Here is a 288,358-nt window from a genome sequence, read left to right as displayed (position 1 = left end):
ACTTTGAAGCAACTCGTCATTGAAAATAACGATGCGACCCGACACCATTTGGCACCTATGCTCCCGGCTTTCCTGGGTTAGGTAACACGAGTACTCCGGTGCTTCCGTGGGTATTAGCCCTAGAACCATCTAAGTCCAAAAGGGTTTGTTCCTAGTCAACTTCTAAGTGTCCTTAAACTTTAAATTTTGAACAGTGACTTTCCCAATAGAAGCTAACGGCGCTTGCGGCTGTGTTCCCACACTGAACGCGTTCCCCGTGGGTTCCCTGTGTCACTACCTTGGGTGGTTCTGAAGGGGCCCAGCGATCCTACAGGCTGTAGGCCTTGTGTACAGTCATGTCGTGGTTCTTATACCACTATTTTAGTATATGGTTTGGTCCCCCTCCGGGGCCTATCGAAAACTGTGATATTTACTGTGAATATTTGACTTGTAACTTGCGTACTTCGACTTCTAGCCTCATAAAGAGACTAAGGGGTGTGTTTTAGAATAAATACATGTATTTTATATATATACTCGGTGTAGTTCTCATTTGGTCATTCAAGAGATTATTGACTGGTAAAACGAGCTGCTTTATATTCCTTCAAGACTTAGCCTGAAGGCTGCTCTCCACAGCTACCACTAGGACAGCTTTCAATAAAGGTTTTCTTTAATCTATCATCAATAAGGGTTGTTTGGACTGGTGCATGGTTCCCACTATAACTAGTGGACAGCATATGCCAGGCCAACTTCTCACACTCACCTCCTCTGCACCCCTGGACAGGCCTCTCCTCCTCTGCACCCCCTGGACAAGCCTCACCTCCTCTGCACCCCTGGACAGGCCTCTCCTCCTCTTCAGCCCCTGGACAGGCCTCACGTCCTCTGCCCCCTTGACAGGCCTCCCCTCCTCTGCACCCCTGGGACAGGCCTCACCTCCTCTGCACCCCTTGACAGGCCTCACCTCCTTTGCCCCTGGACAGGCCACTCCTCCTCTGCCCCCTGGACAGGCCTCACCTCCTCTGCCCCTGGACAGGCCTCTCCTCCTCTGCCCCCTGAACAGGCCTCACCTCCTCTGCCCCTGGACAGGCCTCTCCTCCTCTGCCCCCTGGACAGGCCTCTTCTCTTCTGCACCCCTGGACAGGCCTCTTGGTGCTTCTCACAGGTCTCTCAGTGAAGGATTCATATTAAGGACAGAGGAACCCAGAGTTCATTCCCCCCATACAGCGCCTCTGACTCCGCCCTGAGCCTCGGGGCACCATGCACAGGGCCCTATGAGAGATACTGCTCCCCTGGACAGGCCTGACCTCCTCTCTCCTCCTCTGCACCCCTGGACAGGCCTCACCTCCTCCTTTCCTCACTCAGGCTCATCAGCAGGAAGAGTTGAGCTCTCCTGACGTCACCATGAATGCCAGGGGCGGTTGGGGGGGGGGGGGGGGGGGAGTGGTGGGGGGAGGGGGGAATCTGATCCATGGATTCATAAATTGCAGCCAAGTGAGTTAGCAACTCTCCTACCTGAGCAGAAACCTGTCCAGGCTCTCTCCTCCTCATGGGGGTCGCAGATCTGGGGTTGAGGGGGGCGGGGGGAGCAGGTCTGGGGTTTGAGGGGGGGCAGAGGCCAGATCTGGGGTCTGTGTGGATCTGAAGATGGAGGTAACGGCCCACCAGACAGGGCTCCTTCCTCCTCTGCAGCAGGCTGCATTCACGAGTAGAGGCTGGAAGTGATGTCACCACCGCTGCTTGTGCTGTCTCTGCCGCCGCTGACCCGGAAGAGGAAACCCTCCTCCTTTTCATTCAATGTGTGCTCAGTGGGTTTCATCGTCAGGCGAGAAGCGCCCTCTGGTGGCCGCTGACGGAACCGCCGCCTCCAGGCTCCAGCAGTGAATACATTTCACACAAACAAGCACTTATACCTGTAAAGACCTGGGATTTCAGATGTCACAGACATGAATGTTTTTGAGGGTCAGACAGTTCAAGTACAGGGCCTCACACATGGCTGCTGCTGTGGAAAAGTATTCATAGCTTCACTTCAGATGAGCATCTTCTAAACACTGACGTAAAGGACTTGAGAGTGTTTACAGAAAGGTGACAACTGGAAGTGCCAGTCTGTATTTCAATGAATATATCTGAATTTCAATTAATATATCTGTATTTCAATGAATATATCGGTATTTTAATGAATATATGAGTATTTCGGTCAATTTTGCAATCAAGCTGGATAGCTTATTTATTCTTTTAAATCATTTATTTGCAGTTTTTCAAATCCACAACGTGCTAGATAGCAAAGTAAACAGAGGTAAATACCATGGAGTTTTAAACACCAGATAAAGTACAATGTAGCATAGGTCATGTGTCAAAGCGACAATTGAAGAAACAGCTTATTTCTAAATTTCCTGTGTCTGTGGCCTATTCCTTATATTTGATACGGTTTTATATCCTCAAACAAGACTGAATTGTAAGTTCTAATTAGGTTTTGAGTTTCTGGTTTAAGATCACAACTGTCTCCTAAAATATTAAGATAGCGGTCTCTTCTAGACTTTGTTGTTTTGTTTACAGTAACCACCTCACTCTCTCAACAAAGATTCACTGACAAAAAATAAAGCAATTTATCTTTGAAACAACTAATTCCTAAGATAGAGATATCAAGTATAAACCAGAAATTTCTCACACAGTTTGCATTGTATCATAAAAATGAGTGGGTGTTACTGGTCTGAAGAACAGGGGAGGGGCATTTCCCTACTCGAAAATATTCTACTCCTTCACATAGGCCCAGTGGTACTGAAAATTCTGGACCCGTGTCATATACATCGTCGTATCATGACGATTTTGGTATCGGCAGACCGGTAATGGTTCGAATACTATGCACAAGCATTTCCGTCATGTTCGAGTGACGGAATCACCCTGAAATCGGATTTTTCGTCCGGAACCATCGGGTTCCATTTTGTGATCGGCAGCAATTTTGTGATTGCCCTCACATAAGGCAATGACTAAAGGCCAAAAACGACCTGAAGGACACGTACACCTTTACTGACTCCTCTGTGACCTGGGCAAGCTGACTCCACTGCCTGAAGCCAAACCTGTCCGGCCAGGTTCTTTCCCAGTGGCCGAGCGAGATCAGAATCAAGGCACAACATGTCATAAACCGATCATCGCACACAAACCATGCCTAATCTCACACACACCTGTCCCTGTTTCTTCTTTATGACCTGTTTTACGAGGAGGAGGTGCCCGTTTTTATTAGAGGTCCACCAATATCTGATGAAAGTTCTGGGCCTTGCCGGGTAATTGATTATGGACTGGACAAACTGAAATGTGGGCTTGTCATCATGACTCTGCTTTTTCTTTGTAACGGAAATATGTGAATGGTTTACTGTAAAATAAGGAATGTTTGCCTGAAGCATATTATTTTGTATATAAGGAGAAGTCTGGCTTTGTAACTTTGAGCAGTCTCCTGAGAACATACATGCTGCTGTACTTCTAGGATACCTGTTACTGGCTGCAGCCAATAAATACGATCTTTGACTTCGCCAAGAAGACTCTGTGTTTCTGTAGTCTGAAACAGGAAGGACTCGAAGTCTTTGGGTGTTCTCCCTGGCACCGCTGGGTTCTTAAGAACCCGGTACTTCAGTTGGCACCCAACGTGGGGCGGTATCAGCGGTACCGGTCCAAGCCAGAGGTTCGTGAGGAGCTTCGTGTGAAAATTCTGGAGGAAGGCCGCCACTTCATCGACCACTGTATGTTGACGTGGTCCGAAAGTCTTTGCTGCGAGGTTCCCCGCGTCCCGACGGCTACGAAGGACTGGTGCCCTGACTATCGCCCTGTTTTGGACCCTTGATGATTGGTAGAGCGAAACGTTAGACAAGTCTTCTGGTGACGTCATCGATACCTCAGTTAAGTATAAGTGGAGTGCCTCGCAGTCCTTAGTTTTGATTGGTATCCCTTCGAGGATCGCTTTGTTTGGAACTTGCAAGTGCCAAAACCAAAGGACTTGTGTATTCACTAGACTATCGTATTCGATAATCCTTTGAAGTTTGAAGCTAGACTAGAGAGCGAAGATGCCTGGTCTTAGCAGACTTGGGAATTTGTTTTGTCTTGGTTGTAATAGGGATTCCCGATTGGAGGACTCGTGTCCGGTTCCTCCGATTGGAACTCCAACCTACGAACTATATGTGAAACACGGCGTAGGCCCCATTGCATATAATGAAATATGGACCCGTTACACCAGAAAAGATGGTGTTATAAAATGGCCCCAATACGGTAGTTTTGACACAGAGATCTTGAAGTTAAACTTTTTAAGAAGAAAGCCCGGCCGGCAATGTTTGACTCTTTTTTGCGTATGGCGCAAAGAAGCCAAACAGAAAGAAATAAAATTAGCGAAGAAAAATAAACGAGGTATGTCAATGGTACAAGCTGCTGTCGCGTTTAGGGATAATGAGGAAGAGCAAGAGAGCGAACAAATGCATAGGATTAGGAAATTAGCGATAGATAAGTGCTACCCAGTTTTGCCAACTAAAGAACAGGAAACGAGGAAAGATCTTGAGAAAGATCCATTAATGTCACATCTTTTGAGTTCGCCACCCCCTTATGCACAGAATGCTACGGCACCACCGCCACCAGTTGTGGCCGTACAACCTCCGATTGTTGTGCCACCTGCAATTCCTCCACAGCCAGCTCCTCTTCCGTTGGCCCCTATTCCTCCGGTGCAGCCTCCTCAAGGGCCACCGACTCTGTTACCTGCTCTGCCTTTAACTCCTCCAACACTTCCACCTATTCTTGCTACCTGCCCTACTACTGCTCCTACGTTAACCTTCTCTCAATCTGCTTTATCTCCGGTCTTGTCAACATCTCCTTCTGTTCGACAGAGAATGACAAACGCTGTTACTGGTCTTCTTCCTTTTCTTTTCGGGTCGCCCAGTACGACCCCTGATGCAGAACGTAAGCAGTTGCGTAGCCAACTGCCTGACTCAAGAGAGAAAGAAATATTGGACCGCCTGGCGGGTAAATGGGCCACCCGCCCTTTAAGATATGATGTGGAGTCTGTTACGGATATCTTCCATCAATGGAAAGCGCCGAAGCAGAGATATGTTTTCGATAAAGTTTGTACTTTCCTTCGTGAGGAGTGGGAAGATGATGATGTGGGACAAGCTCCTTCTGAGTTGACCAATATACAGTCTGAGTTTGCGAAGGGAACTATTGTGGGTTCCGAGGTTGGTAAAGCAGTTGCGACGTTGTTGTCATTTAGGAATGAGTCGCCTTCTCAACCGATGTTTGAGCCGGATGCTTCAGCTAAGAGGAAAGCACGACAATATCCAATGAGAGAGGTCCCTCCGGTGTGGAAAGAAGCGGTTGTCGCTGGTGCAGGTAATAATCCACCAGCTGTACCGGCTCATTTCCAGCGTGTATGGGTGCATGTCCCCTGGAAACGCTCTGAAGTCTTAGCTATTAAGCAGTCTTTACCTGACCCGCGCAAAAATCCGGCAGGGTACTATAAAGAGTTGACTCAGACTGTGAGTTCATGTATTATGAATTTGGCGGACATCGACATGTTGTTTGGAAATGTTGTTCCACAACCTATTTGGAGTAAGATTCGTCACACAGATCATGCGCAGGAATTGGGTGAAACATGGGTTAATCTTAGAGATGCCGACAACGGGCAAGTAGGCGGTGCTAAGCCTGACGATTTGATTGCTGAACTCCCTGGTAGAATTATTACTTATATGAAAACTTTAATGCCCGAATTGCGTGTTAATTGGGACAAGTTGTCTGCATGTAAGCAGAAGAAAGATGAGACTGTGTCCGATTTTTTCACACGGTTTGAAGAGACTTTTGTAGATCCTAGTGGTCAGGATATGGCTACCGGGGTGGCCAGAGATTGTTTGTCGACAAATTTGTGCATAATTTGCTTCCTGAATTGTGCAATAATTTGAAGGATTCTGAGAGTGCTTGGGCTGTTTCCACGTCAGCACAGATTCTGGCTACGGCCCAGTACTATGAGAATAGGCGCAAAGATGAGTTAGAGGAAAGCGGATAAGAAAACTAAGGAATTGAAAACTAAAGTTCTTCTACAGAAAGCTTATCCACCCCGTACTAATAGTCAGCGCGATTATCAGCAACCTCAGCAATATTAGAGGAACTCGCAAAGAAACGAGTCTTCTCAACAACGTTTACTGTATGGGCCCAATCAGTGTGCGTATTGTAAAGAAGAAGGTCATTTCAAAAGTAGTTGTCCGGTTTTGTTACAGCGCACGAATGGTACTTCTGGTGCAAGAGGTCGAGGTGTTCAACAAGCTCCTAGAGGTAGGAGACGTGGAAATTTCCCCCAGAATGCTCGTTCCTTCCCGCCTCAGAATTCAATGAATAGTTTTGACCAGCAGAATAACGCGTCTGGTAGAACGGCTCAGTAATATGCTGATGACTACTATGCGGAAGAAGAGGATATGAATAATAATGATTGCTAGGACAGCCTTGGACAAAGAGAGGGAGTTGTTTCAGTTCCAGTAGATCAGAGTGGACCTTATATTGAGGTGATTACATCAGGTGTGTCAGAACCTTTTCTGTTGGATACTGGTGCTACAAAGAGTTCTATAATGCACTCAAAACTCCCTGGCGCACCTTTGTCTGGCGAAATTAATGTTTCAGTAGGTTTTTCTGGCGCCCCGGTTAGGAACCCGATTTCTAGTCCTATGTCCCTTTCTGTGGGCCTTGTGAATTCGAAGCACCCCTTATTCTTAAAACAGGTTGTGGGGAAAACTTTTTGGGATTGGATCTGTTGAAAAGATTATATGCGACTTTGTACTGTTCTGGACGGACCATTTCCTGGTGCAGATCTCTGTTAAGATTCCAGCCAGCTTTGGGGAAAAGCCTCCTCCCCCTCTTTGGAGACGAGCATGGCAAAAACTTGATGGGGCTCTGTTTGAGGCTAGACTAATAAACTCCCAGCCAGATTGGCCTGTTAACTTGGATGAGGCGGATCTAGTCTACAGAGAATGGATCAATGAGTACTTGGATTATTTTATACCTAGGAAATGTCAAGACCCAAACGCAAACAGTCCCACTTATGGTACTGTGAGGCACTCTCAATCAAAAAAAGCAGTGCAAGGTACTTGAACGAATCTGGAGGCGATCGTATGACTCTGTTGCCAAATCCAATTTTAGAAGTGCCACTAAAGCCTATCATAGGCTTATAAAAAAGACCAAGGCTAGTTATTACACTGATCTGATCAATGCAGCACTAATCGCGCTAAAACTATCTTCGCGCTAGTGAAGGAGCTTACTAAACCACCTGTCAGGACTAATAACATCATAGTGTCTGACTTACAATGTGAAATCTGGCGCACTTTTTTATCAACAAAGTTCAAGGGATCTATAATACATTCAATTCTGGAGGCCCGTCTATGACTTATAGATCTGTCACAGATCCACCAGATCTTCCCTATTCCCTCGTAACTCTTCCACACATCTCTCAGACAGATATGGAACTCCTGACTTTAAGAATTAAATCGGGGTCCCCGGAAGATCCTGTCAAACCAGAGATGTTTAGATTGTGTCAGAACTCCATCATGACGGAAGGGCGGGAACTGATTAACAAATCTCTGCAGTCAGCCACTATCCCGAAATCGTGGAAGCACGCCAAGGTGATCCCCTTGTTAAAAAAACCACCCTGGACTCTTCCAAGCCAGAAAGCTTCCAGCCTATCTCCTTGCTTCCGTACTTGGCCAAAGTTACGGAGGCTCATGTAAACTCCATCTTGACGGGTTTCTTGGAGACTAACGGGATCTTGGAGGAGTCTCAGAATGGATTCCGTGCCAAACATAGCACGGAGTCGGCCTTACTGGCCGTTATGGAACATCTAAGGGTGGCATAGGACATGGGCAGCACCTCAGCTTTGGTGCTGCTGGATTTGAGCCCGGCGTTTGACACCGTTTCTCATGGGATCCAGCTTAGGAGACTGTGGGAGATAGGTGTCAGAGATGAAGCTCTGGACTGGTTCGTGTCATTTCTATCTGACCGTTCCTTCCAGGTTCACGCTCCCCCATACTCATCCAGCAGTTATCCATTAGGCTGCGGTGTCCCACAGGGCTCTGCCCTCAGCCCCACGCTGTTTAATGTGTATGTCCGCCCCTTGGCCATAATGGCCAGGGAACGTAACATCAAATTAATATCCTATGCGGATGATACGCAACTGATTTTTACCTTTTCTAATAACACCGTGGGAGATCAAGCCAAATTTCAAGAGGACATTCTGGCCATTTCCAGCTGGCTAACAGAGAACTGCCTTCAGCTAAATTCATCTAAGACTGAAGTCCTCCTTATTGGCACTGTTACTCAAAAGTGGGATGAGCAGTGGTGGCCCCCTACATTGGGCCCCCCTCTCACGCCCAAGAGAGAAGTTAAAAATCTGGGCGCGATTCTAGATGACGCACTCACCCTGGATTCCCATGCAAAAAGAGTCGCTGGTACTTGTTATGGTCGCCTGCGCTCTTTGAAACCTATCCTCAGCTTCTTTGAACCTTCCATCCGTCAGACAATTGTCCAAGCTATGGTCTTATCCCATCTAGACTATTGTAATGTTCTTATGCTTGGGTCCAATCTGACAGTCGTTAATAGACTACAAAGAGCCCAGAACGCTGCAGCCCGTACTTTGTTCGGTCTGCCGAAACGTTGCCACACTTCTCAGGTCTTACGTAGACTCCATTGGCTGCCCGTCAAACAGCGCATTCAATTTAAAGCCTTGTGTGTTATTCACAGAATGTTGCATTGTCTAGGTCCCCAAATCTTGCAAGGAATTTGTTCCTTTTATGTCCCGCCACGTGCCCTCCACTCTGCGGACCTTTCCCTTGCCTGTACCATCAAGATCCGGAAGTGCAGAGCTGGAGGCCGATCTTTTAAGTTTCTGGCCCCAAAGCTCTGGAACTCTATCCCTCTGGATGTGCGCTCCATCACTAATCACCTTCATTTTCGAAAACACGTTAAAACTTGGTTGTTTTCCTCTATCTAGGGCTCCTTTTGAGCAGGTACTTTACCGTATCCCTCTGGGTGTTATGTAATTGGGCTTGTCTGCAAGCGCTGGGACGCCTCGTTGCTGGGGTAGCAATGCGCTATATAAGCGTATTATAACATAACATAACATAACACACAACAAATAAAAGAAAACATTTTTTTTATAATGTCAAATAGCAAACTGATATAGAATCTGCTCAATTAGGAATCAAGGAAAAGTTCTTACGTTTTTAGACATAGAGAACACATTATTTACATGGTTCATGATGAGGTAAAAATGACAGCAATCAATGAATGTTCAGGAAAGCATGGCACAACAAAATGTAATTTTAATAAACCACAGCTATAAAATGAATAATTAATTGTGACTCTTCCCCAAAAAGCCACAAGTCATTTTACAAGGTTATTCCCTAACATTATAACTGGATCTTAATCACAGTTTAAGTTTCTGGCCATTCATCATTGACCTAATTTGTACGGGAACATTTGCTGACAGCTTATTAGTTGTTTATTAGAAATGCCTACAACTTGGACTCCTTTCCCAAGAGGGGTGGGTTGGGAGCTCCCGTCAGTCTGACTGTGGAACGGGAGGCACATTTATTGATTATAAGAGATGCTGGATTCCCATTTACTTCTTCTACAAAAGTGCCACTCTGCGTGACCTCTAGGACTGCCCCAAGCATGCAACCCTTCTCCCGTCTCAGGCACCGTCATTGTGTCTGATTCATTCCACTAGAAACTCCTAGTGTAGGAGGAAGTTGTGGAAAATCCTTATTAATCACTGAAGGATTTTGTTGAAATCCTGAATTTCTTGAGAACTTGCCATTGTATTCTGCACTGGGCTGTGGGACCATCGGGACTGAAGGCATGCTCCAATATATCTGCCTTTGATTCTGCATGCTCAGCACAGAGGCCAGTTGGGCTGGGACCATTGACTGTGACTTCCCATTCTGGCCATCTGATTCATGTTCCAGTTTCCCAGGTTCCTGCAAACATCGCAAGGAGCGTGTCTTAATCTGCACATTATTAGTGTTTGAGGTATTTTAATTGCCACTGTCAGTAAAACCAACACCCTAAGCAGGGCCGGACTGGCCGGAACGGGCTTCAGGTGTTTCCCCGGGAGGCTGGATGAGTGGGGCCGATTCTTCAGTGCTGGGAAACGTATTTGTTACTGGAGGCTGGTTTTGCTGTGGTGCTACTATATCGCCCCCCAGCAATAAAAGAGGCAGGGGGCTGGTCTGTCAAAATTGTCAGGCCTGGTTTGGGTTCCCAGTCCGGCCCTGACCCAGAGGAACAACATTTCCTCCTTGCACATACTGAACATCATTACTCTGCACACCAACGCCGTGCACATCCAAATTCACACCAGCAACAAACCCAGAATACAATCCGTGAGAACCACTTTCGTCACCCGTTTGGAACATTTTTGTCTGAGCGCTCATTATTTTTTCTTTGCTATTTTTCTGCTTAGTAACAAAATTCCCACTACAGAACTTTGCGTAAAACAAAATCTCTTCCGAAATGTTAGTCTGCGGCCCCTCACATTTTGCAGGAAATGTGAACTAACCTCTGGATGCAACGCTAAAAGATGCGCCCTCTTTTACCCGGTCTTTGCCTTTGCAATATTGTCTGTAAATCTGCATTAATCTCTTGTACTATATAATAAAATATTTTGAGGCACTTCGCTCTGTGACTCTTCAATTGGCCAGTTTACAAGCAACTTACACTCATTCCACAAATCTCTTGGGACAACAATTAACAAACTTAAACTCAGCTCTTGACCACCCCGCCTGGACGAACAGGCCTCATCTCCACTGCATCCCTCCTGGATAGGCCCCACCTCCATTGAAACACCCAAACACAGGACAGGCCTCACCTCCTCTACACCCTCCTGAACAGGCCTCTCCACCCTCTGCACTCCTGGACATGCCTCACCTACTCTACACTCCCCTGGACAGGCTTCACTCACCTCCTCTGAGCCCCCTGACAGGTCTCGCCTCCTCTGCACCTACCTCCAAACAGGCCTCCCCCCTCTACATCCCATGGACAGTCCTCAGCTCCTCTTCACCTGCTGGACAGGCCTCACCTTCTTTGTGCCTCCCCCTGGACAGGCTTAACCTCTTCTAACCTCCCCCCGACAGGACAGGTCTCACCTCCTCTGCCCCTCCCCCCTCTCCACAGGTCTCACCTCCTTTTCCCCTCACCCCCTCTCCACAGGTCTCACCTTCTCTGTACCACCCGGACAGGTCTCACCTAGGCTGCAGAGCAGGCCTTACCTCCTCTGCATCCCTGGGCCGGTCTCACCTCCAGTGCACCCCTGGACAGGCTTCCCCTCCACTGCACCCCCCTGGACAGGCCTCACCTACAATGCAGCTCCCTGGACAGGCCCCACCTCCTCTGCCCCCCTGGACAGGCCTCACCTATTCTGCAGCCTCAAGCTCTGGACAAGCCTCACCTCCTCTGCACTACCCTGGACGGCCTGTAGCACCCCCCTTCCCTCTGCATGGCACCACACCACAGAACAGGTCTCCTCTGCACCCCTGGACAGGCCTCACCTCCTCTGCACCCCTGGACAGGCCTCTCCTCCTCTGCACCCCTGGACAAACCTCACTCCTCTGCACCCCTGGACAGGCCTCTCCTCCTCTGCACCCCTTGACAGGCCTCACCTCCTCTGCACCTCTGGACAGGCCTCTCCTCCTCTGCACCCCTGGACAAGCCTCTCCTCCTCTGCACCCCTGGACAAGCCTCTCCTCCTCTGCACCCCTGGACAGGCCTCTCCTCCTCTGCACCCCTGGACAAACCTCTCCTCCTCTGCACCCCTGGACAGGCCTCTCCTCCTCTGCACCCCTTGACAGGCCTCACCTCCTCTGCACCTCTGGACAGGCCTCTCCTCCTCTGCACCCCTGGACAAGCCTCTCCTCCTCTGCACCCCTGGACAGGCCTCTCCTCCTCTCCACCCCTGGACAGGCCTCTCCTCCTCTGCCCCTGGACAAGCCTCACCTCCTCTGCCCCTCCCCTGGACAGGCCTCTAGGTGCTTCTCACAGGAGCTCTCAGTGAAGGATTCATATTAAGGACAGAGGAGCCCAGAGTTCATTTTCCCCCATACAGCGCCTCTGACTCTGCCCTGAGCCTCGGGACGCTATGCACAGGGCCCAAATAGAGACACTGTTCCTCTGGACAGGCTTGACCAACCCCCTGGCAGGTCTCCCCTCCTCTCACCTCCACTGCACCCCTGGACAGGCCTCATCTTATGAGAGTAGCAAAAGGGGCCAACTCAACGTCTCCTCTGCACCCCTGGACAGGCCTCACCTCCTCCTCTTCTCACTCAGGCTCATCAGCAGGAAGAGCTGAGCTCTCCTGACATCACCATGAATACCTATGGGGGGGGAAAGGAGGGGGGGGGTCTGATCCATGGATTCATAAATTGCAGGCAAGTGAGTCAGCAGCTCGCCTCCTGGGGTCGCAGGTCTGGGGTCTGAGGGAGGAGTCTGTGTGGATCTGAAGATGAAGGTAAATGCCGACCAGACAGGGCTCCTTCCTCCTCTGTAGCAGGCTGAACACACTAGGGGAGGTCGGAAGTGATGTCACCACTGCTGCTGGTGCTGTCTCTGCCGCTGCTGACCCGGAAGAGGAAACCCTTCTCCCTTTCATACAGTGTGCAGCTAAGTGGGTTTCATCAGCAGGCGAGGAGCTCCCACAGGTGGCTGCTGACGGAACCGCTTCCTCCTGGCTCCGGCAGTGAATACATTTCACACAAACAAGCATTTACACCTGTAAAGACCTGGGATTTCAGATGTCACAGACGTGAATGCTTTTAAGGGTCAGACAGATCAAGTATAGGGCCTCACACTTGGCTGTTGCTGTGGAAAAGTATTCATAGCTTCACTTCAGATGAGCATCTTCCAAACACTGACGTAAAGGACTTGAGAGTGTTTACAGAAATGTGACAACTGGAAGTGCCAGTCTGTATTTCAATGAATATATCTGAATTTCAATGAATATATCTGTATTTCATTGAATATATCGGTATTTTAATGAATATATGAATTTTTCGGTCAGTTTTGCAATCAAACTGGACAGCTTATTTATTCTTTTAAATAATTTATTTGCAGTCTTTCAAATCCACAACGTGCTAGAAAGCAAAGTAAACAGAGGTAAATACCATGGAGTTTTAAACACCAGATCAAGTACAATGTAGCATAGGTCATTTGGCAAAGCGACAATTGAAGGAACAGCTTATTTCTAATTTTCCTGTGTCTGTGGCTTATTCCTTATATTTGATACGGTTTTATATCCTCGAACAAGACTGAATTGTAGGTTCTAATTAGGTTTTGAGTTTCTGGTTTAAGATCACAACTGTCTCCTAAAATATTAAGATAGCGGTCTCTTCCAGGCTTTGTTGTTTTGTTTACAGTAACCACCTCACTCTCTCAACAAAGATTCACTGACAAAAAATAAAGCAATTTATCTTTGAAACAACTAATTCCAGTATAAACCAGAAATTTCTCACACAGTTTGCATTGTATCATAAAAATGAGTGGGTATTACTGTTCTGAAGAACAGGGGAGGGGCATTTCCCTACTCGAAAATATTCTACTCCTTCACATAGGCCCTGTGGTACTGAAAATGATGGACCCGTGTCATATACATCGTCGTACCATGACGATTTTGGTATCGGCAGACCGGTAATGGTTCGAATACTATGCACAAGCATTTCTGTCATGTTCGAGTGACGGAATCACCCGGAAATCGGATTTTTCGTCCGGAACCCTCGGGTTCCATTTTGTGATTGCCTTATGTGAGGGCAATCACAAAATGGCTGCCAATGACTAAAGGCCGAAAACGACCTGAAGGACACGTACACCTTTACTGACTCTTCTGTGACCTGGGCAAGCTGACTCCACTGCCTGAAGCCAAACCTGTCCGGCCAGGTTCTTTCCCAGTGGCCGAGCGAGATCAGAATCAAGGCACAACATGTCATAAACCGATCATCGCACACAAACCATACCTAAACTCACACACACCTGTCCCTGTTTCTTCTTTATGACCTGTTTTAAGAGGAGGAGGTGCCCGTTTTTATTAGGGGTCCGCCAATATCTGATGAAAGTTCTGGGCCTTGCCGGGTAATTGATTATGGACTGGACAAACTGAAATGTGGGCTTGTCATCATGACTCTGCTTTTTCTTTGTAACAAAAATATGTGAATGGTTTACTGTAAAATAAGGAATGTTTGCCTGAAGCATATTATTTTGTATATAAGGAGAAGTCTGGCTTTGTAACTTTGAGCAGTCTCCTGAGAACATACATGCTGTTGTACTTCTAGGATACCTGTTACTGGCTGCAGCCAATAAATACGATCTTTGACTTCGCCAAGAAGACTGTGTTTCTGTAGTCTGAAACAGGAAGGACTCGAACCTCTGGGTGTTCTCCCTGGCACCGCTGGGTTCTTAAAAACCCGGTACTTCAGTTGGCACCCAACGTGGGGCGGTATCAGCGATACCGGTCCAAGCCAGAGGTTCGTGAGGAGCTTTGTGTGAAAATTCTGGAGGAAGTCCGCCACTTCATCGCCCCCTGTATGTCGACGTGGTCCGAAAGTCTTTGCTGCGAGGTTCTCCGCGTCCCGACGGCTACGAAGGACTGCTGCCCTGACTATCGCCCTGTTTTGGACCCTTGATGATTGGTAGAGCGAAACGTTAGACGGGTCTTCTGGTGACGTAATCGATACCTCAGTTAAGTATAAGTGGAGCGCCTCGCAGTCCTTAGTTTTGTTTGGTATCCCTTTGAGGATCGCTTTGTTTGAAACTTGCAAGTGCCAAAACCAAAGGACTTGTGTATTCACGAGACTATCGTATTCGATAATCCTTTGAAGTTTGAAGCTAGACTAGGGAGCGAAGATGCCTGGTCTTAGCAGACTTGGGAATTTGTTTTGTCTTAGTTGTAATAGGGATTCCCGATTGGAGGACTCGTGTCCGGTTCCTCCGATTGGAACTCCAACCTACGAACTATATGTGAAACACGGCGTGGGCCCCATTGCATATAATGAAATATGAACCTGTTACACCAGAAAAGATGGTGTTTTAAAATGGCCCCAATACGGTAGTTTTGACACAGAGATTTTGGATAATCTTGAGGTTAAACTTTTTAAGAAGAAAGCTCGGCCGGCAATGTTTGACTCTTTTCGCATATGGCGCAAAGAAGCCAAACAGAAAGAAATAAAATTAGCGAAGAAAAATAAACGAGGTATGTCAATGGTACAAGCTGCTGTCGCGTTTAGGGATAATGAGGAAGAGCAAGAGAGCGAACAAATGCATAGGATTAGGAAATTAGCGATAGATAAGTGCTACCCAGTTTTGCCAACTAAAGAACAGGAAACGAGGAAAGATCTTGAGAAAGATCCATTAATGTCACATCTTTTGAGTGCGCCACCCCCTTATGCACAGAATGCTACGGCACCACCGCCACCAGTTGTGGCCGTACAACCTCCGATTGTTGTGCCACCTGCGATTCCTCCACAGCCAGCTCCTCTTCGGTTGGCCCCTATTCCTCCGGTGCAGCCTCCTCAAGGGCCACCGACTCTGTTACCTGCTCTGCCTTTAACTCCTCCAACACTTCCACCTATTCTTGCTACCTGCCCTACTACTGCTCCTACGTTAACCTTCTCTCAATCCGCTTTATCTCCGGTCTTGTAAACATCTCCTTCTGTTTGACAGAGAATGACAAACACTGGTCTTCTTCCTTTTCTTTTCGGGTCGCCCAGTACGACCCCTGATGCAGAACGTAAGCAGTTGCGTAGCCAACTGCCTGACTCAAGAGAGAAAGGAATATTGGACCGCCTGTCGCGTAAATGGGCCACCGGCCCTTTAAGATATGATGTGGAGTCTGTTACGGATATCTCCCATCAATGGGAAGCGCCGAAGCAGAGATATGTTTTCGATAAAGTTTGTACTTTCCTTCGTGAGGAGTGGGAAGATGATGATGTGGGACAAGCTCCTCCTGAGTTGACCAACATACAGTATGAGTTTGCGAAGGGAACTATTGTGGGTTCTTAGGTTGGTAAAGCAGTTGCGACATTGTTGTCATTTAGGAATGAGTCGCCTTCTCAACCGATGTTTGAGCCTGACGCTTCAGCTAGGAGAAAAGCACGACAATATCCAATGAGAGAGGTCCCTCCGGTGTGGAAAGAAGCGGTTGTCGCTGGTGCAGGTAATATTCCACCAGCTGTACCGGCTCATTTCCAGCCTGTATGGGTGCATGTCCCCTGGAAATGCTCTGAAGTCTTAGCTATTAAGCAGTCTTTACCTGACCTGCGCAAAAATCCTGCAGGGTACTATAAAGAGTTGACTCAGACTGTGAGTTCATGTATTATGAATTTGGCGGACATCGACATGTTGTTTGGAAATGTTGTTCCACAACCTATTTGGAGTAAGATTCGTCACACAGATCATGCGCAGGAATTGGGTGAAACATGGGTTAATCTTAGAGATGCCGACAACGGGCAAGTAGGCGGTGCTAAGCCTGACGATTTGATTGCTGAACTCCCTGGTAGAATTATTACTTATATGAAAACTTTAATGCCCGAATTGCGTGTTAATTGGGACAAGTTGTCTGCATGTAAGCAGAAGAAAGATGAGATTGTGTCCGATTTTTTCACACGGTTTGAAGAGACCTTTGTAGATCATAGTGGTTAGGATATGGCTACCGAGGGTGGCCAGAGATTGTTTGTCGACAAATTTGTGCATAATTTGCTTCCTGAATTGTGCAATAATTTGAAGGATTCTGAGAGTGCTTGGGCTGTTTCCACGTCAGCACAGATTCTGGCTACGGCCCAGTACTATGAGAATAGGCGCAAAGATGAGTTAGAGAAAGCGGATAAGAAAACTAAGGAATTGAAAACAAAAGTTCTTCTACAGCAAGCTTATCCACCCCGTACTAATAGTCAGCGTGATTATCAGCAACCTCAGCAATATTCGAGGAACTCGCAAAGAAACGAGTCTTCTCAACAACGTTTACCGTATGGGCCCAATCAGTGTGCGTATTGTAAAGAAGAAGGTCATTTCAAAAGTAGTTGTCCGGTTTTGTTACAGCACACGAATGGTACTTCTGGTGCAAGAGGTCGAGGTGTTCAACAAGCTCCTAGAGGTAGGGGACGTGGAAATTTCCCCCAGAATGCTCGTTCCTTCCCGCCTCAGAATTCAATGAATAGTTTTGACCAGCAGAATAACGCGTCTGGTAGAACGGCTCAGTACTATGCTGATGACTACTATGCGGAAGAAGAGGCTATGAATAATAATGATTGCTAGGACAGCCTTGGACAAAGAGAGGGAGTTGTTTCCGTTCCAGTAGATCAGAGTGGACCTTATGTTGAGGTGATTACATCAGGTGTGTCAGAACCTTTTCTGTTGGATACTGGTGCTACAAAGAGTTCTATAATGCACTCAAAACTCCCTGGCGCACCTTTGTCTGGCGAAATGAATGTTTCAGTAGGTTTTTCTGGCGCCCCGGTTAGGAACCCGATTTCTAGTCCTATGTCCCTTTCTGTTGGGCCTTGTGAATTCGAAGCACTGCTTATTCTTACAACAGGTTGTGGGGAAAACTTTTTGGGATTGGATCTGTTGAAAAGATTATATGCGACTTTGTACTGTTCTCCTTCGGGAGTACAACTTACACTGGGTAAGAAAGTGGTTTCTCCGAAGTATTTGTCGAAGGATAAAATTCCAACAGAATTGTCTTCTCTCCCAGATATTCTTTGCGCTACTGGTCCTAATATGTAGGTCTCTTGGAAATACCACCATATGTTGTGACATTGAAAGCCAATGTTAGAATGCTGCGCATTCCCCAATACAAGATCTCTAGCGAAGGTGAAAAGGCGTTGTTAGCGATCATTTATGATCTGATTGAAAAGGATGTAATTGAAGAGACAAGAGGCAACGTTTGTAACAGTCCTGTTCTGTCTGTTTTGAAGCGTACTGATCCTTCCCAGCCACCTGTTTACAGGTTTGTGATTGATCTTAGGGAGGTCAATAAAATAGTCGTGCCACAATTTCCAGTTGTCCCTGATATCACTGCCCTATGGACTATGATTCCAGCTTCCGCGACTTGGTTCTCGGTGATTGACTTGAAGAATGCTTTCTTCAGCATCCCGATTGCCGAGGAGAGCAGGGATATTTTTGGCTTCAGTTTAGGAGGCCGAAGCTTCCGCTTCAAACGTGCTCCTCAAGGCTACAGTGAAAGTCCATCAATATACAGTCAGGCATTGAAAACACAGCTTGACACGATTGTTTTACCTGACGGCGCTACTCTTATTCAGTACGTCGACGATTTGCTAATCGCTGCAGATACTGAGGAGATTTGTAAGGAAGCCACATTGCCATTGTTGCGTCATTTGTGTGATCTACATCAAAGCCTCCCTTCGAAATTGCAATATTGTCGACAAGAAGTGACCTACTTAGGTCATCTCTTATCGAAGGAGGGGAGGAAACTGACCCCAGAAAGAATTCAGGCAATTGCAAAATTGAGTGTGCCAAGGACACAGAGAGAAGTACGTGCTTTCTTGGGCATTATATCATATTGCAGACAATGGATACCGAATTTTTCCTTATTGGCCAAACCTTTGGTGGCATTAACTTGTAAAGATACACCGAATCCCATTCCGTGGTCTGAAGAGTGTCAGAAAAGTTTTTCCGAATTGCGCAATGCATTGTGTTCGGCTCCTGTGTTGGGTACCCCGACTACAGTAAGCCCTTTACAATGTATGTCCACGAGAAAGAAGGTTGTGCATTATCAGTTCTGACACAGTCTTTTGGGGACAAACAGCGTGGATGCGCGTATTTTCGTCGACTTTAGATCCGGTAGCTAAGGCGTTGCCGAGTTGCTTGAGAGCCACTGCAGCTGCAGCTGTTTCTATTCGACAGTCTGCTGGGTTAGTGATGAATAACATGTTAATTGTGATGGTCCCGCATGCAGTGGACACTCTGTTAAACAGAACAAAGACACAGCACTTAACTAGTGCTCGATTGTCAGGTTATGAGCTGACACTGTTAGCGAGTCATGTGCACATTAAGAGGTGCAATACGTTGAATCCAGCCACGTTATTGCCGATTTCAGTAGAGATAGATGAGGTTGAAAAGCATGATTGCTGTCTCAGGACAGAAGAAGAAATGAAAGGGAGGATAGATCTTAAAGATACTCCTCTTCCAGAATGTGATGGTACTTTGTAGGTTGATGGTTCGTGTTTCAAGTTGCCGAATGGTGATACGACTGCAGCATACGCTGTGACGACTTTGCATACGATTGTTGAAGCTGCACGCATCCCACACAATTCAGCGCAAGCAGCAAAGTTGATTGCACTTACAAGAGCATGTGTGTTGGCGAAAGGAAAACGAGTGAATGTGTCCACGGACAGCCAGTATGCATTTGGTGTGGTTCACAGTTTTGGACGATTGTGGAAAGAACTTGGGTTCCTGACTTCGCATGGTGCTAAGATCCAGCATGGTCAATTGGTGAATGAGCTTCTCGAGTCACTGACCTTGCCGTTACAAGTTGCGATTGTGAAATGCAGTGCTCGCAAAAAGGTTACTGATGATGTTGGTCGCGGAAATGCGTTTGCGGACGAAGTCACGAAAGAAACTGCAAGGAATGTAATGAGTCGAATGTATGTTGCAGGCCCTGCACGATGGGTTTGTGACGTTGGTATGTGTGAAGATACGATTGAGAGTGTGAAATCCATTCAAGCTGAAGCTACAGAGAAAGAATTGAATGTGTGGAGAGAAAGTACGGGTAAATTGGATGCAAATGGATGTTGGGTTGAATTGTCAGAGCATCAGCGATGGTTGCTACCCGATGCGTATGTGCTTGCAGTGGTGACAATGGCTCATGGAATGGCCCATTTCAGTGTGAAAGGGATCTGTAAGTTGTTGGCTCCAGTATGGCAAAATGCTGGAATCCCTAAGTGTGCAGAGAATGTGGTCAAGAATTGTATGGTGTGTCTGAAATACAATCCTGGTAAGGGTACCCCAACTCCAGCTGGTCATTTTGCGCCTCCAATGTATCTGTTTGAGGTTTTGCAACTAGATTTCATCCACATGGAAAGATGCAACAATTTGAAATACGTACTCGTTGTTGTTTGTGCCTTTTCAAGATGGGTAGAAGCATATCCCTTACAGGATAATACTGCCTTATCCACAGCTAAAGCCCTCGTCAAAGATTTCTTCCGTAGATTCGGAATGCTAAGAATGGTCTGGAGTGATAATGGGTGTGAATTTGTGGGTCGAATGATGAAGAAAGTGTGTGAAGGGCTAGGCATTCAACAAAAGTTCCACGCTGCAAATCACCCCCAATCAGCTGGACTAGTAGAGTGCTATAACGGCACGGTAAAACTGAAACTGGCCAAGATTCAAGCGAGCACCAGTCTTAAGTGGCCTGACGCGCTGCCCTTGGCACTCCTATCAACGAGAATGACAGTTCACTCGCAAATGGGACTTAGTCCTTATGAAATCGTGTTCGGCCGCCCGGCCAACATATGGGGAGTGCCAAGGCCAACCAAATTCAGCGAGATAGAACACCCTGTACTGCTTGATTATTTGTATGAATTGACGGCTAAATTGCGTGTTTTACACCAACAGGTCCACGACACTCTACCTCAGGCCTCTGAAGCTCCAGGACATCCGATCGATCCTAGATCCTGGGTGCTGATTAAAAATTTTCAGCGAACAAAGAATGACCAGCCCCGGTGGACCGGCACTCATCTAGTTCTTCTCTCAACAAGATCAGCTGTTCGAGTGGAAGGGAAGAAACACTGGATCCACGGCATTCATTGTAAGAGGGTCCCACTACCTCTTCCGTACGACCGTATGGTCTAGGAGGGGATCGCTGACTCTGAAACTGAGACTGTGCCTCGTTTCCTATCTTTTAGCGATGCACGTGTAAAAGGAACAATTTCTGAACAGGAAAGCGACGATATTTTGCAAGAGGCCGTGCCTCCGTCAATTCGATTGAACACTACAGAGCCTGAACTCTTATTCCAAGACCAGACAGCACCTGGAAGAAACCGTTACAATTTGAGGCCGAGAACTATGACTATGGACAAATAAAATATTTCTTTTTACTTTTTGATTGTGCAGCTCTCTCGTCTGAGAAACTTGCTTATTTTTGTTTTTCGAACCGCCATCCGGTTCTGCTGCTAGGGTCGCGGTTGCCCAATTCTTTGAAGTGCAGCTGTAGACGTTAGGTCGACAGTTCTGGTCGGTCCAAGGGAGTTGCCCTGGACTGACAGAAGCATTCTTTAGCATAGAACACCCTACCACCGCGGGCAGCAAATTAGAGAGGATGGAGTTTTTCAAGATGGAGAGACCTGCCAAACAAATGAACTTTAAAGACAAAATGTGTATATATATATGACGAAGAAAAGATATTTGATATTTTGTACTTTCATGTTGCTTGGTGTAATGATGTTTTTAATAGGATATGCTCTATTCACTTTTCATGTGACATTTGCACCCACTACACAGCCCGCACCTCCTCCTACTGTTTCCTCGCACTCTTTTCACCCTCTGCCTGAACATGATTCCTCTAGAAGATTAGAGTTTTTGAATAACTCTTTCGTTCAACTGTTACACCAACACCAATTAGTAGTAAACACAACTAACTGCTGGGTGTGTGGTCGTATGCCGCCTACAACAGATAAGGGTATCCCATACTTGGTCTTACCATTTAGTTACAATTGTTCTTTGTGGTCGTTTCAGACAATGTTCATATTCGCCATCGAACCATACCCCCCACGTTCCACAAAAAGTATCGCAAGCAACAAAGCATTGGTGGTAGGTATTACAAATTTGAGCAGAACAATTGACTCGTACAGAACGATTCCTAGGGATGAGTTGCAAGCTTACGTTAGATGGAACATAATAAAATATGGAGTTGCTTTGAGTGAGAACGAGCGAGCAAAGAGATCCTCCTCGATTTGGATTGTACCCCATCAGGGTCATCTATGTCATCTGCCATGATACAGCCTATACATGGTTGCCCCCTGACTTCTCGGGCACATGCTTTGTTTCGTTCTTGTTGCCCCCCACCTACACGGCCACGGCGGATTACCATAGGACAAGGATAGTTAGAGGTGTCATCAGTAAAGATGACACTGCCGGACAAGAATTTGGTGATTTTGTAAAGGGTTTTCTGCCGTTTTGGGGGCCTATGATGAACAGCAGGAACATAAGGCAATTGACAAGAGTGGTTGAATCCGCTGTCATCGAAACAGCTGGTGCCCTTAGTAATTTGACTGCTGAGCTCCAGTCGGATCGCGTTATGACTCTTCAGAACAGGGTTGCATTAGACGTCATACTTGCAGACCGAGGTGGGGTATGTAAAGTGATCCAATCAAGTTGCTGCATTTTCATCCCAGACAACGCTCCAACAGTATACCAGGCCATTTCCAAACTGCATAAGATCTCCGAATCCATTCACGTGGATAATGGAGACTGGTCTTTGATGGGGTGGTTCTGGGAACTGATATCTGCCTGGGGATGGAAGATTCTGCTAGTCATTGGGATGATCTTAGCCATTCTTTTCCTGTTCTATGTATACAATGTGCTCCTGCAATATGTGGCCTCTGTGCTACATCGTGTGTAAGGAAACCTGTATCAAGAAACGAGCTAAGTAATTGGATGATGCTACAGCAACATCTCAATGACTTTCTGAATATAGACCTGGACTCAGATTAGCGTGAGTATAGGTTATTGCCTATGTAAGGGCAAAAGGAGGGTCTGTGGTACTGAAAATTCTAGACCCGTGTCATATACATCGTCGTACCATGACGATTTTGGTATCGGCAGACCGGTAATGGTTCGAATACTATGCACAAGCACTTCCATCATGTTCGAGTGACGGAATCACCCGGAAATCGGATTTTTCGTCCGGAACCCTCGGGTTCCATTTTGTGATCGGCAGCCATTTTGTGATTGCCCTCACATAAGGCAATGACTAAAGGCCGAAAACGACCTGAAGGACATGTACACCTTTACTGACTCCTCTGTGACCTGGGCAAGCTGACTCCACTGCCTGAAGCCAAACCTGTCCGGCCAGGTTCTTTCCCAGTGGCCGAGCGAGATCAGAATCAAGGCACAACATGTCATAAACCGATCATCGCACACAAACCATGCCTAATCTCACACACACCTGTCCCTGTTTCTTCTTTATGACCTGTTTTACGAGGAGGAGGTGCCCGTTTTTATTAGGGGTCCGCCAATATCTGATGAAAGTTCTGGGCCTTGCCGGGTAATTGATTATAGACTGGACAAACTGAAATGTGGGCTTATCATCATGACTCTGCTTTTTCTTTGTAACGAAAATATGTGAATGGTTTACTGTAAAATAAGGAATGTTTGCCTGAAGCATATTATTTTGTATATAAGGAGAAGTCTGGCTTTGTAACTTTGAGCAGTCTCCTGAGAACATACATGCTGTTGTACTTCTAGGATACCTGTTACTGGCTGCAGCCAATAAATACGATCTTTGACTTTGTCAAGAAGACGCTGTGTTTCTGTAGTCTGAAACAGGAAGGACTCAAAGTCTTTGGGTGTTCTCCCTGGCACCGCTGGGTTCTTAAAAACCCGGTACTTCAGCCCCTATATCATAGTTAGGGCTCCCAGTTTTATGGTATTTATTTTTTTGCCATTTTTTCTGTATTTATCCACATTTATTTTTGCCACCAGCAAAAGACGACGCTACAGCTAGTATTTTTCCACAAAGGCGAGACCTATTGGCTATACCAGTGCTTGTTAAGGTTTATGGTTCGATAATGGAGCCACTTTTATGTTGGTGCCAAGATAGGAAGGAAGTGCACGTGAAAGCGGCTCATACATGAATAAATGGAACTGTGCCAGTGCTGGCATCAGGCTATCGTGCTGTGCCAGTCCTCGCTGCCACTTACTAATGTAACCACTACAGCCTGTGATGCCCACAATGCTACAGACCTAGAGTACCAGCAGGCTAAGGGGTCTCTGCTCTCAGCAGCAGCGGTCCCTCCATTTAGTTAGTGCAGGCTGTGATGCCAACTTAAAAGGGGCTCCAAATCCGAGACAAAAATAAAATTAAAACTAACACAAAGTGATCGGCGTACCTATTGCATGGACTGGGCAGTCAGTAGGCAGTGTAACCAGGTCCACTATAGACATTTGTGTACTTCAGAGGGAACCAGGCAGCCAGGGGCTCCTCTGGAGAGTTCAGTTACTGGAATAGTACGGGTGCCTATGAGATGGTAGTGTGGCCAGACCCAGTGTAGTGCTGTGAGACAGCCAGTAGTGTCAGGTGGCAGTCATGTGGATAGAACATAAAAGCTGCAGTGGATGAGACATCGCTTCAGTCCTTGAGATGTCTGTCTTCCTGACAGACTCGAGGTTCTGACGGCGCTCAAAAGGCGTGTGAGGCAGCTCCCGCACTGTAACAAAACCTGCTGCCTCTCCCGGGGTTTAGTCCCTTCTCTCTGTCTATTCTCATGGAACCCTGTCTCGCCTATTGAATGTATGAAGGATAATTTCAAATAATAAAGCGCCATCATGCTGGTGTGCCAATTCTCTATGCAGCATGGCAATTGCGTTCATCAAATAACAATGTTTTTCCCAAACAAACCTGAACGCAGACATGCCTCAAAGCAATCATAAATAAATGGTGTTTTCTATCAAACTGTTTCAAAGATTGAGAGACAAACTGATTCCGAAGAAAAATTATTTGTGTTGCGGGTCTCGCCATTGGAATATCAAAACCACAAAGGCAGTCACTATGGAAATCGCTGAGAAACAATTGATCTAAAGGGCATTTGCAATTTAGCTCTACTTGGCGGGTCTGATATCTGCGTATGCGAGAAGGGAGAGTGTTGAGGTGAGATTTAATAGCCCTTAGTCTTGAAAGAAAGCCATCATTATGCCGCTGTACCAATTTTTGTATATTGCAAAAAGGTTTTTATAGTTGTCAGTGCGACGGAACAGCCTTGAAAAGGGAGCAATTTTAGGTTGCTGCAAAACAAAAAATCTTTAAGCTGCTGTTTGCCTAGGGAAGGAGAAGTTTGGTCTAAAGACGAAAAATGATGGCATTGGACCATCGGAAAGTATGTTCAAATCTCGGCCTTGACCCAACATCATGTGATTCTGGGCAAATCATTTAATTTCCTTGTGACAAAAAAGTTACATAGTCTGGTTCTTTTGTAAAGCTGTCTTATACCTGTGGGCCTGGTTTGCCCTATAAAGAAACTACATGTTAAGAATAGTTGCCAAATGCTTTCTGGGAGATGCAGTTTGGGTTCATCCTAGTGCTCTCGTTGAACTACAGTGATGCAAGAGTATGGCAGGAGGCATGGTGTATTTAAACTCATGATCTTTCCAAAGGTCATGGGAGTTCTGCTCAGAGAGTGAGAGGCCCAACCTCTGCTTCAGCAAACAGCATAGATTGTAGGCAGCAGTGCTTTAAAAAAGGCTGTCCACAGCTGTAACATACAATCCCTCCTTAGGGCCTGATTCTGATGTGGTTAGGAAGGCCTCCTAACGGCATTTGCTATGTCCAAATCGGATCGGGAACGTGTCTTTCCAATTGAGGGCCCTATTACGATGAGATTAGGAAAGCATTCCCACCTCGGGCCCGATTAAGATGAGGTTAGGAACATAGGCTCCCATTGACGTCAATGGGAGTCCAACCAAATCATATCTGGAAGCATCCCGACGCATCATACTCGGTTGGTTGGACTCTCCCGATCCGATTTGGTTGGAAACCATTCCCAAACCCATTTGGTCGGGAAGCTTTTCACACCGCATCAGAATCGGGCCCATAGTGTCCTTGAATCTTTTCCACATCAGAGTATAACTCAACATTGGGGCAGTCTTAAGATCATAAGGGGGAGCACCCAGCATGTGTCGCAAGCTATGCATAGGCTGTCGATACTGTCAGTGATGCGATTGTGGCAGCCCATAATCACGCATGAGGGTAGCAAAGGGGGACAACTCAGACTATTGAAAGTGGTCACACATGTGAAACAGTGCACATCTTGGCTGATTCCGTGCTCTCTTGAACCCCTTGTTGAGTGTTGAGGCTGGGTAACCTCTATCTTTCAGTTTTTCGGTTAGCTCAGAGGCTTGCTCCTTGAATTCTTTTAAAGTACTACAATTTCTTCTCAGTCTTAGATATTGCCCGTATGGAAGATTCTCCTTCAAAGGGCGGGGGTGGAAACTGGTGAACTCAAGTAAATTGTTTTTAGCTGTAGGTTTGCAATGGGTTTTCGTGATTAGACTTGTACCGGAAACAGAGATCACTACATCAAGGAAGACGATTGCACTGTTGGAAGAAAAAACGAATACTCAAGATGAAATTCCACTCACATGTGTGACCACTTTCAATAGTCTGTCTAACGTCATGGAAAAGACAATAAACAAGCACTGGAACATCATTAAATCTACCAAAAAAGACTGTGAATAGCCTCTTTTTTCATGTAAGAAAGGTCAGAGTCTTAAGGACGCCCTGGTCCACACCCGCCCCAAAGAAAGGATCCCCCCAAGGATTCCCTCAGTCACGGAGGCATGGGGTTTACCTCAAGTCATTGGACATTACCCCTGCACAGATTGTAGTGTATGCAAAAACACTCAACTTGGAGCAAGGGAAGATCTGGACTCAGGTGTCACACACGAACTGTAACTCAACTAATGTTGTGTACCTGATCACTTGTCCTTGTGCCTTACGATATATAGGCATGACTACTCACAAAATTAAACAGCGTATTTGTGAGCACCGGAGCAATATTAGATGCAAAAAAAAACGACGAAACTGAGCGGTCACTTCCTGTCAAACAATCATACGGCCAATGACATCAGATGGACCGTTATAGAGGTAATTACTGGTACCACTAACATCACAAGCAAGTTGTTTGAGAAAGAACAACGGTGGATTTATCGCTTGGGAACTAATCTAGTGGGATTGAACGATGATATCCCATGGAAACTGTACTGAGATAAAAAGTGGATTGTACTATCCCTCAAATTAAACTGCAGGAATATTTCAAATCCCTGTTTCTCTGATGAATTTATGCAAATTGAGTGCCTTTTTTATTTTTTTTCTTCTTTTTCGTCTCACCCCCTACATAGTTATGTATTGTAAAATCAGAGTGTAACTGCGATGATCTGGGTCAGTCTCCTATCTGTTCCCAGCCTTCTTAATTGGTTGCTTACAGAAAATGAGACCAAGCCATCATATTACAATCTGCTCCCTCTCTCTTATTTATCAATGTATAGCACTTCCACGCACTCGATCGTGGTGTCCTTTTGCTGCAGCACAGCTTTGTCCTTTCGAAGCGTCTAAATAAAGCACTTGCTACTATGTCCGCAAAATGAGCGTACCGGTCACCATAGCAACATCCGTCTTCTTGCTCTAATTGGCTTTGAAAACCAAGCCTCAATTTCAGTACGAGCTACGCCCACCGGCGTCATGACCATTGCGCTCCAAGCCTCGTTTCCGGCTCTACCACGCCCACACGGATGTGTACGGAACAACGCGGTATCCCTTTAAAACACACTAACCGGCCCGCTCACTATCGTCGGGGTCCGGTTTAGAGGAGAAGCTAGGTGCCAAAGCGGGTGGCAAGCGTTGAGGGCGTGAGTCCTCTACTTAATTCCACGCGACCTATACTATCAAGCTAAGTATTCCGATCGCAATTGCATTCATATCTTTACCTTTCCTCCCACAGGATGTGCCAGGTACGCTCCTACCCCCCTCCCGAGACCCGTGGTGCAGCTAGCGCCATATTTTAAAGTGAAATAACGGTTTGAAATTACGAACTGTGTGGGGGGGTCACTGACCCTTTGGTCCATTGATCCTTCCTATGGAGTACTTTCACTCGTATTTAAAATTCCCCTTTAGCTACTTAGCATATTTTAATCACTCTTTTGACACTCCACTTCCCAGAGCTAGTGGTATCATCCTTATAGGGTTATATGGATGGTGATAACTTTAGTGTTTATCTGCTGACACTAGTTTGCCACAGTTTGGAGCACTCTGGACAAACGATTGGACTTATGCCTATCATTGATTACGTGTTTGTCTTTTATGTTTGTCTGTGTTTTTTCCTCAACAGGTGCAGAAACACTCCTAAATCAGGAGGGATGGGAATGGGCTATTAGCTCTTCACCCCCCCCTTTTTCTTTTTGCACTTTTTCACTACTTTTTCACTTTCACATCCCCAGGTTAGGGTGGACGATTAGAAAGTCCATACCGCCGTGGTTCACACTAGTCCTGATGAATGCCTAGGTAAATTAAGACCACTTAAAAGGCTGAAACATGTTGACTGACTTAAATTCTGAATTAAACCAAACCATTACCTTTGGCTGTAAATTCAGACACATATGACCATTTTTAACCGTGTCGTAGGGATCTATTAATAAAAAAAAAATTCAGATACTCTTTAGACACTTTTATAGATATTCCTCACTGCACGCCCTATCACACAACCAGCTCGGCAGTCTTCTGGCGTCGTAGCACACCAAGGAGGCACTCGGCCTCTGAGGTGGGGCCCTATGATGAAGCATGACACTGACTAAGTCGGTGTGCGAGGGCTTTCTTATCCATCCAAATTGGGTGTGCAAACTTGTTCTTTACATGGCTCCGTCTCTGTGGCTACTGAGACACATGTAACCTCTCTTCTTGTGTTTGTATCTAATAACCGGGGACCAAGAGAGTGTTCCTTAATCTCCCTGCCTCTCCTTTTGTTTCTTTCTACAAATTTTTATAACAGATATGGCCCTAGCATGATAGTTTGCGTTCTGTCTGACAAAGTTCTGCAACCACTTCAAGGCTGTCCCTTGAATGCCACAGAAAGCTAGTCTCTCCACGAGCACTAAATGTGAGATGGTATCAAAAGCCGCGGAGAGATCTAGAAGGATCAGTATCCTCCAATGTCTATTTTCTGTCTGAACGAGGAATTTACAGCGAGCATGGCAGTCTCGGTACTGAAACCCGGTTGAAATCCGGATTGTGATTGATCCAGAATTTCGTTGTCTCCAGGCATAGACTTAGTTGCTTGTTAATTATACTTTCCAGCAACTTGCCCAATAAGGGTAGTAAAGAAATAGGGTGGTAGTTGCTGAGTTCTCAGGGATCCGCAGTCGGTTTCTTCAATATGGACGTACGAATGCTTCCTTCCATGTTATTGAATGGTACCTGATTGTATTGAATAATTATTGATATTTAGAATTGCTGGCATGCAACAAGTGACTAATAGGGCCATTGTCTTTGGAGGACAAAGATCTTGGGGTGAGCCAGATTTTGAGAAGGAGAGAGCATTGGAAACTTCCTCAAGCGTGGTTAACTCAAAACAATTTAAGGTGCTAGCTGCCATTTTTTCTAAGCCCTCTGTTCCAGTAGAGGCTTCAAGGTAATGAGAGGTGATAAATGAAAAGTTGGCATAAATATCAATGATCTTTTCTTGAAAATAGATTGCTAACGAATTACAAAAATCTTGTGTTTCCATAGGCAATTGTCTACAGACATGAAGAGATACGAAGTCTTTTACTATATTAAAAAGGGCCTTTAGGACGTTACTGGCACGTTCAATTTGGTTAATAATAAATAGACGTCTGGCTGATTTTAAATTCAGATTACAGCTAGACAAGAATTGTTTAAACCGTAGTTTGTTTTGTGGGTCTTAACTAACTCGCGAAAGTCTCTCCAATCTCTTGCATTTGAATTTTTCATCTTTAGATGTAGGAAGCTAAATACAAATCGGTAATGGCCAAAAATCTGTGAATTTTCCGTTACAGACGGATATTTAGCCCTTTCCAATGTAGGAGGCTGTAAATAAGGATTCGGTAATTTACCGATTCGTTATTTTAAGGAATTAGTAAAATACTTATTCCTTATTTTAAGGAATCAGTAAATTACCAAATCCTTAAAACCTTTGTAGGTAGCACTTAAGTGAGTGCATTTTTGCTTTAAGGATTCTCTATTTACCACCAACTACAAGTTGGTGGTAAATACCCAATACCTTTAAAAAGCAATTATTTACTTTTTTCAAAGTGCCATGTGGCAGACATACATGCCCTTAGGGCATGTATGTGCGCCACATATGCACACATGCACGATTCAGGGGTGTAACAGGGTGTCAATGTGACACCCTGCAACCCTTACATGCTCCTGCTATTACCGATTCGGTATTTACCGAATCGGTAATAGTGAATGGCTTCCTATTCATTCCAGGGCCATAGGAATAAATGGGACGGTATTCCTCATTACCAAATCGGTATTACTGATTCGGTAATAAGGAATATTACCGAATCAGTAAATTTTACCTATTTTTTACCTACATCATATTTACAGATTCTAAAATACCGAATCGGTAAAATTCGGTATTTAAGAATCAGTAAATTGAGATTACCTACATCGGGCCCTAAAGGTATAATAAGTAGATAGCGATGCCGAATATTTTATTTCATACCAATCAAATTACTTCCTGTGTAGACTTGGCGCACCAAATGCAGCAATAGCAGGCAGAAAAGGCTTACTTTAAGGTCCAGTGCCGTCTAATCTATGTTTCTTCTAAACACTAGGGGATTCAAAACTTTATTCGGCTTTATAAATGGAAAAGCCATAAAAGTCATAGATAGGATGCTTTTTTGCAGCATGCTGCTGGGGTTCTGGACAAGGATATTGAACTGGCTATTAGACGATTATCTCGCTCACCTTTCCACCCTTCCCTAGGGGTTTCTTCTGTTGCTCCATATGCTGGTTCCCATACTCAGTCCCCTCAAGTAGGCTTGGTGGACATACCTCAAGATATGCCTCAAGACCAGGCTGGGGGTATCGTCCCCCTTACACCAGTTGTTGTCACACGGGTCGGTGCCCAGTCTCCAATTTTTAGGTCAGCCCCTGACATGACCCCTGGCAATGGGTGGGGCCCAGGAGGCGCTAAGAGGAAGCGCCCCTCAGTTGGGGGTCCTTGTAAACGCAAAAAGAACATTGGATCACAGTCATCTTCAGCAGTCCACCCAGAAGTGCCTAACCTGGATGCTATTTCATTAGACATGCTCAAAGCAGCCTTGCTGTCAGCATTTGGAACTAAATTGGACCCCATCCTACTCCGACTTTCTGCACTGGAAAGCAACCTGTCTGCATTGATAGCTACTTGCAAAGGGACCGTGTCCTTCTCATCACAAGTATCCCTCCTACAAGGCCTACGATCTCAACCATCATTTCCAGTCCCAGTGGTAGTGGCACGGGGGCAGGAGACAGAGCAGTGTCTATCACGAAGCAGCCTAGTCACGTGGTAGGAGATACAAGTGCACCTATTGCCCAGGACTGACCCTAAAGACCGTCCAGCCAACCGGAGGGGGGCGGTGGTCACCCTGAACCCAGCTTCTTCTCATTCTCTGCAATCTCAGGGTTTCAAAGCGGGCGGATTGTACAGTTCCGATGATAGGTGGGAAGGGCTGGAAGCCATGTCCCCGGGGACTAGAATAACTATTCTCCTAGTTTGGATTCTGTTCATCTCCTACCAGAGTCCACGACGCTTGTTGTGGTGTGAGTACCATGCCTCAATCCAGGGACCAAGGAAGACTTTTACCAGCTGAACAATAAGGTGGTGCACTGGCTCAATTCAAACATTGCCCCTGGGCTTAGGGTGGAAAACCAAATTCTCATGGTGCGCCAGACACAGTGGGTTGGTAGGGCCAAGAAATACTGGCTGGGGGACTGGAATATCATCAATTTTAACAATCCAGTCATGGTAAACCGAATCATAGGCACGGTTGCCCAGTCTAACTACAGGTGTTGGAACTCAGCAATCTTGACACTCCCGCTGGGATACTTCTACAGACCCAATTATTACCAACTACGGTCCCAGCGCAAGCTGCTCCAAGAGGTGGTCATAGGGGTCGTGCAGAGGGGATTATAGTGGTAAGCACAGCAAATAGGTTTACTCCTCTGAGCTCATAGGAAGATTGCGATTGATGATGAGTGGGTCCCTCGGACCCTGTGGCACCCGCATCCCAGGGAAATGTATCGCCTCTGGAACAGGTATCGAGTGTGAATGGAGGGTGTACATTTCTTTCTTGGAATATCGTGGGGCTGGAGAGTAAGATTGGGAACACCGAATGGTTGGCCCTTGTTAAGAGTTTTGATGTGATATGCCTCCAGCAAACTTGGGCTGGAGACAGTAATTAGCACCTGGATGGCTATAAAACCCTCTTTGTTCCAGCTACCCCATCCAGGTCAGGGAGAGCCAAGAGGGGGCTTATCACCTTTGTTTCTCTAGCTGTCCTTGGCATCACGATGCGTAATCATTTCTCTATTGGCGCCGGGAGACCCCTTGTGGGTAGCTGCGCGCCCTATAAATTCAACTACAAATACAAATACAAATCTCCGCTCCCTGTAGGAAGAAAAATGCTACTTACCAGTGTGCATCTGTTCTTGGCATGTAGAGCTACAGAGATTCACACTCTGTGCATAGATGGCCATCTGGTGTGGGGCTCGGATGCTTGCACCTTGTTGTTGTCTCGGAAGAAGTCTTTTGTAGTCACAAGATAGGTGACTCCTCCCTTGGACGACAGTGCGCATGGGCATCAACTTCATCCTCAGATTGTTTTTCGCCATGAAGGGAAATGATGGAGTTTGTAAGAAACAGAGATGTCCATGAGAAAGTATCTAAGATAACACTGGAACAGATACAGGTTCCGTGGAGGTGGGGGAGCGTGTGAATCTCTGCAGCTAACATGCCAAGAACAGATGCATACTGGTAAGTAGCATTTTCCGTTCGAGGCATATGAGTCGCAGAATTCACACTCTGTGCATGGACTGTACAGCCGTGTCTCCCCTAGCGGTGGTTGCCTGCATCTGTTGCAGTGGTTTGAAAAGTGTTTGCCTGCATATCTACACAATAGTGTTTGGTGAAGGTGTGTGTAGTAGAACATGTTGCTGCCTTACACATGTCTTCTAGGGGAATGTTCCCTAAGAATGCCATGGAAGCCCCTAGTTGGCGTGTTGAGTGCGCTCTAGGGGGAATTGTTAACATGCATTTTGCTTTCTGATAGCCTATTTGAATGCATTTTACTATCCACATAGCAATTCCAGCATTGAAAATTGGGTTGCCTTTATGAGGTGGTGAGAAAGCCACAAACAATTGTTTTGTTTTCCTAAATGCTTTAGTTCTGTCTATTTCATAAAGTAAAGCTCTTTTGACATCAAGTGTGTGAAGACCTCTTTCTGCTACAGAATCAGGGTTTTGGAAAAATACTGGTAACTCTACTGATTGATTAAGATGGAATGGAGAAATCACCTTTGGAAGAACTGTTGGGTTTGTTCTAAGAACCACTTTGTTTCGATGTATTTGTAAAAATGGTTCTTGTACGGTTAAAGCCGGAATTACACTTACTCTCCTGAGAGAGGTGATTGCGACAAGGAAAGCTACTTTCCATGTAAGGAATTGTAATTCGCATTTGTGTAAAGGCTCAAACGGGGGACCCATGAGCCTAGTAAGAACATGGTTTAGGTTCCACACTGGAGATGGTGGCAGTCTGGGTGGAATTATTCTTTTAAGGCCTTCCATGAAGGCATTGATAGCAGGTACCCTAAACAATGACAAATGTTGCCTGTTTGTAAGTAGGCTGCAAGAGCAGCTAGATGTAATCTGATTGATGAGTATGCAAGATTTCACCTTTGTAGATGTAGTAAATAGCAAATAATGTTCTGAATTGAAGCATCTAATGGGTCAATTTTGTTGTTATTGTAGTAAATGACAAATCTTTTCCATTCAGCTGCATAGCAAGCTCTAGTAGTGGGGAGTCTGGCTTCTTTAATAATATTCATACAGTCCATGGGAGGTTCAGGTAACCGAACTCTAAGATTTCAGGAGCCAGATTGCTAGATTCAGTTGTGCTGGATCTGGGTGCCTTATCTCTCCATGGTTCTGCGTCAGCAGTTTTGGGGTCAGATGTAGTTTTTGGTGTGGAACTATTGAGAGTTCGAGGAGTGTTGTGAACCATGGTTGCCGTGCCCATGTGGGAGCAACCAGGATCATCTTGAGAGACTAATGTTTGAGCTTGCGTACTACTAGGGGGATAAGTGGGAGTGGCAGAAAAGCGTACGCAAATCTCCCTGACCAGTTCATCCATATTGCATTGCCCTTGGACAATGGATTGGGAACCTGGCAGCGAAGGTGTGGCATTTTGCGTTTGAGTGTGTGGGGAACAGATCTATGTCTGGTTGGCCCCACTCTTGGAAGAAAGGTTGAAGGACTTGTGGATGAAGTTCCCATTCGTGTATTTGTTGAGTCTGACGACTTAACAGATCCGCTATTTGATTGTTTACTCCTGGAAGATGTTCTGCCAGGAGTTACATGTTTTGTGTAATGGCCCACCTCCATATACTTTGCGCTAGGTGAGACAGCTGCAAAGAATGTGTTCCTCCTTGCTTTTGTATGTAGTACATTGCTGTCATATTGTCCATCCGGACTAAGACAGCCTTGTTGAGAAGATGTACTTGGAACTAGAAATATTGCCAGTGGTTCTAGGTGATTGATGTGGAGCGCTTTTTGTTGAGTGGTCAACTTGCCCTGAATTGTGTGATTTAGGAGATGGGCTCCCCAGCCGGTGAGTGATGCAGCTGTTGTTAGCACTATTTGTGAAACTGGCTCTAGGAACAGCCGTCCTTTGGAAATGTTTTGTGTGTTCCACCACTGCAGAGAGCCATGTGTTTGGCTGTCTACCAACATCAGATCTGTAAGTTGTCCCTGAGACTGATTCCACTGACATGCCAAACATGCTTGTAAAGGACGCATCTGAAGTCTTGCGTGAGGTACGATGAAAATGCAGGAGGCCATCATCCCTATTAGCTGCATAAACACTTGTGCTTAGAGAGAGTGTTGAGGCTGAAACTTGGTGATGAGGGTTTGCGTGCTGGCTATCCTGGCTGGATTGGGGTATGCTAGAGCTTTGCAAGTGTCTATTGTAGCTCCAAGATACTGATGTACGTAGGAGGGTTGAAGGTGTGACTTGGTGTAGTTTAGTGTGATCCCTAAGTCGTGTAATAGCTGGATCATTTGATAAGTGTGATGAACACACGGACGTATGACTTGGCTTTTAAGAGTCAGTCATCCAGGTATGGAAATGCGTGGATTTGCTGCCTTCTTAAGTGCGCTGCTACTACTGCAAGGCACTTTGTGAACACCCTAAGTGCTGTGGTCACCCCAAATGGAAAGACCTTGAACTGATAATGCTGGCCGTCCACTGTGAATCTTAGGTATTTCCTGTGAGCAGGGTGAATGGGAATTTGGAAGTAGGAGTCCTTGAGATCTAGTGTGGCAAGGAAGTCGCCTCTTTGAAGCAGTGGAAGGATCTGCTGAAGAGTGATCATGTGAAAATTATCTGATTGAACGTAGAAATTGAGAGGTATGAGGTCCAGTATTGGTCTTAGAGTCCCGTCTTTTTGGGGGATTAGGAAATACAGGGAGTAAACCCCTGATTATTGATGTTCTATGGGAACTGGCTCTATTGCGTGCTTTTGAAGCAGTGAAAGACACTCTTGTTTGAGGAGTGTTAGATGTTCCCTGGACATTGGACGCTGTCTGGGTGGTAAGTTGAGGGGAGTAGTAGAAAGTTCCAGGCAGTAACCATACTGGATAATATGTCTTACCCACTTGTCCAGTGATGGAATTCCAGACAGGTAGGAACTGTGATAGTCTCCCTACGACCGGAGTGGAATGGGCTGGAGGAAAGTCACTGCTTCCTAGCGGGGGAGGTGCGAGTGTTGTTGTTACCTCAACCTCTCCCTTTGTTGTTACTTTCCCTGTATCCACCTCTAAAATATTCCCTACTGGGAGATGTTTGTGTGGTGTTTTTGTATGAAGAGGAAGTAGTGTCTGTTCCAATGTTCTTGGATGCTCCTCTGTAGAAGGAGCGGCGAAAGGAACCACGTGTGGATGGAGACTGTAATGCGGAGTTCTTCAATCTGTGGGGCACGCCCCCTGGGGGGGTGCGACACCATCTCAGGGGGGGCATGCACTCCACCCTAAAATCACACCTTTGCCCTCAACACTACTTCACCAGCAGGCAGAGGCGCACCATCCTAGTTTCCAAATTTCAGGGGGCTGATTCTTCAAGCAAACGGCAGAGTGGAGCGGCAGGAGCCCTAAGAAAGGGTGAAAACCATCAAAGCCTCGTGAACAAGTGAATGGTCTTTAAACGACCTGTGAAGTGCTCGGGTGAGGCTGTGTGTGCACGGGAAGGCCGACGCTGTCTCAGCCTGGGCAGCACACACAACGGGAGGGGGGGAAGCAGTGAAAGCTGAAGCCCTTTGAGTCCTATAAATGTTTATGTTAATGTCGAAGTTTTCGTGTACTGGCATTTGACTCAATATGATTTACTATCGCAAAGGGTTCATCCCTGCAGGAAAGTCGGAACGTGTATGTGTACAATGAGTCATGCTGTATATTCGCAAACTGAATTTTATGAGGTTTGAGGATACCTATGAGTTACTTTTCTCACAGAGATCTTTTTTTTTACTGTGGAACTTTTACTTTTGTATAAATAACATGGGTTTAAAACCACCGGACAGTGAGGCTGAATTTCTTGTTTTCCAGACGTTTTCAGACAATAAAAATAGCAAGATAATTCTGGTGAATAATGTTTTTTGTGTGGCAGAGATCAGCATTTAGTTTAGTGGCAGTTTTCTCGCTAATAAAGTAGCGCAGAGGGTTCATACTGATTTCTGAAGTGGGCCATATTAAACAAAAAAAGGATGGCAGGATGGCAGGTTGCAACAATGTCCAAAAACCCTTAGCACGTGTGATTTATGTACATAGAAACTGGGCACTGGACACACAAAATTTCAACCCGAATTAAAAAGAGGAGAATGTTTACATTTTGTAGATGTCACTTCCAAGTTCATAAATTCAACGTGCTTGCACATTATCTCCATTCATATGAGTGTTTCCAAGGTAGAAATGCGTGTGAAGGGTAGTGATTAGATGTTCACACACATACGACACTTTAGCTCTTTACTTGGACTTAATTCCTTAGTTTTACTTCTGAGAAAGTGTTACTCAGTATCACGAACTTAGTAGTAGAATGTGCCAAGTACACTGAAACCATGAAAATGTCTCATATAAGCAATCTGAAAACTTGGCATCTAGTCTTCACTCTTCTGAGGCTTGCCCAGTGCCCTGCGGTCTGCGGTGGGCTTACTGTTGAGTCCCAAAATCAGCACAAGGCATTTTGCTTTTTCCATGTGTGCTGCACAAAACAGCACACATGGATGAAGCAAAAATGAGGAGAAATAATGCATTTCTTCTAGTTTCGCCAGCTTAAGACCAGGGTTTCCCTGTTCTTAATTTTAATGCTGCCACCCTTTTACGCTGACCTTGTAAATAGGGTGCAGCATCAAAATCAGTTCCTGTTGCAGTGGAACGCCCACCGCAACACCCACTGCCCACCCTTTCACGCTAAGCATAGCATGAAAGGGGGCCTTATTTACAAGGCAGCGTTAAGCGGCTTAACTCTGCCTTGTACATAGGGCAATGCACCTATCGCCACCACAACGTCGTGAAAAGTGATGGTGTGGTTTCTATAGGGGGTTGTACATATGCCCCTGAGTATGATGAAACTATGAGTAGCACCATAAAAAAATTATATGTTTGCCAGAAAGGTGCCATAGAGAGATGAGGTGCATTGTTGGCGAGTGGTAGTGAGGGAATTCATGGAGAAGGAGGAGACACTCATTGTTTTGAACATTATTTGCCAGATATGGCCCGGGATATGCTTGCCAGAAAGGTGCCATAGAGAGATGAGGTGCATTGTTGGTGAGTGGTAGTGAGGGAATTCATGGAGAAGGAGGAGACACTCATTGTTTTGAACATTATTTGCCAGATGTGGCCCGGGATATGTTTGCCAGAAAGGTGCCATAGAGAGCTGAGGTGCATTGTTGGTGAGTGGTAGTGAGGGAATTCATGGAGAAGGAGGAGACACTCATTGTTTTGAACATTATTTGCCAGATATGGCCCGGGATATGTTTGCCAGAAAGGTGCCATAGAGAGATGAGGTGCATTGTTGGTGAGTGGTAGTGAGGGAATTCATGGAGAAGGAGGAGACACTCATTGTTTTGAGCATTATTTGCCAGATATGGCCCGGGATATGTTTGCCAGAAAGGTGCCATAGAGAGGTGAGGTGCATTGTTGGTGAGTGGTAGTGAGGGAATTCATGGAGAAGGAGGAGACACTCATTGTTTTGAACATTATTTGCCAGATATGGCCCGGGATATGTTTGCCAGAAAGGTGCCATAGAGAGGTGAGGTGCATTGTTGGTGAGTGGTAGTGAGGGAATTCATGGAGAAGGAGGAGACACTCATTGTTTTGAACATTATTTGCTGGATGTGGCCCGGGATATGTTTGCCAGAAAGGTGCCATAGAGAGACGAGGTGCATTGTTGGTGAGTGGTAGTGAGGGAATTCATGGAGAAGGAGGAGACACTCATTGTTTTGAGCATTATTTGCCGGATATGGCCCGGGATATGTTTGCCAGAAAGGTGCCATAGAGAGATGAGGTGCATTGTTGGTGAGTGGTAGTGAGGGAATTCATGGAGAAGGAGGAGACACTCATTGTTTTGAACATTATTTGCTGGATATGGCCCGGGATATGTTTGCCAGAAAGGTGCCATAGAGAGGTGAGGTGCATTGTTGGTGAGTGGTAGTGAGGGAATTCATGGAGAAGGAGGAGACACTCATTGTTTTGAGCACTATTTGCCAGATATGGCCCGGGATATGTTTGCCAGAAAGGTGCCATAGAGAGGTGAGGTGCATTGTTGGTGAGTGGTAGTGAGGGAATTCATGGAGAAGGAGGAGACACTCATTGTTTTGAACATTATTTGCCAGATATGGCCCGGGATATGTTTGCCAGAAAGGTGCCATAGAGAGGTGAGGTGCATTGTTGGTGAGTGGTAGTGAGGGAATTCATGGAGAAGGAGGAGACACTCATTGTTTTGAGCATTATTTGCCAGATATGGCCCGGGATATGTTTGCCAGAAAGGTGCCATAGAGAGGTGAGGTGCATTGTTGGTGAGTGGTAGTGAGGGAATTCATGGAGAAGGAGGAGACACTCATTGTTTTGAACATTATTTGCCAGATATGGCCCGGGATATGTTTGCCAGAAAGGTGCCATAGAGAGGTGAGGTGCATTGTTGGTGAGTGGTAGTGAGGGAATTCATGGAGAAGGAGGAGACACTCATTGTTTTGAGCATTATTTGCCAGATATGGCCCGGGATATGTTTGCCAGAAAGGTGCCATAGAGAGGTGAGGTGCATTGTTGGTGAGTGGTAGTGAGGGAATTCATAGAGAAGGAGGAGACACTCATTGTTTTGAGCATTATTTGCCAGATATGGCCCGGGATATGTTTGCCAGAAAGGTGCCATAGAGAGGTGAGGTGCATTGTTGGTGAGTGGTAGTGAGGGAATTCATGGAGAAGGAGGAGACACTCATTGTTTTGAACATTATTTGCCAGATATGGCCCGGGATATGCTTGCCAGAAAGGTGCCATAGAGAGATGAGGTGCATTGTTGGTGAGTGGTAGTGAGGGAATTCATGGAGAAGGAGGAGACACTCATTGTTTTGAACATTATTTGCCAGATATGGCCCGGGATATGTTTGCCAGAAAGGTGCCATAGAGAGATGAGGTGCATTGTTGGTGAGTGGTAGTGAGGGAATTCATGGAGAAGGAGGAGACACTCATTGTTTTGAACATTATTTGCCGGATGTGGCCCGGGATATGTTTGCCAGAAAGGTGCCATAGAGAGATGAGGTGCAGTGTTGGTGAGTGGTAGTGAGGGAATTCATGGAGGAGGAGGAGACACTCATTGTTTTGAACATTATTTGCCAGATATGGCCCGGGATATGCTTGCCAGAAAGGTGCCATAGAGAGGTGAGGTGCATTGTTGGTGAGTGGTAGTGAGGGAATTCATGGAGAAGGAGGAGACACTCATTGTTTTGAACATTATTTGCCAGATATGGCCCGGGATATGTTTGCCAGAAAGGTGCCATAGAGAGATGAGGTGCATTGTTGGTGAGTGGTAGTGAGGGAATTCATGGAGAAGGAGGAGACACTCATTGTTTTGAGCATTATTTGCCAGATATGGCCCGGGATATGTTTGCCAGAAAGGTGCCATAGAGAGGTGAGGTGCATTGTTGGTGAGTGGTAGTGAGGGAATTCATGGAGAAGGAGGAGACACTCATTGTTTTGAACATTATTTGCCAGATGTGGCCCGGGATATGTTTGCCAGAAAGGTGCCATAGAGAGATGAGGTGCATTGTTGGTGAGTGGTAGTGAGGGAATTCATGGAGAAGGAGGAGACACTCATTGTTTTGAACATTATTTGCCAGATATGGCCCGGGATATGTTTGCCAGAAAGGTGCCATAGAGAGGTGAGGTGCATTGTTGGTGAGTGGTAGTGAGGGAATTCATGGAGAAGGAGGAGACACTCATTGTTTTGAACATTATTTGCCAGATATGGCCCGGGATATGTTTGCCAGAAAGGTGCCATAGAGAGGTGAGGTGCATTGTTGGTGAGTGGTAGTGAGGGAATTCATGGAGAAGGAGGAGACACTCATTGTTTTGAACATTATTTGCCAGATATGGCCCGGGATATGTTTGCCAGAAAGGTGCCATAGAGAGACGAGGTGCATTGTTGGTGAGTGGTAGTGAGGGAATTCATGGAGAAGGAGGAGACACTCATTGTTTTGAACATTATTTGCCGGATATGGCCCGGGATATGTTTGCCAGAAAGGTGCCATAGAGAGGTGAGGTGCATTGTTGGTGAGTGGTAGTGAGGGAATTCATGGAGAAGGAGGAGACACTCATTGTTTTGAACATTATTTGCCAGATATGGCCCGGGATATGCTTGCCAGAAAGGTGCCATAGAGAGATGAGGTGCATTGTTGGTGAGTGGTAGTGAGGGGATTCATGGAGAAGGAGGAGACACTCATTGTTTTGAACATTATTTGCCGGATATGGCCCGGGATATGTTTGCCAGAAAGGTGCCATAGAGAGATGAGGTGCATTGTTGGTGAGTGGTAGTGAGGGAATTCATGGAGAAGGAGGAGACACTCATTGTTTTGAACATTATTTGCCGGATATGGCCCGGGATATGTTTGCCAGAAAGGTGCCATAGAGAGATGAGGTGCATTGTTGGTGAGTGGTAGTGAGGGAATTCATGGAGAAGGAGGAGACACTCATTGTTTTGAACATTATTTGCCAGATATGGCCCGGGATATGCTTGCCAGAAAGGTGCCATAGAGAGATGAGGTGCATTGTTGGTGAGTGGTAGTGAGGGAATTCATGGAGAAGGAGGAGACACTCATTGTTTTGAACATTATTTGCCAGATATGGCCCGGGATATGTTTGCCAGAAAGGTGCCATAGAGAGGTGAGGTGCATTGTTGGTGAGTGGTAGTGAGGGAATTCATGGAGAAGGAGGAGACACTCATTGTTTTGAACATTATTTGCCAGATATGGCCCGGGATATGCTTGCCAGAAAGGTGCCATAGAGAGATGAGGTGCATTGTTGGTGAGTGGTAGTGAGGGAATTCATGGAGAAGGAGGAGACACTCATTGTTTTGAACATTATTTGCCGGATATGGCCCGGGATATGCTTGCCAGAAAGGTGCCATAGAGAGATGAGGTGCATTGTTGGTGAGTGGTAGTGAGGGAATTCATGGAGAAGGAGGAGACACTCATTGTTTTGAACATTATTTGCCAGATATGGCCCGGGATATGCTTGCCAGAAAGGTGCCATAGAGAGATGAGGTGCATTGTTGGTGAGTGGTAGTTAGGGAATTCATGGAGAAGGAGGAGACACTCATTGTTTTGAACATTATTTGCCAGATATGGCCCGGGATATGTTTGCCAGAAAGGTGCCATAGAGAGACGAGGTGCATTGTTGGTGAGTGGTAGTGAGGGAATTCATGGAGAAGGAGGAGACACTCATTGTTTTGAACATTATTTGCCAGATATGGCCCGGGATATGTTTGCCAGAAAGGTGCCATAGAGAGATGAGGTGCATTGTTGGTGAGTGGTAGTGAGGGAATTCATGGAGAAGGAGGAGACACTCATTGTTTTGAACATTATTTGCCGGATGTGGCCCGGGATATGTTTGCCAGAAAGGTGCCATAGAGAGATGAGGTGCAGTGTTGGTGAGTGGTAGTGAGGGAATTCATGGAGAAGGAGGAGACACTCATTGTTTTGAACATTATTTGCCAGATATGGCCCGGGATATGCTTGCCAGAAAGGTGCCATAGAGAGATGAGGTGCATTGTTGGTGAGTGGTAGTGAGGGAAGTCATGGAGAAGGAGGAGACACTCATTGTTTTGAACATTATTTGCCAGATATGGCCCGGGATATGCTTGCCAGAAAGGTGCCATAGAGAGATGAGGTGCATTGTTGGTGAGTGGTAGTGAGGGAATTCATGGAGAAGGAGGAGACACTCATTGTTTTGAACATTATTTGCCAGATATGGCCCGGGATATGCAGGTGGCGGTCGATTATGCAGTGTACCAGATTCCAGAAATTTCTGTCAGGTGGTGGGGGGGCAATATTTAAAAAAATTCAGCAGGGGGGGCTCAACTTTCAAAAGTTTGAAGACCTCTGCTGTAATGCTCCCATGGATTTAGCAGTCTCCGTGTCCTTTTTAATGTTTTGGTGTCTACAGCCGGTCCAAAAAGTTGTTGCTGATTGAACAGCTGGTTGAGGATAGTTGTTAGTACCTCCTGTTTGAAGCCAGAAATGTGCAACCAAGCATGGTGTCTGAGTAACATGCTAGTGTTAAAGGCCCTAGAAGCGGTGTCTGCTGCATCAAGGGCACACTTGATTGATGCATTGGTTATTAATTTACCCTCTTGGATGAGATCATTGGCCTTGGTCTTGTATTGATCTGGTAAATGTTGCAATAGGGTTTCTAGTTGGTTGAGCCCTATCATACCTAGCAAGTAATGCTTGTGTGTTGGCTATCCGCCAGTGATTAGCTGCTTGAGCAGCAACTCGTTTGCCGGAAGCATCTAATAATTTATACTTCTTGCCGGAGGTGGTGCCTCACCAGAGGTCTGAGAATTAGCCCGTTTTCTAGCGTTAGCTACCACCAGGGAATCTTAAGGGAGTTGACTTTTGATGTAGGCGGGATCATTGAGAGGAGGTTTATATTTTTTGTCAATTCTCGGATTGAGAATTCTAGCCCTAACAGGGTCTTTAAATATGTCAGAGGCATGTTTAATTAGTATGAAGTAAAGGTACCCCCTATTAAATTGAGGCCTAAGAGGAGGGGGAAAAGATAAATACAACAATAGATAACCTCTTATCTGGCCTATCTAATTTGCAAAGTTGGCAATAGCTCTATCTATAATTTTCAAAGATTTTTTTATGTGCTGTATCTTTGAAAATTGTAAATAGAGCTATTGCCAACCTTGCAAATTAGATAGGCCAGATAAGAGGTTATTTATTGTAGTAGAGGCATATTTAATGACACCTTTTAACATTGGCAGGGTTTGTACAGTCTTTAGTGACTGCTCAAAAGTGTCTATTAGAAAGTCCTCTTCTGCAGGGTCTGAATGCATTGAAACACCACGGTATGTAGCTGCCCTATTTACCAACTGACTAAAGCCAATATTGTCATCTGGGGGAGATGGCTTTGTTGGGTATGCCTGGGGATCACGGAGGTCTGGAGGGTCGACCGGGTCATCATAATCGTCCTAGTCGTCCTGTGGTACGTCTGTGTCGGTATCAGGGTCTATAAAAGGGTCATTTTTGCCTCCCCCATCCCCTAAATTATCATCACCCTGTAGTAATGGAGAGTTTGGTGAAAGTATGGGAGAGTGTGGAGGAGAGATAGGCTTAGAACGAAGAAAAGGAGAACAGGGTTGTATAGGTTAAGTAGCACAGTCTTTTTTCTTAACAGGCACTGCAGGAATGCCTGGTATATATAGTGTCCTCTTCTTGGGCGGAACAGTAGACATGTGTCGGGTTTTAGGATCCATGTGGAGTGTTTTTTGATTTGGATCGATAGGATCCGGTAAAAAAAGTTCTTCCTCTTCGGTAGACGCTTTCGATGCTGATCTTTTCGGGTCCAAATGAGGTTTGGATTTCTGCTCGGGAGCCTTGGAAGGTGTTTTTGGATCCTAGGTACCCACCCCAGGGAAGGGACCCATTTGTCCCTGCCCATTAACTACCTGTAACACCCCTAAATTTAGTATTCAGGGGCAGCCTGAACCTTCCTTCCTCATATCCAGCAACAACAAGAAAAGAAGAGAAGAAGGACTAGAAGCCGCACAGAGCTAACAAGAGGACGCCGCCCACTGACTTGGCCCCAGCCCTATAAGCCTGTCTCCCCTCGGACCCGCTCCTTGGAAACCCTGGCGTGTCCAGCAGCCAGTAACCTTACAAACCCCGGAGGACCTGCTGCCTTCACTTTCAACACTGATTCTCCTGTGAACACCGGACGTGATCAAACTGCAGTTTCTGGTGCCAGTCAGAAACCGAGAATCCAGCCCACTCCACACCCACCGAACCCGGGCCGAGCTAGAGTGGAAAAACACCACAAGGTGGTCTCCCCGGCGGTCCTGACCCAGGATCCGGTGACCCCTGGCCTGCCTCAAGATGACGCCTGCAGCCTCAATCGAGCGGAGCCCCCTACCCCGACCAGAGTGGGTAAGAAAATCCGACGTCCAAAGCCACCCCTACACCCGACGCCCCAACGGCCTTGTGTGCCCAATCCAGCGGTGCCTAACCAACCCTCAACATCCCAACTTACCCCTCGAAGTGGTGGTTGCTCCTGGAAGATCCTCGTCCACGAGCCTGCAGTTTTTCTTTGTCCCGGTGAATCTCCATTGAAATCAACAGGGCATGTGACCTCAAAACAGCCCCCTGCGCCCCACTGCCCTTGTGCCGCTGAGGGTGCACCTTTTATCCCCCAACTTGCCCTGAGCGAAACCATCGGAGCTTGGCTCCCACAATCCCGTGGCCTGCTTGCCAGCTGCCGCCAACCAGAGCCCCCTTATCCTCCATAGTATAACATTGGGCCTCAACACTCTAGTCGTCCTAGTGGCGCTGAGGGTGCAACAACAGTGCATCACTGACCCTGGTGGACCCTTGAGGCTATCCCCAGAACCTTAACTCCCACAGTTAATTAGTTACCTGAGAATCGTTAGCCTGTTTTCCCTCCATAGGATAACATGGACACCTTTTCTCCAAAATGTTTCTAAGTGAGGAGTTTTGAAACCTAAAAATATTTTTTTAAATCGCACAAATAGCCAAAACGTGTTTACTTACCTGTTTCTAGGGAATGTCCCAGTGCTGAATCTAGGTATCCAGCACGGAGTTAGAAAAGTAACGTGAAAAGTAACTTACCATCAATTTATTGTAGAAGCCCATTCATTTCAATGTACTGCTCCAAAAAGTTTCCAAGTGTGGAGTTTTGAAAACTGAAAATATTCTTTAGAACTCATGCGAATAACCAACACTTAATTACTTACCTTTTTCTAGGAAATGTGTCAGTGCTGAGTTAGAAAAGTAACGTAAAAAGTAACTTCCCTGCAATTTACTGAAAAAGCCTATTCATTTCAATGTACTGTATTTGCTAAGTGTTGCATACTACTGCTCCCCTGTAAATCAAACAAAGTACAATTTCTACTGCCTACTTGAACTGTGTTCATACAAGTACATTATTACTGCAAAGTATTTTTATGCTTACCTGTGCCAGGCTTGCATGGTTCTAGAAATAAAACAACAGTATTTTTTTTATACAAAAACAATTGGCCTAGAGTTCAGTTCTTGAGTGTGTGAATTAATTTGCTGACTGAGTGTGTACATCAAATGCTTAACACTGTCCTCTGATACTGCCTCCCTGCTCGACCAAGCTACCACTCTAGAGAGTAAGGTTCTATCTAACTTTAACCTCTGCCTACCTCTGGAGACCCTTGGACTCTATACACACTGTACCTCACTTTGGTGCAGTATACAGAGCCAGTTTCTTACACTACCTCACTGTATGTCTCTCTCAATTTACATGTGTTGTTGTCCAGTGGAAAGAGCAAGCTACTTCTGGGTAAACTATTACAACGGGGGAGTTACACACCTGGATGAGGGCTGTATAACTCTGCTGGGGTCTGTACTTCAGGATAGCATCTTGAAAGGTCAGAGTTATCACTACATTTTTCTAACAGGGGATTTTAACACTCATGCGTGGGGACATCAGGCAAGGAGGAGTGGAAGCTATGGGCTGTGCACGACAAGCAGGCTTACACATGGAACATACTCCCAAGGGTACTGAGCTTAACTCGATCTTGCTTGAATTTGGTCTGACATCTGTAATGAATAAGCTGCCTCCAGGGAAAAAAGACACTACTTCCACCTTTTTGGGAGAGGGTCTGAGACCTTTATTGTATATACTCCCTTTTACTCACTGGTTACTGATTTTTCTGTGCAGGCGAGTAAATGTAGTGTCCCCAACCAGCATCAGTCACTCACAGACTACAATGCGCCCAGAACGCGGCTGCCAGACTCCTAACCGGAACTAAATTGAGATGCTCGGCTAAACCAGCTCTCAAAAGCCTACACTGGCTCCCGGTAAAAGAAAGGATTACCTTTAAGACCTTATGCATCGCGCACAAAATAATGCAAGGCAGGGCCCCCCCCCGATTCTGAGACCCCTCTTTAAACCCCACCATTCTAACAAACATCTAAGATCAGACTCCCTCTCCCTTGCCAGCGTTCCGTGAATAAAAAAGTCCCGATCCGGGGGACGCTTGTTCTCTTACAATGCCCCAAAACTATGGAACGCCCTCCCACTCGCCATGCGGAGAGAACACAACCACCTGGCCTTTCGGAGACAACTAAAAACTTGGCTATTCCCATAAACCTGTAACTCTCTACCCTCCCCTCTGGAACCAAGGTAAAGCCAGCGCTGGGATGCCCTAGGGTAGCTACGCGCTTTATAAATCCCAACTCAACTCAACTCAACTCATTTGTGTCTTAACAGGCTGGACCCGAACACTCGGACATACCAAGGTGGGCGTGGGGGGCTGGTGTCCCCCTTAAAGAGGTGGAAGCGGGAAGGAGCGTAATGTAGGGTTGAATTGTCCCAGAGCTACTCCATTAGTCCCTTTTAAACTCAGTCTCGCAGTGAGTTTGCCACCTGTCTTGATGATGATGCAAGTGCTCCGGAAATCATGGGTGCATTTGGATCCATGTCTACTGTCATAAGGAAGTTACTACAAGCCCCGGGTGGGGGCCGTAAGCAACCAGGTCCACAATGGTTTGACTCGCGTGCTCCCACGCTTCCAGGAACCTGAGACAGGCCTTGGGTGTTAAGCCCCGAGACCGGGTGTCGGTCAAAGGACTACGAAGAGCATATAAGGCTGCTCTAGCAACTTGCGAGTCTGTCCTGAAGGAGGAGGCCTGGATCGATTTAGTGGAGGCTAGTACAATGCGTAATAGCTCAACGTTCTGGGGCATTATTAACAGCCCATTTCTATCTGGAAATAATGCTAATTACTAGAATTACTAGATGCCCATGTCACAGAGGATGATTGGGTACATAATTTCGAGAGTATCTTCCAGTCGGATACCCCTCCAATTGAGGGGCAGGAAAGGGTGGAAGGCAAGTCAGAACTTATGTTCACCATGAAAGAGGTGAAAGGCGGTATTCTGGGTCTGTCTAAAAACAAGGCCCACGTGCCAGATGGAATCCCGCCAGATCTCTACATCGCCCACATGGAAACCTGGGTGCCTGTCCTCACAGCTGTTATCAATGCTGCAGTCCAGGTTGGCCGCTCAGATTCTTGGGCTTTATATAGTCCCGGCATTTAAAAAGGGAGATCGGTACAGTACCTATTGTTTTAGGCTCATTTCTCTGTGGTGAAGGTGGTGGGCCACATGGTACTTGACACACTTGTATCTTGGGTTGATGAAAACAACTTTTTATCCGATTTCCAAAACAGCTTTCGCCCAGGTCGTTCCACTGTGGAACAGTGTTTGAACCTGTGCATGGTTCTGAACAAATACACTGTGGCTTGTTCCAGCCCCATATACCTAGCCTTCATGGACCTGTCCCCAGCATTCAACTGGGTCAATAGGTCCAAGCTGTGTCAGTTGATGTCCTCCATTGGCATTGACAGTAACATCATTTCATTTCTGAGGGATCTTCACCGTGATTCAACCGCGGTTGTCCGCTATTCAAAGGACCTGAAAGTGTCCAGTCTGCTTGACATCAAGAGAGGGATGAATAATGGGTGCATTTTAGCACCCGTTCTTTTTAACCTATATATTAATTCCTTAGCCAAGGCCCTTTTGGCCACAAATGCGGATTGTCCCCAGGTAGGCAAGCGTAGCCTGCCAGTCCTTCTATACGCAGATGACGCAGTCCTCTTGGCGAGGACAGCTAAGGGCCTACAACTTCTCGTAAAGCTAAACAGTTCACTTTTAAACTCGGACTTTTGTCAATACCGAAGACCAATGTTTTCTCCTATTTGGGAGTAGTGTTTGACGATTCCTTGAGTTGGTGCCCTTTGCTTACTTGGAAGAAAGGGGATCTAGTGAAAGCTTTTGCAGCTGTTTTTAACTTTGCTAGCAGAGTGGGAGGGAAGCCAATAGGGTCTCTTTTGAAGATATATGAAGCTAAATATATCTCAAAGGCTAGTTATGGGAGTGAGATATTGGGCCACATTGGGGTAGGGGCAGTGCAAAGTGCTGAAAACTCTTTCCTGCGATGGGCCTTTCAGTCCCACAAAGCACCCCATTTTATGTCGTGCATGAAGAGTTGGGGATGCCTTTCCTCTAAGATGTACTGACTTTCCGTCCCCTGGCTTTGTGGCTTAATATTTGGGCTAGGTAAGAAAATACAATTCGCAAAGACGCCCTATGGGAATGCCTTTCACTTGACCATGTCTCAAGCATCCGATGGCTCCAGTATATAAGAGTTGGCCTTACCAGGGTAGGTGGGAACTATTCGCTAACCCTGAGCGCATATGTAAGAGGGACCTTTCTCTGGTCAAAGAGTGTTTTTTAAGAATGAGCCACTGTGATAGAGAGGGAAATGAGCTGTGTTAGCCTAGTGTGCGTAAGTACATTGTGTCAAAAACTGTACCAACCAATGAACCTTATCTTCTAGGGTTTAAAAGCATCCATGATCATTTTCTAGTGACCCGGTTTCAGCTCAACCACTTCCATTACCTCTTGGCACACCCTTGCAGCTTCCACAGAGGCCAGTGCCTCATGCCCTGTGGCTGCAACAGTGAGTATCCTCAGGACATGATGCACTTTGTAATGTTTTGCAGTTTTAATGCTGTCCCTAGAAAGTTATTGATTATTCCCATTCTCAAAAAGCGGGTTTTAGGCGGGTGAGACCAGCTCTTATCTTTTTACAACTTTTTACTGGTTGCTGTTAGACTCAGGTCAAGCTGAGACTAACTTCTGTACTGTAATTCATTATTTTTTTTCTTGTGTTTGATGAACTTAGACATATTATATTTGTCAATCTGTAACTTGGAAGATGTTTTATAATTTTATATATGACTTTTATCGTTTTCTTTTATAAAACCGAATAAAGTTTGTTGATAATAATCACTAGGGGATTCATTTACAGGGTAGCATGGTATCCCTCACAATAACTCCAGGAGTCACAGTCCACACAATGTACATGCTTTGTTCCCCCTAATTCCAACTTAACATGTATCCCCAATCACCTGCCCAAACCTCTCCCTGCTGATGCCAATGTGGTACTCCGTCAACCAGCAGACCATATTTTTGGCCCCTTTGAAACTGCCCATACAATAAAAATGCTGCAGTTGTAAATACATATCAACTACCATTTGTTGTGTTTGAAACAATTTATTGAATAATAAAACCTAATAAACATAAGCTGATTATTAAAGCAAAACAAAACATCAGTTGCCATACACATAAGAGACAAAAGTTGTACATAAACAGCTTTATGAAGTAGTGAAGGGACTAGTGGGGAAAACCTCTGACCTGGCCCCACCTCCGTCACTATCCTTTTGTGATGAACTAGCCAATTTTTTCTACATGAAGGTCAATGATATTTATATGGCCTTCTCCTCCAAGCAAACTCCCCCCTCAACCAGTACGATATCTAGGGAATGTACTCTAACTCATTTCAGAGAGGTGACAGAGCAACAAATCCTGGCTAATATTAACACCATAAAATCAGGATCTGCCCTGCATCCATGTCCCCCAAAAATCCTCCCACCGGTCTTGGATCTGTTAATCCCTGTGGTTACACAAATTTGCAACGCCATTTTTAAATCAGCAACGTTTCCCACCACCTTGAAAAATACTCTTTTAAAACCCCTCCTGAAAAAACCTCACCTGGCAGAAGATGACTTAAAAAACTATCGACCTATAGCCAGCCTCCCCTTCCTGGCTAAGGTGGTAGAAAAGCTATGAATCACCAACTATCAGAGTATATTGAAGAACATGCCTTGCTGGATAATACCCAGTTTGAGTTCCGCAAACATCACGGCACAGAAACAGCTTTAATCAAAGCCGCTGACGATATCAGAACCATCAAAGATCAGGGAGATACGGCAGTACTTGTACTTTTGGATTTATCCGCCGCCTTCGACACGGTCGATCACTCCATCTTGATCGACCGTGCCGGAAAGATGGGAATCCAGCAGCGAGCGAAGAATCTTCTGAATTTTTTCTTGTCTAATACGACCCAGGCAGTTACCTTGGGCCCTTTCAAATCTAGTGAGCTTTCTCTACCTTGTGGGGTGCCGCACGGCTCATCCCTGAGTCCAACACTTTTTAATATCTATGTGTCGGACCTAGCTACTGTCATCAGGCAATATGGGATGGGCCTTACCTCTTACGCAGACGACACCCAATTGGTCATCGCCATTAATAACGATGGAGAAAATGTGGCGAAACGTTTTCAGGAGGGTATGCTGGCTATTGGGGACTGGATGTCCGCCAGTTCCCTTAAATTAAACTCCCAAAAGAGCGAGGTTGTAATTTTTGGAAACCTCTCCCCCTGCTGGTCTCCTGAGTGGTGGCCTTCATCCTTCGAAACTCCGCCACGTCCTGTCCCAAAGGTTAGGAATTTGGGAGTGGTATTTGATGATAATCTCAATTTTTCTGCTCATGCAAATCAAGTTGCAGGCACAGCTTTTCATAAGCTGAAACTCATCAAAAAAATGACTCTATTCTTACCTGACGCTGCAGGTAAAACCCTGGTAAGTGCATTGGTATTATCGTCACTCGATTATTGTAATGGACTGTTTACTAGTACACAAACCAGAGTCATCAATAAAATGCAATCGGTGCAGAATGCAGCAGTGAGACCGTTGACCAGAACCCCAAAATTCAAACCCATTGCTCAAACTATTCGCAACCTTCACTGGTTGTCGATCAAAAATCGAGTAAAATTCAAAGCAATGTGCCTGGTTTTTAAGACTCTTCAGAACTCAGGTCCACAGTTTCTTAGGAATCAGATAACTCCATACCGTCCACTAAGACAACTGAGATCAGCCACCTTGTTTCATCTAAACGTTCCCCGCACAAGAACAGTCTCTTGGGGAGATAGACGGTTCACAGTTGCAGCATCCAGACTTTGGAATTCCCTTCCTCTGTCAATGCAGAAAGAACTTAAAAACTTGGCTGTTTAACCAATGAATTGGTCGATAACCTCAGTAGGGAATCATGAATTTAATTTTTAGCAACAAGACGCCCTCTGGCATATGTTCGCGCTCTATAAATTTTAAAAATAAATAATAAATAAATAAATTTTAAATCAAGCTCACGATTACCAAAAAGGCATCCTGGCACTAGTGTCATTTGAAACCTGACTGTACGGGATATAAAATACCTAAACATTTGCCTAGCAGTTAGATGAGAACATTAAACTATGGGCTGAAAAGAAAAGGCTTAAGTTCCTTCCTGAACTTCAATAGTTGAGGCTGACCTCAAAATATTGGATAGAGTTCCACCATCTGGAGGTAGAGTAGGAGAAACGTCTCCCTCCCCAATGGACACTTTTTATTCTGGGTACACATACCTGCCTAGTATTGCTGGGCCATAGAGTACGAGAAGGGGCATGTCATTTGAAAATCCTGTAGGAAGCGAGGGCCATCCTGATGCAGTGTCTTATGGGCACAGCATGAGGCTTTGAATTTAATTCTTGTCCTAATAGGCAGCCGATGGAGGACTTAAATGGCTTCAAAGGCAGAGCAGAATTTGGGGAGGTTCTTCAGCACTCTTGCTGCCACATTTTGAACTGTTTGCAACTTATTGAGAAGACAACTGGGAGCCCATATAAAGTTCAGTAAAATAATCCATTTTAGATTCGACAAGAGCCAGGATAACACTTTTCCTAAGCTCCATGGGAAGGAAGGCCAAGATTTTATTTGAATGTTTTAACATAAGGAAAGAGGAAGAGGTTACCTGATTGGATTGGTCTTATAAAAGTGAGCTTTGAGTCAAAGACGACTACCCAAATTTCTAGCCTTTTGAACTGGGAGTGGAAGGGACCCGAGACTGTGTGGCCACCAAAAGGTGTTCCAGAAGGAGGAATCCTTACCAAATAGCACTAACTCTGTTTTTTCCGCATCTAATTTTAAGAAATTCCTCTGCACCAATTAGCGATGCTAGTCATACTCGTTTGAAAATCTTCTGCCACTTTTTCAGGTTCTGCAGTCACCGATACCACTATTTGGGTATCACTGGCATAAAATAATGTAGAGGAGCAACAGGATCGAACTAGTTCAATTAATGGAGGGATGTATGCATTAGACAAAGTCAGACTTATTGAAGATCCCCGAGACCCCACAAGGAAGTGAAAATGGGGCAGAGGTCAAATCTTCCAAAGGTACCAATTGCCCTCTGTTTGACAAAAATAACCTGGTCAGTTTGAGAGCAGTACCGTTGATGCTTACACTTTCTAAACGGCTTACCAAAGAGAAATGGTTAACTTATCAAATGTGTCCGAAAGATCCAATAGGATCAAGGCTGCATTTATCTCCTCTATCCACAATGGATCTGATCTCTTCAGCTACTGCTGAGAAGGTTGAGTCTGTACAGTAGTAGGGTCTAAACCCATGTTGAGCAGGATCCAGACAGTCGGTATTTTCAAAGAAGGCGGTGATCTCCTGATTCATGGCCTTTTCTAAAATTTCATCAGGAAGAGGAAGGACCAATTTGGGTCTGTAGTTCTTAACATCGGAGGGATCGAGGGAAGGAGTCTTTAGAAGTGGCAAAATCGATGCCTTTTTCCAAGCATCCGGAAAAAAGACGGACTTGAGCACCACTGTAATAACAAAGTGAGATGAGCAGAAAAGGTCGCTGAAACCGGATGGAGGGCAAGAATCTGCAGGTCTCCACATTTCATAGTGTTGATAAGATTAGAGACTTTCTCTTCAGAAAGTGCGGTGAATGTACTCATTACCAGCAAATAGTAAGTTAGTTTATTCACCGTATGTTCCTCCACTGTATCTGTCCCTGAAGATTATCTGGTGTTATCATAAAATCCAGGAATATTTTATTTACTTTGAAAAAAAGAATTCGGCTAGTTCATCGCATCTTTTTGGCTGGGAGTTGCTACATTTTTATAACCAAAGGATAAAAGTGATTTAACTGTGTTGAACAACAGGCTGTAACTCTTCCTCCAAAATTGTTATTGGTGCCTACATTTTCTTTTACATTTCTTGAGATCATAGGAGTACCATGGCGCTGAAGGCGCAGACAGATGGTTAGTCTTCAATCTAAAAGGCCCAACTTGACAAACTGACTGGTAACAATGTGCAAGATGAGGTCCTACTGTCTGGTGGGGGAGTCCGAAGCCCTCCAGATGAATGCAAAACAGCAGGCAGGCCGGTGAGGAGTAAATAAACAAAGAACACATCACTTGCCTGCTGCTGAGACTCCTCCTTTTATTGGCCCATTGGCGAGCGTTGGATCAATGCAAGGACGAGGTAGCATTCACTGGCATTTTTTGAAAAATGCAGACTTGTTACAAAACTGGCGATTTTTTTGGCACATCGCTAAATCCTGGAGGGTCTCAATGACAATGCTCCCAAATATAATCATGCCCTGTGGGAAACAGTGGCCCAAATTCTACAGGCGAACACAAGCTATTCAGGATAGATGTGTTGCAGCAAAGTTTGTACTATGTTGTGACTTGGACATAGCCTATTGCTTGGGTCAGGCGATTGGCATGAGTGTAGAACTACAGTGCATTGCCAAGATTAGGTCTATATTGTTCTCTAAAGAAACCCGAGCATCGTTAATGGACAAGCTATTCGATAGCTCTCGCCTTTTAAGCAAGAAAGTGAACTAGGCCCCAGGCAGATTCCTTTGGTCTGTCAGCCTCCGCCACGCAATTTCATCACAAATCTCGTCCCCTTTTGGTTACTGTAGGGTTTTTCAATACTGCCAGCGCCAGACCCTGCTGCAAACCCAACAGGTCTCCCAGTTCTTTCAAAGCCATAGCACATAAAGGCAAAGTCCGGGATATCATGCCACTGAGGGACCTGCTGCTACAACTGGTGCAGCTGCAAAACCTCTTTGTGTCCCTCCAGACACTTACTCACCCTATTGTAGGCCGTACCCAACATTTTCTCCAGTGAATTAGATTATGCCAGTGGCAGACCCCTCTCCCTATTCCACCCAGACTTAACAGTGGTGACGGATGTATTACTTCTGGGATTGGAAGGTCATATGGGAGACAGAGACTAGGGAACCCTCGTCACCGGCAGAGACCCAACTCCACAACAAGCTGTTGGAGTTGCGAGCATTTCACTTGGCGGTGAATGTCTTCGTGCCCACCATCACAGGATGGCTGGTGCAACTTCTCACAGACAAGACAGTCAATGACGATGGTCACACTTGAACTTGTTTGACAGCGAGCCGAGAATTTACTGGCTGCAGTTGTTTGGTACGACGAACGGGCCCTGGAACTGCTTAGTTGAATTTGACTTCCTCCCAAGTACGCTGCCCTGAAATACAGAAGAATCCTTACTGGGTTGTATTGAATATAGTTGAGAATCATATTGGAGAAGCGGCGATATACCATCCTGATAAGACCATGGTAATTAACTGGACCGTATGAAACAGGTTTAATCTTATCATGAAAATATAGATTTCAGTCATATGTTAAGAAACAAGGGTGAGTAGAAACCTTCTGGGTGGAGAAAATTTAAGGCATTAATATTGTGAATTTTTTGGTAATTAGTTGATTTTTGCAAGTACTAACACTTCTCTGTGTGAAGTAAAGACCTTGAGAGTTTTGTAACTTTCAGATACTTAAATTGTGGATTCTGTTGCAATTAAAACATTTCCAAGACCTGAAATTACTTTGGAGGTTGCATGCGGGCAGCCTAAGTTATCCTGCAAGAGTTTCTTGATGAATCCTATTGCAACTACAACATGTGCTCTCTCATGTAAAGTAAGGTTGTTAGAAGCTTTTCTGCAACTCAAGATACGCCTCACTTTTCACCTCATGTGGATGCATTTCTCATGTTTAGTGAAATCTCCTTTCTGAGTATAACATTTCTGGCTTTCCCCTCCTGTATAAGGCTTTAGTCCAATGTGAATTCTCTCTTGTGAAATGACATTTTATTCAAGACTAAACCTTATCTGACATTCAGAACACACAAGGCTTTTTTCTCCCGTGTGAGTTCGCTCATGACAAGTGAGAAGTAATTTGTAACCAAAACTTTGCTTGCATTTTGAGCACTCATAAGGTTTTTCCCCAGAGTGGGACCTCTCATGAAGCATAACACTATCTTTCAGATTCAAGCTTTTATGGCATAAGGATTTTCTCCAGTGTGGAGTTTCTCATGGTGAGATATCGTTTTTCTCTACAGCTTTTCTGGCATTCAGAGCACTCATAAGGTTTTTCATCAGTATGGAATCGCTTATGGTTAGTGAGGCTGTGCCTATTAAATAGGAATTTCTGGCATTCACAACATTGGTAATGTTTTTTCCCTGTGTGCGTCTGCTCATGTACTGTGAGATTGTATTTAAAATTGATGCTTTTCTGGCATTTGGAGCACTGAATCATTTTTGATGGTGAGTTTTCTTATGGTGCATGTAACCATCTCTACCTCTGAATCTTTTCTGACATTTAGAGCACTGATAATGTTTTTCCCCAGTGTGGATTTTCACATGTGCAGTGAGACTAGATTTTTGGCTGAAACATTTTTGGCATTCGGAGCACTGATAAGGTTTTTCCCCAGTGTGGGTTCTTATATGCTGAATGAGACGTCTTTTTTCACTGAAACATATCTGGCATTCAGAGCACCTATAAGGTTTTTCCCCAGTGTGGGTTCTTATATGGTGAGTGAGATTGCGTTTGTCACTGAAACATTTGTCGCATTCAATGCACTGATAAGGGTTTTCCCCAGTGTGGGTCCTAGTATGTTTAGTGAGTTTTCTTTTGTCACAGAAACATTTCTGGCATTCAGAGCACTGATAAAGTTTTTCCCCAGTGTGGGTTCTTATATGCCGAGTGAGACTGCGTTTCACACTGAAACATTTGTCGCATTCAATGCACTGATAAGGTTTTTCCCCAGTGTGGGTTCTTATATGGTGAGTGAGATTGCGTTTGTCACTGAAACATTTGTCGCATTCAATGCACTGATAAGGGTTTTCCCCAGTGTGGGTCCTAGTATGTTTAGTGAGTCTTCTTTTGTGACAGAAACATTTCTGGCATTCAGAGCACTGATAAGGTTTTTCCCCAGTGTGGGTTCTTATATGCTGAGTGAGACTGTGTTTGTTTCTGAAACATTTGTCGCATTCAATGCAGTGATAAGGTTTTTCCCCAGTGTGGGTTCTTATATGCTGAGTGAGATGGCATTTTGCATTGTAATATTTCTGGCATTCAGAGCACTGATAAGGTTTTTCCCCAGTGTGGGTTCTTGTATGCCGTTTGAGGCTGTTTTTGTCAATGAAACATTTCTGGCATTCAGAGCACTGATAAGGGTTTTCCCCAGTGTGGAATCTCAAATGTGCAGTTAGAAATGATTTAAGTTTGAAATGTTTTGGGCATTCAGAGCACTGATAAGGGTTTTCCACAGAGTGGGTTAATGCATGTCGATATAGACTCCGTTTAATACTAAACCTTTTCTGGCATTCAGAGCACTGATAAGGTTTTTCCCCAGTGTGGATTCTCATATGCTCAGTGAGATAAGATTTACTGCTGAAACTTTTTTGGCACTCTGAGCACTGAGAGAGGTTTTTCCCAGTGTGCATTCTCTCAAATTCAGCGAGATGAGATTGATGGCTGAATCTTTTTTGGCACAGGTAACTTATTTCCGGGTTATTTTGCTTTGATTGAGGTGGGTTTGAACACTGAATTTGTTCTCACAGCACGTGTTTTTATAAGGTGTATTACTAGCGTTACATTTAGTTTTCTCTTGCTTATATGCCACGGTACGAGTGAACCCGATTTTAGAGTCGGGCTTGTTTAGATAATGTTCAGTATTTATCTCTAAAAGAAATTGTGTGTAATCTTCTTAACACTTTAATTGAGCAAAATATGTCTAGAAGCAGCCCTGTAACACCTGCCGAAATGTTTCTAGCAGATAATAGTCTTTTGGTTATAGCCTCTCCGGCAGCAACTTATTTTGTGACTGAAGTTTTTCTCAAAACTATTCTTATAGTGCAGTGATAAGGTGTTAGTCTGATATTTAATGATTAAACTGAGAAGTACCTTTTTACACTGACCTAATGGCAGTAAGTGAGAACATTAGAACAAGCACAGTACTATTGTGGCTCACCAGTCGCAGAACATCAGTTAATTTTACCCTTTCTATGTTTGGTGTAAGGTGTAGTTCTGAAGACGAGGATTTATTTACATTAGCTATAGCGCAACGATGCTCATTTAATCAGTTTTTACATATCACTCCTGCACAACAGATAATGTTGAGGCGATTTACATAGAATTACAGAACAGTACACATTAAAAAAGAAACAATCTGAGATAGTCATGAAAACAATAAAGTGGTGGATTTTTAAGGTTTTCGCCAGAGCAGAGTGGGTCGAGGTGTTATATCCCGAGGCAGATAGTCTCAAATTTGTGTAACTTGTTAAAAATGGTTGTTGAACAGAGGCGATTTTCCAATCTTTTGGTTGTTAACGTGTCAGCTTCGGAGTCTTCTTTCAGAGTCTTTTCTTAGATGGTTTAAGAAGAAACCTTTTGTTATATCTTTCTTTTATGCAGTGTGTGCTTCCTCTCTGAAATTACATGATGCTTTAGATGAAAGTTATTCTGTCATGCTGAGGTAGTTTGTCTTTCTGATATTATTTCAGATGAGGATGCTGTGATTGGTCTTTCTGGGATTATTTCTGATGCTGTGTGCACAGATATGGCTTTGCTCTGTGTTAATGAAATGCTAAATTAGAGACTTCACTTACAGATATAGTACTTTCCTCAGCTCCCACTTCCTCGCCACACCTAGATTCTGGAAATTTTTTAAACTTAGAATGCTGGATGTCCTTCAGTTTTTCAAAATAATCCTTCTTATGGCACTAACATTCAGTTGCCTGGTGCTAAATCTTGCTTTCTTCGTCCGTAATTTCAATCACCTATAGTATTAAAATTAAATAGTTAATGCATAATACATGTACATTTCCACAAAAATAATTTACAAGCAGAGTGCAGAATGGTAGCCTGAGAGTACTTGGATGTAGGAGTGAGGAATTGTAGAATGTCCAACATTTTATTAAGCTCACAAAGGATACATGTACCCTATGGACTTGTAACATAGAACCCCAAAGGCAGATATTAAAGTCACATGGACTGGCACCAAACAGATATTTAAAAAAGAATACTATTAATTTATTTTAAATGTAGATTTTTGAGATAGGAATTTCCCTCCCACGGAAAACAGGTGTTTCCCCCTGCCCTGAGTTGCCACCTACTTGTATCTGGTACTGTGACTTTTGAGTTCTGGCCTCTGCCACACGCAAATCTATTGTGTGTTGCAAGGACTATGCCTAGACCTATCCCTCAACTATGGTCCAGAGTATGAATCAAGGGCAATGAAATTAAGGCGTACTTTCATGTGTCAGATAGTTACTAACTGGTACTATACGCCGGAGCTCGTGAATCGCTTTGACCCTCGATGTAGCGATCTGTTGTTGGAGGGAGTGCGGGGAGAAAGGAACATTGGAACACATCCTCTGGAGTTGCACCCACATACAGCCATACTGGTCCCAAGTACTGGATGAAATAGATCTTCACTTAGAAACTTGGCTCCCTCGTTTTCCCTCCTATATCCTCCTGGGCCTGCCTAACCCATTGATGAATCCGCTTAAATCCCGAAGGGGACGACTAATAGCGATTGCCATAGGGGAGGCCTTGCAGAACATCTTCATTCCCTTGTGCACCGCCAGAATCCCTACACTCTCTGGCTGGCTTCAACGGCTTTGGATGATACTGGGTATGGAGAAACTCACACTCACACTGGCTGGTAGGGGGTCGGAGTTCCCAGAGTTGTGGCGACCCTTCTTGACCCTCCTGGTGTCCGAATTCTGAGAGTTGACACGCCCCAGATATCTTCGACTACTGCATGTCCCAGACACGCAGATTCCTAGTGACAGTTCCACGAAAAGTCATACAAGACGACGCTGATCAGGGCGTAGCCTTCCCCTTTTTCCCTCTTCCCTTCCAATTTTAAGTTTTTTGGTGGACAAGGGACGGGTGGGGGATTAGTTTGGGAAATTCTTTATTTGTTCTTCTCTTGTTGATTCCGTCAACCCGCTCCATGCTTCTTGCCTGTGGTAATGTTAAAAATTGCGACCTTGTGGTCTCCTTTGCATTCTGTCGTGGGAGCTGAGGGTCCTGTTTTTCTTCTGTCTAAAAATTAATAAAGATTTAAACCTTAAATATTTGGGCGTCTTTATTACAAGGGAGCCACAGACAGGAACATGCTCCAGAAATTAGACCGGCTTCGCTGGGATGCCCCACACTTGCAGGCGCTCCCGCTCTCCTTACTGGGCCGAGTTGCCCTATTTAAAGTGATGACCCTCCAGGGTCTCCTGTACATCGTGCAAAAAACGTCCTTTAAGATCCCACCAGATATTTACTTTCAAAAGGTAGACTGAGAACTTTGGCTCCTGTTGTGGGATGGTTGCACTTCGTGCTTAGTAAGGTATAGAGGGGAGATTAAGGTGGACTGGCGGTCCGGAGTATTCTCAAGTATAACTGGGTCACGCAGCTGGTGGCAGTCAACAACTGGGCTTTTGCGGACCACGAGGATCCTGCTTACCGGGGAGATCAATTGGCCATGGGCAAGAGAGGTTACCTCACCCCGGTGCTGTATTGAAGAAAGTATGAGTGCACCATATCTACTCATACCCAAACAGTGGTAAGGATGTGGAGAGAGGCTACCAAGGGTTTAGGCTGAGAAGGTAAGCTGACTGAAATTACTCCACTGTACGATGGTGATCTCTTAAGTGCAGTGGGAGGATTGCAGGGCTTCACAAAATGGGGATTAGTTAGCTTAGAGCGGCCGGGCAATGTGTGGAGGGGACAGACACTTGTGTCCTTTGCGATCTTACAACAAAAGTATAAATTAGGTGACTAAAAACGGTTCTTACATTTGCAGGTGGGTCACGCTCTGCAAGGTCACATCTGGGAAGGGGGGAAGTTGCCTGATGCATCCCTACTGGAGGACCAGCTGCTAACTAATCCACTGACCGAAAAAGCAATCTCAACCATCTATAGGAAGTTGATCTACAATTCTCTGGATCCCTTGGGGATGTTTCAGGCAGCCATTCACCAACTTTTGTGTTTTTCAACAAGCTTCCAAAGCTGGAGTTTGTTTTTAAAAACCAACAACTAATCACTCTAACACCCTTGGAACTTTCTCCCTGATTAATTTTCTCCCAGGAAGTGGGATTCATTTAAAAAGAAATTCTCACCACGACTGCCAGGTATTCCCTGTTGGTCCTGAATAAGAGAAAAATACATTAGACAGCCTGATCTAGAAAGGAAGGGCTGTCCGATCTATTTACAGGCAGACCATCCGTTTGTTGGACGGGATACTCCACCACGCTTGTGAAGGAGTACCCTGCTCACCAAACTCTAAATCAAGACCTTTATCTTGTCTGTGCTATGCATGTATCTCTAGCTCTGCGTCATTATGTCCATTAGTCTTTGTATTAGTTACCTGTTATTGTTGTTAGAAATGGGCAACACAATCGCTGCGATCTGTCTATGAAATCCCAGATTGTGACGGTGGTCTCTAACTGCTTTTATCCGCTCCGGAAGATCAGGAAGATGAACATAAGTTACTTACCTGTAAACTGTGGTTCTCTTGTATTGGTATCATTTATAGATTCACATGCTTGAATCTCCGTCGCCGAAGTGGGAGTCCCACGGTACATAGAATAAATAGCAATATAGCAATAGCATAGCGAAAGCATAGCTAAAAGAGCAATAGGAAATATTGTAACATAGAAGTTAACAGGAAAACACTTGTAACTTTAATAACTTGTCCAAGTCCTTAGATATGGTCCAAACTCCAGCCAGTCAGGTGACAGCACCCTCTGGAACCTTCTCCTCAGAGGCTCGGGCTCTTCGATTTTTTAGCACAAGTGTGACATAAGAGCCAAGGAGAAGAGGGGAGCTTCTGAGGGAAGGTGGGTGGGTCACATGTGAATCTATGAAAGATACCAATACTGGACAACCACAGTTTTCAGGTAAGTGACTTATGTTCTTCTCCAGTATTGGGGTATCTTTCATAGATTCACATGCCTTCCCCTTTTTCCCTCTTCCCTTCCAATTTTAAGTTTTTTGGTGGACAAGGGACGGGTGGGGGATTAGTTTGGGAAATTCTTTATTTGTTCTTCTCTTGTTGATTCCGTCAACCCGCTCCATGCTTCTTGCCTGTGGTAATGTTAAAAATTGCGACCTTGTGGTCTCCTTTGCATTCTGTCGTGGGAGCTGAGGGTCCTGTTTTTCTTCTGTCTAAAAATTAATAAAGATTTAAACCTTAAATATTTGGGCGTCTTTATTACAAGGGAGCCACAGACAGGAACATGCTCCAGAAATTAGACCGGCTTCGCTGGGATGCCCCACACTTGCAGGCGCTCCCGCTCTCCTTACTGGGCCGAGTTGCCCTATTTAAAGTGATGACCCTCCAGGGTCTCCTGTACATCGTGCAAAAAACGTCCTTTAAGATCCCACCAGATATTTACTTTCAAAAGGTAGACTGAGAACTTTGGCTCCTGTTGTGGGATGGTTGCACTTCGTGCTTAGTAAGGTATAGAGGGGAGATTAAGGTGGACTGGCGGTCCGGAGTATTCTCAAGTATAACTGGGTCACGCAGCTGGTGGCAGTCAACAACTGGGCTTTTGCGGACCACGAGGATCCTGCTTACCGGGGAGATCAATTGGCCATGGGCAAGAGAGGTTACCTCACCCCGGTGCTGTATTGAAGAAAGTATGAGTGCACCATATCTACTCATACCCAAACAGTGGTAAGGATGTGGAGAGAGGCTACCAAGGGTTTAGGCTGAGAAGGTAAGCTGACTGAAATTACTCCACTGTACGATGGTGATCTCTTAAGTGCAGTGGGAGGATTGCAGGGCTTCACAAAATGGGGATTAGTTAGCTTAGAGCGGCCGGGCAATGTGTGGAGGGGACAGACACTTGTGTCCTTTGCGATCTTACAACAAAAGTATAAATTAGGTGACTAAAAACGGTTCTTACATTTGCAGGTGGGTCACGCTCTGCAAGGTCACATCTGGGAAGGGGGGAAGTTGCCTGATGCATCCCTACTGGAGGACCAGCTGCTAACTAATCCACTGACCGAAAAAGCAATCTCAACCATCTATAGGAAGTTGATCTACAATTCTCTGGATCCCTTGGGGATGTTTCAGGCAGCCATTCACCAACTTTTGTGTTTTTCAACAAGCTTCCAAAGCTGGAGTTTGTTTTTAAAAACCAACAACTAATCACTCTAACACCCTTGGAACTTTCTCCCTGATTAATTTTCTCCCAGGAAGTGGGATTCATTTAAAAAGAAATTCTCACCACGACTGCCAGGTATTCCCTGTTGGTCCTGAATAAGAGAAAAATACATTAGACAGCCTGATCTAGAAAGGAAGGGCTGTCCGATCTATTTACAGGCAGACCATCCGTTTGTTGGACGGGATACTCCACCACGCTTGTGAAGGAGTACCCTGCTCACCAAACTCTAAATCAAGACCTTTATCTTGTCTGTGCTATGCATGTATCTCTAGCTCTGCGTCATTATGTCCATTAGTCTTTGTATTAGTTACCTGTTATTGTTGTTAGAAATGGGCAACACAATCGCTGCGATCTGTCTATGAAATCCCAGATTGTGACGGTGGTCTCTAACTGCTTTTATCCGCTCCGGAAGATCAGGAAGATGAACATAAGTTACTTACCTGTAAACTGTGGTTCTCTTGTATTGGTATCATTTATAGATTCACATGCTTGAATCTCCGTCGCCGAAGTGGGAGTCCCACGGTACATAGAATAAATAGCAATATAGCAATAGCATAGCGAAAGCATAGCTAAAAGAGCAATAGGAAATATTGTAACATAGAAGTTAACAGGAAAACACTTGTAACTTTAATAACTTGTCCAAGTCCTTAGATATGGTCCAAACTCCAGCCAGTCAGGTGACAGCACCCTCTGGAACCTTCTCCTCAGAGGCTCGGGCTCTTCGATTTTTTAGCACAAGTGTGACATAAGAGCCAAGGAGAAGAGGGGAGCTTCTGAGGGAAGGTGGGTGGGTCACATGTGAATCTATGAAAGATACCAATACTGGACAACCACAGTTTTCAGGTAAGTGACTTATGTTCTTCTCCAGTATTGGGGTATCTTTCATAGATTCACATGCTTGAATCAGAGTAGATAGCAGTAATTGAGAATTGTGCATGGTAAACCAAAAGTAAATCGTAAACGGAGTACGAGAGAATACATATACGTATATTACAGTATAGCAGTAAACATGGGTACATCTGCAAAAGCAGAAATATATACATACATACAATGTGTGCAGGAGGAGGTAAGAAACAGAGGCTCACTTTACTTAAAAAGATTACGTAGCACCGCTTGCCCCACAGCTGTGTCAGCATTGTTGGCAGCTTCCAGACAGTAGTGCTTGGTCGCAGCTCTGCAAATCTGATGAAGAGGCACACCAGCAAAGAGAGAAGTAGAAGAGGAGACTGCTCTAGTAGAGTGCGCTTTAATCGTTACATGAAGTGTCTTGCCTGCTTGCTGATGGCAACAGGAAATGTCTCTAGATATCCAACGTGCAAGAGTCTGTTTAGCAACTGGAGGTTCTTTACGCATCCTGCCGTAGGCTATGAAGAGCTGATCAGTTTTACGGATACTGGTTGTTCTTTGCAAATAAAATGTCAAACATCTCTTAACATCTAGAGAATGTAAAGTCTTTTCTGCTGGCAACTGTGGATTAGGGGAAAAGTCTTTAAGATGACAGGCTCATTCAGGTGGAAATCAGATGGAACTTTAGTAATTAATGCCGGATTAATGCAGAGCACCACAGCGTCTTTGGTGAATTGAAGAAAAGGTGGTTTGATAGTAAAAGCTTGTATCTCGCTGACTTGAAGTAAGAGCTAAAAGCAGCGATGTCTTCAAGGAGATGAATTTAAGATCAGCCCTACAAATGGGTTCAAATGGGGACTTCATGAGTTGTGCCAACACAATGTTCAGATGCCAAGGAGGAGGCGGGCGTCGATTGGAGGGAACATCTGAAATAAGCCTTTGAAAAAATGTTGAATAATTCTTGAAGAATAAAGAGAATTGGAGCCATCCTGCCGGAATCTGGAAATTGCAGCCAGAAAAACCTTCAGGGTAGAGTGAGAGAGGCCTGATATTGCTAATTGTAAGAAAAAAGGCAGAAGCTGCTCTGGCGTAGAGTGAACAGGGTGAACATTTATTTTAACATTATTTGTAAAGCGCAACTGACCCCCTACGGGTAACCAGGCGCTGTGATACAAGCGACTAGCTTAGGGCCCGAGAGACTGTGTCCCCTGCCAGGAAGGAGTTAGCAGGATGCCAAGGAGCATACTCTAGGGTAGAGCCAGGTTTTTTACCTTTTTCTAAAGTGCAGGATGTTGTCTATTTGTCTCGTATCAAATGGAAGCGTATTCCAAAGGCGGGACGCTGCCGCACTGAAGGCCCTACCTCCTGATTTGACTTTCCTAACTCTGGGCACCCTCACCAGATTAGCCTATGAGGAGCACAGTGCTCGTGGAGGGACATACCATGTCAGTTTATCCTGCAGAGATTTGGGCCTGTGACCAGGTGGAGCCTTAAATACTATACATAGTGCCTTAAATCGTATCCTCTGCGAGACTGGCAGCCAGTGTAAATCTGAGAGTGCCCGGGAGGCGGAGGAGCGGCGTTGTTGCACTAGTACCACTTTGGCCACCATGGTCTGTACTCTCTGCAATCTCTCAATCAGATATTGCGGGGATTCTAGTAACAGGGCATTACAATAGTCCGGCTTACTGAGGATGGTGCTCCGGACTATCAGCGCTCTGTTCTGTTAAGAGAACATCGGAAGGATTTTTCGAAATGCTCACTTCCACCTGTTTTGTTGACAGTTTTCTAATGTCAATTTGTTGTCAACCATGACTCCCAGATTTCGTACCACGCTACTGGGAGCCAATGGAGTAGCAGGGGATGTTTGCCAAAACTCAAGCAGAAGTGTAGGAGGGATTCTACCTACTGCACAGTGTAGAATCTCTGTCTTCTAAGAGTTAAACTGAAGAATTTGGATGTGAAGCTTCACACCAAAGATAGAACCATTTCCACTTGAGGTTGTAAGTTTTGATAGTGGAGTGTGCTCTAGCGTTAGTGAGGACTTCCCTGCAGTCCAGAGGAATTATCAGATTAGCAAACTCATAGTGCTCAGGCGCCAGTTGGATTCGGATGGAAGATCAGGCCGGGGTTTATAGTAAGAAGATTCGAAATTGGGCGCAGCCAAATTGGATTGCACTCCGACAGAAGGAGGAGCTCCGTAAACCAGAACTGGCGAGGCCATCTGGAGGCTATGAGAAGAATGCAGCAGGGTTATTTCCGCATTTTCCAAAATACCCTTGGGACTAGAGGAATCGGTGGAAAAGGTCTTGCCCCGATATATGCCTGCGCTGCAACACTGTGGGGTCTGATTTCTTACATTAACCATGGCCCAGCGATGCAATACACTCCATCTGGCAACTAGCTGTCGAAGAAATGGTGCATGCCACACAACTAAGTATAGATGCCAGAAGGGCGCAAAATAACCTATAAATTTGGTCAGTCGCCTATGGTACTGGTATGACGTAAAAATGCAATCACATCACTGTACCTGCTAATGACTGAACTGATGTGATTTTCTATAATGTAAGCACCTCTGCTCTTTCACTGCTCCATGATGTGTCTTATGATGGAACTGTTTCTTTCAATAAAAAGATGTTAAAAAAAAAAAATGCTATCACATGGCTGTCCCAGCATGCCCCAATGATTGCGCTCTGGCACAGAGATGCGCTCGACTGGGCCCTAGCTGAGGAGACACATATGCGCCTTAGCAGAAAGGAGGCCATATTTGAGGATACACTAAACACTTGCCGTGCTCATACAGATAACTCCTAGCTCCTGCTTCCCGGGTGACAACAGACACAGACTCTGGCTCTGAAACTGACGAGGCAAAAGACTACGACAATGGGGATGAGCAAGGAGGTGTCTCCACATGATAATTATAAGGTACATTCCCAATTAGGGAATGGGACACTTATTGATCACCTGGAGAATGGGAAGGCAGATTAGTGCATGTGTAATTAGTGACTGCTTCTTGATTAACCTACTTACGTAGAACATATTGGTATGATATGTCTCTGTATACTCTGACTGCCAGGTTGTATGTTGACAAAATTAAAATAAAGTTCTAAAAAAACAAAACAAAACAAAGCCATTACATTGTGGGTGGTAGAGGGTAGTTAACCGGTAATTCACTCCACACTCCTTCGACATGTGTTTCAAGTAGCCAGACATGAAGTTGGTACCTCTGTATGACACCACCTCCTTAGGGAAGCCCACCCTGGTAAAGATGCTAATGAGGGCACTAGCCACTGCAGGGGCAGTGGTAGTCCTGAGGGGAATGGCCTCAGAATACCTGGAGGCATGATCTACTACCAGACCTCACTGAAGGACGTGGAGTCACCACGCCACGGCCCCGGAGTGACGTGGCTCTTCCAGGTGCGTGGGGGTCTACGGGGTTTTGGAAAGGGGCTGAGTATGAGAGGGCCGGGAGGAGAGGCTGTGGGGTGAAATGGACCCAGGGAAAAGGAAATAAGTGAGACAGAAAAGAAAGACAAGAGCAGAAATCATTGGCTACTCTTTTTCTTTTGGTTGCTCCAACCTCTAGCCCCTCCCTTCACATTTATGCATAGCTATTATTTATCCCTCACATCCTCCCTTGACTAAACCATAAAGCAAAAACACTTACCTGAGTCTTTTCCTTCTGTCCGAGGGACAATGGTGGCCGAGGCTCACCTAAGGGACTGAAGTGGAAGACCCTGTGGGAAAGAAGAATATAACGGAGACAATCAATCATTGTGATTTCCAGTAATACTAATAAAAAGTGCATACCAAGAAATTATTCAATGCAGTGTGCTCCTTCTTGACTAGCTCTTCTAGAACGGGGAGCTACATACTTTCCCTCCAGGGAATGGGAGACAGACACACAGACACACACACGGGAAAGCACTGTAGGAAAAAGCTACATACAGTTGTTCTATGCTTGCCATATGTACATTGTTTTAGAAAGATGGTGGAACTATTTATTTTGTTCAATGTGCTTATACTGCTAATTACTTTTATCTGCTTCTATTATCATTGCAGCACATAAATTCTATACAAGAATTAGGATCGTTCAATTAATAATGAAAATGCTAATGTTATATTATTTTAATTTGATTTCGCACATGAATTACCCCTAAGCAGAAACTACTTTAAGGAGAAATTTAGGATTGGTATGTAGAACCACTCTATTGTTGTGAAGTTGAAAGAAAGGCTCTTGTATAGTTAATGCCTGAAGTTCATCAACTCTCCTTAGTGAGGTTATCGTTATGAAGAAAGCAACTTTCCATGACAGAAATTGTAACGGACATTTGTGCACTGGTTCAAAAGGCGGGGCCATTAGCCTTGGAAGAACTATTCCACTCTGGAGCAGGGGGAATACTTGGCGGTATAACCCTTTCTAATCCTTCCATGAAGTCTTTAATCACTGGTACTCTGAAGAGAGATAGGTGTTGTCTATTTTGCATTTGTGCAGCTACGACTCCCGGGTGTAAACAAATGGATGTGTAAGTTAATCTACATTGCTGTAAATGCAACAGTTAACAAATTATTCCGCACAAACGCATCAAGATAATTGATATTGTTGTTGTTACAAAAGGCAACAAAACGTTTCCATTTGCTGCATACCATGCTCTAGTAGTAGGCTTTCTAGCTTCCTTGAGAATATTCATATAGTCTGGTGGTAGTTGTCAATAACCAAACTCTATGGCTTCAGGAGCCAAATCGCTAGGTTGAGTTCTCTGGGAATTGGATGTCCGACTTCCCCATGGATCTGAGTGAGGAGTCAAGGTGTGAGATGTGGCTTTTGATGTGGAACCACTGAGAGTTCTAACAGGGTGGCGTACCAAGGTTGCGAGCCCATGTGGGGGCTATTAAGATCAGTGTGAGGGACGTTTGTCTGAGTTTCCGAACAAGTAATGGAATTAGCAGGAGAGGCAGAAAAGCGTAAGCAGATATACCTGACCAAATCATCCAAAGGGCATTGCCTTTGGATGCTGGTTGTGTGAACCTAGATGTAAAGTTTGGGTATTTTGCGTTGTGTACTGTTGCAAACAGATCTATATGTGGAAAAGCCAATTTTTGAAAGTAGGGAAGAAGAACTTCTTAGCTTCTCAGACTGTGTTTGCTAAGCAGGGCTGCAATCTGATGGCCTACCCCTGGGAGGTGTTCTGCTAGGAGATAGATTTTTGGGTGAATCGCCCAATTCCAAATGCTTTGTGCACAGCGTGACAGCTGGAGAGAGGGAGTCCCTCCCTGTTTCTGTAGGTAGTACGTTGCTGTGATGTTCTCTGTGCGAACTCAGACAGTCTTGCCCACAAGTTGGGTGAAAAAAGCTTTGAGTGCTAGGAACACTGCTAGAAGTTCCAGGTAGTTGATGTGAAGACGTTTATGTTTGTCCGACCACAGCCCTGTACTGTGTAATATTGAAATGGGCACCCCAACCTGTTAACGATGCGCCTGTTGTGAGTATAGTCTGTGGAATCAGGTTTACGGAAGGCGCCCTTTTGCTAAGTTTTGAGGGTTCAACCACTGCAGAGAGCGATGGGTGCCACTGTCTACCGACACTAGATCGGTTAATAGACCCTGTGATTGATTGCACTTACTCGCTGGACAGTGCTGCAGAGGACACATGTGAAGCCTTGCATGAGGTACGATTGCAACGCAGGATGCCATCATTCCCAGCAGCGTGATACCAAAGGGGATGATGGACGGAGCGATTGAGCAAATCAAACACTCACCCCCAGTCAACTGATCTGGGTTTAATCCATCACCATTCTTTAGCTCACTCCGCCACTCCAGTTCAGACATGGCCATATGCAAATCAGCCTGACCCTGTGCCTCATGGGACGACATGGCTTGGCAGTTCGGTCTGGACTGTTCCCATGAGGCACAGGGTCAAGACTGATTTGCATATGGCCATGTCTGAACTGGGGTGGCTTGGTCAGCAAAATAACGATGGATTAAACCCAGATCTGTGACAGGGGGTGAATCTTTTGCCATTGTGCAACATTCCGTCCATCATCTTGTGTGTTTTGCTGTTCCCTCTATGTGGGAAGGGTATGCCCAGACGAGGGCCCCTTGCTCACAACGCCACTGGAGTCAAGCTTTCCTGGCTGATGAAGGCTGATAGCCAGAAAACGGTCCTAGGATGCTTGATTCCGGTCCAGGGAAGACATGGCTTGGCAGTTCGGTCTGGACTGTTCCCATGAGGCACAGGGTCAAGACTGATTTGCATATGGCCATTTCTGAACTGGGGTGGCTTGGTGAGAAAAATAACGATGGATTAAACCCAGATCTGTGACTGGGGGTGAATGTTTTGCCATTGTGCAACATTCCGTCCATCATCTTGTGTGTTTTGCTGTTCCCTCTATGTGGGAAGGGTATGCCCATACGTGGGTCCCTTGCTCACTACGCCACTGGAGTCAAGCTATCCTGGCTGATGAAGTCTGATAGCCAGAAACCGGTCCTAGGATGCTTGATTCCGGTCCAGGGAAGACATGGCTTGGCAGTTCGGTCTGGACTGTTCCCATGAGGCACAGGGTCAAGACTGGTTTGCATATAGCCATTTCTGAACTGGGGTGGCTTGGTGAGCAAAATAACGATGGATTAAACCCAGATCTGTGACTGGGGGTGAATGTTTTGCCATTGTGCAACATTCCGTCCATCATCTTGTGTGTTTTATCATTCCCAGCAGCAGTATAAAGACTCTGGCTGGTAATGATTGGTTGGGTTGAAATTGTAATAGTGTGACCTGGATATTGTGAATCCTGGCTATATTTGGAGTGGCTAGAGCTTTGAGAGTGTTGATGGAAGCTCCCAGATAAGATTGCACTTGTGCCGGATACAGGTGAGATTTTTGTGCATTTATTGTAAAACCCAACTGGTGAAGTAGGTGTACTGTTGTCTGAGTGTGTAGTATACAGTTTTGGTAAGTGCTCGCTTCGATAAGCCAGTGGTCCAGGTAAGGGAAGACATGTAAACATTGTTTTCTGAGATGAGCAGCTACTACTGCAAGACATTTGGTGAACACTCTGGAGGCCGTGATGACGCCAAATGAAAGTACCTTGTAATGGTAATGTTCGCCTGCTATCATAAACCTGAGATATTTGAGATGAGCGGGATGAATTGGAATATGAAAGTAGGCGTCTTTTAGATCTAATCAATCAATTAGGGGACTAGTAAGCGTGATACTCTCCCATGAGGGTCTCAAGGCACTGGGTTGGGGGAGAAGCAGCTCTTTTCAGTAGAAGAGCCAGGTCTTGAGCGTCTTCCCGAAGATGTTCACGGAGGGGGAACGTCTGATGTCGATTGCAAGCTTGTTCCAGGTCTTGGCCCCGATGAGAAGGCTCTTCCACCTGTTCTGGCTTTTATGCTGCGTGGGGTTTCGGCGAGGTCGGCGGATCAGAGGTTTCTCTTGGGTACGTAGAAGGAGATCCTTTCGTTGAGGTATTGGGGGCCGGTGTTGTGGAGGCATTTGTAGGCATGGGTGAGTTTCTTGAAAGTAACGCTCTTCTCCATGGGGAGCCAGTGGCGGTTACGCAGGTGTTGGGTGATGTGTTCATGTCGAGGGATGCAGAGGACGAGTCTGGCTGCGGTGTTCTGTATGGTCAGGAGTTTGTGGAGCAGAGACCTGTTGCCCCGGCGGACAGGGCGTTTCCATTGTCCAGTCTGCTGGTTATGAGTGTGTGGGTGACTGTCTTCTTTTTTTCGGCGGGGATCAGTTTGAAGGTCTTTCGGAGGATGCAGGGGTGTTGAAGCAGCTAGAGGTGACGGCGTAGACCTGTCGGGTCTTGGAGAGGGAGGAGTCGAGGACGATGCCAAGGTTTCGGGCGTGGTCCATGGGGGTTGGAGGGCTGCCGAGGGCGGTGAGCCACCAGGTACTGTCCCATGCAGAGGGGGAGGGTCCAAGGACGAGGACCTCTGTCTTCTCAGAGTTGAGCTTCAGCCAGCTGCTGCTCATTGAGGATGCAACATCCATCATTCCTTCCTGGAAATGGAGTCTGGTGGTGAGTCCATGCTGTTTGACGATGGCGGCAAGGGGGGCCATGAAGATGTTGAAGAGCATGGGGCTAAGCAACAATCCTTGGGGTATTCAGCAGTTGATTTCCGTAGGTTTGGAGAGGAAGGGTGTCAGTCTGATTCTTTGGGTTCTGCAGAGAGGAAGGAGCAGATCCAGTTGAGGGCGGTTCCGTGTATGCCGGTGTTGTGGAGTCTGGTGGTTAGTGTGCGGTGGGAGACGGTGTCAAATGCAGCAGAGAGATCAAGTAGGATCAGAGCCGCGGTGTGCCCTTGGTCGAGGAGGATGCGGATGTTGTCTGTGACGGCGAGTAGAGCTGTCTCAGTGCTGTGGTTGCTGCAGAATACGGATTGGGAGGGGGCGAGGATGGAGTTTTCTTCAATGAATTTTGTTAGCTGGGCATTGACGATCTTCTAAGTGACTTTGGCTGCAAAGGGGAGGAGGAAGATGGGTCGGTAGTTCTTGAGGTCAGTGGTGTCCGCAGAGGGCTTCTTGAGCAGGGGTCTGACTTCTGCACGTTTCCAGTTGTTGGGGAAGGTGCTGGTCTTAAAGGCGGTGTTGATGGTGCGTCGTAGATCTGGGGCGATGGCGGCACTGTGGTAGATGTGTGGTAGGCAGGGGTTTGTGGGGGCTCCTGAGTGGATGCCTTTCATGGTCGAAGTGGTGACTTCGGTGGTCACTGGGGTCCATGAGGAGACGGTAGGCTGTCTGGCATTGTTGGGGAGGGGGTGGTTCCGGCGTCAGGTGTCTGGTCATTGAAGTGGTCGTAGAGGCCCATGATTTTCAGATGGAAGTAGGATTCAAGCTTGTCGCAGAGGTCGTAGGAGGAGGTGATGCCCGTGGTTTTGCTAGGTGTTTGGTGAATTCCTATATAGACTACTATTGGGGGCATTGATTGGTGGTTGCATCTGGTGTTTCTATTGGTTTATGGTTAGTGTTCTCATTGGTTGGTTATTTGAGGGTTCTGATTGGGTCCTGGATCAGTGATTCTATTGGTGTAGGGCTTAGGGTTAGTGATCTGATTGGTGGATAGGTTTAGGGTTTTGGATTGGTTCCTGGGGCTAGGCTTTTTATTGGACGTAGGGCTTAGAGTTTTTTGTGTGATTGTTGTGTAGTCTAGGGTTAGGACTAGGGCTAATGTTAGGCTTTCTATTGGAAATAGGGCTCAGGGTTTCCTGTGTGATTGGTTACTTAATATAGGGTCGGGACTAGGCCTAGGGTTAGGTTTTCCATTGGAGATAGGGTTTAGGGTTTCCTGTATGATTGACAGGGAACTGGGTTGGGACTGGGTTTGGGGTTAGGCTTTCTATTGGACGTAGGGTTTAGAGTTTTGTGCCTGATTGAGTCCTTGGCCTCCTATTGGCCCTAAGGTTCAGGTTTAGTGTTGCGATTGGATAGGGCTAGGGTTCCCATTGGCTGAAGGGGTCACCTGACTACTAGGGATGTAAAAGGCCAAGGGTACGGGAGGGGATGTAGCCTTACGGTAAGAGCGGTTGACCTCAAAGCTGGAGAACCAGGTTTGAGTCTCGACAACAACGCACAAAATCCTGTGATTCTGGGCAAATCACTTAATCTCCCCTTGCCTATCAAAATGAATGTGTCCTTGTGTAACGAAACTGGTGCTCATGTAAAGCACTCTGATACCTGATATCTTCGGGTCTAGTTCGGGCTACATAAAAAAAAAAAGCTTAGGGTGTCTCACCTGTGCATCGAGGCTGAGGGTGGGGAGGACAAGGGTGAGTGCCTGTTTGAAGCTGGTCGGGACTTGGGTCAGAAATGCTGCCCATTTCCCCATTCATCAGCACACACCCTGCAGACCTCCCGAGGCTTCTCCGGGAGCAACGTTTCTTTTTACTTGTGACTTTTAGACTTTGCTCACCTGCTCATCTGCACTGCCATAAGCACTCAGGACCCAGCGCTCAGTTCCTCCCTGGCTGCCCTCTCTCCTGCACGCGACCCAGACCGCCAGACTGCCTCCGCTGATCGCCCCCTCCTTGCCTGGCTCTCGGAGTGGGACGGGCGGCTCCTCCATCTTGGGCGGGTCTGGGCTCGGCGCGGCAGTTCTCTGGCTCCTCCCCCCCTGGCAATCAGTTAAAGGCTCATTCCTGTCTGCTCGCCTTAACCTGCAGACCTCCCGAGGCTTCTCCGGGAGCAACGTTTCTTTTTACTTGTGACTTTTAGACTTTGCTCACCTGCTCATCTGCACTGCCATAAGCGCTCAGGACCCAGCGCTCAGTTCCTCCCTGGCTGCCCTCTCTCCTGCACGCGACCCAGACCGCCTCCGCTGATCGCCCCCTCCTTGCCTGGCTCTCGGAGTGGGACGGGCGGCTCCTCCATCTTGGGCGGGCCTGGGCTCGGCGCGGCAGTTCTCTGGCTCCTCCCCCCTGGCAATCAGTTAAAGGCTCATTCCTGTCTGCTCGCCTTAACCTGCAGACCTCCCGAGGCTTCTCCGGGACCAACGTTTCTTTTTACTTGTGACTTTTAGACTTTGCTCACCTGCTCATCTGCAATGACATAAGCGCTCAGGACCCAGCGCTCAGTTCCTCCCTGGCTGCCCTCTCTCCTGCACGCGACCCAGACCGCCAGACCGCCTCCGCTGATCGCCCCCTCCTTGCCTGGCTCTCGGAGTGGGACGGACGGCTCCTCCATCTTGGGCGGGTCTGGGCTCGGCGCTGCAGTTCTCTGGCTCCTCCACCCCCTGCCACGCCCCTGTGACCCTCTTCCCTCATGTGTCCCTACATAATGGCTCCTCCTTTCCGGTGGCGCAGCGGACGGGCACAGCGGGCGCGCCGAAGGCGCGCCGAAGTTGCGCCTTAGTTAAGCCCATCTGTGCCCGTCCGCGGCCGACCGGGGCTAGGGGCACGTCACTCTGCTCAAATCATCACTTACACTTCCTCCCAACTCCGCAGTCTTCATGGCCTGTGGCCTTTGCCCGCCTCCCCTTGCTCTCGCATATCTTCACTTGATCTGTCCCCCGCCTCTTTATCTTCCCGCCCTCTCGCTCCCCCCACTCCCTCTCATTTTCCCAGAGAGGATGCCAGCCTAGTATCACTTAGGACTCTCTCGGCCTATTATCTTAACACCCGGTCAGCAGTGGCCCACTCACACGAACTGTCGGTGCTGCTGGACCTTTAAGCACCTGATCTCCTCTTCCTAACAGAGACTTGGTTTAGTGAGGATTCTCTCCCTGCCTTATTGGCCACTCTCCCTGCTCCATACTATGCTCTACGAGCAGACCGTTCTGCTGGTAGGACCGGGGGTGGATTAGCGGTCATTACCCGGGCTGACCTCCCCTTCCAACTTCTATCTTTGCCAGATATCGCCACAACAGAGTATCTTGCCATTCGTACTACATCTACCACCCCCCTCTTACTTGTGTTCTCACTTACCGTCCCCCACAGTCACCCTTACTCTTTCTCTCTGATTTTCAGGAGGTATTGGCCACACTTACGGTCAATAACTCTTCCATCTTATTATTGGGAGACTTTAACTTTTGGCCTTCAGATCCAGCGGAATCTCCGTCCTCAAGAGAGTTCTCAGATACACTTCAATCCCTCAATTTTGTGTCACATGTTCATTCTCCCACTCAAGTCAAAGGACATATCTTAGATCAGATTTGGTCCTTGAACTGTCCGGTAGACTCCCTGTCCATCTTACCTTGCACCTGGTCTGATCATCACTTGATTTGGTTTACCCTTCCCATTAACCCTACCGTTAGGCCCCCGCTCCCAAGGAATGTTTGGGTCCGCTCATGGAGCCGAGTGGATCCGGGGAATCTATCCGCATTATTAACCTCTTCCTACCCTACCCTACAATGCCTATCCACTCTTTCTCAGGCCGTTGCCATTGAACATTGGCTCTCCTCAGGCTGTGATTCCATTGCCCCGCTGAAGCGGGTGACTTCAAAGCGGGAGAAGGATGCCAACTTGTGGTTTAACGAGGATCTTAAGACCATCAAACTAGCGGTACGCCGAGCCGAGCGTGCCTGTTCGAGAGGGATATTTGTCCCTTACTCAGATCTGAGTTCACCACTCTCCTGGCTCAATATAAGAAGGCCATCTTGGCTGCAAAAACGGCCTACTTCTCCTCAAAGATTCTTGCAGCTGAGTATAAACGGAGGGAAATGTTCTCGATTGTCCACAATTTGGCATTTTCCGATAGGACATCTCTTAAGCCCTCCCCTTCCCAGGACCTTTGTCACTCCTTAAATAATTTCTTTATCGAGAAGATTGCTATTATCAAAGCCAACATTCCCTTCACCCCCCAGACTTTTGTTGACCCTCAGTGTCCTCCACCTAAGGGACAACTCGATGCCCTTCCCCCCCTGACTAAGGAATCCTTGACCTCGATAATTCTCCTTGTTAAATCCGGCTCCCCATTGGACACTTGCCCCGCGCACATCCTTCGCCACATTTATACAACTTTTCCAGATTCCCCTCTTCACTTCCTCAACAGTTCTCTTTCCCAGGGGGTTGTAGCCAATCCACTGAAAACAGCTGTTATTGTTCCCATCTTAAAGAAGCCTGGCGCAGACCCTTCGGTCCCCGCCAATTATCGCCCCATCTCCCTCCTACCATTTTTGGCTAAGGTCCTCGAATGCCATGTTACCAGGTCTTTGAGCACTTTTGTGGAGGAGTACGGGGTTTTGGCTCCCCGCCAGGCCGGCTTCCGCCCCGCACACTCTACGGAGTCCGTAGTACTCTCGGTCCTTGACAACCTCAGGGAGGGAACGGATACCAACCAGGCCCAGGCTTTGGTCCTCCTCGATCTCTCAGCCGCCTTTGACACGGTTGACCATACCATCTTGCTTTCCCGTGTCGGGGCGGCGGGGATCGGGGGTACCGCCCTGGTATGGTTATCCTCCTTCCTGAGGGACCGCACCCAGGCTGTTCGCCTGGGTGATTTTTCTGCGGACTTCCGGAAAGTTCAGTGCGGGGTCCCCCAAGGTTCCTCCCTTTCACCTCTTTTGTTTAACCTTTATATTGCCCCCCTTATTTTTTCGTTGCAGCAAATGGAGGTCAGCGTATACAATTATGCGGATGACCTCCAACTTGTTTTCAATCTGTCTTCTTCCTCTGCTTCCATCTCAAACTTCCAGTCTATTATGATTTTCATCCGGGACTGGATGAACTACAACCACTTGAAACTTAACCCGGATAAGACCGAGCTGGTGTTGACGGGTGGTTGCTCCAGTCCCTGGTATTCACTTTTTTGGCCCCCTTCCCTAGGCTCTCCCCCGGTCCCTTCTACCTCAGTTAAAACTTTAGGTATCAAACTTAATTCTCAGCTCACTCTTCACTCCCAGGTTAGTTCTGTGGTGTCCTCTTCTTTCCTGTCACTACGCACCATCCGCAAGGTATCCCGCTTTTTTTCCTTCGATGCCTTGAAATTGATCATCTTGGCGATGGTTATTTCCCGCCTGGATTATGGCAACTCCCTATATGCAGGTATACCTGCATATAGTTTAAGGCGCTTGCAGCTGATCCAGAACTAGGCGGCACGGTTGGTGTTCAATCTTCCAAAATCCCACCACGTAACACCCCTTCTCAAATCCTTACACTGGCTCCCTGTCCGTGAACGCGTCCAGTTTAAGCTTGCTTCTATCATCTTTCAAGCACGACTGGGCGCGGCCCCGGCCTTTATTACATCTGAGATCGTTCCCTATGTTCCAACTAGGGAACTACGCTCATCCACGCAATCCCTGTTGTCAGTCTCCCGTTTCCGGAGGAAGAAATGGGGAGGATCGAAGTTTGTGACCCTTGCCCCAGTCCTGTGGAATTCCCTGCCTTTAGAGCTTAGATCTCTAACTCTTTACCCTCAATTCCGGAAAAAATTTAAAGCCCATTTATTTGCTAAATCTTTTAACTAGATCACTTGCTGTTTCTGTTTTTTTCCTATTATTTTCTGTTACTCCTACTCTGGGGATCTGTCTGTTGCAGTGCCTTGAAACCGCTGGTGAAAGTGCGCTATATAAATATTTTTAAACTCAAACTCAAACACCCAACCCCATCCACGACCAGAGTAACACACACACACCAAATGTACTCCACTCATGGACTACAAACTAACCCTATGCACAATCCAATTTCTCAGCACACACTACTAAACCACGTCTTTATACCGTTCTATCCCAGCTACCACACATTTCTACCATCACCTGCGAACAGTACATAACTCTATCCTACACAACTAACCAATCCACTCATCACTAACTGTAGGAAAGTAGGAACTGCTTCTTATGGTTACCCCCACTTTTTGCTGATTGCAACCACTGTTTTTGACTAGTCTGGCTGGGATCCTGCTAATCAGGACCCCAGCCTATCTGCTTTTTCCTCCTAAACTGTAAAACACGTACTAGGTACACAGATTGGACACTGGGGTACCCTTATCAGTCCCTAGTATATGGTACACATGTACCCAGTGCATTGCATAGGTACCACAGAGGCCTCCCACGGGCTGCAGCATGTATTATGACACCCATGAGAATCCATGCAAAATGCAACTACAGGTCTGACATTGCAGCCTATGTAAGCTGGTGCTTCACCACTTATGAAAGATATAGGTTTACTATATCTATAAGTTACTACACTTAAAACCTATCAGTCACCCCTATTTCAGGCCTTATCAATCCTGAAGGCAGGGTGCTGGGTTTTATGTTAGAGGGCTCCCCTGCATGAGCAGGGCCCCTTCAAATAATAAATGGGTGGCGATACTAGGAACTTCATTCTCACCTGATATGTGGAGGTTCTGCTGTGCCCTGACAGGCCGCTTAACTGCAAATTGCAACCTCGGCATCATCCATTTTAAATACTTACACCAGTTATACTATACACCGCTGCAATTGAAGCGCTTTGGTCTGCGGGAGAATGCCTGCTTTGTTCGGTGAGGGCAGGGGGATGCAGAGTTTCTGCATCTTGCATGGCATTGTACAGGAATCTATCAATTCTGGACCAAGGTCACAACTCTGCTTATTAATGTGGTCTCTGAATCCGTGATGTGTACTCCTGATGTCGGCCTGCTGGGCTGGGTAAAGAACCTCAAACCCTGCAACCATATTTTAGTCGCTGTCTCGACCTTGCTTGCTAAACGGGCGGTGGCACAATGCTGGGGGTCTAAAACTACTGCTACTCTGAAAAAGTGGATCCGGGACTTACTCTACTGTAAAATACAACTTGAAATATATGCAGAGGAACTGCCCGAGTCTTCACGCCCTAAAGATTTCTGGGCAACCCTGATTTGCAATAGATACTGTATTGGGGCTGGGTGGGTGCACTGCCTCAGTGCCAGAAAGTCTGCACGAGAAGCACATTTAGTGTCCCTGTGCCTAGTCCAGTTCAAACCAGTTCTGAGAGTCATTGGCTCAGGCTCTGGCACGAAACTGGACAAGGACATGGGAGTATCTCCCCACTGTCTAGACCCTCTCCTGGGAGGGTCCTCTGAATCTGTCCAACCCTCTCACGTGGGTAACAAAGGGCTTACCTGGCTGTAGGACCCTAGATTCGACGTGGACAAGATTCTGAACCAGAAACCACTGAACTTCGACCGTCTGGACACTCTGCACTTTGCTGGACTTCGACTGAGCCCGACTTCGTCTCCCTCTCCGTCCAAAGCATCGTCGGTGCCCATGCACCATACCTGTGGAGCATCAAAGACTACAGAAGTATCTCCCTTGGAGTGAAGGAGTCACTCCCCTGCATTCACAGGCATGTAACACAATTAACCGGTCTGCTGATCCTGAGCTCCTGCGGATTCTGAAGGCTCCAGCAACACAGGAGGTGGGTTCCCAAGTTCCCTGAGGTCGAGCTGCCCTCTTACCGAGTTTGAGGCCAGTATCCCTCGTGGGGACCGCATAACCCATACCTCTGTGCACCGCGTTCATTTGCAAGTGCATATGCTTGTTGGCGTTCACCAAATTTGTGCATTGGGGTGACAGCCCCAACCTCTGTGCACATTTCCTACCAAGGACTTCGGCCTCCTCGCACTCTGTGCCCTGGGATCTGAGGTTTTGTGAAACTGCCTGAGGTCCCCTCGCGACTCCTGGGTCCTCTTGAGGGTCAACACTGCTTTATTTGGGCTCCCCTGGTTGCTCCAGGCTTGCCCTGACTTCCCTTGCTGTGGTGAGTCTCCTGGTCCTTGTTGGGCCAGACCCTAACCAATCTTGACCATCTTTGTGGGTTGCCGTTGCCAAGGCTTGTTGGTGTTCCCGCCGGACTCTGACCCCTCAGCACTCGACATCCGGGACAGCTCACATCTGGCTCCTGGTCGTCCTCAACGTCTCCTGGTCCCTGCAGCTGACGAATCAAAAACCCCCTCATCGAGCGGCAAACAAGATGGCTGCTTAAGCTCCCGCCTCCGTCGACCTCTGTATCCCGCCACAAGATCCTGTACATTATCCTGATTTTGCGCCCAGCCCCTGCGTGAATGAACTGTTCCTCACTCCGATGGTGAAATCCAAAACTTTTTATCGGCTGGTTTCACGAAGTTACATCGAGCTGAGGGTTGTGGCCTGTTCCAGCGGTGAAGCCGGGGCCTCCAGTATCTCCAAGGCCAGGCTGTAGTGCAACAACAGCGGCAGAGAGACCCAGGCAGGGTCCGGTCAATCGTAGTGGAGGTTTCTTTTGCGCCCGATTTTGGCGGCGATTGTTCTCTTTGCTCAGCATTGATGGAGAGGTGACCCTGCTTGCTACTACCTGTGCGTGGGGGTCCCCGCCCCGCGGACTCGGTGTTGGCTCCCCGCCTGGTTTTGGCGGGTCGGGACCCCGGCCTGCGGCGTTAAGCCGGGTGAACGCGGCTGTAGAGAACGACGAGTCACCGTCCACGCTTGCCCTTTCGCGATCTTGTGTGCTCCCACCCGGAGATGCCGGATTCACCCGGGGGGGGTGATAGTGATTGGTATTGGGCGTGAGACTATGGATCAAACGGTGTCTGAGCTATCGCTGAGGTCAATATTGGCAGAACTTTGGGCGTTTCACTCACAGGTGGATGTGTTATTGACTAAAATGGATGCGAGCCTATCCGAGATGCTACTTGTGGTACCGGACCCTGCCTTGCTGTTGGAACTGCAATCTGCAGCCGTTCAAGCCGCGGCCATTTTGACTCTGAGCAAGGACCCCGTGATGGACCGAGTATTGGAACCATCGGATGATGCCTTAGAAGACGGTGTCCCCGCGGTTGTGAGTGTACCACTACACCTTCCTTCATTATTGACTTTGGAGGCATCAAATGGCGTTCCCCCCCCCCCTCGGAGACCTGTGTTGTAGACTCTTCTCTCATCTTGTGGTCGTCTCCTCCCTCCTCGGAGATGTTACGGCCCTGTGGCAAAAAACTTTGGGACTGTCCAGCTAAGAGAGGGAGACTTTCGGTGCCTGAAGCTCTCGTGGACTTACTGGCTACAAGTGGTAACGGATTGACTCTCGATGACTTCCTTCTCCTTCCTTCTCCAATATGACTAGTTAGTGTGCTTTTGGGTCTCGCTGGGGAGGGTTCGTGTGCTGGCTCGTAAGGGTCAAGGTTGAGATCAATTAAATCGGGACGGTTTGGAATGGCTATTATGGACACTCGATCTGCAATTGTTTGACTTAAGGGGCTGGGCGGTATGTCACGATGCCCCCTAGTTTCTTTATAAGGGTCGCGCTATATCCGTCTTGTTGTGATAGGGGGTGTCGGTTTCTGGAGGGGGGACTAAGGGGCGGGGAGCACGTACGAATATGCCCCCCTCCATTCTTCTTTCTCCTTCCTTTAGGGTTTTAGTTACTTGGGGCGACAGGCACGCTGCTAGTGAGGTTAGGCTGTAGCCATCGGCAGGGGTGCAGGGTGGGGGGTTGGAGTTTTTTTTTTATTTTGCCTTTTTTATTTTCTATGGCCTTTTTCTCCTTTCCCTTTCTTCCTTTAGGATCAGTATGGTTTGTGATTTATTCTGATTTCACTGTGTCCTGGCACTTAGTGCCCATGCTTCTTACGTTAGTCGGACTTTCGGGTGTGCAGGCCCTGAGAACTGGCGCTCACGAAAATGTATATCGTATTGCTGTTTACTCTGATTCATAAGTATTGGCGCCAGAGTTCCACATATGGCTGTTTCTAGATGGATATCCTGTTTCTGGGCTTGTCCCCCGTATCCTCCTGTTTAATTGTGTGGCACCTGATCCGTTCATTTAGATAATATAAAATAAAACCTTTATTATATCCTGTGTCCTATTCACGCGTTCTAATACAAGTTCTATCCTGAATCGTTACCGGACCTCAGGGTCGTCGGCTGATGAGCTATGTTGTACCGCGATATAATGTGTTCTACTTCTGTATAGCGGCCGGCCCCTGCGGTTGTAGGCCCATACTTGTATTTTAAGAATGCTCTAATAAAGGTTTTTCAAAAAAAAAAAAAACCCTCATCTCATCAGACGCACCCGACATCGGTGTGCATTCGTCTCCCGAGCCCCTGGTCACTCCTGAATGACCCAAACTCTGTCCCCTCTGCTTTTAGGTTCCTTCCATCAAGAATCCACTTGTGGATTCCACTGGACATTCTTCTTACTTCCAGCAGTGGCATTTCCTTGAAGTCTCCCATTAAGAACGACAACGGTTTCCAACACCACTTCAGCCCTATGCACCCAGCTTCCCTGGGATAGGTAACTCTGGTACTACGGTATCCACGGCTCTCCAACATTCTAAGTTCCAAAGGGTTTCTTCGTAATCCACTGGGAAGGGTCCTTAATCTTTAAAACTTCAACCGCGACTCTCCCATAGAGTTGTACGGAGCACGCGTCCTCCGTGGGGTTACTACGTACTTAACTTTGGTTTGTTCCTTGGGGTTGTGCGATTCTACACCTCCTAGACATTGTCTTGACTCAAGTCGTGGTTCTTATACCACTATTTTAGTATATGGTTTGGTCTTCCCCTGGAGCCCACTGCGTATTGTGCTACTTATGATTGTTTAATTGCTAGTATTGCGAGCTGTGTGTTGTATCCTCAAATAGAGGATACTAGAGAGTGTTATATTAATAAATACATATTTTTATAACTACTGTGTGGTTTACCTTTCATTCAACCAAGACTATAAAGTTGCATTCTGGTGAAACAAGCTGCTTAACATTCCTTCAAGACTAAGCCCAACGGGTGCTCTCCACAGCTACCACTTGGAAAGCTTTCCAATGTTATCTTTAACCTAATTACCATAAGGGTTGTTTGGACTGGTGCAAGGTGCCCACTTAAACTATTGGACAGCATATACCAGACCAACTTCTCACATTGGTGTGCAGCCGTTGGGATTCACCCCTGCATTATTTTACCACATAAATCTTTGTATTGATTAACTGGAAAACCACAAGTACTAGGTACATATAATACTAGCTTGAATAAGTAAGTTCTACTGAACTTGGGGTTGAGTAGTCAAGGGTTTAGCACACCCTTCCCCAACCTAAGAGTTTAGTTTCCCATTAGGTTAGGTAGGTGCACACACCACTCCTTCAGTATGTCTACTAAAGGAGAAACCAGTGGCTCTCTGCCCTCTGGATACAGGAATTGAAAGCCCCGTGTGCCAGCTAGAAAGCTGATGACAGGGCGAGCAGCCAACACTCAACGCCTGACTGAGGTGTTACTCATAAATGGCCTTAGGAAGACCCCTGGGTCAGATGAGCTGGAGAGAGTGGGTGGGTCAAGCAATGAGGACATATCAGGAGGTGACACCTTTTATGACTTAGACTCAAACCCGGCAGGAGGAACCTGAAGGTTCCCACCTGGATAATTCAGATATTCCAGAGGATCAGGGAGATGGCTCAGGGGAGCCAATCTTCACCCCTCCAGGAAGAGTGCAGAGTTTACCAAGGATATCTAGATCCCCATCTGCAGAATCTGACCGCTCCGGGCACTCAGTAGAGATCTCTGTATCTTGCAGAAGCTAAAGGGACCACTCTTTAGATAGGGAATACCAGTTACTTGAGCTTGAGAAAGCTAGGTTTGGAGTCAGGCAAGAGCAACTGCCCTTGACAAAAAAGTCCCTGGAAGTCCAGAGAGCTAGAAAAAAGTTGGGACTAGAGTCCCATGGTGGCAGCAACAGTGTCCCTAGAGTTAAGAAACATTAATTTGACAACAGGAACCTGAGCAAGATTGTCCCTCTCTACCATATTGGGGATGACATCCACAAAAGGAGACCTGCTTTAGAGAGGGCATGTAAAGTACAGAGGGTCCCTCAAGAGCAGTGGGCAGCTATCTCGTGGCTCTCCTTTGCTGACAATAGAGATAAGCCCCTCACTGTTAGACAAGAAGATGCTGACAACTATTAAATTCTGACGAGTGCTCTCATTGATCGGTTTGGCTTAACCACTGAACAATACAAGATTAAGTTCAGAGACACCTAGAAGGCTCAGACTCAGGCCTGGGTAGACTTAGTGCACAGTGCTATTAAGGCTCTGTAAGGCTGGTTGCTTGGCAGCATGATTTTGTAGGATTGTATAATAAATTATGAGGGAGCAGATACTTCATTATTGTCAAAGTCCGTTATTGCATCAGAACCTGGTTGACTCAGATTTGACTTCTCCCCAAGAATTGGGAAAGAAGGCATATAAGTGGGTCAGAACCAGGGTGAAGCAGAAAACCCAGAACAATGGTGGTGACCAAAAGAAGCAAGATTCTAAGACTCCAGATGGGGGTTTGGAGAAGGTTAAAGATCAAAAGTCTTCATTGGGGCTCCATAAACCTAAATCTGGGGGGGGGGAGGGGGTCACAGTCTTACAAAGGTAAAGGCAAAAAGAAACCTTGGTGCTATTTATGTAAAGAAAAGACCCATTGGACAAAAGATGTAAATTGTCCAAAATCCAAGGATTCTACTACCACTGCCCCTAAGGCAACTTCGCCCCCTAGCACAGGTACAAGTGGTGGTGCAGGGAACAAGGGAATAGTAGGGTTAACCTTGGGCTCCGAGGTGAGTTCTGGCTTAGCCAGAACTCCGGCTCAGGCTGTACTTGTCTGCGATGGTGGCAAGCCCGTCTGCGCCCATCCGCACCTGGCCAGGGGCCAGGACCCCTGCTAGTCGCAGCACGGACCTCCGAGACTCACTAACCTATTCCAGAGAGGTCCTCACTGAGCTCAACAGGCATGTCCCAAGCAACCATGCAGAATGCTTTAAAGCTTCTCAACATCAAAGGAACATTCACATGCTTAAAATGCAAATGGTGCAGCCTAGCACACATAGAATCCACACCCGAAACGGTGAATAATAACTGCCTAAGAACCAAATGCCTATAGCTCAATGCTAGATCCTTCCCCACACACTCCTTGGAGATCTGGGACATTATTAATGAAATGAACCCCGACTTAGTGTTTATAACTGAAACCTGGCTAGATGAGAACAACTGCCCTGATATAGCCAACACACTCCCCCCGAAATATGGACGGACAACTCCCTTGTCTCCTTTTCATTTGCTCAGCCTGAGTTAACCGCTAGACCTTCTCTACCTGCGCCCGATTTCTACAGACCTTGGAAATTGGTAACTCCAGAATCATTTAAACTCCACAGGCCAATAAACACCAACCTAGAACACCTAGGTCACAGCTTTCCAAACTTTTCATGCTGGTGACACGCAATTCTGGAAAATAAAATATCGGGACACGGTAACGCGAGCGAGCCCGAATCACCCAAGGCGCTTGCCAAGGCCGAGCCTACTGAGTTTGTCAATGCTTGTTTCAATGGCATTCAATCAAGATAGATTGCTGTTGTTTGGCACAAAACCATTTATTTTTCAGCACATGAGTAGGAAGAAACTGAAAGTACCTCCACGTCGCACCAAAACTCTTATGGCACCAAGCAAATGAAGCAAATCATCATGACCCTCTTTAGAAGATATCTCTTGTCTCTTTCACAGATCTATCCATTCATCCTTTCATCCTACCATTTACCTGCTGATGTCCACCATTTAATCTTTACATTCTGTCGTCTATTCTGTCTTTCATCCATCATTCCGTTTTTCACCATTCCGTCTGTCCACCTTTCATATACAGACCTATCCATCCAACTCAAAACCTATCCATTTATCCTTTCACTCATCCATCTCTTTATCCACCCTTTTGCTCATTCATCAATCCTTTCGCTCATCTGTTCATCAACCCTTTCACTCCTTTATTCCATCCGCCCTTTCATTACATCACCCTTTCACTCAATCCCTCCTTTCACTCATTCATCCTCCATCCCTTTCATTCATCCTCCCTCCCTCCCTTTTATTCATCCATCCAATCCTTCATGTATCCACCCATCATCCGCCCTTTTATCCAATCACCCACCCTCTTTCACCCAGCAATCCATACTTTCACCCATCCCCATCCATCCATCTATACTTCCCAATGAAAATACCCCCACTTCGACCCAAAGCTCTTATGGCACAATGTAAATTAAGCAAATCATCAGGACCCTACCCAGAAGATAGCTTGTCTCTTCCATAGTTCTACCCATTCATTCTTTCATCCTACCATTTACCTGCTGATGGCCACCATTTAACCTTTACATTGTGTCGTCTGCTCAGTCTTTCATCCATCATTCAGTTTTCACCATTCCGTCTGTCTATCCTTCATATCCAAACCATCCATCCATCTCCAAACCTATCCATTCATCCTTTCACTCATCCATCTCTTTATCCACTCTTTTGCTCATCTATCCATCAACCCTTTCACTCCTTTATTCCATCCACCCTTTCATTCCATCCACCCTTTCACTCATCCATCATCCACCCTTTCATCCACCCTCCCTCCATTTCATTCATCCATCCAATGTTTCACTTATCCACCCATCATCCGCCCTTTTATCCAATCATCCACCCAGCCATCCATGCTTTCACTCATCCATCCATCTATTCATTCATCCACCCATCCATACACCCTTGTTCACTCATCCATCCATAACATTTACACTATCATAACACCTTTCACTGCCTCATCAGGTTCTACTTGAAAGTTGTGACTCGTATCATGCCCTTTTTTTACTACTCCCTCGGAAACCTCTGTCATCTGACACTTGTTGGAACAAATGCGCAGGATAGTGTGACTGTGATGACACCACAGGGCCTGGCCGGAACCTGCTCTGTCAAGCACAGCGTGGTGTGAGCACCCGACAATTATTCCAATGAGCCCGGCTGAATGGCTCAGCTGGGGCTCAGATCAGGGCTGCAGAAGCGGTGCCTTGTCTGGCAGACACACATTCCACTCCGGCTCACCAGCACAGCCAATGGGCTTGAGTTGCGATTAGGTCTGTGCAATCTCTTCTCGGGAGGTGAGCAATGCTTCCCTTATCTGTCTAATGAATCTCTTTACGAATGCATCGGGGAGGGGCAGAGAGGTGTCTGTTGGTGACTAGGAATGTGGGAGGCTGTCTGTAGTGCAAATATCGCTCATTCTCCTCATAAATCTGCCCTCATAAATCTGATAGCGCGACACACCTACGCATCTGGCGCGACACAGTAATGTGTCGCGCCACACAGTTTGGAAAGCTGTGACCTAGGTACTCCCCTCACCAACAAAGGCGCTCTGAATCTAGACATGGAGATCACCTACACCTTGAACTTATGGGCCCCCTTAATCAAATCTAAATCCATAAAAAGAACTACCTCTGAAAAATGGTATACCCCAGAAATCAAAACACTTAAAAAATAAATGCAAAATCAAGGAACACACCTGGAGAATGTCCCGACTAGATGCTGAAAAGTTAATCTACAAAACTGTTCTCAAAACTTACACAATCAAGCCATAAAAAAGGCAAAAAGGACACACTATGCACAAAGAATCAACGAAAATAGCAACTCAATCAAAGAGCTATATAAAATCGTAAAAGCCCTATTATAGATGCTGTATTCCTGGCTCACGCCTACATTAGGTCGTATTTGGACCTCTAACACTCTGATTGTTCCTCGATACTGTTTGGTGTTATTTCTATTATACTATCGCCTTACTATAAGCGAGATCTACTTGATACAGAGATCTATTAGCTACTTTTTTATCTACCTTAAATTGATTACGAATTTCACGATAGTTCACAACTTGATTTTAAGAAGCCCTTATGAATCTACAAATAAAATAAGTCCTTTTGACGATTGCCCGTCCTTTAGGCAAATACGAAGCAACAGCTTATTTTGGAAACCCCAGGGAACAAGGACGCAGTACCTATAGGATTTATTCAAGAATCTTTTATCCAAGGACGATCGCTTCCAGAATATCCATTCTAAACAGTTATTCTGATTTCTTGCTTCTCCTAAATTCATATTCATGCCCTGACGAAGTTCCCATGGCACTAAGGGAACGAAACGCGTTGGCTGTGCCCGTGCTCACAGACAACTAATATTTTAAATAAAGAAGAGACATTCACAAAATATTCTTTGTTCCATTGACTTCATTAGAGTGCACCTTCCTTTTTGGTTTTTGTATACTGTTGTAATTTTCACATCCCTGAACAGCGGATGTTGGAAGTGGTTGCACCATCTGATATTGAGAACATACGGAACCATTGTGCTTGACCTAGGTCTGCTGTTTTTGTGCTTTTGTGATTTATAAAATCGTAAAAGAACTGTGCAAACCTGCGTGCATGTCCCAAAGGCATTATCGACCTCAAAGTGCAGAGGCACTCTCCCCATGAGGACAGAACACTGTCCAGTGGTAGCAGGCTGTCTCAGGCCAGTTAGTGACGCCCCTAAGGATTGGTAGATTTTAGGGGACCCCTCTAAGGGGTTCTCTAAGTGCAATGTTTAATAAATCGGACACTGCATCAGCGCAGGTTTATTATGCTGAGATGTTTGGTACCAAATATCCCATATTTCAGTGCATCCTTCATGGAGCTGTGGCACTTGTAATGACAAACGTCCAGCCAATGTACTTACTATAGAACTTTCCTGGTCACTTGCAATATCTTGGAATCGACAAGGATATTGTAGGGGCATATCTGCTCATGTAGAAATGCCCTCACAGGAGATATCCCTAAAGTAGCGTACGCTATAAGGCCTGCTAGAGGGGTATCTTACCTACATCTCGGACAGTCCTTACGGGCATCGCATACAGGGATGTGTGCCATGTCGACTCTTCAGTTTTGTCTGCACCAAGACACACAGCTGCAGTGGCAGTATGTATGAATGTATGTGCTTGGTGAGGGGTCCCTTAGGGTGGCATCATTTGTGCTGTAGCCTTTAGAGACCCTCTTTAACAACAAGGCCCTTGGTACCAGAGGTATCTTTTACCAGGGACTTATGGAGTGCCAATCGTGGAAATGACAGGTACACTTTAGGGAAGGAGATCTGGCTCAGGAGACCTGGTTGGCAGGGACCTTGTGCACTTCCAGTCAAATTCTGCATACGCAGTTTCAATTATTTTGGGTGGTTCATTCACCTGTTCTAATGGAGAGAACTCCCGTAGGCGTTGGCGGATTGACACTGATGCTGCTTCCACTTTAATGGTAGCTAGTATTATGGCGGATACCTGGTTGTAGTTATTTATTAACTTCATCCCTAAGTTTAGGGCAAGTTCTGCTCCGTACTCATTTTGTATTTGTCTTAATACATCTGGTGTTATTGCTAATGAAGGAATACCATGAGTTCTGGTGTATTTGGCAGCAAAGACTGTACCCCTAGAAGCGCAATCCTCTAACTGTGGTGTTATCCCCATGGGCAAGCAGATTGTTAACATTCTGTGTTTTTCAAATGCTGTTGTATTTGGGAATACTGCTTCTAACTGGGTTATTTTCTGAGCTACCCAGAAAGGAATTTGTTCAGGTTTTGTGGGCACTTTGCCCATTTCCGTGTGTAATGTTTGTGGAGTAATTTTAGTACCTGTGCTCTGTGTAGGAGCTGCATTAGGTGTAATTACGGTAGGTTGGACCGCTAGTGTCCTCAGGACGAAGTGTGTCATGTTTCTGTAAAGTTTTATCAACTCTTTGAGTTGAACAAGCAGCTCATCACGTGGCATTGTGTCAATGTCTGGATGTGGTGCATAGGCCGCTAATATCGCCATGTTGCTCCTGGTCTTCCTAAAGGACCAAGCCTTGCTCTTGTAGTAACGTGGGGTACGGCGCCATTAAACCAGAAAAAATTATTCCTGGTAGGTAAGCGGAATCTCAATCACCGCAAACGGAGTGTAGACCGCTGAAACTTCTTCATGTGTGTAATAATGAAACGTTTCTGTTACGGAATTCGCTGCTGGGAATATAACCTATGAGTAGAATACCTCTGTCTGGAATGCCTCTATCACGAATATTACTACACCTCCTTTGGGTGGTAACCCATTTTTGAGTAGTTTAACTGTCATAGTATGCTTTACATTGGGAGCAATCTGTATTGCATTGACATCGTCTTCTTTAGACTGATTAAGTGCCTGGGTTATTGGGGTTAAGGCTGCTTCTTACACATCGTGTTTAAGACACAGAATAACTGTCGAAGGAATTTTAAGGTACGGTTTTATGCACAATTTAGGTAAATTCCTTCAAGCTTGATTAAACAACAACCAATACATAGGATATCTTGCCTACTCAGCTGCGGCGGAGTTTTGTGCCCACCCACTCCACGATTCTAGTTTTTGTAAGTAGGGGTCTGTGGGAATAACCCCAACTGAACTACTCAGATTCTACTGTTAAATAAGTACCAAACGTTGGTGGCGCCATTTAGTGTAGTTCCTACAGTACCCTTCATGCAGGACCTGTGCTGTTTTTGGATAACATATACTGTGGATCTGGCGGCAGACTGCCTCTGTACACCCCAGCCGAGTATGTTAGCCTATTTTTGCATTAGCTTGCTCACAGTGCCACTGGAATCTCCTTTTAACAGAGAGATTAGTTTTTGGCAACCTCAGAACACAACATTCTTTGACCTACAGAGGCTCATTCATATTTGTTTGCAACGACAAAGAAACCTTTATTGCAGCTTGTGTCAACTGAAGAGATAAAACCCCTGGGCGTGTTTAATTAACTACTGACAAACATGAACGATCAAAAACATACGTTTCTGGTAAACCATCAAGCACCCAATCAGAATCAGCCACCCTTCACACTCAGGAATTCTTGAGGCTTTGGAGAGGGTGAATTGCACGTGGTATAAGAGGAACACTACATGACTCAAAGCTCACTTCTCAGGGATGTACTGAAATGCCAGCCTCATGGCACACTTAGCCAGCTCTTCACCTCCTCCTCCTCAAACTGTTGACCAGCTATCAGGGCAAATGAGCCTGCAGCAAAGCATCGCTGGCTTGGTTCCACACCGACCAGGCAAGGTGGTCAACTCCATACTCCTCCAAGTCAGCAAGCACCCTGGTCGAGCCAGTCCTAACCCCACATGAATGTTCCCCATCACAACTATTTTAATGGTACAAAGTTATGTTTCTGCCAAATGACTGGGTCAAGCAGTGAAAGGTGTTACTAGGAAGTGCTGGAAGAGAAAACATTACGTTTATCAATATTTCTGAGTGCCACAGTACACAGGAGCATTATTTCTCTACAGCAGCAAATCATGTATGTGCCCTGTAGAAAGCACGTTTGAATGAAACATGGAAGCATTGCAGCCAAAGATCTGTGCAACATCATAGCAGAGTGCAAGATAACTTGTGTTATTTTTCCAGCAGAACGAAATGCCATTCCTAATGTGTACGTAATTTTAAAGACAAACCCAGGAAAATGTATGGTCAGTGTTGTTCTTCTGCCTGTTAAAAGACTATCACCATTAATGTGCCAGGAAATAAAATACTATGAGAAATCCTACTTGTTGGCAGGGTGTTGCCTGCCCCTATATTGCAGGTTACTTCCAACATAATCTGATTTATACATACATACTGCAGGGTGCTGCCAGCTACTGGGTCTGCACACAGCAGACTGGAGCCACTCAGGAAGGAGGTAAGCTCTTCATTTCATCTTAAGCCCTTAGGTTACATTCACAGCCTGATGGGTCCAGAGAACGTTATCCTCGCTCTAACTGCGCCGAGCAGATGGACTTAGCCCATCATAGACTTTGTTGTGTGCTGGGTGATGCCTGGCATCATATTATCGTTGGCGGGAGGATGAAGCTCTGATAGGAGCTATTACAAGAAGAGCAGAGAAACAGGACCACAGATCGCCACAGAGCGACAACTGCCCAGAAGCTGAAGAAAGAACTCTGGAACAGCAAACCTCCTCCACCCTGGAGATTCTCCAGGATAAGCAAATGATGGTAATGAAATGCAAACTGCAGCATTAAGGTCACACACCTCAAAATCTTTCCCTTTAAAACAAAGATAACAGCCGTCAATAAAAAACTAACCAAAAAGCAACAAAACTAGAAAATGCATTTCCAAATGCTGCAAAAGAGAAACAGTTAATACAAATGAACAATATTAAACTTTGTTGGTACCTTATTAATGTGCTTGCTTCTGGCTTCACTCCATCTGCAGCAATAACGCTCTGAAAGGAGAAATTACTGCTATGAGTCTCAGAGGCTTCAGTATTACTGGTCTCAGTCACGAAGACTGCGATGTCGGAAGATAACTTTCTCTTACTTGGCTTTATAGTTCCACCAGTCACGCCATCGCTTTTAGCAGATACGCTACTGTCAGCAGCATCATAACTTCAGGCAGATCAGCAAAGAAGATATCACCACTCACATTGGGTGAACAGACTCATCTCTGCTACATACATCCACTCTGTTTTCAAATTTGCTTGTGGCTGTCAAAATACAAAGAGCTGCAATATATTCGCCACACTTTCCTGACTACCTTGTTTTAAAAAGTTGTGAGATTCAAGCGCGATTATTGGTTCGTCTGTAAGCTGAAGTTTTTTAGATATTCTATTGCCACACAATACTCGTCCCATATTCCAATTTGTCCACATGGTGCATCAACCCTGGTAGGTTATCAACGGCCTGTTTTGCAGATAATTTTAGATAGTTTCTGTAATAAAACTGAATTATTATTTGTGGTAGATGAGGAACAATCACAACCGTTGTCAGAGTGAACTTTCAAAGCCATTCAATTAACCTAGGATCAACCCCAGGTACTTAAGCACCGTACAGGCAGGCTTAACTTAAGGTAATATGTAAAATATTTAACCAAAAAATTAAAAGTCAAAATACAAAACAATAAAAAACCCAAACCGAAATAGAAAAATAAAGTAAAGTGTATTGAACAAAATGACACTAAAATGACAAAATCCAATAAGGAGAATGAGATATGAACTGTAACGCTGTAGGCTCCGGACATGCATCTATATGCTCTTTGTGCGCAAACTCAATTCTTGCACTTCTGGGCATACCCGACGCCTTATCAACCACATGTGGCGGTGGAGCAAGACTCATTGGCACCCACGCCCCTGGCGGTGGCTCTTTACCAAAAACACGTTCGCCCCACGATGGATGTTGACTCCGCTAATACTTTACGCTGGGCGTGGCGCGCACAGCAAAGGCGAGCCCTGGGAGGCGCTCAAATTTGCACCTTCGCTGATCTATACCCAGACGGCGTGTTCCGAGATCCACAGGTGGAGGAGGGGGAGAGGGCACCTCCATTTCAGGAGTTATTCCTTTACCATCAACTGAAAGTGGCATGCCGCTCCCTTTGGGAGGGTTTTCCTGACGCACCCCCCACATTTAACGCCTTGCAAAATATACTGGCTTGCGCCTCCCCCAAAAACCTAATGACACGTTTGTACAATGAGCTGCAGGACCAATCCCCCATTATACAGCCTAAGTCTGTGTTACTTTGGAATGAGGAGCTTGATCCCCCTCTAACTGAGGACCAGTGGTCGTTTTGTTGCAAACAGCTACTCGAACTCTCCCCAATTATAAATTACGCCTCATACACTTCAAATTTTTACATAGATACTATAGAACCCCGATCAGCCTTTACCGCATGCACCTGCGAGATGATGCCAAATGTTGGAGATGCGGTTTTGACAATGCTACCTTTCTGCACATAGCATGGCACTGCCCTAGGATTGCTGGCTTCTGGCAAGAAATATTCGAGGCGGTGAATCAAATTGTTGGCAGGACTGATGACCCTTCCCTGCATTTAGGACTTCTGGGTTTGTTAAGCGATACTACACCTAAACGGAGAAAGCTACATGCCATGCTTCTGCTGTATGCTAGGAGACAAATTGCGCTTAAATGGGGTATGTGAAAGATACCCAAATTTTCCGACTGGCTATCAGATGTCACCTATGGGCATACACAGTTAGGTATCTATTGGGAGACTATGCCCGCTGCGTCTCGACCCCGGGACATATGGGAGCCGTTTATTCAGTGGGCTTCGGCTAGAGCGAGCTCCCGGCTTTGGACGGGGTGGCACCTGTGCAAGAAACTGTGATGGGAATGCCCACTTAGATTGTGACAACCAGGATACTCCAATGCGCTGTCCCCGAGGGGTTGGTACCTCTCCCTGCTTATTGACATGGGGCGGGTTTTAATGCTCACGAGCCTATTGACGTTGTGTTATGATATGTCCCCCGTATGGAGGCACTCAATGTGGTACTCTGCTTGATTTTATTGTGAATCCTATTGTATTTGAAAGCCCTGAATCAATTATACGCTGCTCATACCTGGTAATGAAAGATACCAATTGCGATTCTCCTATTAACATGACCCGAGAATCTGGATTTCATTAAAGACGGAGGCTAACATTATGCATTAATCTTTTAATGCAGCTCACACACAGCCGCTTACATCACAAAGACTAGAATAAGAACAAAGTGACATCATATTATCCATAAAAGGCATGTGCCAGGAAAGATCAGCCTCTTTTAGATGCCTCGAACGACAAGTCAAACGAAAAATACATCTTAAAACTTGAAGGAAGTATTGTCGAAACTTGGAAAATCCTTGGAGATTCATCAATTCGAATTGTCTGGAAGAAAATAAAGCAAATCAAGAAAGGCACAAAGTAACCTTCAGAAGAAGCAATTAGAAAAGCATAACATAAGGTTAAAAGGGCATGAAACATTGAAAACATTGTAAACCAAATCAATCCTCAATTTCCCTCCAGGGAGGGACGGGAGGGATAATGTTAGCCTCCGTGTCTTTAATGAAATCCAGATTCTCTGGTCATGTTAATAGGAGAATCGCAATTTAATTACAAGACAGGAGGCTACATTATGCATGTTGGTAGCTTTGAATCACAACGTCAGAAACATGTTCAATTGGTTTACAATAATGATGGGCAAAGGTAGAGGCATTAGACTAATCAGCAGCCTTAAGGATAGTATCCAACTTACCACCCGACCAGTATGACTTGCTGGCCATTGCGCTTCTTAGTGAATGAGCTTGAAATTTTGAAAGGTCAATACCAGCGAAGTTCATAGCCAATTTAACCCACCTTGCGATAGAGCAGGATGAGATGGGTTTAAAGGGTTTGACATAGGAAACAAGAATTTGATTTGCATCAGGGGGTCGGAGATTAGACATCCTGGAGTCGTATTCCTTCAAACAATCAACCACACAGAGTTTTTCGCAAAAATCAAAACGTGGATAGAAGATAAAGTCAGACATGGTTTTAGTTCTCCTAAAAATTTCTAATTTAACACCAAACATGTCATAACATCTATTAGAGATGTCCAGAGCTTTAACATCTGAAACTCTGCGACAAGAGACTAAACAAAGAAGAGAGGCAAGTTTAATTGAAAGACATTTTCTGTTAAGAAGGGAGTTATCAGGCCAGGAGCAAAAAAGGTCAAGCAATAGTTTAACATCCCAAACAGATTGATATTTAGGCCTAGGGGGCCTTTTAAGTCTGATACTTTTAAGGACTCTAGAAATAATAACGTTCTTACCTACCGTCTTACCGTTGACAATAGAGTGACCTGCGGAAATAGCAGACCTATAACAGTTAATGGATCTATAGGAGAGACCACTGTCGAAAAGTTCCACTAGGAAATTGACTATATTAACGATAGGAGCTTCCACGGGATCCAAGTCCCTTACCAAGCACCAACTAGACCATTTTTTCCAGTTGTTATTATATCTGTAGTGTGTTCCAGGTGCCCAAGATTCTCAGAGGAGTGTAAGAGCAGATGACGAAAGTCCAGACAATTGATTAGATTGCCTGACACTTTCCAAGCAAGGAGGTTCAGGTTCCCTGAAAGAACCAGGAGGTGATCTTCTCCGTTTGCGTTTAGGAGGAGTCCTTGAGAAGCCGGGATTAGGAGGGGAATGTCGCACGAAAGTTCCAAAGCTGTGGGGAACCCATGCCTGAGACGGCCAGAAAGGGGTTATCAGCACTGTTCCTGTCTCACTTTCTGTAGAACCCTTTGGATCATAGCAAAGGGGGGAAAGGCGTAGGGTCGGAGAGGAGCCCAAGGTTGGAGGAAAGCGTTGACAGCTAGAGCACCCGGGTCTGGCATCCAGCTGAAATACTGTGGAAGCTGGGAAGTCAAACGGCTTGCAAAAAGGTCCACATCGAAAGGACCCCAATAGTGGACCAGGGAATTGAAAATGGTCGGATTGAGTTTCCAATCGCTGAAATCTACTAGGAACCTCGAGTTCCAATCTGCTGAGAGGTTGGATTTTCCGGGGAGGTACTCTGCCCTCAGGGAAATCTTGTGTTCCAAACAGAACATCCAAAGTTTCCTGGCCAGATCCGATAGGTCGGCAGATTTCGTACCGCCGAGACGGTTGATATACGAGACTGCGGAAACGTTGTCCATCTTCAGGAGAACGGATCTACCCTGAAGAGATTGTCTGAAGCTCTTCAAGGCGTAGAGACCGGCCGTCATTCTAAGAAATTTATATGGTGGGAAGATTCCGAAGGGGTCCATACACCACCAGTGTCCTGGTCGAGGAGACGGGCACGCCAACCATAAAGGCTGGCGTCTGACTCTAGAACGAAGTCTGGAGTTGAACCAAAGATAGCTCTTCCATTCCAGGCGTCCAAATTGTCCAGCCACCAAGAAAGTTCCAGTCTGGCTTCTTCGTCCAGAGAGACTTGGTCTCCGTACCAAAGTCCGGATCTGAGAGCTTTGGCTTTTACTATCTGAAGAGCACGGTAGTTCAGGGGGCCAGGGAAGATAGCTTGGATCGAGGAAGAAAGGAGACCAAGGAGTCTGGCCAGCTCTCTGAGGGATAAAGAGTGATGTTTGAGGACAAATCTGATCTCTTTCCGAATTTTGGCAATCTTCTTTTTGGGGAATAAGAGAAGACACCTGGATGTGTCCACAGTGAAGCCAAGGAACTCCAGAGATTTGGAGGGTAAAAGGATTGATTTTTCCCTGTTTATAATGAACCCAAGGCTTTCTATGAGGTTCATGGAGGTTTGTAGATCTTCTAGAATCTGAGAGTGAGATTGGGACATTATCAGTATGTCGTCTAGATAGATGATGAGACGAATACCCCTGGCTCTTAGGATGGAGACTATCGTTCTCATGATTTTGGTGAAACACCAAGGGGCGGATGAAAGACCAAAAGGGAGGGCCTGAAATTGAAAAAGGCGATTGTCCTAAATGAACTGGAGAAAGGACTGATGTTCTATTGCCATGGGAATGGTAAAATAGGCGTCTTTTAAGTACAATTTGACTAGCCAATCTCCTTGGAGTAGAAGGTCCCTGAGCAGATGGATGCCTTCCGTCTTGAAATGACGGTAGACGAGGTACTTGTTTACCTCTCGGAGGTTTATCATTGGGCGCCAACCCTTGTCTTTCTTTTCGACTAGGAAAAGGGTGCTTACAAAATGCTTTTGAGACCAAGGAACCTCTATTATTGCGCCCTTCTTTAACATAGAGAAAAACTCTTCTTTGACGATTTCTAGATGTTCTGAAGAGAGAATCAGAGGATTGGGAGTGGTAAATTGGAAAGGAATCTCTGTGAAGTCTATTTTGAAGCCCTGAACTGTTTCTAGAACCCACGGGTCTTGAGTCAAGGATTCCCAGACATGAATGAAATGTTTGAGTCTGCCCCCGACCTTTGGAGGGGAAGAAGAAAGAAGTACACTTACTTGAGGTGGTGTTGTTGGAAGCACCACAAGCGGGGAAGCCTCTTCCGCGTGAACCTCTCCCTCTTTGTGGGAAGTATTGTCTGGTGTTGGAGGGGTAGAAGCCTCTACCTCTACCGGATGAACCTCTTCCTCTTCCGTAGGTGAAAGGCCGGAAATTCCCTCGGCCGGAAGAACGGCCTCTTCCACCGGCCTAGGGCTTTGTCTAAAGCTGTAAATGTTGCCACATATTTGCCGAGAGATTTGATCATATCTTGTCCGAAGAGGAGGCCATTAGGCTTAGATGATGGCTCCTTTTCAGCAAGATCCCCGAGTTTCGGGTTGATTCTGATGAGGACGGATTTCCTCCTTTCAATATTGAGGGAGGAGTTAGCATTACCAAGGAGTACAATGGCTCTCTGACTCCAACCTTTTATTAGGTTAATGTCCAGGGGTGTGTTGGAAATATGTGATTCCTCAGCAAGGTCGAGGATCCTGGTAAGGGGGCCTAGAAGTTCAAGAAGATGATCTTGACAGGCTTTAAGGGCTCTTTCCAGGCCTTTTCTTGGATCCTTGCCTAGTTTAAACAGGAACTTAATTAAGTCTGGGTCTAAGTTGGGAGTTTGACAGACTTTACCCTCTATGAATGGACGGGGGCACTCAGACCTCATGGTGTTGCGCGATTCTCTTTCAAGAGAGTTTCTCAGCCATTTGGTGACAAATTTAGCTATGTGATCGTGAGGGTACCACTTTTTACTGTTAGGGTGGGAGATGTTTTCTGGGGAGAACATTTCCCCACCAAGAGGGTCAAGGATCGCGTCCTTTGACGAGGGGGAGGAATGCGCCTCTGAGAGAGCATTAAGGTCCCAGTCATCAGTGTCTTGCTCGTCAAGATCCAAGACAAATTCATTGTCAGGATCCAGGAAGAATTCCTCTTCCTATGAGCTGGAATTGACACGAGCACTGACAATAGTTGCGTCGCTGACGGCGCTCATCAAATTCGTCCCGCTAGGAACACTAAAGCCATGCGTGCCGCAAGGGGCAACCTTACCTTTTGGGGCGCTTGGGCCTCCCATGTCTTTTGAGGTGCTTGGACCTCCCATGCCTTTTGAGGTGCTTGGACCTCCCATCTCAACTGAGGTAACGCGACCTCCATCAGTGCTTAGGCAGTGTTTGTTTTTTTGGTAGCCTTAGAGTGTTCAGCTTCTAGATCAGAAGTGTTTTCATCAAGTAAGAGGGACCTTTTATTAGACATAACCTCACGGAATGTATTTAGCATACAGGTCCTCATTTCCCTTTGAAGGAAGGATTTAAAATGATCACTGTTATGATTGGGGGAGCTTGCCATAGCGTCATCTGATTCTAAATCAGACATGGCAGGTAAGTAAAATAATAAGGTGTAAGGGGGTTATTTCTTATTATTAAATAAATTAAATAATTATTATTAGAATGAGGATAAAGCTTAAAGGGTATGGTAGTTTGATTATGGATATAAGTGGAGTTAGGTAATAAATCACCTCTCCCTTTTTTTATTTTTATTTATTTTTTATATCAAGAACCTAAGGTAAATTAAAGTCGGGTAATATTAGCTAAACTAAGACCTAAGGTAAACTATATATCGATTTGAGAACTAAGCTAAACTAAATATCAATTTTGAGGACTCGAGGCAAGGAACAGCTGTTTGGCAGGAGCGCAGTCGGTAAAGCCTTCAAACGGCAACCGATGCGCTCGAGCTGTAAGAAATTGAGACCGAGGAATGGACCCTGGCAGATACACAGCGTTGCGTTGCTGTTGACAAGGGCCATTTCTCGAATTGAGATTGATGAGGGCGAGATGTCGGGCTTCGCGGGCTTGGCCAGACGTGAGGCGATATACCACTGGGAACGCAGGGAACAGTCCACAGGGAACCTCAGAAGGGGAGGAGGTAGGAGAGTGTGCGCGATGCGCAGAAGGGGAAAAGGGTGCTCGACGCGCAGTTAATCGAGGAGAGACCTACTACGATGGGTAAAGGATCGACAACCATAAATTGGAAGTCGAGGGAGGGTGGGGGAGGGGATCGCAGGGAGTCACAGCGATCGAGAAAGGGGTGGGGAGCGAGTCACACCACAAATTCAGGTTGAAAGGTGCCATAGTAATAAATAACAATTAAGCATGTTCAACAATAAAGCAGTATAAGAATATAAGTACATTATATCAAAATATAGGCACCATATGAGAATACAAAGGTAAACTGGCATAAACAGTAGTAAGGATTGAAGAGGAGTTACTTATCTGTTGTGAGCCGCATTTAAAAGAGGCTGATCTTCCCTGGCACATGCCTTTTATGGATACTATGATGTCACTTTGTTCCTATTCTAGTCTTTGTGATGTAAGCGGCTGTGTGTGAGCTGCATTAAAGGATTAATGCATAATGTAGCCTCCGGTCTTGTAATGAAATTTTGTAATCTTTTGATACTGTTGTGCTGAAGGATGCAAATTTTGTTTGTTTTACTAGTTTGATGTTTTCTTCCTACCATTATGTACGTCAATCTCTGGTTATCCTAAGGGTACGTATGTAAGGACTACAGTGATGTACTTCACCCATGCTCATATGACCATATAATTTTTGAGAATGTGATACATATAGTTCTATACAATGAGTGTAAGGTGATGAGCAGAACACCAGCTTCATAATCCCAGCTTCTGATTTATTATGCACTTTTTGGTCTCTCAGAGGTTTTTGTGCCATGTTATCAGGGCTGATAGCGGTTACATTGACACTAGTTTAAACGCGGCCGGCCCGAAGTGGTTGTAGTCGGCTTGCTGTGTTAATATGCATTACTACCTATATTATTGATGGATGCCTGATGATCACTTTAGAGCGCTGCCGGCCATACAATGGTTGTAGGCACTGAGCTATGCTCATGCTCTCAATTACCAATAAAGATTTTGAAAAAAACTGTAACGCTGTAAGAATCACAAGGTGCCAATGGATGAGGGGCCCGGGCATGGATTAGTCTCTCTGGAGCTGACTGCCAAGTCAGAGGAAACCGGAGGCCATGGCCTGCAAGCACATGGTGCAGGAATTAGCCGCAGTGGTCCTAGAAAACATCTAGTGCTCCAGGCTAAGATAGGGCTGCTGGCCTACAGGGAAATCACAGCAGGTTCGGGCGCAAAGTGCTTAGAATATTGAGAACAAGCAATGCCCAGCAGGGCAATAGCAGACGGTCGAAGGCAGCAAGGCCCAGACGAGACTGAAAGGGGTAACACCTCGGGCCCTCACCATCAAGCAACAGCGTAGTGGAGCTCAGTGGGAGGACAACCCGGTGACTGCCACCCACTGGGGCTGTGACCCCCACGACAAGGCAGGCCAGTCTGGTGATGTGGTAAGAGATATAGCAGCCATGTCCTCAGCGAGAAGCAAGAAGGATCAGAATCTAAAAAAGATGCTGACCAAGCTCCCGATGACCGGCAGCGGAGAAGGGAGGCTCTCCCCAACGACACAAATCAGCCAAGATGTAGACACCTCTGAAGCCCTAGTTACCCACACCTTTTTAGAGTCGCTATTCGGTGCATTACAAAGCGACTTGCAGATGCTGAAAAGGGAAATAGCGGAGGAGATGAAGGAGATAACCAATGGAGGCCACACGTTCCCAAACAGCATCAACGTCCCGCCTTTTGATAAGGTGGGATGTTGATGCCGTTGGGGACCATATGGCCTCCATCGAGGATCAGAAGCAAGCCCGGGAAGAGGAGGTGGAGCATCTACAGCAAAAGATAGTCCGGCTCAAGGCTCAACAGATCAATCTCCAGGCACACACAGAAGACCTGGAGAATCGGTCTCGGCGAAACAACATCCGTGTGAAGGGAGTTCCACCTAAAGAAGAAGGGCCAGACATCACACAATACCTGCAGGGTCTCTTCAGGGGCATACTGGGCGCCCCCACAGGATATTTTGGCTTACATTCCAGACTTTCAACTAAAAGAGTGTATGCTACGTGCTGCCTGGGACAAGCAACCACTAAGATATCAGGACCACTCCATAGCTTTGTACCAGGACCTGGCTCTAATACCCTTTCAAAAGTGTAAGGAGTTCCGAGTGGCAACCCTGCATCTTCGAAATCAAGGAATACCGTATTCTTTGGGTCACCCTTTCTGGCTGATTTTCATATGGCAGGGCAAACTCCTCCAGCTCAGATCCATGCAGGACACTTGCCAGGTGCTAGGTATCGAGAATCCAATCCAGGAGGAGACAGAGGGCCCACAGACCAAAACTCCTCGAGAAAGATGACATAAGGTCTACGGGAGGAGTAGCACAGAGCGAGCAACGAGACCGGACCCCAAGGCACAAGAATGACTGGCAGTGCTGGAGACATTGTCGAAGGAGACATTCCCCCATGATGACACCGTGAATGACTGAGGGACAGACAAGTGACATTTGCAAGGCTGGGTGGGCAGCGAAGAAGTCTGCGGGGAGCGTAGAGACACGGGGAGTGTACAGACACAGGGAACTGGACACACACGTTCCCAACTATTCCGACTTCCGAGGACGTGCACGCACGAATGGCGGGCCCTGGACAATTTGAGGTGAATGGGTTTCTAAGTTGGGGTTAGAGAGGGGAGGGTGGAGAACTGGTGTGCAGGTTAGTGGCATTGAAGAGAGGATCAAACGGCAATGGAAGCCGGGCAGACGTTGGGAGCTCAGGGGGGAAGAGGGATCACAGGGACCCAAATACAGGCCAAAGCTGGTGCACTCACTATGACACGCTATTTCCCATTTCTATTTATAGAGCGCACTACTGCCGAGGCTTCTTGGCGCTAAAGGAAAATGAACAGACCAAAATGCTATCAAGGGCTTATAACATCCTAGCAACAACCCCCAAGCAGGGTCGACCATTTGGGGGGTTTATCAATCTGGGTCAATATTAAGACAGGAGGATGCATAAAAACTGTGCATACAGATAACAATCATTTTCTAGGCAAATTATTTAATAGGGGAATTTCCTTTTGGATAATTAATTTTTATAACAATGATTTTCATTCTGTTCCAAATATGCATTTTATAAATGTGATTACATTTATTGCATCTATTGGAAAATCCAAAGACTCTTTCAAGTTAGTAGGAATCTGTCTAGGGGCGATTTTAATGCTAAGCTATCTTACTCATGGTCAAGCGAATATTCACACAGCAGCAGACAAACATGCAATAGGGGTAGAGAGCTAATGGACCATTTGAATACCCTTAACTTAATTAATGTTATGGAAATTGATGCAACTACAAAAGATAATGCCCCCCCCTCAAACGACATTCAGAGGGAGGGGCTGCTCATCTGCAATTGATAATGTTTTTTTATCTCCCCCGCTTTAGAAGCAAGCTTACTTAAAGCCGAAATTATGGCCACAATCTTTAGGGACCATAACCCAATACAAGTAACGTTATGGATGTCTCCAGTTCCAACGCCTCAGACAGAATGTGGTGCTGGAGATCTATCACCGTCTATAGATAACCGCAGACTGGTATGGCGAGGCATTAATAACGCAGACCTATTCAGTTCTATGGTTAGTGGAAACACGAATCTTATTAACATCTGTTTAGAGGCCCTGTTGCACACCCAGTGGCTATCAGCGCCTTTACCGAACTCATTGGAGCCAATAAATCCTTGCTGTCTAAACCCATTTGCACAGTACTGCGCGAACCTAGATGGTTCAATCAGGAGTGCTCAATTGCCAACTGGAAGCTCCGCAAGGCCCTATCTCAAAGCCCTAGGTGTAATGATTTGGTCAAGTCCTTAAGGTTGACATATAAGCAGGCTATTGCTAATAGGAAGGAACAGTTATTAGGTGAGCCCTGGGATGCGCTCAATAATGCTGCCAGCTTAAATAATGGGAATATATTTTGGACTACCATTAAAGAGTTAAGATCAATGGGACAACCAGTAACTCCCATCAGCTGCAACATTATGAGCGCTACCTGGGAAAGTCACTTCTCCACTATTTACCAAGAGCCTGCTTTTTAATCCGACCCTTTTATTAACAGGGTGCCATCTGGAGTCTCATTATCAATAAACGAGGTTGAAGAGGCTATAAGTCAGAGTGCGGGCAATAAAACTCCAGGCCCTTATGGGTTGCCCATCAATCTTATTAAATATAAACTAGATTTTTGGGCCCCACTGTAGTTAAATATTTTTAATAATCTAACCAATGCCCAATTGCCTAAGACATGGTGTACCAGCACGATCGTTCCCATTTTTAAAAAGGGCGATTGCACACAACCATGTTGCTATAGACCGATCTCCCTCATAGATAACACCCTTAAAATTTTAGGCAGAGTTTAAAAAAAAAATGTTAACCTGGAGAGAGGACAATCCGATTTTAGAACAATGCCAACTAGGTTTCAGGGGTAAAGTTGGCAAGAACAAGCAATGTCTTTGATCATAGGGAAGTACACTTTTGCACAGCACTCGCCACTTTACTTAGCTTTTATGGACCTGTCCTCAGCTTTCGATTTTGTCAATAGGTCCCGTCTATGGCCCATCCTTTTAGAAAATGGACTGGATGAGGCCCTTGTTCATTTTTTTGCCTATCTCCATAGGGACCATAGGATTGGTGGTGGGGGAGAAGATTCCAATGACATCAGTGTAGATAGAGGGGTCAGACAGGGGTGTGTTCTGGCCCCTCTCCTATTTATCATATATATATATATATATATATATATATATATATATATATATATATATATATATATATATATATACATATATATAAACAATTTACAGAAATCACTGATCCCACTAACTAATGATGTTCCCAGAATTCAAGGCAAACCTCTCCCAGTGCTTTTATACACAGATGATGCGGTTTCAATTGGTCGCACACCAAATGCACTACGCACTTTAGTTCGAGGTTTCACAGATTTTATGTCCGGCCTAGATTTAGGCACACATTTTAAGAAATCTTTTATACTGCGTTGTGGGCCAAGGAAATGTCCTTTAAATGTTATCTCTGTGGGCGACCAAAAAGTAACTTGCACTGCTACTTTCCCTTATCTGGGAATGGTCTTCGCTGTGAACGGCACCTGGTGTGAACACTTGGCATATTGTAAAAGTAAGTTCTCGAGGGATTTTAACTCAATCCTCAGTCTCCTCCGCCCTAAGAGATCGAGAACAATTCCAGCCTTTTTAAAGATTTTTAAGATCCAGTGTGTACCAATAGCTACCTATGGGGCAGAGGTATGGAGTGTTGTCAAATGCTCTTGCGTCCAATCAAAGGAAAATAGATTTTGTAGAAAACTCTTGGGTGCTCCAATCTCCACCCCTTTGTACATATGTCAAGGCGAACTGAAATTAGGATACATTGAAGACATCATAAGGGCCCGCCCCGAACTATTTGGGCTATCCATAATGAAGAATCCCGAGGCATCTCTCACAAGGGACATAATAGATGGTAGTCTTCGCTGTGAGAAAGGGATGGATATTCCATGGCTTCCTGGGGTAGTCAAGAGTCTGGAAAGCGTTAACCTTGGTAGGCTATTTGCCAATTCGAACACAGCTGTAACAATGGACAAAAAAGTTTTAAAGACAGCATTGTACGCACTTTATAGCGCAGAAAGACTAGAAAGGGAATTGAATAAACAAACTGTTGCAAAATGTATTCATTAACTACCAGAAAACTCCTACATTCCAAGTATGTCTCTGGTTATATAGCTAACCCTATAGAATACTCCTTGGTCATTTCCCTCAAACTGGCTTTGCCTGTGAAACTCGAGGATAAATATACAACGTAAGCATACGAAAAAAGGCCATCGGGACTGGATTATTTTTTTCAAAATCAGCCCTATGTCTAAAGGAAAGGGCTGACAAGAGCACATGACTACAAATATGTAAAATGCGGCAAAAAGGGAGCGTAAAGAATTACAACGTGGGTGACTCAAAAACAAAAAATACAGTTTCTCTTTTGTAGGTCGGCAGGTGCTGTTGATTACAAAAGAACAGGGGTAAAGATATTTTACAGTGGCTTAAAAGTTCTAGTAAAGGCTTACAAAATCAAAAGGTCTTTTTTATGAGCCACAAGTCATTCACATTCATTAAAGTTTGTATTTTTACCTAGAACGAACATTGCCATCTAGTGGAAAAGTGAAGCGAGTCAGCTTACTGTATAAAGTACTTGCTCTTTTTTAGGTGTACAGCAAGCATCTGTACTGCATTCCCATTAAGAGAAACGACAGACATTCGCCTCACGTACCCAGTATCCCTGTGTTTCCCAGACGTATACAAACATTACCAGTCACTGCTATGATGCCTAAAGTTTTATCATGAAACTAACGCATATCCCCTGTACCGCCAATTTCTATTCAATCATTAATGCTTTACATACTCGAGGAATTCTAATATTTTATTTATATAGCACTTAGTTACTATCCTGACGAGGCGTTGACGCACTTTTGTAATTTTCTAATACACGACCATTAAAATACGAGCATCTCTCTACCAAAAGTTACACGATATTCAACAGCCCTACTGCCAACCACGTGCTAGTGCCACATTTCTAGGGCTTCCCGGGGCTTTTCTAAGCATTGGACTAGGTTAAGCATTTTCAGGACATACATGAAGTAGGAAGTGTGTTGGCCGTCCCTCCCACCGACCTCCTGTCGTCCGATGAACCAATTAAGCAGGAGGTGGCATAAAGATAAGGATAGTCCCCCAGAAGGACTTTCTCCATTCAAAGAAGCGCGGGTTCAGCATGACTGGTTTCCCGGACCCTTATAGCGCATCTTAGGTGCGATAGATCTGCGAATGTTCGCAGAGGGAAACCGAGTGACACCGTGTTCGGAGGAACAGACACTCGCGTGGATCCCTCTGTGTGAGCTTCCCTGTCTTTAAAGAGAAGATAGGACATTGTTAACTCCAAGATCTGCAGCATTCTGGGTCACTGGTTTGCGCTGCAATGAAGGGCGTAGTCAACCGACCACTTTAGACGGGGCAGGGGGTTTCCTTACAGCCAATGCCTTTTTGTCACATGAAATGAGGAAAAGAAAGAAAGACAGAGGGGAGAAACTATGGAAACTAGTGGTTCTTTCTTATTTTTGAAAGGATGCTGGCTAAACACAAAACAAGAACCAGCCACTGAAGTGTCTACATTCTGAAACGGCCCACTTCTCACTTGGTATACAGCTACAGCAGGGAAAGCATCGTTAACAAGCTCTTGGCATTTCTGCGGGGAGGGGGGGAGGAGACATGCTAGACAAAGTACAGCCGGCCGTGGGCAGCAACAGCAGTGGTGACTAATTAGGGGGAGGAAAAATGCCTGAGCAAATGGCAAGCTTGTGCACGGGACCATGCACTTTAATGGCCGTGAAGCAGGGGGCGAGGCAGCGGAACCTTTTGAAGTGGCCTGGCGGCCGTGAAATGAGAAATGCTGCTGCCAGGGGGAAGGCTGGTGCATGAGAGCAGGTCTCGTGATTGTGATTCACGTGAACTGTTCAAAATCCTCTGGAGGAGAGCCCTTGGCCTGAAGTTTTTGGTTTCACTGCATTAGGGCTCTTTTTCTATTCCTGCGGAATAGGAAAGGGGCAAGCCCTAAAAACAGCACCTGATTTTAACTGTCCCGTTAAGATAGCACTGTGCACGTAATGTGATTCTCCTCGCATGCATTTTCAGAGAACCAATGTCTGAGAAACTCATTTACTTATAGCGCTGGTAATGCAAAAGTATACTTAATAGCCTCTAGTCTATTCGCTATCGGGAAGCATTTTTAAATATAACACTATAATACTGTTACTTCAAATATCCGGCGAGCTGTACATTAATTTTTAAAATGGGATTTACACTTTATGCATCCCGCCTCATAATTCAATATGGGTAAAGCAAACACAAATAACCAATCTATTTAAAATTCCTCTCTTGCGGCGTAACACGACCCAGTTAATCCTATATACAGGTTTAGCTAAACAGTGCCTACCATTCCCGATCTGATTATTTTACTTGACACATGCCAGTATATCCGTAGACTACTACGCACCCATTCCAAACTGCAACCATGTTGCCCTATATTACTCACACATAGACAGCAGACAGACTTTTCACTTACCTAAAATTCAATATTCTGAATCGTACAGGCGTTCCAGTGGTGATGTGATAAAACACCCCGGTTAGAGAACAGGAACAGGATTCATTTTACCGCTTGTGAGTTTAAATGAACGCCGACCAATCATACACATATTAGGGGGCCGATTATGATGGCGGACGGACCTGAGTCCGTCCGCCACCATAGAGTAGGAGGGACAGTCCACAGGGGCTGGGGCGGTCCCTCCGTGCAGATTAGGATGTGACCGCCACCCTGGCGGTCACATCCTCAATCTTTAACATTGCGGCGGGTGCAGCTTCAAGCTGCACCCGCCGCAATGTTAAAAATGCATGCACGGCATTTGCGTGCACAAAGCAGCAGGCACCGCGCGGTGCCTGCCGCTTTGTCCACGCAAACGCAGGGGGGTACCATAGGTACCCCCCATGTGCACCCCCCACCCCCCCTTCACAAAGGGGGCCCGCAACGGGCCCCCGAAGTCAATGTATGTATGCTTTTCCACGGCGGAAAAGCCGCCGTGGAAAAGCATATGATTTCAGCTATCCTAATATGGCCGGCGGTGTCTGATAGACACCGTCAGCCATGTTGGAGCTTTTCCGTCGCGGCGGGAAGGCGACCGTGGCGGAAAAGCTGCGGACGGATTTTGAGACCCACCGCCATCCTAATTTGGCGGTGGGTCTTTTGTGCCTCCACAGCGGTTTTCCCGCATCCTCCGGGCCGGCGGTGGCTTCCGCCGGCTCGGAGGATGAGGGAAAACCGCGATCCTAATCGAGACCTATATTCGCCGTCTACTCGATCACATGACGACCTGACGGATGCCTGTCGCGCCCATCCACGTAGTTTACTATTCCAGCCATAAGCCAACCATGAGACATTCGCCATGATTGGTTTACCTTGCGTTACATGATGTCACTGACGGAGTCGGCAGTAACTTGTAAGAAAACAACAGCGTGTCCCACACGGTATCGCTGTTTTTTTCCTTCAATGCTGTTGCTGCGTAACTTTACTGTACCACAATACGTACAAAATGGATTAATGCACTTGTATGAATGTGAACAAAGGATACAAGTCAACTACCTGATCACCTCACTAATCATGAAAAACGGAGGAATGTTCACACATCATCCTGTGATATGCTTAGCATGAGTGCCTATTTTTTGCACCATGGTTAACACGATTCGTGCTTTTTAAATCCAAAACTGCTGCCTTAGTGCCATTCTCAATAATATGCGTTGGACTAAGACTCTCCATCCTGTTCAAATATCCCAAAAGAGGCCATACTAAGTGGGTATTGTCATGGCCCAAGGGCAATATCGGCACGTGATAGAGAGGCTCTATACATGCACAAAAAACATCCTAAGAACATCATTATTTACAAGTTTACCATGCCAATAAGAGTATTGCTATATTCCAGCACTAATCATTGAGTTTTCTAAAACATAACATGTACTTATTATTTGCAGGTTGTCACTAAAGATCATTATTAAAAAGATCCGCTCCAACAAAACGAACATCTGTTGTGAGGCAATATTTATTACTATGGCATCACTATGATAGGCATGCCCACCTATGTGCATACATTCTTTCTTCATTTTTTGTTTCTTTTTGTTTTAGAACTCAATACAACGTGTGTTATAAAAAACTATATACAATATTATATTATTACACATAGAAAACTGAATATACATGATTGGGTTATGACCCCATCAGTTTATAAGCGCAGGAAGAGGTACTTCTAATTCAGTTATGTATTGTCAGATGGACCTCATGCCTGAGGACCACACGAGAAAACTCCAGGTAGTGCATAAGTTGGTCATTCCATTCAATTACAGCAGATAATGTTGTTCGTGATCAGTATTGAGGCCCATGGATACTGCTCTCAATTTGCAGATCCAACAGGCCTCGTTCTGTCGTAAGCGAAGTTCCCTGTCCTCGCCTCTTCCATCAATTGTCACACATTCAATTGCATGGAACTTAAAATTAGACCTGGGAAGGGTTGAACTGCAGTCATGCGAACAGATTGCATAGGATTGATCATTTTTTAAGACAGCCCTCCAATGTTAATACGGATGCATAGTTGTCTCACAGTACTTCCTACATATATTTTTGAACAGTCACATAGGATCAGATAGATAACATATGTCGACTGATTCATCCGTATAGTACTATTCACAATATGCACTTTACCTAGGTTTACTGTATTTTGCTACATTATGGATTGACCACTGAGCCAGGATACGTTGTTCCACGGAGGAAGGAGACGCTGTCCCTTCAAACCGGACCTTAATAGAAATCACCAACAGTCCTAAATAACGTCCAACTCTTCTGATGTGACAAATCTGTACCTCAATAACCGAGTGAGACGGTAGTTTTCTTCATTACTTGAAAGAGATCACACGGAACATTAAGCGTGTCATTTAATCGTTGTTCCAACTCATCGACCAACGCGTTTAATATGTTCCTTCAAGAACTTTATTGACACAGTATTAGAAAATTCGGTGACAGTCAACTAAAGGAGACACACCGCTTCACACCCCAAGGGAGTTTTTGCTTCAGCAATTGAAACATCCTCGTCCTGATGATGGTCTTTTTGACATCTGCAACCAAGACCGAAACGTCGACACTCCATCAACTCCACTAATGTTGTTTTCCAACACATATTCATAACCACATTTAATTGATCATTTTGGGTTATGTTTTGTTTACTAAATAGGAGCTGATGTGTTTTGTCATGAACTATAGATAAATTGTGTTCAATCTTTGTTCATGATCTGTTGCTACAATTAGTTTGTACATTTATCTCCCACAATTTGTTTTCAGTAAAGATTTTTTCAAACAAAAAAATCCCTTTGCTCTGCTTTTCTTCTGACCTTCCACTGATTCGTTTATCCATCTAAAGAAATATTGTTATCCAGTGGATACAGTTGAGTGTTACTATGGTACAACTCAGAACTAAGACTGAATGATCCAAAAACAAATCCCTTGTAGCACCTCTTTGTGTTGAATTATACATTATGGATTGGACATTGCTATCTATATAGTTTTCTAGTGGTTTTTATCCTGTACATGTGTTACTTTTATGGATACGTTGCTATCCGAATAAAGTCTTTTGGATTGGTTACTTTCAGTCCTCTCACTCTTGAATGGGATTAGAAGTGTTTCTTTAAGTTAGCTGCTGCTTATGGCTTTCCCTGACAGTGCTCTGTGGATAACTCATGTTCCTGCAGCTAGCAGATAATTAATTTCCAAGTTCAGGAGCACTCTGAGAGGCACAGTGACAAGAGCTGGCTCACAACGTTTTGTGTATTAAGTTTATGTGCAGGTCAGTAGTGTAACAAAACTTGAGCCCTCCCCCAACTCCCCCCTGCAAAAAACATGGACGCCCTCCTTCCCCCAGGCTATCAGGATCTCTCATGCCAGAATTAATTAAATGAAGGGTGTCAAGTATTCATATTGTAACCTCGAACTGCATATTGTTTTGTATTATCATGCTTCAAATTCTGATCATGGCAAAGTGCAATATTGTTTTAAACCTTCTTTGTCTAAACAATATAGCAATGTAACTTGCTTTTTATGCGCATACTTTCATTCACTGCTCTGAGTAAAAGCAGCTTGTTCTGCTAATCCTTCCCTAACTTTCCAGAAGTGTCGGAGCAGACAGGCTCGCTGAGTCATTCTTTGTTACTGAGTGAGTCGGTTACATTTTTGCAACATTTCTTCCGTGAGTCTGTTTATTCATAAATGCATTGTGACAAGAGGCTCAAAGAAGATGTTTATGTATTTGTAAGGTGCATAGCTTCCCTTAGGCTTCCCCATGCGCATTTTCCTGGGTAGTGTGTTCCACATTTTAGGAACCAAGTGCTTGAAGGACCTTCCTCCCCATTTTTCTATTTTTATTCTGCCCTGTTGCATAAGAAGATCCTCTGATGAGCTTAGGGTCCTACTCGGTGTATAGTGTGTAACCAATTTTTTGGATTAAGGCCGGTCCTCTGTCATTCATGGCTCTGTGGGCGATACACAGTGCCTTGAACTTGATCCTCGCCTGGACTGGAAGCCAGTGAAGTGTCCTCAGGACTGCCCTGGCCGACTGCTGTTTAAGGGATTTGTAGCAAGGTTCTTGCTGTGGCATTCTGCACTACCTGCAACCGGGTAATGACGTATTTTGGTGCGCCCAGATACAGCGAGTTCCCGTAGGCCAGCTGTGACATGATTAATGCTTGGATCACAATTCTACAAGATTGTTCAGTTTGCATGGGTAGAATTTTACGAAGCATATGGAGTAAGCCAAAACATTTGCCTGAAAGTTTCTTTGCTTGGGTCTCCATGCTTAACATTTTTGTCTAGCTATATTCCCAGGTTTTTGATGGCAGTCTTGGGGGTTGGTGGTTCTTTCAACTGGTAGGGTGTTAAAATATCGATTACAAAAATATAGCTGACATAAATATAGTTGTAAAAATATCGTTTACAAAAATATCGACACCCTATACTTAAACAGGTAAGTACATAAATATCTACTCAAAAATATTGTTGTAATTAATATAGATGTAAAAAATATCGACTTTTTAAATTAATTAAAATTACATTAAATAATAAATAAATGTAAGTACTATTAACAAAATACATTACATTACTTTTATTTTTTAAATATTTAAAACAAATTAACTACACTTTTTCATTATAAACTTAATAAATGTGTACATATACATATATTTAACACATTACTTTATATAAAAACAATCATACATACATATAATTAAAATATACAATATATTATTAGTTAAAACATTTGATAGCGTAGGGGAAAAAAGTACTATTCCCACTCCAGAGGGTGCAACAGTAGGGAAAGCGTTGGATAGCGTAGGGGGTAAAAATTACTATTCCCACTCCAGAGGGTGCAACAGTAGGGAAAGCGTTGGATAGCGTAGGGGTAAAAATTACTATTCCCACTCCAGGGGTGCAACAGTAGGGAAAACGTTGGATAGCGTAGGAGTAAAAATTACTATTCCCACTCCAGAGGGTGCAACAGTAGGGAAAGCGCTGGATAGCATAGGGGTAAAAATTACTATTCCCACTCATGAGAGTGCAACAGTAGGGAAAGTGTTGGATAGCGTAGGGGTAACAATTACTATTCCCACTCCTGAGAGTGCAACAGTAGGGAAAGAGGGAAAGTGTTGGATAGCGTAGGGGTAACAATTACTATTCCCACTCCAGAGGGTGCAACAGTAGGGAAAGCGTTGGATAGCATAGGAATAAAAATTACTATTCCCACTCCAGGGGGTGCAACAGTAGGGAAAGCGTTGGATAGCGTAGGAGTAAAAATTACTATTCCCACTGCAGAGGGTGCAACAGTAGGGAAAGTGTTGGATAGCGTAGGGGTAAAAATTACTATTCCCACTCCAGAGGGTGCAACAGTAGGGAAAGCGTTGGATAGCGTAGGGGTAAAAATTACTATTCCCACTCCAGAGGGTGCAACAGTAGGGAAAGCGGTGGATAGCGTAGGAGTAAAAATTACTATTCCCACTCCAGAGGGTGCAACAGTAGGGAAAGCGTTGGATAGCGTAGGGGTAAAAATTACTATTCCCACTCCAGGGGGTGCAACAGCAGGGAAAGCGTTGGATAGCGTAGGGGTAAAAATTACTATTCCCACTCCAGAGGGTGCAACAGTAGGGAAAGCGTTGGATAGCGTAGGGGTAAAAATTACTATTCCGACTCCAGGGGGTGCAACAGTAGGGAAAGCGTTGGATAGCGTAGGGGTAAAAATTACTAAATGTATTTAGTCATTTATAAAATAACAAATATTTATTTTTATTTATTTAATCATTAATTAAATAATTAATCAATTAAAATGTAATTAATTTACTACATTTTCACTAAAAACTTCCAGTACACACACCTAAAATTATTTAAAAAATTAACATAATTAATTACATAATTATTAATCAATTAACTAATTGAAATTAATTAACTATTATTTATTACACTATTTATATTCATTTAAAACATTAATTAATCTAATATTTTATTATATTTAAATTACTTCCCACCCTACTCCCCTATAAACCCACAACCCGCTACGGAACTATTAATACTAAATTCAACATAAAATACATTATTAACTAATAAAATACTGCAAAAAATACTACTTTGACTACAAATAATCAATAAAAACACTACATTACTTATAATTATTTAAAAAACGATATTTTTGTAAACTATGTTTTTGTAAACGATATTTATTACAACTATATTAATGTTATCGATATTACTTACCTGTCTGTCGATATTCTGGTCAGACTATGTTTTTGTCATCGATATTTCTTCCTGTAGATATTTTTGCAGCGATATTTAGGTAAGTTGATATTTTTGCAACGATATTCCCGTTCTCTACCCTTTCGACTGAGTAGGCCAGCTTATAAGATTCCTGGGGACTGTTTTGTTTCCCAGGAACATAAGTTCAGTTTTATCCCCATTCAATTTAAGGATCTATTTACACATCCATTCAGCTATTCGTGTCATACAAGGCCCTAGGTTGTTGTATAGGGAGTGGGGGTCGTTCGTCACTGATAATACAAGTTGTGTATCATCCGCGTACAACACTATGGATAGACCAAATTCTTGTACTATCCCTGTAAGAGGTTGCATGTAAATATTAAAAAGTGTGGTGCTTAGTGCAGTGTCCTGTGGGACTTCACACGGTAGTTGGAGGGTATCGGATAGATAGTTCCCTTCCAGCAACTCTGTCTTTCAGAAATTAAGTGAGCCACTGCCTGTAATACCTTCTTCCTTTAGCCGATCAATGTGCAATGGTCAACTGTATCAGATGTGGCACTCAGATCCAGGAGCAGCTGGCCGCTGAGCACCCCTGGTTTAACACTTTTTTAGTTCCTCACCACCAACAGAGCTGACTCTGTGCTATGTGAGGGACGGATACCCATTTGTGTGTTTGTGTGCCGGAAACCCATTTGTGTGTTGTGTGCTGTATTAATTTTTTGTTCTAAGAATTTGGTCTGTGCTTGGATCATGTCCCTTGGATATTGTCTAATAGCTGCCTTATATTGACTTTTGTTGGCAGGATCATAGTTTTTTCTCCACAACCTTTCCATTCTTTTACATGATTTTTTTGTCAGAATTAATTGCTTATTGAACCATGGGGCTTTAATCCTAACTTCAAGCTTACTTTGTCTGGTTTTCTGTGGGTGTTGGGCTGCAACTTTGTTGAGCCAGTCAGCCCAAATCTTGTTTGCCTCTTCTACGTCATCTGTCAGGCTTGGTCCTCTAATTCAATCCTTACGTTGTCAGGTAGGGATTTTGGCCATTTATTCTTAATCCCGGTTACTTTGTGACTGGTGTGTCGAGCCTGTGGATTTTCCAGTGTAAACGGGATGAAATAATGATCCGACAATGGCATTGGTATAGGGGTCCCGACTTTTAGCTTAGGGACATTTGAAACAAGCATTGGCGTAAGCAATAGGTCTCACCTTTGGGACCTTATAAGTGTTTAGCCATGCACAAGTTGATGCTGTTGCACTAAGGATATTGTGCTGCATAACTAAATACTTATAAGGTTCCAAAAGCAAGACATATTGGCTATGCCAATGTTTGTTTAGTGTTGCACTGGTGTTTCCTTTGGTACAGTGCTATACACCGTATTTTAAAATAGGGTTAATACATTTAATCAAATAAACGTTGCCTGTGAAAGATCGTTTCCTACTGTTTTTGTAGTGTTGCTCTGGTGTTTCCTTTCTATCAAAAAATGTTTTTGTGTCAAGGATCAGAGCGGCAGTGGAAATATACAGTGAATCATGGCCTCCAATAGTGGGTGTAAAAATGGCATCAATGTTGTGCTTTGGCATGCTGAAGGCACCATCTATGCATGTTTGTAATTCTGAGGAGATAGGATATTATTCTATTCTGACTTGTGTTGTAGGCGAACCCTAGTACGAGTCTACACTAACTGTTTATTGCTCATTTTAAACTAATAAAGAGATTGAATTGGAGGACTCTGAGACTCTGAAAATGCATCACTGCCACGGACGAGACCTCTCTGGTTGTTTACTCGGAAGCAGGAGCAAATCTTGCAACAATACCTGAACTCCCGACAGTCATCTTCAAAAGTCTGAGTATAAAACAAGCTTCCAAAAACTATTTTCTTTACAGGTGCTTGTTGTCCTAGATATTCATGTATGCATGCGTATCTGCGGTGGCTGTCCTTAAGTGGCATTTTGCTAACTATTCAAAAGTGCACTCAAAGCGAGCTCTGGCTGATGCTTGCACATCCACAGAGCCATCGTTGAATGAACCGATTTTGTTTAAGTAAAGCACATTCAAATATTCTCCCTGTAGATGTGCGTGCATCAGTGGTAGGAGCGATATTTGATGAGATTTGTTAAAGCAAGGACCATTTCAAGATGCAAGTAGTGCATGCGTGCACTTGCGGCACGTTAGAATGTGCTTGTGGCACTTGCGGCACGTTAGAATGTGCTTGTGGCGCGCCCCAGTTTGCTCCCGCAAGGCGGATGCCGCTACAAGCACGAGTATGTGTTTCCAAAAAGAGCAGAGCAGCGGCTAAAGGTCCCCCTATGCAGCGCATGCGCACTGCGTATACAAGACCTAAAAATGGCATCCAGTATGGTACCCTTTACATGGGTGCTTGTGTTTATCGGTTGTTTCAGTTGCATGACCTCCATGTCATGAATTAATCTAACTGCTGTGATATTATCAGGTTCATCCAGATGGAAGTTAAAGTCCCCAATAATGTAATGGAGCTCTTGCTGGCCATCATGTCTGCTATTAAGCTGGGAAATTCCTCAAGGAATGGAGTGGGGGGTCCTTGGGGTCTATATAGCAGTGTGCCTGAAAACGAGTTATTAGCCGATGTTTTAGGCTGAATTGTACAGTTTCACTGTTGGTGGTGGCAACGGACGATATCATGCATTCATAGTCGTTTTTCTAAATGATTGCTACCCCGCCTCCCGTTTTTATAATCCTATCTTGTCTTTGTATAGGGAAATCTGGGGTTAGTCCTTGGATTATGTCAGGGGCGGACCAGTCTTTCAACCACGTTTCAGTAACGAAGAGAATGTCAAGTTCTTCATTCTCTATTAGCATTATGATTTCTGTGGTGTGTGCTGGCAAGGATCTACTGTTAATAAGTCCCATTTCCCATTGCTCATTCCTTGTGGGCCTATCTAGTTGTAGTGGCCCTTCAATCTTGCCTGAGTTAAACTCAGTCCGGCCAAGAGGGCATGACATCTTCTTGTTGGCGCTAGAGTCATCTCACAATGGGCTCTACCCGAGTATCTCAATGAGAGCAATAATGCTCTATCATATGTGATGAGCTTACAGTTTTCTGGGACGAATCCGGCATGGTTCCTTGCCCTTGACTGTGTCCAGACGCAAGCGGGCTAGCCTTAGGCGCGCCAGCAGCGTGCCGCTACGCGTCCGTGCTGCGGGCACCATAAGTAGACTTTTGCTTAGCTACTAGAGTGCTGACCTGTCTCTCGTTCCCCAAGAGGGCGACTCCTCAACTATGCTCACTGGTCCTGCCCCGCCAAGCTCCTGTTCTACTGTTCGACGTAAGTCATGCTTCCCCACAGTAACTAAGCCTTCAATTTAATTTCAGTTTTAAAAAAACATTTGTTTCAAAAAGCTTTCAATTTAAAATGCGATTGTCTTAGAAGCGTTCAGAGTAATTTTAAAAGTGATACATTCAATCAATCAAAATACTCTGGCTTGAAAAGACTGTGCAAACAAGCAAGTTCTCAGTTAGTACTCTCTGGTACCATGTGTCTGACATGTGTCAGTTTCTCAGATTCTTCCTGTTTATCTTGTTAAGCCATGGCAGGTTCTTGAGCTGTGCAGGGTGTGAGCATCTTGAAGGGCAGCCCCAGCTCTACCCCTCCCACTCCCCCCAATGGACAAGCTATGGCTTAGCAAGAGAAACAGGAAGATTCTAATCTGAGCCTCTTGTCACCATACATTAGGAATAAACAGACTCGCAGAATAAATGTTGCAAAACTGTAACAGGCTCACTCAGTAACCAAGAATAACTCAGCGAGCCTGTCTGCTCTGACACTTCTGGAAAGTTAGGGAAGGATTAGCAAAATGAGCATCTAAAACTCCCATGGGACCACCGAGAGCAAAGGATATACAGCGACCCCGGCTCAACACGACCCCTTTTTGAAGAACATGGAAATACACATGTAGCTGGGGCAGTTGCCAGGGAGGATCTAGATCAGTGATAATCAAAGTACGGCCCGGGGGACGCATAAGGCCCTCCAGGTCTTTACATGCGGACCCATGGGAAGCAGCAGCACTGGGCTGCCGTAACATGAAAAAGAAACGTACATATACAGCAAACACTTATTTAAAGGTTAATTGCAGTTAGGAAAAGGAAGTAACTAGGCCTTTAACTTTAGGAACACCTTCCCTACCCCGACTTTAAACCCCGCTGGCATCAGTGCGGCCCTAGGTCACACCATAGACCAAACTTTGCGAAAATGTTTGGGAGTACCTGTGACATAGATCAACAAAAGGCGGGTGTAGTTAGACAGGAGGATGAAACAGAAGCATGCATCTCTAAAAGGCTCAAACAGGAACAAATGAAAACAAGCATTGGCATAGCCAATAGGTCTTGCCTTTGGGACCTTATACGTGTTTAGCCACGCAACAGTTGATGCTGTTGCACCAAGGATATTGTGCTGTATAACTAGACACGTATAAGGTCCCAAAGGCGTGACCTACTGGCTATGCCAATGCTTGTTGTTTATGTTTAGCTATACAATATTTAGGTGTTCAATCTTTCTATCTCATGACCTCACCTGGGGTTTAATATGGATGCTGTCGTCCCTGCTGTGGTTTGGCCTCACCTGGGGTTTAATATGGGTGCTGTGGTCCCTGCTGTGGGTCTGGCACCCTCGCTGGCCCTGCTGAGCTTTCCAAGGCCTTTGTATAACACCAGGACTGAACTAAAGAGGGCCTAAGGATGAACAACTGCGCATGCGCGCAGGACAGCCACACCCTAAAGCTTGGTAAAAAGGGCCATGGATGAATAACTGCGCATGCGCGGAGGACAGACACGGCCGCCCGCCACCGAGCGGAAAGCCCTGAATTTACAACTGCGCATGCGCGGAGGACGGACAGATGTCCAGAAAATTCAACTCAAGAAGTCGTTGGAAGAAAGATTTATGTTGTTCACCAACACAGGCTCCGACAGCACGGAGCTCAGTAAAGGGCGAGTCCTGTGGCTCGTCAGCTGACAGCTCAGAGCCAGTACTGGTGGGACGGTGTCCTTGCAGGGACACAAAGAAGCACAACAATTCCAGTGACAATGAATAAGACACACGGAGCAGGGGGCGCCACAGCACGCGCTGAGATGCATTTCAGCGCAGAGCTCCTCGGTTCGGCTCCTCTGTAGTGGGGGGAAGTGTCTCTCCTCTGCGCAGGCGCAGTGAGGCTGAGCGTTCTCGGTCAAGGGCAGTTCACAGGCTGCTCTCCGTGCGAGGTCCCACACTTTGTGATTGCTCTGCCGTAGGAAAGTAGTGTCTTCACTCCGCACATGCGCAGCTGTGACGCGCGGTCCTGCGCGTGCGCAGTCGTGAGACGTAGTGTTTTGTTCGCGCGCGCGCGATGGTGACTCGTGCAGCATCGTGAGCGCGCGCATCACTCCTGGGGGGAATAACACACCGGACCCCACTCCTCACAGGCGGCCGGACTCAGCCGGCCCCCGATGCCCCCCCTCACCCCATGCCCTGCAGCCCTCACTGACCCGTGCTCAAGCAGAGGTGAGGTGTGTGTGAGGTTTAAAAAATATTTTAATTAGATTTTATGTTTTTTAAAAAAAATATTTTGTTGTTATTTATGAAGAACAAAAGAGAGGCAATGGAACAGAAAATGGGGTACATTTTTGTTGTCTATTATTAATAAATATCAGTATTTACTACCACGTTCATTCATTTTGGTAAATTGTTCAGTGAAGAATTGCCAGTTTGACCCACATGAGCTGTCTCTGTTAGACCCTCTTCCATGCTTCCTGGGCATCACTCTCCTCTCTGGCCTCCTCCCATGCCTGCTGCATTGGCCGCTGGCCTCTTCCTGCACTCAGAGCAGAGGTGCCATGTTGCATCTTTGGTCCTGCAGTGCACCCTTGCTCCGTTGAGGTTGTCCACCTACTTGGCTCTTGCACCTGATCCCATTCCTTTTGCCCCTCTGGTAATCCTGTTGGTCTGGTACTATTCCCTTTGGTCAGCTCTCATTCGTGGAACACAGCCCAGTCTCCTTTAAGCACAGTTCTCCTACCTTGCCCTGGTTATTTAGTTTGGTCCTGTATTCGTGGCCTGGCTCAGCACCCAGAGAAACTTATTGGATAAAGTCCTTGAGGACGCTGACCCCCTATGGTCTTAATGACAAGATCGAAATGATGTGTTTCCTATAAGTATTGCTGAAAAATATATATGACTAGTATTTGTATCTGTTTTTAATGTTGCCATTGTATGAAGAGTGTCATTGATATTCATGCTCACAAAAATCTCACGAAGTGCATTTGGAGTTCTGTCTACTTTTGCAAAGTGGATAGCGTAATAATTATTATTTATTTATTCTCATTCTCATTATTTTCACGTTCTGTTTATAATGAGGACAAGTATTCGTTTTTTCGAGTAGTATACACAAAACGCCCGCCATTTTGGATGAGGTTAAGCAAGCTATGGCCCAGAGTTGCAGCGTGGGACCCATGATTAGAATAGGCACCGAGGTGAGAATTGTCAGGTCTGGGGAAATTTAGCCCGAGACCCGCCTGAGGCAGGAATTGAACCCTGGTCCGGGCCAGACCTCCGCATCAGGGTCTGGCGCTCTAACCATTGAGCCACACTTCTCCAGAGGGCAAGCAGAAAGGGCCAGTGTTTTGTGGGAATGGATGATGGCAGTGTTTTGGGGACAGGGGTATGGTGGTGGGTGGGGTTGGTGGCAGTGCTGTGGGGTAGGGTGGCATGGAAAAGGGCCATGCTATTCTAACTCCTTTTTGTTCTTGTGTGGAGTCTTGGAGGGTAGATTCTGCTGGTTTTAGAGCTCTTGGACTGTCTAGTAACTACTATGTACTCTTGCTGCGTCAAGGCTCAGGTCGGTCTGGGGTTCAGTACACTTCTGGGAAACTCAGAACCTTGTAGGATGGATCCATATTTTTTGATCTCCCACTTGCAAAGGGTGGAAGTAACATGTGTGCCCATCTCCCTTTCACAATTTGCATCATGCCTATCCTATCTATCCTAGACAATTGTTGCAAGTGTGAAAACTGTCACCCTTTTACAGGACTGGCCCAACGGAAACTCTTTGTTTTGTAGCACATTTCTGTTTTTTTTTGCATTTCTCAAATTATTTGATTTTGGGGATATTAAGTGTTTACAACAGGGATCTTCAACCTTTTCTGAAGTGAGAGCTACTTCTGATCAGTGAAAGTCTTGAGCTACTCAAGGCTAATCCTCTTGCACATTGTTACCAGTCAGTTTGTCAAGTAGGGCCTTTTAGATTGAAGTCTAATGATCTGTCTGCGCCTTTCACGTCATGATACTCCTATGATCTCAAGAAATGTAAAAGAAAATGTAGGCAATTTTTGGAGGAAGAGTTACAGCCTACGGTTCAACACAGTTAAATCACTTTCATCCTTTGGTTATAAAAATTTTGCAACTCCCAGACAAAAAGCTGTGATGAACTATCCGAATTCTTTTTTCCACAGTAAATAAAATATTCCTGGATGGATTTTAAGATACACCAGGTAATCTTCAGGGACAGATACAGTGGAGTAACGTACGGTGAATAAACTAACTTACCAGTTCCTGGTAATGAGTACATTCACCCCACTTTCTGAAGAGAAATGATCTAATCTTATCAGCACTATGAAATGTGGAGCACCTGCAGATTCTTGCCCTCCATCCGGTTTCAGCTACCATTTCTGCTCATCTCACTTTGTTATTACAGTGCTGCTCAAGTCCGTCTTTTTTCCGGATGCTTGGAAAAAGGCATCTATTTTGCCACTTCTAAAGACTCCTTCCCTCGAACCCTCGGATGTAAAGAACTACAGATCCAAATTGGTCTTTCCTCTACCTGATGAAATTTTAGAAAAGGCCATGAATCTGGAGATCACCGCCTTCTATGAAAATACGGACTGTCTGGATCCTGTTCAACATGGGTTTAGACCCTACTACTGTACAGAGTTAACCTTATCGGCAGCAACTGAAGAGATCAGAACCATTGTGGATAGAGGAGATTAATGCAGCCTTGATCCTATTGGATCTTTCGGCCATATTTGATATGGTTAACCATTTCCCTTTGGTAAGCCATTTAGAAAGTGTAAGCATCAACGGTACTGCCCTCAAATTGACCAGGTTCTTTTTGTCAAACAGAGAGCAATTGGTACCTTTGGAAGAATTTACCTCTGCCCCATTTTCACTTCCTTGTGGGGTTTCGGGGATCTTCAATGAGTCTGACTTTGCCTAATGTCTACACCACTTCATTAATTGGACATTATTTGGACTAGTTCGATCCTGTTGCTCCTCTACATTCTTTTATGCCAGTGATACCCAAATAATGGTATTGGTTACTGCAGAACTTGAAAAAGTGGCAAAAGATTTTAGAACGAGTATGACTAGCATCGCTAATTGGATGCAGAAGAATTTCTTAAAATTAGATGCAGAAAAAACAGAGTTAGTGCTATTTGTTAGGGATTCCTCCTTTTGGAACACCTTTTGGTGGCCACACAGTCTCGAGCCCCTTCCACTCCCAGTCCAGAAGGCTAGAAATGTGGGTAGTCGTCTTTGACTCAAAACTCACTTTTATTGACCACTTCAATCAGGTAACCTCTTCCTGTTTCCTTATGTTAAAACATTCAAAGAAAATCTTGGCCTTCTTTTCCATGGAACTTAGGAAAAGTGTTATCCTGGCTCTTGTCGAATCTAAAATGGATTATTTTATTGATCTTTATATGGGCTCCCAGTTGTCTTCTCAATAGGTTGCAAACAGTTCAAAATGGGGCCGCAAGAGTGCTGAAGAACCTCCCCGAATTCTGCTCAGCCTTTAAAGCCATGTAAGACCTCCAGCGACTGTTTATTAGGGAAAGAATTAAATTCAAAGCCTTATGCTGTGCCCATAAGGCACTGCATCAGGTTGGCCCTCGCTTCCTACAAGATGTTCAAATGATATTCCCCTTCTCGCATTTGCAAGAGTTTAAGCTATTGGCATTGTAAATGACAATGCCTTTTATTTATGTTTTAAAAACCAACACCTAAATAAAAGGCATTGCCATTTACAATGCCAATAGCTCAAACTCTCACAACTGCGAGACCTATTGCATTGAAAATGCTTGTTTCATTTCTCTGTGTTCATGCAACCTCATTTGAAAAAATTTAAAGTTTTCCATTGTGATTTCATTTCTGTTGCTTTTTATTTTTTGTAGTTGCGCTTACTTTAGAGCAGACTTGGTTGCTTTTTGAAATAAGTTTTACCAGCAATCACAAGGAGATGATAGACAGAGCGCTGAAACTTTTCAGACACTCACTCCCAGTCACAGATCTGGGTTGAATCCATTATCGTTCTTTAGCTCACTTCGCCACCCCAGTTCAAACCCAGCCATATGCAAATCAGTCTTGACCCTGTGCCTTATGGAAACAGTCCAGACCGTACTGCTAAGCCAGGTCTTCCTTGGACCACAAACAAGCATCCTGGGACTGGTTTCGGGGTATCGTCCCTCATCAGCCAGGCTAGCTTGAATCCCAGGATGCTTGTTTCCGGTCCAGTTCGGTCTTTACTGTTTCCATGAGGCACAGGGTCAAGACTGATTTGCATATGGCTGGGCCTGAACTGAGGTGGCGAAGTGAGCTAAAGAACGATGATGGATTAGATTCAGATCTGTGACTCGGGGTGAGTGTCTGAAAAGTTTCAGTGGTCCGTCCATCATCTCCTTGTGTTTGCTTTGTTTGCCCTAAGGTGGCAGGGTATGCCCAGACGTGGGTCCCTTGCTTACTTTGCAACTAGATTCAAGCTAGTCTGGCTGATGAGGGGTGTTACCCCGAAACAGGTCCCAAAATGCTTGTATCTGAAAGAGACTATTATTTATCGATTCCTTACCTTAGAATTACCCCCAGGCTTCAGACTGGATCCAGAGTAATGTTTTCTTAGCAGTACCCCTGCACTTCAGTAGGTGGGGTCGGTCGACTCCGTATCCGGCGTTGTAGTCGCTGGGATGATGTTACAGTGTCTGACGCCGCACTTGCGCACTGACATCAGTTCTTTCTTTTTCCGCGCCAGCCAGCACAGATCCGGAGAGAGCGTGTCTCTTAGTCAGTTTTTGACTAAACCCTTTTTTTTCCTTTTGTCAACCTCTTTTTTTGAGTCTTCGACTTCTGGTAGCATGAAGTATGTCCCATCGTCGGACCGGCTTCAAGCCCTGTGACTCCTATCACAAGTTGATGTTGGTCACCGCTCCGCATCTCGTGTGCCTTTGGTGCCTGGAGCGCGACCACGATGCAAAGCCGTGCTCCGACTGCCCAGCCATGAACCTGAAGTCTTTGCGGGAGCGGTCCCGAAAGCTTTTGGAGGCCCGGCAGTCCGATATGCGCAGCTCGAGGTCCCCGTCTAGAGGAAGGCCGCGGGACCAGTCACGGAGTCATCACCATTCCTCTTCGAAGTCTTCGCACTCCTCAAGTAAGTCAATGCACAAAAAGAAGACAAAGAAGCATGGTGGCTCTTCGCATTCTCTCTGTCCGTCGGCCAACGCAACGCCGAACCCGGATCGCCGTCGCTCTCTAGCTCCTTCCTCGGAGCACGCTGGGGCGGCTCCGCGCTTTCCTACCTTTCTCGGAGCCAGAGCGTTCCCTGCCCAGCTTTGTCAATTTAACAAAGCACTGCACAGCATCTTTGGGCAGCCCGACTCCGCAAGCGTGCCTTCGGGCCCCACAAACTCGGGGTGGGCTATAGGCCTTCTATGCCAGTGGCTATGGCCGTGGCGCTGCAGGGTCCCGAAAGATCCAGGCCTGGATCCGGATTGGTGCCGGTCACCTCACAGTACCTTCCCTGGTGCCGATTCCAGTGGCGAAGGAGGGTGATAAAGACTGGGAAGGGTCTTCTGACTCTCGTGCAGACCAACTTGAGGAGCCGGACTAGCGAGAGGAGTTGGGTGATGCCAGTAGTCTGGATACCTCCCCAGACCTTGGTATGCTTTCTCCCTCTGCCGTGGCTACGGAGGAGGGAGCCTCCTACGCTGTGGTGTTGCGTAGGGCGGCTGAGGCCTTGGGCCTCTGGCTTCCTACATTGGCTGTCAGGACTACCTTTCTGACTGAGGTGCTTCAGCCGGCAGCAGCCTCTTCGGAGCCCCGGCTGCCTTTAAATGAGGCCCTCACTGACATCCTTCTGAGTACTTTGTCCAAACCCAGCAGCTTCTGTGGACAGGATGATTACCTGCCGCCACCACTCGGCCCTGGGCGACCCATTATTCCTCTCCCAACACCCTACCCCTGAGAGCTTGGTGGTCAAAGCCTCATCCTCAAAAGGCGCATTCCCTACTGCTCTGCCAGATAGGGAATTCAAGAAGCTGGTCCATCTTGGGAAGAAGTTTTCTGCCGTCAGCTTAGGACTGCGGTCGGTGAACACCCCATGTCTCTTGGGACGTTACACATACACGTGTGGGATACGGTTGCTCAGGTGCTGCCGCAGTGCACGGAGGAGCCTCCGGCCGTGCTCACCCGCGCTGTTGCTGAGGGTCGAGAGGCAGCAAAGTCTACCATCTGGTGTAGGCTGGATAACGCCGGCTCGCTGGATAGAACAGTTTCCACATCGGTAGCCCTGAGGCGCTACTCCTGGCTACTCTACGGATGTCCAATCTAACCTTTTGGACATGCCCTTTAATGGCTGTCGCCTGTTTGGTGACAAGGCACTCGAGTGTTTCAAGAACTCTAGGTCTACAGCCAGATCCTTGGGCCTCGTGACAACTTCAAACCCCATGCAGTCTGCCTTTCGTGGCTACGAAGGGGTGCACCACAGCGCTCCACCCAGAGCCACAGGGTTGTGCAAGCTACCCAGCCTCTGCATGGTCGGGACGTCCGAACACGCGTCGTGGTTCTGGGGGCCAGCGGGCAGCCCTGTCCACCAAAGCCCCCCCATGCAGCAGCCTCAAAACCTTCCTAGTCAGACCTTCCAGGGCCACCAGTTGCCAGTGGGTGGCAGGATCTGCCATTACCTCCCCCACTGGCACAACGTCACGTCGGACAGGTCGGTTTTGCAGATAGTCCGAAAACTCTACTCCCTCCCCTTCAAGACTACCCCTCCTTCCATGCCACCAACACACCATCCCATGTCAGAGAATCATTTGGCCCTTCTCTGCCAGGAAGTTATGGATCTCTTTGCCAAGGGAGCTATCGAACGCACCCTGTGCCAGAAGTAGGTTGTGGTTGCTACTCCAACTACTTCTTGGTACCTAAGGACAAAGGCCTGCGTCCTACCTTAGACCTCAGGGACATCAACCGCTTTCTCCGGAAGGAGAAGTTCAAGATGTTAACCTTGGCTCAGGTCTTGTCTGCCCTTGACCCTGGAGATTTGATGGTAGTGTTGTACTTGGAGGACACTTACTTTCACATCCCCGTCTTGCCCGCCCACCGGCGCTACCTACGGTTCACAGTAGGCCACAAGCATTTTCAGTTTACCACGCTCTCCTTTGGCCTTACCAGCGCCCCTCTGGTGTTCACGAAAGTGATGGCGGTGTCGCAGCTCATTTGCGCAGAGCAGGGGTTCCAGTCTTCCCCTAACTCGACGACTGGCTGTTGAAGGCAGGCTCGCTCAGACTGTATTCTCCCACCTCCAGACTATGACGGACTTCCTGCATTTGCTGGGGTTCACAGTTTATTTGCTGGAGTCGCACCTGATTCCCCCCCATAAGCTCCTTTTCATCGGAGCGGTTCTGGACACAGCGCAGTTTCGGGTCCATCCTCCCGAGCAGTGAGTCCAGTATATTCGGGCTATGATACCAATGTGTCAACATCCATCCCGGTTTTCGGTGAGAATGACCCTCAGGCTGTTGGGCCTCATGGCCTCCTGCATCCTTCTGTTGGATAATGCCAGATGGCATATACGGGCTCTGCAGTGGGACCTGAAGTTCCAGTGGGCACAGCACAAGGAGAATCTTTCCGATGACGTTCAGATCTCGGAGGGGACTGCAAGTCAGTTGCAGTGGTGGCTCACGAACCATGATTGGTTCAATGGCAGATCCCTCTCCCTTCCCCAACCTGAGTTCACTGTAGTGACGTATGCGTCACTCCTGGGATGGGGCGGCCATGTGGGAGAGGCGGAGATCATAGGCCTCTGGTCTCTGGCGGAGTCCAGGCACCACATCAACCTGTCAAAGGAAGAGTTTATCAGGTGTTGACGTACAACACCACCACGATGTGGTACTGCAACAAACAGGGCAGCGTGGGGTCGTGGACCCTATGTCAATAGGCTCTTTGGACATGGCTGGAACATCAGGGCATATCTCTGGTGGTTCAACACCTAACAGGTTCACTGTACGCAGGACGGACAAACTCAGCCGCCGATGCATAATGGATTACAAATGGCATCTTCACTCGAAGGTGGTGCTAGGTCTTTTTCAGCAGTGGGGAGAGCCTTGGTTAGATCTATTCACCACCGAAGAGAACGCTCAATGTCAGCAGTTCTGCGTGTTGGAGTTTCCAAAGCGGCTCTCGCTTGGCGACCCTTTTCGTTGCGAGTGGAGTTGCGGCCTCCTGTACGCCTTTCCGCCTGTACCACTTCTGCCAAGATTGTTGAAGAAGATCAAACGCGACTGGTCCCAAGTCATTCTTGTGGCTCCTGACTGGGCACGAAGAGTCTGGTACCCCGACCTCTTGAGCATGGCCATCAATCCTATTGTTAACAGATTTCTGAAGTGCATTACTCATCTCTTTCCTCCTTCTCCTTTCGTAATGCCCCAGTGGGATTTTAATCTTGTCCTCACTTATCTTATGTGTGCTCCCTCTGAGCGCCTACATAATTGACCTATTTGCTTCCTTTGAAGACTGCTTTTTTGCTTGCCATCACCTCTGCTTGCATTTTAAAAAATCCACCAGGTCAGACAGAGCGATTGTCTGCAACGCAATAGCGCTTTTAACTTCACTTTTAAAAATGGTATCTAGCGCCGCTTACCTGCCTTGTCCATGTTCGCCCTGGTCCACCACGGCTTGTGCCATTTATGCGGAGGGGATCAACACAGCCATCTTTGCTCCCTTGCCTCCCTGGACGCTAGATCAGCGATCCATGCGCTGGTGTAGTCCCACCCACTTCCTCTAGCTAAAAGGAGGTGCGCCGAGCGGACACACAGCTGAACATTTTAAAAAATCCACCAGGTGAGACAGAGCGATTGTCTGCAACACAATAGCACTTTTAACTTCACTTTTAAAAATGGTATCTTGCGCAGCTTACCTGCCTTGTGCGTGTTCCCCTGGTCTGCCGCGGCTTGGGACGTTTGTGCAGATGGGATCAACACGGCCATCTTTGCTCCCTTGCCTCCCTGGACGCTAGATCAGCGGTCCATGCGCTGATGTAGTCCCGCCCACTTCCTCTAGCTAAAAGGAGGTGCGCCGAGCGGACGAGCGCAGAACATAAACAACTAATTGGTCTATACTGTAACGCACACTCTCTCGCTAAACACGCACTTGACATCTGGTCTTTTCTAGACACAGAAAAACCTGACCTCTTCTTTATCACCGAGACATGGCTTTTCGAACTCTCGCAACCCGACCTCTCAGTGGCTCTCCCACCTGACTACCAAATAATTAGACTGGACAGAAAAACTAGAAAGGCGGTGGCAAAGCTATTGCCTTCAGAACCACTACCAAAATGAATATGGTAGAGGCCGTGCAGGCCACTTGGGGTGAAATCTGCATTTTCTCAATGGAGAACGCAAAAAGGGGAACCTGGTAAGGTGCCCTTCTCTATAGGCTACCCGGAAATAAAACCCATCTCCCCAGTAACCTTACAGAGACGATAGCACCACATGTCCTAGCTGCCGATAATTTTCTGCTACTAGGCGACTTCAATTTTCATGCCGAGCTTAATACAGACCCTCATACCCATGACTTAATCAACAGTCTTGAAACCCTAGGTCTAAAACAGATGGTGACCAAGCCCCACGCACATCGCAGGCCACACCCTAGAGGTGTGGCGCCGCGGCCAGGGCGACTGACACTGGGATCTGGGGATCACGGTTCGATCCCCGGTGCCGGCGGCAGATTAGCCCAGCACCATGTGACTGGGCAATAGCTTGCTTAATCTTCCCGACGGCCCCCAGCGCCTTGAGACCCTTACGGGTGATTGTTCGCGCTTTACAAATGTGTATTATTATTATTATTATTATTTACCAACTCCCCGAATGTAAATATAGATCAACCTACCCCCATCCTATGGTCCGATCACCATGTACTAAAGTTTCATTTGAATGGGTTATTAACACAATCTCACCCCACAAAAGAATATAAACTAAGCAGATCCTGGAATAAAATGAACCTAGATTCCTTCGCTGCCAATCACATTCCGCCTGCTCTCCAAAAATAACGAATGTCGACCAGGCTGCCAAAAGCTTTGACTTAGCAATCAGTGCATCCCTAGACATTATTGCCCCCAAGAAAATAACTAAATGTCCGAAGAAACTATCTCCATGGTACACCCCTGACTAAAAAGTAAAAAACTCATCATAAGGAAGGCAGAACGCAAATGGAGACATACGAAAGACATCATGGATAGGCAGCACTATAACACTTTACACCGCCATTACATGGAAAGCATAGCGACAACCAAAAGAGCATATTTAGGCAACCGAATCAAGCAAACTGCGAACTCTCATAAGGAACTATATAAGATCGTGAAGGAATTCACCAATCCCCCTTCCAGTCTACCATCTCAAACCACCTCCCAGGAATGGGTTGACTCCCTCTCAGATTTCTTCATTACCAAAATAAATGATATCCATGAAGCTTTCCCTCTAACAAACAATACTCCACCGCAGCAAAAATCTTCAGTATCTCTCCCCAGCCCTGTCAACTACCTGAAAAATGTCAATGCAATAACGGAGGAAAACACCTCTGTAACACTTAGGAACAAATTCTCATCCCCAACTTAACCAAAATACTGAACTTATCACTAGCACAGTCAACAGTTCCTTCTCATTGGAAGAAAGCTGTGGTTAGGCCAATCATGAAAAAACCATCTGCTGACCCCAAACAACTATTGAACTACAGGCCTTTCTTACTGCTCCCCCTGTTTGGGAACGTAATAGAGCCAATGATCAATAAGCAATTATCAAATCATCTAGAAAACATCAAAATCCTTGATCCGTCACAGTCGGGCTTCCGATCCCATCACAGCACGGAAACGGCTCTGGTCGAGATTGCCGACAACATCAGGCTCTCTCTAGGTGCCAGGCAGTCCGCCATCCTAATCCTGCTAGATTTGTCGGCTGCCTTCGACACCATATCTCATACCATCCTTCTGGAGCGCCTAAAGGAGTGTGGTGTCGAAGGCCCCGCTCTACAGTGGATCAAAAGCTATCTCTCAGACCGGTCTTTTAAGGTAAAAATTGATGTATTCTCGTCTAAAAGCCAGACTATCGACAAGGGCGTTCCCCAGGGATCAGTCTTTTTAACCAATATATGTCACCCTTGGCTAAAATAAATAATCAGAGCACATGGTTTCGATACTGTGTCTTACGCCGATTGATCATATTTGGCCCGGATCATATCAATACGCAGCACAGATTCATACAGTGCATGATAACTATCAATGACTGGATGTCCAACAACCATCTTCTGCTCAATGCGAGCAAGACAGAGATTTTGCTCTTTGGTGACACCCAAAACATTTGGTCCCCTAACTGGTGGCCACCCTCATTAGGGTCGTGCCCCTCACCCAAGCTAGCTGTCCGCAACCTAGAAGTTATAATGGACAACAAACTCTCTATGGCCGACCACGTAAATACCGTTAAGCATACATGCTATGGCATAATGCGATCCCTCAGGAACATTTTTAAATGGATCCCACTTCACTCTCGCTTGCCCCTTGTTCATTATAAATCGCCTAGACTATGGAAATGCACTGTTTGCATCCATAAATGATAAGCTCCCATCTAAACTCCAAGACTCTTCACTGGCTCCCTATCAGAAAGAGGATTAATTTCAAGAGATGCTGTCTAGTACATAAAACAGTCAGCAACAATGGCCCAACCTATTTAGCAAAGAAACTAACTAAATATCAGCCAGTAAGAACGCTCCGATCGGTCAGCAAGCACCTTTTGACCATCCCAAAGGTCTGCATTGTGAAAAACAGTTGTAGGTCTTCCTCCAGAACCACACCTGAGCAATGGAATGCATTGCCCCTACAGCTCTGTCTTGAAACCAACCACAAGTCATTTAGGAAAGCCCTAAAACATGGCTTTTCTAAACACTCTGTCCTGATCTGGCTTTCAGCGAGCGCTATGAGACCTGCGGGTGACATAGTCGCTTAACAAAAACCAATACATACAGGGTGAGTGAGCTTCAGGCTTATCTTGCAGACCTCCCTTTCTTGCTGTCCATCCGGACAAAGTAGTCCTCCGTATAAGCCATCTTTTCTGCCCAAAGTGATTGCTTCTTTCCACATAGGTCTGACCATCACATTGCCTACCTTCTTCCCACCTCCGCACCCTTCCAAAGAGGAGGTGAGATTCCACTGTCTGCACCCAAAACGTGCGCTTTCTTTCTACCTTGACCGCACTAAAGACTTCCGGGGGGATGATCAACTCTTTACGGATTTTGTGGCCACCCAGAAAGGTCGGGCAGTGCACAAAGGTACCATCTCTCGATGGGTCGTCTTATGCATTAAGATCTGTTATTTTTGGCACCGACTCTACCAGGGCGACGGCAGCCACTACTGCTTTGGGACGTGGAGTTCCGCTGGTTGACATCTGTCACACAGCCACGTGGGCATCCCTGCACACGTTTACTACCCAATTACTGCCTGGATAGCCAAGTCCGTAGAGATGGATTTTTCGGCTGTTCTGTTCTCCAGGACTTCTTGGTGTGAACTTAGTGTGGTATTGCTGGGGTATCTGTTCTAGGGTAAGGAATCTATAACTAATAGTCTCTTTCAGATGAACAAGTTACTTACCTCCAGTAACGATGTATCTGTAAGAGGTATATATTTGTTATAGATTCCTTACCACCCCACCCACCCTCCCCATTCTGCACACTGACTTTTAGGGATAGGGACTCCCTTGCAGGGCCCTAGTTTTGTGCACCAATGGTCAGAGTCTTGCATGGGTCTGCGCTTCTGGCATTGAATGTCGTGTCAGAACTGAGGTTAGTGCTCAGGAGAGGAGTCTAAGTAGACACTGCACCATCATTCCGGTGACCACGACGCCAATGACGGACGCGGAGTCGACCGATGCCACCTACCGACACGCAGGGTTACTGCTAAGAAAAAATTCCTTGGATCCTGTCTTGACGCCAGGGGGTAATCTAAGGTAAGGAATCTATAACTAACATATTTTTCTTACAGATACATCGTTACCGAAGGTAAGTAACTTGTACGTTTTGTGCCTGCCAGGTATGGTGCATCAATTGAGGGGAGATAATGAACAACATTAAGATATAAAGAAAACTGGGTGGGTGCCAGTGCACAGCCTTGGCGAACACCTTAATTTATAGGAAATCGTTCAGTCACCTGGCCCTGGGTTCTCCAGCGAACCTGGGCATAATCATGGATATCTTCTTCCTAAAGCCTGTCTGAAAGGAAGATACGTTGGCCTTAGCAGCAGTCCATTCCTCAGTCTTGCTCAAGACCAGTTGGGCAGAAATGTTCTTCGCACAGTTGATCAGGCTGATCAGCCTGTAATTGGCTGGATGGAATCTATCCCCCTTCTTATATATCGGGACAACGTCCGCTCCCTTCCAAGAGTTAGGTACTGGGGCACCACCGATAATGGCATTAGTTAAGGAAAGGTTATACTAAGACAATTTATCTCTTTCTAGCAGAAGGATATATGATGCAATGCTGTCTAATCCTAGAGCTCTACCTCTGGTTATTGCATCCAGAGCTGAGGATGTCGGCTAGGTCAAGGAAAGGGCTAGGTACAGCTATAGAGTTGTCTGTTTACACAGTCCCCAGCACAGTGTCCAGCTCATTAAATGGAGATACTGAATAAAGATTGTGGAAATGATTAACCCAGGCCAGGGGATAAATGTTATTTTGCAGAGGTGATGCAGAGACATCTCTCCCCTCCACTTTGCAAGTGCCCAAAACCTGGTGGAGTTCTTAAGAGACCAAGCCAATTTGAGTTTTTGCCCTCTTTCTTCTGCCCATTCTTTCTTAGCCCGAGCCTGGGCCCTTTTGTACCTCTCTCCACCCCGACTGATTTCTGAGATGTCTTTTGTGCAAAGTGCCTTACCCAGATATCTACGTGAAAGTCTGAATTCCTTATTAAACCAATTGTTTACTTTATGAAAATTCCATTTGTGCCAGTTAATAGGGACTATAAGGAAGGGCAATATTTTCTTGAAGTTGTTGTGGAAGCACTCATTGGCATGCCACACTCTTAGTTCTTGCAAATCGATGTCCTGAAGGTAGTGATAGATTGATCTTTACCTCGCCAGATGACCAAAATATCATTGATACACGCATAGAACTGAAATCCCAATTGGCACAGACAAACCAAGGGAACAAAAGCAGTGATTGGGATAGGACCGGGCCTGAACACCATTTTCCCATGTCCATGTAGGATAGTCCCAAATCTCCATTGGTTGCAATAGGAACAGGGGAGTTGTCCCTTCTCTGACGAAGGGGGCCCCATTAGACTTGACCTTTTCCACGTGAGCGATTTTACAGGGTGCGTGGTGAAGTGCCACAGGTCACCTAACATACAAGAGAATACGTATTGCTAACCATATAGAACTATGGCTCCTGATAACCAGATGCCTTAGAATATGTGCGAGGGACACTGCCTGTTCTTTTCTATATTTTCATATATATATCTTTTTTTTATTGTCCTCTCATGAGCTCAAAAGAAGATTACCACCACCAGATTGTAATTGTATTTGTAATTGTAATTTGGATTTATATAGCGCCTATCACCCAGGGGTCTCTAAGCGCTTGCTTTGGGAACCCGTCCTGGCTTTTCCCTGTGAGATAGCCCCTACTGGGCATCCCCAAGGTGAAAGCCAGGCACCCCGCCGCGGGGGGGCATAGTGGAGATTAAGCAAGCTATTGCCCAGAGTTGCAGAGTGTGAACCCAGTGATTCGAGTAGGCGCCGAAGTGAGAATTATCGAGTCCATGGACATTTGGGCTCAAGACCCTGCCGCGTCGGGAATTGAACCCTGGTCCCGGGTCTGACCTCTGCTTCAGGGTCTGCCTCCTCTAACCAGTGAGCCACACTTCTCCACCTGTAACGGGGTGTCCGGTGGACATGGCCCAAACATCCTACACTTATCCATACAAGATTGGGCACTCTGATTCGAGTGCACCGACATCTCTATACCCTTAAACATATGGGGCTGACCTCTTGCAACAGGATACATGCGTAGTACAAGGGACATGGTTTACACACCCATTACTCATTTCTGCTATGAGCAATCTGGTTTTCGGGTGTGCTGATTTTCCTAATGGGTCTTCTGCCCTTGGGTATACAGCGCTGACCCTTTAAAAACACATGCCAGTACATTGTGGTATTTGCCTTTAACTTCGATGGAGGCCCGTCTTTAGTGATTCTATTTCACGTGAAGAAGCGGCTGTGTGTGACAGAGGCACGAAAGCCTTCAGCATTTAGTGCACGTTGATTCAGATTCATGCTGCCGGCATGGGACTACATTTCCCAAGTACACGTAGCCACGCGACTGCATCAGAGTGATGCGATTATTCAACCTGAGTGAGTAGCCACACACCAAATTCGGCTTTAGCTAGCCCCGGGTCCTCTATTCAAGCAATTACTCTGGACACCGTCCTCCATCTGCTGTGGTGTAACGGATTGCTGGCTCCCCGTATATAGGTATGGGTCTCTGACCCTACGTTTGTTATATCTTGAATTGTTTGTGCCTTGAGACGTCTTTTCTTTTTTTTCTTGCAATGAAAACGTAAAGAACATAAAGAATGTTGCATTCGTGTTAAAGATATGAACGTTTCAAAGAACACTCTCATGTCCTAGGAAAGTTCTCAGTGCACATGTGGCAGGTGTTGTGTCTTGAAAACAAAGCACGCTGCACCCATTCTGAGGTCAACTATTTTAAGTGCATTTCCTCCATTGCATCGCAGCCTTGTTATTGCAGTGCACATCAAACACGTCTGCTGTTTTCAACTTGAAGGATGCTGCATGTATGTTTAAACTAGGCAGTGTCATCATGTGCCTTACCGCTGCATATTTTGATGGGGAAGTTGGTTCTGAAATCTAAGCAAACTGTACTTGTGTATCTGAAAGAAACAGGTTAGTATTAGATTCCTTACCTTAGAATATCCCCAGGCGTCAGACTGGATCCAGAAACTTTTGCGTAGCAGTACCCTTGCTTCGTCGTCTGCGGCTCCTCGTCTGTCGTTGGTGCCGGGATGACGTTGCCGGAGTACTTAGACGCCTCCCTCTCGCGCTGACGTCAGTTCTTCTTTCTTCCGCGCCAGTACCCTTTAGTAAATTTTTGACTAAACTTTTTGATCTGTTTTTTCGAGTCGATCGACTCCGACGGTGCCGGTAGGGATGCCCGTGTTCAAACCCTGCGTCGATTGCAGCCGACTGATGTCGGTTACCGACCCCCATCGCCGGTGTCTTCATTGTCTGGGCCCCGACCATGACAACTGAGCCTGCTCCGACTGCCGGGCCCTGACGTCCAAGGCTAGACGGGAGCGGTCCCGCAAGCGTCTTGAGCTCCGGCAGTCGTCCCGTGCCGTTCGAGGTCCCGACGGAGGTCGAGGGACCGGTCGCGGGGTCGGAGCCATCATAGCTTCGGGAGTCGGCATCGGTCTTCGGGCTCAAGATCCCCAGGTAAGAGGCTTGAAAAGTCGGGAAGGCGTCATCACTCTTCCAACCTCCCCCGACGCTCGCGCGACGCGGCCAGGGGTTCGGGTGACACTGCCCACGCGGCTCTGACGGAGTCGCGGTCTGCTCCATACCCGCCGGTCCCTGGGCATGACGCGACGCCGGAGGAGATCGAGCACTTCCTCATGGCCATGAGGTCGCTCCCTCCTCCAACGGGTTCCGAGGCGCCTTCGGGCCCAGCGGCCCCGGCTAGGGGGCCTAGCGGGTCGGGTGCTTTGGCCCCGACACCGTCGGGTGCTTCGGCCCCGGCGCTGCCGGGGACTTCGCTCCCGCCGCCGCAGGCCCCCACTGGATCCGGTTCCGGGTATAGCAATAACACATACAGCTCTTTGTGACTCAAAACAGCCATATTTAGAATGCTGCAGCAGTAAATAAACAGATGCCAGTCCCATTCTGATAAGGTAAGTAATTTCAGGGGGAAGGGCGGGTGGAGCACCTACTGGTGGGAACCACTGTGTCCTACTGTTTAAGTAATGGTTATGGGCGACATGCACTCTGTAATGTTAGGGGGGTGGGCAGTTCCAAGTCCGCTATGCAAGGAGGCAGAGAGAGTATCTGTGTTTTACTGTGTTGTTTTGTTTTCTCTGATGATTTGCCTAGGGAGAACATTGAGGTTTTAAGGCACTGACATCACACTTTGACACAAACGCACACTTGGTTCCCCTGCCCAATTTCTCGGCCCAGCCCACTGACCTGCAGGGCAGCAGCCATCGCTGCCTTGTCCACACACCCAGATGGAGGGAAGGGTAGATAAACCAGATATCAAGCTGTTATCCTGTAAATGGCCTGGGCGTCAAAATTAAAAGGAGTGTTATAGTGCAACACCACAAGTGGCAGTCCCTGATGTGGACCTTCTCCTGGTCTCACCTGAAGTGCAGCACTTACAAAGCTCTTGATAGAGGGGGTTATAAATTAGTGGCCACTGCTGCTTACACCACAGGCTCCAGAAGGGTTGGGATTCTGATAACAAAGTTGCTCCCATTTATCGTGCAATGGGTGTGGTCGGATACCCATGGGCGGTATGTGGCACTCACTAGAGCGGAGAGGGGCAGACGATTAATATATGCTGGGACTATGTCCCACCACGCCTCCATGGCACTTCGCTCCTTGATTTGGGTGCCTTCTGTTCTGACTACTGGACGGCATATTGGTTATGGGGGAAGGGGTGACTTCAATCTGACAGTGTGTGAGGAACGCGATCAATGGCTACCCAGACAGGCAAGTTCCCCCCACCACCTGCTCTTTGACTTCCTTACAGCCCTAGGGTTGACTGACATTTGATGCACACACACAATCCCAGGGAACAGCAGTTCACATTCCACTTGGGGGCACACAGCAGTCTCTCCCGTATAGACTATCTTTTGACCTTGACACAACATCTCCATTGTTTCTCAAAGGTCCGTCACCTGGCAAGAGAAATTACAGGTCATTGCCCCATATGGGTGATATTCGGCCTGGGTGGAAACACTGCAAGGCAAGCCATATCAATTAACCCCAAGTATCTTAAACTACCCCAGATCAGAAAGGTTGATAGATGCCACTAAGCATTACTTTGCTGAAAATGGGACATCAGTAGACTCCTCTCAGACCATCTAGGAGGCGTATAGGGCGGTGATAAGGGAACAGGCCTTCTCCCTCATAGCAGAACACAAATGGAAAAGAGGCCCAGCTTGAATTGCTGGACCATGAAATTCACACGCCAAAGAGGGACTTGGTTGTACAGGACAGTAGTGACACCAAACACACACTCCTTATGAATCCAAGGGAATACAGAGATGTGGCTACTGATGCCCCCGAATGAGTCATAAGACCTCACAGAGTTTACATGAGTCAGTAACAAAGTGGGCAAACTGTTGGCCTGGTTAGATAGGAGGGAATAGACGGGCCGCTGGGTACTGGAGGTGAGGACACCGGAGGATAACTTAGTAAAAGTAGAAAAAGTGTGGTAGACGCAGTTGGCGCCTATAACACACAGTTATACTCCCCTGCTGTGATAACCACAGTGAAGGAATCCTGAGATCTACTAGCCAACATCCATCTGCCAAGTTTCCCCACCTCAGATCGCGATCCCCGTGAAGGAGGAAATAATGGAGGATGAAACTGCAAAAGCCATATGGGATTCGTCATGGGGTGAAGATGTAGGCCTTGACGGGATACCAATCGAGCTGCATAAATGAATCTATGATGTTACAACGCAAACAATTACAAAGCATGTCTTTACAATGCAGGTTTTACATCACAGCTATCTTTACAACACATGCCATTACAATGCAGTTATAGAAACTGCCTTCACAACGCATTCTATTACAACGCATACCATTACAACGCATAATACTTTTAGGGTAACAGTGGGAAAAGTGTTGGATAGTGTAGGGGTAAAATTACTATTCCAATTCCAGTGAGTGCAACAGTAGGGTAGGTGTTGAATAGTGTAGGGGTAAAAATTACTATTCCCACTCCAGTGAGTGCAACAGTAGGGTAAGTGTTGGAGGGTGCAGGGGAAAAAATTACTATTCCCACTCCAGTGAGTGCAACAGTAGGGTAAGTGTTGGATAGTGTAAGGGAAAAAATTACTATTTCCATGTGCCCACAAACCCATACCCACCCTAAAACAAAAACAAACTCCATTACTTACCTTACAATGCAATGTATTGGCATGCGTTGTAATGGCATACGATGTAATGGCATACGATGTAATGGCATGCGTTGTAATGCCATGCGTTGTAGTGACATGCGTTGTAGTGACATGCGATGTAAATGCAGTTGCGTTGTAACGCCCACGTTTTAAAGGTTGTAATGACTGCGTTGTAATGGGTGCTTCCCGTATAAACTGTTGGTTCAGGACATAGTCCCTCGTGTGCTCCAAATGTTCAAGGAGAGCCGCCAATGAGGCTCAGTGCCCAGAGGCCAGATGCTGGACACAATAGTGGGCATCTCAAAGACGGGAACACTTCCCACCACTTAGCCTCATATAGGCCAATCTTGCTCCTTAGCAGCAAAGCTAAGATCGTGGTTAAGGTCTTGGCTTCCAGACTCATCAAAATTATTAAGGACCTGGTCTACCCAGACCCGTCGGGCCTTATGCCGTATCATAGCACCTGCCCGGCTTTATGTGATAGATCCTGAGAACCCTTTGGACAGAATAATGCAGAACCTTACCACTGCTGGCTGCTATTCAGGATATACAATAAACTGGCGAAAATCTCAAATATATAATCTGCAGACTTGACTGCCAAAATTGCCCCGCGAAATAGACCCCACAGACTTCTATTCTCAGGCTTTATGTGACCACTGACCCGGACTCATTTTTTCCACAACAACCTGTCACCACCGATAGAGAGACAGACGAGGGATGTCCCACACTGGAGGTTTCTCCCACTATCGCTCCCGAGCAGAGCAGCACTTTTTAAGATGTCCCGAACTTGTTATCTTTGTCTGGAAAAACTAGCCATACGCTCTCCCTAATTTGTATTTTCAGAAAATCAAGAGCGAGGTTGGGCCATTGCTCTTAGACAGAGGCCCTGTGCAGATAGAGCAACACAAATCGACAAAGGGATGGTATGACGGGGGACTGGCACTACCAAACATCCAGAAATATTATTGGGCGGTGCAGCTGACCGCGATTAATGAATGGTTTTTTCACTCCACATAGGAACTGGTCTTCCGGATGGATACAAAACGAACAATTGATGGACAGAATGTGGAACAATGTCAAACATTCCCTCCAGTACAGAGATCTAGGCCCAAATTCATAGTTTTTTCGCTCCCCACGCCATTCAGTTTAAACCCAGCCATATGCAAATCAATCTTGATCCTGCGCCCAATGGGAACAGGCCAGGTCCTCCCTGGAAACAGGCATACTGGGACCGGATTTGTGTATCATCCCCATCAGCCAGGCTAGCTTGATTCCAGTGGCATGGAGACTGCGGGACCCATGTCTGGGCATACCCGTCCCACTCAGGGTGACAAATGCAAAAAGAACAATTGATGGACAGAATGCAGAACAATGGCATACATTCGCCCCAGTACAGAGATCTGAGCCTAAACAATTTTTTTTGCTCACCATGCCATTCCAGTTTGGACCCAGCCATATGCAAATCAATCTTGACCCTGCAACCAATGGGAACAGTCAAGCTCGAACTGCCAGGCCCTCCCTGAACTGGAAACAAGCATCCTAGGACCGGTTTCGGGCTTTCAGCCCTCATCAGCCAGGATAGCTTGACTCCAGTGGCATGGATAGTGTGTGACCCACGTCTGGGCATACCTGGCCCACTCGAGGTGACAAATGCAAAACAAGCCTTGGCATAGCCAATAGGTCTCACTTTTGGGACCTTATAAGTATTTAGTTATGCAGCACAATATCCTTGGTGCAACAACATCAAGGTCCCAAAGGCGAGACCTATTGACTATGTAAATGCTTGTTAATGTATGTTGAATATCTAATTAACTGTAGTACAATGTAAACAAGCATTGGTAAAAGCAGTAGGTTTCTCCTAGCTGATTAGTATTTTTTTTTTAAAGTTTTAGCTTGGTGAGCAGTTCGGCAATATCATTTAAAGGAACTTTGAAAAAGCGTTATGACTTGTTTGAGAAAGGCAAATAATGAAAGGTAACGTGTGCAGTTCTATGCAGGGAAGAAGACTAGTTATCAGTGTTGTAAGTTACAAAGAAGAGACCACGAGCAGAAGAATGTGAAAGCGCTAAGTGTCTGTATGTCTTGCATGACGTCATTCATTTCTGGCAGGCTTCACTTTCCCAGATCATTGAGAGTGCACTATGACGTCATTCATTTCTGGCAGGCTTCACTTTCCCAGATCATTGAGAGTGCACTATGACATCATTCATTTCTGGCTGCTTCACTTTCCCAGATCCTTGAGAGGGCACTATGACGTCATTCATTTCTGGCAGGCTTCACTTTCCCAGATCATTGAGAGGGCACTATGACGTCATTCATTTCTGGCAGGCTTCACTTTCCCAGATCATTGAGAGTGCACTATGACGTCATTCATTTCTGGCAGGCTTCACTTTCCCAGATCATTGAGAGTGCACTATGACGTCATTCATTTCTGGCAGGCTTCACTTTCCCAGATCATTGAGAGTGCACTATGACGTCATTCATTTCTGGCAGCTTCACTTTCCCAGATCATTGAGAGTGCACTATGACGTCATTCATTTCTGGCAGCTTCACTTTCCCAGATCATTGAGAGTGCGCTATGACGTCATTCATTTCTGGCAGGCTTCACTTTCCCAGATCCTTGAGAGTGCGCTATGACGTCATTCATTTCTGGCAGCTTCACTTTCCCAGATCATTGAGAGTGCACTATGACGTCATTCATTTCTGGCAGGCTTCACTTTCCCAGATCCTTGAGAGTGCGCTATGACGTCATTCATTTCTGGCAGCTTCACTTTCCCAGATTATCGAGAGTGCACGATGACGCCATTCATTTCTGGCAGGCTTCACTTTCCCAGATCTTTGAGAGGGCACTATGACGTCATTCATTTCTGGCAGGCTTCACTTTCCCAGATCATTGAGAGTGCACTATGACATCATTCATTTCTGGCTGCTTCACTTTCCCAGATCCTTGAGAGTGCACTATGACGTCATTCATTTCTGGCAGGCTTCACTTTCCCAGATCATTGAGAGTGCACTATGACGTCATTCATTTCTGGCAGGCTTCACTTTCCCAGGTCATTGAGAGTACACTATGACGTCATTCATTTCTGGCAGGCTTCACTTTCCCAGATCATTGAGAGTGCACTATGACATCATTCATTTCTGGCAGGCTTCACTTTCCCAGATCATTGAGAGTGCACTATGGTTCTGCGGGGACTGTACCGATCCGATTTGAATGCACTTCCTTTTCTTAAGTCACAAATGTATGAAACAGTTAAGAGTCTGGAAACCACTATACAGCCCATTGTCCTGAATGTTTACTCTCAGTGTCCTGAAGATGCACCCATGCGAGTTAGTCACCCTAGTTGCATAAGATAAAAAAGCAACAACTATGGCTTCGTTGTTTAGAATATTGAAAATGCTTCACTTCTGAAATGATGAGACTGTGAAAGAACTATAAGGAGTCTCTTTGAATTGACATGCATAGTGAAGGGTGGTCCTGCTAGATAGAGACCCGTCCCACTTAAAGCCCTGCGTATGACAATATGAAAGAAGCCTGTGAACAGATACAAATACTATTCCTCTGTAGAAAGTACGCAGGTTTACCTGCTACTAACCACAAAGCATCACTTCTGACATGATGAGACTGTGAAAGAACTATAAGGAGTCTCTTTGAATTGACATACATAGTGAAGGGTGGTCCTGCTAGAGAGAGACCCGTTCCACTTAAAGCCCTGCGTATGACAATATGAAAGAATCCTGTGAACAGATACAAATACTATTCCTCTGTAGAAAGTACGCATGTTTACCTGCTAATAAACACAAAGCACCTTTTCTTCACGGGTGCTTACATCACATGAAATGAATTCATGCCCTGAATCTCTGCTTTAAAAACAGACTTGGCAATGAAACCCATCGACTTGTAAACTTGTGACGGACACTATGGCTGCAGGTCATACTTTCTGTCACGACCACAAATGCTGCAACCCTATGAGCTGCAGCCACACGTTAAACCACTGGCTTAATAACCCTCCCTGCCAGAGGGTCCTTGCGGCCTCTGTTATATTGTGCATGTGTCTACCGAGCGCTCTCTGATTTGGAATCAAACCTTTTCTTCCTACCGGATTGCCTCCTCGGATATCATTTACTTCCGTTTCTCTTCAGCAGCGGACGCACAGGCTGTTGGTGGTTATTCGGAGTTAAGCGCAGCTGATTTAGGGCTTGACACCATCTACGCTGGAGGGCAGTTTCCTGTTGCCACAGTTAAACTATTTATTATTTCTCCCCCCTCGCCATGCAATGCAGTTTTCTTGCGCCCGAACAGCAGAGGCTTTGAGGAGGAGGTTGGATAATCCACAGGACTCCCAGCAGATGACCTTGGGGGGCCCTTTGCTCACCGAGCACGGACGGTATCAGTGTGGAAACCCCCACATAAAAACCAGCAGCAAGACACAAAACCCAATGTGCCCACGCCTGACGAGGTCATTACATTGGTACTATTTATAAGATTAATTTAAATAGAAGGCAGCGGAACAGCACTTCCTTAAGAGCAGCCTACGACGGGTTTGAATACATCTACAGGAATGCAGCGTTCCCTGCTCCTGCGGAAAATGAACCTGCCATCACTGACCCGGAAAAGGAAAGTCCATTTCGCCTTTCACCAGCAGAAAAACACAAATTAATAAAACTACCAGAATGTTAGCCCCAGAACTCCCAAGTGCATTATGGTATATGCGGTTCACTGTAATGTTTCATGGCATGCGACATTCACCAACAGAGAATAGTCCATTTGGTCTGTGGGTGCCTCATTTTCAAATTTCACTAGCTCCATTTTAGCAACAAGCGCACCCTCATGTTTCGTCAACTGCATTGAACCTACAAATTCCAGAGGCTCTTGACAAAATGAGCTGAACGCTGCAGGTTAGTCAAACCCCAACTGGCCAGACCTACACACTATGTCAAAGTTGCGCACGAGCAGGACCACGCGTCACAGGTGCGCAAGCGCAGGACCGCGCGTCACAGCTGCGCATGTGCGGAGCGAAGATAGAACTTAAATCGCCGAGTTAGGACCTAGTCCTGGACAGATCTCACTTAACCTGCGCAGAGGAAAGACACTTCCCCCCGCATAGAGGAGCCAACCCGAGGCGCTTAAATATATCTCAGCATGTGCGGTGTGTTGTCCTCAGCGCATGCGCAGTTAGTCTAAGGGCTCTTTACCCCGCGCTGTGGGAAGCTCTGTCTATCACCAGCGCATGCGCAGTTGTTCATCCCAGGCCCTCTTTTAACCCGACCATAGCAGGGCCAACAGGACCCACATGAAACCCCAGGTGAGGGCATGAGGTACAAAGATTGTCTGGTGCTGGCAGGGTCTCAAGCCTGCTGTCCGGGATTCATTTTTTTGTTGTCTGCATCGATCGATGATTATTTGTTTCAAAAATGCTCATTGACCCTCATTGGTCATCCATTCCTATGTGACCCTTGAGTATATCCAGTCATATCCCTTCCCGATGTATATAGAGATAACTCTAATCACTAGTATATGCAGTAGACCTTTGTACTCTCTACCATTCCTATGTGACTCGGAGTATATCCAGTCATATCCCTTCCCTATGTATATAGAGATAACTCTAATCACTAGTATATGTAGTAGACCTGTACTCTCTACCATTCCTATGTGACTCTTAGAGTATATCCATTCATATCCCTTCCCGATGTATATAGAGATAACTCTAATCACTAGTATATGCAGTAGACCTTTGTACTCTCTACCATTCCTATGTGACTTTTAGAGTATATCCATTTGTATCCCTTCCCTATGTATATAGAGATAACTCTAATCACTAGTATATGCAGTAGACCTTTGTACTCTCTACTATTCCTATGTGACTCTTAGAGTATATCCAGTCATATCCCTTCCCTATGTATATAGAGATAACTCTAATCACTAGTATATGTAGTAGACCTGTACTCTCTTCCATTCCTATGTGACTCTTAAAGTAGATCCATTTGTATCCCTTCCCAATGTATAGAGATAACTCTAATCACTAGTATATGTAGTAGACCTGTACTCTCTACCATTCCTATGTGACTCTTAGAGTAGATCCATCCGTATCCCTTCCCTATGTATATAGAGATAACTCTAATCACTACTATATGCAGTAGACCATTGTACTCTACCATTCCTATGTAACTCTTAGAGTAGATCCATCCGTATCCCTTCCCTATGTATATAGAGATAACTCTAATCACTAGTATATGCAGTAGATGTTTGTACTCTCTTCCATTCCTATGTGACTCTTAGATTATATCCATTCGTAGCACTTCCCTATGTATATAGAGAACTCTAATCATTAGTTTATGCAGTAGACCGTTGTGCTCTATTCCATTTCTATGTGACTCTTAGAGTATATCCATATCTATCCCTTCCCCATGTATATAGAGATAACTCCAATCACTAGTAAATGCAGGAGACCTTTTTACTATCTTAGAGTATATCCACGTGTATCGACTCCTTGTGTGACTTTACATCTTGTACATTTGCAATTTTTTCCGTGTGTATCCTTCTTTTGTAACGCATGTAATCCTAAGTCCCTATGTTTCTCAACTGGTGCTTATGTAAAGCGCTCTGACACCTTCGGGTAAAGTTCGTGCTATAGAAAATCGCATAAATAAATTGGTGGAGTTGGGTCACTCTTTTATTTCCCGCTGGGTCTGGGGTCCTCAAGGTCTGTACTGCACAGCAGCTATACTGGGTCTCCTTGTGTCTGCTGAGTTGGGTCACTCTTTTGAAGGCCTCAGCAAACATTGACATTTTTTCAGCCTGAAAACTCAGTGTGATGAGAAGATCGACTCGAATTCTGTTTTTTGGCTTTCACCAGAGTAAAGGGGGTCAGCCCCGTCAATTGAAAGTGAAAGAACACTCTCACTGTCAGCACCAACAACTGCGCCTCATTGCTACATAGTCCTGGGCCTGCTCATCTGATGTGGATAAAAAAAAATATGTCTCAACCTCACTATGGCCTCAGTAACCAGGTAGCGGTCAGCCAATGCCCATCAGGTAAACAAGCATGGGCATAGCCAGTAGGTCTCGCCTCTGGGACCTTATACGTGTTTAGTTATCCAGCGCAATATCCTTGGGGCAACAACATCAACTGTTGCATGGCTAAACACTTATAAGGTCCCAACGGCGCAACCTATTGGCTATACCAATGCTTGTTTTCATTGGTTCCTGTTTGTGCCTTTCAGGGATGCAAGCTTCTGTTTCATCCTCCTGTCTAACTACTTCCATCTTTTGTTGATCTAGGTCACAGGTACTCGCAAACATTTTCCTGGGGCCCGCAAAGTTTGGTCTACGGTGGGACCGAGGGCCATACTGATGCCAGCGGGGGTGTTAACTCTGGGTAGGGGAAACAAAGCATGTATATTTAGTGGCTGCCTTTAAGAATGAAGGTGTTCCTAAAGTTAAGGGCCTAGTTACCTCCTTTTTATGTCTCGTGGCATTAACAGCGCAAAGCGCTGTCTCGCCAGAGACCTATTGTTAGCGAAGCAGCTTTCCAGGAGACAGGACCTAGCCGCGTGCATCTCCTCTGCCGAAAGGCGATTTCAGCGGGCCACGCACACAAGCACGCGCTCGCTGTGGCCAGCTCCTGTCTCCTGGAAAGCTCCACCACACACGCATGCGCACACACAGAGGCACACACACGCAAGCGCACATACACGCACGCACACATACAGAGACACCCTACTCTCCCCGTCACACAAAGAGACACACACACGAGCACACCTACACGCACGCACACATACAGAGACACCCCCACCCCCTCCCCCGTCGCACACAGAGACACACACATGAGCACACATACACGCATGTACACATAAAGAAACATCCCCCCACCGTCGCACACATACACACACGCGCGCACACATACACGAGCTTACCGACACCCCCCCTGCCGCCCCCCCCTACAAGTAAGGCCCACTTACCGGCACTCCGGACATCTGCAGCCTACGCGGGGCTCTCCCTCGGGCATAGGAGCCCTGCGTCACCACTGCTCCTCCAGGCACGCTTTCACCAGGCACACACACACCACCAGCCGTCAGAGCACGCTTTCACCAGGCACACACACACACCACCAGCCATCGGTGCACGCTTTCACCAGGCACACTCACACCTCCAGCCGTCAGTGCATGGTTTCACCAGGCACACACATACACCACTAGCCGTCAGTGCACACTTCCACCAGGCACACACACACACCACCAGCCATCAGTGCACGCTTCCACCAGGAACATACACCACCTGCCGTCAGTGCAGGTATCAGAGCGCTTTAAATCAGCATGCTTATAACAAGCAAGACTAGCACTCTATATTACTGCCAACTTTGCTTAGCATAAGCAACAGCTAACCATTCACAACCAATGTTTATATACCAATTGCAAATTAAAAAAATAAATTAATGCAATGCATTGTAAATGCTTGTTCTAACTGCAATTAACCTTTAAATAAGTGTTTGCTGTATATGTACGTTTCTTTTTCATGTTAGTTCTGAGTCAAGTAAACAGCAGCCCAGTGCTGCTGCTGCCGTGGGGCCCGCATGTAAAGACCTGGAGGGCTGGGGCTGCCCTTCCAGATGCTCACACCCTGCACAGCTCAAGAAGCTGCCATGGCTTAACAAGAGAAACAGGAAGAATCAGAGAAACTGACCCAGGTCAGACACACAGTACCAGAGAATACTAACTGAGAACTTGCTTGTTTGCACAGTCTCTTTAAGCCAGAGTATTTTGAATGATTTAATGTATCGCTTTTAAAATTAATCTGGATGCTTCTAAGACAATCGGATTTTAAATTTAAAGCTTTTTGAAACAAATGTTTTTTAAACTGAAATTGCATTGAATGCTTACTCACTGTGGGTAAGCCTGACTTACGTCGAACAGTAGAACGGGAGTTGGGCGGGGCAGGACCAGTGACCACAGCTGGAGGACTCGCCCTCGTGGGGAGCGAGGGACAGGTCAGCGCTCTAGTAGTTCAGCATAAGCCTACTTATGGTGCCCACAGCATGGACGCGCAGCGGCACGCTGCTGGCGTGCCTAAGGCTAGCCCGCCTGTTTACGGACACGGTCTAGGGCGAGGAACCATGCCGGATTTGTCCCAGAAAACGGTAAGCTCATCACATATGATAGAGCATTATTACTCTCATTGAGATACTCGGCTTGAGCCCATTGTGAGATGATTCTAGCGCCAACAAGCTTGATAGGGACGAATATGTCATGCTCTATCTGCCGGACTAAGTTTAACTCAGGCATGGTGATGGATGTAGTGGTTATGGACGTGGTGATGGTGGTGGACATGGTGGCGGTGGATGGGGTGGACATGGTGGTGATAGGTGTGGTGGTGGTGGGCGTGGTAGTGGTGGACGTGTTTTGTACACAAATACAGTGCCATTTAATACAATTAAAAATGTGTCAATTCACATGAAGAATAATGACAACCTGTATTTTATTATTCTTCATGTGAATTGACACATTTTTAATTGTATTAAATGGCACTGTATCTGTGTACAAAAGTATTGTTTTATATCGAATAAATTGTACAATTTTCTTAATATTTTCTCAAAATTGTTTTGATCTTATTTTTCTATTTTTGTGTTTTATTAGAAATGTGGTTATGGCATTAATGGGTCTGTGAGTTATGAGTGGTCGCATTTTGCATTCCTTTTCATTTTTGGAAAAATAGGGACTTGTTTTTATTACTAGTCTCGTAAATACAACACATATTGCATTACAAATGCTATAGGTGTTTCATTTGCAAAAGTTATAAGTATTGGCATTGTAAACGACAAAGCTATTAATTTTGCTATTTTCAAAACCAACACATAAATAAAAAAATTGTCATTTACAATACCAATAGCTCAAACTTTCCTAATGCGAGACCTATTGCATTGCAAATGCTTGTTTAAGTATTTGACACAATATTGAATTTATAACCTTTGCTTTTTATGGTCATGAGTCACCAGAATACTAAAAACGTGTCTTTTATTTTCAGGGTCAATTAAGTAATGGTCACCAGCTTGGAAGCTCTGTTCATTCTTCAGTATTTGTCATTGATCTCCACTTGTGGCTGGTTTGGGTCTGCCCCCTGCATCGTTCCCGATAACTCGCACAGGTAAGGAGCTTGTAGCAGCAACATGATAACCCCATACTCGTCTGTAAGAAGTGCGCTCTGAGGCAAGAATCCGATCATTTTTGTGAAACAAGGAAGGGCCAATATCTGCTATGTACATTTGTTAAAATAAAACAGTCAAATCACAGTATACTGTTCCAGAGGTTCAGTCCCAGAGACATTTTCTGTAACTGAATGCAGACACCCTAGAAAGCATGTGCTTTTAAGACAAGTTGCGTTTACTCACCTGAAGGTGACATGTTTCATCATTGGGCTATACTCCTCACCAGGCCGGTGCTACAATGCCTGGCGGGCACCACCAGAGGGCACTTTGTTGGAGATCTTTTATTAAGTACTCCGGATGAGCATAGTAGGACGGAAGATGTTGTGTCATAAGATGTGAGATTTGTGAAGTCTGAATATAAGGTCAACTATCGACCAGTTGCCGCAATATAGTTAATGTGATCTTCCTGGTCCATGTTGAGATTGAAAACAGTGGCAGAGAAATTGAGGAACTAAGGGCGCCTATCACTGTGTGAAAGTGTTGATCACCTATGGACCTGCTGGTAAGCTGGGGTCTATACTTCAGGTCAACTTTGTTCATGCCTTGTGTAGTCATGGAGCAATCTGTTGGCATTTCATCAGGACCAAATATGGGAAAATGGGTAAATGGGACCTAATCTTCTCCACAGCGTGAGGAGCTCTGTAACTCAAAGCCCTGCACCGTGCATAGGTGATAAGGTGCCTTACTACCACAGGTGAGCGCTGTCTAACAGAGTGCACTAGATACGGTAACCCTCCTAAAATTCAGGACAAACTGATTTATTCAATAACTTGGACGCCGCATCAGGGGGCAACTGGTTTGAAAAGCACATGCTTCCTAGGGTGTTCAGTTAGAGATAATGTCTGTGGGACTGAACCTCCAGAACAGTATACTGTTGGTTGATTTATACAAAGAATGTGTATACTGGACTGTCATATTCCTCGTCATCTCTTATGATATGTAAAATAAAACACAACACACTTGGAGGCCAACACATCTATCATACATTTATTGCAAAAATAGCAAAAGGCCAAGCAAACTAACAAGTGACAATTGTCTTTGAAATGGACGAGAGCATCCACCCTAGAGCAAGTTGGAGTATGTAATGCTAATGCTACACAATGCATTTTTATACACTTCACCTAATACAAGTCAATGAAACATGAACACGTGATAGAAACAGTTACTAAAACAACACTAATGAGTAGGAGGCAGGATCTTCTCTCGAGAGGAATGGGAGGAGTCCGTGAGGTGCAGATAAAAGATACACAGACAAGCTGCAGAATTCACTGTTTCTGGAAATAACACTTCTGTTTGTCAATATTCAATTTACGACAAGGTGCAGGAAAGTGTGGAGATGGACATCACTAAATAAAACGGTTCTGGGCCTAATAGAATCATGTAACTTTGCAGGCATATGAAGGTGAACAGTCGCATCAAATTAATATAAGAATATTGTAATTTGGTAATGTAATATATCAATGCACGTGTGGCATTCATGTGTAACCAATTATCGGTGTTAAAGAAACCAGTATATCCAGGTATGCTTTCTCAATTCCTTCTTCCAAGAGGCCACCACTGCTGCTAGCCAGCTGTATTCAGCAGTGCCTCCTGTGACCTGAAATCCTGCATTTAATCAATACCAAAGGTCGTCAATGCTTCGAGACAACTCCGGTCACTGGTGCCACTCGCACCCCACCACCCTTGGGCCTGTTATTCTTTTAGCCAGCTCCAGTCAGTAGTGGCCCCTTGGACCTGTATGTAAGCCTACTAGCCAGCTCCTGTTAGTACTGGCCCCAGGGACTTGTTATCATCCTAGCCAACTTGAGTCATTAGTAGCACCTTTGGACTAGTGATCATACTAACCAGCTTCAGTCAGTATTGGCTCCCTGAGACCTAGTATCCTGCTAAGTAACTCCAGTCAGTAGTGACCCCTGTACCTTACATCCTGCTAATCTACAAAACCAGAGGTCAACTCTACTGCCAACCAGTTCCAGTCAATATTGACATGCATTGTTAGCCTGCTTGTCATGAATACCAGAGGCCAGCATTGTTGCTAACCAGCTGAGACCTATTATCCTGCTAAGTAACTCCAGTCTGTAGTGACCCCTGTACCTTAATTCCTGCTAATATTCAAAACCAGAGGTTAACTTTACTGCCAACCAGTTCCAGTGAATATTGACATGTATTGTTACCCTGCTTGTAATGAATAACAGAAGCCAGCGTTGTTGATAGCCAGCTCCAGTCACCATTGGCCCGTCACATATTATCCTCAATAGGATCAATGCCCAAGGCCTGTGCAGTTGCTTACCTGCTCTAGTCAGCAGTGACTTCCCGGACCTGTTATTCTGCATATAATCAGCATGTCTTCAGACCTAAATACACTCACCCCACATCCTTACTGTATAATAGCAATTATTTACTTACATCATACAGTAGGTACCGCACTATATCACACGATCCCAAAAACAAAGAAAATAAAAAAATGCCTAAGCCTTCAGTACTCCACCTTGTCAAAAATGACCAAATCACACCAAGCACTATAGCATGCCACATCACATGGCACACTCAGCCACAACATGACGATACCACAGCAGGGATTTGGGGCCATTAATCCTCTGTTCTAGGCATGTATGCTGTAGATGCACATGCTTTGCATACTCCTGCCATCTGGTGTTGGGTCCGGATGTTTGCAAGTTGTCTTTGAAGAAGTCTTTCCAGTCACGAGGTAAGGTGACCATCTTTCGGTGATAGTGCACATGGGCATTGACTCCATTGTTAGATTGTTTTTTACCCCAAACGGGTTCAGGTGCATATTGCTGCACTCCGAAACCGCTCTTCGGGTTCCCCTCAGTGCGCAGTCCACTCTACCCTCAACTGTATTGTTTCAGTACACGTTTCCCTGTTCTCCTCGTTTCAAATAGTTTGGAAAACTCTCCATTTTTTTTTTTTTTGTATGTTCTTATATCGCGCTCGACTACCCGGAGGCATCTCGGCGCTTGCCTTGGGAACCCGTCCTGGCTTTTCCCTGTGAGATAGCCCCTAACGGGCATCCCCAAGGTGAAAGCCAGGCATCCCGCCGCGGGGGGCCGTTGTGGAGATTAAGCAAGCTTAATGCCCAGAGTTGCAGAGTGTGAACCCATGATCAGGTCAGGCACCGAAGCGAGAATTATCGAGTCCGTGGACATTTGAGTTCAGGACCCTGCTGCGTCGGGAATTGAACCCTGGTCCCGGGTCTGACCTCTGCTTCAGGGTCTGCCTGCTCTAACCAGTGAGCCACACTTCTCCATTTTTGATAGAAAACCTTGTGGGCAACCGTCGGGCCTTGCTGCGTAGGGCCAGCCATCTGCAAATGGAACGGACTCCATTCTATTTCTGTCCTGAGTGCCACACCAAGTACCCTCCATCGACGTACATCAAGTTTGTAACTTGTTCTTCTCTCCGGAGCACAAGAAGTAAGACTGCGACCCTTGTAAGTCGTTTCGGTCCAAGAGGACTCTACCCGATCATCAGGCTCGATGACAAGAGAGGCAGCATCAAAGCGTTCAGCATTAGAAGAAGCTCATCTCGATACCAGAGCACAATCGCTGGGGCATGCTGGGGCAGTCATGTGATTATATGTCTGAAATTGACACTCTACACTCCTTTTTTGAAAATGCGAATCTAGTACTCTAAACTGTATTCTCTTCTTTCTAGGTGCTGTCGCTTGACCTGACAGGCTCACGTCAGTAACATAACATATAACACAACCAGAAACTGTTTGAAAACGACGCACTTTTCACAAGCCCCCGCGGGGTGCTCTATAAACCACAATGATGCATGATATCTAATGTTATAAAAGTTCATTCAACCAAAACATTGTCCATATTCCTTTGCATCAGGAAACAATAAAAACCAATCAAATGAAGAACATCTTTTTTATTTGTAGTTTTCTTTTCTTGTACTTTGTTCTTCTGTCTTGGTACATTACTTCATGTACATCCATTCATCTTTTTCAGTAAATCCCAATGCATTTCGGTATAACAATACCTTCATCAGGGGAATACTGTAATCAAAATCAACACAGTAACAATAATCAGAATTGAGAATAAGGGAGCCCCAGACTCCACCTCATGTGTATATCACCTCTAATGCAGACCTCTACCTACCTCTACAGCTAAGCTGAGAACCGTAGGTGCGACGAGACCTCGAGGGACCGGCCATCATCAGAACTGCACGACTTCTATCCAGCGCGACCGCCGAGGGATCCTCTGGTGAGTGCTTTGGGGTCCGAGAAGCCCCGACCTTGAGCAGCTCCAGCACCGAAATCCAGCCTCCCAGCATCCACGAGATCTGCGTGGGGCCCTTCTGCTTTTTGGCTGCTCACCGCGTTGTCTGGCTACTAACCCGCTGGCTTGTGGCCTTCCCGACGACGACCGACGACATCACCACTGCTGGTCTGGGTGCTCCAGACTGGCCCTTGCTCCCTTCCAAAAGAGGAGCACCCCGGATCCTCCTGGTCCACTCCAGACGCCATTTTAGGTCCACCGCGTGGGCTTGAATGTGCCAAGACTTGTTGCCCCAATCCTGGGTCCAGCGACGTCGATAGCATCAACCATCGTGGGACAGCTCGCACCTCCATCCTGGTCGCCGACAACGCCTCCTGGTCCGTGAGACTGCAGAGCCCAGCGTCGCCCACTCACCTGGTCGAGGTGACTCCATCCGGTGCCATCCTGGTGCCCATCTGATCACTGGCTAGTGATTCAGGACTGGGTCCCCTCTGCTTACAGGTGTCGTCCATCTTCGATCCAGGCTTGGATCCACCGAACAATCTTCACTGGTCGCCTGCCAGCAACTCCTTCTTTCAGGCTCCTGGTTCGTCAACGAGGATTCCCGACGTCTTTTCAGACCTATGCAGCCGCAGCCCCTGGGCTAGGTAACTTCGGCATTTCGGTGCCCCAGCATAGCCTCACTATCCAAGGGCCCAGATCCACTTTCGTTTTCAGCCTACCTTATCGGGTTCGCCCAAGAACACTAACTTTGCTTTTACTAGCCTCCATAGACTTTGTCCCGCATCCCGCGTGAGAGTGCACACTCTGCACCCGAGTCCCCTAGGCCTCCTACTAGTAATCTGAAGGTTCAGTAACGTAGTCCTAGCGATTCCAAAGCCTATTAGTCCAGTACTTACCTGCTAGTAATTTCGCATTCCACTTTCATAGTATATGGTTTTCCGTGCCCCTCAGGCATTTGTGTAAATTGTGCAACTTATAGTATTTTCGTAAGAGTTTTGTTGTGTGCTTAGTACCCTGTCCTAATAAAGAGTACAGGGCTGTTGTGATCTAAATAAATACACTGTTTATTTTCATAACACTTGTGTGGTGTCCTTTCACTTGGTGTTCAAGGGGTATATGTGATGGTATACCAGATGGCTTAACACGCCCTCTAGAGTCTAGCCTAAAGACTGCTCTTGTCCATGCTACTAGGATAGCTGGTCTATCGGTTGACTTACAACCAATCATCAATAAGGGTTGTTTGGACTGATACATAGTGATCACTAGAATAGTGAGCACTGCATATCAGGCCAACTTCTCACAGCCACAGAAAGGAGTAGGGTCCTCCTTATCTTACCTTCTGTTTGGGTTTCCTGTCTGTACCACTGTGCCTTGTGAAAGAGGGATTGGAGAAATCTCTTGTTGAACCTTAGCAAGATATAGTGGACTATGTGTTTGGCGTCGTGGCCAGCCTAGAGCTCCAGAAGCTCTGGTAATGCCAAAAGGCTGCTATGGTTGAGTTCCAGCCAGGGCAGATGGTGTGGGTTTTGGGGCCTGTGACTCCTAGGGCTCTGCAAGGTAAGTGGAGTGGACCCTACCCTATCCTAGAAAGAAAACTGGTGGTCACCTACCTGGTAGACCCTGGCTCAGACAGGAACCATAAGAGGGTCGTCCATCTCAACCGCCTTACACCCTACTATGACATGGCAGATGTGACCATGCTCATGGTTACAGATGAGGATCAGGAAGCAAAGAGTGAACCTGCCCCTGACCTGTCCAGCAATCAAAAGATGGGTCAGTGGAAGGTGTGGTCTTGTCAGACACCCTACCTGCCCTTCAGGAGACTGATTGCAGGCAAGTCCTAAATCAGTTTGCTGAGCTCTTCTTTTTGACCTGTCGCCAGACTAGCTGGTGTATCCATGCTGTAGACGCTGATGAAAGGCTACCTTTCGAGAATAAAACATACAGGCCGACCGAACATGTGAAAGAGAGCATCAAAGCTGAAGTAAGCATGATGCTGAAATTGGGAGTTCTAAAGCCTTCTGAGAGCCCCTGGGCCTGCCCAGTTGTCTTAATCCCCAAGCCTCATAGCCAGGATGGTAAGAAAGAAATGAGGTTTTGTGTGGACTATTGGGGCGTGAATGCTGTGATCAAAACTGATGCATGCCAAATTCCATGGGCAGATTAACTTATTGACAGGTTTGGAGCAGCCAAGTATCTGAGTATGTTTGATCTCACATCAGAGTACTGGCATATAGGTCTGACGACTCCAGGAGCAAAATAAATATGTGCATTTTCAACCCCAGATGGGTATTATCAGTTCACTGTAATGCCCTTTGGTTTGAAAAATGCATCTGCCACTTTTCAAAGGTTGGTGAACTAAGCTCTTGCTGGGTTGGAATCCTTGAATGCAGCATTTCTACACACTATTGCTGTCTTTAGCTCCACCTGGCAGGATCACCTGATCCACCTTAGGAAAGTACTGTGGGCTCTGAGAAGTGCAGGCCTCGTTATCAAGGCATTCAAGTGTCAGATAGGGCAGGGAAAGTTTGCATACTTGGGTCACCTTGTTAGTGGAGGCCAGGTTCAACCCTTACACCCCAAGATCTAGACGATTCTGGACTGGGTGGCTCCAACTACCCAGACTCAAGTGAGAGGCTTCCTTGGCTTCCCTGGTACTGTAGGAGGTTTGTGAGGGATTATGGCACCATTGTGGCACCCCTCACATACTGGCTTCCAAAAGAATGCCACAAATAGTGAACTGGACTGTGAGCTGTCTAATAAAGACGTATAAAGCGCGCGCACACCACAAGGTTTTAGGGCGCTGCGGACAAGGGAGTCCTGCCGCTAAGTATTTCATTCATAAGCCTGGCGAAAGAGCCAGGTCTTTAATAGTTACCAAAATTGAGGATATGATATCATCGATCTAATGTCCCGAGGGAGAGAATTCCAAAATTGAGGGGCCAGGACCGCAAATCTTATTCCCCCTGATTTCTAGCGTTTAAAGGACGGAGTACCTAGGGGATTCAAATGGGAAGACCTAAGATCCTGAGTGTGGATATATTTCTGGACCTGAGTAGATACAGACAATGGGCAGTTGCCATAGAGCGCTTTAAAGAGGAGGCATCCCAACTTGAATGCACTGCGTTCGACTACCAGAAGCCAATGTAACTTTTTCATAAGAGGGGTGACATACTGCATTCTTGCCTGGTGATAGATTACTCTAGCAGCCTGGTTTGGCACTAGTTGCAGTCTCTTCGATTGATATGCCGGTATGCCAAAGTAAAGAGTTAGTGTAGTCAATGTGAGAGATGACTAAGGCTAAAGCAACTAGGGTAAGAGCTTCAGTAGTGAGAAATCTGTTGTTCTCCAGTAATGGGGTAACTTTCATAGATTCACATGCTTTAATCTTTCCCCGTCATCGAAGTGAGATCCCCACGGTACAAAGAATAGCAGTATAGCAACAGCATAGCTAAAGCACAGCTAAAAGAGCAATAGGAAGTATTGTAACATGGACGTTAATAGGAAAAAAAACATGTCACTTTAATAACTTGTCAAAGTCCTTAGATATGGTACAAACTCCAGCCAATCAGGCGACCGCACCCTCTGGAACCTTCTCCTCAGAGGCTCAGGCTCTCAGATGTTCTACCGCACGTCGTGTGAAGGGAGTCTCCCTGAGCGCTGCTCAGTCCCTCTACCTTTTCTCTTCAGAAACCCGTCTTCACTGCTTTGTCTACTAGAAAGAGGTCACTCATCAGACAATGTGAGTCTTGTGGGAAACTCCGGCTTCATTCCAAAGACCCCCACAAAAAATGTATCTACTGCCTTCACCCTGAACATCAGGTGAGAGATTGTAAAATCTGCTGGACTTTTCTTCAAAAGACTTTAAGAGACAGAGAGGGACGTCTACTTCTGTGGTTACAGAAACTCAAGACCACGGATAATCCCTTATCAGATGTTGAGAGTTATTCCTCTCTCAGGACTGTCATCTCTAAGAAGAGGGCTAGTGAGGCGGAGATGGTATCTGCTAATCAATCAATCAATCAAAGACATTTATATCGCGCACTACTCACCCGGAGGGTCTCAAGGCGCTTGGGGAGAGGGGGTCCGCTACTGCTCGAACAGCCAGGTCTTTAGCTTCCTGAAGGCGAGGTGGTCTTGGGTCAGGCGGAGGGGGGTCGGGAGGGAGTTCCAGGTCTTGGCGGCCAGGAAGGAGAAGGACCTTCCTCCTGTTGTGGCTCTTCGGATGCAGGGGACTGCGGCGAGGGCGTGGCTGGTCGATCGGAGCTGGCATGTGGGAGTGTAGAAGTTGCTGCGGTTGTTGAGGTATCTCGGGCCTTGGTTGTGTAGGGCTTTGTGTGCGTGGGTGAGGAGACGGAAGGTGATTCTCTTCTTGACCGGGAGCCAGTGCAGATCTCTCAGATGTCCGGAGATGTGGCTGTGTCGGAGGATGTCGAGGATGAGTCTGGCTGAGGCATTCTGGATTCGCTGGAGTCTCTTCTGGAGCTTGGCGGTGGTTCCGGCATAGAGGGCGTTGCCGTAGTCCAGTCGGCTGGTGACGAGGGCCTGGGTGACTGTCTTCCTGGTCTCGGTGGGGATCCACCGGAAGATCTTACATAGCATGCGCAGGATATTGAAGCAGGACGAGGAGACGGCGTTGAATTGTCTGGTCATGGAGAGGGAGGAGTTCAGGATGAAGCCCAGGTTGCGTGCGTGGTCTGTCGGTTTGGGTGCGGTGCCCAGGGCGGGGGGCCACCAAGAGTCGTCCCAGGCGGAGGGTGAGGAGCCCAGGACGAGAACTTCCGTCTTGTCTGAGTTCAGTTTCAGGCGGCTGGTCATCATCCACTCGGCTACGTGTTGCATCCCTTCGTGAAGGTTAGTTGTGGCGGTGGTGGGGCCGTTGGTGAGGGAGAGGATTAGCTGTGTGTCGTCTGCGTAGGAGATGATGTTGAGGTTGTGTTGGCGTGCGATGGCCGCAAGGGGGCTCATGTAGATATTGAAGAGGGTGGGGCTGAGCGAGGAGCCAAGAGGAACGCCGCAGATGACTTCGGTGGCCTCTGACCTTAACGGGGTTAAGCGGACTCTCTGTGTCCTTCCGGCGTGGAAGGAGTTGATCCATTCTAGTGCCTTCTCCTGGATTCCGACGTTGCTGAGGCGCTGCACTAGGGTGCGGTGGCAGACAGTGTCGAATGCTGCGGAGAGGTCTAGGAGGATGAGGGCCGCTGTTTCTCCGTTGTCGAGCAGGGCTCGGATGTCATCGGTGGCAGCGATGAGGGCGGTCTCGGTGCTGTGGTTGGCCCTGAAGCCCGACTGTGAGGGGTCGAGGGATCCATTCGTCTCGAGGAAGGCGGCCAGTTGCTTGTTGACGGTCTTCTCGATGACTTTGGCTGGAAACGGGAGGAGCGAGATTGGGCGGTTAGTTTTTGAGTTCGGTGGGGTCCGCTGTTGGTTTCTTTAGTAGAGCGCTGAGTTCGGCGTGCTTCCAGCTCTCAGGGAAGGTGGCGGTGTCGTAGGAGGTGTTGATGATGTCCCGCGGTTGTCAGGGTGTCGTCGGTGTTGGTCGTGATGCGGATGGTGTTCCTGTGGATGATGGTGATACCTCCTCCCGTCTAGTTGGCGCGGTCTCTCCGGGTGATCTTGTAGCCCTCTGGGATGGCGATGGCGATGTCGGGCGCTGAGGATTCGTTCATCCAGGTTTCCGTGAGGAAGGCAACGTCAGGAGCTGTGGTGTCGAGGAGGTTCCAGAGTTGGACAGCGTGTCTGTGGACGGAGCGCGTGTTGAGCAGGATGCACTTGAGGTGGTTGCTGCTGGTGTTCGGCTTGGTGGGAGCTGGTGCAGTGCAGGTCCGGATGCAGGTGAACTTGTAGGACTGGCAGGTGAAGGGTCCGTGGGTGCGTCTCTGGGTGGCTCGGTAGCATCCAGGGGTTCGGCGCAGGCGCCGACGGGCGTAGACGGGCTTACCTTTGGCGCACCTTCGGCGCTCAATCGGTGCTCCCGCTGCGCGCGTCCGCTGCGCGGTCGCTCTGGGGGCGTCATAAGAGGGGAGCCGGGAGGAAGGGTCTGCGGGGAGGCGGGGAGCGCGGGAACCAATCGGCGGGCGGGGGGCGGGGTCTCGTGGGAAACCGGCGGGAAAAGCCTGGGGGCTCGGTGGCGGCCCTGCGGTGGCTGGGGCGGCTCTGTGGCGGCCCTGCGGCAGCTGGGGCGGCCCTGCGGTGGCTGGGGCGGCTCTGCGGCGGCCCTGCGGCGGCTGGGGCGTCGTGCAGTGCGAGGCTCTGCGACGGCTGGGGCGTCGTGCAGTGCGAGGCTCAGGCAGCAGGTAAGGAGGTGCAGGCGGGGGGTGAGGGGGCCACCAGGCCAAGGGCGCAGTGGTCGCTCCTGGGCAGCGCTGTGGGTCCCCTTAAGAGGGGAGCCGGGAGGGAGGGTCTGCGGGGAGGCGGGGAGCGCGGGAACCAATCGGCGGGCGGGGGGCGGGGTCTCGTGGGAAACCGGCGGGAAAAGCCTGGGGGCTCGGCGGCGGCCCTGCGGTGGCTGGGGCGGCGCTGGGGCGGCCCTGCAGTGGCTGGGGCAGCTCTGCGGCGGCCTTGCGGTGGCTGGGGCGGCGCTGGGGCGGCCCTGCGGTGGCTGGGGCGGCTCTGCGGCGGCCCTGCGGCGGCTGGGGCGTCGTGCAGTGCGAGGCTCAGGCAGCAGGTAAGGAGGAGCAGGCGGGGGTGTGGGGGCGACCAGGCCAAGGGCGCAGTGGGTAACTTCGCTATGCAAGCGGCTCGCGAAGACACAAAAATCCCCGCGAACACGCAAAAAACCCTGCGAACACGCAAAAAACCCCGCGAACACGCAAAAAAACAAAAATTCGCACAAATTCGTGAATTTTGCGGATCGCGAATTCGCAAATCTGCAAATTCGCGGATCGCAAATTCGCAAAATTCGCCCATGCTTAGTTCCCACTCTGTAACTGAGCAATAGCTTGCTCAATCTCCACAACGGCCCCCGCAGCGGGATGCCTGGCTTTCACCTTGGGGGTGCCCAGGACGGGTTCCCAAAGCAAGCGCCTTGATACCTGTAAGGTGATAAGTTATGTTATGTTAATTGTTATGTTATGTTAATTATATTTTTATAGCGCACAGATGCCCCAGCCAAGGGGCGTCCTGGCGCTTAGACAGGTACTATAACATAACACACAAAGGGAAAAAGAAGAAAGGGGGCGGCTACTCTGAAGCGGGGAACAGGAAAGTTTTAATAGCCCGCCTGAAGGTGGATAAATCATTCAGAGCTCGGATGTGCACCGGGAGCGAGTTCAACAATCCTGCAGCAAGCACCCGGTACGAGCGGCCACCCATTCTGCTAAGTTTAAAACAGGGGCAGACTGCTAGGTGAAGAGCCTCTGATCTTAATGATCTCGGAGGGATGTAGGGAATGAGCAGGTTGGCAAGTGCCGGCGGCGAAGAAAATTTCATGATTTTAAAGGCCACACAGAGCACCTTAAACTTGATCCGCTGTCTGACCGGTAGCCAATGTAGGGCCGAGATGGTACCCGACACAGAACAGTGTCTGGGAAGACCCACAATGGCCCGCGCCGCGGCATTTTGAACCCTTTGGAGCCTAGATGCCTCAGCCTGGTTGACCCCTATCATCAGCGAACTCCCGTAGTCCAGCTGGGATAGAATTGATGCCTGGACCACGAGCTGCCGGGTGGGAGGGTCAAAATATTTCAAGATCGGCCTTATGCCACGCAAGATACCGTAGCAGGTGGCTGCAACCTTCTTCGTGTGGCCTGTGAAGGTGAGCGTAGGATCTAGCCAAATTCCTAGGTTTTTCACTCCGGAAACTGGGATAGGAATAATGCCCAGCTCTGGAGGCCACCACTGGTTTCCCCATAGCTCAGCATGTTTCCCCAAGACCAACACCTCAGTTTTGGTGGCATTCAACTGAAGGCAATTGGTACAAAGCCAACTCGCTACTGCCACAACTCCAGCTCGGAATCTGGGGGCCTCCACTTCAGGGTCTCTATAGGAAGGTAGATACCTGACTATGGTTACCCCCGACTTTTTTGCCTGGCGTTTTGCTGGTTTTCCGACTTAGTTGACCTGGGGCCCTGCCAATCAGGACCCCCGGCCTACTGCTCTCTCTCTAAAATGGATTCCATGTACCTTAGGTACATTTCCAATTGGGACTGGGCCACCTTATCAGACCCTGTAACTCAGGGCATCGGTGTACCCAGGGCCTACCAGGGGCTGAAGCATGTATTATGCCACCCCTGGATGGCCATCTAAATCTGACACAACTGGCTGCGCGACAGTTGGGGCAACGTGGTGTACTCGCCCGTTGCTTTAGGTATAGTATCCCTATATCTAACCCTAAAATGGACACCCGAGTTCCTATCAGTCACTCCTATGGCAGGCCTTAACAATCCTAAAGGCAGAGTGCGTGGAGTCGTGTGAATTGGGCTCTGGCACGAGCCGAGCCCGGTTGCAGCTTGCAGAACCAAGACCCAATGGCTGTTCCATGATAACGCGTACCATATTAGTAACTTCGGTATCGCGTTATCAAGACATGTCGAGTAAGGTGTCATACGAATCGGGATGCTGACCCCTCACCAATGCTGGCGACGGGGTTATCATTCCACCCTTCTAGAGGGGCACGACATGTACGTAACTGTGAACCCCGGTTAAAGTTAACTGAAGCCTCAGCTCCACAAAATGGATGCTGCCACCACAGACACGAGTCTGACCTCCTGCTGCTGGGAGTCCTTCCAGCGAGGAGAGCTTGGACAAAGGGTTTCCTGTCCGGGGCGGTGTTCGCACCATCCCAGACAGGGTTTTGTGTATCCTGGGTAGGCAGGGCTTTACAAGAAGGTGACTGCGGAGTGGCACCCCGGTGCTCACTACGCATCTGCCGGTTAGAACCAGTTCCTGGGGCGCGCAGCCCCTGACCTGGGGAAAGTCCGGCAGGGGAGAGGGGTGTAACTACCCCTCTTCCTGGTCCCACCCCTAGGGCAGGACCTAGTCATGTACCCACCCCTTTCTTTAGGATAAAGGCAGGAGCGGGGACCCTTCCAAATTAGATCTTCTTTGAATCAAGAACTACTTTCTACGAAAGGACATTCAAGACTCTTCTCAAGATTTCTCCCTTGTGGCTAAGGAGTAGTCACCCTGCGTCCGCAGGCACCATCTAAGAACTCTGCGGTTTGCTGCAAATCCTTCCTCAGGAATCCGACTGCCCAGCTCGACGAGAACCGGCTTCCCTGGCACCTCCGACCTCTACCCACATCGTCAGCTCAGCTGAGATCCGTGGGTGCGACGAGACCTCGAGGGACCGGCCATCATCAAAACCTGCACGCTTTCTTAACCAGCACAACCACCGAAGGAATCCACTGGTGAGTGCTCTGGGGTCCGAGAAGCCCCGACCCTGAGCAGCTCCAGCACCAAAGTGCAGTCTCCCAGCATCTCCACGATCTGCGTGGGGCCCTTCTGCTTTGCTGTTCAGCACGTTGTCCGATCACTAGCCGCTGGCCTGTGACTCTTTGACGACAACCGACAACCAACGCTGCTGGTCTGGTTGCTCCAGACTAGCCTGTGCTCCCTTCTACGAGAGGAGCACCCCGGACCCTCCTGGTCCACCCAAGACGCCATTTTAGGCCCACCACGTGGCCCTGAAATCTGCCAAGGCTTGTTGCCCCAATCCTGGGCCCAGCGACGCCGACAGCATCAATCTTCGTGGGACAGCTCGCACCTCCATCCTGGTCGCCGACAACGCCTCCAGGTCCGTGAGACTGCAGAGCCTAGCATCGCCCACTCACCTAGTCGAGGTGACGACCATCTGGTGCCCTCCTGGTACCCCCTGACTACTGGCTAGTAGTACGAACTTGGTCCCCTCTGCTTTCAGGTGTCATCTATCTCTGATCCAGGCTTGGATCTCTACGAACTATTCTCCACTGGTCGCCGGCCAGCAACTCCTTCCTTCCGGCTCCTGGCTCGTCAGCGAAGACCCCCGACGCCTGTAAGACTTGTGCAGCCGCAGCCCTTGTGGCTAGGTAACTTCGGCATTTCGGTGCCCTCATAGCCTCCTTACTTAAGGGTCCCGAGTCCCTCGCTTCGGACTTGCCTTATCGGGTCCGCCCGAGACCACTAAACTTTCCGTGCCCTCGGGCACTTGTATTGATTGTGCACTTGAAGTATTTTCCTAAGAGTTTTGTTGTGTGCTTAGTACCCTGTCCTCATAAAGAGTACAGGGCTGTTGTGATTCTAATAAATACACTGTTTATTTTCATAACACTTGTGTGGTGTCCTTTCACTTGGTGTTCAAGGGGTATGTGATGGTATAACAGCTGGCTTAACACGCCCTCTAGAGTTTAGCCAGAAGACTGCTCATATCCACGCTACTAGGATAGCTGGTCTAAGGTTGACTTACAACCAATCACCATAAGGGTCGTTTGGACCGATGCATAGTGGTCGCTAGAATAGTGAACACTGCATATCGGGCCAACTTCTCACATTGGTGAGCAGCGGTTGGGATTTGAGCTTGCTGTTGTTTTACCACGCGTATCCTAAGAATATCTTGTGAAAGATCGCATAAGTACTCCAGGTACATATAACTTAGCTTAGAATACTCTGAGTTCTACTGAACCAGCTGTTGTAGCTCCTCAAGGCTTAGCACACCTTGGCTACAACTCTTAGCAAGGGATCAGTAGGTAAACCCATAGTGTAGGTAGGTGCATCACTTACACCACACTAGAAGCAGCATGTCCGACAAAGGAGGAAACTCTGAGTCTCCCCTTGTGTCAGTCGACCCTCCACAGGTCACGTCCAGATATGCTGCACTTAGCTACCAAGAGATGCGACAGCTCTGTACATCTCGGAAGTTAAAACAGGGTTCAAACCCTACAACTCCATTTCTGATTGGTCTCTTGGAGACTTATGATGCTAGGAGGGCGGGTAACACCGACCCTTCTCATCCAGAAGAGAGTATGCCCCCCTCGAGGGAACCGCAGGTGACCCTGACCTTATCCATCTCTCCGCAGAAGGTGAAGAGGAGGACGAGGATCTAGAGACATTTGGGGACGAGGCAGACAAAGGTCCAGTAGTGGTTAGCCACCTAACTAGGGACAATTTAAGCCGGCACGAGAATGGTACTAGGCGACCCCTGGGGCCCCTCTCAGGCCAGCTTAACATTGGGAGTAGACGAGTTAGGTCTCTGTCGAGAGGCTCTAACAGATCCGCTCGAACCAATGGCTCTCGAGGCTCTGCTCGAAGAGGGATGACATCCCCTCAGAGGAGAGTGTACGAAGCTAAGGAGTGGGAAGTCAATCTGCGGATCGAAAGGGAAGAACTTGCCCTAGCCAAAGAAAGACTCGCCTTCGCTAGAGAGCAAGAATTGAGTGGGACAAATCCCACTGGTGGCAGCATTCCCCCACGGGAAAACAGGAGTTTAGACACTAGGCACCTGAGTAAGATAGTGCCCCCCTTTAAGCAAGGGGACGACATCCACAAATGGATTACTGCTTTGGAGCGGACCTGCACTGTACAGTGCGTCCCCCAAAGTCAGTGGGCAGCTATCTTGTGGCTCTCCTTTGAAGGTAAAGGTAGAGATAAGCTCCTCACTACTAGAGCTGAGGACGCTAACGATTACCAGGTCCTGAAGAACACACTGATTGATGGGTTCGGCCTAACCACTGAGCAGTACAGGTTGCTGTTCAGGGATACCCAGAAAACTCAGTCTCAGGACTGGTCTGACTTTGTCGATTGTGCCACTAAGGCTTTTGAAGGCTGGCTACTGGGAAGTAAGGTTACTGAATTTAAAGGATTGTACAATCTAATTATGAGAGAGCAAATCTTAAGTAATTGTCAGAACCAGTTATTACACCAGCACCTGGTAGACTCTGATCTGACCTCTCCACAAGAATTGGGTAAGAGGGATGACAAATGGGTCAGAACCAGGGTCAGGCCTAAGAACCAGGGTGGTGACCAAAAGAAGGAATCGACCAAGCCTCAAGAGAAGGGTGGGAATAAATCTTCTGATCAAACCACAGGGCCCCAAAATTCTTCTGAAAAGGGTAGGTCCCCAACTTCTCCCAAGACCCAAAAGAAACCTTATTGTCACACCTGCAAACAGGTGGGCCATTACAAAACTGGCAGCAGTTGTCCCAAGGCCAACAACAATAAGGAGAACATACCCCAAATAAAGCTTCCCAGCCTCCTGTTACTACTAGTAGTAATCCCCCTGGTGGTGGGAGTGCCCCCAAGAGTCTGGGTGCATTTTCTTTGGGAGTGCCTGGGGACTCTGGCCTAACCAGGTCCCCTGACTTAGATACTCTTGTCTGTGAGACTGGCATGGGGTTTGCCAACTTCACAACCTGTCCCAACACTTTGGGCAGGTACAGACAGGAGCCCCTCATCAATGGTTCAAAAGTTGAGGCCTACCGAGACACAGGGGCTAGCATCACCATGGTGGCTGAGAGCCTAGTCCCCTCAAGGCAACTTATGCCTGGTGCCATATACCAGGTAGTGAACATTGATGGAGTACAGAGAGATCATCCCATAGCAGTGGTAAATCTCAGCTGGGGAGGTGTCACTGGTCACAAGAGAGTGGCGGTGTCACCAAACTTGCCTGTAGATTGCCTACTGGGGAATGATTTAGAGACCTCAGCCTGGGCTGAGGTAGAGCAAGAAACCCATTTTAAAATGGTAAACCTCCATGGTAGGGTTAGTGGGGCAGTGATAGCCAAAGCCCCAGTCCCAGAAGTCCTCCCTGAACAGGTCAGGAGGGCTGTGCCAGTCACAGCCCTATCCCAGAAAGATGCCTTTCCTGAACAGGTTGGCAAGGCTGTGATGGTCACAGCCCAAACCCAAACTGAGTCCCTTCCTGAAAAGGTTGGTGGAGTTGTGATGGCCACAGCTCAAACTCAGACCGATAATAGTGTTGTGAAGCCTGAAACCATGGATCACTCCACTCAAACAGAGAGAATTGAGGAGGAAGAAAAGTCTTCCCCCTCCCAGACACTAGGTGAGAGCCAGCCTCCTCAGGGAACTGACTCTACCCCTGGTGAAGGAACTGCCCCAGAGGTAGTCAGGCCTAGCCTGGCAGAGCCCCTGATGACAGTGGAACCTTCCCAGGTAGGACCCAGTCTGGAGCAGGTAACCTGCCCCTCTCTACCCTGCCTCAGTCAGCCCAGGGCTGTAGAGGTCAGGGAGGCCAGTGGTGGACCCCAAAGGGCCCCCTGTCCAAAAATCCCCAATCAGCAGATTAGGATCACTGAAGCTAGTAGTCCTAGCCAAGTGAAAATAAAACACACTCCTGAGGGATCCCCCTTAAATTTAGTTAGGGAACTCCCACAGCTGGACACTGTTGGGCACAGCCAAACATGGGGCCTAAAAACCCCTAACCTGACCTGTCCCACCAGTAAGCCAAAAAGAGGGACTCAGCCTCCAGCTTTAGGTAGCCAGAGGTTGACCCTGAGAGCTCATAGCAACTCAGTACTGGTAAGAAAGGCACATATGGTGGATACTGATTGGAGGAAGTTGAGCCCAACAGTAGTGGAGTCTCACTTCAGTACTCCATTCCCACACCAGCCTTTTAATTTGCCAAAGCACGCCACAGGTAGTGATTCCCTATGGTGGAGACCCTCAGATACCCTTAGGGTGAGGGTTGCTTAGTGGACCATAATACTGGGGGTAACCATGCCAGTGCATGTACCACCTCATATGGCCACTCAGGCAATATAGGCTTACCTGGACAAGGATAGCCTTATCTCCTTTCGTTTGGGGGGGGGGGGGGGGGGGGGAGGGGTTGTGTAGGAAGGTAGATACCTGACTATGGTTACCCCCGACTTTTTTGCCTGGTGTTTTGCCTGTTTTCTGACTTAGTTGACCTGGGGCCCTGCCAATCAGGACCCCCGGCCTACTGCTCTCTCTCTAAAATGGATTCCATGTACCTTAGGTACATTTCCAATTGGGACTGGGCCACCTTATCAGACCCTGCAACTCAGGGCATCGGTGTACCCAGGGCCTACCAGGGGCTGAAGCATGTATTATGCCACCCCTGGATGGCCATCTAAATCTGACACAACTGGCTGCGCGACAGCTGGGGCAACGTGGTGTACTCGCCCATTGCTTTAGGTATAGTATCCCTATATCTAACCCTAAAATGGACACCCGAGTTCCTATCAGTCACTCCTATGGCAGGCCTTAACAATCCTGAAGGCAGAGTGCGTGGAATCGTGTGAATTGGGCTCTGGCACGAGCCGAGCCCGGTTGCAGCTTGCAGAACCAATACCCAATGGCTGTTCCATGATAACGCGTACCATATTAGTAACTTCGGTATCGCGTTATCAAGACATGTCGAGTAAGGTGTCATACGAATCGGGATGCTGACCCCTCACCAATGCTGGCGACGGGGTTATCATTCCACCCTTCTAGAGGGGCACGACATGTACGTAACTGTGAACCCCGGTTAAAGTTAACTGAAGCCTCAGCTCCACAAAATGGATACTGCCACCACAGACACGAGTCTGACCTCCTGATGCTGGGAGTCCTTCCAGCGAGGAGAGCTTGGACAAAGGGTTTCCTGTCCGGGGCGGTGTTCGCACCATCCCAGACAGGATTTTGTGTATCCTGGGTAGGCAGGGCTTTACAAGAAGGTGACTGCGGAGTGGCACCCCGGTGCTCACTACGCATCTGCCGGTTAGAACCAGTTCCAGGGGCGCACAGCCCCTGACCTGGGGAAAGTCCGGCAGGGGAGAGGGGTGTAACTACCCCCCTTCCTGGTCCCACCCCTAGGGCAGGACCTAGTCATGTACCCACCCCTTTCTTTAGGATAAAGGCAGGAGCGGGGACCCTTCCAAATTAGATCATCTTTGAATCAAGAACTACTTTCTACGAAAGGACATTCAAGACTCTTCTCAAGATTTCTCCCTTGTGGCTAAGGAGTAGTCACCCTGCGTCCGTAGGCACCATCTAAGAACTCTGCGGTTTGCTGCAAGTCCTTCCTCAGGAATCCGACTGCCCAGCTCGACGAGAACTGGCTTCCCTGGCACCTCCGACCTCTACCCACATCGTCAGCTCTGCTGATATCCGTGGGTGCGACGAGACCTCGAGGGACCGGCCATCATCAAAACTGCACGCTTTCTTAACCAGCACAACCACCGAAGGAATCCTCTGGTGAGTGCTCTGGGGTCCGAGAAGCCCCGACCCTGAGCAGCTCCAGCACCGAAGTGCAGTCTCCCAGCATCTCCACGATCTGCGTGGGGCCCTTCTGCTTCGCTGTTCAGCACGTTGTCCGATCACTAGCCGCTGGCCTGTGACTCTTTGACGACAACCGACAACCAACGCTGCTGGTCTGGTTGCTCCAGACTAGCCTGTGCTCCCTTCTACGAGAGGAGCACCCCGGACCCTCCTGGTCCACCCAAGACGCCATTTTAGGCCCACCACGTGGCCCTGAAATCTGCCAAGGATTGTTGCCCCAATCCTGGGCCCAGCGACGCCGACAGCATCAATCTTCGTGGGACAGCTCGCACCTCCATCCTGGTCGCCGACAACGCCTCCTGGTCCGTGAGACTGCAGAGCCTAGCGTCGCCCACTCACCTAGTCGAGGTGACGACCATCCGGTGCCCTCCTTGTACCCCCTGACTACTGGCTAGTAGTACGAACTTGGTCCCCTCTGCTTTCAGGTGTCATCTATCTCTGATCCAGGCTTGGATCTCTACGAACTATTCTCCACTGGTCGCCGGCCAGCAACTCCTTCCTTCCGGCTCCTGGCTCGTCAGCGAAGACCCCCGACGCCTGTAAGACTTGTGCAGCCGCAGCCCTTGTGGCTAGGTAACTTCGGCATTTCGTGCCCGCATAGCCTCCTTACTTAAGGGCCCGAGTCCCTCGCTTCTGACTTGCCTTATCGGGTCCGCCCGAGACCACTAAACTTTCCGTGCCCTCGGGCACTTGTATTGATTGTGCACTTGAAGTATTTTCCTAAGAGTTTCGTTGTGTGCTTAGTACCCTGTCCTCATAAAGAGTACAGGGCTGTTGTGATTCTAATAAATACACTGTTTATTTTCATAACACTTGTGTGGTGTCCTTTCACTTGGTGTTCAAGGGGTATGTGATGGTATAACAGCTGGCTTAACACGCCCTCTAGAGTTTAGCCCGAAGACTGCTCGTATCCACGCTACTAGGATAGCTGGTCTAAGGTTGACTTACAACCAATCACCATAAGGGTCGTTTGGACCGATGCATAGTGGTCGCTAGAATAGTGAACACTGCATATCGGGCCAACTTCTCACAGTCTCCACTAAGTGTCACCGCCAGCTGCGTATCGTCCGCATATGAGGTCATCGTCAGACCCCACTGTTTGACGACTGCAGCTAGCGGTTTCACGTAGAGGTTGAACAGGGTAGGGCTCAACGAGGAGCCCTGTGGGACCCCCAGGTCCAAGGGAAAAATGGTGGATTGGCAGGGTGGTATTGCCACTTTAAAGGTTCGATCTGAGAGAAAGGATCGAAACCACTGGAGAGCGGTACCTGCTACTCCAGCTTCCTCTAAGCGTTGAATCAGTATCTGGTGGGACACAGTATCGAAAGCAGCGCTCAGATCTAATAGCAGGAGCGCTGCCGTACGTCCGGAGTCAAGCACCAGGCGTAAATGCTCGATGATATAGAGCAAAGCGGTCTCGGTACTGTGTCCTGGCCGAAAGCCATTCTGGCTGGAGTCCAGTATCTGATTACGAGCCAGGTGTTCAGACAAGATCGAGTTAACATGGGCTTCGGTAACTTTAGCCATCCAAGGCAATAAAGATATGGGGCGATAATTTTCTGGCAAAAAGGGGTCGGAATTAGCCTTTTTTAAGATAGGGGTCACTACCGCCTGCTTCCATAAAGCAGGAATCCTTCCAGCTGACAACGACATGTTGATTAGATTTAGTATGGGAGCTCGGCCAGGGGAGAAAGAGTACTAATAAGAGCTGGCTTCAGCGGGTCCAGAGGAGAGCCTGATTTAACGCTGAGGCTAAGTTTATCAAAAGCCTCAGTGGACAAATCAGGTAAGAAAGTCAAAGTCTCATACCCCAAGAGATTAGGGTCAACTAACTCTGGATCCGGCCGACACAGATCAAAACCTCGGTATATTTTCTGCACTTTCTCCAAGAAGAAAGTTGCTAAATTCTCGCAATGGGAGTCAGTGCAGATCTCTGCCGAGGTAGCTCTTTCATTCATAAAGTCTTTCAAGACCTTGAATATTAGTTTAGATGGATTGGTGCTGGCTAGAAATTCCTGAGCATAGAATGTGGCACGGTTCTGCAGATTGCCCTATGATAGAGCTTAAGTTTGGCAAAGTACAGGGTTTTCAGGGCAGGATCATAAGATCTTCTCCAATCCCTCTCCGCTTTCCGGCAAGTTTTTTTAAGCTCGGCAAGGGACTCATTATACCACGGGCTGGGTACCTTCGAGTGACCTTTCGACCAGCGCATGGGTATAAGAGAGTCAAGAGCGTCTGAAATCCATGTGCAAAACAGCTGGTACCCATGATCCACATTCAAAAAAACGCTCAGGGGTTTCTGCTCCAGTAACCTGTAGAACTCTTCAAGTTTGAGCTTGTGCCAGTGCCTTTTAAAAATTGGCCTATCCACAGGTTTAAAGGGCTTATCGTGAATAGGACAGAAGGCTTCCACCAGCAGGTGATCCGTCCATCCCATCAACATCGGATCAGACACCTTCACCCTCACAAGAGTGGAAAAAAAGGGATCAAGAATATGGCCTCCAGTGTGGGTGGGGAGAGTGACAAGCTGGACCAGTTGAAGAGCTTCAAGATCCGCGAGCAAGGTGTTAACGGCTGTGCGCTATATAAGAAACCACACATACATGCATACACGTACATCTCGCTGGTGGATACGTATATCAGGGCTAGAACACATCCTTGCCCTGTGGGCTTGCAGTTCAGTGGCTACAGTCTTTGACTGAAACAGTTCTCCCGTCAGTCCGAAGGAGCATTGACCGCATCTTCAGTCTGCTCACTACGGGTCAACAAGTATTCTCGTAACGGGGCCCAGATGTCTTTAGGTCGTGATCTCATTGGAAGTTCTTCTTCATAGAGGGACAATTGCGCCAGACAATACACCATATCAGTTAACCATTTGGCAGCTGCCGGGCCTCTCTTCCCATCCCACGTGAACAGAACCCTTCTCTTTGCCAGCAATATAGCAATTCTCACAAAGCGTCCCATCACATCCTGCACTGAAGGTACATATCCCAATAAGCAGAGCAGTGGGGTGCAGTCCAGCACTTGGCCAGTCATCGTGTAAACCATCTCCAGCACCTCTATCCGGTATCTGTGCACACCCTGGCAGTGCCATGCTAAATGAACAAAATCTGCCTCCTCCTGTCCACATCGTCTGCAACAACTAGTATCTCTAAGTCCTATTTTGTGTAAGCGTGCGGGTGTGTGGTATGTTTGATGGAGGAATTTAAGGTGTATAATGCGTAAATTACTATTAGCTGACAGCTTTCCCGTCAGACCACAAATCTGTCCCCACATTTCCAACGTGACCTGTGTATCTAAAACCCTGTTCCATCTTGCCAGACTCTTGTCTTCCGGGAGCACCAATTCTTCCTGCACCACCCGATAAAGTTTAGTGAGTAGATGTTTCCTGGAGGCTGCCGTCACAACCAATTGCAGCTACTTAGAAATCGCTGGCTCGTCTGGAAATGTAGTATAGTAATCCCTGACAGCTCTGTGCAGACGATAGCAGGTATAAGTAAACAACGGTGTAGGATTGGATATAAAGCTCAAATCTTCCCCAGTAATATATGTCCCATCTCTATAAAGATCACCCATCATCGAAATGCCTGCCTCTTTGAGTGCACGAAGCGCCCCGCGCTCTCGCGCAACCGATAGGGCACTAAGCCCCTCAATAGGCATGTTAGGAGCATACAGCGGGAGTTTGTGTCCTCCGGCCTATAGCTTGCCATGCAAAGACCGTGGCATCAATGGTATTTATTTCCGAGTTGGGCGTCAATCTATGCACTTGTGTAATAATGCCATGCAAAGGTATCTCGCCGGCATCCCCCTCCTCAACCGGCACATGAGGAATAAAATCATGCGGCCGAAACCAAAAATATGCGTATTGGGCCAGTCCGCATAGGTAGTATACGAAGAAGTCAGGAGCACAGAACCCCCCTGTATCAAAAGGCAATGTAAGTGTGGACCAGCCAATTCTGGGTGGCTTCGCACCCCACGCCAAGCGGAGCAATTGTGTTTGCACCGTTTTAAAAAATTGCTTGTTTAAGCGGATAGGAATATCACTGAACAGATACAGTAATTTAGGCAGTATCACCATTTTGATGACAGCTATGCGGTCCGCTAGTGATAAAGGTAACCCCACCCATCTATCAATTTGGTGTACCAGGTCAGTGTAAGCCCTCCCATAATTTTCGCAGACAACCGTCACGGGGTCACTATGGATCCAGATGCCCAGATATTTCACAGGATCCTCTGACCACAGCAAGGGATAGTCAACCTGGGGCGATTTAGTGGCAGGTGTGAGGAGAACCATGACAGATTTCTCCCAATTAATGGTGAGACCAGAGTACAGCCCATAACGGACATATTCACGGATGACCTGCGATAGATATATCTATGGTTCACGAATGTATAGAACCATGTCGTCTGCATACGCAGATATGCCCACTGGCCTATTATTAAAGTTCAAAGCCACCGCCCTGTGTGTTTGGCGAATTCTACAGGCAAGGGTTTCTAGCACGATGGCAAAAAGGAAAGGGGATAAGGGGCACCCCTGTCAAGTGCCCCCTTGTATAGTGAACGGAGCAGATGTGAAGCCACCCACTCGCACCCTTGCCAAGGAGACTGTATACAAAATTTGAACCCACCGGACAAACACAGGGGGAATCCCATCCTGTACAACATGGAAAGCATGTATTTCCATTCGATGGAGTCGAACGCCTTGGCTGCATCCAGTAGCACAGCCACAGCAGGCAACTCGGGGTTCAGCACATGGAGCATGGCAAAAATCGTCCTGAGATTCCAAGACTTGGAGCGGTCCGGGATGAAGCCAGACTGGTCTGGTAAAACCAGTAGGGGCATTAAAGGATGTATATTTTAGAGAGGACTTTGGCGTCAATGTTAATCAAGGATAAGAAGCGATACGATTCGCACCGTGATGGGTCTTTATCTTTCTTCATCAGGGTGATAATAAGTGCCTGCCGGAGGGATGGAGGGAGATGGCCAACCTCATGCCCCTCCGCATACACTGCCAAGAGGTGAGGCGCAAGCAAGTCGACATATTGCTTATAAAATTCTGCTGACAGCCTATCGGGCCCAGGAGCCTTCTTGTTGGGCATTGATAGTATAGCGTCCTTGACGTCTTGCACATCAATGGGCAAGCTTAAGAATTTTCTATGTACATCAGATAACGATACGCAAGCTGTATCCGAAAGGTAGTCTGTTAAGGCGGATTCCGGCAGGTCACCTCGAGAGGTATAAAGTGTCTCATAGAAGCTACAAAATTGACCTAGGATGTCCCCAGGGGTGAAGTGTTCGCCCCCCCCGCCCCCCGTCGTCCACAATGCGCTCTATCTGGGGGGCATCCATACGGTCACGAAGACGGTTAGCCAGCACTCGGCCCGGCCTGCCACCCTCCCCATACGCTCTTGCCACAAACCTCTTAGACAAGTACTTCACCTCAGAGGCAGCTAATGTGTTGTATTCGTCAATGTATTCTCGAATGAGTGTAAGTGTCTCAGGCGAGGGCGTTGCGTCATAAGAGGATTCCAATTCTCACAATTTATTCTTGGTGCGCCGCAATTGCCCCCTTAAGTCCTGCAATATGCCTGCCGGCGTACCTATGCATACTCCCCTTATTGTGACCTTGAAGGCCTCCCACAGGGTGGCCGCGCTATCAACCGAGCCCACATTCAGATCAAAATACTGTACTATGGCTTTCCGAATGGTATCCTCATATACAGGGTTTAGGAGAGAGTCTGCCCGAAACCGCCAAGTAAATGGCCTGTGTATGTTGTGTGGCACTAGGAGTTGTAATATAACCGGATTGTGATCCGAAAGGATCCTCGGGAGGGCGCTAACCTCAGTGACCCAGCCATTCGCCTCACCACCCAACAGCCAGTAATCTAGCCATGACCATGTATTGTAAGCTCCCGACATGCTCCAGCATGTCGGGAGCGCCAGATGTCCGATAACCCCCTCTCCTCCATGAAATCTCACACACATTGGACAACCTTGATCATACGTTGACTAGATGAGGGAGACTTGTCCATGTGTGGATCTAAACAGGTGTTTAAATCGCCCCCCCAGCAACAAGGCCGATTACGGCCACTCACGCAGTACCTGAAATAGAGATAGAAAAGGTGCTGGCTCATCAACCACCGGGCTGTAAATATTAGCTATTGTCACCAACACCTTCCCCAACTTACCCCGCACCACAGCCCATCTCCCCTCTCCATCTACCCTGGTATCCAATGGCTGAAACGGGGTCCCCTTCTTCATAAGGATTAAGGCACCTCTGGCATAGCTAGAGTATGAAGAGGCCAAACGAAAGGTGGCCCAACGCCTTGCTATAGACCCCTCCGTATGTTTAGTTAGATGGGTTTCCTGTAATAAGGCTATGTGGACGCCATGCCTATCCAAGTGCCCGAGCACCTGCCTGGTCTTCTTAGGCGTATTCAGCCCACGTACATTCCAAGTAATACACCCGTACTTCTCAGCCTACAGACTTCCCCCTTGTAGCCAATCTCGAGCCAGCATCTCCCCACAACGAGAAATAACACGCCTCAGTTTATGCAAATATCACCAGTACAGTAACTAAGCAGTGAGCAGACTCAGACCCCCCCCACCACCCACTTTGGCACCCCCAACCCGCCAAAGACCCAATACACCCACCCCCCTTGCCCCAACATACCCAACAACAACCAATATACTTTTTGGGGCATTCCCATTGAGGGCCGTGGTGGCGACATACACTCCCGGCGCTAGGTGGAAGTGGCCCACCGCAGTCTACTTTACCCACACCTCAGAGACCGCTGACATTAGTGACATAAGTGACTACGTAGGAGCAATCAGCATTCCATATACCATACGGACATTGGGAACTGTCAATAATCCCTCCCGTCTCTAGGATAGTCTGTAAGTACATTACATTGTTAAAGCCCAACAACATTTCCGCCATTCGAGGAGAAACACCGCTTGTGCAACCGCCCGTCCCACTCATCATCCCCAAAGTTCCAGCAGTATTGAAAAAACAAAGGAAGGAACACAATACTGGCATTCAGAAAACAAAGATACATATCTCAAGCATTGTCATACTCGGTCATCAACCTCAGAAGTGGAGCCATCAGATTTGCGCTTTTTCTGCAAGGATTTAGCATATGCCATGGCCTGTTTCGGCGTCGCAAAGATTTTCCCTCCCTCATGCTCGCCGATCCGTAGTCGCGCAGGATACAGCATGGCATAGGGGATGTTTTCTTGCAGGAGCAGTTTTTTCACATTCTGGAATTCTTTCCGCGCTGCCTGTACATGAGCCGTAAAGTCCGGGTAGAATGATAACGGAGTGTTCAGGTATACTACTTTGCCCTTCCGCCTAGTAATACGCAGAACAGTGTCTCTGTACTGGTAGTTGAGCAGGCGAACAATGATAGGCCTTGGCGGGGTACCCGGGGTGGACGCATCGCCAAAGACCGATGTGCCCTCTCCACCACAAACATGGGGGACAGTTCCTCCAGGCCGCACACCTCTCGTAGCATGGTCTCCATATAGTCCTCCATCTGGCCCACATTCGTCGACTCCGGCGGCCCCAGCACGCGATTATTGTTGCGCCTCGAGCGTGCTTCGATGTCCTCGTTCTTCGCTTGTATGACCGCAAACAGCTTGATGAGGTGTGACGTTTTTTCCGCCACCTGTTGGAGGAGTCCATCCTCTGCGTCGGAGATCCTTTGTTCCGCCTCGTCAATGCGCGCCGCTTGCTTGTCGAGTTTGGTGGAGAACAGATCCATGAGACCATTGAGGGCTTCAATCTTCCCATCTATGGCCTGGAGGCTATGTTGGATGGCTGCCAGCGCTTTCTGCAGACTGGGGGCACCCTGAGACGCGGTCTCCATGTCTGGGTCCGACGTTTCAGATTGTGGTGGTTTGCCATTTTTTCTGAGTTCGAATGTGAGCTTCGGTTGGGCCCTGTCTGGCTTGCCCATGTTGCAGTCTCGAGCTGGCTGGTCATTCGGCACAACCACGTAGCTGGCGCCCTTCAGATCTTACTGTCCCCGTCACTCACTGACGTTTTTTTTAGGGGTACTTTCACCGCCTCCTTACACTCTTCGCACCTCACCCTGCTAACCTAGGGCGGCTCCCCTGCACAACGTCAATGGCGACCAACCTCACCCCCGGGAGACTTGAATAAGTGTTGCGGTAGGGGCGGTCGTCGGTGAGGCGCACCTCCTTCCCACCTCTTGTGTAATCACCGCCAGGCTTCACAAAACCTCAGTAAAAGGCACAGGCACTCCACGAGCCCAGTGGCGTCCTCCGGTCATGGGAGTATCAACGGAGACCACACTGTATAAGGACACTCAGAATCTCCCATCCGGTAGATCCCAACGCAGTGGCTCCACACACATGTCCATACGGGCAGGGGTGAGGTCCCAGTGATGGCTAATGACCCTTCCTCTGTTGCCCAATCGGTCAATACCAAAGTCCCAGCCTTGAGGGTTGCGGCCTATCCGCGGCCTAGTGCACCCTCAAGAGCAGGGCGCTGACCTGGTGATGGTGCCCGGCTCTCTGGAGCGCCGCTCAGCAGCGCGAAACTCAAGGGCCGCACACAGCAGTTCTTAGATGTTCCCCCACTGTGATCTAAAAGGGGGGAGGGTACAACACAGGGGCAACAGTCACTTCAATTGCGGACTCTAACTGGCAACTAATCGTCCATGCCGGAAGTCGGGAGGTGGAGTAAGCAGCTTCACAGTGGCCTACTATGGGAGCCGGCCGCCTCCCCGCAGTGGTTCACTCACCCCGGCTGCACGAATCTCGAGGTCCGCTCGCGGCGGTCCTTCGCGTCCTGTATCGAGCCGTTATACACCAGGCACAGTCTCCTCCGCTGTTTCGGTGGTTGCGTGGACATGTGGTGTTCCCCAGCAGCGTCCGATGGGCCTCACTGCAGCCACACTCCGTACTGTGCCCGGAGCCGGGGGCGATGTCCGGTGCCACTTAACTAAGCACCGCGGCTCACCTCAGTCTCCGTAGACCCCACGCTTGGTAGCAGTTTATGAACACAGTCCGCTCCGTTCCAAACAGGCAAGCATCTGTCTCCGATAGGTCAGGATATTTCAGGATATTGCACGGTGGCCCGTGGAGCAGCACTACAGCGCTGCCATCTTGCCACGCGCCAAGCCGCGCCCCCAGGCTGAGCACTCTTAAATTAAGAAATGAAAGAAATATAAACCAGGTATAGAGAGAAACAGACAAAGCAATAAGAAAGAGAAAAAAAGAGTAATAAAGATAATGAAAACAAGAGAAATAGAAAGTACGAAAGAAAGAAACAAGGCTCCCCTATATCATATTCAGAAGTGCTTGTAACACGACGGCCAGGATATCTGTCACGTGGATCTATGAATTTACAACGCGTTATTTTACAACGCAGACCGTTACAACGCAGGTACCATTAAAATGCATGCCATTACAACGCATGTCATTACATAGCAGATACTATTACAACGCATGCCATTACATCGTAAGTATAGGTAAGTATATCTTTTTAAAAAAAATGTAATAAAGTTAATTTAATTAATTTAAATTAATAAATATAATTTAAAATTTTTAAATACATTAATTAATTTAATTTAATTATAGTAATTTAATTAATATTAAAATTGTAATTAATTTAATATATTTAATGTAATATAATTAATGAAATGTAATAAATTTATAAATAGTAAATAATATAATGTAATTTATTACAATAAAAATAATTTAAATAAAATTAAATTATACTTAATATAATTTAATTTATTAAAGAAATTTTATTAATTTAAAAATTGTAAATAATATTATTTAATTATAATAAATAAAATAAATAAAAAAAGTAATTATTTAATTTAATTTAAGTAATGTAATTCAATTAATATTTTAATTGTAAATGTTGTAATTAATTTAATTACATTAAATTAAATTAATTTAATTTATTTTAAGTCGTAATACCCCTGTACCCCAAAAACCAAACCTAGCCCTAAAACCTAAAAATACCCCTGTACCCCAAAAACCAAACCCAGCCCTAAAACCTAAAAATACCCCTGTACCCCAAAAACCAAACCCAGCCCTAAAACCTAAAAATACCCCTGTACCCCAAAAACCAAACCCAGCCCTAAAACCTGAAAATACCCCTGTACCCCAAAAACCAAACCCAGCCCTAAAACCTAAAAATACCCCTATACCCCAAAAACCAAACCTAGCCCTAAAACCTAATAATACCCCTGTACCCCAAAAACCAAACCCAGCCCTAAAACCTAAAAATACTCCTGTACCCCAAAAACCAAACCCAGCCCTAAAACCTAAAAATACCCCTTTACTCCAAAAACCAAACCTAGCCCTAAAACCTAAAAATACCCCTGTACCCCAAAAACCAAACCCAGCCCTAAAACCTAAAAATACCCCTGTACCCCAAAAACCAAACCCAACCCTAAAACATAAAAATACCCCTGTACCCCAAAAACCAAACCCAGCCCTAAAACCTAAAATACCCCTGTACCCCAAAAACCAAACCCAGCCCTAAAAGCTAAAAATACCCCTGTACCCCAAAAACCAAACCCAGCCCTAAAACCTAAAATACCCCTGTACCCCAAAAACCAAACCCAGCCCTAAAAGCTAAAAATACCCCTGTACCCCAAAAACCAAACCCAGCCCTAAAACCTAAAAATACCCCTGTACCCCAAAAACCAAACCCAGCCCTAAAACCTAAAAATACCCCTGTACCCCAAAAACCAAACCCAGCCCTAAAACCTAAAAATACCCCTGTACCCCAAAAACCAAACCGAGCCCTAAAGCCTAAAAATACCCCAAAATTACTTAAATTATTATATTAATATTTTATAAATACCCCTGTACCTCAAAAACCAAACCCAGCCCTAAAACCTAAAAATACCCCGAAATTACTTAAATTAATATATTAATATTTTATTTTATTTTTAATATTAATTAAATTAATAAAATAATGTAAAATAAAATTAAATAAAAATAATATACTTACCTATACTTACGATGTAATGGCATGCGTTGTAATAGTATCTGCTATGTAATGACATGCGTTGTTTGGCATGCATTGTAATGGTATTTGCGTTGTAAAAGTTGCGATGTAATGGTAGTGCGTTGTAAAAGTTGCGTTGTAACGGTGCAATACCCTGTCACGTTTGTGTCTGAGTAACCCTGCCAGTAGCTCGCCCAGCGAACTCTAAATCAGGCTCTTGACACTTTGCATGTTGCTGCTGTTAACTGTGCACTATTACTTCTTCAGAAGTCGTGGGCAAGAGACACCTGGTCGCCTGTAACATACCTTTTATAATTACAAGGGTGTGACAACACCGCATAAACAACAAGTGCAGAGTAAACCACAGGGTTCAAATAAACCCACACACACACCATAAGAATAAACCTGTACTAAACACACAAGCCTCAGTATCTGATAGAGACTACTAGCAGCAGATTCCTTAACGTAGAATTATCCCCAGGCGTGGGACTGGATCCGGAAAACTTTTTGCCACAGCATCCCTGTGCGCCAGGGAGACGGCATCATGCGACTCCGCCCAGGCGTCGTCCGTGTAAGCGAGGTCACATAAGTCCCACCCCGGTGCGCCTATGTCAGTTTTTTCTTTGGATCCGGTCCCTGTTTGGGCCTATTTCTTTCATCATTGTGATATTTTTTGGTGGAACAGTGTGTGAATGCCTTCGGGCTTTCAGACTTGCACATCGTGTGTGCGCCTTATGTCGGCGATGGACCCTCACCTCATTTGCATGTGGTGTTAGGGGAAGATCACGGCACCACTGATTGTGAGGCGTGCCAACAGTTGACGCCGAAGTCACGACGGGAGCGCCGGAAGAAACTGCTCTCGGGCGTTGCTCAAGATCGGCTTCTTCCCCTCGATCAGCCTTGGCAGACTGTTTCAGAAGCAGCCGTACTCATCCCTCTCCGATGCCGCACGAGCACTGCTCCCCAGTGAGTAAGTGTTGCAGCTTGTCCCCGGGTGCTGGTGTTCGGCCTGCCGGGGGTGTGAGCTCTCCGCGGGTGATGCGGCCCTGCGTGTCGTCCTCCTATCTACGGGTTTCCCAGTGAGGGTGCGTTGAGAGCCCAGATGGAGACATATGCGGCGACTTTGCAGGCCTCGGTGGTGTCTCCTCCTCCTTCCCATGCTGGGACGTCGGCGGATCCCTTGCATTGCGCGGGCCCTCTGCGGCGTCGCCGGCGGCTCTGGCACCGACTGGCTCGGCTCCAGGATTGGAGGATGTGATGCTGTTGGGGTGCGGACCTTCGGGGGTCCCTCCTTCGGATCACGCAAACTCCTGCGCAAGTCCCTTTGGTGACGCATCCCCGAGCCCCACTCCGCCCTCTAGACAGGCGACAACCTTTACCACGGCTGAGCTTACGCCACTATGGCGCCGGCGCCTGCTGGCCCTGGCGGCGCCACAGGGGTCGGTAGACCCGCTCATCCTGCTCTGGGTCGTGGCTGGACGGGGCCCTTTGTCCCCCTCTGGGCCCCTCTCGTCCCGCCACGCAGGAAGCTGCCTCATCGGAGGTCGAGTCGGAGATTGAATCGGCCCTGGTGGCGCTGCATGCATCAGCGGACCACCTACGTCACATTCTGGGCCGAGGCTGGCAGAGGGCTTCTTGTCACTCCCCTGGTCCCTCTCATCCCTCCACGCAGGCAGCTGCCTCGTCAGAGGTCGAGTCGGTGCCGATCCGGCGCCGCCCCTTGGCCACTTCGGCTCCGGTCTCCGGCGCTGCGTGATTTGGAGGAGCCCTGTCCGGCGTTTCCTTCGGCGCCGGATGGTGATGATGTCCTGCCTCGGACTGCAGACTCTACGACACTGGACAGACATTGAGTTGCGGATTCGGCTTCGGATACTCATAGTCAGACATTCTTATTAAGCACGCAAATCACCAAAGTAGGTCTCAGGGTGCTCCCTCTTCTCCGGAACATGCCGAGGGCTGACGGCGCGGCAGTGGGACACCATTCTCCGACTCCCTGCCGACTTTGGAGGCGATAGGCGCTTCCGCGCTGCACCGAGAGTTCCGAGACGCCAGAGCCGCCCACGCTGCATCCGGCCCCGGCGTGAGACCAGGCCAGGCCGGGGCTTCGCCACGCACCGCAGGCCTCAATCTAAGGCCTACCCACAGACCCTGCACACGCTGCTGGTGCATTCGGGACCACCACCCGCAGCGATCCAGCGGCGGAACCACGAGGCCTCCAGCAGCCGACTGAAGACAGACCGGAGCCGGCTGGGAAGACGACGGCCTGTGGCAAAGGGGCGCAACAATCCGGAGCCTCACTATCAACCCCCACGCAAGCCGGGTAACCGGATTCAGCCCGAGAGGGTCAGTCAAGCACGCGATACTGGCGGTGGATGGTGCGCAGCGACAGTCGGAGGGAGGGAGCCGGACGCCTCCACAGACGCCATTGCTGGGCGGATCCGGAGGACGACACGGAGCGCCAGAACGCCCGCCACACGGTGTAGAGTAGCAGGGGCTCGCAGCCTACATCCCGGGGCACATAGGGAACCTAAGGCCCTCGACGCTACGTGGGTGCGGACATCCACACAACTCATACCACACGCCAGCATATTGCTATATACATCCAACCTCTCAACAGCCAAGTCGGCGCCGGACCTCACGAGGCAACGCCGCGCCCACCTCCTTCATAAGGCCACGGTGACAAGGTGATCACTCTCTCCAGATCTCCAGGCTGAGGCAGTGGAGCAATACATAGTCTGATGTCTACTGGGCCCAGAACTCGAACTGGAACGAGGGCCAGTGGCTCCAACTCAAAGGGCAAAATGGACAAATCTGGGAAAGGCCCCGACTCAGACCAAACAACGGCGAAATTAGACACCATGCTGGCAGCCATGGAGAGATTGGAGGAATCCATACAATTGACCCGTACGTCCCTAGCCACGAAAATCGATAGCGTGGCCATAGACCTGACTCACTTGAGAGCGGACCATAAAAAATTGTCGGAGCGCACCACGACTCTGGAGGGGGACATGAAAGCGCTCAAGCCTCAGGCGGACCAGTCGCACAAGCAGATACAGGACTTATTGAACAGAGTGGAATTCCTCGAAGACAGGGCGGAGGACGCGGAAGGCAGGGCACGCAGAAACAACATGCGCCTCGTGGGGTCCCGGAGAAATGGGAGGGAAGAACCCTCTAGGAACACATGGAACAATGGCTGAAAGATCTGTTACCGGAAGGATCACTATCCCCTCACTTTGTGATAGAGCGGGCCCACAGAGTCCCTACCAAACCACTAGCGACGGGATCCAATCCCAGACCCATGCTGCTCCGCATATTGAACTACCGGGACAGGGATACAATTTTACGGGAAACGCGCAAGCTCCACGAGATCCGGATTGACAACGCGACCGTGATGTTCTTCCCGGACTACACGATACAAGTACAGCGGCAGCGGCATTCGTTTCTGGAGGTGAAAAAGCGCCTGAGACAACTAGGGCTGCAGTATTCCCTGTTATTTCCTGCGAAATTGCGAGTGGTGGCGGGAGAACGCACTCACTTCTTCACTGAACCCACAGACGTGGAGGCCTGGCTGGACAGCGGAGTAGACACGGTCCCTAAGACACACACAGGCCCGCGCCCCGACGACAACCTGGGAGCAGCAGAAGAAGGCGCAGACCCCGCCAACAGAAACGGTCTGACGCCAATGACGTAGCAAAAACTCCCCCCCCCCCGGTAGACGCTACGAGGAAGGAGAAACAGGATGCCCTCCGCCTTGTCATGGAACTCAGCGGATCCCCCACACGAAGCGAGGCAGCAAGCGGCAGCGTACAGGACCTCCCAAGCAATGACGAAGCCATTTAAGGGTTGCCAGACTCCCAAACATCGGGGAACAGACCGGATGTCACTCCACAGACCGCAGACTACATCGGCTAACCACGATACGCCCTAACACTTCTTAGAGACATAGCCGGAGACGGCCACACTGCTTCGAGCCCGAGGCCGCCCGGCCCTACTAGCCGAAGGATGGCCAGCTCGCACTGAACACACCCAGCTTTGATGGACGAGTGGCCCGGGGAAACCTCTGAATCCTGCGACGGACTGCCACACAGCCCTACAGACATCTGATCGCAGAGGGCAAAAGACACGTAAAGTATGATGGTTTATATATGTTTTAACGGGGTCCCCTGCCTGCACGGGCGTCACAGACTGGTATGCCACCCCCGGGATTGAGGCGATCCCACTCACGAAGAAAAAATTGACTCATCACTATTGACACTGTGCGCATAGCACATCCACCCCCCTAAAGTTTAAAACTTTGTTAATCTCCTTGAGAGTATGGACGGGAGCACGTTCCGCATCCGACCTTTTGGTATTCTAACAGTTCATGCTGTTCAATGGCTGCATGTTTTGTTGGCCATGTTTCCCCCCCCCCCTTCCTCGTTCACACTGAAGTGGTCAAAGCTTATATGTCTTAATACATTTGTGGGTGACGCCTGTCGGGTGGTGGACATGGGGTGCATAGGGAGGGACAGAGGGGCCTGGGCGGGGGAGCTCGCTTTAAAATGTAATGTCTGCTGTTAAGATGTGCACGTGGAACGTGCGAGGTATTCACACACCAACACGCCGCTTTCAGATTTACTCCTACTTGAAACGGCACCACGTCCAAATCTCTCTACTCCAAGAGACGCACCTTAGCACTACGGAAGTACCCACACTGAGACGCAGGTGGCGCGGACAGCTGCATGCCACGGGTTTCTCGTCCTATGCTAAGGGAACACTGGTGTGGGTTAGACCGGGCATACCCTGGACGACATTGGGAACACATATAGATCCGGAGGGGCGGTATGTCGCGATACATGGCAGGCTCGACGGTAATCCACTGGTCCTGGTCTCGGTGTACGTGCCCAATACTGGATTGGCAGACTTTTTAGCAAAATTATCAGCCACATTAGCCCCCTGGCACGGAGTCCCCTGGATCCTAGGTGGGGACTACTATAGCACGCTGGACACTGCCCTGGATCGCTCACACCCTCCACCCCCCAACTCACAGGCTCAACACACCGCAAACTCGCTCCAAGCATGGGCCACCCAATGGGATATACACAACTCATGGCGCAGCCGCAACCCAAACACTAGATACTACTCATATTACTCGGGGGCTCACGCACTATATGTACGGCTAGATAGGTTCATGGTGTCTAGCGAGCTCTTACCACACATTGCTGACACTTGTTACATGGGCCGCACGCACTCTGATCATAACCCACATATTATAGACCTGTTCTGGGAACAACCGCCACCCCCGATACCCACATGGAGGCTGCAACCTGATCTACTACTAGACGGTCCGCTCCGGAGCTCCATAGCTGCACTAACAGCGCAATATTTTGAAGACAACACTGGCACGGCGTCGTCACCACAAATAGAATGGGACGCGTTCAAAGTGGTCCTCACGGGGCACTGTCTGGGCACACAGGCTCACTCCCGACGCCAGCTAGAAATAGACCTCAAGCGCCTGTAGTCTACCCTGCACCAAACAGAACAGACAGCGACCACTGACGACAGCGCTGCCTTACTAGAAGCACGTGCGGAACACGACAGACTGATAGATCGGTTGAAACACATCAACTATGCGGCCCACTCAGCACGTACACACCACATCGGGGATAAACCTGGCAAGTTGTTAACCTGGCTAATACAACGCGAGGAGCGCACATCGCCAGTGACAGCGATTCGCCTGGCCAACGGCCAAGCGGTATACACCCAGACGCAGATACACGGAGCCTTTGTGACGCACTACAGTGCGCTGTACAAGTCCCGCTTGCTGGCCACGCGCGCGACCATCGAATCATACCTAGATGACATAGCACTGCCCATCATAACAGACGACCAACGTGACGACCTGGGTGCCCCCCTGGAGGCAGATGAGTTGCGAGAGGCTATATTCGCAGTCTCGAATGGTAAAGCCCCTGGCTCAGATGGGTTACCGGCGGAATATTACAAAGCCTACTCCGACATACTCATCCCCGAACTCCTCAGGGTGTATTCGGTGGCGCTGGATGACTCAGCACTGCCTAAGTCAATGAACGAGGCGACGCTGGTGTCTCTCCTCAAGCCGGACCGTGACGGCATGCTTCTTGGGTCGTACAGACCGTTGGCGCTGTTAAACACGGATTAAATGATATTGGCGTCGACCTTGGCCAGACGCCTGGCGGCCCTGGTGCCTGCCTTAGTGCACGCTGACCAAAATGGCTTTGTGCCCGCCAGATGCACCTCCCACAATATACGAAGGCTGTTCCGTGTCCAGGCCTACGCAGTACAAGACTGGCCACGCTCGGGTTGCCTAGTTCTCGACCTAGAGAAGGCATTCGACTCGGTCGAATGGCCTTACCTGCTGTCTGTCTTGCGCAAATTCGACTTAGGCGACAACTTCATCGAACTAGTCGGACTATTATACAATCAACCGGAAGTGCGAGTTCGCACAGGCAAGCTGATGTCAGACTCCATCAAGGTCTGCCCACTGTCCCCTTTGCTGTTTTCGCTAGCGATAGAACCCCTAGCCGAGATATTACGTGCCAGGGGCACACACTGGGGCATCCCTCTGGCGGACGGAATACACATAGTATCGCTATATGCGGATGACTTGCTTCTATACGTCAAAGACCTCACCCGCATACCGCCGGAACTGTCAGAAATCTTCCAGTCCTTTGGAACCGTGTCGGGCCTTAAGGTCAACTGGGCCAAGTCAGGGTCGTATGCTTTCGGTCCAGACATCCCGGACACAGAGATAGTGATCCAAGGCGAACGGCTACCATGGCACCACACAATGTTCAAGTATCTAGGCATATACATCTACAGAACACCCCAGGACATCCTGGATGGCAACCTCACACGCGCCATAACATCCATTAGATCCCAGATTTCCTTCTAGAAGACGCTCCCACTTAATGTACCAAGCAGAGTGACACTGACGAAGACAATCGTCTTACCCAGACTGCTGTACTATTTTGCCAACATCCCAACATATGTCCGAGCCCGCACTTTCAAAGAACTGGAGACCATGGTTAGGGATCTGTTATGGAATACCGGAAGGCCTAGGGTGGGCCTGAGGAAACTCTACGCCCCAGTCAATGATGGGGGCCTTGCAGTACCAAACCTAGAACTCTATTATCTGGTGGCGCAGTTACAGTGGGTGACAGCCTGGCTAGCGGGCAGAAACCTGGCAGACACAGCCACAGCTGCTGGTATGCTGACACACGCCCAGATCCACTCCCTCTTCCACCCCTTGGCAACCACCAGGAGAGCGACTCAACTGCACATGGCCGTAGCTGTTACATGCTACACCAGGAGCCTGAAGCTTACTAAACATACTAAACCGTACGCACCCGCGTTGCCACTCCTGGGCACGCCCACAGCCTCGACTCATCTCAGAGGCAGCACTAGAACACTGGACACGCACAGGGGTGGACACCATGGCGGACCTATATGCCGATGGCGCATTAATATCTTTTGCGACACTAGCTGAAGATACTGGTCTCCCGGCGGGGCAGTTTCTACTGCACGCCTCCATAGTACTGACATACTCGCAAAAGTGGGGAACAATAGCGGAGGAACCACCCACACACCAACTAATACAGCATCTACATGTAATGGGAAATGGCACACATGTAGTACACTGGCTGACCTACGCACTACTGTCACACACGCAACAAAGCCTACAGCCACTACGAGACAAGTGGGCGGCTGACAGGGGCAGGGACTGGACAGAGGGGGAGTGGACAATGATGTTAACGGGCCCGAGAAACATCTCACGAAATGCACGATTCAAGCTAATCCAGTTCTACATCCTACACCGTGCGTACCTATCCCCAGACAAAATTAATTTATACTTCCCGGGCGCCACGGCCAGTTGCCCACGGTGTGCTCTGGAGGGCGCAGACATTTTGCACATGCTATGGCGCTGCCAGCACCTCCAAACATATTGGCAGACACTACTACCGATACTGGAACGTTGCACCGACATGAAAATACCACACACGTGGGAGGCATGCATACTAGGCATATACAAACGAACCAAGCACAACAAAGTCCCCTCTCGTTTCTGGGATCTAGGCCTCATAACGGCCAAACGGCTGATCACAAAACACTGGAAACGACCCACCACCCCCCCCTGATGACGCATTGGCGTGCCTCCCTAGACAACTGGGCGAAAGCGGAAAGCATCACACTGCGCAATGAGGAAACTGCGGGACTGCGGAAGTTCCCGATCGCAACATTGTGGGGCGAAATGCTAGGCTCCTTGCACACAGATAATCAAACGGAGCCCACCGCTACAATAACCATAAATTGTGACCTTGACACCCCCGGTAGAGACCTAAACACCCAACCTCAAGATGCCACTGCAGCACCCGCAGGCGCAGACACACAGTGACCAACGCAGGGCAACTCCACCTGACGTCCTAAGCACATTCCACACCCACTGCCCCGGGCCCCGGCCCTCCCCGCCGCTGAGAAACGACCCACAAACACCACTCCAAGGCACCCATGGCCCCACAATGTACAGGCAGATCCCAGCCCTAAATCACACACCCAGCATCCGAGCGATCGATGACCACACTCCCACCTCAGTCCCCTTTTTAGGCTTAGCTCCTGTTTCATATCGTTTATTCATTTCTTTTTTCTTATTCTTTATTGAAATAATCTGTACAATATACTGAACAGGCGGGAACAGTTATATTACATCATCGTTGAACTGTATGTAACACTGTACCATTGAGAATTGTGATGTGCCCCGCGACTGTGACAGACATCTTTGAGATGTGACCAACCGCATGATGTACCAATGGAATTGCCTTTTATTCTGTGATTTCAATAAAAGATATATTTTTAAAAAAATCAAAATCAATGGGAAGCTCCCCACCATTACTAATGCCGCGGCGTTTTCCGGAGGTGCAACAGGTCCCCCACTCTTCGGTTCCTCCTTCGAACTTCCAGGTCTGGTCTTTGCCCGGCCCGCCCCGCTTGGCTTCGGGGACGGGCGTCTTAGTTTACAGCCGTATCCCACGGAGGAGCTGCTTCTCCACTGCAGGGCCCTAAGAAGGCGGGTGCGGCCTTCGCTCACGCAGTGTCCACGGCTGTGGGTATTCTGCGCATTTATGACCCGCTTGCTCATTTCCCGGCAGACAACCTTTTGGAGGTTCTCCCCCAGGGCTCTAGTGGGAGGAAGCTATTGCTACCCTTTGAGGGTTCGCTCCTTTCTTCCCTGTTGGGGACCTGGGGTCGTCCCGCCACAGGCGATCCGGTGCCCCAACACCTCCTGCAACGGCACCTTCCAGCACCAAGTGACTCAGTGTGTCTTTCCCTCCACCCCTCTGCCTCCAGTCCACTTTTGCGGGCTGTTTTGCCCTCCCTGCCGCCACTGTTGTCTCTGCCGTCCCGGTAGGTACTCTGGCTGGACTTGAGGGCACAACATGTTTGCCTCGACCAGCGACGCTTTGCGGGCCCTTAACACCTTATGAGTGTTGGCCGCCTCTTCTCTGTGGGACTCTGCTGAGTCCATGGGATCCACTGCTTCACAGGAGACTGTTCAGGTCAACTTACGCCATCATGCGTTGGATGGCCGGGAGCTAGCGGCGTTTATTCTCCGCTCCGCTCTGGACATCTCGGAGGTGCTGGGCCATGCCATGGCTTCCTCGGTCGCCCTTGGTCAGCATGCTTAGCTTTGAGATGGTGTGTTCCCTGAAAATGTTCGGGAGTGGATGGTTGATCTTCCATTCAATAGCACTCTGTTATTCCATGCCCCAGCAGACTCCGCCATCCAGAGGTTGGGCTCAGTCCCCCTCCTCCTCTTTCTCCTCCTCCACCTTCTCCCCCTCAGTTACTGCTGAGTTTATCTGGTTCTTGGACCTTCTTTTGGGCAGGCTGCCCTGGCTGTGAGGTGTGTTTTATGGCCACTCGAGTCCTCCTTGCTGAGACTGTGGCATTGTTGGCTGCTGGACGGCCCTTTGTTGACTGTGTGTGTGTTTGCTTGAGTTTTCTGCACATAATTGGCCCTGAGATTAGGCCTTCTGTTTTTGTTTTGGGCTGCTTAACAAGTCTTCTGTGGGTTTTTCCCCCCGTGGCTCTTTTGTTTTTTCCTCTGCAGCAGAAGTTTCTTCCAAAAAGGGTTCCCTTGTCTTGGGACTTAACTTACACTATGTGGGGTAGTTGTAGCTGTTATACAGCTTGCGCTCTGCTAGGGAGTTCTGGTCGCCTTTGGGTCTCTGCTCTCCATGGCGTTTATGTATGTTGCTGATGCTTCTTTGGGTCGTGTGTGCGGACCCCTCGTAGTAGTGTGTCCGGGCATTTCCTCGCCTTCATGCTCCTGTCCTGGAGGCTGGGTTGGTTCTGTGTTTCTCCCTTCGTCAGGCATAGCCTGCCCGGTCTTCCTGGGGCCCGAGCTGTTCTTCCTGCTTTCGGTGGCTCATTACAGCCGGCGCCGCTCTGTCTCGTCTGTTGCCTTGAGTGTATGGTGGGCTCGCCTTCTTTTACCTCGTTTCCTTGGGCCCTCTAGGCTTTTCTTCTTCCTCTTCCTTGCCCTGGCATTGGATAGAAGCTCTGTTGCCTTTTAGGGGCATGGGGTGCTTCAGCCTCCCTGGCCTTTCCCTTGGTTCCTCTGTTGAGAGTGAACGGGCTTTCTTCTTCTTCCCACACCCTTCTTGGGGTTGGGGGTTTTCTGCTTGTGGTGGTTCCCCCTCATGCCTGGGAGGGTGGGGTTCTTCACCCTGTCCATTGGACTAGTCCCCTGTGGGACCCTCTGTCATGTCCAGGCTGGTGGGGTCCTTCCGCAGACCCTCCTTCCCCATGGGTATGGCTAGGGTATCTATGCTACGTTAAGGAATCTGCGGCTTGTAGTCTCTATCAGATGTACGAGTTACATACCTTCGGTAACAATGTATCTGGTAGAGACGATTCTAGCCGCAGATTCTTCACGGCCCGCCCTTCCTCCCCGTTCTGCGAGGACCCTTTTGCTTGCCCTTCTGCACTCGCCGGCGGATGACTATGATGAGTGAGTGCATTCTTTCGCTCTCTCGCCAAGACGTTGTCTTGCTTTGTTCCTTCCTCTTCCTTGGCAATGTAGAAGCTGGGTCTATAGGTACTCCTGTGCCCCTCTACTCTGGTTGCTCCAGGATTGAGGCTGGCCTTCTTTCATCCCTCTTGTTCCTGAGGGTCCTGGCCCCTCTGCTACCCTCTGGGTTTGGGTCATTTGGCCGTGCCATGCCCTGGCTCCCTTAGGGAGGTTGTCGCACTCTGTTCTGGGGTTGTCTTGGAGGTCTGCCGTTCCCTGTTTGTCTTGGAACTGGCTCCCCTTGATGGGTCTTGGTCGGGGTTGTAGTCCTGCTGCATGTTGTCATGACATTTTGCATATGTTCCTTGTCTTAAGGGGGTACTGTTTTCATGCTGGCAGGGTGGCTGCTCAGGGCTGTGCTCTGTTCTTTCTTCTTTCCCTGTTTTGGGTACTGCAGTGTTGGCACTGGTCCTTATGGTGTTCTTCGACACCATTCCTTCTTTTCCATTTTTCTGCTGTTTTGCACACCGTTCCCATGCTCCCACAGCTTCTCTGCTGGCTCCGCGTTGTGGTGCGGAAAAGTTCTCCTAACAAAACTGACGTAGGCGCGCCGGGGTGGGACTTATGGAACCTCGCTGACGTCACGTACGCAGACGACGCCTGGGCGGAGTCACGTAATGCTGTCCCCCCGGTGCGCAGGGATGCTGTGGCAAAAAGTTTTCCGGATCCAGTCTCACGCCTGGGGATAATTCTACGTTAAGGAATCTGCGGCTAGAATCGTCTCTACCAGATACATCGTTACCGAAGGTAAGTAACTCGTACAATGGGGGCGTGGCCGCGGCGGCAACCGTAATGGCCGCTCCGCTGTGAAGCTCCTCCGGGCGGGCGCCCACTTCAGACGAAAAAGGAATGTGGACCGCGTCCCTTCCGACACTACTTGCCGGGTCCAGCCCACTGATGGTCCGGGGCAGCCAGCGAGACATTGCTGAGCCGCTAGGGCGGCTGGCCGCGACGGCCACGGCGGAGGGAATCTGAGGCCTCCGGCCTCGGCGCCATCTTCCCTGCTGCGCTGGAGAGCCGGGTGAGTGCGACTCGGCGGACTGCGGCCGCGACTCCGCTCCTTTAGACTCCTACCCCTGGCGGCCTCGCGTGCTATTCCCCCCTAGCCGCTTGGTCCCGTCTTTTCCCTGGTTTTCCGGGCTCTCGGGTGCGGCTGCGGCCTTGGCCGGTTAGGGAGCGGGAGCCGGGGACTGGATTTCGGACTCGTGCGGAACTGGTGGGGAGTGCCGCGGGCACGATCGGAGGTCGGGGGAGGGGCAGTGCGCGTGACTGCTAGTCGGCCTGGGAGCGCTCCCTGGTATCAAACAGCGGCCCCGCCGTGTGTCCGAACAGCGCGCCACCTTCCATCGCTACCACGAGGCTTCTGCTGGCTACGCCACGGTTTGGGTGGCCTCCTCCTGCACTCCGCTGCGCCATCTTGCGCTGCCTGGTCACCACCATCTCTGCCACTTTGCCTGCGGCCTGAACATTCGCCTGCTGTCCTACCCACGTGGCCGGTCTTGGGAGGTCTACAGATCGGCATGCTTTACCATTGATCCATGCTCACAGCCACTGTCGCAGAGACTGCGGCCTCGCCACGCGTCCTCCACGATGGGGAAAAAGACCCAGCCCAAAGGACTCTTAACTTCGACAAGACTCGCCCTGCTGCCGACCCCCCTCCGGGAACTGCTACAGGAGCTCCAGTGACGCAGGACACTGGCGATGCGGCGTCCATGATGGCCACCATGATGGGGGAGATGCTTTCAGGCTTTAAAGCCCTTGATACGAGGTTCGACAGTCTGGAACAAAAACTATCTGCCATCAACTCAACTGTGCAAGCCCACGATCGGCGTCTGGACCTGGCGGAGTCTAGAATATCTGACCTTGAAGACCGATCCTCCAAAACCCTAAAGAGACTTGAGAGGGTGGAGAAAATTCTTAAAGATGTCGCCATCAAGAACGAGGATTTGGAGGCGCGTGGCCGGCGAAACAACATCAGAATCCTTGGTGTGGCGGAGACTACTGCCACTGGCCGGTTCCACACCTTTGTGGAAAATCTCCTCATCGAATTGTTTGGTAAAGACACTTTCACGGCTGGTTTTGTTGTGAAGAGAGCTCACAGGTCCTTGGGGCCTAGACCACGCTCGGGACAGCTACCCCGACCCATCATTGGCAGAATCATGAACTTTAGGGACCGTGATGCCGCGCTTTGGGCGGCCCGAGAGATGGGCAGGGTAGCAAGTTGTCCTTCTTTCCGGACTATACTGTCATGGTGCAGGAGGCTCGGAGGAAGTACACCAGCGTCAAGGCAGCTCTTTGTAACCTGGGCCTGAAATACAGTATGCTCTACCCAGCCCGGCTGAAAGTGGACAATAATGGCCGGTATCGCATTTTTTACTCCAGCTGAGGTTCAGGACTTCTGCCACACGTACAAGAAAGGGCCTGGATCGGCCCCTGGCTCCAGACCCACTTCTACCCAGCAGCCAGACACACAGGCCAGCGCTGACTTGTTTACAGACGCTGGACAGGGCTGAATGTCCTTTCCGCTTCAGTTTTGGTTCATTCCTCTTTTTGCAGGGGTGGCTAACAATCCTTTCATTCCCATCCGTTTATGACATTCTAATCGTTCCGTTGGACTGCCCGCTCGGAGGCTAGCGTTGCCTCCCCCCCCAAGCGCGGGCTGTTTTGGTACTTCTTCTTGGGTTTCCTAGATTGCGTTATGCAGCCATTTTCGTATGCTTTTCCTACATGGCACTTGTTGTTCTGCTTTTCAGATCTGCAATTTGGGGGGTTCTGCCTCTCACGGGGTGTTGGGAGGCTGGGTGGTGGGTGGGGGCGGGGGTGTTTGTATTCTTTATGTTTTTTCCCTTTTTTTGACTTTGATTGCGAGACACATGGCACTGGTTTGTTCGATGGCCACTTCTTACCCACGATTCTAGATTTGACTCTATTGCCCGGGTAGGTTTGCAGACTGGCCCTTCTAGTCTAACATTGATGACATGGAATGTCCGAGGGTTGAATTCCACCCGGAAACGGAAGCAGGTTTTACAATATGCAATGAGACATAAAGTTAATATTCTTATTTTACAGGAGACGCACATGGTTCATTCAGACATACCTTCCTTTGCACGGAGTTGGGGCTCCCACAGAGTGTTTTCAAGCTTCAGTAGATATGCTCGTGGGGTGGCAGTTCTGATACACAATACCCTTCGTCTTGACTGGTAGCAAAGTGGATGGGGAGGGACGATATGTGATTCTTCATGGGCTGCTGTTTGGTTACAAGATCTCCATTGTAGGGGTTTATGGTCCTAATGTTGACTTCCCGGCCTGCCTTGAGGAGCTACACCTGTCTCTACTACACGCAGATATCGCCCCCCACTGGCGATGGGGGGCGACTTTAACTTGCTGATGAACCCCGGCAGAGACAGCACATCCCCCTCCCCTGACCGCAAACCACTATCCCACGCTGCGATGGCGGATATTTGCTCCCACTTTTCACTGCAAGACATAGAGGCTACACGTCACACTGCCTCCCTGTCCTTCACGCACCACTCTGGCTACCACAACACGAGCACCAGGATCGACTACTGGCTCCTGTCTCCAGGCTTGGCGGGTTGGGTTACCGATTTGCGCACCTTACCGCGCACCATCTCTGACCACTCTCCGGTGGTTCTGGCGCTTGCGATTGCCAGGTTGGGTGGATATGAGCGGCAATGGAGATTTCCTGGGCGTGCACTCGCGGACCCAGTTTTCACGGAAGAGATCTGCCCGGCGATAGATGACTATTTCGAACTTAACACTGGCTCGGTGACTGCTTGGGCTACACTGTGGGAGGGTTTCAAAGCTACCATCAGGGGGGTTTGCATTACTAAACATGTTGCAGCGCTGCGCAAAATCCGAGCCGCCCTGTCCCGCCTAGAAACCGACCTGTTAGCTATTGAATCCCAGATCCTGACTGACCCCTCCCCGGTCACCGAAGCAAAACGTATCGAGCTCCTTTTAGAATTCAGAGACACGGCGGATAGGGAACTGAAATATTTGGGCAAGTACCATTCGGCACGCCAATACGGCGAGGGAGACAGGCCGGGCAGGTTACTGGCTCAATTACTGCGCCCTCCTCGGGAGGCGGCGTACATTACACAAATTGTTGCTGCAGATGCCACACCTCACTTCAATACTCCTGACATTTGCAACACCTTCTTGTCTTATTATAAGCACCTTTACAAGTCTGCCCTAACAGAAGAAAACCGTGACCCCGGTCCTTATATTAACAAAATAGCCATGATCTTCTTGGAGAAGTACATGCAAGACTTCTTGGCTCACCCCATCACGCCCGAGCTGATCACGGAGGCGATAGACTCGCTGAGAGGTTCCTCCGCGCCGGGCCTGGATGGCTTCACAGCCGATTTCTATCAAACATACAAGGAGGAGTTGGTTCCCATTAAGGTCGAGGTCTACGCCGAGGCCCTGGAGTCCGGTATTCTCCCGCCTACGCTCCGCGAGGTGGTTATAGTCTTGCTTCCCAAACCTGGCCGCGACCCAACGGTCTGCAGTTCCTATCGCCCTCTGTCACTCTTGAACCTGGACTATAAAATCCTAGCCAAGGTGCTTGCAATGCGGCTCGCGTTACTGGTGAACTCTATTATTTCACCGGTTCAATCTGGCTTCGTCCCTCAGAGGTCAACATCCCTGAACCTTCGCACGGTCTTCTCGATCCTACACAGAATTGACCCAGCCGTCCCGGCAGCTGCGGTCTTTCTGGACACTGAGAAGGCTTTTGACACTCTGGAGTGGCCCTTTTTTCTGGACGTGATGCGGAGGATGGGCATGCCCGCTATGTTTGTGGCGACCGTTGAATTGCTGTACACAGCACCCACGGCACGTATTCGCCTCAATGGCACTATCACCGACAGGTTTACTCTTTCTAGAGGTACCCGACAAGGGTGCCCCCTATCCCCTTTACTTTTTATTTTGGCTATGGACCCTCTGGTCCGACACTTTCAAGAGAAACACTTGCACAGGGGGCTCCAGTTCCGCACCGGGCCTCTTCTTGTATCTCTCTACGCGGACGACATGGTTCTCTACGTCCGCACCCGGGAGACCAACCTGCAGCCTCTGCTATCAGAAATTATGCGTTTTGGTGAATATTCAGGCCTCAAGGTTAATTGGCACAAATCACAGCTGTTCCCCCTCACCCTTGCCACCACAAGATGGCCTTGCTCCCTCCCGCTGGAATGGTGCGAGGACTCCGTTAAATACCTTGGGATTCACATCCACTTAGATACCGTGTCCATTATACGCATGAACTATGGACGCGCCCTCGACTTTTTGGAAGATAACACTGACAGATGGCTCCGCCTACCCTTGTCGATGGCTGGGCGCATTGCCATTGGGAAAATGGTGGTACTGCCCCGGTTCTTATATCTTTTCAACAACATTCCCATCCCTCTAACACAGGTTTTCTTTACCCAACTGCGCACTGCCCTACTGAGACTGGTTTGGGGTGGGAAACGCCCTCGCCTTGCCTGGAGCACATTAACACTGCCTTACGAGAGGGGCGGATTTGGAGTCCCAGACTTCCACCTTTACTACCTGGTTGTCCAGTGCTCGTATGCCCACTCCTGGTACCATCCGGATGCCAGGATTCAACATTTGAAACCTGAAGCAGACGCCGCGCTCCCCGTGTCTCTGAACGCTGTGCTCCCAAAGGGCCTTCCCCGCGATCCACATGACATACTCCCTCTCACCACAACAACTTGGGCCTGGGACAAACTCAGGCGCTTACTGCGTGTTGACACTCTGTACTCACAAGCCCTCCCGCTCCCCAATCCCCACTGGCTCCCTATAACAGGCGAAACATTGATTAGTCGCACACTCACTAAATACCAACTGACTACAATCGGTGACTTATTCCCAGATGGCCACGCTCTTTCCATATCCGAAGACCCCCGCTTCACCGCGCGCACTTTTATGGATACCTTTGTGTTTGCTAGACTCAGGGCACTGATGCGCGCTACATTTCACACTTTCCCATTGCCACCTGCTGACACTCTGGCACTCACCTCCATTATCCAGAACACCTCGGGGGCCCATGTGGTGTCCAAACTTTACAAACTCTGCCTGTCCTCACTTCCATCGTCAGACGAGGCGGTTCGCGCCGCCTGGGAAATGGATCTGGGCACCCAGATCTCTGACGATCAATGGGAAGCATGCTGTGCCACGACCAGGGAGGTTTCAATGAATAACAGACACAAACTCATACACTTTAAATTCCTTCGACGGCTATACCACACCCCGGCGTTAGCCAACAGAATCGACCCGGCTCGTCCCCACACTTGTCCCAAGTGCAACGCCCCTCAGGCGGACTTTGCCCATCTCTCCTGGACTTGCCCGAAACTACACTCCTATTGGGTTGAACTGCATGACACACTGGGTGCGATTTTGGGCCTGCCGCTGTCAGTCCTACCGGAGATTGCCCTGATGGGATACATGACCAATTTTCCCCGCAAAATTCGCAAGTTGGCATCGATCTGCTTCCTTCTGGCCAAGAGAGAGGTCGCGCTGCACTGGTGCTCGAGACGTGCTCCCACGATCGCCGCTTGGCTACGAAGTGTGGCGTATTGCAATGTCAATAGTGTGGAATATTCTGACCAACTCCCTGCCTCCTCCCGCCCCACAGACATTTGGGGTCCATACCGTCAATACATTGCGGGGAAAGCGTTGGAAGCACCCTCTCAGTCCCTACACCCCAATCTACCGACTGGGGTGGGCTAGGCCTCGGGACCCCCATTCTGTACTCCCTCTCTGGTATTGCTTCTGCCGTAACCTGCCGCTCCCCTTTGGATGCGGACCGGGGCCTGACAGACGGGAGACCCGATGCGATTCCCGGCTTAGGGGTTCTTATGCCAATGAAGGAGATGGTCCTTTGCTCGCTAATTTAGCCTACTTCCGGTCCTACATGGCATTTTTGTACTGTGCGATCTCCTGCTTTCAATCCTGCTCCTCCCTGGGTGGGATGGTTCATTAATTGTTTTTATAGAAATGTGGTCATTGACTGAGGTGCCACCTACTGTGATACAGAATGATTTACTTTGCTGGCCTTGCATTCTGCTTCTTATGACTATTGTCTCTCTTATCCTTTCTTTGTTTTTTGTGATTATTGCTTATGTTTGCTTTGCATTTAAGTTGCTTATCAGAAAAATTTCCTATTGTAACATTTACTATGCTTCATGGTGCAACCCAAATGTTTATTTTGCTAGTGTCATCCTTATGTTATTTGAACTACTTTGCTGCCACAAGTTAAGACTCTGTACACAAAACATGTTCATTTTAATGCTGTGGTTTGCATCATTTGCCCTAATAAAATGTTTAGAAAAAAAAAAAAGTAACTCGTACAATAGGTACATCATAGAAAGACTGATGGACATAATGAAGCGGACCTAGAGATATATGCATAACAAAGAAAATATAAAGGTCTTGATTTAGAGTTTGGTGAGCAGGGTACTCCTTCAAAAGCGTGGTGGAGTATCCCGTCCAACAAACGGATGGTCTGCCTGACCTAGTGCAAGTCAGGTGGATTGTCATGTGTCCAGCCTTGCTTGAGTGGCATCGGTGTAAATACATCGGACAGCCCTTCCTCTCTAGATCAGGCTGTCGGATGTATTTTTCTCTTATTCAGGACCACCAGGGAATGTTTGGCAGTCGTGATGAGAATTTTGTTTGAAATGAACCCCACTTCCTGGGAGTAAATTAATCAGGGAGAAAGTTCCAAGGGTGTGAGGGTGATTAGTTATTGGTTTTTAAAAACAAACTCCAGCTTTGGAAGCTTGTTTTTGAAAAACACAAAAGTTGGTGAATGGCCGCCTGAAACTTGGCAGCCGCTCACCACCCCTGCGGTGCCTTCAGAGGAGCCACCATTGCTACTGCTCCTCTGAAGGGACAGAGAGCGCCACAGACCCAGCAGAGATCTCTAACAAGTCGGGTGACCCATTGAACTTAAAATCAGACCCATAGTCTTGATAATTGACAAATAGAGGAGTGGAGAAAAGAGAGAGTTAATTAGAATGCTGCCTATATGTTATTTCTTTTATGTGAATAAGTAAATGACAAGACGCTGCTGTGTTCATTACCTTAACGCAGCCTTCTTTTTAAAAACCTGCTATCTATGTTTCTGGGTTTATCTCTGCAATGTCAGCTGAACAAGTTACTGGTTATGTTCAAATCAAATTGTCTTTATTCGGGGTTCGACAACATTGAAACACCATAAAAGTTCATAAAATACATTGTTTACATGATTATTTAAAAACATTAGAACGGGACTATTTAGATTGTCCGAGGATTAAGACAAAATACACATAAATGTACAGTTAATTAAAAGCTTGCTTTAGGGATGCTTATTGTACAAAACGAAAGCAGTTAAAATTAATGGTACCGACTTGTATCACATGTTGGCCAATCTGGAGCGAGTCAGCTCCATTCACACTAGCTGTACATTTTTCACAGATTTGCATGGTGTCTAATACAAAATTTAAGAAAGTAGGCTACAGGTTTGGCTATAAGTTCGTTTTCCAGGCACTGGAAGGCCAAAAAGGCTGGGCGACACTGCCTCAAGTTCCATGCCTTTAAAATGGGAACAATCCATCGCCTCCGTGGATTGAATAAAATTTGCAGAAAAACAAAACATGTATGGTAGATCACAGGGACAGGGGGATAGATTTGAGGTCCAATCATTCTGGGAAGGGAAAGAAATCAGACGATGAAATACATTGAACCTGAAACGGGTCAACAGAATTATACCATATTGGTTTATGTTGTAGTTCAGGTATGCCTGAATAGTAGGGGCTGTTTGCATTAACAGACATTGCTGGACAGAAGGTTTCCCTATCTCACTCAACAGCCGGAGTACATTCAAGTGTGACAAACAAAATATTTTTTACTCCTTCCTTGTAATATCCAAAATTGTTGTTGGATCGGAATAAAACCTTGCAAGACCTATGTCTGTTAAGAATGACTTTACATATGCTAGCCATCCTATTTTTCCAGTATTGTCTAACTTCATACAATCCTTCACAATTGACCTCGTTAGATGACACTGGTCCGTGACCCAAATTCGTCTCCACAACATAACTGGTTGGATTTTTATAATGTCTGTTAAATAATCCACTCCCAGTTCAATGTGGCACCCATATGTTGTCGAACTTTTCGGGACTGCCAGCAAATACCTAAGGAAAGAGTTTTCAATTAGCTGGAGCTGGTCTACGTTCGCCCCACCCCAAATCCCTGCCCCATAAGTTGCAGCACTGACACACTTTGCCCTATATATTGTGAGCATTTCTGCAGGGGGTCTTTTCCCCAGTTTTTGGGCAAAAGATTTCAGTGCGGCAACCGCCCTTAGGAAGACTAGTTTGCGTGATTTGATGGCTTCCTTTCATTTGAGTGCCTCATCGAATAAGATTCCCAAATAAGGATATGTAGCTGTGCATTCGAGAGGGGCCGTGTTCACGAAGATTTTCCTGAGGTTTCTAGTCTTTGGGCCAACGTGGATCACAAAAGTTTTCTTTATATTTACTTTTAGATTCGGACTATTCATAAACGAGCAGTACTTGTTCAGAGCCCGTTGTAGCTAGACTGGGGTTCGGGCCAGGATAACCACGTCGTCGGCGTATAATAATGCTGGTATCTGCCGACGACCAATGACAGGGAGATCAACTGCTCCCTCAAGAAGGGCGGCCTCTAGGCCGTTGGTGTATAGGGTAAATAGGAAGGGGGCCAGGACGCACCCTTGCCTGACCCCCATCTCCACCACAAAACTATCCGTCAGTTGCCCCTTGGTTCCAAATCTGACTCTCCCGGTAGCCCCAGAATACAGTTCTCGTAGAAAATTTACAATAGGGGGGGTCAATTCCCATTTCTAGTAGGGTTGTCCACAGCCCCGTATGCACAACGCAGTCGAATGCTGCGGGCAAGTCGATGAATACCATGTACTGGTTATCTTAAATTATGTCAGGCTGGATTGCGGTCTAGAAAACATACAAGGACCAAATGCTTCAGCTTGACAAAGCAAGGGAGTTTCAGTCCTGTCTCTATGTTAGTCCACTTCTGGGCCCTCTAATAGGTCAAAGGGGCCCCCTGGGGAGGATGTAGGGCAGGTCAGCAGGAGAAAAGTCAAGATTCTAAGCACGGGAGGGGCCTACCCTGTATTTCATCAACTAGCGGCTCATCAGGAGTCCAGCATTTACAATCAGTCGCAACTTTGAGCTCTCTATCTTTTTAGTGCCACATTAATTAATCAGAGAATTCATTCATTCCAAAAATATACTTTTTATTTTTATTGTAGTTTTTTCCATATATTATTTGTAAAACAGTACATTGGTTAATCAGATTCGACAAAGAAATTATAAATAGCACACTTCCCCTCTAGTTCATACATTCATGCATCCCATTCCGCAGCAAACCTCACACATTCGCATTCCCTATTCCTCATAACACACAACACAGCTTTAATCAATAGTGCTCTGAGAACATCCTGAGTAGGTCCTCTCAGCCATAGGCAGGGGACCCAGAACTGGAAACTCAGGACAAGATGTAGTAACGCCAACGCGCGTTTCGGTGCGAGGCCCGATGACTGGCCGCACCTTCGTCCATTTCTGGGGCCATGGGATAGGCAGCGGCTACTGAGTTGAGGTCACTTTCCTTTGATGTTATGTGCCCTGTCCTAGTAAGACTGTGCAAACTGACCAAGTAAACCCTTTTTTGTACTTGACTCTCAAGTTAGCGAGGGTGAGCAGTCACAATATTCACAGCTTTGTAATGTCGACCAGCTTGAACTCAGAACTCAAGTCAAGTCAAGTCAAGTCAGAGAATTTATATAGCGCACTACATACCCAGAGGGTCTCAAGGCGCTTAGAAAGGGGAGGAGGATTATTTGTCAAATATCCACGTTTTAAGTTGCTTTCTGAATGCTAGGTGGTTCTGGGTAAGGCGAAGGTAAGCGGGGAGTGAGTTCCATGTTTTAGCAGCCAGGTAAGAGAAGGATCTGCCTCCCATGGTGGTCTTGTTGATGCGAGGTACAGTGGCGAGGGCTTGGCTGGAAGAACGTAGTTGACGGGAGGGGGTGTAGAAGGACAGTCGTGAGTTGAGGCATTCTGGTCCGATGTCGTAGAGTGATTTGTGTGCGTGGGTTAGCAGTCGGAAAGTGATCCTCTTATTGACGGGTAGCCAGTGGAGGTCTTTAAGGTGCCCAGAGATGTGTTCGTTGCGTGGGATGTCTAATATGATCCTGGCTGAGGCGTTTTGGATTCGTTGGAGTTTCTTCTGGAGTTTAGCGGTAGTGCCTGCGTAGAGGGTGTTTCCGTAGTCCAGTCGGCTCGTGACCAGAGCATGGGTGACTGTTTTCCTTGTTTCGGTGGGGATCCAGCGAAATGTTTTTCTGAGCATGCGAAGAATGTTGAAGCAGGAAGAGGATACGGCGCTGACTTGTCTGTTCATTGAGAGTGAAGAATCTAGGATGACGCCTAGGTTCCGTGCGTGGTCTGTCGGGATGGGTGCTTTTCCGAGGGCTTCCGGCCACCAGGAGTCGTCCCATGCAGAGGGGGATGTACCTAAGATGAGGACTTCTGTTTTGTCTGAGTTCAGTTTCAGACGACTTTGTTTCATCCATTCGGCAACTTCTTTCATTCCTTCGTGTAGGTTAGTTTTGGCGGTGCTGGGGTCATTGGTGAGAGAAAGGATTAGTTGAGTGTCATCCGCGTAAGAGATGATGTTGAGGTTGTGTTGGCGGGCGATGGCCGCGAGGGGGCTCATGTATACGTTGAAGAGGGTGGGGCTGAGTGAGGATCCTTGTGGTACGCCACAGATGACTTCAGTGGCCTCGGACTTGAATGGTGGGAGGCGGACTCTCTGGGTTCTTCCGGTGAGGAACGAGGTGATCCATTCAAGTGCTTTTCCTTGGATTCCGATGTTATTGAGGCGTTGTAAAAGGGTGCTGTGGCAGACTGTGTCGAATGCTGCAGAGAGGTCGAGGAGGATGAGGGCGACTGTGTCTCCATTGTCCAGTAGAGATCGAATGTCGTCTGTTGCTGCGATGAGGGCGGTCTCAGTGCTGTGTTTTGCTCGGAAGCCAGATTGTGAGGAGTCGAGGGATTTGTTGGCTTCGAGGAAGGCGGCGAGGTGGTTGTTGACAGCTTTCTCGATGACTTTGGCCGGGAATGGAAGGAGCGAGATGGGGCGGTAATTTTTGAGTTCGGTGGGGTCCGCTGTGGGTTTTTTCAGAAGGGCGGTGAGTTCCGCGTGTTTCCAGTCTTCCGGGAAGGTGGCGGAGTTGAAGGAGCAGTTGATGACGTCTCGGAGGTGCGGTGCTATGACGGAGTCTGCTTTGTTGAAGATGTGGTGAGGACATGGGTCTGTGGGGGATCCTGAGTGGATGGAATTCATCAGGCGGATTGTGTCCTCAGTGGAGATTGGGTTCCAGTCGTTAAGGGTGTTCACGGGGGGAGAATGTTCAGCAAATGGTAGGGTGGATTGGTTTCCGGGTTGGTTGTCGAAGCTGTTGTGGATGTCTGCAATCTTGTTGTGGAAGAATGAGGCTAGGGAGTCGCAGAGGGCTTGAGAGGGGGTGATGTCGTTGGAGTTGGCCGAGGGATTGGAAAATTCCTTGACGATGTTGAAAAGTTCCTTGCTGTTGTGGGCGTTGTTGTCAAGTCGATCCTTGAATGCTGTTTTCTTGGCCTTTCGGATTAGTTGGTGGTGAGTGCGGGTGGCATTTTTGAAGGCGTCCTTGGTGCTAGTGGTTGGGTCTTTTTTCCAGGCCTTTTCAAGGGAGCGGCAGAGTTTCTTGGACTTCTTAAGATCATCGTTGAACCATGAGGCCTTTTTGCTGCCAGGTTTGCTTTGACGTTTTTTCAGTGGTGCTAAGGTGTCGGCGGTGTTGGATATCCATAGGGTGAGGTTGGCGGCGGCTTCGTTTGCGTTAGAAGAGTGGGCTGGGGTGTTTAGAAGGAGCGATGCGGAGATCTGGTCCGTGGTGATTTTGTTCCAGTTTCTTTGCAGAGTTGGTTGGAGGTGGTTGGTGGGTTTTGGTTTGTTGTAGGTGAAGTGAACGCAGCTGTGGTCAGCCAGAGGAGATCCGTAGTGTGGCTGAAGGAGACATGATTGCTGGAGGTAAAGATGGGGTCGAGTGTGTGACCTGCGGTGTGGGTGGGGGAAGTGACTAGTTGTTTAAGTCCGAGGTTGGCGAGGTTGTCTAAGAGGGTGGCGGTGTTGCGGTCGTTGATCTTTTCAAGGTGAAAGTTGAGGTCTCCCAGAAGGATGTAGTCTTTGAAGGGGAGCGCGTGTGGGGTGATGAAGTCCGTGATGTCTTCACTGAATTTTGCGCGGGGTCCTGGTGGTCTGTAGAGGAGGGTGCCTCTGAGTGTGGTCTTGGGGTCGATGTGGATTTGGAAGTGAAGGTGTTCGGAGTTGGCGAGGTTGGCGTCAGAGCTGGTTGAGATGCGGATTGATTTCTTATGGACGATAGCGATTCCTCCTCCTGTGTGGTCGGTGCGGTCCTTGCGTGTGATCTTATAGTCTTCAGGGATGGCAATGGTGATGTCTGGGGCGGAGGAAGCGTTCATCCAAGTTTCTGTTAGGAAGGCGACTTCTGGAGAGATGGTGTCTAGTAGATTCCATAGGTCAATGGCGTGTCTGTGGACCGATTGAGTGTTGAGAAGGATGCACTGTAGGTGGTTGGGGTCGGGAATCTGTGTTGTGGTCGTAGCGGAGATGTTGTCGGTGCCGATGAATTTGCAGGAGTAGCAAGAGAAAGGTCCATGGGTGTGTCCAGGGGCGGCTTGGACGCAGTTGGGGGCGCGACCTGGGTTAAGGGCTAGGAGGGTGGCGGCATCGTAGGTAATGCGGGGGGGGGCTGGGAGGGACGGGGGCCAGGGGGTATGGCGCTGGGCGCGGTCCAGGCGCGGACGGGCGTAGACGGGCTTACCTTTGGCGCACCTTCGGAGCGAATTGGGCGCGGTCGCTGCGCGTGAACGCTGCGCGCGGGAGGAGCTGTCATATATGGATAGTGGAGGGGCGAGGGCGTCTCAGCTGGGAGGCAGGGCGGGCACAGGAGGACGACGAGGACAACAACAAACAAAATGGAGGCGGAGGGGGGGAACAGAGCGGAGCGCTGGAGGCCAATGCGCAAATTACGATTAAACAGCAGAATTGATTACAACACAGCGTTAATGAGTCTAAACGGTAACTGGGCACAAGCTCCTCCCTGAGCCCTGTGCTGTTCAACGTATACATGAGGCCGCTGGCGGGTGTCGTCGAACCGTATGGCATCAAAATTGTGTCATACGCCGACGACACTCAACTAGTGGTCTCATTGACCGCTAGCAACAACAGGCAATGCCCGGCAGATCTGCTAAAATGCTTAGAGGATGTCAAGGGATGGATGACCTCCTCCTCCCTAAAACTGAATGGGGACAAGACGGAGCTAATGCTCCTAGGCCCTACCCCCCCAGCACCTTTCACCTCTCTATGGCCCTGTACTCTGGGTCCCCCCACCATCCCCAAGGAAAGTGTGAAGAGCCTAGGAGTGTGGCTGGATAACAAACTCTCGTTTACCACCCAGGCCATGAAGTTGTCCGCCACATGCTTTGGCCTACTAAGAATTCTTAGAAAGATCCTTCCACTTCTACCGTTAGAAGCTAGAAAGGTGGCGGTACAAGGCCTCATTCAGTCTCGTCTGGACTCGAATAACGCCCTGTATGTTGGGGCTCCCGAAATGACCCTCCGGAAATTACAGATCGTGCAAAACTGTGCAGCACGCACTCTGCTACAGATTCCACGATCCCAGTCAGCCAGACCCGCTCTGAAGAGTCTCCACTGGCTGCCAGTGAGGCAGAGAGTAGCATTCAAGGCGTTATGCATGGCACATCACGCCTTTTGGAAAACAGGCCCACCCATTAACAACGACCTTGTTATCCCCTATCACCCAAACAGGAATCTTAGGTCGATGGAAGCCTTCCTTGCTGTTGTTCCCAGAGTGAAGAGAGCCAGGTCGGGTGGCAGGCTGTTCTCTCTAAACACTGCCAAACTCTGGAACGCCCTTCCCCTCTCACTCCGATCTAACCCAAATCTGCTTTCATTCCGAAAAAACTTGAAGACACTACTGTTTGCTAAATCTTTCGTGTCCTAATTCTTCCGTTCCTGGTAACTCCGCCTCAGCACAACTCAGCGCTTGGACGCCCCTGGGCAGCAATCGCGCTCAATAAATTTATTTTCATTTCATTTTCATTTCATTTCATAAAATGCAGCTTTCCAGGCAATGAGCGGAGCGCTGGAGGCTAATGCGCAAATCACGTTAGACACAGCACAATCAGGTAAAATACAGCGTAAAAGAGTTTAAGCGGTAGCTAGGCGCAGGCAGGCAAGGTGAAATGCAGCTTTTAAGGCAATGCAGCGCTACGATACCAGGTCTTAGCAGGGACACTGGGAGCGACCACTCGGCTCGTGGGAGAGGAGCGAGTCACGATGAGTACAGGGTTAGGAGCGCTACTTCTAGTCAGTGGGAGGGCGTCTCAGCTGGGAGGCGGGGCGGGCACACGAGGACGACGAGGACAACAACAAACAAAATGGAGGCGGAGGGGGGGAACAGAGCGGAGCGCTGGAGGCCAATGCGCAAATTACGATTAAACAGCAGAATTGATTACAACACAGCGTTAATGAGTCTAAACGGTAACTGGGCACAAGCAGGCAAGATAAAATGCAGCTTTCCAGGCAATGAGCGGAGCGCTGGAGGCTAATGCGCAAATCACGTTAGACACAGCACAATCAGGTAAAATACAGCGTAAAAGAGTTTAAGCGGTTGACAACGAAAATACGGTGCACATTAGTGAGAGTGATTAGACTAAAAAGTCTGCAAATATGGAGTGAGTAACATAGCTTGGCTTTTCCTGATACTCCCTGGCCAAATCCCACTACATAAACCTAGATCGCAAGGATGGTACATATTTAACTTTCACTACTTGATGGCCAGTCACATGGCCCAGTAGCTCTGCCAGCCCTCCCATATCTTTTCCCATTTACAAGGGCAGCCCCTGCTGAGATACACCCTGTGTCCACCCGTTGACACCAATCGAGATCTGCTTCCCAATCCTCCACTCTGGGGGAGAGCTGTCTCCCCACCCCGTGCAATATTATGCTTGCCAACCGCTGAAGCCAGGGCCAGTCATATTCTGCGAAAACTATGCCATGTCACCTCACTCGTGATATCCATGAGGTGCCATTTGGCCCCCATGGGGATCGCTAGTCCCATGACCTGGGACTTTATTCTCATGATCTCTACCCAGTAGCATTGAATTACCGGACAACTCCACACCGCATTAAAACAAGCCCCCCCACACATTCCCTTACACAGAGAGGTGGCCGCCCACCCTATTCGGTGCAACAAAGCTCTTGAGTAGTAGGTCCAATGTAGGATCTGTAGTTAAATTAGACCAAAACGAGTTCTGATTGCCACCTCCCTTGGCACCCTGAATGGCCTCAACCCAATCGCCATCGCCAAGTGTGCCTAGATCCCTCTCTCACACATCCCTCCGCGTCCCAAAGGGATCCAGGGAATTGTAGATCAACTTCCTATAGATGGTTGAGATTGCTTTTTCGGTCATGGGATTAGTTAGCAGCTGGTCCTCCAGTGGGGATGCTTCAGGCAACTGCTCCCCTTCCCACATGTGACCTTGCTGAGCGTGATCCACCTGCAAATGTCAGAACCGTTTTTAGTCACCTAATTTATACTTTTGTTGTAGGTTTGTGAAGGACACAAGCGCCTGTCCCCTCCACACATCGCCCGGCCGCTCTAAGCTAACAATCCCCATTTTGTGAAGCCCTGCAATCCTCCCGCTGCACTTACGAGATCACCATCATACAGTGGAGTAATTTCAGTCAGCTTACCTTCCCGTCCTAAATACTTGGTAGCCTCTCTCCACACCCTTACCAATGTTTGTGTATGAGTAGGTAGGGTGCACTCATACTTTCTTCGATATAGCACCGGGGTGGGGTAACCTCTCTTGCCCATGGCCTATCCATCTACCCGGTAACAGGTTCTTCACGGTCCGCAAAAATCCAGTTGTTGACTGCGACCAGCTGCGTGGCCCAGTAATACTTGAGAATGTCCGGACCGCCGGTCCACCTTAAACTCCCCTCTGCAACTTACTCAGCGCGAAGTATCACCATCCCACAACAGGAGCCGAAGTTCTCAGACTACCTTTTGAAAGAAAATGCCTGGTGGGATCTTAAAGGACGTTTTTTGCACGATGTACAGCGTGCCAGTTTGGGGTATCCCTGCGACACCGGTCTAATTTCGGGAGTATGTTCCTGCCTGTGGCTCTCTAGTAATGAACACACCCAAATATTTTGTTTGAAATACATTTTTATTTGGTAGGTAAAGAATAGAGCACAGGTCCAGATATACACCGCGTTAAGCTCACAACCCTATTTAGGGCCGGCAGCGTACTGTGAGAGAGTCTCCAAGAGTATAGAGAAGCAGTAGCAAAGTAGCTTGAACACAGCATGTCGCCTACAACCTTCGTGCCACATTATGTATAGCAATATTGGTCTATTGTGGGAAGTCGCAGGACCCTTTAAAAACAACAGCACTAAGAACACGGGCAAGAAGCCCATAAGAAGTGAGCAGTTATGAGTGGACAGAAAAGTGTTGGAAAGAGAAAAAGTAGTAGAAAGACAGATTACGCCCAAATATTTAAAGCCATGTAGTGCCACCCGAACTGTGCACCTAGAGTGTAGCCGCATGGTCCATTGCCTCCAGCAGGAATATTAAGAACTTCTTCCAATTGATCCTCCATCCTGAATGATCTCCAAATATGTGAACAATTTATAAGATTTGTTCACTCGAGAAGGCTGCTTGTGTGTCATATAGCAAAACATCAGTGTAGAGGGAGATTCTCTCATCCCACTCCTGATAAACTGGAATACCCCATCTGAGAGGTCCTGGCTAACCCACGCACCTGAGAAAAGCATAGAAGACAAGGAACATCCCTGTCGGAGGGAAAAGACTCGGGAGACTGTATTATTGACACTCATGCGCACTAGAGGGGGCACATTACAAGAGCTTGACAGCAACGCCACTGGTTTTAGCAAAGGAATCCCCTGTTGCATATGGTACTCCATTAAGGTGTTGGAGATTTAAGCGCGTTCCCTGGTGTGGCATAAAGCCCGATTGATCAGGATGAACCACTGTTGCAATTACTGTCTGCAGGCAGATCTCCAGGGTGTACGCAAGGACCTTAGCCTCAAAATTAAGCAGGTAAATAGGTCTATAAGACCCACACTCAGTTGCTGGTTCGAACTTTTCTGGGATGACCACCACCTCAGACGTTCTTTGGTCCTCTGGGAGACACCCTTATTTTCACGCAGTCTTAAACCTCCTCTGGAGGCACTCTCTGCTTTTATATATTTGTAAGGGGAGCTCATCAGGCCCTGTCGCTTGCCCTGTTTGCAAGGTTCCTATTGTCTTATTTATTTAGTCTACTGGCAGGTCTTGGTCTAGTGCGTCTCAGTCCTCATTCATTAGCATTGGCAGGGTCAGGTCTTTCAGGAAGTCTCTCCCAATATTTCCGTCCCCTTGTAGTCAGTGTCCTCAAGGAACCTGTTCCGTCCTTTGTCTTGTCTCTCTAACCATGCAAGCAACTCATTGGCTTCATCACCAACATCATAGAGACCATTCTGGGTAGCCAGCGCATGAGTGCCCGCTATTTTCCATTAGTGCTCTTAATGTGTGCTGCTTCAGTTGATGGTGTAATGGGAAAGAATCTCATTCCCCACTTGCAAAGCGTGCCTCCAGGAAAGCACCTTCCCTGTCCTGAGCCTCACACTTCAATTTACGTTCCTTCGGCATTCCCCCAATCAAGGTTTGTTGCTTGGCTTGAATTACTGCCTTGAATTCATCCTATAGCACGCAAGATGATTCAACAGGCCGCCCGGTCTCCATAAAATAAAAGTCTGCTCCATCTCTCATACGAGCTTTGAACATCTTTTCTTATAAATATCACAGATCAACCCTTGAGGGTAGCATGAAGTCCACAACCGGACCATCGAGTTGCATCTCCACTAGCGAATGGTCTGAGATTCCCCCTGCTATGTGTGTAGCGGCACTAAAATCAACTTTATGGACAGTCTGGGTGAAAAGATAGTGCAGGCACGCCAGACTACCATGTGCTGCAGGCAGGTGCGTCCGGTTCTGATCCCCTCTTCCCCTCTAGGGGCATTTAGGAGTATCATAAATATAGTATAGGTGCAGTTCCGTCACTCCAGTCACCCCAATGCGTATAAGCTCTGTCGTAAACATCTTACCCTTCCCTTGGGTCTCTTTCCTGTTTCCCGGCACTAGAATGGCACGCCCGAACACTCGAGAGAGCAGTGACCCACCAGCAGGCTTTTGTGGCACACTTTTGTCCTGGATGTAGGGCTGCATTCAGTAGGGCACCCACTCTGTCTTTTCTTTGCGGTTGCCTGAAGATCAGCAGTCCCAAAGTAGCAGTTACTCCTGGCCTGTCGGTAAGTGCAGCCCCTCTGGAGGCCTGACTGTCAGCAATTGAGCCCACACTGTGGCCGGCTCAGACAGGGTGTTCAACACTGGGGTAGTTGTAGTCCCTCATGGGCCTCTGACACAGAGTAGTCAGGAATTCAGCCGCTAAAAGCCCAACACAGGCTTTCCAGTAAGCCAATAGATTCAGACCCAGTTGTGTTAGGAATTTGACAAATGCAACCTTGAACGGGCCGGTTGGCAGCACACAATCGTCCAACTGGGCCTCAATAATCACGTTGTCGTAGAGTATTAGATTCTGCCTTGAACTGTTGTGAGCGTCTTGGGGGTGGGGGTGTCCCTCAGACTAGCGGTTTACTCTGCCGCACTCTCACATTGCATTTATCCTACGCACACCAACACCCTAAACATGCACTTGATGTTGGCGCAAAGTCTGGGCACAGGCATAGAAATGGAGCATTACATGGGTGTGTCAGTAGGACGCCACTCCAATGACCATAATGCAAAGATCTCATCAGGCTATTGATTCTTACAACAGGGTGCATTGGCACACTTGGTGTGACCCTCCAGGTCACAGGACCCTTCCTAGACCTCTCATAGCCCCTTGTTAGAAGTTGCACAGTACTGGAGTGGCAGAAAGATCTCATGTAATTGTTTTTTTTAACTTTGTGGTAGATTTACCCCAGTAACGTCCAGTTACAAGTTTGACGCAATGGACTGAAGAGTTGCCACGAGGAACAGATTCTTCTGCCTGTCAAACCACATGCCATTCACTATATCATAGTGTTTTTCTGCTTTTATTTGCCACTTATTTTAAGCAGGTGGTAGATATATGCATGTGGTTGGTTGGGGGGAGATAGGTGACGCAGGGGAGGGAAGGGGAAAGCATTTTCTAACAGGGAGTAAGGTAAATTGTATTTACATGATTAACAAAAATCTTACAATTACTACATTCTTAAAGAAAACACACCACTTTAAAATACAGACCAATAATTTTAACATTTCAAAAAATCCAAATTAGTTTGATTAACATAAACACAATTTATAGACATTACATCAGACCGTCATCTTTCCAGGACTTAATATAAATAGTGTCAATAAACATTTCTGTAATTTATGTGTGATATCATAAAAATTGTCCTAAATGTTGTCCTTAATTTTCTTAGACTTACAGATTTCCTGTGGGCACCTCACAAGTATCCAACTTCTTTTTAACAAGTATTAAAAATGTTGTAAAATTGGCGTTCATCTTAATAACCGTTGGTCTAAAACAAACTACCATGGCATGTCTGCAGGTACGAACACCTCTGTCAATGAAGCAGTTTTTCAAATATCGTTTTCTTTCTGCCATCATTACTGCACATATACAAACAAAATGCAAAATGCTTTCGTCCCATAGGTTGCATACTCTGCACATAGTCGGCTTAGATGGTCTCAGCCAGGGCACTACATGTTTTAAGCCAGGTAAGTTGCCGAATCGTGCTTTCATAAAGGTGTTTTTAGTTTGTAGAGACCATGGTATTTATAAATATAGTTGGACCTTAAGACTTGTACATTCCTGGACCAACATGCATGCGTGGGATCTCTTAATAAACAGTTCTTTGTCTTTTAAAAGTGACAAATATTTAACTGATTTGTTAATTATTTTCTTAAACTATGTACTGTTAAAGACATTTCCCAGATCTCTGCAATTGACAATTATTCAAGAGCTTTTTTCAGATATTTACAGAAGGACAATTTTTTCATTTTGTTGCATTTCTTTCCACAAAAATGTGCACATTGGGGTATTGATATTAGTTTTGATTTGTCTCCAGGTCTTAACGTACTGACCCATTCTTGCATATTGTTGATTACAAAAGCCAAATTCTAGCCTTATCTGAGCAGGTGATATATTAAGTGGAAGCCGAAACAGATGTTTAAATGTATTTGTAATAGCATTATTTAATAATGCAGAATCCAAAACACGGAGTATTTCACTTCCATATAAGGCTCAGGAGCAATTTTGCTTTTATTACTTTTATTTATGGGGTATAAGTTGGGCCTCCGATGGAGCTATAAAGTAGGCGAAAAGCCCCTTGTAGACTTTTGGCTCTTTTCTTCATCTCCATTTTATGGTATGAAAAAGATCCTTTCTCGTCAAACAGTATCCCAAGATATTTAATACATTTAACTTTTTATCTAGCTACCTCTTTTGGTGGTACCACTTGAATTGACTGGCCTTCCGTTTCTTGGTACTGACTTCCATTACTTTTGTTTTTGTTTCGTTTATTGTCATTTTGTTCTCAATTGAACACATTGATGTTTTGTTTATTAATTGCTGCAGTCCTATCCTTGTTTGGCTTAGCAGGACGACATCATCAGCGTATAATAAGTTTGATATTTGTTTCTCAGCCAGCTTTGGTGAGTCTGCTAACTTATTGTTTATTGCAAGGGTAAAGTCTGATAAAAATAGATTAAATAAATATGGAGCTAAAACACACCCTTGCTTTAAGCCTAAAGTTTTTTTTAATTTTCCTCGAAAGTTTTGAGCCATTCCCTAGCCGGACTCTTGTCCAAGTATTGGTATATAACAATTGTATTGCATTTACAAGGCTGAAGCTAATGCCATAACAATCCTGTTTCCTCCATAAAATCTGCCTATTTACACAGTCAAAGGCAGCTTTATAATCAACAAAACATAAATATAATGGCTATTTTTTTGTTTGATATTTTTCCATTAAAATTCCCAGTGTTAACACATTTGTTGTTGTACTTTGACCGTGTACAAACCCGATTGGTTCGGTGGAATTAAATGGTTTTCATTAGCCCAATCAATTAACTCCTTAAGTAGAACCGATGCAACTAATTTAGCTTCAGTATCTTGGAGCGTAATTAATCTGTAATTGGATGGGAGGGACCAATCCCCACTTTTATATATAGGAGAAATTATAGATCCCTTCCATGCCTCGGGGACTGTTCTTGATTGGAGAGCATGATTAAATACTGGTGTTAGATAGCTCGACTAATATGATGCTTTCTCCTTATACAACACAGCGAGAATCCCACTTGGGCCTGGGGCACCATTGGATCTCTGATTCTTTGTTAATATACATACTTGGTTTTGAGTTATCTTTCTTTTCTCCTCCAATTCATAGCCCAATCAGTAGAATTCACAGCCATTTTAGGAGTAGGATTCAAATGCATATCTATGAATGATACCCATTCAGATTCAGTTACTGTTGATGAAGTAGATTTTCTACAAGATCTACTCAGTTTGTTTACTAGAATCCAGAAGGCTCTTAAATTACTCCTTTTGCAAGCATATAGAGCTTTTGCCCACAACAATTGCTTTTCTTGCATTTTGTCCTTCCAGACCATTTTCCTTACTACTGTATTTATCTTTTTAAGTTTTACTCTGTAAATTAAATTAACTGGGAACTTTTTTACCAATCTCAGGATTCTGTTACGTATTTTTTTTAATTGATGGCGTTCAAACTAAATTTTCACCAATGAACATGCTGTTTTTTCCTCCACTAACCTTTATTAGCATATTATTGAGATTGACTGGTAATTAATTGCTGTGTGAAGAAAGACCATTTTTCGACAGCATTCGAATAATCTCCTTCGAAGTGAAAATCAACAATTGCCTGCGCAGTGTTTGTAATAGAATCTTTGGTGTTATCTGACCAATAAAGTTTCTTATAATTTACTGTCGTTATTTCTCCCGGAAGTGTCATATAGTTTTCAAATCTTAGGCCATTTAGGTTTAACTCCATTATTTGTTGATCGTGGTCGCTTATATCTATTCCCACTATCTGATAAGACAGAAATGCTATGAAATAGATGCAACAATGCTATGGTATAATCTATTCTAGACCTATGATACCCTTCTTGAAAAGTCCATGCTGATGGCGAATCTTGGGGAAATTGCTCATTTAGCACCCTTAGACCTATGATGTATAATTCTTTTACAAGAGTCTTGCCGATTTTTTCATTCTTTTGTTCCCTCATACCCATTGTTGATGATAATCTTGGAATTGACCATAAGTAATTTTGCCATTGTATTTCAACATCTCTATCGTAAGACCATAGCATGTTCATGTTATATTTTCCGGTAATAATAATCTCAGTTTGGGTGTCATTGTCCAGTTGCTGCCTTCTCATAATTATCAAATTGGTCGCCATTGTTCTTCGTGATTATATACGTTGATTACTACAAGAGATTTAATTATATTTTGCTCCTTGTATCGTATTTTGACAATTAGATCATCCTTTTGACTTGGGACGTCCATTTCACTTACCATTTTTAGCTCAGTTGATATAAAAAATAGCCAAACTCCCACAAGGTCTGCCATAGTTACTTGTTCTCTTAGCTAATGAGTAATAAACCTATACCCTTCCAATCTAAAAGGAGCTTTGCTTGAACGCCATTTATATTCCACGAACATAATCGGACCCTTTCATTCATAATTGTTGGCCCCCTTAAAGAAGCTTCAGATTGTAGATGTCATTCCTGCCTGACATTATGGAGGGCTGCTGTTAGCCAACCTAATTTAACAGTGTCAAATAATAATTCTCCTATTTTTTCCCTCTTATTATTTTAAAAGATGCCTGTTGGTCATACCTATGGGGTTTTTTAATATGGAGTATTTCTTATTATTCTCGGTTCTCATTTGGTTATGATTTTGTAATTTTGTTGAAACCAAAGGGCTAGGATAGGAAGATTGCAGGGGAGTTATTTATAATCCCCAGTTCTGAAAGAGATTATGTTCTTGCATAATACGGCTGGCGGCAGTAGAAGATGTCCAAATTACTAATGTTGATTCGCGATTATTATTCGTGATGTGTCTAATTCAATTGATTCTATGCAGGTACATTTAATTTTCTTTAATGAGGGTACTGCATTACACAATTTTAATATGTTCCCATGAGTCAAGATATCATTATTACCCCTAGATTGATATTCTGGCGTAAAAATTACCTGCACCACTCCTTCTTTTTTATCTGGGTTATTTTATTTAATTTGTTGCAGACTATTTTCACATTGAGCATGTTCAAATAACCTTCCATTATGATTACTAACAGTTTGAGACCATGATTGTCGATGTTTATGTAACTGCTTCGTTTTGGTTCCCAGATGTTGTGGTAATTTAATATCCTTCCAGGTTTTTAACAAATCTCTATTCGTTTCATCTTCTCTAATACTCTCACTCTTTGCTCTATTCCAATTGTGATGGCTTATTTTCCACCTGTTTATTACTTTCCTCCACTTGCAGCATTTCTAAGGACTGAATTTTCCCATTCTCTATCATTTCCATACTATCAGCTTGCTTGTTTAAGCATTTATTTTGGAAAGGGAAGACCACTCGGTCCCCCCGAACGTATGGATGGGTGCCCCGCTCCCCCCGGGAAACCGTTTTGGGCGGGGGGGCGTGGTTCGGCTGGTATGCCCAAAGCGGCGTAGCCGGAGCACGCCCTTCCCGCCCAGAAGGGGTTGTCCTAGATACCCGCCCGGAAGACCGCGCCCAGATGGGCGTACCCGAGGAGGGCCCCCGCCCTTCCGCAGACAGATAAATATAGCGGGAATCCAAGGAAGCGGCCTCTTGTTCCAGTGCTCTGAAGGCTGCACCACTCGTTGCTCGTGAGCCCTCGACGGAACAAGCAGCAATTTTGAGAACTTGTAATCTTTGTTATTTCTTTTTCAGTATCAGGCGTGTGAAGGATCTAGGACCTCGTCGATCAAGTCGAACGGAGTGAACGAAGTCATGTCCGGCAAAATAGCGGGAAAGAGCTCCGAGTTGGAGAAGATACTGCGCACTTTGTCGAACCGAATGGCGGTCATGGACCGAAAACTGGGTAAAGTAGATTCGATCGGTCGGGGTTTAGCAGAGGTGAAAAAGCAGATAGCAGCCCAGAACAACCTTTCGGGGCGGCCTAAGAAGGTGATAGGTCCGGCCTTGCCGGAAGTCGCCCCTGAGGGTAGGGGGAGACGTAGTAAGAAGAGGGCGGGTTCCGGGGAGGGCCCGGTCCCGGAGGTACCCCCAGCAGACCCCGTCACACCGGTGGACAGCCCGGTACCGAGTCCAGATGTGGGTTTACCAATCCCTGTTGTAATAACTCCGGTCAAGGATGATCAGATGCCCCCAGAACTGGCCCTTCAGTTAGCGGCAGTATTACCCTGGCTTAAGAAGAAAATAGGGGGGCAGTGGCCGCTGGGGATCCGGCCGAGGAAGCCAGATTAATAATTGAGCAGTTACGGCAGTCAAGAGAAGCCGGGACGGCGAATGTTCTTTCTATTCCCCCACAGGTGGCACCGGGAGTGACGACGGTTGGCAGAGAAAAGACAGCAGACACGGCGGTTGAACCCGGTAAGAACCCATTGCCAATAGTAGGGGAGAGTTCAGTGCCTTCGAGGCGCGAAAGGGTAGCCCAGCACATCCCGGCGGCCACGAAGGAAATGATATGGGGGGACAAATATGTTAATATGTTTTCACTATTGACCGACCATCGTGAGATAGAGTACTCAAAGACCCAGAAAGATTTATGGCACCCCAGCGTATGGCGGGCCAAGATGGCAGAATTTAGGATCGACGAGACCGTAGCGAACTGGGTGAAGGCCTTCTCTATATTTACGGCAGTAATGGGGGAACGTAAACCTGAAGTGTTGCCCGATCTATCCTGTTACCAGAACAGGATCATGGATTTTTATAACATGTACGGGGGGAATGAGTGGAAAGGTTATGATGTTCACTTTCGAAAGTCTAAAGAGTTTGATGCAACTTTAAAGTGGGATTGCCTCGACACGGTATCATGGCACAAACAGCTCTTGCCTGGATCGGCGGGTACGTCCTCGCCGGGCGGGAGCGGGTCTGGGACATTTCAACAAAGGCCGGATCAGCCCTTTCGACCAAGCGCCGGTGGGGAATCCCAGCCCAAGACCGGCGGAAATGGGGGCAAGCGCGGGGTTTGTTGGGGTTTCAACAGAGGTAACTGTAACAGGCCCCAGGGAACATGTAGGTTCCGAAATGCATGTGCGGGCTGTGGGAACTCCTCACACCCGGAAAGTAGCTGTAGGTCCAAAAGCGGTAGTTCGGGAGGAAAGGGGGGATCCAAGCAGGATTGAAGTGATGCTTGGGAATCAATCGTCTTCACCCATCGACATCATGGATTTGACTCCCTGGCTGAAGAAATACCCTGATCATGTATCCGCCGGGATTTTGAGGAATGGTTTCCTATATGACTTCAACATCCCGGCGGGGAATTTTCGGGGAGCCCCTTTTGTAAAAATCAGCGATCCGTTCAACACAACCCGGCAGTGGCAGCCAAGAAAATTACCAAAGAGGTCAGCTTGGGACGGGTAGCAGGACCTTTTCCATGCCCGCCAGTGGCGGATTTTGTGTGTTCACCTTTAGGAGTGGTTCCGAAGAAAGACCCAGGGGAGTATAGACTCATTCACAATCTGTCGGCCCGAGGGGGGCCTCGGTGAATGAAGCCATTGACCCGGATGTCTGTTCAGTTCGGTACGCATCGTTCGACGATGCCGTTGACCTACTGAATCACCTGGGCCACGGTGCTCTGCTGGCGAAATCAGACATCGAATCAGCATTTAGGTTGCTCCCGGTACACCCGCGGGACCAGCGCTTGTTAGGATTTACGTTCCAGGGGAAGTATTACATGGATAAATGCATGCCCATGGGCTGCTCAATTTCTTGTGCTTATTTTGAAATGTTCAGCTGTTTTTTAGAATGGGCTTTTACCGAGGCCACAGGGCATAGACAGGTGATGCACTATTTAGACGACTTCCTGTTCTTAGGGCCGGCAGGCACTACGAAATGTGCACAGGCGCTGCAGGACTTCTGCATCCTCATGCGGGAGTTTGGAGTCCCATTGGCACCAGGTAAGACAGTGGGGCCATCTACTTCACTGGAGTTTCTGGGAATTGAGCTCGATTCTGTGGAAGGATGCTTCCGTCTGCCAATGGAGAAGGTGGCCAAGTTCAGGGCTTCCTTAATACAATGCCTGGGTAAAGAAAAAGTGACCCTGCACCAGTTACAACAAACGGTGGGCCAGCTTAACTTTGCCTTGAGAGTAATACCGATGGCTCGCCCCTTCTCACGTTCCATTGCACAGGCTATGGCCGGCCTCAAGAAGGGACACCACCGCACGAGACTGTCTGCAGAGGTTCGCCAGGTTATGCGCATTTGGTTGGCATTCCTGGCGGACTTCAACGGTCGAGTGGCGTGGAACAAACCCCCAGCATCATCTGACGAACTGGGTTTATGGACCGACTCAGCTGGGAGCGTGGGATTTGGCTCCATCTTTGGTAACCGATGGTCGGCACAAGTATGGCCGACGTGGTGGCACTCCAGTGGCCTAACAGGTAACATTGGGTTCTTGGAGCTGTTTCCCATTTGGGTGGCTCTGTTGGCATCGCCAGATGATTTTAGGGACCGCTCAGTAGTGTTTTGGTCGGACAATATGACAGTGGTCGAGTGCATTAATCAGCAGGCAGCACGCTGCAAGTGGATCTTGAGGCTGTTGAAAGAAATTGTATTACGTTGCATGAGATTGAATGTACAGTTCAGGGCAAAACATGTGCCGGGTGTACTGATTAATGCAGCTGATGCACTCTCTCGTTCACATATGCAGGCTTTCAGGGGCTACCTACCTACAGCGGATCTAGTGGCGGCACCGTTCCCCGAAGCACTATGGCTGATCGATGCCCCGGATTACAGGACCTCGTGGCAGCCAGCTTAGCGCCCAGGACGAGGAAAGCCTATGAGGGAGCGTTTCGTTCTTACTGCGCCTTTTTAGGCCCGGCCGGGAGACATAGCTGGGGGCAGGAGGAATCCTTCCTGGGGTTCTTAGTGGCGCTTCATAGAGAAGGCCGATCAGCGGCAACTGCCAACAGACATAGGGCGGCCATATCATTCATGGCACAGCTCCACGGCATACGGGACCCAACGGGTTCCTTTTTAGTCAGGAAGGCGCTCCGCAGTTGGCAACGCCTTGAGGGTCGCAGACAAGATACGAGGCAGCCGATTGGTTTAGAGAGATTGTCTCTGCTTTTGGCAAAGCTGGATGAGACATGCTCCTCCCCTTCCGAAGCAGTTCTGTTCCGGGCAGCTTTCGCCTTGGCATTCCATGGGGCCATGCGGGTAAGCGAACTCGTGGCGAGGAACAAGAAAGATATGGAGGGAGGCTTATGCAGGGATCACGTTCAAATACGGGGTGATTCGATGCTGATCTCGATAGCCAGGTCCAAGACAGACCAGGAAGCTATAGGGAGTAGTGTTGTTGTGCAGCGCGCTCGAGGGAGTCCCAATTGTCCGATAAGGTATTTAGAGGACTACCTGGCACAGAGGCCAGCAACATGGGGAGGGAGCCTGATAAGACACAAGGATGGCACCCCTCTGACGAAATTTCAGTTTCAGAGGGTGCTGGCACTTACAATCGCTGCGGCAGGCATGGACCCGTGCGATTTTGGGACCCACTCATTCAGAATAGGGGCCGCTACAGAGGCTATGGCTCGGGGTCTGGGTGCGGAAGAAGTAAAACAGTTAGGCCGTTGGTCCTCGAACTGTTTCAAGAGGTATGTGCGACTGCACATGTTGTAAAAGACTGATGAAATGCACTCACGCTTGTTGTCTTTTGCTTGAATTACAGTTTCGCAAGCCTGTGACGCGGGGCGGAATCTGGGATCAACCCAACACCAGAGGACCAGCGGTCGAGGATCACCGACTGGAGATCAAGTTGTATGGGTTGTGGCCACTCATACGTGAGGCGCGCCGGGGAAGTATTCATGGCAGGTGACGCGACTCACGCATCTGGGGAATACGGGTTTAGAGTAACCTTCCATGGGAAGGGAGGCCTCTGTTTTGACCAATTTCAATCGTTTGTGTAGAGTCTCTTAGGGCGGCAAAGGTCACCGCCATCTGTGATCATAGTGCACCTGAGGGGCAATGACTTGGTAAGACTGGGAAGACGAGTGTTAGTGGAACACATATTGTCGGCAGTCAGCTGGTTGGCTAGGAAACTCCCGGGGTGCACAATTGCCTGGTCCCACATGATCCCCAGGAGAGTTTGGCGGGGGGGTTTCTCTGTGACGGCGTTGAACCACTCGGTAAAGAGGGTCAACAATAAAATTGGGAAATTGTTTCGCTCCGCGCATTTGCAAAGCATTTCCCATGGGTGTATTCGGGGTGATCACTTAACTTGAATGATGGGGTTCACCTGTCCAGGGCGGGGAATGATTTACTCATAGGAGACTTCATAGCATAGCTAAGGGGATTGAGGAGGCATGACCTTTAGGAGGTGTGGGGGGGCCGGATAGTCGGTCAACTATCCGGCCTGTGGCGGTAAGGTCATGATCGGTGAGCAGTAATTTCAAGGTCCCTAGGGGGGGCGCCACCCAGTATGGATGAGGGCGCCCGGGGGGAGGCGGCCATTGGCCCCTCCCACGGGGAGGCGGCACCCACAACGGATGGGTCGCCTAGGGGGAGACGGCCATAGGCCCCTCCCAAGGGTGGAGACGGATATATGCCCCTCCTACAAATTTCCCTGGGGGCGGTTATCCGCTCCGGCGGAAGAGTGTGTGGGGAAGGGGGGGGGAGTCCACGCTGTCCTTCTTACAGATACCTCACACGGGAACTCGGACGACCTTTAAAATGGCGTTGAGTGAAAGGGGGCCCCCACGACAAGGGAAGTTACAGTTGGCAACAAGGGTAAAGTCCTCTGCGCATGCGCCACTCACACCGTGAGGGCGGGAGTTTGGTAGTAGGGATCTGACACCGATTAAGACCTTGCCGTTGGCCCTTAATGCTAGGATGTACAATTTTATTTTAGAATGTATGCATTTTCAGGATGCTAGACTCGGCTAGGAAACTTTTGTATTAGAGATCTGTTAAGGTTAGCCAAAGAACATGTCTTCATCAAAATGTAATGAAAGTAAAATTGTACTTAATGTATGAAACGTTTTTATTTAAAGTTTTAAATTTTGTTTCATATTTTAATAAATACAGCCGGGGGGGTAACTCCCCCCGCCTTCCAAAAGCTCAAACTTGTGTCTGTCTCCTCCCATGGGGAATTGGTGTTGGGAGGGGGTGGCGGGCATCCCGGCCATATTCATAACTGCTTTTACCTCCGATATATCCATATTAAATAGAGGGTAAAAGGGTTTTGTTGGTAACATTTGTTTACCCTCACCTTCACAATATGATATTTGGTCATGGTTGTTTCCAGTGTTCAATCTCACTATATCTGATGAATTTGTATTTTTTATACTTTTAGAAGCTTTATTTCTTGCTTTCTGTTGTTTTTTCCTCTGTCTTTTTGATAGATGAACTTCTGGAACTGCGTTTGTCAATGTTGATTGTGTCCAGCATAGGTGTATCACTTCTTGATCTTTTGTTTTATCATCTATTTTTTCTTTAACAACAGTATTGTCTTTACATTTTATTGTATCTTTAGAGGGGCAGTCAGTCTTGATGGGTTGAATTCCCACATTAGGAAAATTCCCTTTTACATTGTCAATTGTCGTTTTTAAAATATCCGGAATGATAGCAAGTTTGTTAATTAGCGGGGCACAACTACACTCTGCATACGTAGATATTGGCTGAGCTTGCCATAGCCCTCAAGAGATCTATTTGGACCTCCATTTTGTTGGACTGATATGTTAAAGCTTCCAGATTTAATTGCGAGGTTTTGAAGAATAAATCCCAATTGCTCCCGCGTTCCCACTTCCAGGTACCTGAATACCTGGGCTATGGTGTTGCCCATTTATGAATGATAGGTTCTTATACTCCTCTTTTTGTGGTCCTTGAAAATCATGTCCCTCGTCACAGCCGCCGCACCAGCAGCACCGCAGGCCAAGGCTCCTTTGACCCCTGCAGCGTCCTCCGCACGAGCAGCACCAGCAGTGCCTTAGCACAGCTGTGCCGGCAGTGGCCGTTCCTGCCCCCAAAACAGATCCGTCGAACTTAAAGCGCCCGTATAACAGGACGCGGGTGAAGCGGGAGAAACCTTCGGGAGCGGGAACTGGTCACAAAGCAAACCCGGGCGTTAACTCCTCCTCGGCTCTACTCGATACGCTCTGCACTCAATGCCGAATCATAGGCCAAAAACGACTGTGAACACCAACAGAGGGAAGAATTGTGGGTTTCCCCCAGTTAGTAAAGAAAACAGCATAAGTCTTGGCTGCTTCTGATGCACCCCCAGAGTCTTATGCGTCTTTTCAGTCTAATTTTTTTGTCTGGAAAATAATTGTGTCCTGATTTTCTGCACCCAGTAATTCCAGGTGCAGAAAAACCTAACAACTGATAATCAGGTGGAATAAAATGAACACTTGAAAGTATGCCTTAATTTCATTGCCCTTGATTCACACTCTGGACCATAGTCGAGGGATAGGTCTAGGCATAGTCCTCGCAGCACACAATAGATTTGCTTGAGGCAGAGGCCAAAACTCAAAAGTCAGGATACCAGATACAAGTAGGCGGTAACTCAGGGCAGGGGAGAATGCCTGTTGTCCGTGGCGGAGTCCTTCCCGTCCCAGAAATCTGCATTACAATTTAATTAATAGTGTATATTATTTTAATATCAGTTTGGTGCCAGTCCATTTGACTTTAATATCTGCCTTTGGGATTCTATGTTACAACTCCATAGGGTATCCTTTGTGAGCTTAATAAAATGCTAAAAATTCTACAAATCCTCACTCCTACATCCAAGTACTCTTAGGCTACCATTCTACACTCTGCTCTGTCTGAAAAACAGCTCAACATTTTAAAAATCCTGCATTGATTTGGCTTGTGAATTATTATTTTTGGAAATGTACATGTATTAACTATTTAATTTTAATACTATAGGTGATTGAAATTACGGACGAAGAAAGCAAGATTTAGCACTAAGCCACTAAATGTCAGTGCCATAAGAAGGATTATTTTGAAAAACTGAAGGACATCCAGCATTCTACGTTTAAATAATTTCCAAAAATCTAAGTGTGGTGAGGAAAGTACTCTACCTGTAAGTGAAGTCTCTAATTTTGCATTTCATTAACCCAGAGCAAAGCCATATCTGTGCACACAGCATCAGAAATAATGTAGAAAGACCACTTCAGCATCCTCATCTGAAATATTATCAGAAAGACAAATTGCCTCAGCATGACAGAATAACGTTCATCTAAAGCATCATGTAATTCTAGAGAGGAAGCACACACTGCATAAAAGAAAGTTACAACAAAAGGTTTCTTCTGCATACCATCAAAGAAAAGACGCTCCAAGAAGACTCCGAAGCTGACACGTTAACAACCATAAGATTGGAAAATCACCTTTGTTCAACAATCGTTTTTAACCAGTTACACAAGTTTGAGACTATCTGCCTCTGGATATAACACCTTACCCACTCTGCTCACTCTGGCGAAAACCTTGAAAATTCACAATTTTATTGTTTTCATGACCATCTCAGATTGTTTCCTTTTTAATGTGTACTGTTCTGTAATTCTATGTAAATCGCCTCAACATTTTGTTGTGCAGGAGTGATATGTAAAACTGTTAAATATAAAAATGGATTAAATGAGCACCGTTGCGCTATAGCTAATGTAAATAAATCCTCGTCTTCAGAACTACACCTTACACCAAACATAGAAAGGGTAAAATTAACTGATGTTCTGCGACTGGTGAGCCACAATAGTACAGTGCATGTTCTAATGTTCTCAGTTACTGCCATTACGTCAGTGCAAAAGGTACTTCTGAGTTTAATCATCAGACTAACACCTTATCACTGCATTGCTAAGAACCTATACAAATAGATCTGAGAAAAACTTCAGTCACAAAATAAGTTGCTGCCGGAGAGGCTATAACCAAAAGACTTTTATCTGCTAGAAACATTTCAACAGGTTTTACAGGGCTGTTTTGAGACATATTTTGCTTAATTCAAATGTTAAGCACATTACACACAATTTCTTTTAGAGATAAATACTGAACATTATCTAAACAAGCCAGACTCTAAAATCTAGTTCAATCTTACGGTGGCATATAAGCAAGAGAAAACTAAATGTAACTCTAGAAATACACCTTATAAAAACACAGGCTGTGAGAACAAATTCAGTGTTCAAACCCGCCTCAATCAAAGCAAAATAACCCAAGTTGGGGAAATAAGTTACCTGTACCAAAACAAATTCAGCCATCAATCTCATCTCACTGAATTTGAGAGAATGCACACTGGGAAAAACCTCTCTCAGTGCTCAGTGTGCCAAAAAAGTTTCATCAGTAAATATTATCTCATTGAGCATATGAGAATCCACACTGGGGAAAAACCTTATCAGTGCTCTGAATGCCAGAAAAGGTTTAGTGTCCAAGCGAGTCTATATCGACATGCATTAACCCACTCTTTGGAAAAACCTTACCAGTGTGCTGAATGCCAAAAAAGTTTCAGCCGTAAATTTTATCTCACTGAACATATGAGAATCCACTCTGGGGAAAAACCTTACCAGTGCCCTGAATGCCAGAAATGTCTCAGTGACCAAAACAGTCTCACTCGGCATATAAGAACCCACACTGGGGATAAACCTTATCAGTGCACGGATTGCCAGAAATGTTTCATTGAGAAAAGAAGTCTCACTCTTCATATAAGAACCCACACTGGGGAGAAACCTTTTCAGTGCTCTGAATGCCAGAAATGTTTCATTGACAAAAACAGTCTCACTCTTCATGTAAGAACCCACACTGGGGAAAAACCTTATCAGTGCTCTGAATGCCAGAAATGTTTCAGTTTAAAACGTACTCTCACACGGCATACAAAGATCCACGCTGGGGTAAAGATCCACGATGGGGTAAAACGTTATCAGTGCTCTGAATGCCAGAAATGTTTCATTGACAAAAACAGTCTCACTCTTCATGTAAGAACCCACACTGAGGAGAAACCTTTTCAGTGCTCTGAATGCCAGAAATGTTTCATTGACAAAAACAGTCTCACTCTTCATGTAAGAACCCACACTGGGGAGAAACCTTTTCAGTGCTCTGAATGCCCAAAACATTTCAAACTTAAATCACTTCTAACTGCACATGTGAGATTCCACACTGGGGAAAAACCTTATCAGTGCTCTGAATGCCAGAAATGTTTCAGTTTAAAACGTACTCTCACACGGCATTCAAAGATCCACACTGGGGAAAAACCTTATCAGTGCTCTGAATGCCAGAAATGTTTCATTGACAAAAGAAGTCTTTCTCAACATGCAATAACCCACACTGGGGAAAAACCTTATCAGTGTTCTGAATGTCAGAAATGTTTCAGAGACAAACTCAGTCTCACTCAGCATATAAGAACCCACACTGGGGAAAAACCTTATCAGTGCTCTGAATGTCAGAAATGTTTCATAAACAGATTTGATCTCACTAAACATATAAGAATCCACACTGGGGAAAAACCTTATCAGTGCTCTGAATGCCAGAAATGTTTCAGCCAAACAAGCCATCTCACTCAGCATATAAGAACCCACACTGGGGAAAAACCTTATCAGTGCTCTGAATGCCAAAAATGTTTCATATACAAACTCAGTCTCACTCAGCATATAAGAACCCACACTGGGGAAAAATCTTATCAGTGCTCTGAATGCGACAAATGTTTCATTGAAAAAAGCCATCTCACTCAGCATATAAGAACCCACACTGGGGAAAAACCTTATCAGTGCTCTGAATGCCAGAAATGTTTCTGCCAAAAAACCAGTCTTGATAATCACATAAGAACCCACACTGGGGAGAAACCTTATCGGTGCTCTGAATGCCACAAATGTTTCAGTGAAAAAATCCGTCTCACTCACCATATAAGAACCCACACTGGGGAAAAACCTTATAGGTGCTCTGAATGCCAGATATGTTTCAGTGTAAAAGGCAGACTCACTCAGCATATAAGAACCCACACTGGGGAAAAACCTTAACAGTGCTCCGAATGCCAAATATTTTTCAGCCTTAAATGTAATCTCACTAAACATATGAGAATCCACACTGGGGAAGAAAATATCAGTGCTCTAAATGTCAGAAAAGATTCAGAGGAAGAGATCATTTCAAGCGCCATAAGAAAACACACCAAAATATTTTAGTGCTCTGAATGCCAGAAAAGCATCAATTTAAAACACAATCTCACTCTACATGAGCAGACGTACACAGGGAAAAAACATTATCAATGCTGTGAATACCAGAAATTCCTATTTGATAAGCACAGCCTCACTAACCATAAGCGATTCTCCATACTGATGAATAACCTTATGAGTTTTCTGAATGCCAGAAAAGCTGCAGAGAAAAACGCTATCTCACCATGAGAAACTCCACACTGGAGATAATCTTTAGGCCAAAAATGCTTGTATCTGAAAGACATAATCTGAAAGAAACACGTTAGTGTTAGATTCCTTACCTTAGAATTACCCCCAGGTGTCAGACTGGATTCGGAAAGTTTTTCGTCAGCAGTACCCCTGCACGTTGGTAGGCCTCGTCTGCGGCTCCGTGTCCGTCGTCGGCGCCGTGATCGCCGGAATGATGTCGCTGGAGTACTTAGACGCCACCCTCGCGTATTGACGTCAGTTCTTCTTTTTTCCGCGCCAGCTAGCGCAAATCCGGGAAGAGCACGTACCTTTAGTCATTTTTTTACTAACATTTTGGACATTTTTGTCTATCTTTTTCGAGTCGAGTCGACTCCTGGTGCCAGTAGGCAGCCCTTCTGTCCCTAAAATTATTAATTATACAGCCTCCCTCGATAGACTTTTTCCGTGGCCCAATCCAATCCACACGCCTTGCAAACAAAATTTCAGTAGATACCATAGGGAGAAGAGGCCTGTTAAGGCAATGGATACATTTGTTCTTAAGCTCCATATACTCCTCCCTTCTACCCTGGCTCAATGGTGGGACCCCCGCAAGAACCACACATAACGGTGTGGATACCAGGGGAAGATCTATACGCGGTAACCCATTTGTTGATGGAACATGAGAAATATTATTGTTCGCTTGGCGTTGTTCAATTATAGCCCTGCTCCCATCTTCTATCAATGCCCTTCCACTCAACATAATGAGGTTAGTCACTGCAATATCATTAGATGAAATGAAGTAGGATTAGAACAGGGGCACTGATATCAGCTGCATTACTCGTAGGCAGAGGGGTAGAGGGAATTTCAGATTCATTAGTTTGCTTAGATAATCTCTTTTGTTTTTCTGTTATCGCTTTATCCCGGTTCCCACCCATGCCTGAGCCGAAGCAAACGACTTGCAAGCCTGTTTTCTATCAAGTTAAGTCTGTCATAAATGGGGAGACGTGTCTTTTAAAAAATGTGTTCAAGTTTGGTCCAAAAGTCCAATCCCAACTCAGCGGGGAAAACAACACCAGGACTCAATATCGATGTGGGCTCTTCCGTGATGGGCTAGCATGTAGCAGGACTATGCAGAGTTGGTGGTAGGCAGTATATGATGGTCTCAACATCGTGGCCACGAATTCCAACACTGGCCCTAACACCCTCGCAATCCCAACCCAGCCCCTGATCACGGACACTAGGGAAGGTCCCTCACTCACCCTCCCTGCCTACTCCAGCTTTCCCGCCCTAAAGGAGCCGCAGGTCGCTGATCTTCTCCCACAGATGAAGTCAGGATCTCCTCTATATCCATGTCCCCCTCACATATTAGACTCAATCCCAAAAGTGATAACTGGAGTTCTGACCTCCTTATTAAATAAGGCTATCAGTCTGGGCAAATTTCCTTCAACTTGGAAAAAAGCCTGCATCCGCCCGATTCTCAAGAAAGAAACGCTTAATCCCACAGAATTTAAACACTATCGGCCCATATCCTACCTACCTCTACCAGCTAAAATCCTCGAGAACGCTATGAATCTAGAATTAATAACTTTTTTAACGCATAACAACCTTCTAGATTCTACACAACAGTCAGCACTCATTATGGCAACGGAGGACATTAGGAAGACGATGGATGACGGTGGAAGAACGGCCCTTATACTACTCGACTTAACCACGGCGTTCGACACCGTCAACCATTCGGTCTTATTGAGTCGATTGGAAAAACTGGGCATTTCAGATGCCGCTTTGGCCCTAGCATAATTTCTAACTGGCAGAATCCAACAAGTACATTGGGATGGACTCATCTGAGGAATTTACTCTCCCTGGAGGTGTCCCGCAAGGGTCGGCATTATCACCAACTCTATTTAATCTGTATGTAACACCTTTGGCCGACCTAATAAAATCCCATGGTTTAAAATTAGTGTCTTACGCCGACGACACGCAAATTATTGTGTCTGTCTCTGAATCTATTGAAGCTACTGCAGGGCGTTTCAGAGACTGCCTTCTCTCAAACTAAATACAGAGAAGACTGAAGTTATAGAATTCGGTCAGAAGCCTTCGATCTGGAGTCACTTATGGTGGCCCTCGGAAGCTGGCTCTTGCCCGACTCCAGCTGAGAAGGTCAGAAACCTCGGGTTTCTGCTGGACAAAAACCTCTCCTGCACGGCACAAGTTAATCAAGTCACCTCAGCATGCTTCCACACTATGAAGGTACTCAAGAAAATCTTACCTTACATTCCCTCCACCTTAAACAAGACCGTCGTAGCTGCCCTAGTAATGTCTCAGGTCGACTATTGTAATTCTCTCTACCTGGGTACGGGAGAAAAACAAATGACCAAACTGCAGGCTATCCAGAATGCGGCTGCTAGAGCTCTGCTGAACCTGCCAAGGCGCCACCCCACCTTTAAAGCCATACAAGAGTTGCACTGGCTCCCAATCAGACGCAGAGTACAGTTCAAAGCCCTCTGCCTGGTCCACAAGTCCATTCATGGCAAAGGTTCAGATGACCTGGCCAAACTCCTCCCACGCTATGTGCCTAACCGAACCCTAAGATCTGCCAATCAAGACCTGATCTGTGTGCCTAGAATTTGGAGAGCGCGCTGGGGTAGAAAATCCTTTTCCAATCAGGCCTCCAAACTTTGGAATACACTACCCTCTGTGCTCCGGTCACAACCTTCTAATTTAAGTTTCAGAAAATCATTGAAAACGTGGCTGTTCTCTCTGCCCTGATCTCTCTCATTCTTGTCTTCTATTCTACAGCGCCAAGACGCCGCGGCATTCGAGCGCTTAAAAAAACTTTTAATCAGTTCAGTCAGTCAGTGGTATTGTACTTCCCCCTACTTTATCAGATTTCTGAATTTTAGCTTTTCTTTTGACACTTAATGTTGGAGGTCCAGGATGCACAGTGTGAAGGTTAGGGGCATTTCTAGTATTTAGCATGGCGGCTTCACATACTGGTTTGCAAGGCAAGCCTCCAGCAATTTGCAATTGTTGGTTGCCCTTTCGCACGTCATTGCCTTCTGGCCTTGTAAGATCAATATTTTGTAGGGGGTTTGGCGAAGATGCCTGGGCCAAACTTCCCATTGATGCCCGTTTGTTGAAAGCAGGATCAAGTGACAATCTTCTTTCTGTCAGCTCTATTTCATGGGCCAGAACGGAAGATGCCCTCGCGAGAAACAGGTCCAGGGTACCCACTATTGACCCACCATTAGTTTCCCGCCTTTCCCAGCCTTAGGAGTGGTAATTTCCGATGAGGTTTAGAACAACTACATTGTGTAAATGATAGCTAGTAATTAGATCATCTACAACAAATGGCAGGGTACAAATCATGCACCGACCTTGTAGTGGAGATATTATTATTATTATTATTACTATTATTATTATTATTATTAGCGGGTTTGTAACGCTCTTGAATAAACTCCCGAAGGAGTATCTCCGCTCTCCAGAGACGACAGTAGCCAACCAAAGAGCGATAGTCCAGCACAAAGAATCATATATGACTAAATCATGACCAAGCTAATTCAAACCTGAAATAAAAAAGTTTTCAATTTTTTCCTAAAAACCAAGTAATCCGAACAATGCCTAATTTGGAGTGAAAGACTATTCCACAGAATTGGGCCCACTACTGACAGAGCCTTGCCACCCTGTCTGGCCCTTTTAATCTTAGGCACCCTCAGAAGCAGCTGATCACTTGACCTAAGGGCACGTGTGGGAACGTAAGGAACAAACTTCTTTGCCAGATAAGAGGGTCCTAGGTCATGCAGTCCCTTATGTACTATACAGCATGTCTTAAATGTCACTCTTTGGCGAATAGATAGCCAATGAAGTTTTTCTAGCAGAGGTTTTGATGGAGATCTGGGGGGAGCGTTGAGGACCAACCTGGCTGCGGTATTCTGTATCACTTGAAGTCGGTCCAATACCTCTTCATTAGCAGATGCCAGGAGGCCATTACAGTAATCAAGTCGGCTGATCACTAAAGCCTGAACCAAAGTCTTTCTGATGGAGTCCGGAAGGAGCGGAATCACCTTACGGAGGAGTCCTATCATATGAAAACAGGACCCCACTGTATTTCCATGCTGTTTCAAAGTCAACTCCTGTTCTAAGCGGACCCCAAGGTTCTTAATTACTTGCTTTGGTTCGGGAACTGGCCCCAGATCTAATGGCCACCAATCAGGGGCCCATAATATCTTGGCCTCACCGAAAAGCATAACCTCAGTCTTACCAACGTTACACTGAAGACAGTTGTAAGACATCCACTGGGATACTGCTTTCATCCCCTCGGAGAAAGATTGTTTAACCTCCGGGGTTAAAGATTTAAATGGAAAAAGCAGCTGGGTATCGTCAGCATAGGACACTGGACAAAAACCAAAGGCTCTCATAATGTTTGCCAGGGGGCCACGTAGATGTTGAAAAGAGTAGGGCTCAAACAAGAGCCCTGTGGCACCCCCTTGGTGATCTTAACCTCATCCGACCGAAACTCACCCTTGGTGACACTGAGTCCGGTCGGAGAGAAAGCTCTTTAGCCAGGCCAGTGCCATGCCCTCCAGCCACTCTCAGCCAGTCGTTCGATCAGGATCTTATGGGAAATAGTATCGAACGCTGCCGATAAATCCAGCAGTACCAGGACAGCTGAAATACCTTTGTCCTGGTACATGCGGAGGTCATCGGTTATCGACAGCAAGGCCGTTTCAGTACTATATTTCGGCCTAACACCAGACTGAGAGGGATCTAGGCTGGCTGATTGTTCCAGGAAGTTAGACAAATGCTTATTAACATGCTTTTCGATGATTTTGCCCATGAATGGCAGCAGTGAGATAGGTCTAAGGTTGGACATACCGGTCCATGGAACAGAGGTATTCTTCCAAATAGGTCTTACAAGAGCCTTTTTCCACTCTTGTGGAACACAACCCGTATTAAGCGAGAGGTTCACAAGGTTCTGGATTTCGGGAGCAAGTACCCTGCCCACGACTCCCATTGTTCTCGCAGGTAACTGATCTGAAGGACTCCCACTTTTTATGTTGTCGATCAGCCCCTCTACTTCTAACAGGGTGATATTAGAAAATTTGAGGAATGGGTCAGGATTGACATCCACTCTCGCCTGTATAAAAGTTATGTGATCACTTGTGGATAAGATAGATGCCCTGATTTTTCGGTAGATAATGTCAATCTTATCAGTGAAAAAACCAGAAATGTCGTTGCATAATTGCTGAGACGACATTTCCGTACTTTCACACGCCACTGGTTTCAGGAAGGTGTTTAAAATTTGATATAGCACTTTAGGAGCATTGCCTGCTGCCTCCAGTTGTGAGGTAACATGACTCTTACGTGCAACTCGGATGGCTTTATGGTAGGTGCTTAGTGCCATATAATAGCTGGATTTATCCACCTCCAAGTGCGACTTTCTTCAAGCTTTTTCTAGTTTCCTAGCGGTTGGTTGAAGGACCCGCAGTTCTTCAGAAAACCAGACTTCCTGTTTTTTGGCAGGACGGTTTTTGAAAGTTTTAAGTGGGGAAATCTGTTCCACTGCTGTGAGTATCGCAAGTTCATATTTAAGTAAAGCGGAATCAATATTTTCCGTGGGTGGAAATTTTGGCGCAATATATATCTCCTTAAAAGTTTCGTGAGATATTTTATGCGATTGTCTTCGCTGTACCGGAATCTGTAAAGAGCGGCTGAGAGGTACATCAATTTTAGGCATTGAAAACTCCAAAATAAAATGATCTATCCAGTTAGTCTGTTTTGGTGCAAAACACTCAATGTCAGGAAAATTGGAAAAGATCAAGTCTAAAGTATGCCCCGCCCGATGGGTAGGCCCACTATTGCACTGCTTTAGCCCTACAGAGAAACATCATTCAGGAATGACTGGGCATCCATATTATCTTTTAGCTCACTGTGGATATTAAAGTCTCCAAGCAGTAAGAAGTCTTTATCCGTGTTAACATAGGGAGCCAGTGCTTCCACCAAAGAGCTGGAGACTTTTTTCATAGGGCGCGGAGGGCGATAGACTAAAGCTCCCTTCCTGTAATATTTAGCAGACGTACCAATTTTAAAAATCATCATTTCAAAAGCAGAGGTACAACATTGATCTAGAATAGAGACAGGTATGCTGAATTTATGAACAATCGCTATGCCCCCTCCTGCGTTAATAGGCCGATCCAATCTAATAATCTTATACCCTTCTGGGATCCCATAGGTGATAACAGGGACCGAATGGGGTTTGAGCCATGTCTCAGTAAGGAAACACAGATCAGGTTTGTGCGTAGACATAAGATCCCACACCTCAGTGTAATGTTTGGGCATAGACCTTATGTTACATAACAGGTTTCTCCCTCCCTGAGTTGTTTCGATGACTGTACATGTGGTGTAATTTTGGGAGTAATCCATATTCCTGTAAGAGGGATCGCTTACTGTCTGGAAATGACAGCGCCTACATGAGAACGGCCCCTCGGGAGGGGGTCGCTCTTCTGTCCCTCAAGTAATCTGTGGTATTACCCTTAAATGCATCAATGCCTGGGAATAATAACTCACCATAACCTTAGAGGGCATACTTCCTCCTGTGGATGTTGGCGCCATGGCCCCTGGCCTCGTCCGGTCGCGGACGGGCGCAGATGGGCTTCTCTCTGGCTTGTCTCAGGCGCGTCCTCAGGTGCTCCCCTGCGCGCGACTGCTGCGCGCTACGAGCGACGAGAGGGCTAAATAGCCCCTCCTTGTGTAACACTAGACCGCCACCCGCTTCGTGTTAGCGGAAGTGGAGTCAATGCCTGTCTCTTTCCTGTCAAGCGACACCATCGAGAACAGACTTTCTAGTGTGTGAGTGTAATTTAATACCCCAATAGTCCCAGCAACGTGAGGAATAGCTTATTAAAACGGCGATACTAACTGTGTTTAAAAATATTCAGTGCGCAATATAAAAACCATCTATATACGAATGGACAATATTAAAATATCAATATGCAGGAATTTTCACAGTTTAAATGCTCGGTCCGTTTTTAGAGGTGCTGTGCGAGCTAGCTGGCGTCAAGCGGCTCGGGGAGACACTGCCACTGCCTTCCCTAACCACGGTCGGCCAGCAGCTCCTCGCTGCCTGAATAGCCCCTCCTTGTGTAACACTAGACCGCTACCCGCTTCGTGTTAGCGGAAGTGGAGTCAATGCCTGTCTCTTTCCTGTCAAGCTACACCATCGAGAACAGACTTCCTAGTGTGTGAGTGTAATTTAATACCCCAATAGTCCCAGCAACGTGATGAATAGCTTATTAAAACGGCGATACTAACTGTGTTTAAAAATATTCAGTGCGCAATATAAAAACCATCTATATACGAATGGACAATATTAAAATATCAATATGCAGGAATTTTCGCGGTTTAAATGCTCGGTCCGTTTTTAGAGGTGCTGTGCCAGCTAGCTGGCGTCAAGCGGCTCGGGGAGACACTGCCACTGCCTTCCCTAACTACTGCCTTCCCTATTAGGGGGGAACCCCGTCCCGTCCTCGGTCGTTCTTATACGGGCTCAAACAGGCCCTCCCTTGGCCCGGGCTTCGCCCGGCGCGCACCTGCACGCGTCCCGCGATGCGGGGGCCTCGAGCCGTAAAGTAGTGCGGTGGGTGGGATTGCGCTTCAGCCCAGGTGAGTGCAGTTAAGGGGATTCTGGTGTCTGTAGTTCCCCAAGCTTCCTTGTAGCAGAGAACACCCAGCAGCAACAAAGTCCGGCTGCGAGCCGTAAAGTAGTGCGGTGAGTGGGATTACGCTTCAGCCCAGGTGAGTGCAGTTAAGGGGATTCTGGTGTCTGTTGTTCCCCAAGCTTCCTTGTAGCTTATAACACCCAGCAGCAACAAAGTCGGGCTGCGAGCAAGCATTTGTTGTACACACTCAGTCAGCAAAAGGTTTCATACACTCAAGGACTGAACTCCAGGCCAATTGTTTTATATCCACAGTTATAGTTGTTTTATTTTTAGAACCAACAGTTATAAAAATATACTTTTCTTGTGAGTACTCTCATGTAATTACTTTGCAAAGGAGCAATAAAGGTTGTGCACACAATGGATATAGTATTGGAAGTAAGCAACACAAACCTAAAACACACTACAGCATTGACTTCAATGGGTTTTCCACATATAAGTACAGTTGATTACTTTATAGATTACTTTGGTAGTTCCAGGACTAGATCCTAGATTCAGTTCTGGGGTCTAAGCTGAAACCAGATTAGCAAAAACGTTTAAGTTACTGTAGTGAATTTTCATGAATATAAAGCTGTTTTAAAAGTTAACACTTAGAAACTTTTCAATGAAAATCTGACTATGTTATTCAATGGGAGAACATTCAGGTTGCAAGTAAATTACGATTGCGTTACTTTTATAATCCAGCACTGGTCTCCTAGGGCCAGCACTGGGGTCTTGACTTAAAACAGGTAGGTAATTGTGTTTCAGTATTTCGTGTGATTTTTAAAGAATATTTCAAGTTTTCAAAAGTAGACACTTAAAAGAAATTTCAAAGAAAAGCAGACAATGGGTTTCTATGGAGATAATACTGATTAATAGTAAACCCGGAAAGGATTAATTTTACGGTTCACTACTGGGCTGAAAGGTACAGTACTGACTTCTCCCCTGGTCACAGTTGAGTACTTTGGAATTCGGACTTTGGCTGATTTTATGTGAATATTTTCAGTTTTCAAAACTTCAAAATTGGTCAATGTTATCCAATGGCAGGTAAATGAACTACCGGTGCCCAGGTGATTACGTGGTTGGTGAAGTTAAGGTTCTGGGCATAGACTCAGGGGTCCCCCAGGGTCAGGTAAGTACTGTTAGTTCAATCCCAGCAGCACAGGGGCGGCCGGGTGCAGAGGTAGGTAGGCCCAATGATATCCAATGAGGGAAAGGGAGCCTTCGGTTGGTGGCTGCTGACTAGCAGGCCACGCGGCTGTGGGAGCTGGGCTCCTGGTCACTTGCTCAGGGCAAGGGGGAAGTAGGCTAGGACAAAGGTGGCACAGCCAGCGGCCCTCGGGCGGCTGCGTACAGGGTGCTTTTGAGCCGTCGGCGCTCAATGCTATTCAATGGGAAAGGTCAAAAAGGAAAAAAGGCTGCAGGCTCGGGGACGGAGACTCTCCAGGGGCGACCAGCACTTCGAGAGGTAAGTTGGGGTCTTGGAGCCCAGGTAGGTACCCCAAAGGGGGGCACAGGGAGCCGCAGGGTGCCGGGTGCAGGGGTGTCTTTGGGTGTCGGAAAAGCTTACCCTCGTGGTGGCCCCTGGTTCTGAGTCTGCAGGCGTCGTCTGGGTCGTTGAGGAGGGTCTTTTGGCAATGGACTTCGGGTCCCAGTCGTGGGGGGGGCGTTCTCGTGGTCTTGGTTCGGTTGGGCATGGCCTGGGCTCGGCGGGTGCAGAGTGGGCTGGTCCGGAGCTTCCTGGTTGGCACCAGGGTGGTTGTTGCAGCAGAGCCTCTGCTGAAGGGAGTCTCAATCTTCAAGAGGGTCAAGGCAGGCAGGTCCTCTGGCTGTCCCAAGGTTGCTGTCCACAGGAGTCGCCAGGGTTAGGCAGGATCAGATTCCAGGATCAACAGGCCGGTAGGACTGGGGCCAAGTCAGTTGTTGTTGTCCTGTTGTTAGCAGCTGCACGGCGGATCTTCTTCTTCTTGATCTTCTTTCTTCTTTGGTTATCGAAATCTGTTCAGGGTGCCCCTACTAAATTTAGGGGCGTTACAGGTAGGACAAAGACAGGGACCAATGCGTCCCTGTCCTGGGGTGAGTACACCCCGTAGCCTGCTCCTCTCCTGGGGGAGGGGGGCAGGAGCCTAGCTGGGATTGTGCAGGGCCCCCCATCTACAAGATGGCCGGAGCCCGGGGTTGAGCTTCACCTCGCCTCCTCCACCTGAGGGGTGGAGTTGGCAAGGCTGGCATACCCCCCCTTCCTGACGTGGTTTTTCCCGCCAGTCTTGTTATGTTATGTTATGCTAATCTTTATTTGAGAGCGGTCGTACACCAGGTTGGTTTCTTGGCGCTGATCTAGAGGTGATAAACTGGGGTGTTAATAGTATGCCTGCTTGAATAACCACGTTTCTGATAGATACATCTGCCAGTGGATTCTCAACTTGTGAATTGTTATTGTTATTTTGGATTTATAGCGCGCCCAATCACCTGCAGGTCTCTAAGCGCTTGGAAATCGATGTTATTACAATAACTTGGCTCAACACCTCAGAGAGACACAGCTTCCAGACTACATTGTGCTCAGGGCTCTTCCGAACAGCAGTGTTTTCAGCGATTTCCTGAACCGTAGGAGATTCACCTCCCTGCGTAGCCCCTCAGGCAGCTTGTTCCATAACTGGGGGGCCAGAACAGAGAAGGCTCTCCCTCCCTTAGTCACTAATTTGTAGCGAGGGCAGACCAGTAGCTGGGAATCCGATGATCTAAGTATTCTCTTTGGGTTGTATACTTCCAGACGAGCTTTCATGTAGGCCGGAGCATGGCCGTAGATCGCCTTGTGCGCTATACAGAGGCTCTTAAACTCAACCCTCTCCTTAACAGGGAGCCAATGAAGATTTTGGAGTAGAGGGGAGGCCTTCGTTCTTCTGGGTAATCCGAAGATCAGTCGTGGGGCGTCATTCATTACGACCTGGAGTCTGTTTGTAAGCATTTTTGGGAGGCCAAGGTACAGGGCATTCCCATAATCAATCCGTGAGATGACGGTTGCTGCTACAATTGAGCGCATCATAGAATGAGAGAGGAAGGGGGCTAGCTTTCTCAGTTGTCTGATGATGTTCGTGCAGCTTCCAACAATGGTGGAAATTTGGCTGCACATTGACAGATCACAGTCTAGTTTAATCCCCAAGCTCTTTACGTTGGCACTTGGCTTTGGGGCTAATCCAAGCTCTGCAGGCCAGTACAGATCACTCCACGGTGAGGTGGTAGATGGGATCACCAATACCTCGGTCTTATCCGGGTTGATCTTTAGTAGGTTTTCCGTCATCCACCCTACGGTATACCTCAAGATGTTTTGAGCTTGGATTTGTGCTGTCCCTGTGTTATCGATACTCAGCACAAGCTGAGTATCGTCAGCATAGTTAAAGACTTTACAGCCCATCTCGGCCAAGGATGCAATCAGAGGTTGTAGGTAAAGATTAAACAGAAGTGGGGACAGTGCGGAGCCTGTGGTACCCCGCACTCTAAGAACCCCACCTCGGATATCAAGTCCCCCAGTTGTATCCTCTGTGTCCTTCCCGAAAGGAAGGATTGCAGCCACTTAAAGGCCAAGCCTCTGATTCCAAAGGCCTCCAGTCTTCCCAGGAGCAGGTCATGGCAGAATATCCCCTTGCGTCAGCAACATCCGGAAATTCTTTTTGTAGCTTTGCGCCAACGACGTCACCGAGGCAAGGCATCGCGCGAGACTCCGCTGATGTCACCAACACCATAATAGGCCCATGCAGGCATGATGACATCAGTTCCCTTTTTTCTGCGTCGTCGACGCTAACGGTTTCTGGGAATCTCTGTAGGTGTAGTAACTTTGTTACTGTTTTCTCTGTTTTCTTGCTTCTTTGTCTCGCTGAAAGATGTCGACTAAGAAGACCAGGTTCAAGCCATGTGGGGAGTGCGCAAAAAGATGTCGATCACGGACCCGCACGATGACTGTATCTGGTGTCTGAGTTCGGACCACGATGTCGAAAGCTGTTCTTCGTGCAAGAAGATGAACCCGAAGGCACTCCGAGAGAGAGAAGCTAAACTTCTGGTGGCGAAGTTGAAAGGTAGAAAGGAAAAGAAGACTTCGAGATCGCATTCGAGAAAGTCGAGGTCGAAGTCAAAGGCGCTGTCGAAGTCCAGGTCGAAATCCCGTACGGCGTCGCCTGTGAGGTCTTCTTCCGATCATGCTTCGAAGTCAAGAAAGAAGCATAAGAAGCGGAGGCATGGATCTCGCCATCATTCCGGTAAGGAGTCGGACTCGAGGCCGAAGTCGCCTAAGAGGAGACATGGAGAGGATGTAGTGTCTCTGTTGCCCGAGGTCTTGGATCCAGAAGGTGAGGCTCCGGTTTCGAATCCATCTCATGCGCCGTCTCCAGCTCGAGAGGATGAGGAGGTTCCATTGGCAGAGGGCTCGATGACTCCGACCCAGCCACCTGTGGAAGAAGAGGCGAATCCGGTACCTCCCGAGGTTCAGCCAGCGGGTTCTTACCCACCCTTCCCAGCTCCTGGACAAGACCCTACTGCCTTTTTAAACGCTTTGTATGGAGTCTATTCGCGAGCTTGGTACCCCTCTGGTGCGCCTTCGGGTCCCATGGGTCCTATGGCACATAATTTAGGAGTTCCCCATTCCTATGCTCCAGCTCCTTTCATGCCATTTATGCCGGCGTCGAATCCGCCTTGGCCTTTTTCTGCGCCGCCGAGGTCGTCGACGCTGATGCCGTCGTCGCCGGCTCCGATTCGACCTCGAGAGCAGCGCATTGTTCCTCTGGATTCGATCTCAACACCGATACCGGCTCCGTCGGAGTCGTTCACGGATCCGACGGCGAGGCTTGTTCAGGAGAGATCCAGAAGGGATGCTCAGCGCCTTGTTGAGGAGCAAATATATAGGGAAGCTGAGGCTGATATGGAAGAAGGTGAGCTTCAGGAGGACTATTTTGATGATTTAAGAGAAGCAAGTGGGCTAGAGCTTTCTCCGGAATGGGAACTTCCATCTGTGTCTGACGCCTCTTCAAATGTGCCATACCATGTGGTTATTAAGAAGGCTGCGGAACTTTTAAATTTAACCTTGCCTACAGTTGAATATAAATCCAATCTCTTGACGGAGGTCCTTCATTCTCTGAGTTCTGTTGTCGAACCGTTGCTCCATTTTAATGATGCGTTAACTCAGCCTATATTGGAGGTTTGGGGCAAGCCTCTTACAGCTCCTGCAGTGCCAAAGGTGTTGCAAGGAGGTATAGAGTTGCACCTGGGGATCCTGAATTTTTATCCTCGCATCCTTTGCCTAAAAGTCTGGTTATTCAGACAGCCTGTTCAAAAAAGACTGTGGGTGCATTTCCTCAGGTGCTGGGGATAAGGAATCCAAGAAACAGGATCAGACTGCTAAGAAGGTTTTCTCTTCAGCAAGCATGGCATTGAAATCGACCAATGCCACTTGTCTTTTGTGGAGGTATATACATGCCCTGATGGTCTCAGTACGCCAGTTGGCTCCTAAAATTCCTGAGGACAGCAGGAAGGATTTTAATGAGGTATTGGCCGATACGCAAGCGGCTGCACGCCAAGTGATTCAGAGTGGGCTTGACACTGCTGATTCAGTTGCTCGTATTATGGGTACTTCTGTTGCCTCTAGAAGAGCTGCCTGGCTGAAGTCATCTGACTTTTCTGCGGATGTTCAGGCTGCGTTGTTGGATTTGCCCTTTGATGGTGTTGGGTTATTTGGTAAAAAGGCTGATGCGGCTTTGGAAAGATTTAAGGACTGTAGGGCTACTACCAGATCTTTAGGGCTGCAGACCAGAGGTTCAGCGACTAAAAGGGATAGAGGTTTTGAATGTGCTTCCTTTCGTCCCTACCGTCAAGTTCAACAGCAGCAGCAGCAACAGCAAAATATGCTGTATAAGTCATACAGGGGCAGACAAAGAGCTCGTCCTCGAGGGCGTCAAGCCTCCTCCTCCTCCTCTTCCTCTTCTAACCTCCCTCCAACCACAGCAAAGCAGCCCTAGATCTGCCATTCCGGATCATGTGGGTCCGGTGGGGGGTTGGCTTACCAATTTTCTACAAGATTGGGAATCAGTTACATCAGATCTTTGGGTTCTCAATCTTGTAGAAAATTGGTATGGTCTTCCTTTTCAGGAGTTTCCACCGAATTACCCTCCTTGCCAAGGTTTTTGCACGGAGGAACACCTGTTGCTCCTGCCGTAAGAAGTCCTGACACTGTTAAGAAAGGGTGCGATGGAGGTGGTTCGGAGCAGAAAAGGGGTCAGGGATGCTACTCCCAGTATTTCCTGATTCCCAAGAAGGATGGCAGACTTCGTCCAATCCTGGATCTTAGGATCTTGAACCTTTACGTGAAGCAGGAAAAGTTCAAGATGCTCACCCTTGTGCAGGTTCTACAGGCGCTGATGGAAGGAGACTGGATGGTGTCAATAGATTTGCAGAATGCATATTTTCACATCCCTATCCTGCAGTCTCACAGGAAGTATCTCCGTTTTACGGTGGGATCTCAGCATTACCAGTTTATGGTCCATCCGTTTGGTCTTACTACTGCGCCTCGAGTCTTCACCAAGGTGATGGCTCTGGTGGCAGCACATCTCAGAAGGTCGGGGATTCCGGCATTCCCTTATCTGGATGACTGGCTGATCAAAGCAGAGTCGCCAGAGATAGTGCTCCATCATCTGCAAGAGACAACTCAATTGTTGCACAGATTGGGTTTTTCGATAAATGTACCCAAATCTCACCTGGTGCCCTCCCAGCGCAACCTGTTCATAGGTGCGGTACCGGACACAACTGTTTGTCGTGCATTCCCTCCACCTCAAAGGATTCAGGAAATGATTCCTTTATTTTACAATGGAGTGGTTGTTCCAGTCCTGAAGGTCCTTCGTCTGCTCGGTCTGATGGCTTCTTGCATTCTGTTGGTCAACCATGCACGCTGGCACATGAGGGCGCTCCAGTGGTGCCTCCGTAGGCAGTGGTATCAACATCAAGGGGATCTCAGGGAGTCTGTGAGGATCTCCAGAGAAGCTGCAGCGGATCTGTCTTGGTGAGGCGTGGAAGGCAATCTGTCACAAGGAAAGCCTTTTCAACTGCCTCCATCGGTGGCCACAGTAATAGCGGATGCATCCACTCTAGGGTGGGGTGCTCATCTGGGGGATCTGGAGGTCAAAGGTCTTTGGTCTCCAGAGGAAAGGTTGCTTCACATTTACCTTCTAGAGTTGCGGGCAATACGTCTAGCGCTCAAGGCCTTCCTCCCTTCCCTTCGCGGTCGGTTCAAGTCCTGACGGACAACACCACCGCGATGTGGTATATCAACAAACAGGGAGGTGTGGGGTCGCAGTGTCTCTGCAGAGAGACACTGCGTCTCTGGTTCTGGGTTAAGAACCATTAGATTTGTCTGATGGCAAATCACCTGGCCGGAGTACTGAACGTGCGTGCAGACAGTCTCAGTCGGCAGTTCTCGGCCGACCACAAGTGGAGGCTTCACCCAGAGGTTGTTCGTTACATTTTTCGGATGTGGGGGACTCCTCAGGTGGACCTGTTCGCTACTCTCGAGAATGCTCACTGCCCATCATTCTGCAGTCTCCAGTTTCTGATACAGGGAGCCTTGGGGGACGCGTTTCAGTTGAGTTGGGACTCAAAACTACTTTACGTGTTTCCTCCCATACCCTTGATTCCTCGGGTTCTGAGGAAGATTCGCCAAGACCGGGCCCAAGTCATATTGGTCGCCCCGGATTGGCCAAGAAGGGTGTGGTACACAAATCTTCTCCGCCTCTCCTCTTGCTCGCCGCTCCTACTCCCTCTCAGGGCAGATCTCCTCTCTCAGATGGAGGGGCAGGTTCTACACCCCCACCTCCAGACCTTACACCTTCATGCCTGGAGATTGAACGGGGCAACCTGAATTCCTTTTCTCTCCCACCTACTGTGGTGGATGTCATCTTATCAGCCAGGCGTGACTCCACCAAGTCTATCTACTCTTATAGGTGGTCCAAATTTGTTTCTTGTTGTGGGGAGAGATCTATTGACCCCTTGAGGGCTCGTTTGTCCAACATACTTCAGTTTGCTCTTGATTTGGCCCAGCAGGGCTTTGCTGTTTCAACTGTAAAAGTTTATTTATCGGCCTTGTCGGCATTCCTTTGTTTGCCGGACCAGCCGTCTTTATTTAAATCACCTATTGTGTTACGTTTTATAAAAGTTCTGACTAACAAATTCCCTCCTACTCCATTTATTGTGCCTCAATGGGACTTGAATCTTGTTTTGACCTATTTGATGGGTTCACCTTTTGAACCATTACACAGGTGTCCCATGAGGCTTCTGTCTTTTAAGACTGTTTTTCTTGTAGCAATCACCTCGGCAAGGTGGGTAAGTGAGCTTCAAGCTCTTAGTTCTAAGCCCCCATTCTTGACTATTCACGCTGAACGAATGGTACTCTGGACCAGGGCTGCTTTTCTGCCTAAGGTGGTACCTCCCTTCCTACCTTCTATCTTCCCCCTCACCCTTCCAAGGAGGAGGAGAGACTACACCGTCTGGACCCTAAGAGGGCGTGAGCTTTTATCTTGATAGGACTAAAGACTATCGTGTGGATGACCAGCTCTTTGTTGGTTTTGCTGGCTGCAAGAAAGGAAGGGCACGCTATCAAGATGGATTATCCTGTGCATTAAGATATGCTACGCTCTTGCTGGTAAGGAACCTCCAGAAGGCATAAGAGCTCACTCTACTAGAGCAAAGTCATCAACATCTGCTTTGTCTAGAGGTGTACCTGTTGAGGACATTAGTAGGGCGGCAACTTGGACCTCCCTCCACACTTTTACGAAGCATTACTGCTTGGATGCTGAGATGAGGAGGGACGGCCACATTGCTTGCTCTGTCCTGCAGGATTTTCTGGTATAAGAGAGTGGACACCCTCCTCCGGGAGTGGGGACTGGTGTGGGACTCTATTCACAAGGTGAGGAATCCACTGGCAGATGTATCTATCAGAAGAACAAGTTACTTACCTTCGGTAACGCTTTTTCTGGTAGATACAGTTTCTGCCTGTGGATTCCTCACTGACCCACCAGCCTCCCCGTTGTCCACTCCTCTATACCTGAGTTACTGTAATGTAAATATTTTTTATTGTCAAAGGAAATGTTTTATTTCAATTGCTTTCCTGCATTGGCTTCACACTGTTTGTGTTATTTTGACATTTGTGCACTGTGTATTCTCTGTATGTATCTACTGTCATCGCTCCGTCCGTGTGCCTCGGAAGCACGGAAAAAGGGCGGAACTGATGTCATCACGCCGGCGTGGGCCTATTATGGTGTTGGTGATGTCAGCGGAGTCGCCCGCGATGCCGTGCCTCTGTGACGTCGTCCACGTCGGCGCGAAGCTACAAAAAGAATTTCCGGATGTTGCTGACGCAAGGGGATATTCACAAGGTGAGGAATCCACAGGCAGATACTGTATCTACCAGAAAAAGTGTTACCGAAGGTAAGTAACTTGTTCTTTTAGTAGTTTCCGGAATCTCATGAGGTCTGTGCACGCTCTAGCTTCCAGAGTTAAGGAGTTCCTCAATTTTGGGCCTAGGGTGGCGAATCTTGACCCTCCAGCGCGTTTTAGCCTGAAGGGGGGTACGGCCAGAAGGTGCAGATGGGCAGATCGCAGGTTGCGAGTGGGAATGTATCTGTTGATCAAATTATCGATGAATTTAGGATTTTTATTATTCAAGGATTTGAAAATTATACATCCCACTTTGAAGGCGCATCTCTGGGTTACAGGGAGCCAGTGTAGCTTCTTTAGCAGTGGGGTGGTGTGTTGGCTCCTATTTGCTTGAAGGACCAGTCTGGCTGCCTGATTTTGAACCATTTGAAGGCGGATGATGAGGTAGGTCGGGATGCCGAAATATATTACCATCGCAAGGACTGCCTGATTCTATGCTTCCTGGCTAAGGAATCTACTATTTTTTCTTATTTTTCTTAGCTGGAAACAGCAAGTAGAGACCACAGCTCCAATTTGTTTGTTCATGGTAAGATCGCTGTTGATTATTACCCCCAGGGTTTTAGCAGAGGTAGAGGGGGTGGGGGATTGTCCTTGATCTTTAGGACAAAAAACGGGGCTCTAGGGGTTCGTTAGGCCACCTGTGAGGATGACTTCCGTTTTGTCCGGATTCAAAGGTGATTGCTGTTCATCCAGTCACGGGTGAACAGCATTGTTGTCTGGAATTCGTGGACAGTAGTGGGGGAAATATTGGATTCAAGCTTAAGGTGATTGCTGTTCATCCAGTCACGGGTGAACAGCATTGTTGTCTGGAATTCGTGGACAGTAGTGGGGGAGTTATTGGATTCAAGCTTAAGGTGATTGCTGTTCATCCAGTCACGGATGAACAGCATTGTTGTCTGGAATTCGTGGACAGTAGTGGGGGAGTTATTGATTGGGAAGATTAACTGAAAATCATCCGCGTAGTTAAAGGTTTGAATTTTTCCTTCCTTAAGTGCATGTATGAGTGGGAAAGATTGAATAAGTGGGGTGATAGGGAGGAGCCCTGGGGGACATTGCATGTATTTTTAATCTTGGAGGTTGTGAAGTTTCCCAGACGGACCGCTTGGTAGCGGTTGTATAGGAAGGAGCTTATCCATTTGAGGGCTAGTCCTTGGATTCCAGCCCATGACCCGATCGACTAAGGTGTTGTGGTCGACCGTGTCAAACGCGCCGGAGAGATCCAGAAGCACAAGTGCTTGGGGAGATCCTCCATCCGCTTTTGCTCGTAATTGGTCCAAGACTGATAATATAACTGCTTCTGTAGAGTGTGCAGGGCGGAACCCTGCTTGGTGAGTGTAGGTAGTCTGACTGCTCCAAAAAGGCCGACAAGTTTTTGGCTACATGAGCTTCAAGTAGTTTGGCCATGTAAGGGATCAAAGAGATGGGACGGTAATTTGTGAGAGACCCTGGGTCTGCTCCTGTTTTTTTCAGGAGAGGGATGACTGACGCCTCTTCTAAAGTGTTGGGAACATAGTCTTGAGATAGTGAGAGGTTTAATAAGGCCATGGGTGGATCTGGGCAAGCCCTAAAGGCTTCCTTTAGGTTCCTCGGGGGCAGCAATCTTCTGCGGAGCCAGATTTGACCTTCATCATAAGGTCCCTGAAAGCTTCTTGGTCAAAATCAAAGATTTCCACCGGTAAAGAAAACAGAGGCTCCATCAGTGGAAACATGACGATTAGCCCAACTTTAAGCATAGCACTCAACTCCAAAGTGGTGGATTTCCCTGCCTGCAAAGTACGTAATTTCTGAATATTCATTGCGAGCAAGCCCATGAACACCCCTATATGACGGGTGGCTTTATTTAAAATAATAACTGGTTCTTTAATAAAGCACTTGATATCAAAGTTTTCCTTTTTTAAGATGGTGATGCTAATGTTAACCAACTTAAAAGTATTCAGTATATCAACCTCGTAAGGATGAAAATCTAAATTGGCCTATTCAGCATTTAAACACATGACCTGCAGGTGACACAGATTCATTTTCATGGCTTTAAAGTCCACTTTCCCTCATGTGCTAATTAAACTCACTCCCAGACTGGCCTGTTAAACGTGAAATGTAACACAAACAGAGGGGCGGACCTGTTCACACTTTATGCTTCCAATAAACAGGCAGAATCAAAGCTTGTGCCTCGCCTATGCTGTCTATATACGTTACTAGGCGTCTGCTCAGGAACTGAAGTGAGGAGTGAATGTTACGACAAATTGTCACTTTGCTCAGGGCAGCAAAATCTTACCGTCACTCCCAGTTCTTGTAAAACGTTTTTGCATAAAGTATCGGAGAGAAGCTGACTGGGAAAATAAATGTACACAGTTCACCAGGATTCCGGTCCATTTTGCTGCCAAAAAGGCCTGGATGGCCAGTAAGGAACGTCCTGCGAGTTAGCGGTAAAGAAAGGTCGTCTGGGGTTTACAAATGTGATTCAGCACCACCATCTGCTGGTCATTTGTTTTTCCTCCGGTTCCTACTTCAAAATGCCTCAGAGAGCTTTTTAACAGCCTGTCTATTGAGAAATGTGTTGATTCTTAAGGGCACAAAGGCTAGGCTACGGAGCTATTCTCATACTAATCCTGTCCAATTAAAAGGTCTCGTCAGATAAGTGTTACTCAAAATAACGCGAATAGAGTGAGGACTCCATGAGACTCCCACAGATAGTGTAACTGCTTGACATTAAACAATCCTCCTCTGACTAAAAAAGAATCGAGCATTGGTAAAAATAATAAATCGGTCCTTGGAAAGCTGGTGCGATAATTATTTATTTTATATTTTGAAAGCATATTCCACTGAATAAAAAAGAAGAAAAGAAAACGCAGTGCCTGCTAAAGTGTCAGCCTTATGTTTGCAATAATAAAAAAATGTAAAACAAGCTCTTGGCATTGCTGAGGGGGGAGGAGAAATGTGAGACGCGGCCTGGCGGCCGTGAAAGTGAAAATACCGCTGGCTGGCCGTGGGCAGTGAATAATTAGGGGAGGAGAAATGCCTGAGGCCGAGCGCACGCTGGGGGAAGCTTCAGATGCCTTTGATGTGGACGCGCTTTCTGCTTGACTGCTCCACAGGCACTGTACGAAATCCACCGATGGTTTAGCCCTGGTTTAGCCCCTATATCGCTCGCCAGCAATGCGCAAGCGCATTGGCAGGCGAGACCTAAAAAGGAGTTGTTATATACTAAACCTTCAGAAACGTTTGATTAACCAGTTACAAAGTCTTCTTTTTTTTAATAGAAATTATTTCACATTGTTACTGGATCTGCATTGCTAAACACTTATAAGGTCCCAAAGGCGAGACCTATTGGCTATGCCAATGCTTGTTATTGATTGAGTACAATGAGCAGCAGCACTTTTGATTAGGTCCTGAAGAAAGCCGCAAACACTTATTTGAAGGGTTAATAGGCTGAAACATGTTGACCTCCTATTAACACTAACAGTGCATATATTTTTCTACCACAGTGCCCTGTTTTTAATCGTGGCTCAAGGGAGTACAAATAATGGAAACCATATACCCTTTACCAAGTTTTAACTTTCATTCTGCTGCCTCCACTACCCTGAGCTCATTATTGTGGTATTTGGTATACCTTTCTCTATAACAAAACATGCCTGAACTCCTCCCTCTCAGTGAGGGGGTTGTACCCCGTACCGTGACTAGGAATAACTGAGCGAGGAGCTTCCGAATGAGGAAGCATGCCAACTATGGTGGGTGAGGGAAATCTTCCTTTTAAAGGGATATTTCATTTTAGCTGGGTCTTAATTTGCAACAGTAATCCTCATAGACCCAAGGGTTTCTTGATTGTGGTAGAAATACATTTTTACCCCTTCATTGTACGTTTAAGCACATACCATTGCTTGAAATGTTGTGATCAATGTAGGAAAAATACTCTGTGCACTGAGAAAATTTGTTAAAATAACGGAAAGTTGATAATCGCAGTTAATACCTTCTCATACCTGGATTTATCTAGAAGAGAAGTCTGTTAATTCTAGCAGATTTTTGATACCACAAGGTATAAGAAATTACGGGATCTTAATCTGATATCTTTATCAGTAAATTATCTGAAATTATTTAACAAATGTTTGCAAGTATTATTTCTAAAGATAAAGGAAGGCCTATATTTGTCTTTTTAAAATGAACCCCAGTGCGTATGACTGCAATAACTACCGCTCTCAAATCAATATTGTGCTTGGTTTAGTGAGAAAGCTAAGTGATCCAGGAGAAACCAGGACGGCGCGTCAGTATTTTTCATAGGAAGCTTTAAGTTAGAGGGAAAACATTTTTTAGAATGCCCCAAAAATTGTGATAAAGATATTTCAATATGTTTGACAAAAAAAATAGGTACATTTCATGACCATATTGAAATGGGAAATAAAATAACACAAACAAATATTTACACCACATGACAAAAATATTAGAGACTAAATTTCAGCAATATAGGAAATACTGAGGTTCACGTATTAATAATCCATTTGGTAAAAGTGGTTGTTTGTGGAGTCAGCACACTACTGTGTCTGTGATTGCTTTTGAATAAAGGCATTTTTAATGCACCCCATTTTACTTTCAGATTCACAAATGTCCCCTTGGGTTACTACCTCCTGTTACTCTTTTTCAGCCCACATACGGTTTCAAAGCTTAATACATACCTTAAGGATGTATAACACATTCAGAAAGGACACTATTAACATTCCCCTTCCAAATTATGGATTGTTAAAGGGGCTTAGTACATTTCAAAAAGGGGTTTAGCATTTGCAAACTTTGTGAATTACTGAACCAGTGGATTTTTGAACAATAAAACCCTTGGTACATGAGGCAATTCTTCTCAATTCCCTCCAAATTAAGTTTGCTAATAATGTTAGTTGAATGATAACCTGTGCACATACCTATTTAGTGATAGTGTTGCTTCAGATCAAATAATTATCATCACACAAAACTCTTACACAATACTTAAAGACAGAATTTCTGACATCCAGCGTTACTGTTTTGTTAAGTATATTTGCAAATGTTGTTACTTAAACAGGAAAGCATGTAAAGCGGTCTCTGGACATAAATTGGATGTAATCATAATCTTTAGATACATTTTCTAAGTTTTAGGACCAAAGTGTGTCTTCTGGGTTTACTCTAAACCACTATAATAAACATATTCAATCATTTTAGATTTGATCTGTTTATACTGGTTTCTATTGCCGACAATAATCTAGATTTAGACCAAGGATCAATTCTATCCATGGCTTTTAAAATCTATTTATCATTGATCTCTTTTAGTGTTATCGCAAATAAAACTGTAATAGAACTGATCTGAGAGATGGACTTTCAAGTATTATGCCTAGTCAATTTATTGAACAAACTATGGAGTTAAAATCTGAATAGATTAGATCCACAAGCATTGCCTGACCACTGCATTTTACATCAATAGATTACTAATCAGCACATTTTCTCTAAGTACAATTCACTCATCTTCAGTTTTTCGTGGAGCTCGTGCTGGGTCTGTTTGAGCTCTTTTAAAATGACATTTAAATGTCCAAAAGTTCATGAACTCTAGTTTCAAGCCTGGTCAAACCTTAATGAATGATATACCTAAAGACGCCCTTCTGTTCCTACATTTTATTGTGCACCATGATTCAGAAATGGCATGTTTTTCCTTTCGGAGGTAAAATTCTAAACATATTTATTGTTGTTGCCATCTGAAACATTATCACTAATTGGGAAGATAACAACAAGTGGTCCTGTGATGGTTGCTGGAATGGGAAGTGTTTAATCAAAAGGTGGATTGAATTCAAGTTTAGGTGACAATTTTACAAAAGTGTATGGATTTTGTATATATTTAAAATTGCTGATCTCCAAAAAGGCCTAAATCAATTAATTGAATTGAAAGTCAAGTTTATCATTGTAATCCTATTGTTGGAAAAGATGTGCTTTTGAACCCCATGAGGCGGTTCCTTTCCAGAAAGCATTCAGGTTGTAATCATGAGTCAAATAATGCTGAGGAGGTTAAAATATTCAAATTGAATTCAAATTACACAATAATTAATTTTGTTTTTCTATAAGTAAAAGCATTACATTAATGACATTTCTGTATCCTACCACCTTTCTTTCCTGTTCTTTATGAACGTTTCTATAGTTGAACTTTAAAGATTGCCCGAAATTAGGAATTGTGCTCTACATAACTTTGCAGTGTTACAGTATGTTGATTTTTATGTACAATTTTTGTCTCTTATGTGTATGGCAACTGATGTTCTGTTTTGCTTTAATAATCAGATTATGTTTATTAGGTTTTATTATTCAATAAAATGTTTCAAACACAACAAATGGTAGTTGATATGTATTTACAACTGCAGCATTTTTATTGTATGGGCAGTTTCAAAGGGGCCAAACATATGTTCTGAGGGTTGACGTAGGACCACATTGGCATCATCAGGGGGAGGTTTGGGCAGGTGATTGGGGGTATATGTAAGGTTGGAAGTAGGGGGAACAAAGCATGTACATTGTGTGAACTGTGACTCCTGAAGTTATTGTGAGGGATACTATGCTACCCTGTAAATGAATCCCTAGTGATTATTATCAACAAACTTTATTCGGTTTTATAAAGGAAAACCATAAAAGTCATGTATAAAATGATAAAACATCTTCCAAGTTGCAGATTGACAAATATAATATGTCCAAGTTAATCAAAACATAAAATACAAATTCATGAATTACAGTACAGAAGTTAATCGCAGCTTGACCTGTGTCTAACAGCGACCCGTAAAAAGTATAGCATATGCAAAACAATGTCATAAGAGAGGAGTTGTAAAAAGATAAGAGCTGGTCTCACATGCCTAAAACCCGCTTTTTAGGGCTCGGCCTAGCGTACACTGCGCAGCAGTGTCGCACAGCCGAGATCTTGTTTCCCTAGTACTGGGGCTTGAACCCGCCTTCTCTTCATAAATGAAGGCTAGCCAATGGAAGAGATGTGTTTCACTTAGTTCTGTCCCCGGCTTGAGCAGATTCGTGGGCGTTTCTTGCTTTTTTTAAGCCCACCCCTTTTTTCGTCATTCAGAGGTGGGCGTTTACTTGTTTTTTTTTTTTGGCGGCGCTTTTGTTTGGCCATTTCCCCTGACCGCCGCCGGAAGAAATCGTCCTCAGGTGAGTGCTTGCTGTCCTGCCCCCCCCCCCCTCGTTGTTCGTGCTTGCTGTCCTGCCCCCCCCCTTGTTCGTGCTTGCTGTCCTGCCCTAGTTCGTCGTGCTTGGTTTTTTTTTGTGAGGAACAGCTCCGATGTTCAGGTTCGGTCCTGTTGTTCCTCCTCTCCGACTTTTTACTTGTGGATTTATTGGAACCGCTTCATTCCGTCTGAAGACACCCAGCCCGGCGCTGCTCCTCTGCCCTTTTACCTCAGCGCTCTTACCACTGCCCCATCATCTGGCCTGGCCCTTAGAACTGTCCGTTTGTTCCAGCACACGTGCTAAACCAGAATCTGCCATTTTACCCCGGGACCTGCCTTCTCGCCCCCCCTGATCTGCACCCTGAGCGTTGCCGGGATCGCCCCGTGTGCTGCCGGTGGTGTCTCTGCCTGGGCCCCCTCACCGCTGGATTTTGGATTTGACCCTCAGCTGTCCGTCTCCTGCAGCTGCCCCCCAGCCCGGCGTGCGGCACCCACCCTGCACCTGCCCCCGGTGAGTCCAGACTGCCCCCTTGTTTCTTTTGCCTCCAGTTTTTCTTAAACGTCCGCTCAAAAAAGGAGCCACAAAAGAGGAGCTCTTTTTAGTGGAGCTTTCATTTTGCCACATTCTTTCTTTGCAGTAATGCCTCCTTGCTAAATGAATACATTGACTCAGAGTTTGTCTAATTAGTTTCATTCATGGACTTTACTTTCCTTCTCCTGTTTTCTTCAAACATAATGTAATCTCAATGAGCATACTGTGGCACCTGGCAGTTAGGTGAGGCATAGTGAAGTAAAAGATGCAAATGCAGGAAAAGCACACAGTTGAGGAAATTGCACCTTTTTATGGAATTAAAAGATAAAGAGTGGCGGAAGAAGATGAATCTTAAATTTGTTTCTTTTCTGTTTTCCCTGTGGTCTTCCTTTCAGCTTGAATTCATTGCTTTGGGTTTTTATCATTCAACTTTACCTATTGCCACTTCACTCCTTTTGGGTGAGAGCTTTTCTGTGGAGGTTTGCGAGTCCCCTCTGAGCTTTCTCATTAGTCAATTTCACTCTTACGTCTCTACGAATTTTCTGATTTAGCTGGAAGCCAAGTTAAAAGTGCTGGCTTTTTCAGTATTGTTACTGTAGACATGTGACGAACCCTTTAAGAAGTGATGTCGAAGATATTTCAGGGAAGTGGTTTGGCGACAGGGAATGAGAGCCCGCTTTTTGATGACTTTGTAGCCTTTTGTGATTCTAATGTGAGATGATGAGGATAACCTTAAGCTTGCTATGGCTGGCTCAGGGTCTTCATTATTAAGGCAGTGTGATTACTTGCCATTCGTGCACTTGTACTTTCTTATTTGATCATTATCACTATTTCTTTTCATTTATATCTCCTTCTTTTAAATCCTTAACAAGTATAGGTGTCTGTACTCTTTTTGTAGAGCATGATTGATGTACTGCAATGATTATTCGGAAGGGATTATCATTAATGTACGAGTGACCAGGTATTTAACACACCACAGAAAAGAAGAAAAGTAGTGCTGTTTACTGAATGAAAAAATAAATTAATGTTGATGAGGGTGTAAAGTGAAACTCATTTTTGAGGCTGTTCCTCACATCTGCCCCCCTGATTGTGCCATTTTTTTCTTGCCTTCTGCCCCCTCATTGTGCCGTTTTTCTTGCCTTCTGCCCCCTGATTGTGCCGCTTTTCTTGCCTTCTGCCCCCTGATTGTGCCGCTTTTCTTGCCTTCTGCCCCCTGATTGTGCCTTTTTTCTTGCCTTGTGTGTGTGGCTCTGTGTGTATGTGGCTCTGTCTGTGTGTGTGTGGCTCTGTCTGTGTGTGTGGGGCTCTGTCTGTGTGGCTCTGTGTGTTGGGGCTCTGTCTGTGTTGGGGCTCTGTCTGTGTTGGGCTCTGTCTGTGTTGGGCTATGTCTGTGTGGCTAGCTTTTTTTGTAGGTGGCTCTATGTGTGGGTGGCTCTGTGTGTGTGTGGGTGGCTCTGTGTGTGTGTGGGTGGCTCTGTGTGTGTGGGTGGCTCTGTGTGTGTGTGGGTGGCTCTGTGTGTGTGTGGGTGGCTCTATGTGAATGACTGTGTGGGTGGCTCTGTATGTGTGTGTGGGTGGCTTTTTTGTGTGTGGGTGCAAAAGCAATAGGTCTTGCATTTGCGCGCGATTAAGCTATTGGCATTGTAAATGACAATGCCATTTATTTATGTTTTAAAAACAAAAACATAAATACAAATAATGTCACGAGCAATGTCAATAGCTCTAACTTTAACAATGCCGAGACCATTGCATTGTAAATGCTTGTTTGAGAATGGGAATAATAAATAACTTTCTAGGGACAGCATAAAAACTATAAAAACATTATAAAGTGAATCATGTCCTGAGGAGACTCGCTGTTGCAGCCACAGGGCAGGAGGCACTGGCCTCTGTGGAAGCCGCGAGGGTGTGCCATGAGGTAATGGATGAGGTTGAGCCGAAACCTGGTCAATAGAAAATGACTGGCTGCTTTTAAGCCCTAGAAGATAAGGTTTGCTGGTTGGTACAGTTTTTAACACGGTGTACTTACGCACACTAGGCTTACACCGCTCATTTCCCTCTATCACAGTGGCTCATTCTTAAAAAACACTCTTTGACCAGAGAAAGGTCCCTCTTACATCTGCGCTCAGGGTTAGCGAATAGTTCCTACTTACCCTGGAGAGGCCAACTCTTATATACTGGAGCCATCGGATGCGTAAGACACGGTCAAGTGAAAGGCATTCCCGTAGGATGTCTTTGCTGAGTGTATTTTCTTGCTTAGTCCAAATATTAAGCCACAAAGCCAGGGGACGGAAAGCTAGTACATCTGAGAGGAAAGGCATTCCGAACTCTTCGTGCATGACATAAAACAAAATACTTTGTGGGACAGAAAGGGCCCTTCGGAGGAAAGAGTTTTCAGCACTTTGCACTGCTCCTACCCCAATGTGGCCCAACATCTCACTCCCATAACTAACCTCTGAGGTATATTTGTCTTCATATATCTTCAAAAGAGCCGCTATTGGCTTCCCTCACACTCTGCTGGCAAAGTTAAAAACAGCTGCAAAAGCTTTCACTAGATCCCCTTTCTTCCAAGTAAGCAAAGGGCACCAACTCAAGGAATCGCCAAACACAACTCCCAAATAGTACAAAACATTGGTCTTCGGTATTGATGAAAGTCAGAGTTTAAAAGTGAACTGCTTAGCTTTACGAGGTCCCACCTGCATAATGAACGACTTCGCATGATGAAACAAAATAATTCAGAGGAAGTTGTAGGCCCCTAGCTGTCCTCGCCAAGAGGACTGCGTTGTCTGTGTATAGGAGGACTGTCAGGCTAAGCTTGCCTACCTGGGGACAATCCGCATTTGTGGCCAAAAGGGCCTTCTCTAAGGAATTAATATATAGGTTAAAAAGAAATGGTGCTAAAATGCACCCCTCTCTTGATGTCAAGCTGACTGGACACTTTCAGGTCCTTTGAATAGCGGACAACCGCAGTTGAATCACGGTGAAGATCCCTCAGAAATAAAATGTTATTACTGTCAATGCCAATGGAGGACATCAACTGCCACAGCTTGGACCTATTAACACAGTTTTTAATTTATTTAATTTATTGTCATTTTCAACAAAACAATTCCGTTACATTCCAACAAGCCAGTACGTAATGGATTGAAAAGGAGCGTATACAGTCTGTCTTTTCAGTATACAATGCTAATAATAGCTCACATCGTTCCCACCTACAACAAATCTCAGGCATGATAATAATCAAGCTAGGAATATTGCACACATTTCAACAATTATTAACACAAATGTAATGATGTTACACATATCTTCCCAGATACGGCCTTTGCTACAGTTGTACATTGTGGCCTCTGGCCTGAGCTATCTCTTCATGTGCTCTAGCATTGAAATTGGGTGTGGGGTGTGGATATATCACGTCTGGGGAGCAGTTTGCGTGCCCTCCGTGTCTGTCACTTCAGTCATTATTTGTAAGCCTGCATTCCACGTTAAGAACGGCTCCCATATATTGCGGGGTCTGGATGAGGGTGGCATCAATTCCCAAAATGTGCTCAATTGTGCGTGCCCATATGTGAGGTCTCTAACCCAATCTTTAAGGGAAGGCACTCGCTGTCTGCCCCAATTAATTACAACCTGTCTCTTAGCAAACAGTAGGAGGAGTGCGTGCAGTTAACGCAACTTTGGCGGAGTGTCCTTTACGTACCCTAATAGGCTAAGGATGGGAGACGGGGCCAGCGACACGCCCAATATGCTGTTCACCGACTCGAAAATCTGCACCCAGAAGTCGGCTATCTTGGAACATTGCCATGCAACATGTAAGAACGTAGCTGAAGCACAGCCACATCTCCAACAGGTATCCTCATCGCGAATGCCCATCCGGTGAAGGCCCACTGGGATCCTGTAGTATCCATGCAAATATTTAAAGTGGATCAGCCTCAATTCATAATTCGGGGAAAGCTCAGACAGCTGCCACAGCAATAGTCCCACTGGGCTTCAGTCAATGGCGTTTCTAGTTCGTCGTTCCAATGCTTAAAAGAGTTTGGCGTTCCTATCGGAGCAGTGTCTTGCATGTGGACATAGAGGTGTGTAATAAGTGTATGGGGAGACGGGAATTTCAGCAGATTTTCAAATGCAGGCAGGGTCGGCGGCACCCTCAGGAATTCCTCACAGAGGGCACTACATGCTGTGCGTATTCTATGATACAAAAAGATCTCAGTAAACGGGACCAGTTGACCCTCGGGTGCCACAGGGGAGGTCAGAATTCATCTCCAGGGTATAGGTCTTCGAATGTCTGAAGAATCATTTTCTGAGCTAAAGCCTTACTCATACTGTCCCTTATGCAAGGCATCATTGGGTTCTGAGATAATGGGATGAAAGGGGCAAATAGCAACGGGATCCCCGCTCGTTTGCGCTGTTCATCCCATGACCAGCAGAGGGTCCCAACAGAGTCTATGTCACCACGAGAGCGGCATGCCGTCCAAAAGAATACATCTTCATTGAAAGACTGAACACAGTAGTAGAAGTCACTCACAATTAAAGTAGTCACAGGAGGGTCAGCAAACTCCAGTGCAAGCACTACAGCACATAGCTCTGCCAACTGAGCGGTTCAGTCACCTATGGGGTCACTGACCCCATAACCTACAACAAACAGACCCTATGGAACCTATGTCCGACAATAAATGAATGCTGCAGGCACAAAATGGAGGCCATTTCCTCTATCAAATGCCAACACTGCCCTTTTCAAACGCGTATACAGTTAGGCGACAAAGAACGGACCAAGTGCCTCGGAGGAGGTCTGTTAAACTGTCGTTCCCTATCGAGACACGCCTTGCAAATTTGGAACATGCTCCTAGAAGAGGACCTCGATCTACTCTTTCTGACGGAGACATGGTTAGGGGTTGATTCTGACCCTGAGATCATCGAATCCCTTCCACCAGACTTTAGCATAGCCAGGGTAGATCGACCGTTAGGCCGAGGAGGTGGCATCGCGATTATCAGCAAGGCCCCCCTGGTTTGCTCCCTTGAACCTCTTGGTATAGAAAACTGCGAAGCCGGCAAATTTGCACTGAAACTTGGCCCTCAGGATCATATCTCGGGTGTCCTCCTTTATAGACCTCCTGGGACCCTGGGAAATTTTAGACCAAGTTTACAAGAATATCTTGCCCATTTAGCGCTGAGACACAGGAAGGTCCTCCTCCTGGGCGATCTAAATATTCACTTTGATGATATCCAGTTAAAGGAAGTCACCGATATGAAGCAAGAATTACAAAATACGAATCTGTTTCTAAAAAACCTAACACCCACTCATATTCATGGCCATCTATTGGATCCGGTGTTCGCCAACTGGGAGGGCATAACCACGAATACTCCTAATCCACTTCCCTGGACAGACCATTTTCTAGTCCCTTTTGAAATTAATACTGTAAGCAAGCGTGCCCCCCAATTGAGTGGCAATAATAGCTATCCTTACCGCAAATGGAGAAAATTTTCCCAACCCATTTTTAATGAGACGCTAAGCTTAGGTGGGATGCTGGGAGGCTAAGATAGTGAAAGTGCAAATCTAAACTTAGATACCCGAATCCATGACGCCCTGAACAAGGTAGCCCCTTTATCTACGGCCAAAAAAGGAAACAGAGATAAGAGATCGGCACCATTTTTTTATTTTTTTTAAATAATTTTTATTGCAGTCATGCCTGTACAGGCTCATACATGTGCAAGTAGTTTCAAAAAAATGAGCAGATACACAATATTAATTGGTGGTCAGTACACAGCCGTTATGCCCACAACCCGGGGGTCGGGCGGCGATGATATCTCTGCTCTCACATGCCCGACGTCCAGATCAAAGGAGTAATCGGTGTCCGGATCGTGTGCATGACTACTTAACTTATGCGCTAACCCCCAACTCCCCCCCCCTGCGCAAAACCCTAGAACTCCCCCCCCTTATCCCACCCCATTCACCACCACCCATCTAAGGCACTCATAGCGATCGTCCCTGGAGCACCAGTGCCTGTCCTCCTGTGTACCTGACGCTCACGGGGTCTCAGCTAGTCTCTGTCTCCCTTCCTGCCTCGGGGGCCTCTTCCTCCTCATCTGCCTCGTTGTCCCGGAGTGCCTGTACCATTACTTCCCAAGAGGTCGCCGTGTCTGCCGCTGTCTGGCTAGGGGACCTGCGCGCAATCTGGTATCTATATGAGCTGTCAGCCGCCGCCCACTTCAAGAATTCCTGCCGCCACCTCCGCGGAGTTGGCCCCATCCTCGCCTTCCAGTTCCTAGTGATCTCCCTCTTAGCCACCATCAGTCCCATATCAATGAACTTGCTCGTGAGTTTGTTTTTGGGGGTATGGGGAAACCAGTGCAGGATGCATTCCGCTGGTCCATAGTCTATGGTCCTTTCAGTTACCTCGTTCAGCACCATCCCTATTTCCTGCCAATAACTCCGCAGGGCCGGGCACGCCCACAGCATGTGCACCAATTCGGCCCCCTCATCTAGGCATCGGGGACAGGACGCTGTTTCCGCACCAAAATATCGCCTGATTCTACCCGGGGTCATATATGCCCTATGTAATATGTAGTAGTGGATTAGTTGGAATCTAGCGTTTCTTGTGCTGTTGCGGGCCCTTCGGACCAGCTGTGCCCATGTCGTGTCTGGCATGTCCTTACCCAGGTCCGCCTCCCACTTGGCTTTCAGAGATGCAAGAGGAGGAATGTTCTCTCTTAACATCCGATTGTAAAGGCATGTTACTGCCTTGAGTGTTCCCGCCGCCATCATAGTGTACTGACACGCTGCCGCCGTCTCGGGCTCCTCAAGCCCCGTGCCCCAGTGGGCCTGCATTGCCCTGGTTACCGCCGCGTGAAGCAAAAACCCCCCTCTTGGGATGTCAAAGCGCTCCATTAACTCCTGAAACGGGAGCAGCGCGCCGTTTTCGTACAGGTCCCCCACTACTTGTACTCCCGCTTCTTCCCAGCCTTGCAGACGTGACCAGTCCCCGCCATGCGGTAGGGCTGTTAACATGCCCAGAGGGATCTCCGGTGCGTACGGGCGCCGAATTCCGGCTCTCCTCTGCGCCCGGTTCCAGCATTGGCGGTACGTGCGCTGCTCCAGCGATAAGTCCCTATTGTCCAGCCGCTGTTGGAGAGTGATATAAGCCAGGACGTGCCTGGGCGTTCCCCGCAAGATGTCATCCTCCGGTCCCCGAAACACCCTTGCCACCTCCTGCGTGAAGACCTGCAGTTGGGCCGCTAGGTAATAAAGCTCGAAGTCCGGGACCGCTAATCCCCCCTCATCTTTCGGGCGAGAGAGCGTGGCTAGCGCCACTCTACACCGTCCCGCTCCCCAAATGAAAGTCGTGATCAGAGATTTAAGTAGTCTAAAGAAGGAGCCAGGTAGCCAGATCGGGAGCGTCCGGAAATAATATAATAATCTTGGCAGTGCAACCATTTTCAGCAAGGAAATCCGGCCAGCCACCGATAGCGGCAATGTGGCCCAGAAGGTCATGCAGCCCCTCAAGCCACGCACACAGCGCCCCAGGTTGCCCTCTAGCAAGTCTTCCGTCTTATGGTAAATTTGGACCCCCAGGTACTTAATACAGGCAGGCTCCCAAGCTACTTCCGATCGGTGGTGCGGCTGGGCAGCGCCCTCCCGCAGTGGGAACAAGCACGTCTTGGGCCAGTTAACTTTCAGGCCCGACATCTCTCCGAAACTCTCTAGCAGCGCTTCCGCTCCCTGCAAGTCCTCAACGCCGTCCTGGAGGAATAGCAGTAGATCATCGGCATACAGCGAGATGAAATGTTGCCCGTCTCGGGCCTGCACTCCACGGAAGTGCCGCCCAGTCCGGGCCTGAGCCGCCAGCGGTTCTATAGCCAGTGCAAATAGCAACGGCGAGAGAGAGCAACCCTGTCGAGTGCCTCGTTCAACCGGGTATCGGAGGGACACCGTTGAGCCCACCCGTACTCTCGCTATTGCCTCCGCATAAAGGACCTTCGTCCAATGAATATAGCCGGTCCCCAGCCCGAACCGTTCCATTACTGCATAGAGGTAGTCCCACTCCAGACTGTCGAAGGCTTTTTCGATGTCAACCGAAAGGATCAGTTCCTTCCCAGCTCCACTGCGCAATCCGTCCATGAGGCGGACAAGCCTTCTGATGTTGATTGTGGTGTTGCGCGTTGGTATAAAGCCATTCTGGTCCTCGTGCACGAGGTCCGTCATATGTGGCAGGAGCCTCGCTGCTAATATGGAGCTCAGGATCTTAAAGTCTGTAGTGAGCATGGAGAGTGGACGATAGGACGCCGGGTCACTACTCTCCCTACCTGGCTTCAGCAGTGGGACCACCAATGCCTCCCGCATTGACTGCGGTAAGTGGCCCGCTGCCTTGGCCTCTTTATAGACGGTCAACAGTCTTGGGGCCAGGATATCTAGATATTTGCCATAGAATTCTATGGGGAGCCCGTCTATTCCCGGCGACTTGTTTCATGCCATGCGTCGCACCGCCGACCTGATCTCCCCTAACTCAATGTCCGAGCCCAGGTCGTTCGCCTGCTCTGCCTCTAGCCGTCGCAGTGGTAGACCCGTCAAGAAGGGTTCTGCTAGACCCGGCCGGTCTCCTGGGGCACTCTTATATAGGCCCTCGTAATACTCCCGGAAGCCGTCAACTATGCCCAACTGAGTGTGCTCTACTACACCCGACGTACCCCTCAGTTGGAGTATGGGAGTGTACCGTCTAGTGGGGTTCGAAAGCCACGCCAGAAGCGTGCCCGCCTTGTCGCCGTCCACATGGGAACGCAGCACATACCTCTTGAAGTCAAAGGCTCGAAGCCTCTCCACCTCAACTGCCACCGCCTCCCTAGCTGCACAGAGTGTCTCCTGGAGTTCAGGGTGTCCGGGCCGTTCCCTTTCCGCTTCTCTCGGCCTAGTATCCGCCTTATCCAGATCGCCCAGCAACACTTTTCGCACCCCTACATAGTCTTTGATGCAGATACCCCTCACCACTACCTTAAAGGCGTTCCATTCCATCGCCCTGGAGGACGCCGTCCCTTCATTTACCGCGAAATATGAGGCCACCCCCTCCGCCAGGGCCGCCTCGAATAGGGGGTCTTCTAAGGTCTCAGGCCGTAGTTTCCAGATCGGGATCCTGGGTTTCTCCGCCACCCAAGCCAGCCGGATCAGGAGTGGATTATGGTCAGAGATCGTTCTCGACAGGTACTCCGATCCCGTGACGCATGGGAGCACCCCCCGGGAGCAGAGTATCGTGTCCAATCGGACATGCAAGTCGTGCAGTCCGGAGAAGAATGAGTAATCTCGGTCCGCCGGGTGTTGCCCTCTCCAGACATCCGTCAGTTCCCAACTCTCTTGCCACTCCCTCCTACCTCTAGATAGCCTGTGTACCGGGGAATCGTGTAGGGGGGGATGGGACCTATCCAACAAGGGGTCCGCAATGGAATTGAAGTCACCCCCCAGCAGGACCGGGCCCGCCAGTGCGTGTGCCAGCGTTCCTGATAGTGCCGTGAGGAAGGCCAGCTGGTCCGAATTCGGGGCATAAATGCTAGCTAAGACCACATCTCTACCTTCCAGCTTCCCTTCCGCCACCACATACCTCCCTTCCTGGTCCACCCATTGGCGCGTGAGCTGGAAAGGTGTGCCTGCTCTAATCCAGATTAGTACCCCCCTAGCATATGCAGAGTAGCTGGTATGAAAAACCTGTCCCCGCCACCTTCGCTGCAGCGCTGCCCCCTCCTGCCGTGTAAGATGCGTCTCCTGCAGCATGGCGATGTGCACTCCCCTCCGCACTAAATAGGCATGTACCTTGTGTCTGCGCTGCATGGTGTGTAGGCCCCGCACATTCCAGGTAATACAGTTCAAGTTATTCACATTAGCCATTGTCCCAGCGATCTGGTCGACACATTTCCTCCAGTTCCCGCCCTTCAATGGTGGTGGTGTCCCCCCTTAACAAAACAAAACAATTCAGCAGGCCTACCCGTGGTGTACCCAGGGTCAATGACTTCAAAAAGGTTAAACAATCCCCAACTGTGGAACCCCCCCCCTCCCCCAGAACAGGCCCCAATACCAAGATATCAGTCCCCATCCAAACTCCCACACCTGAATGACCCAGGTCCTAACTACACAGCCGTAGCCGTGGGTGCCTTAAGGGCCTACGGAGTGCGGCCTCGGCCAGAGGGGGGCTACGCCGCCCAGCTCCTCGCTCCCTCCCCAATTCCCCATGTCCTTCCTGCCACGAGTGCCCCGGTGTGCCCCGGCGCCTGCTATAGACCCAGGCATGTGTCTCCCTCCCAGCTTTCCAAACATTACCCATAGTCTTCTGCCAGCAGTTCAGACATTCAGGATCTCGTCCGCCGTCTGCGGCGTCACCAGCGGCCCTCCAGTCCGATGAATCCCAGAAAGGTCCGATTCTGAGCCTGAGGCCGATAGAAGAGTGTCCGAGTCCATGGCCCCCCCAGAACCGGGGCCCTCCGCTCGACTCAGCTTTCCCACTTCCAGTAGTGCGGCCTGCCGTTCTGCCTCAGTCTGGGAGGCCGTCGGTCCCATCTTCCCCTGCCCTCGTTTCCTCAGCCTCCTCGACTTCCGCTGCCGCTGCGGCGATCGCTCTCGCTCCTTCTCCCGCTCCTCCTGTGCTCTGGCGCCGTCCGTCCCAGCTTTGTATGTCTCCCACCAGTCCCAGGCCTCTGCTGATGTGTTAAAGAAGCTCGCCTTGTCGTCCACCACCACTCGGAGCCTGGCTGGGAAAAGCAACGAGTAGGCTATCCCCTCATTCCGCAGTTCCTTTTTGATGGTAAGGAAGGAGGCCCGCTGCTTCTGTGTCTCGAAGGTGAAATCCGGAAAAAGCGTGACCCTGCTGTTCGCAATCTGGAAGGGGCCATCCTCCCGAGCTTTCCGCAGGAGCAAGTCCCTATCCTTGTGATGAAGCAACTTGGCTATGATCGGTCTGGGTGGAAGTCCGGGCTTGGGAGGCCCCGAGGGGACTCTATGCGCACGCTCCAGTGTGAAGAATGACGAGAGCCCTTCCGGCGCCACCACCGTTTTCAGCCATCCCTCCATGTAGGCAACCATGTCCCTCGCCCCCTCCGTCTCCGGTACGCCTACGATCCGTACATTGCTGCGCCGGCTTCTATTTTCCGCGTCCTCCGCCTGCCTTTCCAGGGTGCGTATGCGGTCCAGGGCGTCTGTTAGCTTCCCCTCCATCACCTTGTGAGCCGGCGCCAGGTCCTTGATCACCGTTTCAGCGTCCTTGACCCTGTCTTTTAATTTATCGTGATCCGCCCGGAGCAAGCCCAGTCCCGACGCCACTTGCGCAATATCGTTGTGGAGTGCGTCTCGAGTGGCCGTAATGGCTTCCAGTATCCGGTCCTGTAACCGCTGCAGGTCCGTCTGCCCGGTGGGGCCTCCCTCCGCCGCTTCAGATGGCACTGCCTCCTCCGCCTTGGTCCTCGGCTTCCCCATTGTGGCTGACTTCGTCCTGTTCGGCCTGCCCGGTTGGCTGAGACCCCCCCGGGTCACGGCCTCGCGGCCTGTCTCTGTGCGCTATGGGGTCGCGCTTTCTCAGATGTCGCACCCCAGCAGTGGCGCCTGTCGTGGTTCTCGGCCCCCCGGGGGCCGTGGATGATTTTACTCTCTTCCCTCGGGCCTCAGCCACGTGGCCGGTTCCTGTGCGCCACGGGATCCCACTGCTCTGCTGCGGCTCTCCAGAAGCGGCGCCTGCTGTGCGGCCCGCCCCCCGGGGGGACTATGGTGTACCGTCTTCCCTCACCTGGGCTAGCGGTGCAAGTGTGGCGCGCTATCGGGAGTTTGGCGCCGCCGGGGGACCTCCGCTGGCCTGTAGGGCGTCTCCGCTATGCCTCCAACCATCAATCGCACTTTCGTGGCGGGGGGGCGACGAGAAAAAGGAGGTGGGGGGCGGGGGGGGCCCCGGGCCGTGCTACAGTAGGTCCCGTTCCTCGTGGCCCACCTCTCAGGGCTGCCCCCGCTCACCCGCCATCAAGTTCGGTGCCCAGGACTGGGCCGTAGTCCGTCGCTCCGCTCTCCTGGCTAATGGAGCCGCCTGGGAGCTCCGCTTGCAGTGGCGTACCTGGCGGCCCTGTCCTCTAGCGGTCGCGGTCGCCGCGCACCGCAGCCGAGGGTCAAGGAGCTCCTCCCGCTGCGGGGGGTATCGCCGTCGGGATCGTCCGAGACGGCGGCCACGCCCCCACCGTGTGCTTCAGGTGTGTGGACCGCAGCGCAGCCCTCGGTCAGTTAAGGCTCCGTCGCGGCCGCCATCTTGCTCGCCGCCGTCTCTCCCTTCACTCAGGTGGTCGCTGCGATCGGCGGCCGATCTCGGCGCTGCAGTGCCGCCAGCAGCTCAGATCTCGCCCAGCCAGTCTCCCTCAGGTCCGCAACCGGCTCCGGGGCACTTGCGGGTTCTCTGGCCCCGTTTTCAGGAGTATTGTGGGGAAAGAGGCACGGAGCTCCGGGCTCACGCCGCCATCTCCCTCGGCGCTCAAGCCACGCCTTCCCATAAGAGATCGGCACCATGGTACAATATAGATCTGCAGTCGGTCAGATCAGAGTGCAAAAAGCTAGAAAGATTTTGGCGCAAGGATAAGAATGATTGCACTAAACTTCAATACAGAACAGCCCAGAGAACCTATCAAAAACAGGTCAGAGCTGCTAAAGCAACCTTCTACGGAAACAGAATTAGCGAGGCAGACTGCTCATCTAGAGAACTCTTCAAAATCTATAAAGAAATCTCAGTCGTCTCACTCTCCAATTCTCCGGAAGCTGATTCTGTCATGGAATGTAACAAGGTGGCAGAATATTTTGCCAACGAGGTTAAGAAAATATACAGCTCTTTCTCCACACATCCTGTGGCTGGAGAAACCTTCCCTGAACTGAAGGAACTAGAGTTGGCAAATTCTAAACCAAGGTTAGAATGCTTTACCGTACCACCCAGTAAAGTACTTGCAACCATCTGTACTAGCATAAAATCTGGCTCTCCACGTGACCCCGCTCCTCCAAAGGTTCTGGGCGCAAGTATAGCTACTTTAGAACCATACATCCGCCATGTCCTTGCAACATCCTTTGACTCCCAGACTCTGCCAAGAAACTGGAAAAAGGCAATTGTACTACCTATTAGGAAAAAACCCAATGTTAGTCATAATGTCCTGGAGAACCTACGACCTATTTCTCTGCTACCCTATACCGCTAAAATTGCAGAGAAAATTGCAAATGTGCAATTGATGGCATTTGCGGAGAAGAACAATCTCCTACACCCCTCACAATCGGGGTTCCGAAGAGGCTTCTCTACTGAGACGGCCCTATTAAGAGCCACCGAAACTCTACGTCAAGGAGCTGACGCAGGCCTAACCATGGCACTGGTCATGCTAGACCTTAGCGCAGCGTTCGACACTGTAGCACATATCACCTTGCTACAGTGTCTGAACAGAGGAGGTGTGACTGATAGAGCACTCGGTTGGCTTAAATCGTTTCTGACAGGCAGAAGCTTTCAGGTTCAACGTGGCTCTTTCCAGTCTGAAGAGTGGGCATTGGAACAGGGGGTGCCACAGGGCTCTGCCTTAAGTCCTACCCTTTTTAACTTATATATGGCCCCCCTGGCTGAGTTAGTTCAATCGTTCGGCGTAGAGATTGTATCCTACGCCGACGATACACAGCTCTTACTCACCCTCACCCAAACGCCGGCTGCTGAAGCCAATAACTTCAGAGCCTGTATGCAAGCACTGGCCACTTGGATGGACACACACTGCCTTAAACTAAACGGATCCAAGACAGAAGTCCTGGTGGTTGGTGGTGATCAACGGCTTTGGACATGTGATTGGTGGCCAAGCTGTTTAGGCGATATGCCTACACCATGTACTGAAGCCAAAAATTTAGGGATATGGATGGATCCCACACTCTCTTATGAGACACACATTAACCGTCTAGTAGGCAAGTGTTTTGGAGTCCTAAAGACTCTCAACAAAACCCTAGATCTCCTTCCTTTGGAGGCCCGGCGCACTATGACCCAGGCACTGATAACGTCACGCCTCGATTATGGAAATGTCCTTTTCCTGGGAGCTTCTTGTAAAAGCATTGGAAGACTCCAAATACTGCAAAATGCTGCAGCCCGCCTAGTGCTGAGACTCCCTCAAAGAGCTAACTCTAAAACCACTCTGGAGGCCCTCCACTGACTCCCAGTGAAAAAAAGAATACAGTACAAAGTACTCCTAATATGTCATCAGATCATCTGGAATAAAGCCCCCAGATATCTGACAGGTCTGGTTACCAGTTATGAACCACGCAGATCACTCAGATCTAGCGGTATGGGCATGCTTATGACCCACCGCTATAGGAGAGAAAAAATGGGAGGTCGGTCTTTCAGAGTGGCGGCTGCAACAGCATGGAATAAACTTCCCAGCCATCTCCGCCTGGAGCCTTCAGAAACCATTTTCGGACGGCAACTAAAAACTCATCTGTTCTCCTTATAGCCTATTTAATGCCCCTTGCCTCGTACTGTCTTCCCCCCCTTATGAGTTTATCGCCTCTTCTTTTAGCGTGGGGACACGCCGAGATGGCGTACTATTTTCCATGCGCTCTATAAATGTCTTTAAAAAAAAAAAATGTCTGCATGTGCACGACATCGGACTTTAATTCACCATTCACTATGGTACCAGCCACTATTGTGCAGGCCGCTGAATAAGAATGCTTAGAGGCTATCGCCGATTGCGAAGAACCATCAGTGTAAAAGATACAATGGTAATCATCAAGCGGGCGCATGGGCAGAGGAAGCAGAATGAACAAACTCATACTGTAAGAACTCCTGAGTCTGCAATGAGGGGTCTAAGATAAATGTGACATCCCGAAATGTCAGCGCGGTGGCACATTGTATCCAACGAGGATGCAAAGCTTTAGAATTTGGTACACTGACTGCTTCAAGTGCAGGAAAGGTGTAACAACCAACATGTGTGTTCCTTGTGGCTGCGCTTTCTCTTATAAAATCTCCATCTGCACAGCCGTCAAGACTTTTTCAACAGAAGAAAATCACATTTCAGCCGGTGTACAAGTGCAACTTGTATGCGATAGGCACTGTGTCTCCTTCATTAAACGTCAAGTACGTGAAACCCACGGCACCTGGCACAATTCTTATTACCAGGTAAGTGTGGTTATCACGAGTCAATAAGTACTTAGATTCAAGAAGATATGACTGAAAAAATTGCAGAATAGCTGAATGTTCAGGAAGCCAGCCTGACTTGGTAAATGTTGTTTTTATCAAAGCTTATAGCGACTTGATACGCTGGGCATAATCGGGAATGTAAGTACGCCCCCAAATTCAAAAATCCCAGCAAGGATTGTAGCTTTTTCAGTGTTGTAGGAGATTGCAAACGTGCACATTTCTCCAGGAAGTGAGGTGCAAGACCCCTACCTTCATTGTTGAGCTCATAGCCCAGGAACAACACTGTGAACTCCGCAATGTCTGACTTTGCAAAGTTAAATTTATGAACGAAATCCGCAAACATAACTATGATGCGGTCTACACGACACAGATGCGGCCATAATTCGTCATCCGTGAGATAAATATCATCAACATATGAGTATGTATCAGGGTCAATGCCATCTAGCATACAGAAGACACACACAGCAAAGATGCCTGGGCTGTTTTTATAGCCCATGGCCAATCTTTTAAATTGTTTGTGTTTGCCGCCACAAGTGAACGCTGTCCATTGAATACTAACAGAGGACAGGTTATTACTAAAAAGGCAGTTGGAAATGTCTAGTGTGGTCTTAAATCTTTTTTGCACCAGACTGTCAACGAGAGCTGAACTGTGGGTGTTCTGTACCGCACATGTACGACACTGTGAATCTAAATGTCGATAATCCAAAACCAGGCGGTATGACCCATCAGGTTTAGTAACAGTGAAAAGAGGATTATTCATGTGTGACTATCACACGTTGGTATTCTAATTGTTCAAGGATTTCTGCAACGGGAGCTTTAGCCTCTCGCCCGCATGGGATATTCGGGTTGTGGTTGTGGCATAGACTGCAATGGAATCTCGTGGCTGGGAGAAAGTTTATCCCACTCGACCTGAGTACAGTACAATTTTCACAAATTGGGACGATATAGGGTACAAACAGATGGCGCTCAAGAGGGAAAATTACTGAACCTATACGGTTATCAAGGATCGCACTCTACCAGTAATAGGGTATCGTCCTACACCTATGCTGGCCAAAATTTAATCAAAAAGAAACACTGGGAGTGCTAAAAGTCTTCTTGTAGCTCTTATTTAATTTCACAAATTAACATACAAAGACCCAAATTTGCTTCCAAACAAATAAACTTTACAACAATATACAAGATTAATTTTCTCCTTGTCCTTTTCTCTTCTGTTACAGCCAGTTGCCGACGCATTTCGTCCGATAAGAAGGACTTCATCAGGGCTGTAAATTTTGAAAACAAACAAAACAATATATATATTCTTAATATACAATCTTGTCCTCAACTTACAATTCAGTATCAAATGACAATTTTGTCCTCAGACAACAATACTGGTACCCAGGTAACTAGTGTCCACTGTGCACTTCGTTCTGTGTTTATTCACCACACGGCTGTACCTCTTAAAAAACATTATCCAATCACACTTATAAAAGTTCCCAATTAACATAAGTACATTTGTTACTTGAACTATCAACCTTAGATATGCTGGGTTCAGCGAAGGGCAACGATGTTGGAAAGATATAAGTGATCTCAATAGAGTAGGTTCACTGGATATGTCACTAGATATGTCTGGTAAGTTCCCAAATATGTGATTACAGTAATAAGTCCGATATGCTCACCTAACTTCTTCCAAAGATATCTGGTCTTTGCTTCGCAGATTTATGACAAACTCTCTCTATCTTCTCCTTCTCGTGAACGAACTGAGTTCAAATAAAAGAGCAATGATTAATGCTCCATACATTGTATTGTGATAGAAAGAGTGTCTATATCGTCATAACCTTTATTGCAGTGTTACCTTAAATTGCACCAAAATATCCCCAGCTGGTGATATCCCACCTGTCACCCCCGAACAGACTTCTTCCAATACTCTTTTAATGTTCTACGCTAGGTTGAATCTGCAAAGAGATTAAGAGACCTTATCTATCATAAAAACAAATGTATCCAAGTTCTTCACTGATCTCTATAAAACCTGTTCCTAACTTGGTAGCGTTAAATGACTTACCCTCAAATTTAAAACATTAGCATTTGTCTTCTTTAAGTCACAGTTTCTTACACAACCTGTGGATATACAAACAGCGCACCTAATCAGTAAGTTAGGTCCCTAATCCTTCCAGAGTACTATCTTAACCAATAGCAACTATTTCAAGGGTTTACCTCAGAAAATGTGGTTCACTTGGAAATCCTGGTCAGTAACAGGTAGTATCGCCCACTTATATCTTCAAAAAAAGGCCATTCAATCACAAATCAATCTAAAGGCAATGATAAAATCACACCAATTGTTACTTAGGACCACTTATCCCGTCCTTAACTTAGAACCTACAGCTACTGATATTGTCAAAAATAAAAACTCACCCCAATAATCTTGTTCCTTCGTCTACCTTTCTTTTCTCATGGAGGACCTCCTATGTATAATGGAGCCTACAATGAGAACTTAATATAAATAAATATGGCCCAATAGTCAATCCTCTAATTCCTATTTCAAGTTAGCACATTCTACTCACCATGAGCAAAATCTCGTGATCGTCTCCTGTGTCCGGGTGCGATAAATCCCGCCACAAGGCAGACTTCTATGCTAGTCGTTTTTAAGTTGAGCGCTAGCCAATAAGCGCTCAACAAACGACACAGCACTCCAACTTGAACTGCATCACCTGCGCGATGCAGTTCTCTTTCACGTCCTCCTCGCATAGCCTGTTTTAGTTGGTTCTTTCTTAATACTCGTACGCATACTTCTCAAAATGAAAACAAAGTTCACCGCTCGACCGCATTGGTCTGACTAAGTATATCCGGTCACATGGTTGAATTTGCACTCCCCCATTGGCCGAACTAAGTCTTTCAGGTCCTGTCATCATACAACTGTATGTGCGTCAAGAAAAATGCCTGAGGAGGAGGAGCTTCGCGCGATTCCAAGATGGACGCGTGAGCCAAGGTCTCCCGAGACCCCCTCCGCCTCCTGCGACTATCCTGTCATTTATCCTGAATCTGACGACGGGTACTTTTCGCTGATGCCCTGCTGATGCCAGCGTTTTTTCCAAAATTTGTTTTGGCTGTCGGACACTGGATTTCCTGTGTCCTGAACTTTGAGGCCTACGGCGTATGCCAACCGGGGGCTTGCGTCCCCGAGGTACCCGGGTGGCAATCGAACAACATCGGCCGATAGGCCACGCCCCTTGCCCCTGGTGTACTTTCGGTTTCGTTTCTGCTCCTTGGTGTCCGCCCAGTTCCCGAGCGGAGTTCTGATTCTTCACCGCCAGCCTGGTCCTAGTGCTGTGCCCCTCTACACTCGCGGCTTCGCACCCACCACGACGAAGATCATTTTGCCTGGTCTCCGCGATTACGGTCGGAGTCCCCCCCCCCCCGTCATGACGGGCAGGACAGTTGTCGAGAGACGCGGCACCAGAGGCTCGTCCCGAGGGGGGGCCACCCAATCTCAGACCATTGATCGATTTACTCGACCAAAGGGCTCCCCGGGCGGCTTGAGTGGTGCTCTGGAGGAAGCTGGGGATGGCACTCTTGAGGACGAAGAGCCGACTCTGAAAGACGTTATGGGCGCTATTGCGAGTGTTCAATCCAACATGGGCCAGCAGTATGAAACCCTGGCTGCAAAAATAGACACAGTGGCGGTTGATGTTTCCCTCATCAGAGCGGACCTTGGGAAAACGAATGAGCGAGTCAAATCTCTTGATCTCAAGACCGCTAGTTTGACCACGGATGTCTCGGACCTCCAGACCACGGTCCGTAACCTTCGGACTACATGTGACCTGTTTGCTAATCGGTTGGAGGATTTTGAGGGCCGGGCCAGGCGCAATAACGTCCGCATCGTTGGTGTCCCGGAAAATTCGGCCGACATGCCTGTTGATATCCTGGTGGAAGATCTCGTGTTGAAGCATCTGGCACCGAAGGGCCTCAGTAAATTCTTTGCGGTCGAAAGGGCCCATCGTGTTCAGGGAGGCAAGCCAAAGTTGGGAGCCGCTCCACGGCCTATAGTCGCTAGACTATTTAATTTCCGCGACAGAGACGCTATCCTGCAAGCATCCCGAACCAATGGGCCTACTAAATTTGAGAACGCTTCAATAAGTTTTTATCCGGACTTCACGCAAGTGGTACAGAAGCAAAGGATGGGCTTTACGGGCGTTAAGAGGCGACTCAGGGAATTGGGACTGAAATATTCTATGCTTTTCCCGGCGCGTCTGAGGATCGAACGTGCTGATCGTGTTCTTTTCTTTGACCGCCCTGAGGTGGTGAGTGACTGGCTGGACACTTTGCCGATGCGGAATGAGGGCCCGGACGACTCGAGGGGAGCTGAGGGAGGCGCGGAGGACCAGGAGCAGTGAGTCTACGTCGGCGAGCCGGACTTTATTGCAGTGGCTGCTGGACTGTGTTTCAAGCATTATGTGATTACCCGGGGGTGTGGGGGGGTCTGGAGGATCTTCCTCCTCTGGGGACATTTCTCTCTTTTTGTAGGTTAGTTTAATGGGGCGACAGGCACATTGCAAGTTGGGGTGGCTTTTAGGTCTACTGCAGGGGTGCAGGGTGGGGGGTTTGTTTCTGTGGGATTTCCTGGGGGTGGGGGGGGGTTCTTTTCTTGTTGGTTGTTTTGAGGCTGTGCTCTGTTTTCCAATTGCTTTCTTGTAACTGTTTCAGTGTGGGGGGGGCGGTCGCCTCACTTCGGGGATGGGGGGTAGGGGACTCAGAGTGTTGAGCTGGAATGTTAACGGTCTTGGGGACAGGATCAAACGTGGGATTGTGCTGCAATACTTAAAGAGGTGCTCCCCGGATGTGGTCTTGCTTCAGGAGACCCATTTGGTGGGCAATACATGTCATGCTTTGAATAGACGGGGCTTTCGTTTGGTGGCGCATTCCGGCTTTACCTCGGGATCGAGAGGGGCTGGTATCCTGGTCAGGAATTCCCTTCCCCTGGAGGTAGATACCACCCTGTTGGATGATAGGGGCTGCTATGCTGGCATTACTGGGAGATGGGAGGGGAAATTGATTTCCATACTGTCTATTTATGTTCCGCCTGGGCTACAATCTACCACTTTCTCTGACTTGGGCGAGGTCGTTCTGGGCTTGCCCGATGGCTTGCTTGTGTTGGGTGGGGACTTTAATTCCGTGGTAAATGGCGAGAGTGACCGTAGCCCCCCCCCCGGCTCCTCCCCATATCGCAATTATGGTTGGGGAAATTCCTTGATGCCTTTGGGTTGGCCGATTGTTGGAGACAGTTGCACCCTGACCAACGTCAGTACACCTTTCACTCGGGGGCTCACGGTAGTCTCTCTAGACTTGATTATATCATCATACCTATGGTTCAGTTGACCTCTGTGCGTGAAGTCAGGCACCTGGCTAGGGGGATTTCGGACCATTCACCAATGTGGTTACATTTAGACACTTGCTTGGGGACCGGGGGTCGGATTGCTCCTATCAATCCCTGGCACTTTCAGAATCCCAGAATCAGATCCGAGATGGTCAAATGTATGAACTATTATTTTGCTGAAAATGAGGGATCGGTGTCCTCCCCTGTTTCACTCTGGGAGGCCTATAAAACTGTGATTCGTGGTCAGGCTTTGTCCCTAGTGGCCGACGAGAAACGGCGCAACCAAGCAGAGGTAGTGAGTTTGGAGTCTGAGATTGCGATTTTGGAGGGACGATTGGAGGCTGGAGTGACGCCTGAGATACTGCATGTTTTGGCTCTTCAGCAGTCTGAGTACAGGGCTCTGGTGACTGCCTCGGCAGAGGCGATGCATCGTATGCAACAAGGACGACTCTATGATGTGGGTGATAAGGCTGGAAAGCTGATTGCGTGGCTGGACAGGCGGGACAGATTGAATCGTGTGGTGCCAGTGGTCGAGAGAGATGATGGTGTGCGAGTTGTGGACCCGGTTGAGATAGTCGATGTGTTTGCACAGCATTTGCGAGTCGTGTATGCGCCGGTTTCGGACCTTCCGGAGGAGGACTCGTCTTTGTTACTTCGTGATCTTGAACTGCCCAGTCTTTCGGAGTCGGACGGGGTGTTAATGGAAGCTGATTTTTCCGTTGATGAGGTTGCGCTTGCCATTCGCTCACTTCGTTCGGGGAAAGCTTCGGGCCCTAATGGTATACCGGTTGAGCTCTATAAGCTATGCCCAGACAAAATGGCGCCATATTTGCTGCGTATGTTTGCGGCCTCGCGAGACCTTGGCTCTCTTCCCAGGGATCAGAGGCTGGCCTCCATTGTGGTCATTCATAAAGACGGCAAGCCCCGCGAGCGTTGCTCATCGTACCGTCCGATCTCCCTTCTAAACGCTGAACCCAAGATATTGGCCAAAATACTGGCAAATCGACTGGTCACGGTGATCGGCAGGCTGGTCCACCCGGATCAGTCCGGTTTTATCCCCCAGCGCAATACTGCCCTCAATCTTCGTCGTTTGCATGGCGTCATCGCGAGGGCGGGATCTCTTAGTGAGCCGGCCATCTTGGTCTCTCTAGATGCTTCGATGGCCTTTGATACGGTCGAGTGGCCGTATTTGTGGGCCGCCTTAGCCAAGTTTGGTTTTGGTCCTAAATTCGTTACATGGGTTAAACTCCTGTATGAACAACCGCTTGCACAGGTGGTGGTTAATGGCCGAGCCTCGGAGCCTTTCGCTCTCGGGCGGGGCACGAGGCAGGGCTGTCCTTTGTCGCCGCTGTTATTTGCGCTTGCGCTTGAACCGCTGGCCGCCTGGCTCCGGTGGGAACCCTCCCTAAAGGGTATTCGGTGGTCTCCGGGTTTTGAAGACCGTGTCTCATTATATGCTGATGATATCCTGTTATATTTGACGTCCCCTCGTAAATCACTGGGAGTTCTCATTGATGTACTGCGTTCCTTTGGCTGCAACTCCGGTCTGGTTATTAATTGGTCTAAATCCTGTATTTTTACGCTCACCAGTGACCCTCTTTCTTTGCCTCGAGTATGTCCGATCCCGATTCGCCCTGATGGTTTTAAGTATTTGGGGATTTATATCTCGCTTGACCCTGTGCTGCGTTATGATCGGAATTTGCTGCCCCCGCTCACTCTAACGTTCAGGTCAAGCTTAATGTTCATGATAAGTTTTAACACAAGATTTTGTAACCTGACACTAGGTGTACATATGCTGGGTTCAAACTTAGGACGTTGGTATGCTGGTCTTATAGGGAGTAGTACGTTTCTCCGTATCAAAGACGGGGAGATTTCAGTCGACCAATTAGAATAGGATTTTTTATGCAACGGCCTATAGGGCGACAGAGAACACTTGACAAGGGTAGTGTAACATAGTGGAGGTGAAGGTGACACTGAAGCCGGTCATGACTTAGTAGTGGGGAGAATTTCTTAGCCGCTACTTGTAGCCACTAAGTGACTTGGAGGATCGAGACCCAACCCGCCACACTGACCGTGATACTAGTATTTATACAAGAGAATAACATGGATGCTGCGTTATAGTGATTATCAAAATCTTTTACTAAAATACAAATCTTGATGTAACTCACGTTATGATTAAATGCCTTTTTACTTGCCATACAAACAACAAACATAACGGGTGTATTAAATGACATAACAACAATCCAATGCAGGGATGGCATATATAACCACGTGATTGGTAGTACTTGACCACAATACGCGTTTTTTGACTATTGGTTGTACTGATCTAATGTTTCAATCCCTGTAATAATAAGTCTCAACTATGAGCTATTCAAATTTGCGCAACATAATATCTAATGAAATATTTTGAAGACACAAATTTAGGCATTTTTCTTGCCATATAAACAGTTGTATGATGAGAGGACCGGAAATACTTTGTTCGGCCAATGGGGGAGTGCGAATTAAACCATGTGACCGGATATGCTTGGTCAGACCAATGCGGTCGAGCTGTGAACTTTGTTTACATCTTAAGAAGTGGCACATATAACCACGTGATCGGTTGTACTTGATCACAAAACACGTTTTTTGACTATAGGTTTTATTGATCAAACATTCCAATCCCTGTATTAATGCGTCTCACTGACGAGCTATTCAAAGTTGCGCAATAGGAAATTAAAGGTAATATTTCGAAGACACGAACTCAGGCATTTTTCTTGCCGCAGATACAGTCGTATGATGACAGGACCGGAAAGACTTAGTTCGGCCAATGGGGGAGTGCAAATTCAACCATGTGACCGGATATACTTAGTCAGACCAATGCGGTCGAGCGGTGAACATTGTTTACATTTTGAGAAGTATGCGTACGAGTATTAAGAAGGAACCAACTAAAACAGGCTATGCGAGGAGGACGTGAAAGAGAACTGCATCGCGCAGGTGATGCAGTTCAAGTTGGAGTGCCGCGTCGTTTGTTGAGCGCTTATTGGCTAGCGCTCGACTTAAAAACGACTAGCATAGAAGTCTGCCTTGTGGCGGGATTTATCGCACCCGGACACAGGAGACGATCACGAGATTTTGCTCATGGTGAGTAGAATGTGCTAACTTGAAATAGGAATTAGAGGATTGACTATTGGGCCATATTTATTTATATTAAGTTCTCATTGTAGGCTCCATTATACATAGGAGGTCCTCCATGAGAAAAGAAAGGTAGACGAAGGAACAAGATTATTGGGGTGAGTTTTTATTTTTGACAATATCTAGCTGTAGGTTCTAAGTTAAGGACGGGATAAGTGGTCCTAAGTAACAATTGGTGTGATTTTATCACTGCCTTTAGATTGATTTGTGATTGAATGGCCTTTTTTTGAAGATATAAGTGGGCGATACTACCTGATACTGACCAGGATTTCCAAGTGAACCACATTTTCTGAGGTAAACCCTTGAAATAGTTGCTATTGGTTAAGATAGTACTCTGGAAGGATTAGGGACCTAACTTACTGACTAGGTGCGCTGTTTGTATATCCACAGGTTGTGTAAGAAACTGTGACTTAAAGAAGACAAATGCTAATGTTTTAAATTTGTGGGTAAGTCATTTAACGCTACCAAGTTAGGAACAAGTTTTATAGAGATCAGTGAAGAACTTGAATACATTTGTTTTTATGATAGATAAGGTCTCTTAATCTCTTTGCAGATTCAACCTAGCGTAGAACATTAAAAGAGTATTGGAAGAAGTCTGTTCGGGGGTGACAGGTGGGATATCACCAGCCGGGGATATTTTGTTGCAATTTAAGGTAACACTGCAATAAAGGTTATGACGATATAGACACTCTTTCTATCACAATTCAATGTATGGAGCATTAATCATTGCTCTTTTATTTGAACTCAGTTCGTTCACGAGAAGGAGAAGATAGAGAGAGTTTGTCATAAATCTGCGAAGCAAAGACCAGATATTTTTGAAAGAAGTTAGGTGAGCATATCGGACTTATTACTGTAATCACATATTTGGGAACTTACCAGACATATCTAGTGACATATCCAGTGAACCTACTCTATTGAGATCACTTATATCTTTCCAACATCGTTGCCCTTCGCTGAACCCAGCATATCTAAGGTTGATAGTTCAAGTAACAAATGTACTTATGTTAATTGGGAACTTTTATAAGTGTGATTTGATAATGTTTTTTAAGAGGTACAGCCGTGTGGTGAATAAACACAGAACGAAGTGCACAGTGGACACTAGTTACCTGGGTACCAGTATTGTTGTCTGAGGACAAAATTGTCATTTGATACTGAATTGTAAGTTGAGGACAAGATTGTATATTAAGAATATATATATTGTTTTGTTTGTTTTCAAAATTTACAGCCCTGATGAAGTCCTTCCTATAGGACGAAACGCGTCGGCAACTGGCTGTAACAGAAGAGAAAAGGACAAGGAGAAAATTAATCTTGTATATTGTTGTAAAGTTTACTTGTTTGGAAGCAAATTTGGGTCTTTGTATGTTAATTTGTGAAATTAAATAAGAGCTACAAGAAGACTTTTAGCACTCCCAGTGTTTCTTTTTAATTAAATTGAGTACAATACAACGCTGGTGCAAGCACCAGAGCCCACTCTTCTGCAAAGTTCTGCACCTGTTCCTTGGGCGCTGTGTGCGAAAAACTATGGAGGATCACCTCCTCCCCTCTCGGAGGGGCCAAAATGAAAGGCGGGTGCCAGTCTGCCTCAGCTAACAGAATGTCATATGTAGAGGTAAAATTTTCCCAAAAAATCCCTTTTATTACATGTTGTATGTCACCTTCTATCAAAAGAACAATGTCATATAGTCTTTTAATGTCCATGTCAGGTCCCGAAGCTGTGTTCTCACTATCTGTGGCATACCTTGCAGTTAACGTAGCAACTTTCTTTTTCTGAAACTGAGGGCGTTGACATGGAAAGTCGTCCTGCTTGCCTTTACCATCAGTCGGGCGGGGCTGCTCACGTCCTTGTTGGGCCCCCCCAACTTCTTCTGCGTTCTCCTCCACCGGCTTACATGCCCGATGTTTCCTGTGAAGAACGAGGAGAACGTTGATCAGGAACCTGAAATCTATCAGCAGACCTAATTCTCGTGCAGTTGCGCAAATCATAAGTGTGCTCAGTAGACACTGGTATAGGTGACGCAGGACGTGACCCTTGTTTCTGTTGCTGCTTCCCCTGTTTTTTATTCTTCCAATTCTGTTTTGGAAAATTTGGACGGTCGTCTTTAGTAGACTTTGCCGTCTAAGTTTGCGGTTGTGCTGCTGATTTAGTAAAACACCCAAACTATTGTGGCCAATGGTCTTATAAGCCTCCACAATAATTTTCGGTAACTCTCAGGGTTTGTCCACATCTGGGACAAGGTGCAAAGCATTTGACACCTCAAAGTTAACCGCAGCTCCCTTTACATTCGAAAGGATGAGATCAGCAACTACGTCAAACACTCCAACAAGCCTCATTCCCAACACAACACCCGCCTCCGGACCGTACTCATCTTGAACACGTTTGATCACGGAGGGAGGACAGTCATAGACGGTGTGCGGAAGCACTTCGCATATACTGCTGCAAATACTTTACCCCAATTCTCACAATCTGTTACCTCTGGCACTAAGTCTTTCTGCAAACTAATTGTGAGGATCCTGTGTTTTTCGACAGGAGTGGTATTAGGCAATATTGCTTCCAGTTGGTCAAGTTTCTCAGCAAGCCAATAAGGCATATCGTTCTTAGTTTGGGGGCGCTTGCCCTTTACCGAATTAACCATGACAGGACTAATTGACAGCCCGGTCCAACTGGTTGCGCCGCAACCCCAGGTGCCCCGACTTGGACATTGCGAGAAACGTATTGAACTAAAGCCCTATGTACCCCAATCAAAGAGGTATAAAGTTGACGCAAGGCCTCAATCTGGACATTTAGATAACGTGGATGTGGTGTGAACCCGGAAGACTGGCCAAGTGGCCCCAGGAGTTGACAAGGGACCTAACTGAACCGGAGTTACGGTGTGGGGGAGGGCGCCATTCAACCAAACACGATGCTGCCATGCCTAAATCAGAATCTCTTATGTCCTATATGGAGTATAGTTCACAGGTATCGCAGTGTGAGAGTACGTATGGAATGTATGATCATCCGCATTTACTGTAGGAAACATAACCCAAGAGTAGAAAAGGTCAGAAGGGAACGCTGCATCGGCACTCACCACAGAGATGACAGACATATCATCGTCAGGCACACTAAACTGCGTCAAATGACGCCGGAGCGCTGCGTGACTATGCTGAGCTATATCAATGTCGCCCATAAGATCACCGAGAAGGAAAACAATTTATATAAATTGTAGCACAAAAAGGGTAGTAATTCAAAACGTGAACCTTTTTATAAATCTGAAGCTTGAATGAACCTATAACACATTCGTATATGTTGGTTAATCCGTCACTCCTGTTAACCGGAAACAGAAGTGAGGGTATTGTGGACAGATACAAGCACTAATCAATTGTCTTGAATATAAGACCAAACGTTAGGTGTGCCATGTTGCTGGGATTCTGCTCGTGCACTGAAGTATGCGCAGGAAACCAGGACCTCAGTGTATTATGGTGTTCCAAGAACCCACCTCAGTGCCCAGAACCCTAAGCTGACTTGCATCCGTGTCTTATTCGTTCTCCGTACTACAGCAAAGCTACCAATGATTAGACAACCCAGAACAAGCGACTTAGGAACCTCTCAGGATTGTGGGAATCAAGAACACTCTTTCAGTTTTTATTCTCATAAAAGTACACAACTTGAGTAATCAGAGACACGGTATAGTTTAAAATGTTTATTTCAACTAAGTGCTCTAAAAAGCAGTATCTTTCCCAACATAAGTAAAAAGATGCATAAAATCAATACAATCAGCATTGTTACAATTCCATAAAATACAAAGGGAAAAATCATATTATAATGATAGTGGAACCAGGTCTACAGTGCCTTGTGTACCACTCTCCCTTGGCTAGGAGCTATGTATTATAATAATAGAAGATCTCTAGGTTAAAACAGGGAACCCCATACCTCCAAAATCAGGTGAAGTGAATCACATTCCAGATCAGCACAGCTCTTTGTCGATGGAAGGGTTTCTTCCAAGTGCCTGAAAACATGCCTGCAATGTAATATTAAAGGCACGTGAGTTTCAGATATTTGCAGCTGTGTGCGTGTTGTGTCTAGAGCGTGGGCCGATCAACCTGGATCAACAGCATACATTGTTATTATGACCTTGAAGACTACTGCACGCAGTGTACAGACTTGAGGTCGCAGTGTGAGTCTAGAGATGTGAAAAACAGACTGTTCTCATGTGAATGAAAGCAAGCAGTTTGTCTTTATAAAAACTGAGACATGTAGTGCTGTGTGCAAAAGCAGCAAAATGGCGTTTGAGCAACTAACTCACTTATGCTAACATAGCAATGTGTGCAGGCCGAACCGTATCCGCACTACAAGAGTTCTGCCAGTAAGTTCACAGGTAACGCTGGTGCCCACGGGATCCAGGTGTTTCTCCACACACCAACGAACCCATCATCTCCAAGCCACTTAGTACCTCCTGGTAGTTCCTGGGGGCCACGCCTGCTGGATGAGAAATTCAGCCCCTTGCGAAAGTCTGACATCCTGCCAGTGTCCCCTGGTAGTGTCACAGAGAAAACCTCTGTGCCTAGAGCTTATAGCTCAGTGAAGCACAACGTGCCCCAACCTTACACAGGACAAAGCATGTCCTTTTAGAAGACCCCATTCAGCCCCTTGCGAAAGTCTGACATCCTGCCAGTGTCCCCTGGTAGTGTCACAGAGAAAACCTCTGTGCCTAGAGCTTATAGCTCAGTGAAGCACAACGTGCCCCAACCTTACACAGGACAAAGCATGTCCTTTTAGAAGACTTCTCTCTCACCAACCTAGTTGGTGACATGCTTCATCATCGGGGTCCCACCCCGAAGGCCGAGTGCCAACAGGGTGTGCTGCGACACCTGACTACAGTGGAGTGAGTATTTGTTTTTCTTTTTATATGTGCAGAAATTCTAAGGTGATATGTAATTTAAAAAGGGGCCAATACTACTCACCACAAGACTTTATTCTCGAGTGATTGAACCCCCATAAAAAGGAATGTGACACCTATGCCTAATTAGGTAGGCTGCGGTGTCTACGACGTGTAGTGTTTAAAAATAGCGAAGTGTGCTATGTGATTTTTAAAAAGAAGTTTGGTCTACATGTTTCAACTATTTAGCGATTGTTGGTTTTCTTCAGGACCAGTGTGACTGACCTGGGTACTCCTCCATTTGTTGTAGAAAACTTAAGCAGGGGACCGGGAGTTCAGGGGACGGGGAGTTCCCACCTCACCTATTGGTTGAAAAACCCTTACTCTTTCCTGTTGATTTGCAAAGTCCTCCCAGTGTCGCCTGAAATCCGCCATGCCATGAGATGAAGATGGCCCTCGAGGACCAGTGGGTGTGGCTGGACCAGGTGATTTGTCAAGATCTTGGCAATGGTTGGAAGACATACCGGCGCGACCCATGCAAGCTCCAGAAGGGAAGGGAACCATGCTTGTGCACGCCAAATCAGAGTGTTCAGCACCAGAGAGGCCCGTTGACGCCTGGCTTGGGCTGAAGAAGGTGGCCAAGAAACTTCACCGAAACGCTGCGTCAACCTTAGTTCTTTTTATATTGTCTTCTTATATTGTAATTGTATAATGTCACTGTGCGCCAACACAGTTTTTATCTAAATCATAGGTGTATTTTAATTTAATGTTGTGTATTTACATGTTGAGACATGGATATGTAATAAATTGCGTTCATGATAACTTGAATAATTTGCTAAACTCTTCGTTTTTTTAAAAATTGTATGGTCACCCCCGCTCCTAATTTCAATTTATTTTGGTATTGCTTATGTACACTGTATCAATGATTGTGTAGGGCTTGGCACTAGTGCGTATCCGTCTCACCAACCGCAGTATCCTTAAAACTCTCTCCTCCTTTAAGGAAATCAGGGACCCCCCTAACTTCAAGTACTTATCTTACTCCTTGTCCCTATAGGATTTGTAAAGGAGTCCTCCCTCACATTTGTCATCCTCAACAGTACGCAGCAGGATATCCTGTCCCTCGCGAGGTATTGTATACCAAACGAGCCTGCAAGAAGCTCGAAGCAATTGTTGTGGAGGCTGAGTTCCTCCTCCGTCCATCTGCCTCCCATGGAGATCGAGCCGCATTTGGTTCCCCAACCCAGACGGCGGGCGTCCGACTCTTTCACCAGGTCCGAAAATGATCCGAAGATTGCCTGCCTGTTCCAGTCTTCCATGTGGTCTATCCACCACTGCATTTCCGTCCTGACTTCCATCGTCAAAGTCACCATCTCTGAATAGGTAAGGCCCCTCCCAAGGTGAGCTGCCTTCAGCCTCTGGAGAGCCCAGTAAAGTAATGGGCCCGGGAAGATAGCTTGTATCGAGGACGATAATAAGCCAACAATCCTCGCCAGTTGATGCCGCGAAATCCTGTCCCTCCGGAGTACCTTCCTCAGTTCTTTTTTGATCTTTGTTATCTTCTGGCTGGGTAAGCTCAGGGTCGCCACCCTGGAGTCTATCCAGAATCCTAGAAAGGTCATGGTCTTTTGAGGCGTCAGATCCGACTTCTATTGGTTTATGTCAAATCCCAGTTCATCCGGGAAATGTATGGTGGTGTTTGGGTGGGCTATTAGGTGGTTCCGTGATTGGTCCATCAGCAGAATGTCGTCCAGGTAGATGATTAATCTGATGTCCAGAGTCCGGAGGTACATAACTACTGGCTTAAGGAGCTTAGTGAAGCACCAGTGTGCCGAAGATAGGCCGAACAGGAAAGTCCGGAACTCAAATATTTGCCCTCTCCGTTCAAATTGGAGATATTTGCAGTGAGGTGGGAAGATGGGAACCGTCAGGTAGGCGTCTTTTAGATCCAGACGCTCCAAACAGTCCTCTTGAAGCAGCAAGTCCCTGAGGAGGTGAATACCCTCCATCTTGAAGTGGCGATAAACCAGCCACTCGCTGAAAGACCTGAGTTTGATCAATGGGCGGAACCCCCTGTCCCTCTTCTCTACCAGAAACAAGTTGCGGAGGAAGCCACTGGGATGAAGGTGGGAGAAGCATATCACACTCTTGGCCAGAAGGTCCTGTACCTCTTGATCTATTAGGAACATCTCCTGGGTGGAAGAGGCCAGAAAGTGGGGTCTCTCTGTTTGTGACCGGGTTCCGTAGAATTCTGTGTGGTACCCTTGGACGGTCTTCAGTACCCACTGGTCCACCGTTATCTCTGCCCATTTGTGCGCAAAAAGGCGTAACTCCCCCCCCCTCCCCATACAGAGAGGTGATAACAGAACAGGGCTTACCGTTGTATCCACTGTTGTTGGATCCTCCTCGAGGTTAATTATGTTTCCCTCAACTGCCATTACGGGAGGGAAAGAAGGTTCTTAGACAATTCTGGCGACGGGGGTAGCATTCCACCCTTCTAGAGGGAGAAGACATGTTAAACTTACGATACCTGGTTAAAGTTAACCAGAGCCCCAGCATCACAAAATGGACGCTGCTGCCACCGACACATGTCCAACCTCCTGCTGCTGGGAGTCCTTCCAGCGACATAGGCTTGGACAATAGGTTTCCTGCCTTGGGAGGTGCTAGCACCACCCCAGACAGGACTTAGTGTATTGGGACAGGGAGGGCTGAAAGAAAAGAGACACTGCCCTGGGCACACAATGTGTCCCATGCATAGCCCGGTTCAAAGCAGTTGCTGGGGCACTCCAGCCCCAGCTCTGGCGCGAAACTGGACAAAGGAAAGGGGGTGTAACTACCCCCCTTCCTGGTCTCACCCATAGGAGGGACCTAGCAGGTAAAACAGTTCCCTAGATTAGTATATAGGTGGAAGCTGAGTCCTGAGACTTTAGATTAATCCTGACTGAAACCTGAAACGAAACTCTGGACCTTCGACGTTCTACTTGAAGATAGATGACTACAGAATCTCCCTTGTGGCCAAGGAGTGACCACCCTGTGCAAACAGGCACCATCAGCAATCAACAGCTTGCTTTGTCGACGTTCCAGCCGGAACCCTGGCACAGAGCCTGACAAGACCCAGACTTCCAGACTTCTTCGACCCTGATCCTCGACCACAGCAAAGCTGAGACCCGTGGGGCGACAAGAGACGTGGGACCGGACCTCTTGAAAAGCCTGCAAAGTGCTACATGTGCAGCTTCTGAGGCACCCTCGAAGTTGTGCATTGGGGATGGAGAAGCCCCAACTCCGAGCACCATCTGCACTGAAGATCAGCCCTCCACCCTCCACAAGATCAGCGTGGGGCCCTTCTGAATTTTGCCTGCTCGACGTGTTGTCCGGCTACTGGCCCGCTGGCTAGTAGCCTCTGTGACAACCAACCCCTGCTTCCCTGTGAAAGAGAAGCCCCTCAGACCTTGATGGTCTGCATCAGAAGCCATCTTCGATTCCTGCGTGGGTTGCCTTTGCCAAGGCTTTTTGACTCCAATCCGGAAGTCGACTCCTCCATCAGCGAGATCCTTCGTGGGACAGTCTGTATCCAGCTCCTGGTCGTCTTCAACGCCTCCTGGTCCACGTGGCTGCAGAGACAAGCTTCAAGACATCACCTGAACCTCGACATCGCGTGGTTCCTTCCTGGTTCCACGCGGTCACTGGCTAGTGACCCAGACTCTGTCCCCTCTGCTTTCAGGTACTCTTCATCCTCGATCCACCCTTGGATTCACCCGGACATCTTCCTCCTAGTCACCTGCAGCCTCTTTCTCCAGGTCTCAATAGGATCCGGCTAAGAAACGCGACACATCTTGACACCTATGCCCCCGTATCCCGTGGGTGAGGTAACGCGAGTACTCCAGTGCTCCTGTGGGTATTGACTATCCAAGTGTCCCTGTTTTTAGTTGCTTCCTCCTAGCTTCTCCGGAAGTGTCCTAAATCTTCTTACTTCTGATTTCTGAGTTCCCATTAACTTCTATGGTAACGCGCGTACGTGGAAAAGACACTGCACGCCCCTCCCATGGGCCTCCTACTTCCTAACTACTGGTAGTCTAGTGTAGCCCCAGCGATTCCATAGGCCCTAGGCCTACTCCTTGTTCGTGACGTGGTGCTTATACCACTATTTTAGTATATGGTTTTCGTGGCCCCTAGGCCATAACTGTATTTTGTGCAACTTAACGTATGCTCTTTAAGTTTTTTGTATTGTGCTTAGACCTCTGACCTCATAAAGAGTGCAGAGGGTATGTGTTAGAATAAATACATTCTAATTTTTATATATACCTTGTGTGGTGTCTTTTATTTGGTATTCAAGGGGTTGTACTTGGTAAAACAGCTGGCTTCACATGCCCTCTGAAGTTTTAGCCTTTAGACTGCTTCGTCCATTCTACCACTAGGATAGCTGGTCTATAAGGTTGCCTTTACAACCATCACCATAAGGGATTGCTTGGACTGATACAAGGTGCCACTAGAACTAGTGACATCATATATCAGGCCAACTTCTCACAGGACCTTATTGGCATTTCCCATATTAAAGACATTTGGGGAGAGGGAGGGGTCAAATCCTTCCACACACTACAGACTGAATACAAGCTGGCAGGCACCAAATGTTTCCGATATACACAGATCTTGCATTCACTCCTGACTCATCTTCTTAAGCGGACCTCACTTCCCAAAGCCTCACCCTTAGACGACAGAATTTTAGATGCTCACCTGCCTGAAAAAACTATCTCCTTAATATACAAGAAACTAATTAATAACATGGCAGATCCCCTCCAATTACTGGGGGAGAAGTGGAGGCGAGATGGGGTTGAAATAGATGCAGAGGAATGGCAAGAGGCTGTGTCCTCCCCTAGAGTGGTTGCCATTCCAGGGCGCCTCAGGTTGGTGCAGCTTAAAATCTTCCATAGACTATATATCACTGGGCCCCGATTGGTGCTTATGGGAAGATCCGATAAAGGAGAATGTAAGTGGCGCTGTGGCCATATGGGGACATTCATGCATATCATCTGGGAGTGTAACTATATCAGCTCCTACTGGAGCTAGGTCCATGACACAATCAACGCGGGGCTACAGGTCCAACTTCGCCCAGAGGTGCGTAGGTGCCTCTTGAATATATGGAAACCCACAGACCTGAACACTCAGTGGGTTACACTAGGGTTCATGATTGCTAAAAGAAACATTGTATGTTAGAAAAGAGGGGTATCCCCCACTAGAGTTCCTAAATTGGGACACTAAACCAATGTGTGTGGGTAAGGGGGGTAATTGAGGAACAGCAATTCAAATATACAATTATACAAATATTAGGACCACATTGACACAAAAGGTGTGTAAAAGATGATTATAATTGGAAAGACTTTAATGTATCATATATTACCAAACAACAGATAGTTATTAGATATATTTTATTGAAGTTAATATTCTGAAATCTTTTGGATTGATATTTTTGTTTAGACAGATTGGTCTGAATAGATCCAATGATATCAAATGACTTTTTCGCTTTAAAGTACAAAATTGATAAATTTAAAAAAAGAAGGGATCGTGTACATATATAATTGGACATGTTACAAAATGTTAAAGCATCATTGAGATTAGAAAAACAATTACATATAATTATACATATCTATCGACATGGCTGATCTAATAGGTGGAACTACGCGCGTTTCGGCAGTGAGCCTTCATCAGGAAGCCAAGGATACCTGCGTTTTAGAAGTGATAGTGCGATCGGATAGTAGGATTCTGGTTAGTCGCGATGCCCTTGGATACTAGGGTGATTTAAAAACGCTGTGGCTATGCTTCTAAATAGGTCGGTGATGCTGTCCAATAGAGGTATTCTGTGATTGGATCAGATGCATCCACTTTACACGTGCCGGTGGAAGCTTTTGTGTCAGTAGGAGCTCTTAAAGATGGGTAAGAAGCGCCATCCACTTTGGGGTTTCAGGAGCCGATTATTGGTAGCAGGAAAGGTAGCGTGCCGGCGGTGTGTCCTTCAACATCGACCGATGTCTCCATCCGATCAGGGGTTCTGTTTATTCGGCCGGGCGGCAGCAAACTGGTAGCCGACGTCTAAAACATCGCACAATTATGGGGAGCAGCCCAATCGCCCACACTTGAAGCCTGGGAGAGAGATCTTGGTTTGTGTATGTATAGAGAGAACACACTGTACTCGGCCAGGGGATGCCCCAAAAAGTGGTCCTGTATATGGAGTCCCTAGTATACATACCGTGGAGAGATGTGTGTGCCGCCCGATGTGCTGAACAAGATGACTCCCTAATGCCGTAGCATTCCCCTCTTATACAATGCAATGATATGAAAATTCTCCTCCTGTGCCTCTCTACAATGTATAATTTGATTGATACCTCTGTATTGTTTATTGAAAACGATGTATGTTTAATAAAATGATGTATAAAAAAAAGTATTTAAATAATTTTAAATTAGTCTTTAAAAAATGTAAAAGGTTGATGTTTGAATTGCCACTCGGGCAAAAAGTCCAATTTGTCCATTCATAGAAGTTGCTTTACTAGAGGCAGAAGAAGGCCATGTCTTTTTCAGTGAAAGTGTCAATGTAGGAAATGTTCCAAATGTTGTTTGTTTATTTATGAGAAAAAGAAGAAGCCAAATTCTTTCCCAGCAAAAGATGCCAATTTTAGATTAAGTGTCCTGGCTGGAAGATGCAACAATATCGGTGTTTGCTACTGCAGATGACAAGTCTAATACCTTGCAGAGTATGTCAATCGCACATAGATGATATTCCGTACTGCCAACAGCCGCTGCTAGGGCAGCTTGTGCGGTAGTTGATACCAGAGTGCCTGTGGAGGAGGCAACACCTAACCCAGAAGAAGCAAACGGCACCTGTGGGTTCTCGAGGAATGCAGCCATCAGTATAGGAATAAGCTGGGGACAACGCAGAGCATGGGCTTTTATGGGGTCCAGCATAGCATCCATGTCCGAAGGCGTAGCTGATGAAAGTGTCAGAGATCCCACACACATTCTTCTCCTCAGAACAGGCATCGAAGAACATGTAAGATGCAGTCCATCCAGACTGGTCTAAATAACACGAACCAAGAGGCGCTCAGTTCCCGCAGGCGAGGTATGTCCAGATGTTGCACCAAGCGTTCACGGTATTTCCGCTCCAGGAGCGCTTTTGTCATCTCTTTGGTGATTGGGCCGTCCATTGCATAGCAGTAATGGGACAATCAGGATTCCTGCAATTAATGCCAGGATAAGCAGAAGACCTCCGAATTGCTTCCAAAGACTGAGTGTATAAAATATTGGATAACTCAGAGGACTCTCTGAAAGGTGCTTAACAGTCCTGACCCTACTGTCTTAAATAGGTGTACAATACCACTCGTATCAGACATATTAAAGATACGACCCATAATGTCTGCAAGATGAATGGGGCAGTTTGTACATATGAGTGCCTGTATCTCAACTGAGGTTCTTGCTATTTGAGGATCAAAGGTTTCTCTGGTGTAGGTTAAGGGCACGTTTTGCTGTAGAAGCATGGCTTTCATTCTGCTAAGAGCATCAAATTGTATGAAGGAAACATTCAGTGAAGGCCATAACGGCGCCTCCCTGACTGTATGTATCAGTGGAAACAATACTTGTATACAACAAGTAACCCTGGAGCCGACGGTTACCAGATATGCAATGCCTGGTAGCATTCCACAGCAGCCTTGATCGTTCAGCATCAGGTAACTCCCATTTGAAAGTAGACCGAATACTGGAGTAATCTCTGCAGCCGGGGAACCCTTCAGATGGCAGGACAGGTTCGCTACAGAACCATAACAAGCCCCGTGCAGCAATATGTCCTGGCATGTGAGTGATCCACTTAAAGCATTCTCACAGTTTGTACCGCTAAGAACACTTCTTAATCCCCACACCCGCATCGAATTCTGTATAGTAATTCCCAAGATTCCTCTAAAAAAATATTATTATTGGTAATTTCCCTTTTTTTGCAAGGAATAAATACATCAACAATCAGAAATGAACAAATAAAAATAGAGTTCCTTGACAGAGAAAACTATACAAGAAAAAAATCAAGAACAACAGTTATATACAGTTATATACACCAGAAAGAAAGCAGAAAACATAAATATAAAAAAGGACAAAGCCAGAAATACAATGATTGAAGAAAAAGCAAGGAAAGAGACAACTGTAATAAAACAAAGATATCTTTTAAATCCAGTCCGTAATGGGTCTCCAGATTTTAACTCCCATTGCCCTTTTTCTCCTGCCCCTCGTCTTATAAATAGCCATTTCCAGGTTATACATTGATAATAATCTTGCCCGCCAGGTCAGTCAGTCAGTCAGAAATACTTTATTCGGTTCATATCAAAAACCACAAAAGTATACAAATTCCACTATATAAGGCAGAGATACCAAATTACAATATGGTTAACAACAAGAAATATAAAAAGAATACAAACTGTACAGAATATATACAGAATTCATATGCAAATTTAAGAAGCATACACAGGTCATCAAATTTACTAAAAATTCATTATTTACAAACTCTTAAAATAGACCATGCAGAACCTTTATCCAAAACCACTTCATTTTTTCCTTAATCTCATGGCTATAGTTAAAAATGTCGCAACATTAAAAATTTCCCACGTATTGGACAATAATTGGAGATACATTAGGGCCGGTTTCACTTGTCTAAACCCTTTGTGTTTTGGTAGGGGTACAATGAATTGTTTCCGGATATCCTTAAAATAGCCACAGAAGAACATAAACTGTGCGGTGTCCATTATAGAAAGTCCATCACATGTACACAATTCTAATTCTGTTGCCTTGGTCCAACATGGACGCCCAGAGAGAAGGAGATGGAGTTTATTCAACCTGAACTTGGTTAGTAAATATCTATGGTTAGCGTTGTTAACAACCTTCAGATATAGTTCTAGCTCATACCCTGATATTACGACTAACTGATGGGCTCTCACGGTTGACTAAGTCAGCTCTTAGCCCTC

General features: G+C 47.2%; 2 protein-coding genes across 2 annotated transcripts; one reads left to right on the top strand and one right to left on the bottom strand.

Annotated features, from left to right (window-relative positions):
- Window positions 1–55,187: 55,187 nt before the first annotated feature.
- LOC147737537 (uncharacterized) lies at window positions 55,188–118,720 on the bottom strand. The gene is made up of 4 exons (XM_086936179.1): window positions 118,577–118,720; window positions 92,165–92,214; window positions 67,464–67,533; window positions 55,188–58,558 (listed from the first exon to the last, which is right to left on the bottom strand). The coding sequence occupies exon 4, from the start codon at window positions 57,221–57,223 to the stop codon at window positions 56,030–56,032; it is 1,194 nt and encodes a 397-aa protein (XP_086792305.1). The 5' UTR covers window positions 57,224–58,558; window positions 67,464–67,533; window positions 92,165–92,214; window positions 118,577–118,720; the 3' UTR covers window positions 55,188–56,029.
- Window positions 118,721–119,377: 657 nt separating this feature from the next.
- LOC147737536 (uncharacterized) lies at window positions 119,378–226,734 on the top strand. The gene is made up of 3 exons (XM_086934893.1): window positions 119,378–119,539; window positions 148,492–148,611; window positions 222,576–226,734. Exon 3 carries the CDS (start codon window positions 223,922–223,924, stop codon window positions 225,641–225,643), a length of 1,722 nt encoding a protein of 573 aa, XP_086791019.1. The 5' UTR covers window positions 119,378–119,539; window positions 148,492–148,611; window positions 222,576–223,921; the 3' UTR covers window positions 225,644–226,734.
- The last annotated feature ends 61,624 nt before the right edge of the window (window positions 226,735–288,358 follow it).

The sequence above is a fragment of the Lissotriton vulgaris genome, chromosome 1_1, assembly GCF_964263255.1.
Source record: "Lissotriton vulgaris chromosome 1_1, aLisVul1.2, whole genome shotgun sequence".
NCBI classification, from domain to species: domain Eukaryota; kingdom Metazoa; phylum Chordata; class Amphibia; order Caudata; family Salamandridae; genus Lissotriton; species Lissotriton vulgaris.
This window is presented reverse-complemented; position numbering and strand designations above follow the sequence as displayed.

Bases quoted from the DNA above. Each gene is read 5' to 3' on its own strand.
- LOC147737536 (XM_086934893.1), top strand. From the start codon at position 223,922: ATGCACACTGGGAAAAACCTCTCTCAGTGCTCAGTGTGCCAAAAAAGT.
- LOC147737537 (XM_086936179.1), bottom strand. From the start codon at position 57,223: ATGCACACTGGGAAAAACCTCTCTCAGTGCTCAGAGTGCCAAAAAAGT.